The 272,724-nt window shown below is 53.1% G+C and overlaps 13 protein-coding genes, 1 long non-coding RNA gene and 1 pseudogene across 28 annotated transcripts; 6 read left to right on the top strand and 9 right to left on the bottom strand.

Annotated features, from left to right (window-relative positions):
* Window positions 1-88,720: 88,720 nt before the first annotated feature.
* On the top strand, window positions 88,721-92,778 carry ACHE (acetylcholinesterase (Yt blood group); the record flags this gene model as incomplete). 3 transcript variants are annotated; one of them, XM_081256432.1, is made up of 4 exons in its annotated part: window positions 88,721-89,868; window positions 90,231-90,715; window positions 91,482-91,651; window positions 91,768-91,892. In XM_081256432.1, the coding sequence occupies exons 1-4, from the start codon at window positions 88,804-88,806 to the stop codon at window positions 91,890-91,892; spliced, it is 1,845 nt and encodes a 614-aa protein (XP_081112558.1). In that variant the 5' UTR covers window positions 88,721-88,803. The 3 variants fall into 3 exon arrangements, with proteins under 3 accessions (XP_081112558.1, XP_081112557.1, XP_081112559.1); XM_081256431.1 differs by lacking the exon at window positions 91,768-91,892 and adding an exon at window positions 92,547-92,778 and having other exon boundaries at window positions 88,746-89,868; window positions 90,495-90,715; XM_081256433.1 differs by lacking the exon at window positions 91,768-91,892 and adding an exon at window positions 92,547-92,778 and having other exon boundaries at window positions 88,747-89,868.
* A 680-nt stretch (window positions 92,779-93,458) lies between these two features.
* On the top strand, window positions 93,459-94,172 carry UFSP1 (UFM1 specific peptidase 1). Its single transcript, XM_081257565.1, has one exon. It carries the CDS (start codon window positions 93,588-93,590, stop codon window positions 94,014-94,016), a length of 429 nt encoding a protein of 142 aa, XP_081113691.1. The 5' UTR covers window positions 93,459-93,587; the 3' UTR covers window positions 94,017-94,172.
* A 29-nt stretch (window positions 94,173-94,201) lies between these two features.
* SRRT (serrate, RNA effector molecule) lies at window positions 94,202-106,654 on the bottom strand. Of its 4 annotated transcripts, none has more exons than XM_081257560.1 (20): window positions 106,367-106,654; window positions 105,956-106,094; window positions 101,918-102,046; window positions 101,510-101,656; window positions 101,064-101,252; window positions 99,045-99,214; window positions 98,727-98,911; window positions 98,442-98,540; window positions 98,243-98,360; window positions 97,889-98,046; window positions 97,487-97,548; window positions 97,296-97,374; window positions 96,806-96,994; window positions 96,288-96,461; window positions 96,035-96,188; window positions 95,684-95,877; window positions 95,332-95,488; window positions 94,736-94,837; window positions 94,497-94,623; window positions 94,202-94,395 (listed from the first exon to the last, which is right to left on the bottom strand). In XM_081257560.1, the coding sequence occupies exons 2-20, from the start codon at window positions 106,075-106,077 to the stop codon at window positions 94,320-94,322; spliced, it is 2,631 nt and encodes an 876-aa protein (XP_081113686.1). In that variant the 5' UTR covers window positions 106,078-106,094; window positions 106,367-106,654; the 3' UTR covers window positions 94,202-94,319. The 4 variants fall into 4 exon arrangements, with proteins under 4 accessions (XP_081113686.1, XP_081113687.1, XP_081113689.1 ...); XM_081257561.1 differs by having other exon boundaries at window positions 94,736-94,825; XM_081257563.1 differs by having other exon boundaries at window positions 95,684-95,808.
* Window positions 106,655-107,668: 1,014 nt separating this feature from the next.
* TRIP6 (thyroid hormone receptor interactor 6) lies at window positions 107,669-111,645 on the bottom strand. Of its 2 annotated transcripts, XM_081257214.1 has the most exons (9): window positions 111,377-111,645; window positions 110,960-111,087; window positions 110,744-110,869; window positions 110,065-110,451; window positions 109,658-109,751; window positions 109,370-109,539; window positions 108,448-108,626; window positions 108,054-108,174; window positions 107,669-107,939 (listed from the first exon to the last, which is right to left on the bottom strand). In XM_081257214.1, exons 1-9 carry the CDS (start codon window positions 111,483-111,485, stop codon window positions 107,808-107,810), a joined length of 1,446 nt encoding a protein of 481 aa, XP_081113340.1. In that variant the 5' UTR covers window positions 111,486-111,645; the 3' UTR covers window positions 107,669-107,807. The 2 variants fall into 2 exon arrangements, with proteins under 2 accessions (XP_081113340.1, XP_081113341.1); XM_081257215.1 differs by lacking the exon at window positions 110,744-110,869.
* Window positions 111,646-111,959: 314 nt separating this feature from the next.
* Window positions 111,960-121,247, bottom strand: SLC12A9 (solute carrier family 12 member 9). Of its 3 annotated transcripts, none has more exons than XM_081256989.1 (14): window positions 121,124-121,247; window positions 120,155-120,377; window positions 119,863-119,997; window positions 119,260-119,391; window positions 118,538-118,846; window positions 117,728-117,835; window positions 117,494-117,605; window positions 116,765-116,922; window positions 116,574-116,656; window positions 116,259-116,383; window positions 115,924-116,116; window positions 115,580-115,754; window positions 115,210-115,356; window positions 111,960-113,255 (listed from the first exon to the last, which is right to left on the bottom strand). In XM_081256989.1, the coding sequence occupies exons 2-14, from the start codon at window positions 120,333-120,335 to the stop codon at window positions 112,363-112,365; spliced, it is 2,751 nt and encodes a 916-aa protein (XP_081113115.1). In that variant the 5' UTR covers window positions 120,336-120,377; window positions 121,124-121,247; the 3' UTR covers window positions 111,960-112,362. The 3 variants fall into 3 exon arrangements, with proteins under 3 accessions (XP_081113115.1, XP_081113116.1, XP_081113117.1); XM_081256990.1 differs by having other exon boundaries at window positions 121,128-121,247; XM_081256991.1 differs by lacking the exon at window positions 120,155-120,377.
* Window positions 121,248-131,684: 10,437 nt separating this feature from the next.
* EPHB4 (EPH receptor B4) lies at window positions 131,685-148,054 on the top strand. Its single transcript, XM_081255510.1, has 17 exons — window positions 131,685-132,219; window positions 134,905-134,975; window positions 135,230-135,517; window positions 136,212-136,608; window positions 137,634-137,789; window positions 137,973-138,305; window positions 138,659-138,783; window positions 139,292-139,457; window positions 140,757-140,859; window positions 141,055-141,119; window positions 141,227-141,340; window positions 141,463-141,710; window positions 144,285-144,500; window positions 144,812-144,961; window positions 145,375-145,568; window positions 145,762-145,917; window positions 147,010-148,054. The coding sequence occupies exons 1-17, from the start codon at window positions 132,168-132,170 to the stop codon at window positions 147,137-147,139; spliced, it is 2,964 nt and encodes a 987-aa protein (XP_081111636.1). The 5' UTR covers window positions 131,685-132,167; the 3' UTR covers window positions 147,140-148,054.
* Window positions 148,055-150,308: 2,254 nt separating this feature from the next.
* On the bottom strand, window positions 150,309-193,232 carry ZAN (zonadhesin; the record flags this gene model as incomplete). The annotated part of the gene is given in 50 exon segments (XM_081255149.1): window positions 150,309-150,349; window positions 150,441-150,478; window positions 150,582-150,681; window positions 151,534-151,674; window positions 152,204-152,342; window positions 152,448-152,647; window positions 153,063-153,202; window positions 153,471-153,644; window positions 153,956-154,130; window positions 154,324-154,453; window positions 154,972-154,990; window positions 154,992-155,217; window positions 155,556-155,697; window positions 156,212-156,423; window positions 159,225-159,520; window positions 159,865-159,989; window positions 160,131-160,295; window positions 160,383-160,396; window positions 160,399-160,626; window positions 160,932-160,968; window positions 160,972-161,076; window positions 161,342-161,550; window positions 162,689-162,865; window positions 163,162-163,256; window positions 163,563-163,674; window positions 163,942-164,122; window positions 164,324-164,571; window positions 164,865-165,006; window positions 166,217-166,419; window positions 167,409-167,578; window positions 167,707-167,814; window positions 168,188-168,331; window positions 168,989-169,134; window positions 169,330-169,454; window positions 169,939-170,055; window positions 170,217-170,358; window positions 172,610-172,794; window positions 173,698-174,096; window positions 174,571-174,655; window positions 174,965-175,236; window positions 175,770-175,916; window positions 176,008-176,086; window positions 176,270-176,361; window positions 176,697-176,861; window positions 178,981-179,133; window positions 179,915-180,002; window positions 180,189-180,460; window positions 180,602-180,748; window positions 181,229-181,327; window positions 193,181-193,232. Coding segments are annotated over 50 exon segments (7,401 nt in total).
* A 91-nt stretch (window positions 193,233-193,323) lies between these two features.
* On the bottom strand, window positions 193,324-195,092 carry EPO (erythropoietin; the record flags this gene model as incomplete). The annotated part of the gene is made up of 5 exons (XM_081255148.1): window positions 193,324-193,482; window positions 193,632-193,811; window positions 194,060-194,146; window positions 194,387-194,529; window positions 195,080-195,092. The coding sequence occupies 5 exons, from the start codon at window positions 195,090-195,092 to the stop codon at window positions 193,324-193,326; spliced, it is 582 nt and encodes a 193-aa protein (XP_081111274.1).
* Window positions 195,093-204,703: 9,611 nt separating this feature from the next.
* POP7 (POP7 homolog, ribonuclease P/MRP subunit) lies at window positions 204,704-214,968 on the bottom strand. 3 transcript variants are annotated; one of them, XM_081257932.1, is made up of 2 exons: window positions 214,883-214,968; window positions 204,704-205,386 (listed from the first exon to the last, which is right to left on the bottom strand). In XM_081257932.1, the coding sequence occupies exon 2, from the start codon at window positions 205,374-205,376 to the stop codon at window positions 204,954-204,956; it is 423 nt and encodes a 140-aa protein (XP_081114058.1). In that variant the 5' UTR covers window positions 205,377-205,386; window positions 214,883-214,968; the 3' UTR covers window positions 204,704-204,953. The 3 variants fall into 3 exon arrangements, with proteins under 3 accessions (XP_081114058.1, XP_081114057.1, XP_081114056.1); XM_081257931.1 differs by lacking the exon at window positions 214,883-214,968 and adding an exon at window positions 205,637-205,854; XM_081257930.1 differs by lacking the exon at window positions 214,883-214,968 and adding an exon at window positions 205,641-205,854.
* Window positions 209,388-214,980, bottom strand: LOC308629739 (small ribosomal subunit protein uS2-like; annotated as a pseudogene). The gene is made up of 2 exons (XR_014017920.1): window positions 214,883-214,980; window positions 209,388-210,375 (listed from the first exon to the last, which is right to left on the bottom strand). The product of XR_014017920.1 is annotated as a small ribosomal subunit protein uS2-like (transcript).
* Window positions 214,981-215,342: 362 nt separating this feature from the next.
* Window positions 215,343-228,820, top strand: GIGYF1 (GRB10 interacting GYF protein 1). Of its 4 annotated transcripts, none has more exons than XM_081257928.1 (28): window positions 215,343-215,431; window positions 218,754-218,887; window positions 219,763-219,858; window positions 220,273-221,397; window positions 221,643-221,752; window positions 221,846-221,975; window positions 222,076-222,171; window positions 222,313-222,424; window positions 222,537-222,645; window positions 222,988-223,028; window positions 223,246-223,416; window positions 223,650-223,903; window positions 224,033-224,141; window positions 224,605-224,742; window positions 224,952-225,052; window positions 225,268-225,439; window positions 225,558-225,724; window positions 225,843-225,943; window positions 226,028-226,147; window positions 226,282-226,382; window positions 226,513-226,595; window positions 226,689-226,838; window positions 226,917-227,144; window positions 227,391-227,572; window positions 227,667-227,827; window positions 227,913-228,076; window positions 228,164-228,293; window positions 228,383-228,820. In XM_081257928.1, the coding sequence occupies exons 5-28, from the start codon at window positions 221,718-221,720 to the stop codon at window positions 228,433-228,435; spliced, it is 3,108 nt and encodes a 1,035-aa protein (XP_081114054.1). In that variant the 5' UTR covers window positions 215,343-215,431; window positions 218,754-218,887; window positions 219,763-219,858; window positions 220,273-221,397; window positions 221,643-221,717; the 3' UTR covers window positions 228,436-228,820. The 4 variants fall into 4 exon arrangements, with proteins under 4 accessions (XP_081114054.1, XP_081114053.1, XP_081114052.1 ...); XM_081257927.1 differs by having other exon boundaries at window positions 227,388-227,572; XM_081257926.1 differs by having other exon boundaries at window positions 227,913-228,293.
* A 2,227-nt stretch (window positions 228,821-231,047) lies between these two features.
* GNB2 (G protein subunit beta 2) lies at window positions 231,048-236,281 on the bottom strand. Its single transcript, XM_081257929.1, has 10 exons — window positions 236,126-236,281; window positions 233,724-233,869; window positions 233,471-233,509; window positions 233,248-233,354; window positions 232,874-232,937; window positions 232,628-232,790; window positions 232,467-232,533; window positions 231,925-232,126; window positions 231,606-231,822; window positions 231,048-231,526 (listed from the first exon to the last, which is right to left on the bottom strand). The coding sequence occupies exons 2-10, from the start codon at window positions 233,778-233,780 to the stop codon at window positions 231,420-231,422; spliced, it is 1,023 nt and encodes a 340-aa protein (XP_081114055.1). The 5' UTR covers window positions 233,781-233,869; window positions 236,126-236,281; the 3' UTR covers window positions 231,048-231,419.
* Window positions 236,282-244,450: 8,169 nt separating this feature from the next.
* ACTL6B (actin like 6B) lies at window positions 244,451-257,313 on the top strand (the record flags this gene model as incomplete). The annotated part of the gene is made up of 14 exons (XM_081256713.1): window positions 244,451-244,475; window positions 244,923-244,999; window positions 245,194-245,359; window positions 245,664-245,764; window positions 250,974-251,071; window positions 251,734-251,828; window positions 251,894-252,000; window positions 252,689-252,778; window positions 252,932-252,993; window positions 253,112-253,226; window positions 253,324-253,404; window positions 253,500-253,595; window positions 253,805-253,891; window positions 256,958-257,313. The coding sequence occupies 14 exons, from the start codon at window positions 244,451-244,453 to the stop codon at window positions 257,036-257,038; spliced, it is 1,281 nt and encodes a 426-aa protein (XP_081112839.1). The 3' UTR covers window positions 257,039-257,313.
* LOC308629171 lies at window positions 255,393-257,380 on the bottom strand. The gene is made up of 3 exons (XR_014017635.1): window positions 257,307-257,380; window positions 257,118-257,199; window positions 255,393-255,434 (listed from the first exon to the last, which is right to left on the bottom strand). It is a non-coding gene; the product is annotated as an uncharacterized lncRNA (long non-coding RNA).
* A 481-nt stretch (window positions 257,381-257,861) lies between these two features.
* On the top strand, window positions 257,862-271,583 carry TFR2 (transferrin receptor 2). Its single transcript, XM_081257213.1, has 19 exons — window positions 257,862-258,210; window positions 258,728-258,788; window positions 259,031-259,283; window positions 259,384-259,570; window positions 262,807-262,947; window positions 263,027-263,138; window positions 263,241-263,363; window positions 263,759-263,875; window positions 264,004-264,143; window positions 264,511-264,674; window positions 265,362-265,481; window positions 265,901-265,983; window positions 266,063-266,126; window positions 266,215-266,282; window positions 266,365-266,441; window positions 266,536-266,620; window positions 266,709-266,936; window positions 267,285-267,425; window positions 270,844-271,583. Exons 1-19 carry the CDS (start codon window positions 258,101-258,103, stop codon window positions 271,123-271,125), a joined length of 2,556 nt encoding a protein of 851 aa, XP_081113339.1. The 5' UTR covers window positions 257,862-258,100; the 3' UTR covers window positions 271,126-271,583.
* The last annotated feature ends 1,141 nt before the right edge of the window (window positions 271,584-272,724 follow it).

Genomic DNA, 272,724 nt, shown 5'->3' with positions numbered 1-272,724 from the left:
GTGAATCAGTTTTACGTATACATATATCCACTCTTTTTTAGATTCTATTCCCATATAGACCATTACAGAGTACTGAGTAGAGTTCCCTGTGCTCTACAGTCGGTCCTTATCAGTTATCTATTTTATATATAGTAGCATGTATATGTCAATCCCAATCTCCCATTTTGTCCCTCCCCCCAACCCCCTGGTAACCATAAGTTTGTTTTCTACATCTGTAACTCTATTTCTGTTTTGTAGATAAGTTCATTTGCACCCCTTTTTAAGATTCCACATATAAGCGATATCACATCATATTTGTCTTTCTCTGTCTGACTTGCTTCACTCAGTACAACAGTCTCTAGATCCATCCACTTTGCTACAAATGGCATTATATTGTAGTTTTTTATGGCTGAGTAGTATTCCATTGTATATATGTGCCACATCCTCTTCATCCATTCCTCTGTCGATGGGCATTTAGGTTGCTTCCATGTCCTGGCTATTGTTAATAGTGTTGCAATGAACATTGGGGTGCATGTATCTTTTCGAGTTATGGTTTTCTCTGGATATATGCCCAGGAGTGGGATTGCTGGGTCATATGGTAGTTCTATTTTTAGTTTTTAAGGAACCTCCATACTGTTCTCCATAGTGGCTGTACCAATTTACATTCCCACCGACAGTGTAGGAGGATTCGTGCTCAATTTTTTTTTTTTTTTTTTTTTTTTGCGGTACGCGTGCCTCTCACTGTTGTGGCCTCTCCCGTTGTGGAGCACAGGCTCCGGACGCGCAGGCTCAGCGGCCATGGCTCACGGGCCCAGCCGCTCCGCGGCATGTGGGATCCTCCCGGACCGGGGCACGAACCCGCATCCCCTGCATCGGCAGGCGGACTCTCAACCACTGCGCCCCCAGGGAAGCCCTCGTGTTCATTTTTGAAGAATATTTTTTTCCTGCCTCGTTCTCTCTCTCTCCATCTTCCGGGTTCTGCATTATATGTACATTGCTGTGCTTGACATTGTCCCACAGTCTCTGAGGCTCTTTTCATTCTTCTTCACTTCTTTTTCTCTCTATTCCTTGGATTGGATTTTTATTCATCTATCTTCGAGTTACCTGAGTCTTTCTTCTGCTGTCCCAAATTTGCACTTGAGCCCTTCCGATGAATTTTTCATTCCAGTTATTTTACTTTTCAACCACAGAATTTCCGTTTGTTTCTCTCTCTCTCTCTTTTAATCTACTAAGATTTGGGGGGTCATGGTCATCATATTTCCCTTTAATTCTTTGCAAATATTCTTAATAGCTACTTTGAAGTATCCGTCTGCTACATGCAACCTCTGGGCCTGCTCAGACCAGTTCCTGTTGACTACTCTTCTCCCGAGTATGGGTCACACTTTCCTGCTTCTCTGCGAATCTTGGAGTATTTGGTGCTGAGGGTTGTTGCTGATGCTGCTGTTTAGTAACTAGACTCACCTTAAGCTGTGGATTTCGTTTCTCCATGGTGTGAGGTCACTGACATCTCCACTTGGTTTTTCTCTTCTTATTTTTTAGTCTGACTTTGGGAATCTCCCCATGTCTGATTAGCTTAGTTGTTTGTCAGTCAATGATTTGGGCAAAGGTTGTGCCCAAATACCTGGAGCCCTTAAGGCCTCCACCCTCTGCCAAGTGACCTGTGTGTGACCTGTGTGTGGTCTGGGGGAAACATCTGGGGTTCAGCTATACTCACATCTCCCCAGGCTTTTACTTTCTGCTGGGTTCCCTCAGTTTTCCAGAGGAAACCAACATGCGAGTCTCACAGGATACTTAGCAATATTTACATCCCAGACAAGTATCATTAAAAAGAACCATTACATTCTGGATGTAGTTATGCTGCAAAATAATTTAAAATGAAATTATTGGATAATAGTCACTTAAAAGTAAAATTATAGAGCCAGACCCAGCCTGGGGCCCTGGCATTTGTGTTCCTGCCATCCAGTGGAGCCGACAACGTGGGCTGGATGTCTACTTTAGGTCTCTGTGTATCCTAAACCCATTAAGGTGAAAGTGTCCACTTTCGCTGAGAAGCATGACTGAAACTTATCTCTTGCTCCAGTGGAATCATACCTCCAGCTGTCCAGGCAAGTCTGGTTGCAGTCTCTAAATTCCTGCTCACCTTCTGTATGTAAAGCTGCCAGCTCAGTTGTGATTTTCTTGTTGATGTGAGTCTGGGATTCAGTCAGTCTTATAGCAACTGAAGTTGCTCTGAGTCACTCAAAATCCATCTGGTCACTGATCAGCCAGCCCTCGTTGCCCAGCACAAAAGACCCCAGGATGAGATGCCCAGTGACAGCAAAATCTGCCTTGCAACCCAGGTTGATAGTGGGTTCCTTTTACCTTTTACATTCCTTGACTTCGCTGACATTTTTAAAATCTTTTTTTAAGGTCCCCGCCTCTCAGTGGTAAGGAGGACCACTCCTTGATAGTAAGAACCTTATAAAGTGTTGAGAATTCTCTGAGACAGAACTTCACTTCCACTTACAGGCACTGCACGTGACGTGTGTGAAGGGACTTTTTTTTTTTTTTTTTTGCGGCACGCGGGCCTCTCACTGTTGTGGCCTCTCCCGTTGGGGAGCACTGGCTCCGGACTCGCAGGCTCAGCGGCCATGGCTCATGCGCCCAGCCGCTCCGCGGCATGTGGGATCCTCCTGGACCGGGGCACGAACCCGTGTCCCCTGCATCGGCAGGCGGACTCCCAACCACTGAGCCACCAGGGAAGCCCCCTTAAAGGGACTTTTTTGGTCTTGATCCTAGACTCAGGAGAAAAGAGCAAATAATAGAGATTTTAAAGGTCCAAACGAAGATTCCTTTAGAAAATTTCCAAATAAAAGGTAAATTTCTCATCTTAGTTTGCGTAATACCCTATGCTTGAAGAGGTTGACACACGTACACTTCTTGCGGCACCTATGTAAATAATCAGGCCGAAATTAATGGACGCCTCGCTGGCAACTCAAACTGTTGATCACTCCTTCCTCAAAACTTGCTCCTCCCTCGGCTGCTCCTCCTCCTTCTTCTGGGACCACTTCCCTCCAAGTCAGCGGGCTTCCCATCCTCTGCAGCTTTCAGCCCAAGCAAGCCCTAGACTCTCGGCCCCGTCCGTTCTGAGCTGTCTTTCCCAGCCAGGCCCACCAGGGGGAGCTCTATCCTTGCTGAAGCGGACTATGTACTGGGACATGGTCCATTGCCAAGCGGTGGGTACAAACAACCTCTCCTTGTTTCTGGGCTTTGGGGGTGCCTGTCAGCCTGTGGGCCACCCCTGCCAATCATCAGAGGCCCTGTGCCCCTTTATTCTTATACACGCCCTTCCTGCAACCTCCCTCTTATACTAGAATATCTCTCTCAAAGATTCTCCTCCACAGGGTCTCAGGTGCAGAATCTAAAGGAACAACAGAAATTCCATGAATCAACATAAATGATATTTTAATAATTATAATTAATACAAAAATACATAATGAACAAAATATCAAAATTTTAAGTCAAGACAGAATCAGTACTACTGATTTTTTCCTTTGGCCTCAGGCTTCAATCTGGCTCAGCCTGGCACTGATGGGTTTCACCCCCTGCCAATTAGTCAAGGACGTGGCTTTCTGCATTTGCCTCTCTCCTGCAGCATCACCTGTCTTCTCTCCCCTGGATCCTCCTTTAGCATATTTCCCATCTTAAAACGAAAGAAAACCAGTCCCCTGCCTGACTTCACACGCCCTATCATTCCTGTCTTGTTTTCCTTTTTCTCTTGAACTGACTATAATTGGGCTTTTGTTCTCAACGCTCCCCGGGAAGCGGCCCTGGTCAAGGTCACCAACGATCTTCGCCTCATCTGTGCTCCTCTTACTCTGCGTCTGGCAGAGGAGATCCACCCTCCTTGAAACTCTTTCCTCCTGGCGTGTTGGTCTCCCGGCTCTCCTGGCTTTCTTCCTACCTCCCTGCCCACGCCTTCTCTGGGTTCTCCTATCCTCCTGACCCTAAACATCAGAGGCACTTACTCACGACTGACCGTTCCCTCACACTGCCCAGGGCAGAAGGGAGAAGAAAAAGAGTCGTAAATCCCAATGTTTAAAACCTTTTAATGGTTGGCACAATCATTCAAGAGATTTAGACAAATAACTGTCACTCACCATTCCAAGTGTAGGAAGGAGGTAAGATCCAGGAGAAATACCTGGTGGAAACACGAGCATTGGGGAATGCTTGTTCCCATCAGTGGAATCAATGTGACTTCTTGTGATGTTGTGATTTAGAATAAGAAATTGGATCTTCATCCACAGTTCCTGGCACAGAGCTCCTAAAACCCTTGGAATTTCCTAAGTGATGAGAGCCTTAAAGGTGTCTTGTTAGGTTAATGAGACGACTTTTGGACCCCACCTAAGATTTGGGACTGGTTGCCTGGAGAACCAACCAGGTGGTTAAAGGGTTGGAACTTTCAGTGGACCCCCCTGACCTCCAGGGAGGGGAAAGGGGCTGGAGGTTGAATCACCTGTCCATGGCCAGTGATTTAATCAATTATGCCTGTGTAATGGAGCCTCCATAAAAATCCCAAAGGACATGGTTTGGGGAGCTTCCAGGTTGGTGAACCAGAACTCTTCCACGTGCCGCTGTGCCAGCATCAAACTTCATGGGGACAGGAGCTCCTTGGTTTGGGAACATGCCCTACATATCTCTTCATTTGACTATTGATTCATATGGTTTAATATTCTTTGTAATAAACCGGTAATCTATTGAGTAAATAAGTTTTCTGGGTTCCGTGAGCCACTCTAGCAAATTAATTGAACCTAAGGAGGAGGTCATGGGAACCTCTGATTTATAGCCTGTTGATCACAAATATAGATAGCAGCCTGGACTTGGGATTGGCATCTGAAGTGCAGGGCAGTCTTGTAGGACTGACCCCTTTACCTGCGGAATCTGACGCTGTCTTCAGGTAGACAGTGTCAAAATTGAGTTGAATAGTAAGACACACAGTTGGTGTCAAAGAATTGCTTGTTGATGTGGGGAAAACCCAACACACACACATAGGAGGTTGATGATCAGAACACTTACCCCCTTACAGAAAAAAAGTTTAAACCCCCTTGAGAGACTTTTAAAAAGTCCCGAATAAAAGGTGGAATATACTGTCATCATGGATATGATGACTTAGCACTGCAAAGATGACAGTTCTCCCCAAGCTAATCTATTAAACGCAATCCTAAATTTATATGGCAGAATAAAGTCCTTACATAGTTAAGAAAAGGTTGAAAAGGAGGACTCACTCTACTCGTTTAAAAAATATTTTATAAAACCAAAGTAATAAAACAAAACAAAAACAAAAACACCAAAACCACACTGATACTTGTGCTGGCACAGATAAATGAGACTATGGAACAGAAGTGAGAGCTCAGAATCAGATCTGTGTGAATGCAGCTACCTGGCATATGGAAGAGGTACCACCACAAATTGATAGGGGAAAATGACCTGTTGGTAGATGCTGCTGGGAACACTGTCTCACCATACGGAGCAAAAATCAAGTTGGTTTCTATGCTCAGCTGAACAACGGTACCCCAAAGATGTCCACATCCTAATCTGCAGAACCTGTGAATATGTTACTTTACATGGCAAATGGGATTTTGTAGAGGTGATTAAGTAGAGGTTGCAAAAGGGGGAGATTATCTTGAATTATCCAGGTAGGTCCAATCTAATCACATAAATCCTTCAAAGTGGAAAACCTTATCTGTGGTCAGAGGGAGAGAAGCATCACATCATTTTTTTTTTTAAATCAAGGAAGGAGCCACAGGCCAAGGAATGCAGGTGGCCATTAGAAATTGGAAAATGCAAGGAAATAGATTCTCCCTAGAACCTCCAGAAGAGAACAGGCCTGCTAACACCTAGGCTTTAGCCCCACAAAACTCATTTTGGACTTCTGACCTCCAGAACTGTAAAATAATAAATTTGCATTTTTTAAAATTGGAGTATAATTGCTTTACAATGTTGTGTTAGTTTCTGCTGTACAACGAAGTGAATCAGCTATATGTATACATATATCTCCCCCCTCTTGGACCTCCCTCCCCCCCATCCCACCCCATCTAGGTCATCACAGAGCACAGAGCTGAGCTCCCTGTGCTGTACTGCAGGTTCCCACTAGCTATCTATCTATTTTACACATGGTAGTGTATTTTTGTCAAACCTAATCTCCCAAATCATCCCACCCTCCCCTTCCCCTGCTGTGTCCACACATCCATTCTCTACATCTATGTCTCTATTCCTGCCCTGGAACCATGTTCACCTGTACCATTTTTCTAGATTCCACATACATGTGTTAATATACGATATTTGTTTTTCTCTTTCTGGCTTACTTCACTCTATATGACAGACTCTAGGTCCATCCACATCCCTACAAATGACTCAGTTTCATTCATTTTATGGCTGAGTAATATTCCATCGTATATCTGTACCACATCTTCTTTGTCCATTCATCTGTCAGTAGACACTTCGGTTGTTTCCATGTCCTGGCTATTGTAAATAATGCTGCAATGAACATTGGGGTACATATGTCTTTTTGAATTATGGTTTTCTCAGGGTATATCCCCAGTAGTGGGATTGCTGGGTCACATGGTAGTTTTATTTTTAGTTTTTTAAGGAACCTCCATATTGTTCTCCATAGTGGCTGTATCAATTTACATTCCTACCAACAGTGTAAGAGGGTTCCCTTTTCTCCACATCCTCTCCAGCATTTATTGTTTGTAGATTTTTTGATGATGGCCATTCTGAGCAATGTGAAGTGATACCTCATTGTAGTTTTGATTTGCATTTCTCTAATAATTAGTGATGGTGAGCATCTTCTCATGTGCCTCTTGACCATCTGTATGTTTTCTTTGGAGAAATGTCTATTTAGGTCTTCTGCCCATTTTTGGATTGGGTTGTTTGTGTTTTTGATATTGAGCTGCATGAGCTGTTTGTATATTTTGGAGATTAATCCTTTGTCCGTTGCTTTGTTTGCAAATATTTTCTCCTATTCTGAGGATTGTCTTTTCGTCTAGTTTATGGCTTCCTTTGCTGTGCAAAAGCTTTTAAGTTTAATTATGTCCCATTTGTTTATTTTTGTTCTTAATCTCATTACTCTAGGAGGTGGGTCAAAAAAGATCTAGCTGTGATTTATGTCAAAGAGAGTTTTTCCTCTAAAAGTTTTATAGTGTCAGGTCTTACATTTAGGTCTTTAACCCATTTTGAGTTTATTTTTGTGTATGGTGTTAGGTGGTGTTCTAATTTCATTCTTTTACATGTAGCTGTCCAGTTTTCCTAGCACCACTTACTGAAGAGACTGTCTTTTCTCCATTGTATGTTCTTGCCTCCTTTCATAGATTAGGTGACCATAGGTGCATGGGTCTATCTCTGGGCTTTATATCCTGTACTATTGATCTATATTTCTGTTTTTGTGCCAATACCATACTGTCTTGATTACTGTAGCTTTGTAGTATAGTCTGAAGTTGGGGAGCCTGATTCCTTCAGCTCTGTTTTTCTTTCTCAAGATTGCTTTGGCTATTCATGGTCTTATGTGTTTCCAAACAAATTGTAAAATCTTTTATTCTAATTCTGTGAAAAATGCCATTGGTAATTTGATAGGGATTGCATTGAATCTGTAGATTGCTTTGGGTAGTATAGTCATTTTCACAATATTGATTCTTCCCATCCAAGAACATGGTATATCTCTCCATCTGTTTGTGTCATCTTTGATTTCTTTCATCAGTGTTTTACAGTTTTCTGGGTACAGATCTTTTGTCTCCTTAGGCAAGTTCATTCCTAGGTATTCTATTCTTTTTGCTGTGATGGTAAATGGGATTGTTTCCTTAATTTCTCTTTGTAATCTTTTGTTGTTAGTGTATGGGAATACAAGAGATTTCTGTGCATTAATTTTGTATCCTGAAACTTTACCAAATTTATTGATTAGCTCTAGTAGTTTTCTGGTGGCATCTTTAGGATTTTCTATGTATAATATCATGTCATCTGCAAACAGTGACAGTTTTACTTCTTCTTTTCCAATTTGTATTCCTTTTCTTTATCTTCTTCTTCTACTGCTGTGGCTAGGACTTCCAAAACTGTGTTGAATAATAGCGGTGAGATTGGACATCCTTGTCTTATTCCTGATCTTAGAGGAAATGCTTTCAGTTTTTCACCATTGGGAATGATGTTTGCTGTGGGTTAGTCATAAACGGCCTTTATTATGTTGGGGTAGGTTCCATCTGTGCCCACTTTGTAGAGAGTTTTATTTTTTATCATAAATGGGTGTTGAATTTTGTCAGAAGCTTTTTCTCCATCTATTGAGATGATCGCATGGTTTTTATTCTTTAATTTGTTAATATGCTGTATCACATTGATTGATTTGTGTATACTGAAGAATCCTTGCATCCCGGGAATAAATCCTACTTGATCGTGGTGTATGATCCTTTTAATGTGTTACTGGATTCTGTTTGCTAGTATTTTGTTGAGATTTTTGAGTCTACGTTTATCAATGATATTGGTATGTAATTTTCTTTTTTTGTAGTATCTTTGTCTGGTTTTGGTATCAGGGTGATGGTGACCTCATAGAATGAGTTTGGGAGTGTTCCTCCCTCTGTAATTTTTTGGAAGAGTTCAAGAAGGATCCGTGTTAGCTCTTCTCTAAATATTTGACAGAATTCACCTGTGAAGCCATCTGGTTCTGGACTTTTGTTTGTTGGAAGATTTTTAACTACAGTTTCAATTTCATTACTTGTGATTGGTCTGTTTATATTTTCTAATTTTTCCTGGTTCAGTCTTGGAAAGTTGTACCTTTCCAAGGATTTGTCCATTTCTTCCAGGTTGTCCATTTTATTGTCATATAGCTGTTTGTAGTAGTCTCTTATGATTCTTTGTATTTCTGCAGTGTCAGTTGTAATTTCTCCTTTTTCATTTCTAATTTTATTGGTGTGAGTCCTCTCCCTTTTTTTCTTCATGAGTCTGGCTAAAGCTTTATCAATTTTGTTTATCTTCTCAAAGAACCAGCTTTTAGTTTTATTGATTTTTGCTATTGTTTTCTTCGTTTCTATTTAATTTATTTCTGCTCTGATCTTTATGATTTCTTTCCTTCTACTAACTTTGGGGTTTTTTGTTCTTCTTTCTTTAGTTGCTTTAGGTGTAAGGTTAGATTGTTCATTTGAAATTTTTCTTGTTTCTTGAGGTAGGATTGTATTGCTATAAACTTCTCTCTTAGAACTGCTTTTGCTGTGTCCCATAGGTTTTGGGTCATCGTGTTTTCATTGTCATTTGTTTCTATGTATTTTTTAATTTCCTCTTTGATTTCTTCAGTGATCTCTTGGTTATTTAGCAGTGCACTGCTTAGCCTCCATGAGTTTGTTTTTTACAGTTTTTTTCCTGTGATTGATTTCCAATCTCATAGCATTGTGGTCAGAAAAGATGCTAGACATGATTTCAATTTTCTGAGGCTTGATTTCTGAACCAAGATGTGATCTATCCTGGAGAATGTCCCATGTGTACTTGAGAAGAAAGTGTATTCTGCCTCCTTCTTGTGGAATGGCCTATAAATATCATTTAAATCTATCTGGTCTATTGTGTCATTTAAAGCTCGTGTTTCCTTATTTCTTTTCTGTCTGGATGATCTGCCCATTGGTGTAAGTGGGGTGTTAAAGTCCCCCACTATTATTGTGTTACTGTCGAGTTCCCCTTTTATGGCTGTTAGCATTTGCCTTATGTATTGAGGTGCTCCTATGTTGGGTGCATAAGTATTTATAATTGTTATATCTTCTTCTTGGATTGATCCCTTGATCATTATGTGGTGTCCTTCCTTATCTCTTATAATAGTCTTTATTTTAAAGTCTGTTTTATCTGCTATGAGTTTTGCTACTCCAGTTTCCTATTTTTTAAATTTATTTATTTTATTATATTTATTTATCTTTGGCTGTGTTGGGTCTTCGTTGCTGCACACAGGCTTTCTCTAGTTGCGGTGAGCAGGGCCTACTCTTTGTTGCAGTGCAATTGCTTCTCATTGTGGTGGCTTCTCTTGTTGTGGAGCATGGGCTCTAGGCATGTGGGCTTCAGTAGTTGTGGCACATGTGCTCAGTAGTTGTGTCTCATGGACTCTAGAGTGCAGGCTCAGTAGTTGTGGCGCACGGGCTTAGTAGTTGTGACATGCGGGCTCAGTAGTTGTGGCACACAGGCTTAGTTGCTCTGTGGCATGTGGGATCTTCCCGGACCAGGGATCGAACCCGTACCCCCTGCATTGGCAGGTGGATTCTTAACCACTGTGCCACCTGGGAAGTCCCCTTCATCTTTCTTTTGATTTCCATTTGCATGGAATATATTTTTCCATCCCCTCATTTTCAGTCTGTATGTGTCCTTAGGTCTGAAGTGGGTCTCTTGTAGACAGCATATATATGGGTCTTGTTTTTGTATCCATTCAGCCAGTCTGTGTCTTTTGGTTGGAGCATTTAATCCATTTACATTCAAGGTAATTATTGATATGTATGTTCCTATTACCATTTTCTTAATTGTTTTGGGTTTGTTTGTGTGGGTCTTTTTCTTCTCTTGTGTTTCCCACTTAGAGAAGTTCCTTTAGCATTTGTTGTAGAGCTGTTTTGGTGGTGCTGAATTCTCTTAGTTTTTGCTTGTCTGTAAAGCTTTTGATTTCTCCATCAAATCTGAATGAGACCCTTGCTGGGTAGAGTAATCTTGGTTGTGGGTTTTACCCTTTCATCACTTTAAATATGTCCTGCCACTCCCTTCTGGCCTGCAGAGTTTCTGGTGAAAAATCAGCTGATAACCTTATGGGGATTCCCTTGTATGTTTTTTGTTGCTTTTCCCTTGCTGTTTTTAATATCTTTTCTTTGTATTTACTTTTTGTTATTTTGATTAATATGTGTCTTGGTGTGTTTCTCCTTGGGTTTATCCTGTATGGGACTCTGTGTTTCCTGGACTTGGGTGGCTATTTCCTTTCCCATGTTAGGGAAGTTTTCGACTATAATCTCTTCAAATATTTTCTCAGACCCTTTCTCTTTCTCTTCTTCTTCTGGGACCCCTATAATTTGAATGTTGGTGTGTTTAATGTTGTCCCGGAGATCTCTGAGACTGTCCTCAATTCTTTTCATTCTCTTTTCTTCATTCTGCTCCTAGGCAGTTATTTCTACCATTCTATCTTCCAGCTCACTTATTCGTTCTTCTGCTTCAGTTATTCTGCTATTGATTCCTTCTAGTGTTTGTTTGTTTGTTTGTTTGTTTTTTGCAGTACACAGGCCTCTCACTGCTTCAGCCTCTCCAGCTGCAGAGCACAGGCTCCAGACGCACATGCCCAGCAGCCATGGCTCATGGGCCCAGCCGCTCCGCAGCATGTGGGATCCTCCCGGACCGGGCACGAACCCGTGTCCCCTGCATTGGCAGGCGGACTCTCATCCACTGTGCCACCAGGGAAGCCCCCTTCTAGTGTATTTTTCATTTCAGTTATTGTGTTGCTCATCACTGTTTGTTTATTCTTTAGTTCTTCTAGGTCCTTGTTAAACATTTCTTGTATTTTTCAATCCATACCTCCATCTGTTTCTGACATTTTGGATCATCTTTACTATCATTACTCTGAGTTCTTTTTCAGGTAGGTTGCTTATTTCCTCTTCATTTATTTGGTCTTGTAAGTTTTTACCTTGCTCCTTCGTCTGTAACATATTTTTTGTCGTCTCATTTTTTTTTGATGGGTGGGGCTGTGTTCCTGTCTTACTGGTTGTTTGGCCTGAGGTATCCAGGAGTTTGCAGGCAGTGGGTAGAACGAGGTCTTGGTGCTGAGATGAGGACCCCTGGGAGACCTCAATCCAATTAGTATTTCCTGGGGTCTGAGGTTCTCTGTTAGTCCAGCAGTTTGGACTCAGTGCTCCCACTGCAGGAGCTCAGGCCTGATACCCAGCCTGGGAACCAAGATTCTGCAAGCTGTGTGGCATGGCAAGAAAAAAATAAAAGAAGAAGAGCAGAACAATAACAAAGAATAAAAAAATAAAATAATATTAGAAAAGTAAAAGATATATTAGAAAAAATAAAAATATAAATGAAACAACAACAACAAGGCAAAACAGAACCACAACAGCAAAAAAAAAAAGAAAAGAAAAGGGCCAGAAAAGGCCTTGGCTGTAGGGGGCGGGGCTTAGGCAGGGGCAGGACCTAGGCTCAGGACCAGCGGTTGGAAAATGTGGGGTGGGGGAGGGGGGAGGGGGAGGTGAGGGGCTTAAGCTCAGCACGGCTGGAGGGGGCCTTGGAGGGCGGAGGGTTAGGCCTGGGACCCCAGCAGGCTGACCCTGGGGACGGAGCGGGCAGGGGAAACACTGGCTGCATTCCCCTCTGATCCTTCAATCCCCCGAAGGTCTATCCCCATCCCCACTGATCCCCTCATGGTGAATGGGCCTCTCCCAGCGTGGGAACCCTTCCCTTCCCCCAGCCACCCCTCAGGGGCACTGGTCCCATCTGGCCTCCACTTCTCCTCCCCCCCCACACATCCTACCTGGTCATGTGAGGGTTCTGCCCATCCCTTTATGTGTCCGAGGTCCCCCACCAGTGCCTGGTAGGTGCCCTACTTGTGAGAAGATGTGAACTCCGCATCCTCCTACTCCACCATGTTTGTGTGGTTTTTAAGTCACTAGATTTGTAGTAATTTGTTACAGCAGCAATGGGAAACTACTACAGACCCCTGACTCACCATATAGAGAGGTGAACTCCCAATAGGCCCAGACCTAAATGTGGAAAATAAAATTACAAAACTAACAGAAGATTATGCAGGAGAGTATCTTCAAGATTTTTGTATAGGGGAAGACTTTTTGAACTGGAGCTCCAAAACACAAACCATATAAGGGAAAGAAAAATTTTTTTTTCTGTTCAACAAAGGGCACTGCAGAGACAATTAAGATATGGGTGTCCAGCTGGACATATTTGCAATATCTGAAATTGACAAGGGATTCACATCCAATAAATTCCCTCAAATCAATTTTTAAAAGACAAGCCACCCAAAGAAAAATAGGCAAATATTATGGAAGTTAAATGGCTAGCAAGCATTTTCAAAGATGTTCACTGGTAACTTGGCACCCATCCAAAGACAGGTCTATGGAGACAAGGGAACTGATGGGAGTAAACATGGGCACAGCCATTCGGGAAAGCCATCCGGCAAAGCAGCGAAACTAAGTTATGTGTAAATCTGATGACCTAGAAATGCAACTCCCAGAGAAACTCTCGTGTGGACTGGCCTTAAAAGCCTAAAAGAATAGACACAGAAAAAGGCAAGATCCACAGAACACATTCACATATATAATTTTAAAACACTTGCATAGATGAAACAGCACGATATAACTTTCAAGCCTACCGTAATATATTAATGTATAATTAATATCTACGTGGCACATTGGAATGGGCACTGATGGAGGAGGGGAAGGAGGAGGCAGGGAACAGAGGGCCAAGTTGATAAGAAATGAGCCTTGCCTGGACTGTTGACTGTGGGGTGATGGGAGATGTGTAACCAGCTCAGCCCTCTGCACCTGAGGTCCAGTTAAAATTGCTCCAGGAGAGGAGTTGTCACACTTGGTGCTATCACAATCACCTGGTCCCCATCCTGTGTCAACAAACTTGAGCCTCTCTGTTCTTTGATGGTGATTCTGATCCTCCCCCAAGTATGAGAACAACTGTTGCAAGAGAAGAGCCATGCTATGGGTTGAATTGTGTCCCCCCACCTCCCCATTTGTATTTTGGAGTCCTAACTTCCAGTACCCCAGCACGTGACCTTATTTGGAAATAGGGTCTTGCAAATGTAGTGAGTTAAATTGAGATGAAGTCATACTGGAGTACGCTTGGCCTTAATCCAATAGGACCAGAGTCCTTATACAAAGGGCAAGTTTGGACGCAGAGACTCTTACACAAGAAGAATGCCATCTAAAGATGAAGGCAGAAGGGATGATGCTTCTACAAGCCAAAAAATGCCAAGATTTCCAGCCAACCATTAGAAGCCAGGAGAGAGGCATGGAACAGATTCTTCCTCATGGCCCTCAGAAGAAACCAATTCTGCTGACACCTTAATCTTGGACTCCCAGCCTCCAGAATTGCTACAGAATACGTTTTTGTTGTGTAAGCCACTCAGTTTGTGTGCTTTGTTATGGCAGCCCTAGGAAATGAATAAGGGGGTTAGCCTCTCCTTGGAGTGTGTGTGTGTGGGGGTCTTGAGCTGGTGCCTGGTAAGTCTTGGGGGGTCGGCCAGACCTGTGGGGCTGCTCCTGAGAAGAGCATCAGGGTTCCTGGGCTCAGCCTGCCTTCTAGGTTCAAGAGTGGAGGAAAGCACGGCAAATGCTTGGTTGCTCTAGCATCAAATTAGGCGTCTCTGACTTATTGGACCAAATCCCAGGCCTGGATATTCTCAGCCTTGGTCTCTGCAGTGCAGACAGCCCCACTTCAGTAAGGGAGGAAGATGAAGAGAAAGCCGAGTACCTATGTCCCACTCCCCTACCTCCCCACCCCGGAAGGTTTTAGCTCAACCCTGGGTATGAGAGAGCCAGGAGCATCTTCCCTTTCATTTCCATCTGGTCTACCCTGCAACATAGAAACAGACATCTCCAATGCTGTTGAAAGAGGGCCCCCATCCTACCCAGGCAGAGAACCTTCATCCTGATGGAGGTGTTGGGAGAGAGCTGGCCTTGAAAGCGATCAGGACCTAGTGGCCCTGGTGTGGGAGAGAGGGCAGTATGCTTTCCTAAAGGCTTGTTCACATAGCTGGCTTTCAAACTAAGCACGCCCAATGCAAACCTACCTCTTCCTACGTGGGTAACCACGAGCAAGTGATTTAACCCTCAACTCCTCAGTTTCCTCATCTGTAAAAAGGAGATAAAGGTCCTTGCCTCCTAGGGCTATTGTAAGGATCAAATGAAATAACTATGTGCTTTCAAACCTTTTCCATGAGTGGCACACGTGAAAACATGATTGCATTGGTAAGAGGTTACCTGAGGATAGGGCACCAGTCTCTGGCAAGCCCCGTGGTGGGTGGTCCAAGGGCAGGGGCCTCCCTCTCTCCACCCACATGTAACCCTTTCAGGGCACACTGGGTTGAGGCGCCTAGGTTGGGAAGCTATGAATTAATGCACATGCATGCTTGGCGCCTGGCAGAGAGCAAAGCCTCACAAATGGTTGAGCTGTGACTGCGATCAAGAAGATTCTGGAAATCTGGAGGTGCCACCTGGCAGGGGCTCATCAACGGCCTGTAATGGTTGTGGAGGACAAAGTCACTCAGTCCTGGCCAGACATGATGGGTCTTCTTTTCTCGAAGATTCAAAAATTTAATCCTGTAGAAACAGGGTGGGAGGGGGAGGGCAGAGCCAGCAGGCTGCCATTTTATCTCGAAAACCAGAGCTGCTGGGATTCCTGAAGCCACACCATGAGAACCTTGTGGCCTGCCACCAAGATCAACACTGGTGAGCTCTGCTCTGGACAGACACATCTGGCACAGGCTGAGTCTCCAGGGGTGGGACCTGAGAGCGGGTTGCTGATGGCAGATCTTCAGCCTTTAACTTGGCCAGAAGTTGCCCAGTGAGGGGATGCACTATGGGCACCACAGTTCTGCCCACTGTCCTCCTCCTCGATCCTGGTTTCCCCACCACCATAGCTGTATGTCCCCCTACTAGCCTTCAGCCTTGTTGCTGCTTCTGACTCACCTTCACTCCCATGACTGGGCGCTGGGCTTGTTTTCACTGAGTTTGCTGCTCCATACACTTCTCTGGGCCTGAGTTGCTCTTGACCTTAGCAAACCCCAGCCCCTGGGGCTCCACCTTGATGCTGGCTGACCTGTCCTCCCCACCCCCACCCCGCACTGCATCCCTGCCCTTGGCTCTCTCCAGGCACTGAGCTAATCAGGCTGATTATTGCCCAGGTCCAATTCCACTTTCCTTGGCTACAACGCGCAGTAAATTTCCTCAGCCGCCGGGCTCCCCTGTGAGCCCTGCCTCTTGTCAGGCAGCCCGACTTAGGAAGCCGCCAGCTCCCTGCCGGCTGTATCATCACAGATGAATCAGGCCTGACCAACCTGGGGGGTGTAATCTAAACGCCATCGACAGAGTCACATCACCCTCAGCAGCAAAACACAGTTGTCACGTCTTCCCAGGTCTAGTAAAATCTCTGGGGTTCTAAATGCCAAGATCCTTACTGTTATCCGAAAGATTACACTATAATCTGCCTGCACAGAGTTGACTTTTAGAGGAAGCTTTGGAAAATCTCCCTCATCTCTACGCATTTTGAGGGTAGGCTAATGGCATCAGTCTTAGTTTATCATCAGGGAGTGGTCCTTGAACTTCCAGCCTTAGTTCATACTTGACCATTCCCAGGGTCTCAGGGTGACTGGATCTGACCTGGAAAGATCCAGAAAAGGAGAAGAAAGGCAATCAGGATGTTTATTTATTCCCAAACCCCAGCCTCCCTGTGATGGAAAAAGAGCCTTTGCTGACCATTCCTTTTGTCTTGATCTCTCCAGAGAGGGCAAGGTTTGGCTGTGGGAGGAAAGGATGTACAAGTGCCCATGGCATGCATGGCCTGAATTGGATACTATGGCCCCAAACATGGGGCTTTCTGTAGGATCAGAGATAAGTATGTATGAAACAATTAGAGAACAAATAAGAATTCAGTTATGTCATGTTGACACAAGCCCAAAAGGAGACTAGAGAAGGATGGGATGAATGTGGCAGGAGGTGCTTTTAAAAACTTTGTGGAGATGAGTCTTGATTCAATTAAATTTAACAAGCATTAATAGCATCTTCTGTGAGCAAGGCACTGTGTTAGGCGTTGTGGGAGCACAGAAGGGAACAAAGCCACAACCTCACCCTGAGGGGACAGTGTAGGGAAAATTATGAATGTGATGTAAGAAGTATACATAGCAGTGTTAAGGGGTGCTATGGACTGAATGTGTCCCTTCCCCAAGTCCTTAGGCTGAAGCCCTAATCACCAATGTGATGGTTTTTGGAGTTGGGGCCTTTAGGAGGTGGAGTGAGATGAGGTCATGAGAGTGGAGCCTTTGTCTGATGGGATTAGTGCTCTTATAAGAAGAGACACCAGACAGCTTGCTTTTTTTGACCCCTCCCCACCTCCAGTGTGTGCACGCACAAAAAAGTGGTCAGGTGAGCACACGGCAAGCAAGGGACCAGTGTGCAAGCCAGGAAGAGAGCGCTCCCCAGAAAGCGATCTTGTCAGCACCCTGATCTTGGAGTTCCAGCCTCCAGAATTGTGAGAAAATCAATGTCTGTTGTTTAAGCTACCCAGTGTATGGTATTTTGTTGTAGCAGCCAGAAAGACATAGATGAAAGAGATTACTTGTGAAGGGTTGTATCAGAGAGGGCTTCCTGGAGGAAGCGGAATTGGCTTTTCAGGATGAGTCAGGTTCTAGAGAGGAAGGTGTGGGAAGGGTATTGCAAAAAGACAGCTGACAATGAACAAGGAAATGGGCTCTCACCAGACACTTGAATCTGTCAGCACCTGGATCTTGGAGTTCCTGGCCTTCAGAATTGTGAGAAATAAAGGTCTGTTGTTTTTAAGCCATCCAGTGTATGGCTATATAAGCCCTAATATATATAAGCCCTATTATATAAGCCCGAATGGACTAAGACAGCCCAGTTTTAGGAGCTGGGTAGTTTGACGGCAAATATGAGAAGGAACCAAGTGAAGGCTGAAGATCTCTCATGGGGGAGAAGCCAAATGGTGCCTGCAGATGCTGTAAATGTCCATGAGGGGGCAGCAGAGATTAGCCTCTTTCTTAGGTTAAGGTTTAAGTGGGGTGGCCTGTGGGAGACACCTTGCAGAACAAAATGAATCCTGAGCTGCATGACAGGAATAGTGATAAAGCATCCTAAAAATGTTAAAAATGATAGCAATAAGGAGGACTTTAGAAACAACCAAGTTTTTATTCAGCAGAAGGCAAAATTGAGTCCAAATTGTCAAATATGAACTTTCCCAAACTTAACCCAGAGATTTGATGAGAAAGCTGGAAAGAGAACCCAAGACTCCATCTCTTCAGATCTATGGAAAGACACATGAGCTCATTTCCAGAATGAGAACTTAGTTCTCTCACAGGGGGAAGTAAGTCCCTGTGTGAGTGAGTTATGCGTGGGTTCTGCCTCACTCGGGGCATCCTCGGTGGTCAGCAAATGATGATGGGAGAGGTCAGGGCCTGACACTCTTCCTGGCTGCAGACTTCCCTCTAGTCATCTTGAAGCCAAACTTATCAGACTCTACATCCCGGGGGAGAGGAGGAGAGAGAGATGAGCAAGTGATAAACGGGAGCTTGCATAGGACATTGACTGGAGAAAGGTCTGGGAACCACGAAAAATTTAATGAAGTTGTTTTGTTGTTTTTAGTTATTAAAGAGATGATTACCTTGACTAAAAAAAAATCAGAACCTGCAGATAAAATAAGAACTTTAAAAATACTCATAATGCTATATACTCAAAGAAAACACTATATACTTTAAAACATAGGTTTTGGGGCTTCCCTGGTGGCGCAGTGGTTGAGAGTCTGCCGCCGATGCAGGGGACACGGGTTCGTGCCCCGGTCCGGGATGATCCCACATGCCGCGGAGCGGCTGGGCCCGTGAGCCATGGCCGCTGAGCCTGCGCGTCCGGAGCCTGTGCTCCGCAGCGGGAGAGGCCGCAACAGTGAGAGGCCCGCGTACCGCAAAAAAATAAATAAATAAATAAATAAATAAATAAATAAAACATAGGTTTTTCATAGAAATGGAATGCAATAAATCTTACGCGAGCATTTTGTCTAATGGAAAGTTCAGTCCAGTGTTAAGCGATCATGGCTGTAAGCAAGTTGATTGGGACGCTGTCCTTGGTGCTGAAGCTGAGCAAGCAGGAGGAAGAACCTTCCTGGAATGAGAGGGAGGGCTTCACCTGATATCTTGACAAGCCTATCAGAGCTTCCATGGTGTTTCTATTTGAGAGTTTCCAAGCACTGTGGTCTCTCTCCTCTTCCTCCTTGGTAAGTTCAGGTGTACAGGAAGACAGAAGGGAGACCATCACCTTCAGAGAGGTGACCAACGTCAGTAGTTGCCATGGACTATAAAATCTGGTTCCTTTGCTAGCCTACTGGCGGTTGTTCCAATCCCTTTGCATGAAGGTGCCCCCTTCTCAGTACCCCAGGGCTGCAGTACCTCACTTCATAGCTCGACCATAGCTGCTGGCACTGGGGGTCCTCCTGGGATACATACCTTCCTCCATCCCAGACAGCCCTGTCTTCACTGAGATCTGAAAGAGAAAGGGAAGTTATAGCTCCTAGAGCTATAATGTTCCTTCCCATTCTGGGGGGTCCTTCATTCTCTCACAACTCCTATGAGTCCCCCACTCTCCTCTGGAGGGGCTTTGGCACTGCAACCACCTTGCTTGTTTCACAGCCGAGAAATCAGTCATCAGAACTTAATCCACATAGAAGCGAAGCAAGAAGACTGGGGTGGGGAATGAGGTCTTGCAGGTCTTCGGGGAGGTGGGGGCAATGTCCAATTGTGAAGCTGTAAGAAAGGGAGCTCATGCCCAATTCAGGAGCCAAATTTCAGAGAATTTAGTAAACACACATGACTAAGTTCCTTCCAGTGGAATGTGACCACAGTGATGGATGCCACTTCCAGACCTGGTCCATACAATTTCCCTGATGGTACTAATTGCTCTGCCAGTTAGAGACATGTGGTGAGGCGATCCAAGGGAATAGCGAAGCCTCTGGAATAAGGAACCTAGATCCCTGAATCACCACATGGAGGAAAGATAGCTGCCAACCAGGAACACTGTTACATAAGCAAGAAGAACTTTCTTTTGTGGTGGAGCCATTATACATTTGGGACATATTTGTTATAACAGATACAAAAATATCCTAACTGCTACAGTGAAGGGTACCATTTAACTCCAGGAGCAGAATTGCTCTAGTCGTCCCAAATAAATTCAGACCTTTAGTATTAATATTTTTGTATCAAATAATCTCTTCACAGTTGGGATTTAATATATTTGTAACATTCAAGAGAATTTGGCCTATTGGAATGTCAACCTTGTTTCAATATAAAATATATAATTAAGTGATTGATTTAGACTTGTAATTTTACATTAAAACCTTGCTAAGGTTATGAACAGTATTAGAACACTTAGAAGAACCTAGGATTCATCATATAGATGCATTTAATTTGTTAGGTTAGTAGAATTACTTTAGTTTGGGGGAACCTTTAAAAAACATATATTTAATTGTATTATATTTGTGGAGTTTCTTGAGTCGTTGGAAAGGTTTTGTTTGTTAATCAAAAAATGGAAAACTTTAAATAAGAAATGTAATGTATGAATTTTATAAATGCAACGGTTCACGTAATTTAACTAGCCAAGTATGTAAAATAGATTAAACACTAATCAAAGGCCTTAATCAAAGTAATTATTCTTCTGCTTCTGGCCAAAATAGAGTAACAAGATCCCTGTTACTAGTCAGCTGACCCATCAGTTAAAATAGGGAGATTATTGTGGATTATCAGGGCAGGTCCAATGTTATCACATGAGCCCTTAAAAGCAGAGGAAAGGAGCAAAATGGAAATCAGAGAAATGCAAAGCATGAGGACCCGCCAATGCTGGCTCTGCAGGTGGAGGGGCCTCCCGGCAAACTCTCTTCTGCCAACAACCTGAATGAGTCTGGAAGCGGATTCCTCCACGGAGCCCCCAGCAAGGGACACAGCCCTGCTGACACCTTGATTTCAGCCTAGTGAGAGCCTAAGCCGGGAACCCAGCTGAACTATGCCTATGCCCAGACTTCTGACCCACGTAACTGTGGAATAATCAGAGGGTGTTGTTTTGACTAAGTTTGTGGTACTTTGTCAGGGCAACAATAGAAAACCAATAGACTCAAGTCTTCTCCTTTGCTGCAGGGAATTTGAATATCCTTGTACACACAACCTTGGATGGGTCTGTGAGTGTACCTATAGGGTAAATCCCTAAACATCGGAATTGCCCTGTGAAAGGGCATAAGTATTTAATACTGTGTCACTTCTTTCTATAGAATTATACCAATTACATTCCCTCTGCCCCTCTGCAGCCGTGTCTGTTTCCCACACCCAATGTGCTATCTAGCTTTTTGATCCTTGGCAATTGTTACACATTGAATTCTGCTCCCCTCCCCCAAAGATGTATTGAAATCCTGACCTTATTTGGAGATAGGTCTTTACAGAGGTAATTAAGTTAAAATGAGGTTGTTAGGATAAACCCTAATGCAAAATGACTGGTGTCCTTGTCAAAAGGGGAAGTTTGGACACAGACACGCACACAGAGAAGGACACGTGAAGATGAAGGCAAAGATCAGGGTGATGAGGTCACAAGCCAAGGAATGCCAAGATCGCCAGCAAATCACCTGGGGAGGGGCCTGGAACAGATCCTCCTTGCCGCCTTTAGAGGGAGCACAGCCCTGCTGATACCTTGGCTTTGGACTTCTGGCCTCTGTAACTGTGAGACAATAAATTTCTGTTGTTTTAAGTCACCCTGTTTGTGCTACTTTGTTACTGCAGCCCTAGGAAACTAATGGACTGGAGCCAGGTAATGGATTAAAGCTAGGACGTCTCGGTAGTTTGAAGTTTTTTCTTTTTCTAGTTGCACTGCGGGGCTTGCAGAATCTTAGTTCCCCCACCAGGGACTGAACCCAGGGCCATGCAGTGAATGTATCAAGTCTTAACCCCTGGACCTCCAGGGAACTCCCTGTAATTTGAATTTTTATCTCTGCCTATACCCCCTCCCTCTTGTTTATTTTTTGTTTTTGTTTTTTGTTTTCTTTGTTTTGTTTTGTTGTTATTTTTTTCTACCCCATCTCCTGAAAAACAGTCTTCCCTTGGCTTCTGGGTTGCTGGACTCCCTCAGTTTCCGTGCCCCCCCCGCCCCCCTCCCCTTCCCCCCGCCAACACCCCGGGCCATTCTGATCACTCCCTTGTGTACCTCTTGCTCTGGCTTCCCCTCTCAATGGCAGACATCACGTGATGATCTAGCCATCCCAGCCTTGTTCAAAACAGAACTCTTGACTTCTACCTTCTATTCTAGACAACCTCTCAGAAAGCAACCTTCTACCAGTTGCTGAAGCCCAGCACCTTGGAAGGCATCCTAGTTCTCTTTCCCCCTCACCTCCTTCATCTGCTCCGTCAGCCAGCTTCCAGCAGAGTAGATCCTGAACAGGCCCACTTTTTTCCGTTTCTCCTGTAAGTCCCAGGTCAGCATTGCTGTCAGTTTCCACCCAGCTTACTGCCACAGCCTCCCTGAAACTGAGCAGGACCCTGTGGAGCCCCTGGACATGGAACCCTTTCTGTGTCCCCCATTTCTTGTTTGTAGGGAATAGACTCCAGCCTCCACGACCTTCCCTGAGTCCCAAAGGACAGATTCGAACAGTTGCTAATCAGAGAAGAGAGGGGATGCAGCAACAAGGGAGAAGCAGCCAAGAAACAATAGTGCAGCCTTGGGGCAGGGTGCTGGTTCCACCTCAAGGGATACACATAACAATATCTTTGAGCTCTTTACAGAACTAAAAACCCCAACAAATGGAAGACGTTAGTATTCTTCATTCCAGACCACCTGAGGCCAGACTAAAGGAACCAGAGAAGCTCATCAAGAGACTACCTGAGATCAGATTAAATGAGTGCAAGCCCTTCACATATCCTAGTCCTTACCGCCAACCCTGCCCTTGAACCTTTGCTATAAAACTCCTCACCAAATCCCTCCAGATTGGGACACACAGTTTTGAGGGGCACAAGCCCGCTGTGTCCCCCTTTGCTTGGCAGAGCAATAAAGCTATTCTTTTTTTTTTTTTTTTTTTTTTTGCAGTACACGGGCCTCTCACTGTTGTGGCCTCTCCCGTTGTGGAGCACAGGCTCTGGATGCGCAGGCTCAGCGGCCATGGCTCACGGGCCCAGCCACTCCGTGGCATGTGGGATCCTCCCAGACCGGGGCACGAACCCATGTCCCCTGCATCAGCAGGCGGACTCTCAACCACTGCGCCACCAGGGAAGCCCAAAGCTATTCTTTTCTACTTCACCCAAAACTCTATCTCTGAGATTCAATTGGGCACCAGTGCACAGAGGCTGGAGTTTTCAGCATCATCCCTGCCCACCTTGCTTCCCACTTGGGCTCCCACACCAAACATTCCTTTACACCACAGCTAGAGGGATCTCTTCAAAACACAGATTACTTCCATGCTTGAAACTCCTCATGGCCTCTGTTATGGGTTGAATTGTGTCCCCCTCCCCAAATTCATATGGTGAAGTCCTAACCCCTAGTACCACAGAATGTGACATTTGGAAATAGGGTCACTGCAGATATAATTCGTTAAGATGAGGTCACACTGGAGTAGGGTGGGCCTCTAATCAAAAGCGACTGGCTTCCTTGCAAAAAGGGGAAGTTTGGACACATATGCACACAGGCAGCAGGACACGTGAAGGTAAAGGGCGAGATAAGGGTGCTGTGGCCACAAGCCAACGAACACCAAGATCGCCAGTCAGCCATCAGAAGCCAGGGCAGAGGCTCGGAACAGACCCTTCGCTGCCAACCTCAGAGGGAGCGTGGTCCTGCTGACAGCTTGGTTTTGGACTTCTGGCCTCTGTGACTGTGAGGCAGTAAACTCCTGTCCTTCTAAGCCACTCAGGTTGTGGGAATTTGTTACAGCAGCCACAGGAAGCACATACAATCTCTTTCTGGTCACCTGTAGTCGCAGGGGTGGGTTCTAGCGGGGAGAAGTTAGTGGAGACCCCCAGGAAGCTCCCTCAGAGGAGGTGGGCCTTATTCGGGGTGGGATATGGGGTGTGGGAGGGATAGACAGTTGAGTCTGTCTTCCCCAGACTCTCAGGAGGAGGGCAAGCGTAGGATGGTGGTGGAAACAGGGACCAGGGGCAAATGAAAGGGCCCAGGTCAGATGATGTCAGGCAGGGGAGGATAAGGGGGAGGGCGGAAAGGACAGAGGGACCTGCTATAGACAGAGGACTGAGCAACCAGGCCTTGGTCCCATTCGTGTGGAAGGCGAGAAGGCACTTGCTAAGGCTGGACAGGGCTGCACTGGGCTGAAATGGTTCGTGTTTCTTTCATGTACAGTATAACTGGGGTGTGCTGAAAGCAGGGGCAGCGGGAGAGGGTGTGTCTTCTGGGAAAGGGAAAGGCCGGGCATAGGCCACCGGGATGTTTTTCAAGGCCCAAGCCCCATCCTGACATCTTTAGCCCCATAGCCTGAGGAGGCATATGGTTCCGGGTCCCCAGAGAATAAACATGGGAGAGTCAGATGCCACTCAAAGCTGGCCAGGGGTCTCCAGACCAGTGACTGCCAGGCCCAGAGAAAGGGTCACAGAATCCTGGGGAACAGGAGCAGAGAGTCTGAAAGGCTCCATTTCACAGAGGGGGAGACTGAGGCCAGAGATGCAATGAGTCCCAGTGTGCAGAATGTGGTTAGAGGCTAAGGGGTGATGGGGGAAAGGTGGGGAGAATAGAAGGGGAAGAAAGGGAGAGGGAAGGGAAGAGAGGGCCAGAAAGAGGGAAGGGAGAAGCAGGAAGAAAGAGGGCGGGGCAAGGGAGGGTGGAGGCATCTGAGAGGGAGGCGGAAAGATCTTCCCTAAGGCACATCACGGTACCCAAAATACCCCCATTAGAGATAAACGACTAAAAGTCTGGAAGGCATTGAAAATTCGGGAAAGGGTGTCAGTCTTACTACAGATAAGATAGCAGCTCCTGGTGCTGTTACCCTGGGAATCTATGCCGAGGAGTGGCAGTGTTCAAATCAGTGAAGCACCCCCGCTTCAGAGCAAGCCAAGCCACTGCTCCACCCTGCCCCAGCCTCCCTCCCCCTCTTCCCACCTCCATCCTCTTCATTTGCCGTCAGCCCTCAGGTTGGCCCCCAGAGAAGGCCCTGCCTCCTGTGGGCAGGTTTGGACCAAGGAGGCATCAGGCTCCATGATTATGCTTAGGTGTGCTTTCTCCCCCTCCCTCACCCCATTTCCTCCTTGAAGGAGAGTTGTCCAGGGTCGGGGACAGGGTGTCAGGAGCCCCCACTGCTCCTGGGGTTGTGAACTTAGGGCAGGACAGAGGCCAGGACGTGGCTGTTTGAATGACATCTACAGGGCCCAGCATAAGCGCCCCACTTCGGCCCCCAAACTCCCTTCCCCCCTCACCCAGGCGATCCCAGGATGATATCCCTAGAGGGTACGAATCCTGAGGCCAACAGTTTGATTTCAGCCTTTGTTCCCTTCCCTCTTTCTCTGGGGGCAGGTGAGGGGCAGAGTAGATCCTGGAGGGTCCAACGAGGACCCGTTATCATCTTCTGCCAACCTGAACCCAGTCCTACGGCCATGGAGCCCAGGGCAGCTGAGTTGGAAGGAATCCTAGAGGCCCCAACCTTTGTCCTTTAGGGGGAGAAACTGAGGCCAGAGACAAACTGAGTTGCCCCATGGCACACTGCTGCTTCATGGCAGGATTAGAATCTGGGTTAGGGTTAGGGTTTGTCCCCAAACCCTATCTTGTGTCCATTTGGCTACAGCAATGGCCTTTCCCCTGATTCCGGGATGCCTGACAGCCCTGTGACATCCTCAGGGAACAGGGCAGGGATGGGGTGATGCAGAAATGGCCAGGACAAGAGTTGGAGAGAGCTGAGATGTAAGACATCTGTCTTGTGTCATGTAAGGGAGAACCCCGGGCATCTGGGGCAGGGGTGGGAGGTGAGAGGGGGTTGGAGGGGCATATTCATGGGGTAAGGACAGACCCTACCATTGGCTGAGCAACTGTCATGTTCCAAGGATCCTGCCTGGGACATTCTGTCTGATTCTCCATCCCTGACAAGTCAGTTTTCTTTTTCTTTTTTTTTTTAATATATATTTTAAAAAATAAATAAGGGGCTGTGCTTGCTGAAGCCCTGAAGGGGCTTCAGTAGTTGTGGCACACAGGCTCAGTAGTTGTGGTGCACGGGTTTAGTTGCTCCGTGGTATGTGGGATCTTCCCACACCAGGGCTCAAACCCGTATCCCCTGCTTTGGCAGGCAGATTCTTAACCACTGCGCCACCAGGGAAACCCTGCACCAGGTCTTAGTTGAGGCAGGCGGGCTCCTTAGTTGTGGCTCCAGGGCTCCTTAGTTGTGGCATTCGAACTCTTAGTTGTGGCATGCATGTGAGATCTAGTTCCCTGACCAGAGATTGAACCTGGGGCCCCTGCATTGGGAGTGTGGAGTCTTATCCACTGCACCACCAGGGAAGTCCGCAAGTCAGTTTTCTTATTCTCACTTTCTGGAGCAGAAACTGAGGCTCAGAGAGGCTAAGGCTAACTCAGATGAGCCCCAAAGCCCTGGCTCTTCCCCCAGATTTCACGGGGGAGGGGAGAGGAGTAGGCGAGGGGCAGGAGGCTGAGGGTACCCCCAACTGTGGCCCCAAGACAGGGCGCTCCCTGGGCGTGGCCAGGTCCAGGAGATGGCAGGGCTGGGGCTGTGAGGGCAGTGGGTGGGCGGGGGTCATTCACCATGTGGGGGTGGGAGCTGAAGGACCAGAGGCACAAGCAGAGTGTCCTTGTCACCAGTCTCGACTTTGGAGACTGGTGATTGAGTCTGGAAGGCAGTGCACCTGCCTTTCACCCTTTCGGGAATTGGCGAAATAAATGTCGGTCAAGAAATCCCAGAAATAAATGGTCCCCAAGCCCTTTGATCCTGAGATACTGGAGAGCTGGGCGTCATCTGAGGCAGTCTGGAAGCTTCACTAATGACTGGAGGTTCAGCTCTGTTCCAGGCCAAAGGGCAGAGGGAAGGGGAGCCCCTCCCTGGCTGGGCAGCACATAGGCACACAGGCCATCAGATTTGTCACCGCTCTGAAGGGGCAGGCACAGGGCCTGAAGCAGCCTGGAAGAACTAATGGGACCCCTGGAGGGAGGTGGAAGGTGGAGGAGAGGGTGGGCCTGAGCCTCCGAGGAGAAGGGTGCCCTGCTTTCGACTCCAGCCCCAGGGAATGAGACCCCTCTCCCCTGTTCTCAAGCCAGCTTTACTGCCGCTATGGGTACCCCACCAGGTCACAGGGTGCAGGTCATGGACGCAGCTGGGCCAGTGCCCAGCCCCAGGATGGCTGAGAGTTCTTGGGTCTGTGGGTTCACAGGTAAGCACAGCCCCTCTGGTCATCTGGAGTGACTTAGGCCCCTCTCAAGGACAGCAGGGCAAAGCACTCACTCTTTGGCCTTTCTGGGGGCTCCCACTCCCTCCCTGGGCCCTAGGTCCACTCTCAGGATATGACCCTAAGCTTGTTTGCTGCAGAGACCTCAGGCAGAGGTGGGCCCGCCCCTGCCCCTGCTTGGAGCAGACAAGGGGCTCCCTGACCCACATGTGGGGCACAGGAAGGGGCCGAGATTTGGCCTCCAACCTTGGAAGGAGTGCTCTCCCGAGAAGGACCCTCCCAGACATGCAGACCTGCAGCCAGGTCCCTGCAGGGGAGGGGAGGAGACCACTCAGGCTACACTCTGCACTTTAAGACTTGCTCTTTTTTTTTTTTTTTTTTTTGCGGTACACGGGCCTCTCACTGTTGTGGCCTCTCCCATTGCGGAACACAGGCTCCGGACGCGCAGGCTCAGTGGCCATGGCCTACGGGCCAAGCCGTTCCGCAGCTTGGTCCGGGATCTTCCCGGACCGGGGCACGAACCCATGTCCCCTGCATCGGCAGGCGGACTCTCAACCACTGAGTCACCAGGGAAGCCCTAAGACTTGCTCAGAGTGGGTGTCACCATAGAGCAAACAAGATGCCTTGGGGCTCCTGGATGGAGGGCAAGGGAGCAGAAGGTGGTCACAACAGTGAGGATGGGGCAAACCCAGCAGCCCTGAGAAGACCGTCCTTGAGCCCTGACGTCTGATTCCTCTTGATGGCCGGGGCCTGTGGAGGGCTCTGTTGGCCGCTATCTCATCGTCCAGATCTGGGTGAGGGGTGAGAGCCCCTGTCCCCCTCACTGAGCAGTTGTCACCACCGTGGGCCTCTGAATGTGGAGCTGGGGGGTGACAGAGAGGAGGTACGGCTAAGGGGCCAGTAGTGATGGCTGCGTCCCCGGGGAGTGACCTGCCTCTGGGCCGAGGGTGCCCCGCCCTCCCCAGGCAGCCCCAGGGGGTGGGGGGCAGCGGAGCAGCCCCTAGCTGGGCGGGGGGGCTCCTGAGTCACCTCTGTGGTGGGGTCCACGTTCTGCAGGGAAGGTTGGAAGTGTCTGTAGACATTTTCAAGGGCAAACGTGTCCCCCTGCAGATTCTGACCTGTAGGGAGAGGTACTGGGGTGAGAGTGACCCTGGGGGAAGCCGAAGAGGCCCAGAGGAAGGTTTTTTTCCAGTAAAAGGAACAGGTTTGAAGAGTCAGCCCCAGAGCCGCCCTAAACTCCTTTCCCCGCTGTCCATCCGTCCTCCCAACAGCGCAGCTTGTCTGAGGCTCAGGAGGGGACCTGGGGAGCTGGTCCAGGGTCACGCGGGCACAGGAGGGGACCAGAGCAGCAGCCCTCCGACATGCTCTGGGGTCAAAAGTCGTGGCTGGTGAGCAGGGGCCCCAGGCCCAGGGGCCACTTGGTTTGGGTGGGGCAGGAGGACGGGACTGCTTGGGGTCACCGTGCACACTTCCTCATGGCAACGGTAGCCACAGCAGACAGAAAGCAGCTGCGCCTGGAATCTCTTGTTTGAGTTGGCAGGTGTCCAGCACCCACTGTGCCCATCTTGCAGACAAACTCCCTCCTTGGCCTCCGGGCCCCAGGCTCCGGGTCCTCCTGGCATCTTCCAGAACATTCCTTTGCTGCTTCCTTCAAGATCCTCCCCGCAGCCCTGCGATCTGCCCTCCTTGTCCACTGTCTCCCCAGCGTGGGCTGGGCTGAGTTGACTCCCAGTGCTGCCCACAGGCCGCAAGCCTGTCCCCAGGCTTCGGACTGGCCAGATCTGGGGTGCACCCCCTCCCTGTACCCTGCTCTCCCACTCCCACCCAGCGCAACCCACCTGCTGCTTCTCCCCACTGCGCCCCGTCATCCCCGCCCAGAGCCTGCAAACAACACGCCCTGCCTGGCTTACTGGCATCTGAGCTATGTCATCTGCTGTCCACGCCTCCCGGTCTATACCACCCCCACTCAGCCTCATCGTCCCTCACCTGTGGTACTGTGCTTCTCTCTCCCTGGACTCCCCACTTTCGTGCTGTCCCCCTTAGATCCTCCTGAGTGAGCTGCTCAAAACGAAGTCTGGTCCCCCTCCCTTAAAGCCCCTCCCGTGGGTCCCCCCATCATGGCCCACTGACCAGCCTTGACCTGGCTCTGTCATCCTCCCGTCCCACTGACCTGCCCTTGGGGGGTCAGACCCCCCACAGACCGTGCTCTTTCCCACCTCCATGTCCTTTCTTAAGTAGGGCCCCCTGCCTGGAAAGCCCTTTCCCTTCCCATCATGGGACAAGGCCTCGCTGCCCACTGGGCTGTATGTTCATGGGAGCAGGAAACACATGGCTTACTCCCCACCACTGCCCTGGCTCTCAGCTCAGGGGATGCCCCTCTGCAGTCTTGTCTGACCCCCACCCCACTCTGGGCTGGGGCAGGTATATCTATGCCCCGTCAAGCCCTGGCCATGGCCCTGTCATCCATTAACTGGCCCATCCAGTTAATGCACACACATGAACTGTGTGCATCTGGTGTGCTGGGGGTGGCCTCTGGGGGCAGGACCAGGCTCTCAGCCATCCCTGGAATCCCTCCATCGTGTTGGTCAGGAAGTACTGGGAAGGGTTTTCCACCGCAGCTGGGTGCAGGGCCGGGAGCAGCTCTGGGAGCCAGAGCAGGCTGAGCCCATGCGGAGCTCCATGGAGGGGCAGCTTATGAACCGGATTTTGGAAACAGAGTGGGATGCGGGAGCGCAGAGACTCAGGGCACCGGAAGCAGCCCAGTCTATGCAAAGGCATGGGCCACAGACTGGAGTGCATGGAACTTGACAGGAAGCAGCGAGAAAAGGCCGGAGGGTCAGCAGGGGCTGCCCGTGGAGGCTTGGGGTCAGGAGGCTGCCGAGGAGCTTGGCTACTGCAGCAGATGTGGGGCGACCTGGCAGGATGTGCGTGCGTGTCACCCACAACCCCACTGAGTCCGACTTTGGCACTTCTACACCCTCCAGCCTGCCCCATCCCGGCCCCTGATGAGATCTACCTTCCCAGACGCCGGTGCTCTGGAAGTTGACAAGGACATCTTCTTCTTGCCAGTCTCGAGACAGGTTGTGCTCTTGCCTGCCAACAGAAATGCCGTGAGCAGCTCGTGGCAGAGAGGCAGGGGAGGGGGCTCAGAGGCCTCTGAACCTCGGGCTTCTGGAAGGGGCTGTCCTGGCCAAGCCCTGAGTCAGGGAGGAGACTGCCCCCGGCGACAGCGGCAGAAAACAAAAAGCATTCCTGGGTATGTCACCATGGCCTAGCCCCCCCACTGAGTGGGTCTCAGTGTCCTTATCTGTGAGATGGGTGCATTGGACTAGAGTCAGGGCACTTCCCTTCGATTGCCGGCCAGGTGCTGTGCTGGGCATTACTCAACCTTCTCAGGTGGATCTTATGCATTTTACAACTGGGGGAAAGTGATAGCAGTCTTTCCCAGTGTCCTAGTGTGACAGTGTTGCTCTAGGGAAGCCAAGGTGATAACAAGCACCAGGTAATTGCAGTACATAATCCAATTGCAGTACATAAGTTTTTGTTTCCATTTCTCTGCCAAACAGACATGTCCTGTCAGATCAGCAGGCTGCCCTTTGCTGGACCCAGAGCTGGGAGAGACTGGGAGGGGCAGGGCCCCACCCACCCCTCTTGGGCCTCCGCTGACTACTCAGCGGGAAGGAGCAGAGCCTCGGGATGTTCTGACTGTGGTCCCCTCTCCCTAGGCCCAGCCCCAACCCCAGCAGCTCACCTGTGCAGTTTTCTCCGGGAATGGATGAGTAAGATGGTCAGGACCACCACCGAGACCACCAGTAGCACCACCACGGTCCCTATGATCCCATACACCATGCTCTTGCTGGTGCTAAATTCACAGCTTTCTCCCCAGTACCATTGCGTGTCCGAGTTCAGGCACCTGGGGACACACACAAGCTCAGGCCAGCCCACCAGCATCCCTCACCCACCCAGTCTCCCAAAGGAAAAAAATCAATGTCAAAGCACAGGAAACCAGCTCTCCCTCTGAGGACAGTTGCTGGGCGCTCTCCCTGACTCCCAAGGCTAAGGGGCGGGGAGAAGGTGCAGGGACCACAGATCTGCGGAGCAGGAATTCAGAATCCGAGAGTGCCGGTACCTCATCCCAAACACGTGATGTTCACCCATCTAAACACCAAGTAGCTGGCACTTTCACAGCCTGTCACCGTGTTTTATATTTTGTACCTTAATTTATGATCTCCCAAATGTAGCGTCCCAGCTACAGTGGGAGGTGATAATGGCACGGTGGCTGGGATGATGTCAGGGAAACGAAAGACAGATGGAGATAGAGATCCATAGATACAGATTTGGAAATTGATAACTGGAACTTTTTCAGGAAGGGGCTTGCTCAGTCCTACGATGCCTGTGTCTATAATCTGCACCTCCCTCTCCCTCTGGTGGGGTGGAAGATGGGAGACCTGGGTAGAAGAAAGAGGGGTGTAGAGGAGGGGGGAGGAGGTGCCTTGCGAGCTCTGCCCACTCCCACCCTGCCCCCTTGGGTGATTGTCAGGGAGAGTGGGGCCCTGCCACCAGAGAGGGTAGGTGCTGGGCTTAGAGGGAACAGGCACTCACAGGCAACGGGGGCCACTTTGCTGAAGCTGGCACCTGCCGTGGTGACAGTTCATTTGTGACTTCGTCCCCGGGGTGCACTTGGTCACACAGGCCAGCTTCCCATCCAGATCATCCACATAGTAGAACTGGGCGAATTCCTTTGCAGCATTCTGAGTGCATTGCTCTGGGGGTGGGGGGCGGGCAGGAAGGGTCAGCCTGGTGAACACACCCTCTAGCCCCCAGGTTTACCATCCACACTCTGTGGAGCTGCTTACCTTGCAGGTCAAAGCCGAGCTTCACAGTCTCATTCACGAAGGTGTCCTCCTTATTGTAGCACAGGTATGAGATGTCTGCCCAGGGTGGTGGGAAAGAACAAAATAGATATGGCACCTCTGCCCCCTGGGGGCTGCCAGCCTTCCCTTCCTCCTAGCTGGGGACAAGACTAGTAGATCTTGGCCCACCCCCAGATGGAGCTGGGCCTGTAAGCTTGCTGTGAGATGGGGACATTAGGGCTGGTGACAACCTCAGCCCGGGACTGGGAGGGACTGCTGGCAGCAGCAGAGTCTGCGGAAGGTATCCGGGCTTGACTTCTGGATTCCTTGAGGGAGGTCTCTGGAGCTCCAGAAGAGAGGAGACATGTGAGGTGCGGGGAACGGGCTGAGACCTCCCTAAGCGACCCCTCCCATCCTTTCCCCACCAACATCAAGGGGTTTTAGGTAGGCTTACTTTTGCACACTTCAGAATTACTGGGTAGCTTTCCGGTCTCATTCATAATCTTGGCCTTTATGATCTTAGTGAGGTTTGCAAACAGCTCCTGAAACTCTGAAGTGAAGTCTGCCTCCATGATGACTTCATGTTCCACCACGATGCTGCCTTTGCTGGAATTAGGAATCATCAGCTACCCTGTGTTGCCCGCCCTCCCAGCAAGCAGGGCCCAAGAAGCAAGAGAGGTGATGAGAAACAATTAGCCATATGTCCCAGAGGCAGGACAGAATAGGGACTCCTCCCCCCAGCAGTTAACAATCTAGAGGGAGGCCACAGAGTAAACCTGTGATAACAATATATGCCAATGGGCGGAATTCATTCCTAAAAATGGAAGCTGTTGGGCAAAGATGTAGAGAAATTGAACCCTTGTGCATCGTTGGTGGGAATGTAAAATGGTGCGGCCACTGTGGAAAACAGTATGATGGTTCCTCAAAAACTTAAAAACAGAATGACCATATGGTCCAGCAATTCCACCTCTAGGCATCTAGCCCAAAGAATCGAAAGCAGAGGCAGAAAGAAATATTTGTACAGCCATGTTCATCGCAGTGTTATTCATAAAAACTAAACGGTGAAAGCAATTTAAGCGACCATCAATGGATGAATGAATAAACAAAAGGTAGTCTGTACATACAATGGAATATTATTCAGCCTCAAAAAAGGAAGGAAATTTTGGGGCTTCCCTGCTGGTGCAGTGGTTGAGAGTCTGCCTGCCGATGCAGGGGACACGGGTTCCTGCCCCAGTCCGGGAAGATCCCACATGCGGTGGAGCGGCTGGGCCCGTGAGCCATGCATGGCCTCTGAGCCTGCACGTCCAGAGCCTGTGCTCCGCAATGGGAGAGGCCACAACAGTGAGAGGCCCGCGTATCGCAAAAAAAAAAAAAAAAAAAAAAAAAGAAGGAAGGAAATTTTGAGACATGCTACAACATGCATGAACCTTGAGGACATTATGCTAAGTGAAATAAGCCAGTCACAAAAAAACAACTACTGTATGAGTATTTACGAGTAGTAATATGAGGTCCCTGGAGTAATCAAATTTGTAGAGACAGACGGTAACACGGTGATTGCCAGGGGTGGGATGAGGAGGAATTGGGAGTTATTGTTGAATGGCGACAGAGTTTCAGTTTGGGAAGATGAAAAAGTTCTGGAGAAGGACGGTGGTGGTTGCACAACAATGTGGATGGACTTAATGCTGCTGAACCGTACACTTAAAATGGCAAATTCAGTGGTTAATGGCAGATTTTATGTTATGGGTATTTTACTACAATGAAAAAATTTTTAATTAAAAAATTTAAAGTAGAAGCTATTGGATTATTTTTTCAAAACCAAAAAAGTAAGCGTTCAGAAATGAAGAAACATGAAGCTGCTTTAGAAATGTTGGATTTCAACCCAGAAGCTTCTTGTTAGACAGTCAGCAATGCTCTCAGCAGAGAGAACTTGAGACAAGGTTCATCACTAGTCACAGCCACTGTGACAGAGAAGTCAGGAGCAGGACCCAGGAGGACTTGAAACAACAAAATCCTGAGCCAGAAGGGAGACAGAGACAATGGCTCTGATGCTGGGTGGGGGTGGAGGACACTAGGCTATGGAACCCAAAGGACCCTGGACATGTTGGGACCTGACAACCCCAGGCTCCCTTCCCACCCCTCTGTCTGCCTCTTTGCACTCTCCTCTCAGAATTCTGCTTCTCCTGCCTATCCTTTAAATGTTGGGGCTTCCCATGCTCCTTGCCTGGCACATCTTCACTTCCGTGCTGTGACGACGGCCGCGGCCATCTGGTCTACTCCCAGGGCTTCCAGCGATGTCTATCTAGGGATGCCAACACCAGTGCCTCCACTGTAGACCCTTCCTATCACATGTTTGACCATCAGCTGCTCCATCACTCAGCCACTCCACGTGGCTGGGCCCCCAGGCCAAACTCATCATCTTCGTCTCCCATTCTGCTCCTCCTTACGTTCCTCAATTCAGCAAAGGGCACCCCGCACTCCCAGAAGCCCGGAAATCTGGTGTCATTCCTCCTTTTCTCCAAACACCCATCAAGCTCCCATGATCTGCCGGTCCTGCCCCCTAAAGACCTTTCACACTGGATACTTTTCTTCTTCATTATCACCTCTCAGGTCCAGGCTACTATCATCTCCCTCCTCTGTCCGCCCATTCTCAGCCCTGTAGCCAAATTGAGTTGTCTGCAGTGCAAATCGGATACTATCCCAATGGGCCACAACTGCTGATGCTTCACATCTAAATAGCTTGGTACAGGTTACCTTTCTAACCTTCTCTCCCACCATGACCCCTTTGTCCTCAAGCAGCCAAGTGTGCTTTATGTTCCTGGAATCTACCCTCCTTTCTCTCACCTCTAGGCTCATCGTCATTGATTTCCTCTTGTAACACTCTCCTCCTCCCTTCCGTCTACTTGGCTCATTTCTCCTCATCCTTCAAGCCTCAGCTTAGCTGTCACTTCCTCCAGGAGGATTTCCCTCCATCTCACTGAGCTTGCATTCAGGACCTCTCCCACTGCACCTTGTGTGTCCCTTACCATAATTCTAGACAGACTGCACAGCCATTCTGCTACCTGTGTTCTGCCACTCTAAGCTCCATGAAGACCAGAACCACTGTGCTCCCAGCACCTAGCACAGGGTAGGCTTTCAATACTAGTTTGTTACATGGATGAGTGCTGAATGAATGAATGCATGGTCTCAGAGCCCTCAGGTGTTGCCTTCTAGCTGGGGGCCTTTTTGACCCAGCCAGGTACTGATACTCTAATCATTCATGATAGGAGGAGACAGGAGAGCAGGCAAGAGAGAAGGAGCTTCCCATAGTCTATAAATCTCTCCACCTCCATACTCACAGTAGTTTCCTAATGATCACGCCTCTGTATTGTGGAAAGTCTTTGTCCCTGTAAACTTTATCCATCTGAAAGAAACAAGACAGCTGAGCTCATAGAAGCCTGGAGTGTGCAGCAGCCCCTGTTCTCTTTTCCCAAGGAGCCCCTGTATTAACCCATAGGAAAGAAGGAAGGGAAGGCAGAGGGATTTTCCCTCTTCCAGGATGTGTTGGAGGGGTATGGCTCAAGGAAGGAGGCTCTCAGAGGACTCCCCCTCTCAGGACTTAGGCTGAAGGGACCCAAGAGCTGAGAAGCCCTGAACAGTAAGTCAAGGTGAGCCCTGGCATCCCCTCTCACATTGGTGAATCTAGGCTTCCTCTGCTCTTACCTGACTCTTGAATAGTTGAACAAAATCCAGATATGCATGGGAGGATATGTTATTTAGGTCTTCTGTGAAATTTCTGTTCGTTACTTTCACTCTCAGTCCTACAGTGGCATTGATTTTTTCCGGGATTTCTGTGGGAAGAGGACACATTATGCATGAGACAGCAACCTCCCAGTAACGCCTTCCGGGATTAGTTCATTCTTCATCTGTTGGCTTTGGGGAAGTAGAGAAAGTGCGTAGGAGGGAGGATGGAAACTCAAAAGGCAGGTAGGAGTAGCTGAAACTTCTGCCCCTTGCCTCTGTATACCAGGAGGAGCTAGTGGCCAGGATCACAACCCAGTGAGACCTAAGTGGAGGCCTCCAGATGATCATCCTGATGAGAGAGGCAGGTTAGCTAGTGAAAAGGGCCCAGAAGGGGGAGGCAGAAGGTCCATGTTCTACCTGCGTTTTGGCCTGGGTGAAAGTCACATTTTCTCCTCTACCTGCACAATCAAGCAGTGGTAGCAAACGATCCTTCCAGTGCTACCCTCCTATTTTAAGTGGTTAAGTGATGTGGGGATGATCTACAAGTCTCAGAAAAGGTCTTTACCTATGGGGATGTTTTCCAAGAGGGACCGACACTGGTAACCAAAGTAGCCTTGGGGACAGGCACATTCTTCTCCGTTCCAAGTGGTCCCATTGTAGCACTGCCCTGAGAAGGGGTAGAACATTCACAGAGGTTACCATGGAAGCCCCAAACACAAAAACATTGACTCCTGTTCCAAGTCCCATCATTCAGACACTGCATTGAAAGACGGGGAGGGGACCAGATGATCATACAGCAACCGAGATCCATTTGTCACCACCTCAACCCCCAGGAGAGAGCAGGGAAAGGAGGAGGTACAACAGAGGAAGGAGGCAAGAGATAAAAGAGGACACACAAAGAAAACAAGGGCCCTACAAATCAAAAGGGAGCAACATCATCTGCATGGATGATGTACATTGGTAACAAAAAGGCATTGGAAGTGTGGAACAAGACCACAAGGAGTACAAAACTGATTAGCTGATAAGGGAAGATGAGCAGGAAGAACCCATAGAGTGACAAACAAGGAGACTTACTTGTCATAGCTGGAGAGTGGGTTGTCATCACTGCTGTGTGTGTACCAGTGAGTGGGGGATGCAGAGTTGAAATGGTACTGAAACCAGGGACTGGAGTACCAGTGGAGCCAGGTGAAGTGGAGGACAGAGGAGGAAAAAAGCCAAAAGTTGACCCCTCTTTGGCAGTCATGGTGATATGTTCTGAGACCACAATGTGGGTGGAGATCTCACTGGGGCTTAATGCGGAAGGACTTGCATTGTATGTACTAGGCAAAGAAGGGGTATAGAATGATGGTGTGAACCCCTCTGTGGAGGTTGTGTAGAAAGTGGATCCTGGAGGAGAAGATGTGGTCATGTGTCCATCACCACCAGAAGTGATTAAGGATTCTCTAGGCCTTGATGTGGAAGCAGAAATTTCATTCCCTTCAGTAACAGTGTTGTTCAACGTACCTGTGGGTTTTGATGAATCAGGAGTAGAGGTAGAAAATGTGGTTCCCTTGGTGAGGCCTGTGGTTTTCTGTGCAGAGACAGAGGCGGTGGTAAACAGCTGGCTGGAACTTGAAGAGGAAGCAACGCTACCATAATGCCCAGAATACGAAGTTCCAGATGAAATGGTTGATTTAGATGATTCGGAAATAGTTGTGAGGACCGAGGGCATTTCAGTACTTGCTGTTGTGCTGTGTCCAGTGCTGGAGGTGGGGGTAGAAAGTTGCTCAGGACTTAAAGGTATAGAAGATGAGGAGTAAGAGGAGAGTCTGTGTGTTGATGGCGCGGAGAGAGTCGTGGACACAGTGGCTTCCACAGTATAAAATGTCGTTGTTTGTTCATCACCACTGGATGTGGTAATGGATTCAACTGGACGTGAAGTGGACACAAGACTTCCATCCCCTTTAGAAACTGTTGTTGTAGGTGAGTCCATGAGCTGAGTAGAATCAGATATGGTGCTGTGATCTGTGGTTTTCTGAGTGACAACAGTGGAGGTCTGCCTTGATCCAGCTGGGGCGGTGAATGTCTCTCCATTGCTTGATGGGGCTGTAGAAATCCCAACAACTGTGGGGTGGAAACCCTCAGAAGACGCTGAGAATTCAGTCCCATCAAAAGCGGTGGTGGAACTCCCAGGGACTGTGGTGTGGGAACGCTCAGAAGAGACTGTGGATTCAGACCAACCAGACGTGGTGGTGGAACTCTGAAGGCCTGTGTCTGGGGAACCCTCAGAAGAGACTGTGGATTCAGACCAACCAGAATTTGTGGGGGAACTCCCAGAGGCAGTAGTGAGGAAACCCTCAGAAGAGACTGTCGATTTAGACCAACCAGATGTTGTGGTGGAGTTCTGAAGACCTGTGGTGTGGGAACCCTCAGAAGAGACTGTAGATTCAGACGAACCAGAATTTGTGGGGAAACTCCCAGAGGCTGTGCTGAGGAAACCCCCTGAGGAGACTGTGGATTCTGACCAACCAGAAGTGGTGGTGGAATTCCCATCACCTGTGGTGGGGAAACCCTCAGAATAGACTGTGGATTCAAACTGCCCAGAAGGGGTGGTGGAACTCCGAGGGCCTGTGATGGGAGAACCCTCAGAAGAGACTGTGGATTCTGACCAACCAGAATTTGTGGGGGAACTCCCAGAGGCTGTGGTGAGAAAACCCTCAGAAGAGACTGTCGATTTAGACCAACCAGGTGTTGTGATGGAATTCTGAAGACCTGCGGTGTGGGAACCCTCAGAAGAGACTGTGGATTCAGACCAACCAGAAGCAGTGGTGGAACTACCAGCATATGTGGTGTGGAAACCCTCAGAAGACACTGTGGATTCAGACCAACCAGAAGCAGTGGTGGAACTACCAGCATATGTAGTGTGGAAACCCTCAGAAGAGACTGTGGATTCAGACCAACCAGAAGCAGTGGTGGAACTACCAGCATATGTGGTGTGGAAACCCTCAGAAGACACTGGGGATTCAGATGAACCAGGTGTTGTGGTGGAATTCTGAAGACCTGCGGTATGGAAACCTTCAGAAGACACTGTGGATTCAGACCAACCAGAAGCAGTGGTGGAACTACCAGCATATGTGGTGTGGAAACCCTCAGAAGACACTGTGGATTCAGACCAACCAGGTGTTGTGGTGGAATTCTGAAGACCTGCGGTGTGGGAACCCTCAGAAGAGAGAGTGGATTCAGACCAACCAGAAGCAGTGGTGGAACTACCAGCATATGTGGTGTGGGAACCCTCAGAAGACACTGTGGATTCAGACCAACCAGAAGCACTGGTGGAACTACCAGCATATGTGGTGTGGAAACCCTCAGAAGACACTGTGCATTCAGACGAACCAGGTGTTGTGGTGGAATTCTGAAGACCTGCGGTGTGGGAACCCTCAGAAGAGAGAGTGGATTCAGACCAACCAGAATTGGTGGGGGAACTCCGAGAGGCTGTGGTGAGGAAACCCTCAGAAGACACTGTCGATTTAGACCAACCAGGTGCTGTGGTGGAATTCTGAAGACCTGCAGTGTGGGAACCCTCAGAAGAGACTGTGGATTCAGACCAACCAGAAGCAGTGGTGGAACTACCAGCATATGTGGTGTGGAAACCCTCAGAAGACACTGTGGATTCAGACCAACCAGGTGTTGTGGTGGAATTCTGAAGACCTGCGGTGTGGGAACCCTCAGAAGAGACTGTAGATTCAGATGAACCAGAATTTGTGGGGAAACTCCCAGAGGCTGTGCTGAGGAAACCCCCTGAGGAGACTGTGGATTCTGACCAACCAGAAGTGGTGGTGGAATTCTCATCACCTGTGGTGGGGAAACCCTCAGAATAGACTGTGGATTCAAACTGCCCAGAAGGGGTGGTGGAACTCCTAGGGCCTGTGATGGGAGAACCCTCAGAAGAGACTGTGGATTCTGACCAACCAGAATTTGTGGGGGAACTCCCAGAGGCTGTGGTGAGAAAACCCTCAGAAGAGACTGTCGATTTAGACCAACCAGGTGTTGTGATGGAATTCTGAAGACCTGCGGTGTGGGAACCCTCAGAAGAGACTGTGGATTCAGACCAACCAGAAGCAGTGGTGGAACTACCAGCATATGTGGTGTGGAAACCCTCAGAAGACACTGTGGATTCAGACGAACCAGGTGCTGTGGTGAAATTCTGAAGACCTGCGGTGTGGGAACCCTCAGAAGACACTGTGGATTCAGACCAACCAGAAGCAGTGGTGGAACTACCAGCATATGTGGTGTGGAAATCCTCAGAAGACACTGTGGATTCAGACCAACCAGGTGTTGTGGTGGAATTCTGAAGACCTGCAGTGTGGGAACCCTCAGAAGAGACTGTGGATTCAGACCAACCAGAAGCAGTGGTGGAACTACCAGCATATGTGGTGTGGAAACCCTCAGAAGACACTGTGGATTCAGGCGAACCAGGTGTTGTGGTGGAATTCTGAAGACCTGCGGTGTGGGAACCCTCAGAAGAGACTGTGGATTCAGTCCAAGCAGAAGCAGTGGTGGAACTACCAGCATATGTGGTGTGGAAACCCTCAGAAGACACTGTGGATTCAGACGAGCCAGGTGTTGTGGTGGAATTCTGAAGACCTGCGGTGTGGGAACCCTCAGAAGAGACTGTGGATTCAGACCAACCAGAAGCAGTGGTGGAACTACCAGCATATGTGGTGTGGAAACCCTCAGAAGACACTGTGGATTCAGGCGAACCAGGTGTTGTGGTGGAATTCTGAAGACCTGCGGTGTGGGAACCCTCAGAAGAGACTGTGGATTCAGTCCAAGCAGAAGCAGTGGTGGAACTACCAGCATATGTGGTGTGGAAACCCTCAGAAGACACTGTGGATTCAGACGAGCCAGGTGTTGTGGTGGAATTCTGAAGACCTGCGGTGTGGGAACCCTCAGAAGAGACTGTGGATTCAGTCCAAGCAGAAGCAGTGGTGGAACTACCAGCATATGTGGTGTGGAAACCCTCAGAAGACACTGTGGATTCAGACGAGCCAGGTGTTGTGGTGGAATTCTGAAGACCTGCGGTGTGGGAACCCTCAGAAGAGACTGTGGATTCAGTCCAAGCAGAAGCAGTGGTGGAACTACCAGCATATGTGGTGTGGAAACCCTCAGAAGACACTGTGGATTCAGACGAGCCAGGTGTTGTGGTGGAATTCTGAAGACCTATGGTGTGGGAACCCTCAGAAGAGACTGTGGATTCAGACCAACCAGAAGCAGTGGTGGATCTACCAGCATATGTGGTGTGGAAACCCTCAGAAGACACTGTGGATTCAGACCAACCAGGTGTTGTGGTGGAATTCTGAAGACCTGCAGTGTGGGAACCCTCAGAAGAGACTGTGGATTCAGACCAACCAGAAGCAGTGGTGGATCTACCAGCATATGTGGTGTGGAAACCCTCAGAAGACACTGTGGATTCAGACCAACCAGAAGCAGTTTTGGAACTACCAGCATATGTGGTGTGGAAACCCTCAGAAGACACTGTGGATTCAGACCAACCAGGTGTTTTGGTGGAATTCTGAAGACCTGCGGTGTGGGAACCTTCAGAATAGAGAGTGGATTCAGACCAACCATAATTGGTGGGGGAACTCCAAGAGTCTGTGGTGTGGAAACCCTCAGAAGACACTGTCGATTTAGACCAACCAGGTGTTGTGATGGAATTCTGAAGACCTGCGGTGTGGGAACCCTCAGAAGAGACTGTGGATGCAGACCAACCAGAAGCAGTGGTGGATCTACCAGCATATGTGGTGTGGAAACCCTCAGAAGACACTGTGGATTCAGACCAACCAGAAGCAGTGGTGGAACTACCAGCATATGTGGTGTGGAAACCCTCAGAAGACACTGTGGATTCAGACAAACCAGGTGTTGTGGTGGAATTCTGAAGACCTGCGGTGTGGGAACCCTCAGAAGAGACTGTGGATTCAGACCAACCAGAAGCAGTGGTGGAACTACCAGCATATGTGGTGTGGAAACCCTCAGAAAGCACTGTGGATTCAGACCAACCAGGTGTTGTGGTGGAACTACCAGCATATGTGGTGTGGAAACCCTCAGAAGACACTGTGGATTCAGACGAGCCAGGTGTTGTGGTGGAATTCTGAAGACCTGCGGTGTGGGAACCCTCAGAAGAGACTGTGGATTCAGACCAACCAGAAGCAGTGGTGGATCTACCAGCATATGTGGTGTGGAAACCCTCAGAAGAGACTGTGGATTCAGACCAACCAGAAGCAGTGGTGGAACTACCAGCATATGTGGTGTGGAAACCCTCAGAAGTCACTGTGGATTCAGACACACCAGGTGTTGTGGTGGAATTCTGAAGACCTGCGGTGTGGGAACCCTCAGAAGAGACAGTGGATTCAGACCAACCAGAATTGGTGGGGGAACTCCCAGAGGCTGTGGTGAGGAAACCCTCTGAAGACACTGTCGATTTAGACCAACCAGGTGTTGTGATGGAATTCTGAAGACCTGCGGTGTGGGAACCCTCAGAAGAGACTGTGGATTCAGACCAACCAGAAGCAGTGGTGGAGCTACCAGCATATGTGGTGTAGGAACCCTCAGAAGAGACTGTGGATTCAGACCAACCAGAAGCAGTGGTGGAACTACCAGCATATGTGGTGTGGAAACCCTCAGAAGTCACTGTGGATTCAGACACACCAGGTGTTGTGGTGGAATTCTGAAGACCTGCGGTGTGGGAACCCTCAGAAGAGACTGTGGATTCAGACCAACCAGAAGCAGTGGTGGAACTACCAGCATATGTGGTGTGGAAACCCTTAGAAGACACTGTGGATTCAGACCAACCAGGTGTTGTGGTGGAATTCTGAAGACCTGTGGTGTGGGAACTCTCAGAAGAGACTGTGTATTCAGACCAACCAGAATTGGTGGGGGAACTCCCAGAGGCTGTGGTGAGGAAACCCTCAGAAGACACTGTGGATTCAGACCAACCAGAAGCAGTGGTGGAACTACCAGCATATGTGGTGTGGAAACCTTCAGAAGAGACTGTGGATTCAGACGATCCCGATGTGGTGGAGGAATTCTGAAAGTCTGCCGTGTGGGAACCCTCAGAAGAGATGTTGGATTTTGACCAAGTGGAAGTCATGGTGGAACATACAGTGCTTTCGCTGGAAGCAGAACTTTGATTGCAAGTTGTGGCTGTCTCTGCTGGAATATAATAAGTCATAGACAGTTGATGAGGACTTGAAGGGGATACAGTTCTTCCATCACCTTCAGTATAGGTGGTCAGAGGACTGTTGTTAACAAATTTGAAACGTGTCTAGAGAATTGTTTCTTTAGTGAATGTCATGGCTGTTTGTCCAAAGACTTGAGTGGTGGTTGATTCACCAGAACCAGAAGGTGATGAAGCTCTTATATTATCAGTAGTATGGAAGGTGGCCGATGGAGCTGATAATTCTTAGAGTATTGTAGGAAAAGTGGATTGCCAGGTAGTAATTATGGCTGATGGTCCATCACCACTAGAAGTGTATAGGAGTCACCGGGACTTGTTTTGTGGGCATTCTTGGTTAAGGTGTTTGCAGATGACACAGTGGGTTGGGAAAACTCAGAGATGATACTTTGGTCTGTGATTTTGTTACTGAGTTTAGTGGCAGTCTGTACCAGGCTGACTGGGACATAGCTAGTCAGCCTATGACACTGAAGCATGGCTTTCCTTTTCAGGGGTATAGAATGCCCCTATGTCAGGGGCATCTGTAGATTTGGATAATTTACCAATGGTGATCTAGACCTTTGTCTCTTCTGTTGAGTATAGTAGTTTATTTATAGGGCAAAGTATCACTAGCTAATATTCTGGGGGTTAATGTGATTTATAACTTGAATTGTTAGTTGTATGGCTGTGGATTTTGACAAATCTGTATGTTCATATATATGCATATATATACATACACACACATATATATACATATATACACATATATACATATATATGACTTTTCTCAACCCACAGTGTCATCATGCGAACATCTTAAATAAGAATGCCTCCACATCAAATATATATGTATACTGTTCCCCAATATTGCCTGTACACTCCTCCCGGGCACCCTGAGACATGTTCATTTCCTTTGGCGCTCCTGCATAAATTCAAGCTGATATTAGTACTCACATACCCCCTGCACATTCCTTTTGCCCCTCACATTCTGTGATTTGCAGGCCACACACTCACCTTCCATCATGTGGCTGATACTTAGTCTGACAAATCTCTCTTCACCATCCTTTACATGTGAGATTCCTCCCCTACTCCAGCATTTCCCACTGACCCACGAGGAATAGGAGACCTAAGGCAGTCACCCATTACTGTGGATAATTCATCCCCTGTCCTTTCTCTCCAGATACACTTACACAGAGGCTAGCCACTCTACCTGGAATACTACCACCTCTACCTGGCTGTCCTGTGGCCCTGGCGACTGCCCAGATGAGTTCCTCCTCCACCCTGGTCCCACAGCCCAATCAATGGGCTGCAGCTCTCTGATAATGGGAGCTGGGTTTGCACCCTGGGACTGGAGGGCTTCTTCTGTGTTCTCTGTGCCACTAAGAATATGTGACTGCACGTGTGGGACTCTATTTTCCTATGGAAGTTGGGACCATAATCTCTGGCTCCTCTTCACCCTGCCTATAAGTTGAATAAGATTGAATACGGATAGAATCTTTGTGACAATTGTGCCATAAATCTAGGGATTATTAGGAATTCCACAGGATGGTGTATAGAAACCTCCTTGAGAGGGCAGGGCATGTGACCTCTTGTCCCTCCTGTTGGTCCCTCACTCCTCTACAAAGATGCCCTGGGGCTGCATCTTTCTCACCTCTCAAGAAGGTGGACTTTGGCCCCTGGCAGAGGGGGCTGTGGAGGCCGTCAAGGCAGTGGCACCCTCTGCCCTCCCAGATGCTCCCATTTTCACAGGGTCCTAAAAGAGGCAGACAGTGACAGGGAGAGGCTAGGAGCTGGACCAGGACTGGAGGCCAGGATAAAGAGGGAAGTGGACAATTAGTGAAGATATGTCATTCACACCAACAGTTCCTCATCGTTGACTTTGCAGAGCTACCATCAGAACATTAGGGGAGAGACTTCCCTGGTGGTCCAGTGACTAAGACTCCACAGTCCCAATGCAGGGGACCCAGGTTCGATCCCTGGTCAGGGAACTAGATCCTGCGTGTCACAACTAAGACCAGGAGCAGGCAAATAAAAAAAAAATTAAAAAAAGAAAAAGAACATTAGGGGAAGAGTGATTATCAAATTGTTCATTAATGCAGTTCGGGTCAAAGGTGGCATAATGCCTATGATTTGTGGAATTCTAAAGTAATGTAAAAAATTGACAAGATAGGGCTTCCCTGGTGGCACAGTGGTTGGGAGTCCGCCTGCCGATGCAGGAGACACGGGTTCGTGCCCCGGTCCGGGAAGACCCCACATGCCGCAGAGCGGCTGGGCCTGTGAGCCATGGCCGCTGAGCCTGCGCCTCCGGAGCCTGTGCTCCACAATGGGAGAGGCCACAACAGTGAGAGGCCCGCGTACTGCAAAAAAAAAAAAAAAAAATTGACAAGATTGCTTGGTTGTTTTTAAGTCAGTAGATATGTTTGTTTTGCCCAATCCTCTTGCCTACGGAGTTAGGTTTTGTCTAATTCAGCATGGGAAAGAGAAGGGGCTGAGCTGAGAGCCTGCCAAGGGTGGAGGTGGGGTCTCCTTGAGCCTTGGGTATGAGGAGGATCAGAGAGAGAGAGAGCACACATGGGGCCTCTGGTCAACCCAAAGCAGAGGGTAGCAGGGCTCAGAGTAAACCCAGGCTGGCGGACAAATGAGCCCCTACCCCTCACGGAGGGCCCTGGCCCCCCAGTGCAATTCGGGGGCAGTCAAGGCCCATTTGAAGGGACAGTGGGAGTCAACAGGGTGGGAGAGGGAGGGAACCACCCCTCTGCCTTTCTCAGAAGGCTTTGAAAAGAAAGTAATATTGAAGCTGTCTTTTTCCCTTCTTCTTTAAAAAGAAGGGGTTTTGTGGATTTAGGCATTACAAATTTTACTGGACTTTTTAAGTTATAAAAGTAGACTATTTTTGTTGTGACACATCAAACAATGAGAAAGCATATAAAGGCAATTTATGATCGTGTCCCTAACTGAATCACAAAGAATGAATAGGGGTGGGGAGAGGTGACATTTACTGGCTGCCTATCAAATTCCTGTGTAGCCGTATCACAACTGTAACTCAATAACTGTGCATGTAATTCCCTTTGCCCCTCTCTGAGAACATAGAGGACATTTCTGCCCCATTCAGCCTGAACCAGAGTTGGTGCTCCTTGAGCATGTCTTGAGTAAAGGAGTGAATGAATACTGGAAAGTCTACCTGACACTTCTTCTTAGTTATTTAATGTAATCCTGGGAGGTAGACATGAATATTCCTGTTTCTCACCTGAATTGAGGTTCTAAGGGTTAAGTATTTTCCAAGTTCACCCAGCTGGAAGGTAGAATTCAAGCACAATCTGAGGGTAGCTTTTACTTTTAGCACAAGGAAAGGGTTTCTCGAGTGGCAAAGTGCAAGGAAAACGTTTCAAGCGGGGGGAACAGCATGTGTGGAGGCTCAGAGTACATGTTTGGGGTGGAGCTAAATACTGAGAGATCAGAGGGGGCAGAAGGAAGCCTGGCAAGATGGGTGTGAAGCCAGTTCTGGACTTGACTCAGCAACAGTGGAGAACATCCAGCAAAAGGACATGGTCACAACTGTGCCTTCGGAGCAGAGCCCTGGAGTGAAGGACAGTGAGGGCAGAGGCATGGAGATTGATTGATGAGCCCACGGCAGTTACATGGTGGGACGCCGGGGACCCCAGTGAAGGCCAGGACACTCGTTGGCATGGCCTCTGGACAGGCTCTCTTTGGTCTTTATTCCTGAATTCACACCATTTACTCCCTTTTACTGCCACCCACGCCTTCGCTATAGTTGCCGACCAGCTTGAGTGCCCAAATCCCTGTCCTTTTCACCAGGCTGCCCTTCCTCCTGGAATTTCTCATCTCCTTCAGGTCCTAAGACACCACTGCCTCCTAATCACAGTTCTTCTCCTCCCTGGTGCTGTTCTTTCCTGCTCACTATCTAACTGAGACCCTCAAGATAAAGGCTCTGGGGCTTCCCTGGTGGCGCAGTGGTTGAGAGTCCACCTGCCGATGCAGGGGACACGGGTTCGTGCCCCGGTCAGGGAAGATCCCACATGCCGCGGAGCGGCTGGGCCCGTGAGCCATGGCCGCTGAGCCTGCGCGTCCGGAGCCTGTGCTTCACAACGGGAAAGGCCGCGACAGTGAGAGGCCCATGTAACGCAAAAAAAAAAAAAAAAAAAAAAAGATAAAAGCTCTGCCGTATCCCCCACCTTCCTGGCAGCAACCCCCTCCGTGCCCAAGGCTTTCACTCATTTCTGGGAGGGACAAGAAAAAGGCACCCTAGACAGTGCCCTGTGAAGAGCTTCAGAACCTTCCCACCCTGAAATTCTGGTGGTCACGTCATCCCCAAAGGATGCGTCAGAGAATTTGAGCAAACTCCTTCCCAAAGTCAACCTCCAGGGTCAGAAGATGTTCCACCAGGAAGCTGAGCAAAGGAAAAACACAGACATTCTCCACAGGAACAATTTACATGGCCAATAAGCCTATGAGAAGAAAATGGTCAACTTCACTGGTAAGCTTATCACACTGCACCCCCCTCTGTGACATTAAGTAACGTAGCTGGTATTGGTTGGAGAATAAGATGCTGATGGATGTTAGCTTAGTATCATATTTCTGAAGGATAATTTGAAAATGTGTATCAGAGATCATGGCAGAGTCATACCATTTTAATGATTCCACTTCTAGTTACTGACCCTAAAGTAAAGTAATCTGATGCAGATGTTTTAAAAACATTTTTTACGAGAAGGTTTATTGCATCATTATCTATGAAAAATTGGGGAAAACCTGTCCAAGAATAAAAGAATAGGAGACCAGTTAGATGACTAGGGTATTCCATAAAATAGAATATTAATCAGCCATTGAGACAGAAACTGCCCATAGAATAAGTCTAAATACCTATTCAGAGAAAGACCAAAATGTTAACAATGTTTATCTGAATGGTAAGCTTAAGAGAGATTTTCCTCCTTTTGTTTGTCTATATTTTCTAAATGCTCTACCATAAATAGGCATTCATGATATAATGTCTAAACATAATAAATGCACATGCTGTAAAAATTAAAACTTAGGTGTGCCCAGTACCTTGGAGAACCCATGCAAAATCACTAATAATTCCCAAGCTGGGATTCCCCACAACTTTGTGATCGAAATGCTTTAACAAAAATGATCTAATGTCTGTGTTGCACTAGCCATCCAAGACACCAGCTCTCCTACCAAACAAGTAAAATTTTACTTTCTTGTCCTGTGTACCATTCTTATTGCTTCTTTCTTTAAAAGATAATCATTTGAGTTAGGCAGCTGGTTTGCCAGGCAAGTTTTTCACTTGGCATTCTTGGGAAAAAGCCCTCGAAAACACCTTGGGACAAGTCTGAAGATCGCCACCTCGATATAAGACGGCCCCCTCCTACCACCTCCAAAACACATTTCTGCTTGTGGTGATTCAGCAGGGTCCATGGGATCAGCCCTGAAGGGTGGGGTGTGGAGCGGGGGGCACACCTGTGAGGGCAGGTGCTACCCAGCTATGGGATCTTGTGCAGTTAACCTCTCTGAACTTCCATTTCCCCCGGAAAATGGGGATGAATGATGCCTGCCTTCACCACCCTCCTCATTCTAGAACAGGGGTCCCCAACCCCCGGGCCATGGACCGGTACCAATCCTCAGCCTGTTAGGAACCAGGCCACACAGCAGAAGGTGAGCCACGGAAGCAAAACTTCATCTGCCGTTCCCCGTCGCTCCCCATTGCTTGCGTTACCGCCTGAACCATCCCCCCGCTCCCCACCACCTGTCCGTGGAAAAATTGTCTTCCACAAAACCGGTCCCTGGTGCCAAAAAGGTTGGGGACCACTGTTGTAGAATATCCTACAAGAGAAGCCATGTGGGGGCCACTAGGCTGTGTCACTCCGTCCTGGGTGTACTTTCAGCCCTGCCACACACGACCTCAGTGACTTAGGCCTGTCTCCTTTTCTGTAAGGTCATTCCCACCTGGCAGAGTCACCTCAGGGGTGAGACAAGGCCGGGGCCACCTTGCCTCCACCCCCCACCCCCTGCCCTGCACACACCTGTGGCGAATGAATGGGCTTCCCGTCTTTCTAGCACCAGCAGCCAGTGCCACCTGCCCCTGCCCCTGCACACTGCCTCCCTGAAGGGCTGTTGCTCTGATTGCTGTAGAAGCATGGTATAGTGGGTTGAATTATGTCCCCCCAAAAGACATGTCCAAGTCCTAATCCTCATACCCTTGAGTGTGACCTTATTTGGAAATAAGGTCTTTGCAGATGTAGTTAAGTTAAGGATCTCAAGATCAGATCATCCTGGATCTAGGGTGGGCCCTAAATCCAATGACTGGTGTCCTTATAAGAGCAAGGTGAGGGGGATTTGACACAAACAGGGAAGCAGGCTATGAGAAGACAGATGCAGAGGTTGGAGTGATGCCACACAGCCAAGGAACGCCAAGAACCACCAGAAGCTGGAAGGGGCAATGAGAGCCTCTGGAGAGACCAGGCCCTGATGATACCTTATTTTGGATTTCTGGCCTCCATAGCTATGAGAGAATAAATTTCTGTTGTTTGAAGCACCAAGTTTATGGTAATTTGTTGTAGCAGCCTCAGGAAACTAACACACACGGACACCCCCAGTTAGAGCAAGTGGTAAAGAATGTGGGCTCTGGAGCCTGACAGCGTGGGTTTCCATCCTGGCTCCTCCACCTGATAGATGGGAAGCCTTGAACTAGTTAGTTAACATCTCCATGCCTCAGTTTCCCCATGTATAAAACAGAAATCAGTAACAGTACTTCCTCCCAGGGTTGCTGGGAAATTTAACTGAGTTATCATTTAGAACACTGTCTAGCATATAGTAGGCCCTCAGTGAACACCAGCAGTTTTGATCATTAGTGTCATACCCAGACAACGGGAGGCGTGGCTTCCTGATGTGTTGTACCCAGGGAATCTGTCACTATTCCAGTTCTGTCCATAGCTACGTATGGCTTTGTCAGTTCTGAAATTGTCTAAAGCCTTTGAGCATCTAGTACTACTTCCTCCCTGTACTCCCCGTCAGCCAGCAAACTCCAGTGTCACCTCTCCCTACAGGCTCCCGGATCAGCCCAGGCGGACAGCCTCTGAGTGGCACCCCCTTCACGCTCCTCCACTGGGGCCCCTCTCGGAGCCTCAGCACCAGCCCTGGGTTGTGTTTCTTTCTGCCCCGTTCCCGTGTTTCTGTCTAATAAACAAGACTATAAACTGGCTTATTCATCCTGCCTGGTTCAGAGTACCTGACTGGGCAGAGCCAGGTCTCCTGTGTTTGCTGAATGAGTAAGTTTATTACTCTGCCTAAAACACTACTGCCTTTTAATTGCTCTAAATTTACGTCACCTACGTTTCAAAGGTTGCCCCTTTGTCTATAGTGAACAAATCTGTTGTAGCCTTCACCACACTTTTATACATTGAACGTTTCCACTTCCACTTTCACCTTTCTAGACTCCAGAACTCTGACCCCTTGAGGCCCTTGCACTTGGTCCCTGTTCCCTGACGCCATCCTGAGCAGCTCCTCTCCCCCACCCTTCCTAGGAACACTTTGGAGCTTCATGTACACAAAACAGGACACAGACTCCAATCCTCATGTTGATCCCTGGTGTTGTGTGGTCTTTGTGGCCCTTGCAGCACATGGAGAATGGAGAATTCTAGACCATGTCCCTATCTTTATCCTCCTTCCTGAGTCCCAGGCCTCTAGGAAAGCTCCATCCAGAAATTCCATGCTCACCCCAAGCTCAACAGGCCTGCCTGGAGCCCTTTGTCAACCTCCAAAAAGAATCTCCTGCTCCCCAATCACACAGGTTCTAGAACCATCTATCTTGGTGCCCATCATCAAGAGGGACCTTCCTCTCTATTTCCAAGGAAGTTGGGTTCCCAGCTGGACCCCCAAGGCCTCATGACAGCATGGCTCCCAACGTCCCTCTTTGCATTTGTCCTGGCAGGGGTGACCCACCCCTGCTCTGTCCTTGGAGGTCCTCTGGTGTCTAAAAGCCTCCACCTGGTTTTGATGCTCCTGTTACCCAAAGGTCCTCCCTCACCAACCTGCTTTCCGCACCGGGCACATGCCTCTCACCTTTGGGACATTCCTACACCTCGACTCCCCTGCACAGCCCTGCCATGTTTTTCTACTTTCTCAGGCTGCCATTCCTTCTCCTCACTGTTCACTTGTCCAGGACTTCATCAGTCCTCTTGGTGAACTGGGGTACCAGGAAGAGGGAGCAGATGAGAAACAAAGAAAACCACATGTGCCACCAGTGGTCTCTGATCTGACTTCTGAACCCCTCCCCGAGGACCCAGAATGCACGCAGTGGGATGGAGGTATTGCAGAGGGCTGAGGGCCTCCAGTGCGGGGTCAGGGCAGCACAAACCTAGTATCATATGGGTGAGGTCATGCTAAGTATCATAGAATCATGGGTCATGCTGGTCCCAGGTAAGTCACTCACCCTCTCTGAGTCTCTCTTTCCTGTCTGCCTTCTTTTCCTTTCATAATTTTCCTGATGAGAGTCATACGGGCTACATGCTCTGAAATGGCTTTGTAAATAGCAGAGCCTTCTGCAAGTGGGGGGCTGGGGGCCTTGGGGTATCATCAGACCTGGAGTCCCCCGGAATGGCCCTACTTGCCTGACCTCCCCACTCCTGAGGGCTCTGTGCATTTATCAAAGATAGATGCTTTTGACTCCTTGGCGTGCTAATGGATTCAACATGATCTTTTCCATGCAATTATGAGCACCTTGCCAACAGGGGTCTTTGCTTGTGTGGGTGGCTGTCTCTAAGGCATGGCAGGAGAAACGGAGGCAATGCCCTTGCTTATTTCTTGGTCCCTCTCACTGTCATCATCATCCCCACCATCCCTCTCCTCAGCATCTGCCTGGGGAGCAGGGATGGGCGGACCCCTCCTAAGGTTGACCCCCTTCCATAGCTTCCTTTTCTCTGTATATTAGCTTAAGGCTAAAATGTCTGTAATTAACATATTTTCATAATGTCCCTAAAGCCACGAAGTTCACACCCCCAGTCCTGGCTCCCCTCCCCTTGGCTTCTCCCAGCCAGCGCCGCTGCCCCCAACATGTCTTGGTAGGGGAGGAAGAAGTCCATCAAGGCATGGCCGGCTGAGGTGGCCCCTAGGGGCCTAAGTTCCTGCATGGCTTCTCTCACAGCCGCCCTGAAGACCTCCAAGACCCCCGGCCACAGCTCCCACCCTCCCACCCCCCCACCCACTCGCCACCGCTCATCACACACCATGTAGGTCCTTCAACTCAAGAGATGCCTCTTTCACCTGGCACCTTGGGCTCACTCCCCCAATGCCCCTCACCCCAGCATCTGCCCTGCCTACCCCTTCCCGGGGGCACTTCCCTGTCTCGGGGGAATCAGAAAGTCTGTTCCGCATGAGGGGACCCATGGGAATCAGCTTGTAACCAGTCTCTTTCCAGACAAACGGCCATGAAAAGGTTTAACACGGACCACAGAGTCTGTCTCTCCCTCAGCCCTTCAGCCATTTCTAACCAGAGGGGCTGTCCCTGGCACCCCTGAGGCTCTCCCCAGACAAGGAGGGAAGCTGCTGGACACCCCGTGGACTCCTGTCCTCCCTGGCCAGGGCTGGCAGCCTGTGTAGTGTCTCTGTGAGGTTTGGAAAGAGCCGACCCTTGGGCTGGGGCAGACCCCAGGAGGAGGGCAGGCAGAGCCCCCTGTTTTCCCATGGGAAAGCCTGGAGAACAGAAGGAGTGGATTCCAGCTCCCACTCAGCCCCGGGGTGGGGCTTGGTGCAAACTCTCAACAGCACAGCACAGTCCAGGCCCCTTCCTCCTCACCCATGGGTCTCCAGGATGACCCCTGTAGCTCCCAAAGGCAGGATGAGGTCATGGCCTGGGTGTCCAGCCCTTGGGCAGCCCCCTCCCCTGAAAAGCGAGGGAGGGAAGGAAGAAGGGAAGCTAGCCACCTGCAGCCCTGCCTGAGGCTGGCACACACCGGGACCACTGGCGAGCTCGGGCTGTATCTCACTCACCTGCTGTCGTGGGTGTGACAGTGTTGGGCACCCAGAGCCAGAGAGCCATTGGCAGGATCCAGGTCACCAGCATCTCCCTGAGAGTGAGGCCCTGGGTGTAGGATCTTCCCACATCAGGAGAAACTAAGAAACGTGCGCCTCCCAGGGAGGGCTCAGCTATATAAAGGAGCCCGGAGACCTTTGCCTCGGGAAGGACACTGCCTGGCCCCGGGTAGAGGTGAGACAATGGGTTTGGCGGGTGACACGGGAAGTTGGCCAAAGGGCAGCCAGTCAACCCTCCTCTTCTCTAAGAGACCTGAACCTCCCTCCATGGGGTGTCTATAGTGGGGAAGCCAGAGTCATGGGAGGGGCAGGGCAGGAGGAAGGGACAAGGAGCAGAGGCGTGACAGTGTGCGATGGTTGCCAAGATGCGAGGGCCAAGAAACCCCAGGGAGATGGTGACTATGGAGGGAGGGTCGACAGAACCCTAGAAGGAGCTGCCAGAGGGACCAGGCCAAGTGAAGGACCCTCTGTCCTTACTCCCAAGAGGCCCCCCTTCGGGCCTTCCTTCCTCATCACCCACTTCGAGCTGGCCCCTTCTGAAGAAGGGCAGTGCCTTCCCCTGGGCCACCTCTGACCACCAGTGCTTCTCCTGGGTGGGACTCCCACTCACACCTGAGGCTTTATGGTCCTGGTATCTACCCACACACTGGCCACTGCCAGTCTCTCTCCTGTCCTGGACAAAGGTCCCAGGGCTCGTTCCGACACCCCCACCCAAAGAACCTCGTTCTGCCGGCCCTGACCACCCTCAGCTCAGTCCGACAGCCTGCTGCTGCCCACAAAAGTGAGAACAAGAGGGCCCCAGCCCCAGGCCCTGGCGTGAGTGTGTCTGCCACCCAGGTTTGTAGTCTCAAGGTCTTTCGGGATGCCTGGCTTACACATCAGCGCCAATGACAGCTGACTCATCTGGAGTCACCCACCTCCCTGACTCAGCCATAAGCTCGCTCTTAATGTCAAGGGGCACAGATGACAAACCTAACAGGCTCCCACCACCTGCTCCCACCCACTCCCTGAGAAAATGGGTCCTCCAATCTCGACGTTCCCTTTGAGGACGGTCATGGTCCCTGAGAGCTGCCCACGGAGCCCTTCATTCCTCGCTGGGAGAAACCTGCGCTCGCAGGCCCTCCTACACCTCCTGACATCCTTGTTCCTCAACCGAGCGGAAGCACCAGAGCATGAGAAAGAGAAAGACACAGAGCAGTTTCTTTTACAATAAATGCTATATTATGTTCAGTTAGGAGAACTGGAGACTTGCAGACTTCCTGTCCCCAGGTGAGTGAGGTCTTCCTGCAAAGGAGGCTGGGGGCTTCTGTCTTCAGAGGTTATTGCAGGGATGGGGGTGAGACCAGGGAGAGGAAGGAAGGAAGGGGCGGGGAAGGGGGTAGGAATGGGGGGAAGCACTGAGGGAGGGGAGGGAGAGTTAGGGAATTGAGGAGGAGGCCCTGAAAGATCTTTCCCACCTCAGGACCCCACTTCCTCTCATCCTCAGGAACCTGGGGAAACCTACCTCCCACTCCCACCCACCGGGATCCAGGGCCTTGGGGGTGACAGGAAGAATGGAGCCTCAGAATGGGGGATCTGGCCTAGGGAGCACCACCTGGGGGTCCTAAGATGCAGAGGGCATCTGTACCTAGCTAGGGATGGGGGGGAGAAGAGGAGGGAGGATTTAGGACTGGGGCACTGAGATGTGGGGGGCAGGGGGGTATTTAGGGCTGAGGGTACAAGGATGGGGAAGGGGAAAGTATGGAAACTGGGGGAGATGCAGGGCTGGGGGCTGGGCTGAGGGGGAGGAGTGACTTAAGAAGTGGGTTCAGAGGGGAGAAAGTTTAAGGGATGGGGGCAAGGGGTGCAGCGGGAAGTTATATAAGGAGAGGGTAGGAGGATGGGGCGGGCTGCAGGCTGGTTGCATGTACAGGGTGAGGACCCGGCAGTAGGGATGCACCCAGGAAAAGGAGAAATGGAGGCCTGAGCCCTGGGGAAGGACGTGGGGATTGGGGATCTCAGAGAAGCCATATAAGCATGAGGGCCGACACAGGAAGGTGCATTGGGACAGAGGTCTGACCAAGCACATCTGGTTTTCACAATAATCCCACAAGGTATCAGGACGAGTGGGCCACATTCATTTTACAGGTAACAAAACCGAGGTTCAGAGAAGTGACTGACTTGCCCAAGGTCCCACAGTGGAGGAGCCTGGATTTGAACTGGGTCTCCAGGTGGGTTTCACACAAGTTGGGAGAAGGATAGGGGTCAGGGGGAAGTCTGATGCTGCCCAGGGAAACCAGGAGACTGAGCCGCAGGAGTCCACAGCCATCTCTTCAGAGGCAGTGCAGATGGTTCCCTCCACTGTCCGCGGCAGCGTGGAGAAGGCAGTGCGGGGCTCACAGTGAGGTCAAGGTCACCTCAGGTTTGTGGAAGTGCAACTGCCACAGAATTTGTGAGACAGGCAGTGAGAAGAGGAAGCCATCCAGCAGGGGCCGGCTAGGAGGTCACCGCCTCCTTGTCCCTGCCCAGCCCCTGGCCTGAGAAGGGGGGCATCGGGAGCTGGACCTGGGAGCACTCCTTACTGCCACCCACCCTTGCCCCCTCACCATCACATTAGTGTCCACGTTCTCCAAGGCCACAGAGAAGTTTTCATCTTTAAATAGAGAGAAAAGAGAACGGGGTTGGGGGGAAGAGGGAAGAGGTGGGGAGCAAAGAGGAGGGAAGGAAACGTCAGGAAGGCAGGGCCAAGGGGGCTCCTGTGCCCCTGTGCCTGCCCTGCGGGGACGGCCTGTGCACGACCTGGGCCTTAGAAGGGGGCGCGGAAGCCACGAGGCAAACTCTGGGGCAAGAGGTATATGCCTGTCTTGGGCAAGAGAGGTCCTCCCGTCCTGCCCAGGCCAAAATGGTACCCAGGGAAGCCCCTGTCTCCCTTCCCCAGGAGACAGGACTCACTTGTTCTATCATCCTCGAAGCCCGAGTTAGAAAAAGTCCCCACGCTGTTCTCATCACAGATCTCGAACCACTTCCTGTCGTCCCAGGACCTGCCAGGCGGGCGCCGCATCGTCAGGGCAGGGCCGCCCGGTCTGGGACCCCTTTGCGGCCCTCAGCCCTCCACCTCCAGCGCACTCACAGGCCTCCGCCTTGGCCGCCCCTCCTCCACGAGAGCGCGACGAAGACGCTCAGCGCCCCCAGCAGCAGCAGCAGCGCCGCGGTCCCCGCCAGGCCTCCGACAAGCGCCTTCACGGAGATGACCACCTCGCAGCGCGGGCCCGAGATCCAGTGCGTGTCCGTGGAGATGCAGCTGCGGGGAGCGTGTCACAGGTCACACGCCCTCACCACCTCCTGGGCCTGGTCCGCTAGTGCCCCTGGACCACGCAGGTACTAGCAGGTGGGTGACCCGGGGGCCAGGGGGCGGGGCCGGCTGAGCGGGGTCGGGTGATTGGCTCAGCTGGCTGTGGGCGGGGCCTCACCGGCAAGAAGGACCGCTCCTCTGCACAACGCACTGGCCATGATGACAGTTGATGGCGCCGTCCACGCCCGCCACGCATTTGGTGACACAGTGGAGCTTGTTCTCCTTCAGCGAGGGGAAGTAGAAATCCTCGTAGCCGACGGCAGCAGCACGGCGACAGATGGCTGGGGGATAGGAAGGGGGTTGCAGAGGCAAAGACTTCATCCACTCTACTCTGGGGTCAGGCTATGAAATGGCTCTGAAAATGGATGAGGAGGACTACATTTCCGAGGGTGGGGTGTCGAGGGGTAGATCTTGGGATTAGATGAGGGAAGGGCAGGCCCCTCACCCTCTCCTCACCTTCTCTGCTGGTCCTCAGGTGGAAGCTACTAACAAGAGCCAGGCAGGCAGCACTGCCGGGTCCATATCACTTGCCTCCCCAAAAGGTCTCCCCATCCTCCGTAGGGAATTTCAGTGGACAGATGTCCCTTGTGGGAGGGGTCATGACCTCTTGGAGCCACTTAGCCCTTTGCCCTACCTCTCACCTTCCGGGGACATCTCCGTCCTGGTGTTATTGTTCATCTTGATGGAATCAGGCTTAAAACACAAGACTGGGGGCGGGGTGGGGGGGACACACAGGCACAGGTGGAATTGGAGGGAGGCACAGGGAGGGGCAGAGAGGGCTCTGTCAGTATGGAGGAGGTGTGAATGGGCAACAAGAGGAGACCCCTTTGGACTCCCTCATGTCCCCCGAATAGTCAGGGGTCCTCAGCCACCCTGGAAACCTTGAGCAAAACTGTCTCTTCCACAGCACCCAGGTTCTGGTGAGCCCCTCCTTAGCCCCATCCTTGACCCAGTTGGCTGGGGACCTGTGCCTCTTCTCCCACCCTGCCAGAGGTACCACAGGGCTGGCACCTGACCCCAGAAGGACCCTGTCTGAGCTGGAGCAGGCTGGGATGGTGGCTGTGACCCTGACCCCTCCCTCCAGCCCAAGGCCCCCAGCTTCTGTTCACCCTGGTCCTTCTCGCAGCTGTTATTCTGGCTGACATTCTGGAGCTCCTCCTTCAGGGCCAATTCCACCTTCTTAAACTCGCTCTCTATCTGGAGGGTGAAGGGTAACTCCACCTGGACCAGGTAGTCCACAACAATGCTGCCATTCCTGAGGGGGGCAAGGGGGCAGGGAGCCTTAAAAGGTGCCCAGGCCCAGGCCATCATAGGTCTGTGGAAGGGCACTTCAAGACCAACCACAACTATACGGGTGTTGGCAGGAAGTGGACATTGAGCTGGGATTCCAGACACATTATGTCCAGCTTCTCTGCCTTTATCAGCCTGAGTAGGTGGGACAAGGAATGATTGACATTCTCTTGGCATTACCTCAAGCCATAATCAAACCAGGCCCTCCTGGGCTCTCTGCCTCCCTCTTGCTGACCCATCCAGCAGACCAGGTGCCAACTAGAGAGAGACCAGCTATAGACCAGATACCAGGCACCATCCCTCATGCACCACCTCCTTGTTTGTCCCACTGAATCATTCACCTTCCAACATGCTTTGAGAGTAGGGGTGACATCCCTCCTACAGAGAAATGACTCCAGAAAATGATTGCAAAATATCCTCTACAGAGTGCCTCGTTTGCATCCTCACTCCATCCCTCTCTTTATGACATCTGACGATTCCAAAAGCAAGGGATGTCTTCTCCAGCACTCCTTAGTTTATTCCCCCCACCACTTGACACTGTCTCCACAGTGCCAGAAGGGTCTCCTACCTCAGAGAAAGGATCACCACCTCCTTGAACTCCTTCACATTTTGGTAAACCTTCTTCATCTGAAATGCCAAGGATCCTGGGCTCACATCTGAACATCCAGGCCAAAGGGTACCCAGGGACCCAAGCTCAACTCCAGGGGCAGACCTTTGAGTTCCCTCCCCTTCCCCCTCACCTGATCCTGGAAGGTGTCCGTGAAATCCTTATAGGCCTTAGAAGTGTTGTCATTGAGGCCCGGGGAGAACTCCTTGTTGACAGAAACCTCCATGCCCACTGAAGCGTTCACTTTTTCTGCACACAACATTCCCTGCTCTGGTCACTTCACCATCCACTCCTGTCTGACACCACCACCACCACGCTGACCCAGAGGCTGCTCCCGTGGCCCCTCTCCATGTTCCCTGACAACTGACTGAACAGCAGGAGGGAGAGAGGTGGGAATTCTGGAATGAGTTGTCCTGAGATGTGAGAAACACTGGAAGTCAGGATGTCCAGCAGTCAGGCCTGTAGTCTCTCCCACATCTGCCCCAGTGGGAAGCAGAATAATGGCCCCCAAAGATGCCTATGTCTAATCCCCAGAACCTGGGAATATCTTATGCTATATGGCATGGAAGAATCAAAGTGGTAGATGGATTTAAGGGTACTAACAAGCTGACTTTATTATGTGAAAATTAATGTGGACTATCTGCGTGGTCCGAGTATTATCACAAGGGTCCTTAGCAGTGGAAGAGGGAGGAAGCAGTCAGAATCAGTCAGAGGAAGATGTGAGCATGGAAAAAAGGCACAGAGATGCCAAGTTGTTGTCACTGAAGACGGAGCGAGGGGGCCTTGAGGCAAGGAGTGTGGGCCACTCGCGAACCTGGAAAGGGCAGAGATGGATTCTCTCCTAGGGCCTCCAGAAAGAACCCAGCCCTGCCAACACCTTGATTTTAGCCCTGCGAGACTCACGTCAGGCTTCTAATGTACAGAATTGTACAATAATAAATTCGCAGTGTTCACCTGCTGAGTTTGTGGTAATTTGTTACAGCAGAAATTAGAACCTAATACAACTCGAAGCAGCCCAGACTGGGAGGAGGTCCCAGGAAAGAAAGTGGCCCCAGTGACCTCCTGGAGGTGAGGGTGGAGATTAGGCATGGTATGGGGTAGGGGAGAGCATGAGGCAGAAAGCAAGGATGAAGGGATTCAGCAAAATGATTGGGCCCATTAGAGTCAGTGGCACCTTCCAAGACAAAGTGCAGAGAGCAACTCACCCACATCTATGTATGCCTTAGCAAACTCACAGCGGGAGCCCTGGAAAGTGCTGGGGCAGGAGCAGGAGCCCTGCATCCAGATGCCACCATTGTCACAAATACCTGGGTTGCACAGGAAAACAGGAAGTTCAGGACAGGATTGACCTTGGTCATGGGAATATAGCAGGAGAGGGAGGAGAGGCCACATGGAGGCAGGAGATCCAACCTGGGGTGGTGGTCAAACTAGACGGTGTGTTCATCTGAGTCGTGGTCAAAGCTGTCCTGGGTGACATAAGGGCGGAGACAGTCTTGGTGGTAGCTGCTGGTCTCCCTGCAGTGCTGGTGATGGATGAGGTGGGGCATGTCAGCGCGCCTGAAGTCATCATGGCAGTTGAAAAGCTGCTACTTGGTTTCACTTGCTCTGTGGTTGGGAGGCTAGTGGAGCCGGGCACACGTGGGGTAGTTACAAAGTTGGTGCTGATCCAGGTGCCACTGGTGGGTCTTTGTGTGCTCGTGAAATCCGTGTTAAAGGGGTTGATTCCAGTGCTCATAGAACTAGGTGCATCAGTCACGTTAGTGGGTTCAGTTTCGAAAACGGAAGCAGAAGTAACCATGGTCATGGTTACCAGGTGTGTGGTAGCACCCTGGGTGGTTTCTGTGGTTAGAATGGGCAAAGTGGCTGTGATCGAGGAGGTGACAGGAGGTTCAGTGTGCGTGGGAGTGGTGATTTCTGTTGTGAACCTGGTGGGAGGAGTAGTGGGAGTTGAACGGCCGGAAGTTCGGTTTGTAGCGGGGATGACGGTAATCAGGGTGGACATAGGGCTAGTGTTTGCGGTCGAAGTGGAGACTTGCTCTGTGGTTGCGGCAGGTGGAGGGGAAGATGGGATGATATTTGTGAGGTTGGGTGAGGTGCTGGAAAGAGCGAGTGTGGAGCTGAGGTCGGTGGTGGGAGTCAACGGACCAGTGGTACTTGGGGATGTGGACTCGGTGGTGGCTGGAGTCTCGGTAGGGGCTGGAGTATATACAGAGGATGGAGGTGTACTTGTGGCTGTCTGCACCATAGCAGAGGCAGGGAGGGATGACGGGAATGCAGATGTGATTGTGCTCGCTGTCGTGGAGGTGGATGAAGAGCTGATGACTGGAGCGCTTTGGGGTGTTGTTTGCATGGTCATGGTTACCAAGTGTGTGGTAGCACCCTGGGTGGTTTCTGTGGCTACAATGGGCCAAGTGGCTGTGATTGAGGTGACAGGAGCTTCAGTGTGCGTGGGAGTGGTGATTTCTGTTGCGGACCTGGTGGGAGGAGTAGTGGGAGTTGAAGGGCTGGAAGTTCGGTGTGTATTGGGGATGGCAGTTATCACGGTGGACATAGGGCTAGTGTTTGCGGTCGAAGTGGAGACTTGTTCTGTGGTTGGGGCAGGTGGAGGGGAAGATAGGATGTTATTTGTGGGGGTGGGTGAGGTGCTGGAAAGAGCGAGTGTGGAGCTGAGGTCGGTGGTGGGGGTCAACACACCAGTGGTACTTGAGGATGTGGACTCGGTGGTGGCTGTAGTCTCGGTAGGGGCTGGAGTACTTACAGAGGATGGAGGTATAGTTGTGGCAGTCTGCACCATAGCAGAGGCAGGGAGGGATGACGGGAATGCAGATGTGATTGTGTTCCCTGTCGTGGAGGTGGATGAAGAGCTGATGACTGGGGCGCTTTGGGGTGTTGTTTGCATGGTCATGGTAACCAGGTGTGTGGTAGCACCCTGGGTGGTTTCTGTGGTTAGAATGGGCAAAGTGGCTGTGATCGAGGAGGTGACAGGAGCTTCAGTGTGCGTGGGAGTGGTGATATCTGTTGTGGACCTGGTGGGAGGAGTAGTGGGAGTTGAAGGGCCGGAAGTTGGGTGTGTAGTGGGGATGGCGGTAATCAGGGTGGATATAGGGCTAGTGTTTGCGGTCGAAGTGGAGACTTGCTCTGTGGTTGTGGCAGGTGGAGGGGAAGATGGGATGATATTTGTGAGGGTGGTGAGGTGCTGGGAAGAGCGAGTGTGGAGCTGAGGTCGGTGGTGTGGGTCCACTGACCACTGGTATTCCAGGATTTGGACTTGGTGTTGGCTGTTTTCACTGTTCTTCCTGTAGAGAAATTGGTTGAAGACATGATGTCTTTTGCTCTTTGTGATGTTATTGATGTGGATTTTGCTAGTATATTTGTGGTACTAGTGTTGCTTATTTTTGTTTTTAAGTTGAGCAGGAATACTGCTATTTTCGAGGTGGAAGGTGTTGAAGTGTCAGTTAGAGTTGTTATTTCTGTTTTGGTCGTGGTCACAGTAGTAGTCTGAAATGGAGGGGTAGATGTAGCCTTGGTAGTAGGGATTGTGGTAATCAAAGGTGATAGTGAGGTAGTGTTTGTGGTTGTAGTCAGGATAGTCATAGGTGTGTATTCCCTACTATCTGGAGTAGGAGAAGTTTCGGAGGTACTCAGTGGCCGCCTTGCTGGGCCTTGAGAGTGTCGGGTGTTACTGAGAACAGCGTGTAAAAGCTCATTAGAGGTGGATGTGGCCATGGCTGAAGCTCCTGTATTGGCGGTAGAACAGAGGAATTCATTGGTACGTCGTTTTGTCACCATAACACCACATAGGTTACTCACTACCCCATTTTCCAGATACATGCCACAGAGGTAGGAAGTGCCACCAGTTCCTCCCGAATCAGAGGCAGTTTGGGGCTGGGGTCTTTCAAGGTTCTAAAGGCCAACATCTGTCTGCTCCCCTGGGCAGCCTCCCCAAGGGGCGTTGGGTTGGGGGCGTGCTTAAGCCCTTGCCCACCTGTCTGAGTACTGAGCTTGCAGCCCTGGGACGGCCGAGCTGAGCACGCAGGTTCAGCAGGAGGTCCTGCCTCTTCCCATCGGTACTCCCATCCCTTCTTCCTCACACACCCCAAAGTCCTTGTCCCTTCCGGTTCTCTGAGCCACCCCCACCCGCTTTGGTCCACCTCTGCCCGTCTCCCTGTGACCCACTGCTGTCTGGGCTGATTCTCCTCTTTGGAGAGAGAGAGAGAACCCAGCCCATCCTGGGCTGAGGGTGGGGACACATCATGGACTTTGGGAGACGAGGGGTCAGAGAGCAGAAAGTTGCAAAGAGAATAACAAAGGGAAAAGCAGAGATTGAAGCTCAGACTTCATTGAGTTTGAGGACAAGGAGAGAGGATCACACACAGCCTGAGGAACAGGAGAGAAAAGGAAATTTCCAGAAAGAGATACCTCGGCAGGCAGGCATGAGTCCTGAAGACCTTAAGGTGTAGCAGTGAGTGTTAATAATAAAAATAGATATATTTTCCATCACCTATTCTATTTCGGCCAAGGAGTTAATTACTTTACAAATATGAGCCCCTCCCTCTACAGATGTTGTCATCCCCATCTTACAGGTGATAAAAGTGAGGGTCAAAGATCTCATAATGCTGAGGGTGACCGGCAGCCACAGCAGTTGCTAGCAGGAAACACCCAGACCTCCTGCCCACTCAGGGGTAGCTTTCTCAACTCAGACTCAGCACATCTTTGCTCTGAGAGCTGGGGTTTCACTACTCAGCTTAGCTGGGGTGTCAGGGAGATAGGGGAGGGGATTATGAAGATTCCTGGCCCAGAGCCCTTATTGCCAGGAGGTGGCCCTGGAGATAAGTGAGAGGGTGGACCAGAGGACCTCTGTGTTGGGAAGGTCTAAGGTTGGGGTTCAGGAGCAGACACTGGGTTGCAGAGGGAAGGGAAGTGAAGAGTAATTCCGAGGTTCCAAAGGGGTGGGAGAGAGAAAGAGCAGGACCCCACACCAGGTGGTCTCAGAACCACCCTTTGGGAGCCATCAGGCTCCCCCCCCACAGCCCTGCCAATGACAGCTGTGCCCAGAAACATAGGCTAGGTCTGGGTGGGAGAGTTAGGGGCAGAGCTGGAGGAAGGGGCACTGGGACCAAAGGTGTAGACTCCCCAGAGAGAGGAGGGGGTCCCAGGGGCAGAGCCAGGGACCCTCAGGAGGGCTGAACCGATGGACATAAAGGGAGGGATAGAAGCCAGGGTGGAGGAAGCATCAGTGCTGGGGAGCAGGGGCAACAAGAGGAAGGGGGCTCAGAAAACGGAGTCCAAGTGGGAAGAGCACTCTTTCAGAAACAGCTTACCCCCCCTTCTGATGCACGCGCGTGCTCCTACAAACCCGCCCGGTCCCAAGTGTAGAGCAGCACCACTGGACCCAGCTTCCCTCTCCTCCCCCTGCCTACAGTTCTCCCTGCACCAAGAGCTCTGAGGGACCCCTCCTCAGCCTCCCCTTAGATCTCAGAGCCACCGCCCCCCACACACCCCCCTCTCCTGGAACATCAGGAGGGTCTCCCCAACCCTCCCCCACCTCGCTCCCTCACTTGTGGCCCCCAGGGAGACCCTGAGCATCCAGAGGAGGCAGAGGACCCTGAGCAGCTGCATGGGTCCGGTGCAGAGGAGGCTGGAAGCAGGGCCAGCGCCAGGACACGGGGTATAGCAGTGCGGAGCCAGCCAGCACGATGTGCACAGCAGCACCCAGCTGGAAATTATCTGCCCTGCTGGGCATGGGGGTTGAGCATAGATAGCTTTACCTTTGCACTTCCCTTTGCCCCGCTCTTCCACCTTTCTCCCTGTATCTGGTACTGCTGCAGGAAGAAAGGACTTTCTAGAAGATAAGTCAAGACCAGGAAGTGTCAGCCGGGAAGAGCTCCACCCCCAGCCTGCCTGACCCACTCACAGCAGTTCCTAGGACATTGCCCTGTCCTTCCCTTCCCTTGCCCCCAGCCAAGAACTAGAAAAACTGGACAGAGAATACTCTTGGCCAAGGCCTTGGACGCTGGAGTCTGGGGCTTCTCCTTAGTTTCATTCCCAGCTGCAGGGGGCGGGGAGAGATGAAAACTTGTTCCTCTTCACTCCCTCTGCCACTCACTCTTCTCCCTCTCCATCCTGCCCTGAGCATGACTCTGGGACTATGACCCCACCACCAGTACCAGGAAACAATGCAGAATTCCATCAGAAGTCATTTTAATATCTGAGGACTTGGGCCAGGTCCCAGAAAAGGAAACACAGATGGCTAGTGGAAACAATCAAACAAAATGACTAGTTTGGACCCAGCAGATTAGCAAGTATTAGGAACTTTGATTCTATCCAGCGTTGGGAAAAGTGGGAAAATAAACACTCTTACCCAGCTGGTGGGAGTGTAAGGGGGTTGTGCTGGTTTAAAAAGGCAATTTGGGGACTTACCTTGTGGTCCAGCAGTTAAGACTCTGAGCTCCCAATGCAGGGGGCCCAGGTTCGAACCCTGGGCAGGGAACTAGATTTGGCATGGCACAACTAAGAGCTTGCATGCAGTAAACTAAATGGTCTACAGCCCACAACTAAAGATCCCACACGCCGCACCGAAGATCCCATGTGCCACAACTAAGACCTGGCACAGCCAAATAAATAAAAATTTTTTTAAAGAAAGGCAATTTGGTGGCATCTATTAAAATTTTAAATGCATGCTCAAGGACCCAGTAATTCCACCTTTCCATCTCTGTGTTCAAGAAGCACTTCAAAGAGGCATTCATGAGAGTGTTTATTGCCATCCAGTTTGTCACATTTCCAATAGAAATTGGAAACAACCCAAATTGCCCTCCATAGGAAACTAGAATGACTATGGACAAGTCACACTATAGGCTACCATGTTCAAATAAAAAATAATGGTACCATCATGGCAAGACTCTTGGAACGTCTTGTTCAGTGAAACCAATAGAAACAGCTTTCTTAAAACGCACACATATATGTCTCCTATGAATACACAAACACACACACACATACACGTACATACATACATAAGTGCATTCAAACTTTGGAAGAAGGCTCACCTACTCCAGTAACAGGGGTAAGTTTAGCTCAGAGAAGCATGAATGAACTAAGGTTGGGAATGATTGTCAGGCAACTTTGGCTGTATCTGTAGTTTTTCCTTTTTTACTTTGACAAACATTGTCTCCTTGACCAAACTCTAGCCTGGCTCCTCTGAGTCCCCCTCCTCACTAAGCCTCAACCCTGAACTATAAAGACTTGAACAGATACTACCATAGTTTCTAACCACTCAAGGCCCCATCCCTATGATGACCCCAGCCCTCCTTAAAGTGCTTGCCTAAGAAAACTCAGGGCTGTTAAAAGACCTTACTGTTTGTTCCAGCCAACACCTGAAGACAGGGCCTCCTGTCTCCTAGCCTTTATGGAGGGTAGGAGCCTAAATTTATAAGTGCCAGGTAGCAAATCGAGATGGGTTTCATGTGGACCACTTACCTCTTTTTGTAATTTTTCACTTTCCCAACACTGCTGAGCTTGACCTCTTGCCTACACCCTTTAAAATGTCACTTCTGTGCAACTCAAAGTAGAGTTCACTTTATGCTAGACTCTTTTTCCTATGGCAATAGTATATTATGGATTAAAATCTGTCCTTACCACTTTAATGTCTGGCTTTGTTTACCTTTGACAACTTGGAGACTACATGATGGTTTTTGAAGGTAATTAAAAAATAATTTAGAGGAGGATTTTGGGGAGGTTGTGGGCTAGGACACACCAGGAATCCATCTCCCCACCGAGACAACAATTGCATTAGCAGAATCTGTCTGATGTAACTATTTCAGAATTCTAGAGTCTGTTGAAGACTTGAAACTTCCAGGGGAAGACCTGGATGGTAAATTTCAAATTTCAGTTAATTTTGGTCAATTTTAGCTCCTTAGCACAGTAGCAGCTACCCATTCAACACCTCCAGCCACATAGAAGGTAGCTATGTATGTGTTCTAGGAGTTGCTTGCACATAGCTTGTGGTAGGCAAAAAGGACTATGTACTCCAAATATCAGGGATCTATGCTCTAATTCACTGATTGCTACTTCTGATCACGTAAGTGCAGGAAAACAGGTAGATAGCCACTCTTGTTGCACCTCCCCCTCCATTCTTGTGAGAACTTCCCCCTCCATCTGAAATGACTTCTGGGTGATTTAAAGGGCCAACACCCCTTCCCCCCTTCATTTTTTTTTTTTTTTTTTTTTTTTTTTTCTTTTTGCGGTATGTGGGCCTCTCACTGCCGTGGCCTCTCCCGTTGCGGAGCACAGGCTCCGGACGCGCAGGCCCAGCGGCCATGGCTCACGGGCCCAGCCGTTCCGCGGCACGTGGGATCCTCCCAGACCGGGGCACGAACCCGTATCCCCTGCATCGGCAGGCGGACTCTCAACCACTGCGCCACCAGGGAGGCCCCCCCCCTTCATTTTTTGCCTTCTCCCCTTTTGGGATTCAGACATTAAAGACTAGGACATTCAGAAACTACTGCATATATAGGGAAAATTAGAAAGTGGCCATGCATGCCCGGGGGAAGGATTAGAAAAGACCTGAGAAGACCTTAATCTGCACATTATTCTGATCCTTGGCACAGACACAGACCACAATGATCAAAAAATAAACAAAAACAAAACAAAAAACCCGGCAGACTCTAGGGAAGGAGGAGAATCAGATTTCCAGAGTTGCCACACTATTAGATTCAAATGTTTATTGTTCAACGAACAAGAAACGAAATGTTAGCAAACCAAATTCAACATTACATTGAAAGGATCACATACCATGATAAAGTGGGATTTATTCCAGGGATGCAAGAATGGTTCAATATCTGCAAATCAATCAACATGATACACCACATTAACAAAATGAAAGATAAAAATCGTATGGTCATCTCATTAGATGCAGGAAAAGCACTTGACAAAACTCAACAACTTAAGAGTCTTTAAAAACCTCTCAACAAAATGGGTATGAAAGGAACATACCTCAACATAATAAAGGCCTTATATTACAAGTCCAAAGCTAACATCATACTCAATGGTGAAAAACTAAAAGCTACCCCTCTAAAATCAGGAACAAGACAAGGATGCCCACTCTTGCCCCTCTTATTCAACATAGCATTGGAAGGCCTAGACAAAGCAATTAGGCAAGAAAAAGAAATAAAAGGCATCCAAATTGCAAAGGAAGAAGTAAAACTGTCACTAGTTGCAAATGACATGATTTTCTGTATAGAAAACCCTAAAGACTCCACCAAAAAACTACTAGAAAAAAGTAAATGGGGGGCTTCCCTGGTGGTGCAGTGGTTTAGAGTCCGCCTGCCGTTGCAGGGGACAGGGGTTCGTGCCCCGGTCCGGGAAGATCCCACATGCCGCGGAGCAGCTGGGCCCGTGAGCCATGGCCACTGAGCCTGCGCGTCCGGAGCCTGTGCTCCGCAATGGGAGAGGCCACAGCAGTGAGAGGCCCGCGTACCGCAAAAAGAAAAAAAAAAAAAAGTAAATGAATACAATAAAATGCAAGGAATGAAATCAATATCCAAAAATCTGTTGCATTTCTATATCCTAACAACAAACTAACAGAAAGAGAAATTAAGGAAACAATCCCATTTATAGTGATTAAAAAAAAAGCCTAGGAATAGATTTAACCGAGGAAGTGAAAGACCTGCACAATGAAAACTGTAAGACATTGTTGAAAGAAATTGAAGAAGACACAAAGAAATAGAAATAGAAAGATATGTCTTCATGCCCCATATAGGTGTCCCCAAGTTCCCTTCAGTTTACCCCAGTGTGCCATACACATATTCTCATTTTAAAAAAAAAGAGATTCTGTTCTCATGGATTAGAATTCACATTGTTAAAAAGTTCATACTACCTAAAGCAATCTACAGATTCAGTGTAATCCCTATCAAAACCCCAACGATGTTTTTCACAAAATAGAACCAAAAGTTCTAAAATTGATAAGGAACTAAAAAGACTCCACCAATCTGTTCTCTGTATCAATGAGCTTTGGTTTTTAGATTCCACATATAAGTGAGCTCATACAGTACTTGTCATTTTCTGTCTGAGTTATTTCACTTAGCATAATGCCCTCGAGGTCCATCCACGTTGTTACAAATGTTGGGATTTCCTTCTTTGTATGGCTGAATAATATTAGATTGTGTATATATATATACCACGTTTCCTTTTCCATTCATCCATTGATGGACATTCAGTTTCTTTCTATGTCTTGGCTATTGTAAATAATGCTGAATGAATATGAGGGTGCAGGTAACTTTTCAAGTTAGTGGGGTTTTTTCCTTTGATAAATACCCAACAGTGGAAATGCTAGGTCCACTAGATCCATTTACTATGGTAGTTCTACTTTTGATTTTTTGAGGATCCTCCATACTGTTTTCCATAGTGATTGCACCAATTTACATTCCCATCAAGAGTGCACAGGGGATGCCTCTTCTCCACATCCTCTCCAACATTTGTTGTTTCTTGTCTTTTTGATAACAGCCATTATAACAGGTGTTAAGTGATATCTCACTGTAATTTTGCCTTGCATTTCCCTGATGATAAGTGATGTTGAGCACATTTTCATGTACCTGTTGGCTATCTGTGTGTCTGTAGTATGTTTATGATATAGGAATGTCATGGGTAAAATGTTTTCAATATAGTTTTTGAAACTTCTGTTTCCATGTGAAATTTGTTCCTTGTGAAGTTTTTTCTATTAAATAATATCCCCCTCCCTCACCCCCACTCATATCTCCTTCCTTGTTTGTTTCATGTATCCATAGTGATTCCTAGGATAGAATCGAGTGCCTAGCTCACACTATTCAGGAACCTAAGATCATAAAGTGCCATTTCAAGTGGCAGCCAGTTCTGTTCTTAACTTTCATTTTGGCAGTTTTATTTTATTACCACTGTTTCTATAAATCCATTATAAGGTTTATGATTTAATGCAAACACTCTAGCCTGAGAAAAGAAAGTGTGTGTGGGTGGGGGGGTAGTGAGAGAACAAGAATTTGCCAGTTTCTGTGTGCAATATGACTTGATATTATTGCCATCATTTTCTTTCTTATGAGTACTAACACCCTATTTAATTTAAGTATGGGATTTATCCTCTTAGGAGGAATGCTCACATTAAGTTAGAGAAATGAATGCCACCATTTATAGATTTATGAGTTTTTTAAAAAAGCTCACAGAAAGCTTGTACAAATATTTCTCACATGGCAATTGATTTCTGAGGATTGCATATAAGGAAGACCAGGTCAGCTTGAGGATATTTCTGAAGGTTCAGCAAAATGATATCAACTCAAGGAAATTGAATCTCACTTTTCCCTGGCTTTTATTTCTTCTTTTACTCAGTCTTCTTCCTGAAGTCTGTTATATTAGGAAGTTCTGTTAACACTAGCCTACCCCATACAGTCAGGCCAGGAACAACTATTGCTTTCCTATAAATACAGAGGGTGCTATTGGCCTGCTACTTATAATGCCAACAGAATACTGAACAGTAAACACTCACCTAAAACATGATTGAAGCTTTGGGCCACAGCTAATGGAACTGAAAGAACTATTTGTTGAGTTTCTCAGACCATAAGCTGTCACTCAGTTTTCACTTCCTGTTAGTTATAGTCTTGCTGGTTCCAAGCTCTTGGGTTTTTGGGGTTTTTTGGTTTTTTGGTTTTTTGTCTTTGTTTTCTAGTTGGAAAAGTTGCTTTTGTAAGAGTATGTATTTATAAGTACAAAGTTGCTCTTAAGGTTTATTTGTTTTTGTTCATCTGTTTAAGAAATTAATGCACAAGTCTTCTTTTGGCTTTGGAGAACCTCAGTTCTTGCTGAGTTTGGATTATTTTTCAATCCTGATATCTAGATCAACTTCCACCTCGAACCATGCTAGTAAATGTTTTTGGCTCCAAACTTTAGGAATGTTTTAGAAATTAAAACTGGTTTTTCCCTGTTGGTGACCTTAAAGACTATGCTTAGGAGTTTTAATAATTCTATTCTCTAACTGCAGTTTTAAATAGCTGCAGCATGACTTGTCTTGGTGAATTTGTTAAAGTGTGCATTTTATTCAAAAGTAAAATTTAAGACAAAACATATACTAAACACACAGAGATCTAGAAAACTTGGCTTGTGGTACACATGATGGATTACTAAATAACTGTTACAGGTAGCTTTTGTGTCACACTTTTCATTCCTGGGTATTGTTTGTACAATTCAGTTCCACTTTTATGATGTGAATGAATACCATATTTAAAAAATATTACCAGGCCAGTACCATTCTTATACTTTATACTACAGGAAATTTTGTTTAATGGGTTTAAAATGAGTCCATTGTTGATTGGACTATAAAAAGCAAACTACTTCTTCTCAAGTTTACATGGAACGTTTGCCAAGATAGACTACATCCTGGGCAATAAAACACACCTGAACAAACTTAAAATAGAAATCATACAATGTCTGCTCTCAGATGACAATGGAATTAAACTAGAAATCACTAATAGAAAGATAACTGGAAAAACATCAAACTATGTGGAGATTAAACAACACACTTCTACATAACACATGAGACAAAGAAGAAATCTCAAGAGAAACTTTAAAATATTTTGAACTAAATGAAAATGAAAACACAACTTATCAAAATTTGTGGAATGCAGTGAAAGCAGTGCTTAGATGGAAATGTATAGCATTGAATGTGTATATTAGAAAAGAAGATCTAAAATTAATCATCTAAGTTTCCACCTTAGGAAACTAAAAAAAAGGAAGAGCAAATTAAATCCAGAGTCAGCAGAAGAAAAGAAACAATAAGAATTAAAGAAGTCAATGAAATTGACAACAGGAAATCAAGAGAGAAAAATCAGGAATTCCCTCATGGCACAGTGGTTAAGAATCCGCCTGCCAACGCAGGGGACACGGGTTCGATCCCTGGTCCAGGAAGATCCCACATGCTGTGGAGCAACTAAGCTCATGCACCAAAACTACTGAGGCTGCGCTCTAGAGCCCGCGAGCCACAACTACTGAAGACCACACGCCCTAGGGCCCACGCACCACAACTACTGGAGCCGGCATGCTGCAACTACTGAAGCCCTCACACCTAGAGCCCGTGCTCTGCAACAAGAGAAGCCACCACAATGAGAAGCCCACGCACCACAATGAAGATTAGCCCCTGCTCACCGCAGCTAGAGAAAGCCCAGGCGCAGCAATGAAGACCGAACGCAGCCAAGAATATAAAAAATAAATTAAAAATTTAAAAAAGAGAGAGAAAAATCAATGTAACCAAACTCTAGTTCTTTGAAAAGATCAATCAAATCGATAAGACCCTAGCCTGGCTCACTAAGAAAAAAAGAGAAAGGACACAAGCTACTAACATAGAAATGAAAGAGGGGACATCACTACAGATCTCCTGGACATTAAAAAGATTATAAAGGAATACTAAGAACAACTCTATGCCCACAAATTTGATAACCCAGATAAAATGGACCAGTTTTCTTTTTGGTTCAAAAACTAACCCCTGTACACGCAGGGCAAAGAGAGACTGAAGAAAGAGGCAGACCACTCCAGATTGGTAGGTGGCAGTTCTAATGAGCAAGGGAACTTACCAGGCTTGTGTTGGGCTGCTAACAAGATGAGTAGTTTTCTGCACCCACTTGCCAAATCTTAAAAGTTTCTATACAGGCCTTACCTGTGTTCAGTCACTGTCTAGATGGTCTCAACAGCATATTGCTCTCTCAAGGTTGCGTCCTTGAAAACAGCTCCCACTTTGAGAACAGTGGGGAGAGTGTATATTCCAAGCACAGGTCAGGGCAGGGTGGGTGAGGAGCTTCTGATTGTCCAGGTCCAGATCTTGGGTCAAAACACAAAGAACCCCATGATCTAAACCACTGATTTACTAAGTCCCCTCGGTTGGGGGGTCGGATCACTCAGGGTGTTCACTTGTGTCCTCATGTGATTTAATAAGATGGCACATTGGCAGACTCATTAGGTATGAACACACAATATTCTGTTTGGATAATGGCACAGATGCCTCCTTGTAAGGCAGTAATAATGTTCAACACCCTTCTTTTTTGGAGGACAGCCTTTCTCTTTAGAGATATTTCAGCGTTCAGTAAGGACAAGCTTTGTTGGTTGTCACTTAAGCCTTGCTGGGTGAATTTAGTAAGGACTATAATGTCCTCCAAGACAATGGAGGGAACAAAGTCAGCAGCCAAATGATTCTATGTGTAGGAAACAGAACGTGCCCACCTGGTCTTGAGGAGAGGGAGGTTGGCAGCTTTAGGAACTTGACCTGGTTGTACATACCGTACAAGTTGGGTGGGGGAGGCAGCACTGTCAGATGGGCTGGGGGCCGGATATGCCAGACCAGGACCCCCACCTTCTCCCCTCAGTGGTGTGTGTTCCATTCCAGGTACTGAGAGTTTCAACAGGTCCAGCTTGTAGCAGGACAATGGGATCCCAGTGGAGACTGAGTAGTTGCTGCTCACCGAAGGGTGTGAAGTAATTCACCCATCCTGGTGAGTTATCTCATTGCAAATTCCAGTAGATAATGCCTTTCCCAGGCATGAAGGGGCTTGGTATTCTCAACAGCATAGCACATTGATCCACGGTGACAGTCAGGGCAATGCCTGTCTCCCACCACTTTCACCCCTTTACTGTGTTGCGTGCCTTGACAGGGGTCCCCACTCTGGCATGTGGGGCATCAGGCCTTACTGGTTGATCATTTCGATATATAAAATCACTTAAATGTATTAAATGATTAAATAGTACTTTAGTCCCCCCAGCCAAGGTGGTTTTTACCTGTTAGTAATTTAATCTGCTACTTATTAAATATTAATTTCATTATTTTTTACCAACCGTGCTACTTGCAGGTTATAGGGGAGATGGATCCTCCATTCAATGTTACGTTCTTTTGCCCAGTCTTTCACATCATGACCTTTGAAACGTGACTCACGATCACTGTCTGTTCAACAAGGGTGTCCATACATGGTACTCAGCTTCTCTAATCCACTAATGGTGGCACCTGGTTTGCAAGGAGACAGGGAAAAGCTTGGGTTAAGCCAGACACAGTGTGCATACAAACCAGGGCAGGTTTAAAGCCCCCACTCAGAGGGAGAAGTCTGATATAATCAATTTGCCAATCCCTCACCAACTGGAATTCTAGTGGGTGGCCCCAGACTCTTTTGGTGGTTGCCTTGGGTGTTGTTTAGAACTCTCAGGATATGCTGTTACTGCATTATCCAAGTCACTGTATTTCAAGGGCAATCCAGCATCCTTGATGATACACCATCCCACCTAGGCACTGAGGTGGCCACTCTTTTTGCTGTGATACCCAATCTACTGTATCTACTGAAGTGTCAGTTGCTAGGGCTCATATCCAAGCTAGGGCATCAGCTTCACGATTGCCAGGGGGTGTCAATGCCTTACAAGCTGGAATGTGGGAAACAGTGAGGACTGCCTCAGGCTCTTGCAGGTGAACCAAAATGTCCCTTCACACATCCTGACCCCACAAGTGCCCACTCATGAATCATCCACCCCTTGGCTTCCCTTTGCCCAAGCCACAGGGTTAATCTATTTAGAACAGCCCAGCACAAAGGGCTAAAAACCAGGGCTCATGAATGATCACCAGTCAAACTACTCTGAGTTCCGGCCATTGGCGGCTGCAGTTTAGTCCCTTCCGAGAGCTCCACCTGGAGGAGCACGTGTACACTGCTAGGAGCTGCTGCTCTGTGGGGGTATGTGGAGTTTCTGTCCCCTTCCAGAGCTGGGACCAAAATCCTAGGGGCACTCTCCCCTTCCGTTGTCTCTGCCACAGTGCCTGACCCATGCCTTCTGGTGTCACAGACACATCTAACTCAAATGACCGCCCTACTTAGGCGATACCCAGAGCTACTTCACTAGTATTTTGCCTTCTCAAAAGTAGTTTGCTGCTCGGATCCCCAGTCCCATGCATACCTTTCTTTACCTGGAAGCATAGAGGTGGAGGCACTGTGCCAGGTGGGGAATAAAAGTCCTCTTAAAACCCCCAAAGCCCTACAAAGCCTTGCATCTTCTTTACATTCTTAGGGGTTGGATAGGCTTGCATCTTACCCAACACAGCTTCTGGGACAACACGCATCTCACTCGACTGAACGACTCCAAAAACCTTACAGCTGTGCTTGGGCCTTGAATTTTCTGTGGGTTCACCACCCAACTCCCTCACAGATGTTCCAACAAAGCCTGCAGAGTATCCTGCAACAGAGACAAGTCTCCACATGTTAACATTAATCATCCATGTAATGGGCCCATTTTACTGGGGTGGGGAAGGAGAACAGGGACAGGTTTGGGGCTACCATCCCATGACATATGTGCAGGTAGCCTCGGGGAGCACTTGAAATGTTCCCTGTTGCCCCTCCCAGGTGAAGACAAATTGATCTTGTGACTCAGTGGCCAGGGGAGAACTGATAAAGGCATTTGCTAAGTCCAGTACCATGTGTACTGGATTCCTGTACAGTGCATACTGTCCATGCACTCCCAGGACCATGGCCAAGGAGTCTAGGGTGGTGGTAATGTGAGGCTCAGCCCCACAGATGAGGAGCACTACCTTGTTCAATTCTCGGTTGTCCAGCGTCATCCACATGAACCATCTGGCTTTCTTACCAGGCATCCTGGGCGGCTGAAAGCACTGTGGGCAGGGCGTAAAATACCCACACAGTGCGGTTTATGGACACCTTCTCCTATCTCCTTATGCCCCCCAGGCAACTCATATGGCTTGACAGTTACCACTCTTTGAGGAAAGGGCAAGCTTACCAGCTCCCAGTTGCTGTTTCCCCTCAGCACTGGTTTGATTCACACAGAAGCAGAAATCACAGATAGAGGTTGCAGAGTTTGACCTTGTAGGATGCCGAGGCTTATGTTCTCTGTATTAGAGAGATAAAAACTTCAGATTTTCTGGGAGTAGAATACCCAATTTTCAGTGTCAAAAGGACCTTCCTGATCATGACTGTTTGCCCTCCCTAACAGGTGAGGGGGCCAGAAAACGGAGGGTGACCATGTACTAGAGTCCATTGAGCACCAGCACCCGCCAGAGCTGTCACATTTTGTTTATTTCCAGGAGACCAGTGAATAGTGAGCTCAACATGAGGCCTTTGATTGCCTTCGAGAGCCCTCACCTGGAGGCAATCTTGATCTGCATCCTATACCCGGGGTGTGGGAGGCACCCACCCAAAAGAGAACTGTATCCCTGATGTCTCTGCTGGAACAGGCAGGGCATCAGGGATGGTAGGGGCAGATGGGTCAGGTCTGAGCTGTTGTTTGGGTTTTAAGGCTTTCTACAGGTTGACCCACCCAGCAATGTGTTGTCGGTCCATCTCTTCAGGTGAGGTTCCCACAGCCATGGGGTCAAACACATTTGTTTCCAGGTTCCTTCCCCAACCCTTTACAGCCAATTAGGATAGCCCTTTTGGCTTTCTGAGCTCCCTCCTAGTCTCTGGTCTTTCCCAGGGCCTGTGTCCTTTCCTGGGATTTGTCAGTTTCCCCTAGATCAGCAATGGATTGCCAAACATCATCAGGGACTTCCATGGTGGTCCAGTGGTTAAGACTCTGTGCTCCCAATGCAGGGGGCATGGGTTTGATCCCTGGCAGGGGGCCTAAGATCCCGCATGCCTCACAGTGTGGTCAAAAAAAAAAATGTTTTTAAATAAATATCTTGTGCCACAACTGGGTTCAGCATGGCTATCCCATCCCACTCCAGGTGGTGGGGGCGGACGAGAGCATCTTAACTCATTCCTGCAGTGAATGTGGCTCAATCACGGCCTTCAAAGACAGGGGCATAGACTGCCTGTCTCATTCCCAGCTCCCTAAGAATTTGTTGTACCTCATCTATAGATTTCCAGGGTCCCATATGCCCAGGAAGGTCCCTGTCATTGGGCAAGCCTCCTCGCAGGAGAGAATAAGCCAATCTATAAGGGAGTGAGGACCTGGACCCTCCCGCCAACCCCAGCACCACGCAGGCGCTGTCGGAGGGTAGAGTGTCTGATGTTGTACATCATCTCTGCCTCCTGCCCAGTCAAAGAAACCATAGCTGCTCATATCCCACGGCTGCACCAACCGTGCCTGGTAACTTTCCCTGGCCTTTAGCTGGAATTTAGCACCTATATCCATAAGCTCAGCGGGTGTGTATTCTTTCATCATGAACCTTTCCTGGATTGGGGGCTCCTGTCCCTGGCCGGGGTTGCTGTAGCTGTGCTTTTGTTTTCCTTTGTATTTGATTGGAGTCATAGTTACACAACTTTGTGAATCCACTAAAAACTACTGAATTGTACACTTTAAAAAGGTGAATTGGGTAGTATATCTCAATAAATAAATGTTTTTAAAAACTAGTAAAGATTGGGTAGGGGTGGGGGTGAGAAAAAAACTAGAAAATATTGTTCTCATGAGCCTTTTTAGAAAATAAAAAAGTCAGCCAACCAAGAGATGAGTGGACAAACTACTAACTCTGATCACTGAATCTCTATAACTGATGAAGTAAAACTAAAAACAATATGAGGATTATAGTTAAAAGATAATGAATACATTATAAAATCTAACGACATAAAAATATGTATTGTTAATTGGGAGAGGAAAAGGAAGTTTAAGTATGATTTCCTTACCTTTTACAGCCGGAGATTTATATACATCATTTAAAACTGATTAACAAGTAATGAACTTATAAAACTATTGAACAGTACAAAGGTAAATATTAAGAAAGATAATAAGATAAACAATAAGGTACTACTGTATAGCACAGGGAACTATATTCAATATCTTATAACAGCCTATAACGAAAAAGAATGTGAAAAAGATTATATATATATGTATGACTGAGTCACTTGCTATACACCAGAATCTAACACAACATTGTAAATCAACTACACTAAAAAAACTGAAAAATTAAAAAATAAAAAGATAATAAGTACAAACAAAGGAAGTGAAGGACGGGAAGGCAGAAGAAGAAAAGTATATTGATCTAATTATTGCTCATAGCAGGGAATTCATTCCTAAAGAAACAGAATTACAGCTACGGTATAAGTTACATATTCTATAACAGTAACCATAGTAAAATAATTTAATATTCCAAATTATCAGAAGAAATGAACACAAAAGAAAGCAGAACCCAAACAATAAAAGTGTTTTTAAGTTATAAAGCATAAGGGGGGAAAATGTGAGGAAAAAAAAAAAAGCTGTCATATAAATAAAAGAAAATGAATTAAGCTCACCTACTTTTTTTTTTTTTTTTTTTTTTTTTTTTTTCTTTTTGCGGTATGCGGGCCTCTCACTGTTGTGGCCTCTCCCGTTGCGGAGCACAGGCTCCGGACGCGCAGGCCCAGCGGCCATGGCCCACGGGCCCAGCCGCTCCGCGGCATATGGGATCCTCCCAGACCGGGGCACGAACCCGTATCCCCTGCATCGGCAGGCGGACTCTCAACCACTGCGCCACCAGGGAGGCCCACTCACCTACTTTTTAAAAAGACTTTAACAATGGCACAAAAAGGAAAATCCAACTCTACTGCATACAAAAGACACATCTCAAAGTGATTCAGAAACTTTTAAAAAATATTTTAATTATATTAGAGTGTAGTCGATTTACAATGTTGTGTTAGTTTCAGGTATACAGCAAAGTGATTCAAATATATATATCTATATATTCTTATATCATTCTTTTTTAGATTCTTTTCTTGATTCAGAAATTTTGATGGCCAAAAGTTTCCTAGGCAAATGCAAACAAGAAAGTGAAGGTCATAATATTTGAGTTATTCTTTTTGTATTATAATATTATTCTTTTATTCCTTACTTCCTTTCTATAAATTTTTATTATTTTTCTTTGGAATATCTGCCAAGGCATCCAAGGCTCACAGTTTTGGCAATCTGTGTGCCAGCAATTAGAGCACAATGTTTTGAAAATAGCAAAGATCCAGTATGTTGATTCACAGACATAGTTGCAATACAAAGGGAAAGAGGAAAAATCCAAGGACTGAACATTATCCTGGTTTCAATTCTTACATTAATATTACATTAAGAGGGCTTCCCTGGTGGCGCAGTGGTTGAGAGTCCGCCTGCCGATGCAGGGGATGCGGGTTCGTGCCCCGGTCCGGGAAGATCCCACATGCCGCAGAGCGGCTGGGCGCGTGAGCCATGGCCGCTGAGCCTGTGCGTCCAGAGCCTGTGCTCCGCAATGGGAGAGGCCACAACAGTGAGAGGCCCGCGTACCGCAAAAAAAAAAAAAAAAATTGATATATAACATTGTACAACTTAATTTTTAACCTTATTTGCCATGCCTTAGAATCTTTTCTAACTAAAAATCAAACAGAAACCCCACAGAGGAATATTGTTTGGTATTGCTCTGGTAACCCATGCAATTTGTGTGCAGGCCTATAAACTGTTAATCTGAATCTATAATTTTATATTTCAAGATGCCTCCACCTATCACTCATCTCAGATTAAATGAAACCGAAAATAAACATGGGTTAAAACATGCAAAGCTTCCCCATCCAAACTGAGATCACAGAGTAACTCATAAAGTATATAAAGTATCAAATCCAAACATTTTAATGTTGTACTGTGTGCATTCCCCAATTGTAGTGTATAATTCCTACTATACTTCTCATTTTTGTTGAAAAAGGCAGTAAGTATCCATTTTAAAATACACCAAAAATATTTTATTCAAAATTTTTTATACTCAGCAGCTCAAAATTTTTTATATTCAACAGAAATAAAGATGGCAAATTCTATGAGGCTTCATATTCAACTAAGTTCCAACTCATTAAAATTGGTTTTCTTTTACTTTAAAAAAAATTATCATACAGGGCTTCCCTGGTGGCACAGTGGTTGAGAGTCCGCCTGCCGAGGCAGGAGACACGGGTTCGTGCCCTGTCTGGGAAGATCCCACATGCCGCGGAGCGGCTGGGCCCGTGAGCCATGGCCGCTGAGCCTGTGCGTCGGAGCCTGTGCTCCACAACGGGAGAGGCCACAACAGTGAGAGGCCCACATACCGCAAACAAACAAACAAAAAAATTATCATACAGTAAAATTGATTTTTTGGTGTACAATGCAATGAATTTTAACACAGGTCTAGATTCACGCAGCCACCACTACAATCAGAACACAAAACAATTCTCCCAGTCCAGAAGCCTCCCTCCATGCTCTCTTTGCTGTCACAACCTCTTCCCACCCCTAACTTCTGAAAACTCCTGATCTGTCCACTATCCCTGAGCTTTTTGAGAACGTCACATAAATGGATCTTTTGAGATTAGCTTCTTTCTCTCAGCATAATGCCTTTGAGATTCATCCAAGTTATTGGTGTATCAATAGCAGTTCTTTCATTTTTATCGCTGACTTATTCCATGGTATGGATATACCACAGTTTATTTACTCATTCACCGCTGGAGGGCCATTTGGATTGTTTCCAGTGTGTGACATTTCTGTGTGAACTGAAAATTTCACTTTGCTAGTGCAAACACCCAAGAGAGGGCTTGATGGGTCATATGGTGAGTGTATATTTACTTGGTAAGAAACTGCCAAACTGTTGTCCAGAGCGGCTGCACCATCCAGCACTCCCAGCAGCAATGTATATTTGCTCACCAGCCCCATCAGCACTTTACCAAGTGTCAGTGCTTTTTAAATTTTAGCCATTCTCATAGGTGTATAATGGTGTTTCACTGTGGTTTCAATTTGCATTTCCTTAATGACTAGCAGTGATGAACATCTTTTGATATTCTTATTTACCATTTATATATCCTCTTTGGTGAAGTATCTGTTCAAGTCTTATTCACTTTTCAGTTGAGTTCTTTGTTTTCTTACAGTTGAATTTTGAGAGTTCTTTATAAATTCTGAATACAAGTCCCTTTTCAGACGTGTGATTTGTAAATATTTTCTCCCAGTCTGTAGTTTATTTCATTCTCTTAGCAGTGTCTCTCACAGAGCAAAAGTTTTTAATTTTGACAAAATCCAATTTATCCATTTGTTTCCTTCTATAGACGGTGCTTTGGGTAGCACAAAATACACTGCCTAATGGCAGGGTGTACAATTCACAATGAAGATATGAAAGTTATGAACATCTATGCACCAATTTGCAAAGCATCAACATTTTTTGAGCTACACTTATACAAAGTATAAGAAGAAACAGACAGAAGCATGTGAGTAATAGAAAACTAATTCATTTCTCTCAGCCCAGGATAAATCAAATGGACCAAAAAAGAAATGAATGTAGAAGGGGTTTAATAGAATATAAAAAGCCTAAATAACATACTAAGGCAAATCCGACTGATCTATATAATGAATACTGTATGCTGAAAACAGAGAATAGATCTCTTTTGCAGGTGCCAATGGAACATTCTAATGCAGACTTTACCATGCATTAGACCAAAGAAAGAAAACACATCCCCAAAAGAATTATACAGTATTTCATCAGTGGTCAGGGAAGAGTCAGAGAGATGGGGCCTGGGGTTGCACTGGGCTGTGGGTCCTGAGAGCAACTCAGAAAGCGCTAACCTCCTCTGACCATGGGCAACCCATGCCCTCAGGCCCTGGCCAGGCTGAGGAGGGTGGTATCCTGCTGTAGGGAGAGGTCTCTGGGTGTGGGAGTGGAGTGGAGTGGAGATGTGAGGTCCCAAATTGTGAGGAGGAAGCATCCCTGGAAACTGCAGAGACCATCACCTGTGCTTCGCCCCCAGAGTTTATCCTGCTTCTGCTCTTGCCCCTCAAAACGCTGGGGCAATACCCTAGCACTTCTCACCCGGACCCTGTCGTCTTCATGGTCCAAGATAGCTAGAAGGTCTGACAGGCAGAATCCCAGGAGGGAGAGAGCAAGGGAGGGAGGGAGGGAGGGAAAGAAGGCAGGAAGGGAGGAGGGGAGAGTGGGAGGCAAGTAGGAAGCTGTCCCTGGAAGCGCAGGGACCCACCCCCATCCCTTTTCATTTCTCAGACTCTAGGAGTTAACTTTCTGGAAGTCTCAGAAGAGGTGACTGGCTCTGAAGCACAACCCCATCTCAGGCCAGAGTTCCCATCCAAAATCCAGGGCCTCCACTTACCAGCTGATGAAAGTAAGCAAAAGCTTAACCTCTCTGTGTGTCAGTTTCAGTTTCCTGACTGTTAACGTGTAAGGATTACAGGATGTATCCCTTTGGAATGTTGTGAGTGAGAATGAAATAGGATGATGCTTTGCCACGTGATCAGTCCAGCAGCTGGCAAACAAGCCCCCAGTAAATGCTAATGTGGAAGTAACGCTGAGTCTGGGCTACTCACCAACCCCACTCTGTTGTCCCCATGTTGTAGACATTCACCTTGGGTCTACAGCTGTCCACAGGACCACTGGCCATGCGGCTAACCTTGCAGTCAGCCCCAGACAGGCCCTGCTGGCCTCTGCACCACTCCTGGATCCGATGCTTGGTGTCCCTGGACCACAGCCAGGTTCATTCAAGGAACCTCTGCTTTGGGATGGCTCTCATTGGCTGGCTGATACCTGCAGGGCAGCCAGGAGCAGCTGGGAACATTTACAGGAGCTCCCTGGGTGTCATAGATAGTACCTAGTTCAACCTTGCCAGCTGTTCCCAAGAAGTCATCCAAGATGCATTGCTAACATTTAAACCGAAACCATCATCAGGGTTGGCTGGAGCCTGTGTGAAACCAGGATCTGAGCGGGCAACAGGTCAGCACTCCAGGATCCATCAGGTGGGTGCTGAGTCACACTCCTGGATCCTGAGTTCCTTCAGGGTTCTGACACAGAGCAGATAAGTGATAACACGGGGCTAAATGCACTCACTGTGAATTAAATTATACTTTTTATTTCTTTCGGAACCATTACAGCTTATGGATGGAAACCAACCCCAGAAGGGTCCTGATGTCTGTAATTAATCAGTCCGGGTCACAGGGATATGAAACCCCCTCTCCACCCTGTCCTCAGCTAGAAAAGGGGAGAAAATAAAGGATGTTTGATGAACTGCATGGGAAAAACTGTGAACTGGTTAAATATTTAACAGAACTGTGAAAACAAAATTAGACTATCCAGAGACTGGCTTAAAAATGTGTGAAATACTCAAAACTAGCAAAAGAGGGGAAAGGTCAAAACAGGATGGACGGATGAGTCCAAGGAGGAATCATATGAAATGATGAAACTTGGATCAAGCATGAATGTTAGGCCAACCTTCAGAAGAGGTCACAGGGAGGGGTGGGGAGAGGGGAGGAAAGCCTCCCGCATGGCTCAGGCTCCCAACTCTGCAGGTCAACAACCTGGCTAAACGTGGATTGTGGCAGAGGTCACATCAGGCGCCCTCCAGCCCTAGGTGGGGGCAGTCCTGGAGAACATCCTTGACCTGAACCAGCGCCCCTGACTCGCTATGAGCACGGGGGTGATGGGAGGACCCCGGTCGGAGCGCCGCGTCTGGAACCCCTTTGCAGCTCTCACCCTTCCACCCCCAGCGCGCTCACTGGCCTCCGCCTAGTCGGTCCCTCCTCCGGGAGCGCGCGCAACGGAGAGACGCTCGGCGCTACCAGGCCCACGCCCAGCGCCCTCCAGCGGATGACCACCTCGCAGCGCCCGAGAACCAGTGCGTGTCCGTGGAGCAGCAGCTGGGGACAGCAGAGGTCCCAAGTCACAGAAATCGCAGGGTGGGGACGTTCACGAAAGAAAGGGGATGGGCGGGATTCCCTGGCGGCCCAGTGCTTAGGACTCCGCGCTTTCACTGCGGTGAGCCCGGGGTTCAATCCCTGGTTGGGGAACTAAGATCCCGCAAGCCGCAGGGTGCGGCCGGGGTGGGGGGGTGGAAAGGAGCGGGGAAGGGGGGTACCGGGAGGGGGACATCATCCCTGAATTGAAACATTTTAGAAGTGTGTTTCAGTCTTGCACTGACGAGGCAAAGGAAGCCTTCATGCAGTTTGGCAAACGTCTGCTACCCCCAGTATCTGCCCCACCTTCTTCCTTAGTATTAGGACAGGCAAGTTTTAGATGAGTAACCTGTCATCCAGAACAAAAGCTACATCTCTGAACTTCCTGTATAGCCAGTTATGACCTTAGGATTAAGTTCTGACCAGTGGGATAGAAACTGAAGTGCTGTGTCTGTGATTCCCAAGAAACGTCCTTAAAGGGAGGAGCGATGCCCTTCTTCAGTCCTTCCTCCTTCCTGCTGGCTGGGAATGTAGATGTGATGGCTGAGGCTCCAGCAACCATATTACACCATGCAGTGGAAGCTACATACTGAAGACAGTTAAGTAACAAAATTCTCTGTAAAGGAACCAGGTCCCCGATATCAAGGGCACCCTGCCAACCCTGCATGGCCTACTTTGGGGCCCTTTTATTTAAGAGAGAAATACATTTCCATTACATTTCATTCAAGCCATTACTGTGTGGTTTTCTGTCTCACATAGCTGAACTGAATCCCAACCAATAAACAGAGGAGATGAGAATCCTTTTTGTTGGCAGAGGTGGGCAAGGACTATAATGGAAGTAGGGGTTCCCTGTGTTAGCAAAGGTGGGAGACAGAGATGCAAGGAAAGTATCAATAGAATTGGCAGCACTGGTGATAGAAGTCAGATTGATTCCTGGATAAACAGACATGGTGAAGGAAGAAATGGATCAAGGACATCTCTGTAGTGGCAGCTGTGTAGGGTGGGGTCACAGAGGACATTGGGGAGGTTAACATGTTGGACTGTGTAGGGACAGGTGTCATGGCTAGACAGGTGAGGTCCCTGTGTTGACAAAGGTTGGAGAGAGGCTCAAGGTAAAAAGAGGAATTGTTCCCGGAAGTTCTATCCATTTTAAAGAAACAGCTCAAGTCCTTGTCCATCTCCCTTGGTGGCCAGAGGCATCCCTGTTAGTTCTTGTATCCGCTGACTGCCCACAGCACCACCTGCTGACCCACACAGCCTGTTGATCCAGAGGAGGTTAGTTTGGCCTGACTGTGAGAGCAACTCGTCCAGCGTTTCTCCTCATGTAGTCCTCAGACCACCCTCATGGGACTGCCCTGACGACCTGTTAAAAACAGACTTAAGAACTCCACTCAATACCAGATGGATCAGCCCCTCTAAGTAGCCCCATGATTCTGACATATACTCAAGTCCAATCCACCTTTTTATATGTCAGGAAACAGAGGCCCAGACAAGGAGTGTGGCCCCTCCAGAGGTCTCCCTGCCAGTCAGCAGAACACTGAGTGAGAATCCAGTCCAGGGCTTGCTCCAATGCCCTGTGGATCTCCCAACACCTGCACCCTTTATCTTGGCTCTCTCCGGTAGTCAGCTGCTAATCTTAAAACTCTCTGAGATGGGGACACAATCTGCATGATCTCCTCCATGCTCACAATCCTGGGACAAACTGATGGCTGAGGACACACCGTGTCTCCTCGGCACATCTCCCAGAGCTGTGTGCAGCTGCAGAGCCCTGGCCTCCTTCTGCAGCACCTCCCGAGCAGGCACAGGGCCTAGGACTCCACGCAGACTTGCAGATTCTTCTGGCTGGACATTCAACTGACCCCTCCCTGACCCAGGGCCTGGGGAAGCACAGTAGGGGCTCCAAGATCAGAACACCCTCCTCAGATCCCAACCTAACCCCCTACCGGGCCTGCCTGCCCTTCCTCCCATCTCCCTAGTGCAGCCCTGCCCCTGCCTTCCCCATGCCTGGGGAAGGGGGAGAAGGGTATTGACATAACTGGCTGCATCCCCTTTCTGCCCCAGAATCTGAAGTATCTTCAGGTGCAACTTCCCCTTCCCTCTCCTACTGGCTGACCTTCCATATTCCACCCCCAGCTCCACCCCCCCCGCCAAAATAAAGTTCTGACTGGCTTCAGAAGACTCCACAAATCTAGAAAAAAGGTACAGATGAACCAGTTTACAAGGCATAAATAGAGACACAGATGTAGAGAACAAACGTACAGATACCAAGGGGGGAAAGCAGGAGTGGGGGGGTGGGGGGATGAATTAAGAGATTGGGATTGGGCTTCCCTGGTGGCGCAGTGGTTGAGAGTCCGCCTGCCGATGCAGGGGACACGGGTTCGTGCCCCGGTCTGGGAGGATCCCACATGCCGCGGAGCGGCTGGGCCCGTGAGCCATGGCCGCTGAGCCTGTGCGTCGGAGCCTGTGCTCCACAACGGGAGAGACCACAACAGTGAGAGGCCCACATACCGCAAAAAAAAAAAAAAAAAAGAGAGATTGGGATTGACATGTATACACCAACATGTATAAAACAGATAACTAATAAGAACCTGCCTCATAAAAAAAACTAAATTAAATTAAATTTAAAAAAAAGAAAGCTCCACAACCTGCCTTGCCCTTACCTGCCATGGATTCCCCCACAGGTACTGCCCCACTGATGCCATTTCCAAGCGGGCAGGAGCCAGCACTCACCTCTCCGAGGAGGTCTCTGCTGGGCCAACTCCTAGAACATGCCACCTTCTAAGCTATCACTAGTTCATGACAACCCCAGTCTATAAGCTGTCCCTGACCTCGCTATCTCCGTGGTCCGGGCCTAGGACTTCATGACTACAGAAGTCAGGTGAGGCGACCGCGTGGCACAGGAGAGTGACAAGGAGGCAAGCCCCCATCACCTCCAAGACCTTTATGGGCCATCCCAGTTTCCAAGGCTGGAGCGGCTGCCTTCGGCGCCACCTGGCGGCCGCCGCCCGAAAGCGGAGAGTGGACCCAGCGCGGGCCGGTTCCCGCGGGACGGGTGGGTAGGCTTGATGGGGGTCGCCCATCTTAGAGAGCCGAGACCAAGCGGCCCAGGGCCTGGCACGTCTCTGGATTCCCGCGGATCACGCGGTCCTCGCGAGACCCCGAGACCCGGTGCCACCCGGCCCCTAGCGGCGGCGGACGGCCTCGTCGGACGCTGCGGGGCGCTCGGCGGCCGAGTGAGCGTGCGCGCACGCGCCCGCCCCACGCATCGCCCCGCACCGCCGCGCGCTCGCACGCACGCACACCCAGACGCTCGCCGGCGCCGGGCGGTCTCCCACGCAGTGAGCGGGCAGCGAGCTCCCGAGCCAGCTACCCCGGGAGAGGAAAGGGCTTACGAGCGGCGAGCTAGCGCGGGCACACCAAGACCCATTTTTTCCCACCTCACTTCGCGCGCGGGGACGCCGCCGTGGCCGCACTGTCCTCATGGGTGACCCCCTCAGGGCGGGACCTGGGGGGGGGGGGTCCGTGCGGCCCAGGCCCTTCCGACCAGGCTGCGCGAGCCCAGACCAGGCCGCTCCCACCTGCCGGCCGCGGCGGCCAATGAGAGCCTGGCCTGGTGATGTCATGCCCCGACCGGATCCCGGTGACGAGAAGTCCGAGGTCACCCGTCAGGGAACCAGCGCAAACCCACCCGCGGGGGTTCCGGAAGTTTCCACTGCGGCGGCGGCCTCACCCCGCAGCCTCGCGCGTGCCACCACGTTGGCCTTCCTTGTCGGGTGTCCCGGAGTCACCTCTCCCTCCCCCCGGTGGTCTCCTCCCTCTTCGGGGGTCCCCTTCGTGTCCCCTCGTGATCTCATGTTCACATCCTCATTCTCACAGGTGTCACCTTTTCTCCACCGGTGCCACCCGGGCCCCTGAGGGGGTCCTCAGCCGCATTTTCACGTGCCGGTCCTCCCATGCCACCCCTGCTCTGTCGTGGCCAGGGATGCTCATTTATTCGGCCCCCAGCCCCGACTTGTCAGTGTGTCCAAGTGTGTCCGTCCGTCGGTGAATGTCGGTCACTGCGTTTGTCTCTGGCTGTCACTGAATGAGACTGTCCGTCTGCATGTGTCTGTCTCCGCGGGCTTCTGTCCTTCTGTCTCTCCCTGTGGGTGTCTGCTCCGCCGCTGAGGGTCTTTCTGTCGTGTCTGTCACTGCGTGTCTGTCCGTCTGTCGGCGTCTGTCACTGGAGTGCGTCTGGGCCCCGGGGTCCCTGGGTCTGGGCTCCGAGAGAGGGAGAGGGAGAGGAGGTGGCAGCCAGGGGAGGCGGGGAGGGGCGGGGGCGGAGACAGTGGGCGGGGGCGGGCGGGGGCGCCGAGCGGCCCGGAGGGGGTGTGTGCGGGGGGCCGGAGGCGGCGGCTGTCAGAGTCGGCTCAGCCTGCGCTGGGGAACATCGGCCGCCTCCAGCTCCCGGCGCGGCCCGGCCCGGCCGCCTCAGGTGAGTCTCCCAGCCCGCCCGGGACCCTCCTCCGGCCCGCGGCCCATTCCGCGTCCCGGGAACGGTGCGCTCCCCGAGGGACCCAGGCTCCCAAGCAGGACGCCCACCGCGCCCCGGGGCCTGCCCAGCGACGCCCCCCGACGCCCCACACTCAGCCTTAACTCTTCCCTCACCGCCGCATACTTAGGATTGCCCGCGCGGGAGGCAGCATCCCGCAGGGCCAGCTGCCGCCTCTGCTCTCGAATTCCTGTGGGGACCCCCGAGCGCCGCTGCCCCTGCTCGACCCCAAGTCTGGGGCCACTGGAAGATGCCCCCTGCTTGGGGGCGGAATCCAAGCTGCGCAGGTTCCTGGAGCCCGGCTGGGCCCTCCGGGATCCCGCGACCCCAGCGCCCCTGCGCAGCTCCCAGCCGAAGCCCCCTCCCAGGCCCAGGCGTCCCCCTCCCGCGGGGACTCCGTCTCTATTTTAGGGGAAGGGGAGGCTTAGCGGAAGCCCCGAGTTATAATTAGCCCCACTCGGGTTTCCTAGTTAATCTCCATCACCACCACCCCAGCTCAGGGCGGCGAGGGCTGGGTGAGGGGTGACCGGCGGGAGAGGGGGGAGTTCCGACCCGGGGAATTTTGATCCCTTGGCTGGAGATGCCGGAACCGCAGCAGCTGCTGCCCCAAAATAGTGCCCCTGCCCCTGCAGCCGGGGATCTCCGGAGCTCCGAGAACGCAGGCGTCCCGGCTCGCCCTTCAGACCCCTCGGCAATGTCCGCGAGCCCCCAGACCCCCGCCCCAAGTTCCCGGCTCCTGGACTCGGGGCGGGGAGCGCCGTCCTTTTCTCGGTCTCTACTGCCCCCCGCTGGCGGCAGCGTGCACCGCAGCATCGTCTGGATGGGGGACTCGAGTCCTGTGGGGCCAGGGCTAGCGAGCCTGTTGGCTGAGACTAGGCGAGGGGGGTGCGCAGTTGACGGGCATCCAACGCGCTGTGTCAGACAGTGGATGAGGCGGGGCTGGGTGGGGCAGGGTATGGAGTAGCCAGGATTTGGGGTACCCCGGGAACTGCGACTCCCACACCCTGAATGCCCAACCCACACCCCCCGCAGGGTCCGGCCCTGGCCAACTGCATGAGAGGCTGAGCCTTCACGCCACCTCAAGCTCCCCCGTCGGCGCCTCCCGTCAGTGAGGGCCCCGCCCCTGTCGGGTGGCCTGTGCATGGCCCTCAGCCTCTGGTGCTGGTGCCCCGCACTGCTCGAACTGGGCCCAAGGCAGTCCACCCAGCTGGGGGAAGGAAGTGAGGGCGGTGGGTCTTCTGCGGGGCAGGGGAGGGTATTGCTTGGCAAGTGTGTCTCTGTTCCCTGCATTTGTCCGTCTGGGTGTATGTGTGTGTGTGCCTGATCTCCGTCCCCTCTTGCTTCTCCCTGTCTATGTCCTTGTCTCTGCCTGTCTCCCTCCCTCCCTCCATTTCTCTCCTTTCTGCCAACCTGCCCCACCTCCTCTGCAGCTCAGTGATAACCCCTGGGCAAGAGTGTTACCTAATCATCTCCTCCCTCCTGGCAGCTTTGAGCCTTCACCCTCTGCCTTTCTTTCTCCCAGCAGACGCCTGGCAGCCATGAGGCCCCCGCGGTGTCCCCTGCACACGCCCTCCCTGGCTTCCCCACTCCTTCTCCTCCTCTTCCTCCTGGGAGGAGGGGCAGAGGCTGAGGGCCCAGAGGACCCAGAGCTGCTGGTGACGGTGCGTGGGGGCCGGCTACGGGGCCTCCGCCTAATGGCCCCTGGGGGCCCTGTCTCTGCTTTTCTGGGCATCCCCTTCGCGGAGCCACCTGTGGGCCCCCGTCGCTTTCTGCCACCAGAGCCCAAGCGGCCCTGGCCAGGGGTGCTGAATGCCACAGCCTTCCAAAGAGTCTGCTACCAATATGTAGACACCTTGTACCCCGGCTTTGAGGGCACCGAGATGTGGAACCCCAACCGTGAGCTGAGCGAGGACTGCCTCTACCTCAATGTGTGGACACCGTACCCCCGGCCTGCATCCCCCACCCCTGTCCTCGTCTGGATCTACGGGGGTGGCTTCTACAGCGGGGCCTCCTCCCTGGACGTGTATGATGGTCGCTTCCTGGCCCAGGCCGAGGGGACTGTGCTGGTGTCCATGAACTACCGGGTGGGAGCCTTTGGCTTCTTGGCCCTGCCGGGGAGCCGGGAGGCCCCAGGCAATGTGGGTCTACTGGATCAGAGGCTGGCACTGCAGTGGGTGCAGGAGAACATAGCAGCCTTCGGGGGGGATCCAATGTCAGTGACTCTGTTTGGGGAAAGCGCAGGTGCCGCCTCCGTGGGCATGCACCTGCTGTCCCCACCCAGCCGGGGCCTGTTCCACAGGGCCGTGCTGCAGAGCGGGGCACCCAATGGGCCCTGGGCCACAGTGGGTGTGGGAGAGGCCCGCCGCAGGGCCACGCTGCTGGCCCGCCTCGTGGGCTGTCCGCCTGGTGGGGCTGGTGGCAATGACACAGACCTGGTGGCCTGCCTGCGGACGCGGCCGTCTCAGGATCTGGTGGACCACGAGTGGCATGTGCTGCCTCAGGAAAGCGTCTTCCGCTTCTCCTTCGTGCCTGTGGTGGATGGAGACTTCCTCAGTGACACGCCCGAAGCCCTCATCAATGCTGGAGACTTCCATGGCCTGCAGGTGACTAGTGGCTGGAGGGGGTGGAGCTGCTTCCTCTAGGCCTGTTCTTCACCTGCCCCTCCCCGTGGGGACCCAGGCATGAGGGCTCCTCAAAACCCACTCCCAAAGGCCCAGGCTTCTGGGCCCCATGGCCTGCTCCTCTTCCCTGAGGGCTCAATCCCAGGGTGGTCAGTGGGACAGAGAGGAAAGGAAATGTGGGTATATTTTCTCTTTCTCTCTTTCCCTTCCCCAATCTCGAACTCTCTTCCTCCCTGGTTCTGGGTCTATAACTGTTCATCTCTCTGGCTCTTTGTCCATCTGTTTCTGTCTGCCTGTCTGTCTGTGCTTCCCCTCCCCCCCATCCCTCCATCCTGTCCCCTCAGGTGCTGGTGGGTGTGGTGAAGGATGAGGGCTCCTATTTTCTGGTTTACGGGGCCCCAGGCTTCAGCAAAGACAACGAGTCTCTCATCAGCCGGGCCCAGTTCCTGGCCGGGGTGCGGGTCGGGGTCCCCCAGGCAAGTGACCTGGCTGCCGAGGCTGTGGTCCTGCATTACACAGACTGGCTGCACCCTGAGGACCCGGCGCGCCTGAGGGAGGCCATGAGTGATGTGGTGGGCGACCACAACGTCGTGTGCCCCGTAGCCCAGCTGGCTGGGCGACTGGCTGCCCAAGGCGCTCGAGTCTATGCTTACATCTTTGAACACCGTGCATCCACGCTCTCCTGGCCCCTCTGGATGGGGGTGCCCCACGGCTACGAGATCGAGTTTATCTTTGGGCTCCCCCTGGAACCCTCGCTAAACTACACTGTCGAGGAGAGAACCTTTGCCCAACGACTGATGAGATACTGGGCCAACTTCGCCCGCACAGGGTTAGCGGGGCTGAGGGGAGGAGGGCCTCCAGGATCCAGGGAGGCAAGGCGGGGGGTGGGGGGGTGAACAGACAGGGAGGGAGACAAGCAGAAAGGGCAGGGGGGGCCTCGAGTTCACAAAGGAAAGGAGACAAAGGGGGAGAGAGAGAATGACAAAGGAGACCCCAAGAGAAGGGAAGGAGGGAGGAAGGCAAGGTGGCAGATCCTGATGAGACAAGGACAGAGCTAAGGGAGGCAAAGAGAAGAGACAGACAAGGAGAGACAGACAAAGGAGTTACCAGAGCAGTTAGGAGTGTGGACTGTAGAGCTGGATCAATTGGACCAGTGATGATTTTTTTTAGCTGTGACACACACGAATGCATGCACACAGTTTACCTGTCTGAAGAAGGGGACCATAAATATCCCATCACATGGGTGTCCGCAGAAGTAAACATGATGTTTGTAGAGATAGGACTGGGCCTGAGTATATAGTAAGGGCTCAGTAAATCATAGCAATTTTTTAAATGGGAGAAACAAAGATGGAGCAGAAAAATTGAGGGAAAAAAAAAGAGGAACAACAGAAGGAGGGCAGGAGGAAGGGGAAGACTCCGGAGGATGCAGCATATTGGAAAAGAGAAAGGATGAAGGAGAAGGTGGGAGGGAGGAGACGGGGCTCTCCCTGGAGCCTAAGAGGGAACGGCATGGGTCAGGAAGCAGCCTGCCTCCTCCTACTCTCCATCTCCATTCCCCAGCCCCCAGGGGCTGAGCTTTCCCTTTCCTTCCGCAGGGACCCCAATGACCCCCGGGACCCCAAAGCCCCGCAGTGGCCACCATACACGGCGGGAGCGCAGCAGTACGTGAGCCTGAACCTGCGGCCGCTAGAGGTGCGGCGGGGGCTGCGCGCCCAGGCCTGCGCCTTCTGGAACCGCTTCCTACCCAAATTGCTCAGCGCCACCGGTACGCAGGGGCCAGCGGACAGGGGCCGGGAGGAGGCGGGGGAGAAAAGGGGCGCGGAGAGAGAGAGAGGGGGAACTGGGAGCCGGCCGGGTGTAACCCCTCTCTTCTCCCCCCAGCCTCGGAGGCCCCCTGCACCTGCTCAGGCCCCGCCCACGGGGAGGCTGCCCCGAGGCCCAGGCCCGGCCTCCCCCTGTCCCTCCTCCTCCTCTTCCTCCTCCTCTCCCGGCTCCTGCGGCTGTGACCACGGCCTCTTCCCCCTCCGGCCTCAGGGAGCCCCTCCTCTAATGAGTGGTCGAACTGTGGGGAAGGGCCCCACTCAGGGATCTCCGACCCAGCGGCCCCTCCCTCCTCAAACCGAGAAACTCAAACTGGACAGGGCTGGGGGCAGGGGGGTGGGGTGGGGTGGGGGGAGGACACCTACGACCCATCTCAGGGATCCACACGCCTTTATTGTTTAAATGGAAATGAAAAAGCCAATTTTCTTTTTTTATAAAATTATTATTTGGAGCCTGAGCTTGGTGTTGGGGTGAGAGGGAGGCCCTAGGGCTAGATAGCACCCTCCAGTGGGGCTATAACCGCCAACCATTTCTGTCTCTTCTCTTTTCCCCACCAACCCACGGATCCTCCTCCTCTGATCCCTTCTGTCCCCCTGTCTTCCGGTCATTTTCTCCCCCTCCCTCCTCCTTCCCGCCATTCTTCTCTGGCCCCGCCTCTACCCTCGTCCTTCCCCTGGTCTTCTGTCTGTCGCATGTTCTCCTGATCCTCTTTCCACCACCCAACGTGGTCTCCTGTATTCTCCGTGTGTCCTCCCTGAACTCACGCCCCCCTTCCATGTCCGTTCCCGTCCTTCCCCATGTCCTCCCCCCCACCCACTTGCCGGGCACCCTGGCCGCAGACACGCTGGACGAGGCTGAGCGCCAGTGGAAGGCTGAGTTCCACCGCTGGAGCTCCTACATGGTGCACTGGAAGAACCAGTTTGACCATTACAGCAAGCAGGATCGCTGCTCAGACCTGTGACCCAGGAGGGACCCCCTCGTCCCGCTGCCCTGCCCGCTCCGCCCGGCACCTCAGCTGTATATACTATTTATTTAAGGGTTGGGATATAACACAGAGGATCCCTAGACCCTGCCCACCCACCCCCGACTTTCCCCTGGGGCTCCCCGCCCTCTGCATGCCTCGGGCCGAGCCCCCTCCCCCGCGGTGCCTTCGCCCCTCTGGGCTGCCAATAAACTGTTACAGCCACAGGAGTGTGCGCGCCTGGGGAGCCAGGGTCCGGGCAGAATGCTTCAACCACTGGGATTGAGTGAATGGAGGGATGGGTGCTAAAGCCGGCGGGAAGAGCGGATCTGAGAGGTGGGGTGATGGGCGCCCGCGCCACGCCCCCGCCGCTGCGGCGAGTACATTCCGCCCCGCGAGGTGGAGCTCACGCCTGCGCAGTGAGGACGGCGGCGCGGACGCGGCGGTGCATTGTGGGAGCCCCGCGCAGCGGCTTGGTGCTGGTTGCCGCGGGGAGCGCCACGCGCTTAAACCTGGGGCCAGGCGACAGCGACTCCAGGGCCTGTACGCCGGTCCTGCCCGCAGTTAGCCCAAGACTCGGGGCCGAGAGGAAGCGCTAGAGCCCAGAGTTCTCCCTGGAGTTCGCTCCGCGCCGCCTGGAGGACGGATCTTACCGGCCCGGCGACCGCCGCTCCCGCCCCCCGCCCTGGAGCCGCTGAAGGACGTCCATCTGGGCCTGGCTCCGCCCGGCCGCGGCGGCGGCCGCGCTCGCCTGGCCCTCCTCTCGGGCCATTACATTTACTATCATTACGGCTGCGACGGCGTGGACGACCGGGGCTGGGGCTGCGGCTACCGCACTCTGCAAACGCTGTGCTCGTGGCCAGAGGGCCGGCCGGCGGGCGTACCCGAACTGGCTGCAGTGCAGGCGGCCCTGGAGGACATGGGCGACAAGCCCCCCGGGTTCCGGGGCTCTCGGAGCTGGATCGGCTGTGTAGAGGCCAGCCTCTGCCTTGACCACTTCGGGGGTCCACAAGGGCGCCTGCGTCACGTGCCTCGTGGAGCAGGGCTTCAGGGGGAACTGGAGAGGCTTTATTCCCACTTCGCAGGGGGCGGGGGACCTGTAATGGTTGGAGGGGATGCGGATGCCCGGTCAAAGGCCTTGCTGGGAGTGTGCCTGGGGCCAGGCACGGAAGCCTACGTCCTGGTATTGGACCCTCACTGCTGGGGTGCCCCGAAAAACTCCAGTGAACTACAGGCTGCTGGGTGGGTGGGCTGGCGAGAGGTGAGCACAGCCTTTGACCCCAACTCCTTCTACAACCTGTGCTTGACCAGCTGTAACTCGAAAAAGCAGCTGCCCACCCTGGACTGAGGCTTCTCTAGCGCCATACCCGTTGATCTAACCCATCTCAAAGGCGATGGCAGACTCCCAGGAAGCCCCAGCAGAGCCTGGGATCTTTGGTGTCAATAAAGTGGCAAGGCCCAGCCAACCATGGCCCCAGCTAATTTTTGGGAGCATCTGGGGAAGTATATTACATATATACGTTAAGCCAGGAGTCACCACGCAAGTGCTTTTATTGGCAGTAGGGCTGAACGTACAAAAACTTCTCAGAGCTGGATGGGACAAGGCAGTCACAAGTATAGGTGATACCAGGAGTGAGGAAACGTATATGACTCAAAAGAAATCCACATCATCTGGAGCATCCAGGTCACGGTATTCCACAATGGCCCGTGGGTCTCCACGGACCATCCTGTGAGATAAGAAAGAAGTAAGATGGGGTGAGATTTGAGGGTTCCTGATAGGACGTTTGAAGAGGGCCAAGAAAACTTAGACATCTTAGCCCAGTCTCACCTGTTTCGGGGTTTCCCAGGATAACCTCCCTGGCCTCGGAAGGCATCATAGTTCCCTCGGCCAGCACCATAGGGAGCATGGGGGTATGGAGGCCCTCCTGTGGGGACTGCAGGACGAACAGCACCAGCTATGAAAAAGATCAGTGTTGAGTTGAAAAACTGTGACCTCAACTACATCCTAGCTAAGTTTTCTTTCTCCCAGCCCCAGTCCAGGTCCTTTCAACTCCCTCTTACACTTACCTCCATAGCCCAAGATGGGGGGCCGGGGCTGACCATAGGGCATCAGGCCCTGGGGAGTCTGGTGTGGGTAGGGGAGTCCTGGGGTCAGACCTGGGGGGAGTACAATACGGACAGGGACATGAATTACTGCGGGAGGGGGGGGAGGGGGGCGGGGCAGTGGCGGGAGATGGACAGCTGGCTTTTTAGTAATATGGCCTGAGAGTGGGGTAGAAACTTCTCAGGATACAACAAGTTAAAGAGAACCGGGAGGGGCTTCCATGGTAGTGCAGTGGTTAAGAATCCGCCTGCCAATGCAGGGGACACGGGTTCGAGCCCTGGTCCTGGAAGATCCCACATGCCGCGGAGCAGCTAAGCCCGTGCGCCATAACTACTGAGCCTGCACTCTGTAGAGCTTGCAAGCCACAACTACTGAAGCCCGCGTGCCTAGAGCCCATGCTCCACAACAAAGAGTAGCCCCCGCTCGCCGCAACTAGAGAAAGCCCGCACACAGCAACGAAGACCCAACGCAGCCATAAATAAATAAATAAATAAAACCAGGAGTCTCTGAACAGTCAAGGGAGAGGGAATGGGGCAGACCCTCATGGATCGTATCTTACTCTGGGCAGGGCCAGGTGGCTGAGCTGGCTTGATCTCAGGCAGAGCTGGTCGCTTGGCATCAGTGAGAAAGTTGTTAAAAAATGCTACCTCCTTCTTTACTTCCTCAATTTTCTCGGCATGCTTGTTGAAAATATGTTTGCGTACAAACTCAGGGCCCTGGGTGAACAGAGGAGGGGGTGAGAACTGAGTCAGCAATGAGGGTTCCCTAGCTCCCCAGACCCAACTGCAAGGACACTCCACCTCCCCTCCGTCTCGTCTCAATGAGCAGTTCCTCCCCAGGCTCTGAGGAGGCTTCCCGGCTGAACCCTCGCCTCCCACAGTCCTAACACACAAATGTCTAACATCCCAGACCTTGAATTTCTTGCCACTGAGAGGGCACAGCCACTTATCCTTGCCCAGTTCCTGGGTGTTGGAGGTCACAAACTTTTCCACTTCCTGCTCAGGGTCTTTGCGACCCATCTTCTGGGCCTCTTCCTCTGAAAGAGATTCCCGCACACTCAGCAGCGGAGTCAGCTTCTCCTCAAATGTCTTCTGCCATTCTAGCACTGTGGTTTGGGAACAGACGGGGAGACCAGGTTGGAGAAGGGAGCCCGGAGGTGGGGATTAGAGGAGAGTGTGGCAGAGCATTGCTACCAGAGCAGAACTAAGGCCAGAGGCAGCTGGGAGAGAGGGAAACCAGGAGTAGGAAAGCTGGGAGCTCACCTTCTCCATGACTGATGCGGTTGGGCGGCATGGGCCCCCGAACATGGATGATGCCACAGCGGTTGGGCATCTCATCCTCATTGGGGTACTCGCACGTGTTATAATAATCCAGGGAATGCACGATGCGCAAATAAAGGAGGAGTTTGTCCAAAACCTAAGAGAAATGAGAAGCTGAGAGTTCCCCATACATTTGCCCCTTTACTGCCCCGAGCCAGGCTCTCCCACGCCCCACACACTCTGCACCCACTGGCACCTTGATCAGCTTCTCATCCCGCTCCACGTTGATCTCTGCTGGGTTCCCTTCCTTAGGAGGCTCCTCAGGAGGGGCACCCCCACTGCTCCCCAGCAGCTCCTCCTCCTCAGCACTCACTTCCTCAATCAGGTAGTCAGTGATATTCTTCAAGATGGGGTTCTGCGAGGGCAAACTCTGGTAGGGTGAGAGAGGTGGAGCAAACAAAACTCAGGGTAGCCTAGGAACCTTCTCATTTGACAAGCCCATGTGGGGCAGAAAGGAGTTCAGGGCTCAGCTGGGCTGCTACATTTGCCTCATTATTTGTCTTAATTTGTGTACGTGTTCTGCCCTAGCCGATAAATAATCACTAATACCAGTCTGTTTTGTTGGAAGCTGGAGATGCTGCCCAGGAGGAGAGGGGCAAAGACAGGGGTGGGTACAAGGGGGTCGATGCTACAGATCAGGTAAGGCCAGAGGTGCCCACAGCAGATGAGGGGGAACCAGCGGCTTTTCAGCAAGTCCCACGAGGAGTCACTGACCGTCGGCAGAGGAGGCGTCCCAGGCTCAGAGGCCCAGAGCTGGGTCCTGTCGTCCAGCGTGTGGATCAGCTTGGCCGCCAGCTTGATGTCGTTGCGCACGATCTGCTTGTGCTGGGTGATGCCGTTGATGTTGCGGACGCGACGGGTCAGGTCTCTGTTCACACCAGGGCTCAGCTCACACTCCCGGAGCTGGAGGAGACAGGAGGCTCACCAACACTTGCCCAAGAAGAGCCACTCAAAGACTGGCCCGACCGAGCGCGCTAGCGATCAGACTGAGCTCCCTAAGGACAGGGACCAGGGGTGTCTCATTCACGGGGACAGTCTCAGAGCCAAACCCAGAGACGACTGCGTACAATTCACGTGAGCAGACTAAATGGATGAAATAAGGAGCAGATGGATGAAGCCATCCATGAACGAAGGGATCAGAGACTGTGTGGAGCAGGGGGAGCCCCGCCTTCTCTCCCTCAATAACCCCATGCCCAGGACTCACTCGGATATTCTGCAGGTTCCAACAGATCTCTTTAATGTTAACGCTGCGGTCAAAGGTCACCCAGCCACGACGGAAAAACCTAAACAAGAAAATGTCAGCATAACCCTGGGATGGACGTGATGTTGGCCACCAATCTTCCCCTGCACCTTTTCCCCAAGGTATCCAGGGTCACACCTCCCTCCATTCCTTACCTCCTCTCGGGCTGGGGCTCTGATAATGCCACACGCATAAAGCCGGGATATCTTTTACAAAGCTGGAAAAGCAAAGAAACAGAAGCCCCACTTTGTGATTCAAGGATTCACTTCTTCCTCCAATCCCCATGTCCTCAGAACCCTGGGGAACTGCCTTTTCATCTTTCCTTGGACTAGGAAGAAACAATTAAGGGCTTAGGAATAACAGCACTTGAAAGCAAACCATGCAACCAGGGCCAGCCTCTTTGAAGGGCGTGGGCCCATGGGAAGGGGGCCTCCCCGTCAGGGAAACAGAGATGTAGGTCAGAAGCAGTGCCAGCTTACCTTCTCGCTGTCGCCCCCACCCAAAGGAATGGAGCCTGGGCGTCATCCCTGCCCCCAGTACCATTATTCCCCACTCACAGAAATGATCTCAGCCCGGGAGATGTTGGGCGCGATGTTGCGCATGAAGAGAGAGCAAGTCTTATGCAGCGGTCGGGGTTTACATTCCAGCCCAGGAGCGTCCTTGGGCTTCTCCCTCTCTTCTTCCTTGGGCTTCTCCTTTTCCTTGAGTGCTTCCTCTATGCAGGAAGTGGTGGGAGGTGGTGAAAATTTATTGTCAATTGAGGAGGGGAGGGTAGAGAAGCTGTCAAACCTCCCCGCACCAGTCCCTCCCAAAAGGCCACCCTCCCATCAATTTCACCGACCTCTCACCTCCCCCTGCCACACCGGTCAGTATGAAGAGACTGGACTAGAAGCAAAGAAAATAAAACCTACCAGCCTCCTCCTTCTCCTCCTCGGCCTGGCCACTCTCCGACTCCGACTCCGACTCGGACACACTGCCTTCGTCAAAGCTGTCATCACCACTATGCTTCCTATTCCGCTTCTTGCTGCTCTGTAAGAGCCACAGCAAGGGGAGGTGAGTCAGGTACCAGGACCCAACCCCAACACTGATCCTGTGCAAGGGAGAGCCTACCTTTTTGGCTTCTTTCTCAGAGTCTTCTTTCTTCTCTTCCTTGTCCCCATCACCCTCGGATTTCTTAGTTTTGTCATCACTAGAACTGTCGTTTTCAGCCTACAGGTAGAGACAAATCACCAGGGATGTTGGTCTCCCCTTCAGCCTTTGTCAGAGGGCCCTGCCCACGCTCCACAGCTGAGCCCACAAGTTCGCCTCTCCCCCACCCGAGACACAACCCCCGAAGCAGCTCCATTCTCCTCCCCAGGCCGCACAGGCAGCACCCAGAAGCCTCAGCACTCAGACCTGTTTGCCATCCTCTTTCTTGTCATCCTTCTCATTGGCCTTGCGTTCTCCATCGCCCAGGCCTGGTCCAACCCTGCCTTCCTCTTTCTTGCTGGGCTCCCCGGGCTTTCCCGCCTGTTCCTCCTCCTCCTCCTGCTCCAGGATGCGTAGGTCATTCTCTGTACCTCCTTCCATCTTAATCACAGCTACCAACAAAGGGAGCAGAGATCACCATCCAAGGGCCCTGGCCTTCAGCCTCTGGCTTTCTGTCCATCTTTCTTTCCATTTTCAACCAAGACCTTGGTCACCAGACAATCCCACCCCTCCCAATCCACCCACCTGCATCCAGCATCTTGACAATGGCATCAGCTTTGTCTATGTCCAGCAGCAGGTTATCAAACCAGCCGCTCTCCATGAGGGACAGGAATACCCTTAGTCGGTTTTGCAGGGCCCCCCGGGCCTCCTGCCGACGCTTCCCCACCTCATCTGGGTGGTACTTAGACCGAAACCTGGGAAGGAAGTGGGGAGGGAAGAGGCCAAACGGTCACTGGAGGCCAGAGCCAGGACATGGGGAGGGGCCCAGGAAAATCAGGGGAAAGCCCCCATCCTCTCACACCCACAAAAGATCATAAAAGCAGAGATATGGGGAGAGGGGTGCACCAGAACCACCCAACCCCCCCAGAAGGAACCAGAGGTTATGCTCTGAGAAAATCTAGGGAAGAGCCAGGAACTAAGAGCTCTGGATCTGGAAAGAGCATGACTACAGGGGGAGCCAGGGCTGGAGGCAGACTGACTGCCCTGAGTATCTGGGAAACACAAATTTTAAAAAGTGTAGTTTCCCAAAGCTTCCCAGAGGAACGCTAAGGAAATAGTAGGCCCCAAAGAACCTCCCTCTCCTTGCCAACCCCAAACTAGAGTCATTAAAAGGACTGCTCCCACCAGCTCCCTCCATCCCTTGGTGGAAGACAGGGAAACCTGAAATCACCAGAAAGGAAAAGCCAAAAATGGCAGGATACCTTTCTCCCCCCTTGGGAAGATAAGCAGATGGTGAGGGGACAGGGAAAGAGCAAAGGGAGAAACTGAAGTGCCCTTATAACCTCAGGTACTGCCCACAGGGATCGAGAGAGGACAGGGTGGGGAGTTAGGGTAGATCATGAAAAAGGAAAACACTTAAATTAGGACCCTGGGCAGGGGGGCAGGAGTGGGGGGAGGGACAGAAGAAATTAGGAAAATTATGCAAAAAAGAAAGGGGAAAGTGAGAGAAAGTCCCAGAAGTCAAAAACAAAAAGGAAAACTAAAGACCAAACAGACTAGGGGGAGAAAAAAAAAACAGTAGGAAGAAGCGTTAGGCAGGAGCAAGAACAAGGATGGAGAAAGAATGAAAGGTTCACGAGAGAGTGAGACAAAGACACAGAATAGGAAGAGGAGACAGTGACAGAACAGAACCGCGAGGTGAGCGTGAGAGGAAAGGAAAGCCGCAGGCATCACCTCCAGGATCTTTACCTTGGCCGCTTGGTCAAACAGAGCTCAAGATTTAACTAGCCGCGCCCAGGGCCCATGCTGGCTGGTGGGCCACCGGCTGGCTCCTGGCTGGGGCGCCCGGCCCAGATGCCCCACCCCCGCGGGACTCCGCGGTGGCGGCCCTGACTGACTAGCTGCCTGAGCAATCACATTCAGCTAAACCGCTGCATTGTGCACAGCAGTGCCCTGCCTGTCTGCCTGGCCGGGGCAGCGCCGTCAGCCCAGGGGCTCATGTATGGGCTGGGTATGGTGGGGGTGGAGGTGGGTTTGCTCCGAGCTCCGTCGATGAGCGGGTGTAGTTCCCAGTTCTGGCTCTTTTCAAGGAGGAGGAGCAGAAAGAGGATGAGGAGGAGGAGGAGCAGGAAGGGGGGAAAAGATGGTTGATTAAAATTAAAACATCCACAAAAGGAAAAAAATTAAAATTCTTTTTCTGTCAAACGACACTGAGATCTTTGCTTTTCTTGTCTGGATTCACTCGTTGCTTTTGGGAGGATGCCGTAGCCACACAGGGTCCCGGCGATCAGGGATGACAGTGACCCAGTATCAGCGAGTGGGAAGCAGTCTGTCTGCTGCCCCAAGGGAACAGGTGGCTCTGGCCAGCTGCCTGGAGGCGTCTCACTCGCTGAGGACAGTGGGGAAGGGAGATGGCGTGGGGGCCGTGGCGGACATGGAAGTGAGGAGGAGAACCCATCAGCCAGTGCTGTGACGCTTCCCATCCCCCACCCCCAGGAAGTTCTGGATTGGGGAAAATGGGAAGAGGACAGGGCTGCAGGCTCCACTGGCGGGGCCAGGGGAAACATGCCAGGGAGAAGACAGCAGGAGAGGAGGGGCACTCACCACTCCTCATCTTTATGAGCCAGGAAGAAATCCTGCATCTGCTGCCTCCGGAAATCCAGCTTGTAGTCGTTATAGCGCTTAACGGCCTCTGTCTCATCCACAGAGTCATCCAAAGACAGGAGAAACTCCTTGAAGGTCTTCATCACAGGTGGCGGCACACCCAAGTCGATCTCTGCTATGCTGCCCAGCCTGAGGGGGGGCCCGGTCAGGAAGTCTTGGTTGTGGGGGAAGAGGGTGGGGGGATGGCGGGCCAAGGTAGCCTGCTGCCCCCTTCCTTCGCCCACCAGGGACATGACCCCAGGCGCCAGCTGCGGCCACCCCCACGGGCACGCCAGTGTGCCTGACCCACTTCTCCTGGCTCCAGCCGTGGTCTTCAGCAGCCCCAATCCACGCCCCAGGCCTACCGACTCCCTTCTCCCGAGAACCCCAGAACGGCAGGTCCTTACCTGGCCTGGATAGGCAGAACATGGTGCTGCATGATGTGGACGTCTGGATGGACCCAGGGCTGAGGGGGGCCGTAAGCTGGGCCCCCACCCCCCCCAGCATAGGGCATCTCATAGCCACTGTGGTATGGGTCAGAGCTGTGCTCATCCCTGAGGGTGGGGGACACAAAAGTCAGACAGAGAAGGCCATCATGTCTCCTGAGCGCAAAGGCAGATGGGACTGAGGGAGGGGCACACCTGCAATGTGGTCTCTCACCCAAGGGTTTAGAGGAACCAAAAAAGATGGGTTTATGGGAACTTTGAGAAAAGGAAATGACCAAGAAAGTTCTCAGCAGAAGTGAGGGAAGACAGCTGAGGCTCAGGTAGAACTGAGGCTGAGGAGAGAAGACAGAGAAACCGTGGCCATCTCACCAGTCTCGCCTCATGCGCTTCTGTGGGGGGCTGAGCTCATGTCGGGGAGGAGAGAAGCGCTCTCGCCGATTCCTGTCATAGTCACGATATTCACCCCGACTGCGGCGCTCCCGGCCACGGTCCCACTCTCTGGAGATAAGAACAAGTAGCGGTAAATAAGACACAGTTGGATATCCCAAGATCACACTCTTGGACAGGCCCTTCGCATCGTATTTGAGACACGAGACTAAAAGCCTGAAATTATAAAACTTCCCTCTAAGAGGAAAAAAACTCTTGTCTACTTCCATCACTTCGGCCATTACCCACAAACTGATGGCCTGCCACCTCCTCCAGGCTGGCCTTTTTCCTGAGCTTCAGACCAACATCAACAACCCCAAATCAACAGGTCAGAATCGAGCTTATTATTTCTATCACTATATTGGGCCCAAACTTGCTTCTGCCATCCTGTTTCCCACTCTCAGTTGCACCAACATCATCGCCAGGTATCCAGTTATCAAGTGTCACCCTCACCACTAATTTGTTACTGGCTTGTTAATCCTCTGCCTCAAATCCTATGAAAGCTGTCCTTTTCCGTGCCATCCCCACAAACTCTGCCCTAGTCCATGGGCCCTGGTCCTGGCCATTTCTCCTTTAAGTGCAGCCTTGGTTTGTCTTCTCTACCTCTGGTCTCTCCCCTTCCTCCACTCCAAGGTCAAAGTGATCTTTCTCAAACACAAATCCAATCATGCCATGCCCTTGCTTAAATGCCAGTGCAAAATACTATTCAAAACCTTGGTTCCGGGCTTCCCTGGTGGCGCAGTGGTTAAGAATACACCTGCCAATGCAGGGGACACGGGTTCGAGCCCTGGTCCAGGAAGATACCACATGCCGCGGAGCAACTAAGGCCATGCACCACAACTACTGAGCCTGCGTTCTAGAGCCCACAAGCCACAACTACTGAAGCCCATGTGCCTAGAGCCCATGCTCCGCAACAAGAGAAGCCACCGCGATGAGAAGCCTGTGCAACGCAATGAAGAGTAGCCCCCGCTCGCCACAACTAGAGAAGCCCACATGTAGCAACGAAGACCCAACGCAGCCAAAAATAAATAAATAAATAAGATTTATTTGGGGGAAAAAAAAAACAAAAAACCCTTGGTTCCTGGCTGTCATTCCAGGTTCTCTACCCGTTACCAGCCAACCCCATCTCCATCTTAACAAAATAAAAAAGAAAATCCTCTGCTATAACCCAGTGGTTTTCAAACTTTTCAGTCTTGGGACCCCCTTACACTCTTAAAAATTATTGAAGATTGAAGAGCTTTTGCTTATGTGGGTTAGATCTATCAATACTTAACTGTATTCATAATTAGAACAGAAAAAAATACCTAATAATTTTGAAGTTATATAATAACATAAACTACATATTTATATATTTTTATAAACAATGGCTATTTTACAAAAAAATTTTAGTGAGAAAAGTTGCATCATTATTTCATTTACAAATCTTTTCAAGGTCTGGCTTAATAGAGGCAGCTGGATTCCCATAGTATATACTTCTCCATTCAACCTATTATGATACGCTGTTTGGTTGAAAAATATGAAGAAGATCTGGCCTCACAGTGATATGTAGTTGGAAAAGGGAACACTTTAATAACCTTTTCAGATAGCTGGGGATATTCTTTGTTTTTGATACTACCCAAAACTTGGCAAGAGATAGCTTCTTAAAGGCTAGCTGCAATGTTGAATCTGAAACTAAATCAGTGAACATTTTGTACTCTGCTATATTAAAATTCATTACTCTACCTTGCTCTTTGAAAAGATCTTCACACATCTCATTACACAGTATCAAAATATAATTGTTAGTATCACTCCCTATCTCACCAGAAAAGTCTTTAAAGTAATGGGAAGCTGTCAAGCTGACACTGGTAGGTACAAGTTTTCCAAAATTTTAGTTTACACTGGGAAGTTCCACTTCCTCACTGGCAAAAAAACTGACAATTTTCCTTAAAGTAACAAGTTCTCTTAGCTTTTTTCAAAATGTCTACCAAATACCCAGATATGAATAAGCACTGTTTGATAGCCTTTCATTCAGGTAACAAACCTGAAGTGTGGGTGGGGGGGGAGGATGAGGACTGTTAGTTCAGCTCACAACTCAATCCCACAAATGCTCCTCAAGATAACCACCATACCATATGCAGAAGTGCTTTATGCATACTTCCTATCATCACACGTATTGAAAACCATATAGTCGGCCTTCCCTGGTGGCGCAGTGGTTAAGAACCCACCTGCCAATGCAGGGGACACGGGTTCAAGCCCTGGTCCGGGAAGATCCCACATGCTGCGGAGCAACTAAGCCCGTGCGCCACAACTACTGAGCACGTGCTCTAGAGCCCATAAGCCATAACTACTGAGCCCGTGAGCCACAACTACTGAAGCCCACACGCCTAGAGCCCGTGCTCCACAACAAGAGAAGCCACCGCAATGAGAAGCCTGCACACCACAACCAAGAATAGCCCCCGCTCACCGCAACTAGAGAAAGTCCGCACGCAGCAACAAAGACCCAATGCAGCCCAAAATAAATAAAATAAATTAAAAAGAAAAAAAAACAGTTGTAAGCTCAAAGACCTCTTAGGAATTTTGAGAACCACTACTCTAAAAAAACTAGAACATATGCTTTTTTCTGTGCACAACATTATGCCCCCAACTCCAACGTGCACACTCCACCTGTGTCTGAGGAATCCCCACTCATCTTTCCAAGCCTTGCTAGGTGTCCCTTTCCTGTCGCTCTCCCCTACAACACCTCCACCACTTGTCCCCTCCCTCAGATCTGTTCCCTCAACATTTCACATCTTCATCATGACCTCTCATATATACTCATTTGCAAAATACACCCAAGGCCATTTTGCCCCACACTCCAAACCCCAGACTGTAAACTCCTTAAAGGCAATAACTGTACCTTAGACAGCTTCAGGACACCTTTTGTTGTCATCTGACATTCTTAGAAGATACTAAACAAAACAAAGTGCCACATAAAGTCTCCACAGTGAAGAGATATACTGACTGAACGATTTACTGAACTCACTTTTCAGAACAACACTGAATGAATAAATGCTATTGCAATAAGCCACCTCAAACTCTTTTTTCCTGATAACCTGTTTCCAAATCAAGCCTGCGCCATGAACTCACCGATTAGATATTTATGATGTCCCTTAGATAAAAGTCTTCCACGGTTCCTTTAAATATCAGCTGTTTCTTTTTTTTATATATACATTTATTTATTTAATTTTGGGGTCTTTGTGGCTACTCGTAGGCTTTCTTTAGTTGCATTGTGCAGGCTTCTCATTACGGTGGCTTCTCTTGTTGCGGAGCACGGGCTCTAGGTGCTCGGGCTCAGTAGTTGTGGCTCGCGGCCCCTAGAGCACAGGCTCAGTAGTTGTGGTGCATGGGCTTAGTTGCTCCTCGGCATGTGGGATCTTCCTGGACCGGGGCTTGAACCCATGTTCCCTACATTGGCAGGCGGATTCCCAACGACTGCGCCACCAGGGAAGCCCCTATCAGCTGTTTCTTAACAGAAACACCTCAACTATAATTAACTCAAGAACATCCCAAAAAGCTAATCACTAGCTGAGTCAAACCTAATCAATTAACCCAACCATCACTATTCAAAGAACTCTTTCAGTTTTTAGGCTAGACTATTACAAGAAATTTACATATCCTTCTAGGGTACTTGTCTGACAACCTCTCCAGTCAAGTCAATTCTGTAATACTACTTTTTTTGAATCAACATTTTTGGGGTATAATTTACAAACAATAAAACACACACACAAACACTGGTTTTTCATACTCAAACTCTTACCTCTATTGCTTTGATCTGCTGGACATTTCAAAAATCAAGCCACAGCTAGCTCCTTGGCCAAGAGCAAATAGGCTGAACCACATGAAACGGTCAAGTATGAGCGATTTCATATGGTTCGTTCTAATAAAACCTTAAGGGAAATGCAACGAGACTTGAATGCAAGAGAATAAGACGGGGGACGAAATTAAGAAAAAGCAGTGTCTTACCGATCATTCCAATCATCCCCTCGACGTCTTTCATCTCTTTCCCGGGAACGGTCATAGTCGCTGCGCTCTCGTCTAAACTTGTCCCTGCGCCTTCGATCATACTCGTCATCACTGTCACCCATGGCGCGGAAAGAGGGGCCTGGAGCCCGGACAGGAATAATCGGGGTGTTGGACAATAACGACAGGAGCAAAGGACTCCCCCCCCCCCCTTGGAGCAGCACGCCCGCCTCCCTCCGCAAAGGCCAACCTTCCGCTGTCCCCGCCATCCTAAGCCCTCGGCCCAGGCAGCTGTAGGGATCCGACTCTCCACTCGCCCCCAGGGGCCTCCACGCCCACCTCCCCGCCCACCCGCAGGCCCCTGTCCCAGCTGCCGGCCCCAGCCCGGCTCTCCAGGCCCCTCCCCTCCCCCACCAGAGAGCGGTGGCGGCCGTTCTTCTCGCGCTCAGGCCAGCAGATTCTCCCGGTGACCTGGGCCCGCCCCTTGCCTGGGGCGCGCGACGGGGACTGCGAGTGTGAGAGGGAGACACGGGGCTCTCAGCGACGGGGCCGGGTAGACACGAAGAAAGTGGGACAGCAGAGGATGGGCGATCGGCTCGCGCCGCCCGAGCTGCGCCTGCGTCACCCGCAGAACAGCGCCTCGGCTCACACACTACAACCCCCGGTGCCTGATCTGGAACCAACTCAAAGAGGCAAAGGCGGGGAGCACCGGGGGCTGATGGGAAGGGGCGGGGACCCGGAAGTCTCGCGAGCTTTCCAGGAGAACTGCGGGCGAGAGGAACTACGGGAGCAGAGCGGGACCAAGCGTAGCTTCGGGAGAGAGATTGAGAGATAGAACCCTCTGGGCGTGAGGGAAAGTTTCCTCCTGCCGAGGTCGAAGGTCGCGCTTTCCCGGATGTGCCCGGTGTCTGAAACAGTTCGCGTCCAGCCGCTTTCTCCCCAGCTTTGATCACAGAGCCTCCGGACCTCATCGGGGGTGGTTCCCCCCTCTCCTTGCGCAGGGCACGGGTTTGGGGAGTGAGGGCGTTTAGCGGATACGGCAACCATTTTAAAGCATTTTCTACCATTTTGTGGTCCCATCAGAGAACCAGCCTTTGTTGGTGCCTCAGCACGTGCTACCTGCAAAATCCATTGTTCCTGCTCTTCTTCCAGAAAGGCACCCCATCTTTAAGCAAAAGTGGTAAACCCCAACCAGTACTTTGATAGGATCGGTTATACGTTTAGGGCCTGACCACCAAGCAGGATCTGGGTTGCCCCAGATTAAATGCACCGCCCCCCCTCCCTTGTTCAGTGAGTTGAGTATGAAGACTTGTTTAGAATAGGAAATGCTGCCTCCCTTGCACATGCTGCAGCCTTGCTCCCAGCGCTGAGAGGAGGGTGTCTTTACAGAAACTACATTAAAAAGAGTGTACAGTGGAGTTGCAAAAAAACTGGCCCAGGACTAAGAAGACCCTTCTGAACTTGGTTCTGCCATTTGGGAGCGATCGATGTAAGCTGAAGAAGTCACTTTTTTTTTTGGCCATGCTGCTCAGCATGAGGGAATCTTAGTTCCCCGACCAGGAATCAAACCTGTGCCCCCTGCAGTGGAAGCTCAGAGTCCTAACCACTGGACCACCAGGGAAGTCCCAGGAAGCCACTTAGCCAAAAACGCAGGCAGTCACAACAACCATGCTTGTGTTCTGCTGTGAGAATCAGATGAGACGATAGACTTCAAAGTGTTTTACAAACTCTCGAGGGATTATTATTTCATGATTGGAGGAAGAGGAGACAGCATTTGGTGACAAAGTTATAAAGGTAGATGTCGGGGAGGGTGGTTGATGGGAAGGGAGAACACAGCAGGTGCTCCTGGGGAGACTCAGCAGTCGGTGGTGACGGTGGCTGAGAGCTCCTGGATGCGCCAAGCACTGCAAGCCTTGCACAAGATGTGCCCATCCAGCGGGTAGCAGCCCTGACACTCACCCTCAGACGAGAGCAGCAGCCCACACTCCTGTTCGGAAAGAAGCAACAGCTTTCCATCAGGCCCGGACCCCTGAGTTCCTTCTCCCTCGTGCTCAGCACCCCAGACCCCAATAACCCTTTTTCCCTTGCCCAGCCCTCCTACCTCACACTTGTAACAGCCAATGTGAAAACTGCGATCCAGAGCTACGATTCGCACAGTCTCCTCCTGACCTGGCTCAGGCATGATGGCCCCACCACACACTGAGCATCTTGGAGCAAACTTCCTGGGGTGGAAGGGAACCAAGGAGGCTGTCAAGCCCCAGGGTTAGAGGGAACTAACAACAGAGCCCAGAGAAGGTGGGATGCAGGAGGGAACGGGAGAGGCCAGAGGTAGGTAGGGTCTTGGATCTTAGGGAAAGAGAGTGATTTTAACGAGAAGGAGGCATGGCCAGGGGTGTGAAGCAGGAGCGGCTGGTACCGGGATATGAAGGAGAGATGAGGAAGATGGGAAAGGCCAGGCCAGACATCCTGAGACAAAAGGTGGGGACCCTGCTGACCTGTGGAAGTCCTCAATGCAGTGGATCTGGCTGGTGGCATCCACAGTGAAAGGGATGCCGTCGAGGCCTCGGTGGCACACCACACAGGTGAAGCAGCCAGGGTGGTAGGCCTTCCCCATAGCCCGCAGAATCCGGTCCAGGATGGGCTGGGAGCACGTGGAGCACTTCTCCAGGGTGGCCTGTCGGGAAGGAGGGCAGGAAAGTCGGGGGCTGGGGAGACCCACGGCAGCCCTTACAGGCATCCTGCCAGCCTACCCATCTGTTTCTGTAGCCCCCTGCATGTGATTCAGTGAAAGGTGGCCTTGAACAGATCTGAGTACAAGCCCCAGCACTGCAGCTTCCTGGACAAATTTAACCTCTCTGAACTTCAGTTTCCTTCATTAGTAATATCTGCCTCACATTCCCTTAAATCTAAAATAAATGCCTCGGGACTTCCCTGGTGGTCCAGTGGTTAAGTATCCGCCTTCCAATACAGGGGACGCGGGTTCGATCCCTGGTCGGGGAACTAAGATCCCACATGCTGTGGGGCAACTAATCCCATGCGCCACAACTAGAGAGGCTGCGTGCCGCAAACTACAGAGCCCACGCACCTTGGAGCCCGAGAGCCACAACTGGAGGAGAGAAAACCCGTGCGCCACAACGAAGAGCCCGTGTGGCGCAACGAAAGATCCCACGTGCCGCAACTAAGATCCGATGCAGCCAAAAGAATCTTTAATTGAAATTAAAATAAAATAAATGCCTCACACGTATGAGGGAATATCGTCCTTCCTCTCCAGCAGCCAGTGTATCGCTACTGACTTCATTCATCTCCTCTTGTGTATCAGTTTTAGTCCCCCTGCTTCAAGCCCTATTCCTCTCTGGGGCTCGGATATGGAGTTCCCATCTCGGACTGGAAACCGCCCCCCCAGCCCCAACCACTCACCACATAGCAACTCTCACAATATGCCCTCCTCTCCACGGCGTAGAAATGCTGGCCCCGGAGCTGGGCCCGGCACGTAGAACACACAAAGCAGCCAACGTGAAAGACGCGGTCCAGGGCCACGACCCCGGCCCCATCCCCGACCACATCTTCTCCGCAACCACCACACCGGCCTGGGGATGGGGAGGGAGAGGGTCAATCTGCACAGGCTGGGAAGCTGGATCCACGGGCCTTCTGACTCTCCAGCCCCACCTCCCCTTTCCAGTCCTGCCCGGGGGTCAGCTCACCCACCAAAGTACTCCCCGCTGGGTGGGTGGTTCATGTCATGCACCAGCTTCTTGGTCAGCCTCTCAAGCTCCTCCTCCGGAGGCTGGCTCAGGGGGACCTGGGAGGTGAGAATCAGGGGCTTGGCCCAACCTCTAGCTCCTGATGCTGTCACTGAGGGTGACCAGGCAATTCTACCCAGAGAGTTCATCGGAGAACATCCCAGCTCAGGGGCCAGGGGTGCCCCTGCAGGAGCCAGTGTGCAGATCTAGACCCCTTCCTCCTTTATTTCCTGACCTGCCCCCACCCCCAGAGGATCCAGAGCTCCAGCGCCCCAGACCTCTGACAACCGGGACGTGAACCACCCCCACACCCCAACCGGTCGGCGTCCAGTTGTCTTTGAAGACCCCAAATCCCAGTGCCCGGGGGCTTACCTGGGACCCATACCCGCCTCCTCTTCCTCCGGCAGAGCTGGAGACCCCAGCAGCCTCTTCTTTGCCCCCCGGCCCTGGCTCGCGGTGGCTCCTATAGCCAGCCCCCCAGACTTCACCTCGGCCTGGGAGAGGAAAGTGGGGCCCCGGGAGGGGCCCAGAGGCCTGAGAGGCCCCCCGCCTGGGGGGGCCACAGCCCCTCACTGGTTGTGCCACCTTCACTTGCACAGGGAAGGCAGGGCCGGCGGGGGTGCTGGCCGTAGCATAGGAGGCTGGAGTGGGGCCCCCATAGGGGGATGCTGGGAGCGGCGGGGGAGGAACACCCCCTCCATTCGGCTTCAGGGAGCCTGAGCCTGAGCGGTAGGCAGGGGGCTGAGGGGGCTCGTAAGCCTGGGGAGAAACGCAGACCAGAAGGAGTGAGCTGGGCCCATTCTAGGACACACATCTGTAGAACCCCCTACCCCATGTGGCACCCAGGCAAGCAATGGTTTTGACAAGGGGCCTCCCTCAAGTGGTTGACAACCTGGTGAGTCTTGGTGACCCAGCTTCCTCCACGCTGGTGTGGGCATCACTCACACAGAGTGGGAGATCAGGTGAGAATTCAGAGTAGGGACCAGGCTGGGGGGGGGGGAGGGGCACGGGACAAGGACCGGAAGGGACAGGGGCAGGACAGGGGAGTCACCTGCCGGTCAGGCCGCCTTGGGGCGTGACCTCGACCCCCGTCCAACTCAGCCAGCATGCTGGTCAGGGAATCTATCTCAGCATCCAGACTTCCTGGGCGCAAGCCCCCCCTGTCTGCGGGGAGCCCCTGGGGATGGAGCAAAAGCAGGGAGAAAGCAAATCACACGGTCTCCTCTCCTGCCCTAAGCCCCCCCACCCCCCCAATCCCCGTGCTCACCTGCGAGCGCTGGGGTGCTCCATGGCACCCCACCCAGGCCAGCCCCCGATCCTCCGGTCCCCCAGGGGCCTGGTAACACTGCTCAGATGGGAGGGGGCAAAAATTGACCCTGGGGTGGGGCTGGAGTGCTGGGTTGAGGGAAGAGAGAGTGAAGGTGGGGTTGGGGAAGGAGAGGGTGACACTTGTGGACGCCGCCGTCTTGGGTCCTCTTCTCCCCTCCCCCACGCCCCCACCCCCGCACCTGGGGTCCGCGGATGGGGCAGGAGGCAGGGATGGCCGCGAGGGGGCAGGGGCGGCGGGGTCCAGCCGGGCTTGGGAAGGGGCGGCAGCGGCGGGCTCTGCGGGAGGCAGGAGCCACGGGACAGAGGTGAGCGCTGGTGGCCCGGTGGCCTCCTCGGCCGCACTGGGTTGCCTTACCTGCTCCGTGGGCCACCGGCGGCCCCGAGGCGCCTCGGGGGAGCCCTCTCCCCTGAGGGGCTCTGGCAGGCTCCGGCTGCTTCGGGGTGAGCCAGGTGGGCCCGGACATGGCCTGGAAAGGGGGACTCCAGACAGCGGTCAGGGCCCCACGGAGCCCCGGGCCTCTGACTTTGATCCCTTCTTCTGTCCCACACCTCGCTTGGGACTCCAGGAAAGAAACTTTTTCTGGCTTTTTTTTTTCCCCTTCCTCCCTAATTTTGGGGACGGCCACGCCCCCGGTGACGTCACCGCATTCCTGGGGGAGGGTCACGTGGCCCCCTAGGCCCTAAACTGCCGTCCTCCCCGAGTCGGGCCCCCTCCTGCGAGCAGGGGGGGCTTTCCTCGGGAGCCTGAGTCTGGGGGCTGCAGGCAGCCTCCATCTCCACCAGCTTCCCCCAGGCCCGGAGCCCCGGGTCCCGCACGTGGCCCCCTCGCCGCTGGGACGCTCCAGCGCCCCTCTTTCCCCATCCCCCATACAGATTTCTCCCTTTCCGTCCCAGCTACCCGCCCCGCTCCAGAAACGCCCGGCAAACGCGTAGTGTTTTGATCTTTTATTCACGTTCGGCAGTTAGAAAAATAAAACAGAACAAAAACATCAAAAGCCCAGTGGTCGGGGAGTCTGTTGGGCGAGGTGGGGAGACTGAGGTAGCCTAGAGTCACAAGTGGAGACCCAGCCCCCGTCAAGGCACGGGTGAAGGGAGGGAGGCCAGCGGGGGAGGGAGCCCTCCCCCGTGGTGGCGGGGACAGCCGCCCTGCGTTAGTTAGTGCATCGGGGCCCCTCTCCCAGAGACCGAGAGATGCCAGAGACCAGGATCCCCTAATACCTCCACCAGGGTCCGAGTCCCATGTGCCAGGCGGGTGGAAGGCGGCCCTTCCCCTCCTCACCCCGTAATCAGCGTGGGCCACCCGATTACGATTACCTGGACACTCTCTACTTGGAATGGGCATCAGAGATCAGTGCAAGTGACAGGGGTGACGCCATGAATGAGCAGCGTGGGGCCCAGATCGCGGCTCAGAATTTCCAGCAGCGCCAGGTAGCGAGGATAGCGAGCAGGGTCAGCAGGTGGCCGAGGCAGGTACAGGAAGGTCAGAGCGGTGGCGGGCCCCTCCTCGCCATCCCCACCCTCAGGGCCTCCAGGCCCCCCTCCTCTGCCGCGCCCCTGCTGGGCCCGAACCAGGGCGTTGGCACTATATGCCAGGGCCTCTGCCTCGGCGTCTCCCCGCCTGCCGTTGACGAAGTCCCCTTCCTCCTCCTCCTCAGGCTCCTGGGACGACGCAGACCCCTCGCCCCACACCACCTCCTGCACCTGGGCCCGGATCCTCAGCTGGCTCAGCAGTGCCCGCAGCCGCCCCTCGGCTGCCCCTGGCGCCTCGCGAGGCCCCAGGCACAAGAAGATCCGCAGGCGGGCACTGTGCCAAGCAGGCACCATGCCCAAGATGGTTGCCATCTGCAGCAGGAAGAGGCCGCAGACATCCACGTAGCCGGGCCCGCCCCGGGGCCGCAGCAGGTTGAGGGGCCACACGTCCACATGATGCAGCTGAGAGGTGCCCCCCGATCCCCGGTTTAGACGCTCGGGGGGCAGGGCTCCACAGGCCCGGGCCAGAACCACATTCTTGTTCATCTTCAGGGCGTCTGCCACTGTGGCCACGTAGTCCTGGGGACTGAGAGCCCGGGGGCTTCCTGGAGCCCGGGGTGGAGGGAACAGGGTGCTCAGGGCTGGGGACCCGCCCTCCTGGGTGCCATCCGCAGGCTCAGAGAAAGCTGGGTCCGTCAGGAAGTGGTCCTGGGGTGCAGCATCATCGTAGAAACCCAGGACCAGCGTGTTGGGCTTCATGCCACCTGGGGTAGGCAGGAAGGAACCCACAGGAATCAGTCATGGCTGAGTTCACACTATGCTAATAGGTGTCCACTCCCACCCGCTGACAGCAACGTGTGTCAGCCATCAGGTATGACATGTGCATTGTGCTTGGCCTCTTAAGGCAACATTATGCACATTTGCATAATGACTTTTAGTTTTCCCAAACACTTTCACATGCATTTATTTATCTCCATGACTAATCTCCCCCATTTAAATAGGCAAAGTTCGCCTTAGGATTCTTCTAACTAAGAAGCACTTCCGTTCCGGGGCAGTAGGATGTATTCACCCTGGGCTTCAACGCCTTTTTCATGATAGGAGATACAAGTCTGACTCCACTGGCAGATGGGACCCCCTGATTAGTCAAGCTCATGGCCTCAATCCCCAGGGAAACAGCGCTCAGACCCTGCTAGGGGAGGATGAGAACTCAGGGCTGGGGCTGCACAATCTATGACTGCAAAGCCCTAACGACAGCGTGTCCAAAGCACTGTCCCCTGTGAGCCACCATCTGCACGCTGACTGGAGCCCCCAACCTGTTGAAAGCACTTTGTGTTTTAACTCATCTGATCCTTGAAGCAACAGTATGAGGTAGGGACTATTACTCACCCTCTTTTACAGATAAGGAACCTGAGACCCAGAGAGGTGAAGTCACTTGCCCAAAGGCTCATGGCTGATACACACTGGGGCCAGCAAGTGAACACGAGGTACCCAGCACCAGAGCCCATTCTCTGAGCCACTAAGCTGGTGGTGCACCAACCACAAAGTCCCCAGTCCCTGCTGACAGCTCCTGGGTTTTAGTATCTGAACAACGAATATGGAATCAGATAATTTCCCCTGTACCAGGGCTGAGTTTACAGGAAGACTCAGACCTCCTCTAAGACCCCTTCTCACGGGACAAAAGGTGTACTCAAAATCTGCCAGTAAATCAAATTCTCCATGCTGGGCGATTAACCACTTAAAGGAAACCTTTTCCTTTTCATCTGAATCATTTTCTGCAGGATGAACTGCGTGAAAGGAGTGGTCTCTTGGTCCAGAGACCAAGGGTCTCTCCCCAACAAAAGGTGGGGCTGGGGAGAGACAAGCCCTCAGATGCTCCAGGTTCTAGTTATAACATGCTTGATAACACCCCTAAAACACCTTGGCAGGTGGGAACTCCAGCTGATCTTGCAAATTAAACTAGTCACGCCCCCTCCTGAGCATTTTCCGGGGTTCTGATTGACTCCGACCAGGGCAATGTCCAACACTTGAACTTTAGCCAGATTGTAAGTGGAGCAGGAAGCAAGCACTCAGAGAGGGCATAGACGCCAGTCCCGGGGTTGAGAAAGATGGAGGCGCTGAGCAGCGATTTGAAGGAAGCTGGGGAGCTGGGCTGGAGGCCTTGGCACGAAGACACAGTCACGGAGCTGGGACCATTCCACTCCATGCGACAGCATCAGACCCACACACCCTTGGCATCCTTTGTAGTCTCTGGGGGCCACATTACACGGCCCCCTACTTCTCTGCTGCTCTCAAGGCCCAGCTGAGATACCATCTCATCACAAAACCTCTGCCGGCCACATCGGTGACAGTGGTCTTCCTCTCTCTGAACTCTGGTGGTTAGAAAGCATCTACCCTAGATTTGATGGGGCAGCCCCACCTCAAATACTTCTCCCACTGCCCCCTGAAAGACAACAGGCTCTTCAGAGCCTGTGCCCCAAGCATGGGTCAGAAAGAAAACAAACAAACGGTGTTGCTCCATCTCTAGTCCTTAAGGCATCACCTTGGAGACCTTATCACTCACTGTCTTTTATCTTTGAGAACCAAGTCCTGTCTGCACTAGACTGTGGGTGTGGAGTTTTGGAGTTTGCAATCTGTGGTTGACTCTCTGGGGGAGGGGAGCAGAGATTGAGAGGGGCCACGGAGTGGGGGGCCGAGGGCACCCGGAGAGGAGCAGCTCACCAAGACCTGAGATCCGCAGCAGGTGCTGAGCCCCCTGGCGCACGGAGGGCGAGAGGGTGAGGTCCACGAAGGCCTTCACTTGGGCCCGGTCCACCAGGCTCAGCCACGCCCCGTACTGCGGCTGCACGGGGTCCGAGGGCAGGGAGTCTGCAGAGGAGGCAGGCAGCCCATGTGGGCCAGATTCACGTACTTTCTCCTAGAGTCCAAGTCCACGTGGGCAGAAAAGAAAGGTCTGGGCAGGGGTATGGCTGGTAGGGAGGGTCATCTGGGAAGAAGCACGAGGCCTCTGGGGCACAAAGAACACAAAGAGCTTCTGGGAACGGGAGGGAGAGAGAGGTCGGGGCGGAGGGGTGAGTGGAGGGCAACTGACCGAGGTCTCCCAGGGTGACATGGCCCAGCACATAGAGGCCCCCTTTCTTGAGCTGGTTGGCCAACCGCAGCAGAGGCAGCGCGCCCCGAGGGTTCCCCACCAGCAGCAGCAGCTGCGGCCGCCAGAACTTCACGTGGTCCTTCCGGACGTCCAGCCTGAGCAGGTACTTCCGCACCTGGGGACCAGGTGAGGTGACAGGAGGAAGGGCTCCGGGGCGCGGCGCCCATTCACCACCTGGGCCGGAACCAGCGCAGGCAGCCAGGGGAAGAGGAGGCCTCCTCCGGGCGTGGGCGTTCCCGTCCCAGCCCCTCCCCTCCCCTCCCCCCTCCCCCAGCTCCCCCCACCTGATGGAAAAGCAGGGCCTGGCTGACGTAACCCCAGCTGCTGGGGCCTCCTCGAGCCGTGAGCAGGGCAGAAAGCAGGCCCATGAGAAGCAGGGAGCCGCCGGCGGCCCCGGGGCTGATGAGGAACATCATGAGCCCGCAGGAGGCCACGCCCAGCAAGCAGGTGTGCCAGGAGAAGAGGCTGAAGGCGGGGCTGGGGACAGAGAGGGAAGGACGCTCAGGGCTGCCCCGACCGCGAGCCGCTCCACTCCATCCCCAGCCTCTGCCCGCTTGGTCCCAGGCCTTCCCATTCCTCCCTCTCTTTCTCTGAGGACACAGGCATCTCCTTCGCTCACCGGAAGTTGGGGGCCGAGGCCCACTCGAGGCTCAGGCAGGACAGGTCCACGGCAGCATAGGCCACCAAGTAGAAGACAGTGACCACAGCGGCCAGCGTGTTCAGTTTCCCAGCCAGGAGCACCAGCTGGACAAGGACCAAGAGGCTGGGCGTTCATCCAACGCGCCCCGCTCCCCCATCAAACGCCAACACATCCTGCCTTTTCAGGCACGTCTCCCAGTGCGCGTCTGACCTTTCCTGGTCCCGCGAGTGTAACGGGGGGTGCGGGGCTTACGGTGAGGGTGAGGGTGAGGGCAGCTTGAAGAGGAAAGCTTACCTGCACTAGGCCCCAAGAATACAGCACGGCTCCCCAGGGGTTCCCCCCTTGGGATATAACCTTAGCTGGCGCCAGGATCACTCCTGTGCAAACGGAAATGCAGCAGACACATCAGCCTGGGCCAAGGGGGGGACCGAGACAGACACGGGAGGGTGCGCTCAGAGCCGGGCACGAGGCAGGGAACAGCGCACCAAAGAGGTTGTCCTGGGCCAGGGCGTGGAGGATGCGGGAGGCGCCAATGAGGGAGCTCATGGAGGCTGAGAGCGATGTGGCATAGATACCGGTCAGCACCAGCGGGGGCCACAGGCTGATGGCTTGGAAGAACCCATAGTCCTCCTGCAGCAGGATCCTACAGGGAAGGAAAGGAGGAGGACGCAGATGATAAATGTGCATCCACCCTAGGGGCCTGGTGAGAACAGTTCTCACAACACTGGCTGAGGTTAAGCACTGGGTATTCTGAGCTGACCCCAGCCCTGATCTCAAAGACCGTATTAATAGATCAAGTGTGCCCAGGGGTTAGACTTGGCATTCACTGGTTGTCGTTGGGCTGCTTTGGATTTAATCACAGGGTGGACATTCCCAACAGTACGTGCACAAGAAGCCAAATATTTATGGAAATACAAATTGACTAGAAAGCTGTTCCCCACCCCACCCCCAAACCAAGTACTTACAATAGTACCAGGCACAAAGCAAATGCTGGCTTCGGGTTGGCTGTTACTATGTAGCCAGCCCTCTGCATCCGGGGCAGCAGCTCTAACTCTCTCCCAGTGGGAGGAACAGTCCCCATTTTCTCCACACCGCCCAACAGCTTGGGTATCTGCCCCCCGCCCGCCCCGGCCCGTGCTTCCCTTGGTGATCCAGGTGTGACAACACCTCCACTCCACCCCCTCAAGGACCAGGCTCACCCCCTCCCCAGGCACCTGTCACAGGTGAAGCTGGAGAGGAAGAAAAGCAGGATGTAGATGAAGAAAGTATAGGCAACGGCAACAATCGTGCCCAGAGGAATGGCCCGGCTGGGATCCTTCAGCTCCCCTGGGGGGCAGGGAGCAGAGGGAGGGAGGTCAACCCTCCACCATGCCCTGTATCCCTGAACCCTCAGTGCCCTGTAGGGGCACAAGGTGGCAAGGCAGCCCCCCTCCCCCAAGGACTCTCACCTGACATGTTGGCCCCAGCCATGATGCCTGTGCAGCCGTTAAAAAGGACGGCAAAGACGCTAGCAAAGGTCATCGTGGCCCCCGTGGTGTAGTCCTCGGCGTAGCCAGCTGAGGAGAGGGGAATCGTCCCCAGGGAGGAGAGGGGATCAGCATCAGTCCTAGGAATACGGGCGTTTTGGCCCTGCTACCCTCTCCTCACGTTCTAAACCTCCCCCCACGGCCTCCCCACCAGCCTCACCAGCTCACCGAGACCCCAGCCCTGAGACCCCAGCCCTGACCCGTCTCTGGCCCTGGCTAAGCTGACCTCATCACCTCCTTCTCCCCATGCTCCTCCATTCCTCCCTCCAGGCCTTCATCCACGCTCTTTCCTAAGACGTCTTCCCTCCACCTCCTATCTGAATTTCCCAACCCCGCTCACGCCACCTCTAGCTCCAGCGGCCCGCGCCCTCCCGGGCCCAAACCCAGGGCTCCCTCCTCTGGACTCCTCTGTGCTTCTTGTCTACTTGAATCACATTCGGTCCTATTATGCAGTTTGTTTCCTGATGTACATCTTATCTGTCCAACTAAACAAGTTCCTCTAAGGTAGGGACTGTCGCGTGGTCACTCTCGTGCCCAGCTGGGCCAAACAGACAGCGGCCAGTACACGCCCAACAGATCTTAATCAACATGTACTGCTCGAGGTCCAGACCTCCCGCGCCTGATTTTCTCTGACATCTCTTCTCATCCAGGGATTCCAAGACCGCCCCCCCCCACACACACACACGCCCGCCCCTCGCCCTGAGAACCCCAGGGCTCCTGCACCCAGCTCACCGCCCAGATTGGCCTTCAGGGTGCTGCTGTTGAAGCCGGTGAAGTGGCCAACCTGGGGCGGCAGGGAGGAGCCGTTGGGGCCAGGCCTAGGGGTCAAGGGGATGTCCCTGGGCCTCACAGCCACAAAGCTGACCAGCACGGAGGCCAGGGAACCAGAGACCAGCAGGAATGTGAGGAAGGAGGCGCGGGCGTAGAGGCCGGCCCCCAGGGTGCAGACCCCGCCCACCAGGCCCAGCAGCAAGGAGCCATAGAGCAGGTTCCAGCCATAGCCCTGGGGTAGGACGCGGAGCCCGCTGGACCCCGTGGCATCTGTAGAGAGGAAGGAACAGAGTTAGAAAGCCAGACCCCCAAGGAGGGACCCCAACCATGACTCAAAGCAGGAAGAGACCCCATCTTTGAGAGGCCATCTTTCCCACTCCCCCGCCCAGCTATAGCCCAGCATCCTAGCCCTGCCTGGTGGGTACCACCAATCTTGCTCTGTCAACTTTAGGAGTGTTAATCTGGCCTCCCTGACTAGATGGGAAGCTCCTCATGGGCCAGGACATTCTCTCGGATGTTTGGATGTCTGCACGAGGCTGGGCACACAGCAGGAGCTCAAGAAAGTTGAGCTAAAGGACCACTATGCATCTCTCCTGGAGAGGGCTTCTCTCCCTGCCATGATCCCAGAATCCCAGACCCGGCAAATCCTCAGAGCTGCCCAGACCAGGGTGGGGAGCACAAACCAGCCCCGAAGACATCAAGCATGGCCTCCACCAGCCCCAGCAGGGAGACAGCACAGCCACAGACGTTAGCCAGGTAGAACATGAGGCCGATGCTGCCCCCGACCTCAGGCCCCAGGGTGCGACTGATCATGACTGAAAGTGGAAGCAGGGGGTGAGCGTTAAGGGAAAAGAAACTGAACTGGAGCGTGAGGAAGGGCCCGGGCACAAAGCACCATGCAGCTGGCCCTCCAGGGCTCATCTCCCTGAACACACAGGACTGTGCCCAGAGGCAGTGTGTCCCACTGCTGCCACTCCCAAGCCACGTGGCTTTGCCCAAGTCACTAATGCCCTTGAATTTCCTCGTCCATAAGATGAATACTACCTAACTGACAGGACTGTCAATTAGAACCAAAATGGCAGCTGGGAAGACACCTGCTGAACTGGAAAGTGGCACTAACGTGTCAGGTCGTGTTTGTCACCTTCGCCATACCAACCTGTCTGCTGGACATTCATTAGAACTTGTCCCCTCTTGTCCTACCCCCCAGGGGATGCAGGGAGGGGCCCTCTCCTCCTCCCCATAAGACAGAAGAGCCCAGACCCCTGTCCACCGACGTTGGAGGATACAGTAGGCTCCGCCCCCTCGCACAGCTCCATTGGTAGCGATGGCACAGACGGAGAGGACAGTGAGTGCCAGGATGAAGTAGGCAACCAGGAGCATGGCCAAAGCCTGCAGCAGCCCAGCATGGCCCACGACGAACCCTGGGACAGGAGTGGCAAAGCAGGTGGGATGGCGGCTCACCCATCGCACCCCCCACCCCACCCCAAGCCCTTCATCCACCTGCTTCTCCCAGGGCCCTTCCCCAACCTCATCCCAGTCCCACCCCCCTGAACCCCCAAGTAAACCCCTGCCACTCACCAATCCTCAAGAAGACAACTATACTGAACATGGACAGGACCGTGGGTACCACCACACCCAGGAAGGTGGAGAGCTTCCGGGCAGATGCCCCTCCAGGACCCCCGGCCCCATTGGCAGGGAAGGAAACCCCCTCCTCCCCCAGGAGCCGGTAGGCCAGCAGAGGAGAGTTCTCATTGGCCATGGTCGACAGCGGGCAGAGGAAGCCACCAATGGGTTATGAAGCCTGCAAAGAGTTTGCTGAGTGGAAGCCAGCTCTGTGGAGCCCCCCACAAAACACCTCTAATCAAACACCCAGAAGCTTCCCCAAAAAGGAAACACACACACAGACACACTCACGTTCACCAACAACTCAAACAGTTAGTGGAGAGCAGACTGGTCCCGGCCACTGGCCCAACAATGGCAGACTCTTAAGCCTCAGCAGTGGGTACCATGGCCCCTCCCAGCTCCTGAGGCCACCCCTTCCCCCGTATCCCTGAGACTAGGGATGGCAGTGGCTCTGGAAAGGTGCAAAGATCCTCCGCCTTCTTAACTAGCAGCACAAGAGGAAGCAAATCCCCCAAAAGGGAAGTGAGTGATGGGCAGGAGGCCCTCCTCACCCCCTCCTCCAGAGTCCTGAGCCGCCCCCCAAGATCCTCCATGCAATCACCTCATCCCCGGGCGATAAGAAACTTCCGAATCTTCCAAAGCCCCACCCTCCATCAACACTCTCCCTCAACCCATCTCAAACAGCCTCCTCTTTCCTTAATCTCACCAGATTCCTCCCACCCACACAGGCGTCCCCCAAACTCTACCGCCCCAACAACTCCTCGACGACCAAAACAAAAACACCGTCCGGCGACACAAGGTGGTCCTCCTCCCCGCACCGGTTCCTGCCCACTTTCTCCCGGGGCTGGTTGGAGGAGGCCGAGATTTGCTCCTCCCCGGCCAGGCGCACCCTCACCGCCCGGGTGTGGCAGGGCGTTCACTTACCCACCGGAGGACGCAGCCGCTCAGGAGTGATCCCCGAGAGCCGGAGGGTCCGTTACTGGAGGAGGGGGCGCGGGTGCCGGAAAAGACAGCTGTGGCTACCGGGATGCCAGGCCCGGAGCCTCACCCACCCCCAGCACACACGCGCTCCATTGGTCCCCGGGCCCGGCCCCGCCCCGTGGGCGAGCCCGGGGAAGCCCCGCCCCACCCGGCTCCCGCTGCCTGCGCGGCTCCCGCCCCACGTGCGACCCGGGTGCTGCCTGGGGTCGCCACTCAGACGTGCGTCTCCGGCAGGGTGTGGGCCACGGCTCTCACTGCGCCTATCACCCTGATGCAAACAGGCGCCCGCCGCGCGGGCCGGACTCCACTGGGAGCTCGGAGGCGCCCGGAGGAGACACTGCTGAAAGGGGCGTGTCGTGACGGCAGAAGGCCTCCGGCAGGTGGGCGGGGCCACAACACCTGGCCCAGGTGCGCCACCCGGAACGCGGGGCCCTGTCGGCCCACGCCTTCCGGGGTCCTACTCCTCCAGCCTCTCGGATCCTTGCAAAGCCCACCAGGTCCTGGCCTCAGCCCCCGCCCCTGCGGCGCCCTCAGCTCGCGCCCTGTCCAGCCCACTGGCTGCTCTCCTCTCTTCCGCCACCAGAGGGAGCCATTGGCCGCCGATCCGGGCGAGCCCTGGAGGCGCAAGCCGCCGTAGGTCGGATTGGTCCCCCGCCCGCTTTCGCGCCTCCCCGCAAGGTTGTCCCCTCCAGACTTTTGAACCTCTGAGAGTTAGGACCCACTCCTCACTCTTTACAGGTGCCATCAACGTCGGCACCACCTGGCAACGTTTCCTCATCTGTAAAATGGGGATTAACTAGACCCTCCCGCTTAAGGTTGCTGTGAGTGTTCAATAAACTAATAGGCACTTGAGAACAATACCGAAATGTTCAACAACTTATTTGCATACGGTACTACATGAAATATGAATAACCACTTTGTGAGGTAGATCCCGCTATGATTTCCATTTTTCACATTAGCAAATTGAAGCTTGGAGAACTTCAGTAATAATTTCCTCACTTTATAGAGTCCTTCACGGTTACACTGTCATTTGAGCCTCAGGAAATGAACACCGCTTTTCCTGCCACTGGCCTTTGGCTGTAAATTATCTGCAACCTTTCCCTAGGAGAGGAAGGGGCTCAAAGCAGCACAAATGTGGCTTTGCCAGGGAGAGTTCTCATGAGCAGTTAAACCGGCATTTTCAGTGGTCATCTGTGCTACCCACAACATGGAGCTTAGCTCCTGGGTCTCTCCAACATCCCTCCTGTCACAATTTTTTTTTTTTTTTTTTTTTTTTTTGCGGTAAGCGGACCTCTCATTGTTGTGCCTCTCCCTGTTGTGGCCTCTCCCGTTGCGGAGAACAGGCTCCGGACGCACAGGCTCAGCGGCCACGGCTCATGGGCCCAGCCGCTCCGCGGCATGTGGGATCCTCCCGGACAGGGGCACGAACCCTTGTCCCCTGCATCGGCAGGTGGACTCTCAACCACTGCGCCACCAGGGAAGCGCCCTTCTGTCACAATTTTTGGTGATTTCAACATCCACATGGGTGAGACTTCCAACACCCTGGGCTGGCAGGTGCTTAAACTCCACTTCTGCATAGATCTCACCCTCCATCCCACCCAGTGGTGATGCCTAGACTTTGTCATTACCAGTAATGTACCCTTTCCTCTTTTCATTCACCACTTCTAGTTATGCCTGTTGAGGAAAAAAAAAAAATCTGACACTTGCTAAAACAGTAAAGAAGACTTTATTCAGAGCTATTGAAATAGGTGTCAAGATGTCACAATAGGGGAGAGAGAACGGGCTCAACTCCAAATACAGCAAAAACAGCTGGGGATTTAGAGCCAACAAGCAGAATGAGGGGGTTGGTGAATGGAAAATGACTAGGAGCAAGCACCAAGCATTGGGGGATTCTAGCTAAAGGGACTTAACAGGATCCTTGCTGAAGGCCGGCCAGGGTGATCAGATATGAAGGGTGGGTGGGTTTTCTCTAAACTGAGCTAGGAAGGCCCAGCAAGGATGGGGGCTAAGGTTGAGGCCTAGTCCAGAAGAAGGTTCAGAGGAAACTGACTGAAGTTTGGTCAAGGGGAGGGTGTTTGTCATGCCCTGACCCGAACACTCCTCCACCTCACCGGAGCCTCAATCCATTGATCCTGCCCTCTGCCCACTGTCCCCCACTCACTTCCCTTCTTACCCAGCTTAAAGTTCACGGTCAGTGAAAAGCACTCCCTTGCCCCTCTCTCACTTTATTACACCTCCTGGCAAAATCACAGCCCTGGTAAATGCAACTATCCTCCCGTTCAGTCTCCTTTGCTGGTTCTTCCTCATCTCTTGTCTCAACTCCGGAGCACTCCTAGGTGTTGGAGGAACAACCAAGAGGCCACTATGGACTGGAGGCTCCACTGAGCACTGGAAGCTCAGTCCACAGACATCCTTTCACCACTTACACCCACTCCCTTGGTGATCTCATCCAATCCCCTAGTTTTAAATACCATCTCTATAACAGTGCCTCAAGGGTGTATCTACCTACAGCCCAGATCTCTACTCTGAACTTCAGACTTCCAAGAACATACTAACATCTCTGCTTGGACATCAGATGGGCAACTCAAACTTAGCATATCCAAAATCCAACGCCTGAACATACCCCCACAACCTACTCCTCTTGTGCTTGTCCCACTTGCCCAGCTGCTTAGGTCAAAAACCTTGGGGTTGTGCTTGAACACTCTCTCTTACACCCCACATCTAACCCATCAGCAGTTCCTTTGGCCTCTCTTTTTCTTTTCTTTTTTGGCCTCTACTTTTAAAATACAACCAGTATCCAACCCCAATTTACCACCCTAGTCCAAGTCACCATCATCTCTTGCCTGCATTATTGCAACAGCTCCCTGACTGGTGGCCCCCTAACTGGTGTGCCTGCTTCTGCCCTGGCCTCTACATTCTATTCTCAACAGATTAGAGTGATGCTATTAAAGCAAGTATCCATTCATCACACTTCTCTTTTCAAAACTGTCCAGTGGTTTCCCATTTTCCTCAGAGCAAAAATCAAAGTCCCTTAAGGTAACCATACTTACCTTCTGATTCACTGACTACAGTCCAGCTACCAGTTTATGCCTGCTGCCTTAGCATAAGTATTAACAGCATATCCTTCGCTCAGAAGTGACCCAGAGTGGTCTACATATTAAATGGGCACCCTACGCATGAAGCCCTACCCGATCTGCATCCTGCCCTCACCTCTGCTCATCTGCTGATCTTACCCCACAACGACCTCTGGGCTGTTCCCAAGAACGCCCTGTGGGCACACAGGGCATCAGCCTCCTTTGTCTTCTGAACTCATATATTATCTTCTTAGTGAAATCTTCTCCGCCAGTCCCATTTAATATTGAACTACACCTTCCTTCCCGTCCCACTTTCCTATTTTTTTTCTCCATAGCGCTTAACACTAATACATGTCGTTTACTTGTGTATCTTGTTCATTGACTGTCTATTCCCAACAGAAAGTTAAGCTCCACGAAACAGGAACTTGTCTTTTCTTCGCTGCTCTAGCTCCGGTACTTCTAACAGCCCCTGGCACTCGAGTGGACCTCAGGAACCATTCCCTGACGGTTCTGGGAACCATCGCGGACCGGAGTGCCTGCTCCTCACGTGACTGCATTGTCCCCGCCCCGCCCGCTGGGAAGGGAATATGGCGGCGCCCAGGGTGGCCTCAGAGAGAGGGCAAGCAAGGAGAGGGCGCCAGCTTGCTAGAGCGTCCGCGCCGCCGCCTAGTCTGCGGGTGCGTCCTGGGAAGGCGTGAATTCATAGGCTACGTGCTGGTCCTCCTCCCCACCATTTTTAAAAGAAAAGGGAATTAGCTAATCCTCAGAAACTGCTCGGGCTGGCCTGCCTACCGTCTCCCCACCGCTTGGGATTCCCGGGATCCGAGGCGTGTAGGACGAGGTTGTGGGATTCAGTATCTAGATTTTTCTCCCCTCGTGTTGGCTCCCACTTATTAGGTCACTTCGGGGTGTCCCTCCAGCCTCCAGTTCTAGGAATCCCCGAACTCACACCCGGACCGCCCCTCGGAGATAGGACGTCCAATCCCCGCCCCCGGGTGCCCCAACTCCGAGTTCAGGCCCTAAATGCTAATTCCCTGGCGATCGAGCCTCCCTACCCCCGCCGTGAGCTCCCCAGGATTAAGTCTCGTGAATCCGAACCCCCCCACCCCAGGCCCCAGGGGCAGATGAGCCCTTGGCCACCGCCCTTACAGTTTCCTGCAGACCCAGCAAACAAAAGGCTCGGGAAGAGAGGCGAGGCTGAACAGGGCGCCCTTCCTGCACGAACAGCTGATGGAGCAAAATAACCCAGGAGGGAGAGGAGGGGATGGGTGAAATTCCAGGGTTCCTGGAGGACCTCAGCGGGAGGCCAGACTCCTGGATCCTGGGAAGGGAGGGAGGGAGAACAGGAAAGCGGCGGTGGAGGGCCCGGGCCGGACCCCGGAGTTCGCTGGGCTCTACCAGATCCCAACCGCCCTGGTTGGGGGGGGATGTCAACACTGGATTTCAGGTGAGCTCTCAGGCCCCCCACGCTGGAATGGTGGGGGCTGGGAGAGGCCTGAAGGGCTGCGTCATCTCCTCTGGGCCCAGCCTACCGCCCCCTGGCCCGACCTGCTACCCTCGGTGCAGGCCCCACCCTGGCCTGGCTTCCTGCTCCTCCCCAGGCACGGAGCTTTCCCTGCCAAGCTCCACGAACTAGCCCGGGGGCTTCTGGTCCCTTCAGAACCTCGGTAGCCTAGCCCCCAGCCACGAATATTCCTTGTATTCCCGCCTAGAGCCATTGCCCCTGCCCCCATCCCTGTCAAGGATACAATGGTAAGGGAAGGGCCCTGTCCAGTGGGTGGGGGGATGCTGGCATGGAGGGGGGGCTTGGCCTCATATCCTGTCAGGCTGCCAAGGGAAGAGAGGAAACAAAAGACTTCCCCCTGCTGGGACAATGAGCCTCCCATTACCTCTCCCCCCACCCCCCGAACTACCCACCCCCAGCCCTCCCTTTAAGCTCTGGTCCCCAGCCCCCTTGCCTCCGTTCTCTCTACCTCCTTGCCTTCTGGTAGCCTTGGCCTCTGTGGTGAGCTCTGCCCTTCCCCTGCCCTCCTTCTTATCAGCTCGCACTGATGCTTGCTCCCAGTCTTGGCTGTTTCAGTCCTCTGCCACTCCATCAGTGCTCAGGGTCCCTTCCTCTTCCCCAGCACCAAGATTGGCGGCTGGCTGGGCCAGGCTCTGGTGAATGTTAGGAGCTAAATCACACCCCTTTAATCTCTAGTGGGAAGTAGGGGTCCACAAGAGAAAGGGTCCAAGGCTGAGGGAGGGAAGTGCCCTCAGCCTGGCCTGGGTGAGAGAGGAAGGAGGAAAAGGACACGTGTGTCCTACAGGTCCTTGGAGGTGGGGCTGGAAGGCTTTCCTGTATGCTGAGTGCGGCGTCAGGCCCACCTGCTGGCTACTAGCTGAGTGCATTGCACAGGTCACTTAACCTTCCGAGCCTGTCTCATTTTTAAAGTGGATATCATAATAACACCCATCTGCTAATGGGGTTCCTATGATGATTTAAATTCGATAATGCTTGTTTAGGAAAAAAAAAAGGTGAAGTAGTAAAGCTTTCCTCAGTCTTCCCAATCTCTACAGCCTCCCCCACACCCCCATTCCCACTCCCCGCAGTTTCCATCACCATCATATGCCAATAACTCCCAAACTGGTATCTCCAGCCAAAAACCTGTCTCTGAGCTGCAGACCCATTGAGCTCAGATCTAGCTCACTTCTGGCCCAGCCTGGATGGTACGCAGGGATCTGAAACGCAACATGCCCATCACCTTCCTGCCCATTTCACTAGCTCCTACCAAGCTGCCCAATCCCTCACCCTCCCAGCCAGGCTCCAGGTCCTGCCCACTCTAGCTCCTTGACATTTTTTTTTTTTTTTTTTGCGGTACGCGGGCCTCTCACTGCTGTGGCCTCTCCCATTGCGGAGCACAGGCTCCGGACACGCAGGCTCAGCGGCCATGGCTCACGGGCCCAGCTGCTCCGCAGCATGTGGGATCCTCCTGGACCGGGGCACGGACCCGTGTCCCCCGCATCGGCAGGCGTCCGCACCACCAGGGAAGCCCCCTTGACATCTTTTGAATCCTCCCCACACACACACACTCATCCATGTCAGTTCAAGCCCTCACTGACATTTGGAGAACTGCATTTGGTTTCTCTGCCTTCAACCTTGATCACTTTCAATCTATTCTCCAAAGTTGTACAAGTGGGAACAAATCTGACGATGTTGCTTCTTTGCCAAAAACCCTTCGGTTTTAAGTCTCCAGCTCATCCATTGTCACTATCCTTGCACTCCACACCCTGGCGATGTGAACGCTGGCAGCTTGAGGACAATCTCACCACATCCATGCTTTTGTACTTGCTGTTCCTTCTGCCTTGAAAGCAACCTTTCCCACCAATCTCCTCTAGGGCTCATTCAAATAGCAGCATCTTCTCCAGAAAGCTCACCTTGAACCTGCAGGCTGGATTCGTGTGCTTCCTCTGTGATCCCATAGGACCCTCTGCCTGCCACCCTTTATGCTCAACACGTAGCCTCCTGTGTTCTGTTGAGGTTTTATGGCAATTTCTACCCCTGGGCTGTCAAGTCCTAGAAGGTAGAGGATAACTGTGTTTCCAGGCCTGGTTCATAGTATTTCTTCAAAAAGTAATTATTGGGGCACTTCCCTGGCAGTCCAGTGGTTGGGACTCTGCACTTCCACTTCAGAGGGCCACGGGTTCGATCCCTGGTCAGGGAACTAAGATCCCACATGCCTTGCGGCATGGCCAAAGAAACCCCTATATATATATATATATATATATATATATATATATATATATATATATATATATACACAAAAAACATTTATTGCTGAGTAAATTAAAGAATGACTAATCAATTAGGGGATAAATAGTCCACAAATATTTATTGAGCATTTACTATGAGAAAGACTTGCATGGGACTTAAAGCAGTGAACACAATGTATGTTGCACCTGCTTTCATGAAGCTTAGAGCCACATACAAGCAAATATACAATCACTAATAAATTAAGGCATGTGTCTATTACAACTTTGCATATGATGAGTTCAGGAAGGTTTGTGGTTGTCAAAGGAGCAGTGGATTCAGGTTTTTGGGGTCCTGATGTTTTTGTTTGTTTGTTTGTTTATTTTATTTATTTGTATTTGGCTGCGTTGGGTTTTTGTTGCGGTGCGCGGGCTTCTCATTGCAGTGGTTTCTCTTGTTGCAGAGCACAGGCTCTAGGCGCCCGGGCTTCAGGAGTTGTGCCTCGCGGGCTCTGGAGCACAGGTTCAGTAGTTGTGGCGCACAGGCTTAGCTGCTCCGAGGCATGTGGGATCTTCCCGGACCAGGGCTCAAACCCCTGTCCCCTGCACCGGCAGGTGGATTCTTAACCACTGAGCCACCAGGGAAGCCCGGTCCTGATGTTTTTACAATTTGGGGGAACCCTCCTTAAGAAACCAAAAACAAAACCATGAATATAAAATTAGGTGTAAAAGTTAATGTTTAGCTAGATTGAGAAATCACAACCAGTTGCAATGTTAAGGTGATAAACACTATAAATATTACAAAATCTAGAAAAACACCGTAATATTTGTAGTTAATAGCTGCCAACACATTGCTGTAATAATTTCATGTCCTGTTTCTTAGATACGAACTCTTTGACCACCTCTTCATACAATAATGATTTTATAATATTATTTTCTATTCTCTTTGTCTCTCTTTCTCTAGTATGGCCGATTTAATTTTTTTTCTTTCATTGTTGAGAGTTTATAAAAACCTCATTGAGCTTTACAGCTTATTATTGGTACTGTCAGAATCTCTATCAAATTCCTTTCGTGTAAGAGGTGTGAGATTTGGGGCCATTTCAAACATTCTCCTCCTGTGAGTCACCTTGAAAACTGTTTAAATTGATGGCACTCATTAACCAGGGTGGTGGGTGGAGCCTGGAAGGTGAGGGGTTCCTAAATTTAAACTTGCTGAGCTCCCAGGTAAACTTAACTCTAGGCTTGACAGGGTCAGGTGGACCTTACAAGGGGGACTGGGATATGGGAAAAGGAGTGATGATTTCTACAACTGATGGTGAAAGGGGTGATTTGTTTGTTGTTTGTTTATTACATATAGAAAAAAGTCTGAACTCCAAGCCCACTCCAAACAACTGTAGCCAGGTGGATAGCAAAAAGAAAACCCTGCCAGCTGCTGGGGGAGGTGTGCTCCACACAGGCACTGCCACAGCAATATACTGATCATGGACAGGGAACAGGGATGACAGCCTCATATTTGGGCTGGGAGGACAGTGAAGTACTCTAAGTGCTCTAATAGTGAAGGAAGGAGGGCTCGAGATTTGTTTGAGTCTGTGGAGCAAGCATCAAACCAGGTAGTGACAGGGATGTTCGCCTGTGTGATGAAACTCAGTGGATACTGAATTAGCTTGCCTGCGAAGTGGTCTGAGGGTGGAGGAAATGACCTCACACCCCCAGGAGAGATCGAGGATGATTTTTGAGAATAGGAGTGAAAAATCTCAGCTATCATCTCCATCCATGGAAGAGGGAAATAATGGGATTTCCACCAGAGTATAGACCTTTGAGGTGAGGAGCCCTGTTTTACAAATCTTGCAAACTGGCACAGTGATCACCTGGCACACAGTAGATGTTCAATAAAGGTTTCATTTTATTCATTCCTTGATTGGTGTACACTAGGTATTAGGAACTGAATTACCTGCTGGGGGATGGGGGCTGATGACCTATGATGCCGGATCAACTGGGTATTTTCTTACCTGTGGTGCTTTGCTCACTCTAGCTGAGGGAGTCCTGGTGCTCAGGGGGTCAGAAATACAGGGTTTGAATCTGCGGTGAGCTAGTGAGCTGTTGTATCTCTTCACCCCTCCGGTCTCATCAGCCCCTTGCTCCACCCAGCCTCATTTCTCTGTGCACCTGGGTTTCTCTTCCATTCCGGCCATGCACCGACCCCCCCCCCACCATGATGATGAACTGCATGCCCCATCAAAGGAGACAATTCAAGCAACCAAGTGCCTGCGGGGGGGTTGAGGGCAGGGCCCAGGAGGAGACAGAATCATAACTCTTAGAGGCTAGAGAATGAGTGCAGAGTGAGAACAGGGGAAGGTGCGTTGGGAGGAGATGGATAGCCTGGAGGAAAAACTGAATAAGAAGGGATACTGGGCTTGGATCGGGGAGGGAGGAGGGAATTCTCAGCCCTGGCCTGGTCTGCCTGGCTCCAGCCAAGCTGGCTGTTTCCTGCCCCCTGTGACCCCCCCACCCCCACCCCGGAGCAGGACCCAGGCAGGGCTACGAGGAAGGGCAGGGGTGTGGGGAGCACCACTTGTGGCCGCAAGATAAGTGCGCTGGGACAAGAGGTCACTGCAGGCTTGGCCGTCCTCGCTGTGGGTTAGAGGGGCTTGGCAACCCCCCAAGCACCAAGGACTCCTCTTTCCCTCTCTCGGCTGCTCAGCTCCTCTATACTCCACTATACTCGGCCCCCCTTAAATACCTTCTGAGTCTAAGCTCTTTCCTTCCAGCTCTTCTGGGAGGAGCTGCTTTCCTGGACCCTCCCCTCTAACTGATGAGATTTGGTAGGGGGTGGATGGCGACGAGAGGAAAGGCCCTCCCAGCCATGCCGAGGGCCCCCAGGAGCCCGACAGGAAACAGCTTCAGGAAAGACAGACAGCAACAGCCCCGGCCCGAGCCCCAGGGGTCAGGACTGAGGGTGTCGCGGAGCCTTCCTAATCGCGACGGTGAGAGTGAGGACCATGATTTGGGAATCCGTCTGGGCCCCTCACTCTCTCGGACCCAACTACCTTTTATTTACCCTTGCTTCCTCGATTTTCTATACTCCCCATCTCAACCCAGGTGCCCCTCTTCCTCCGCACATTTTTCAGCGCTGCGTTGCGCGCACAGTAGGTCCCCAATACTTAATGTTTGTTGAATGATTGTGTGAACGTTCGCTCCAGGCGTATCTAAGCTGAGACCTCTGCCTTGGGGCCCGCTGGGCCACCCTCCATCTTCAAAAATTCCCCCAAACACGGTCCCCTGCGCCAACGAGGGGGTGGTGGGTGAATCCAGGAGAAGAATCCGAAGTCCGTAGGAGGATCGGATAGGGCTTCGAGCGTGCGGCCCTCCATGCTGCGGGGTGTGTTTCTCTGCTCCCTGGTGTCTGCCGGGCTCGGACCTGCTCCGGGGGTCCCTGGGCTCCAGCCTCGACACGCGCGGTCCGGATCAGGGGCGCACGGCCACGGGGCAGGTCTGGGCGGTCCCCGGGCTCCACACCCGCCGCCCCTCCCCCTTCTCCAAACTTTCTCCCAACTTCCCGACCTGCTCAGCTCGACGCCCCGCTCCGCTTCCCTCATGAATTATTCAGCAGCGCGTGCTCCAATCAGCACGCCCCGGCCCCCTCGCCTAGCCTGGGCTGGGGGGTACCTCCCCCCGCCCCCCGCGCGCCCCTCCCTCCCCGGCCAGGCGCCGCCCGGCCCAGCCCCAGCCTGCTCGGCCCCGCGCCGCAGTCCCCTCCCTCCCGCTCCAGTCCCCGCTCCGCTCCCACCCTCCCTGCCGGCGCGGAGCGCAGTCGGCCCGGCGGCGCGAGCAGCGCCACTCCAGGGAGGGGGGAAGACCGCGAGCGGCCGGCCCACCCCCAGCCACCCGGGGCGGGACCCCGAGGCCCCGGAGGGACCCCGACTGCAGCCACGTCTTGCTCTGCTCGCGCCCGGCGCGACCGCTGCCAGGACGCCCCCGCCCTCCCGTCTGCGCGCGCGGCTGGGACGCGGGGCCACACCTGGGCGCCGCCACCGGGTGCCCGGAGCGCCCACATGGGCCCGCGCTGAGGGCCCCGACCGAGTTCAGCGCGGGGAGTCGACGTCCACCCGCTCGGGGGGGGTTAGACCTGGGGGGGCTAGCGCCCCCCAAACTCGGATCGGATCCAACCAGAGTGAGGCGGCGCCATGGAGCTCCGGGCTCTGCTCTGCTGGGCTTCGCTTGTAGCCGCTTTAGAAGGTGAGTTTCCTTGGGGTCACCCCGCCACTTCTGGGGCCCCCTGCCACTTCTGGGGCCCCCCGAAGATGGGCCTCGGGGTGGAAGGGCCAACATCTGTCTCCCCCAAACCCGGCACCCCAACAGCGAACACTCCGGACCAATAGTGCTAGCCCGGGAGGGGGGCGGGGAGGAGGCGGCCCAGCGGGGAGTGGAGTTTTCTTTTGTTTGGGAAAGAGATGGAGGCGAGCTCCGTCCCGGGACATGCCCCGGTCTCGGCTCCCCGCACTCTTACTCCTGACTCCAGACGCCCTTGGCAGCTTTTCCTTTTCTCTCCAGTTTTCTACTCCAATCTTCGAAACTCTCTCCAAAGTTTCTGTCCCCTCCTCCCACCTCTGCCAAACAGGAGGAAACATTTCTGGAGGACAAGGCAGAACTTTGTGCTAGGCCATAAAACTAGCCCGCCCCCCCATTCCGGAGCATTCACACCTTGACCCTACAATTCCACACACCGCCGTGGGGATGGCCACCTTCTGCACTCACACTCGAAACCTCCAAATCTCTCCCAAAGCCATGGCCCCTGCGCCAGGGAGGCCCCTTCCCTGGTTTCACCAAGCTGCACCCCAGCCCTTTAAATACTATCTAGACCCTGTCCCGGTCCCACCAGAGTCCTTTCCTCTAACCCTAGGCCGTCAGAAACTGACCTACACAGTCCTCGTGTCCCCTGAACTCAGCTTAACTACTGTCTACTTGTCTCTCTTAAACTTCTATTTTTTCTGCATTCCCCCCCCCCGGCCAAAATGTTACTTTATCCATGAGTCTCTGCTCTCCCCCCAGCCCCTAGAGGGGGAGCCAAGAGCCCTATAAACCCTCCTCCCATGGCCCTAATCTCCTTTCAATGAGCTGCCTCCTTCCCCTCCTTCACTGCCTGGAATCAAAGGGGTCTCTGGGGAGTGGGCCATGGGGGGCTACTGAGGAGAAGGAATCAAAGGCAGTTAGAAACCCCTCTCCCCCAGGCTGGGCAGTGCTGCTCTGGGCTGGGGATCAAAGGCTGGGTGTGGGGGAAGAGGAGAGACTTGCTGGGCTCGGGGAAAGATGGGGAAAGAACTGTGGGAGAGAGAGGGGAAGGTAAAGCAGAGAGAAAACCCGTCGGGATGATGTGTGGTGAGAGGGAAAGAAAGATGCAAAGAGGAACAGGGAGTAACTTCTAATTTCTATCACCTCACTGCTTTCCGGGCCCGAGGCCCATGCTGAGTGCTTTATGTTTTCATGGTTCCAACAACCCTGTGGGTGGGATGTATTGTTGCTCCCATTTTACAGATGAGGAGACTGAGACAAGAGTTCAGTCTTTTATCCAAGGCTCTGTGCCCCTGGGATGGTGAAAGGTGGGAGACAGAAAGCAGAGTGACAGTCAGAAAGAGAAATGGAGGTGGATGGAGAGTGGGAAAGAGAGGTGAGAGGCAAAAGAAGTGACAGATCAAAGAGAGAGGGAGGCCGGCAAGACGGAGAGAGGGTGAGAGAAAGTGAGCCGCTCAGAGCGCCTGGGGCAGCCTGAAACAGAGACAGTGTGTAAATTGGAGACAGGAAAACACTATCCAGTCTGGAACAATGGAGGGTGGAGACGGCAGCCTCTATCCGCCCCCTTCCCAGAACCCGGGCATCCTGTCCCCAGCGTGCTGGGCTCTCTCCTGCCATCCATGGGGGCCCAGGCCTCACCCCCAGCTGCCTGGCCGGGGTCCCGCCTGACCCCTTGCCCTCCGTGGACATCACCTGGTCCCTGGGAGGAGGCTACCCACCCACCTGCCTTCCCTTCTCTCCTGCAGCTCCCACCAGTGGGGGGGGGCCCTGGTCCCAGGTGTGCTGCTGGCTCCCCTGGGGGCCCTCTCTCGGCTCCTCCCAGGGCAGGCCTGCAGCACCCCACCCACAAATCTCCGAGGGGATTCCCCTACCCTCCCTCCTCAGCCGGAGGGGGGGGCGGGGCGGACTGTGCAGTTTCTCCTAATCCCCACCTTCCAGCAGAGCCCCGCCCCGCCCCTCCCCAGAGAGAAGCCAGAGCAGAGCCAGGTGTGCTCACCCCCCCATACACACACCCCTAAAATCTCCTCCCCTTTTCCTTCCCATAACCAAAGCCAGATGTGAGGCCTCTGCAGACAGGGGCCAAGGGCAGGAACCCAAGCGTCCTGGCCTCCAGCACTTCCTCTTCCGAGGGCAGCTAGCCGGTGGGGAGGGAACGGGGGTCAGGGCTGGGCCTCAGGAGGTCAGCACCACCTTCAAGGATCTGAAGGGCTGGGGTGTTTGGTCTGAAGGGGGGTGGGGACGGTGAACGGACTGCAGAGGCTGAGGCAGGCCCTGGCGGGAGGGGTGTCCCTGTATCCCACCTCGGGGTGAGGGTCAGGTCTGGGCTCTAGTTTAGCCCTTTCTGAGCTGTTTGCCTTTTTCCCCTTTTAGCATCTGTGTCTCCCCTTCTTCTCTGGGGCACAGCAGTTCACAGAGGCCTAGATCTGGGAGTCCCGGAGGTCAGCTCTGTGCCTGTCAGCTGTCAGGGGCGGGGCTGGCACTCAGAAAAGAGGCTGGAAATCTGGGCTTGCTGGGGGGGCAGAGGGCAGGGCTTGCTCCCCTCCTCAGCCTGTCTGTCTCAGCTCCCAGGGATCTGGGCTTCCTGGTGTCTCTCCCAAGCTCTGACTGACTCTGTCTGTCTGTCTGTCTTAGAGACCCTACTGAACACAAAATTGGAAACTGCCGATCTGAAGTGGGTGACATTCCCTCAGGTGGAGGGACAGGTAAGAGCTGGGGCTTGGAGGGAAACTGAGGGAGGGGGGCCACCTGTGCTCCTGCTTCCCAGGCCACACACACACGCACACACACCATACCACACCGCACACACACACACCACACACAGCCATCGCAGCAGCCGAAGCAGGTATCCTCTGAGCCCTTGCTCTCCAGGGGTCCCCCCAGCCCCTCGTGGCTTTATGGCACTGACCTTCACCCACCCACTTAGCAACCCCCAGGCTGACCACCCTTCTCCCCGCAGTGGGAGGAGCTGAGCGGCCTGGATGAGGAGCAGCACAGTGTCCGGACCTACGAGGTGTGTGACGTGCAGCGCGCCCCGGGCCTGGCCCACTGGCTGCGCACGGGCTGGGTGCCCCGCCGGGGCGCCGTGCACGTGTACGCCACGCTGCGCTTCACCATGCTGGAGTGCCTCTCCCTGCCACGGGCTGGCCGCTCCTGCAAGGAAACCTTCACTGTCTTCTACTTTGAGAGCGACGCGGACACGGCCACAGCCCACACGCCAGCCTGGATGGAGAACCCCTACATCAAGGTACCCAGGTGCCCCAGGCCAAGGTGGGGTCTGGGGCCGGCCTGTGGTCTAGAGGTGCTGAGGGCTAGAAGCAAGAGGCCGGGTCTGAGGAGGGAAGACGGTGGTCTGCTAGGTGGAACAGCCTTTCTACTCCATGTTCTGGGGTCTCCCTACACTTCCCCATTCTCTGAGTACACTTCGCCCCTTTACAGCCCCCTGCCTTTGCACCAGCTGATGCCTCACCCTAGAGTGCCTTCTCTTTGCCTCTCCCACCCAACTCCTCGTCTTGTAACTTCCAGCTCCGAGGTGCCCCCTGGGACGACTTTGCTGATGTTCCCTGCCCTGGGGTCCCGCCTGCCATAGCACTCATCATACTTTTAATTTATCATTAGCTTATCAGTGTTTCCTTCATTTCTGTTTCCTTGGCGTGGAGTCCGGGGCCTGGCACAGAGTAGGTGTTGATAAGTGTCTGTAGGATGAGTGAATGCACAGAAAGGGGGTGCAGGACAGCGGCTGGATGCATCATAGGAGCTCGGCAGGTGTTAATGGACAATGTTGGGGCCTGCAGGAAAGCGTACGTTGGGAAAGGTGGAGAGAAGGTTCTGGAACAGGAGCCAGGCAGGTCAGGGAGAGGGTGAGCTGGGAAGAAGACAGTCCAGCGGGGTCCTGGGGGAGTGGAGGACAGCGGCAGTGAGTCTCTTCCCCAACCTGGCAGGTGGACACAGTGGCTGCTGAGCACCTGACCCGGAAGCGCCCCGGGGCCGAGGCCACCGGGAAGGTGAACGTCAAGACACTGCGTCTGGGCCCGCTCACCAAGGCCGGCTTCTATCTGGCCTTCCAGGACCAGGGCGCCTGCATGGCCCTGCTGTCCCTGCACCTCTTCTATAAGAAGTGCGCCCAGCTGACTGTGAACCTCACCTGCTTCCCGGAGACCGTGCCTCGTGAGCTGGTGGTGCCCGTGGCGGGGAGCTGCGTGGCCGATGCCGTGCCCGCCCCTGGTCCCAGCCCGAGCCTCTACTGCCGGGAGGATGGCCAGTGGGCTGAGCAGCCGGTCACGGGCTGCAGCTGCGCTCCAGGGTTTGAGGCCGCCGAGGGGAATACCAGGTGCCGAGGTGAGGGCCAGCACTTCCCCCACAAAGCTTGCCCATCTCTGCAGGAGGCACTGGCTGGTACCCTGCTCTTGGATCCACTTCTTAAATTTCCATTTTAAAAGTTTTTTATTCTCCTGGGCACTCAGTTACTGGAGGGCGTGTTTTCAGGGCCCCCAGCACAGTTCTGAGCTCTCCATCATTTCCACACTCATTCTTCTAACTATCTCCAATTCCTTCCTGGGCTGTGGGACTGTCCTCAGGGCTGGGGGACCTTATTGGACTCAGAGGACAAAGGCTTCATGGTCTGTAGTCTTTTTCATTATGGTTTCGTCTAATTTACTGATACTGAATTCTCACGTAGTCTTTTCTCCAGAGCAGAGTTTCTTAACCTGGGTTTTGTAGATAGAATGTAGGGGATCTGTGAACTTTGGTGGAAGGGGAAAAAAATGACCATTTCTTTGCACTCATCTTTACCTAAAATTGGCCACTCCTCTTACGGAGTGTCAGCCACGGCCCAGCGGTCGAGCAGGACCTGAGACTTGGGCCCCATTCAAATCCTGGGTGTTTTCACAGCCCATTAGAGATGATGCAAGAATGGCAAAATGTTGTTTTTCGCTCATCGTGACTTCAGTATTTCCTTGCCTGTCAGCCTTGCTGCTGTATCTTGTTAGTACAGAAACACACACATTGCTGTGTTGCAAAGTTTCTTCATGTTTTGATCACTGTATTTTCAGTTATTTGGTTTTCTTGGTAATCTGTGTATTTTGTGGTGTGCATTTAAAATCATTCCTCGGAGCAGGGGTCTGGGTTTCACCAGGCTGCCATGCAGTGGCCGGGGGTACACGTCAGGGTTCTGACCCCTGGTCTGGAGGGAGGTCTTCTCCTCTTAGAAGTGAGGTTTCTGAGCTCCTCCCTCCCTGCTCTCCCTTTTGCACCTCACGCAACTTTAATAGCTGCCGAATGTCCTTTTTTTGGTCCCCATCCCCCACCCCCACCCCACTGCTGAATGTCTCTGATGCAAGTTTCTGATGGACGCTTTCTCGCAGCCTGTGCTCAGGGCACCTTCAAGCCCCTATCTGGGGAGGGGTCCTGCCAGCCGTGCCCAGCCAACAGCCACTCCAACACCATTGGCTCACCCGTCTGCCAGTGTCGCATCGGGTACTTCCGGGCCCGCACAGACCCCCGAGGTGCACCCTGTACCAGTAAGTGGCCAGTGACCCCTGGGGTGGACCCCCGACCCCAGTCCCATCCTCCCACACCTTCCTCCTCTTGACCCTGGCCTGGTGCCCGGCCAAGACAAGACGTCAGTATGGCTGCCTGTCTGTCCCACTGCCCGTGCCCTGCCCGTCTGCTCAGCCTCTGCCTGATGTCCTGGTCTCCTGCAGCCCCTCCGTCTGCCCCGAGAAGCGTGGTTCCCCGCCTGAACGGCTCCTCCCTTCGCCTGGAATGGAGCGCCCCCCTCGAGTCGGGAGGCCGAGAGGACCTCACATATGCGCTCCGGTGCCGGGAGTGCCGCCCCGGCGGCTCCTGCACGCCCTGCGGGGGAGACCTGACCTTCGACCCCGGCCCCCGGGACCTGGTGGAGCCCTGGGTGGCCATTCGTGGGTTGCGTCCTGACTTCACCTATACCTTCGAGGTCACCGCCGTGAACGGGGTGTCCTCCTTAGCCAGCGGGCCAGTTCCATTTGAGGCTGTGAATGTCACCACTGACCGTGAGGGTGAGACTGGGGGCTGGGGGCAGGGGGCAGCCTGTGGTCGGATGGGAGAGGTGTTGGTGGGAAAGGCTCGCGAGGGATATGGACAGTCTAAAGGCCTGAGGAGGAAAAGGCAGCAGCTGGGAGTGGGATCCCCAGGAAATAGAGTGGGTCAAGGCCTTTGGGGCAAGAGGCAGAAAGAGAATTAGAAAGATGCAAAGGTGGACTGGAGAGTTCAGGACGGGGCAGAGAGAGCCAGAAGGAATTCCGGAAACAGCTGGGGGACCGAGACAAGTGTGGCCAGTAGAGGAGGAGCTGGGAAAGATGAGAGACAGACCTGCCACGATCAAGGGCCCCAAGGTGTCTGTCTCTCGCAGTGCCGCCCCCAGTGTCCGACATCAGGGTGACTCGGTCATCACCCAGCAGCTTGAGCCTGGCATGGGCTGTTCCCCGGGCACCCAGCGGGGCAGTGCTGGACTACGAGGTCAAGTATCATGAGAAGGTGAGACCAGGCCCCGCCCCAGGGTTGGGGGTGGGCAGTGGGACCCGCTCCAGGGACCAGGACGCCTGAATTGCAGTCACCTGCCACATCCTAGCTAAGTGACCTTGTGTCAACCCCTTGGCCTCTCTGAGCTTAATATCCTCATTGTAAAATGCTTAGGATAGGACTTCCCTGGCGGTCCAGTGGTTAAGACTCTGCTTCCACTGCAGGGGGCATGGGTTCGATCCCTGGTCGGGGAACTAAGATCCCGCATGCCACACGGCGAGGCCTCCCCACCCCCCAAAATTGCTTAGGAGAATGGAACCTATCCCACAGAAGCGCTACAAGGATTAAATGATATAATTAATGCAAAACACAAGGCACAGTGCATACATAAGTGAGCACAAAGGCCTCACCTGCCACTCAGCAGGCCAGAGATGCTAGGGACGGAGGCCCAGGGCAGGGGGAGGCAGAAAGAGCAGTGGAATCTGGGGGCCCTGGCTCACGGCCAGTCCCCTCTCCTGAACAGGGCGCAGAGGGCCCCAGCAGTGTGCGGTTCCTGAAGACATCGGAGAACCGGGCAGAGCTGCGGGGACTGAAGCGGGGAGCCAGCTACCTGGTCCAGGTGCGGGCGCGCTCCGAGGCTGGCTACGGGCCCTTCGGCCAGGAGCACCACAGCCAGACCCAGCTGGACGGTGAGCCCGGGGAGCAGGATGCGGGTGGGGTTGGCTGACCCCACCAGGCGGGAGGCCTTGGCTCTGCCCTCAGGACCCCCAAAGCCACAGTCCCATGCTTCTCTTGCTCTCAACCACGAGGCATTTTGGCCTGGGGCTAAGATGTAGAAACCAAAACCAATAGCTGGGTGTGAAGGCCAGCTCAGCTGCTCTCCAGCTATGTGACCTTTAGCAAAAACTTGACCCCTGAGCCCCAGCTCTCTCATCCAAAAAAATGGAAATATGAGGCCTCTCTCACAGGGCTCCAAGGATTAACTGAGGTGACACTTTGATAGTTTTTGTATGCTGGCCCAGTGGTTTTCTAAACCTTTGAAATTTTTTAAACAATTTTAATGAGATATGACTCATACACCATGATTCACCCATTTAAAATGTATAATTCATGGACCTCCCTGGTGGCACAGTGGTTGAGAATCTGCCTGCTAATGCAGGGGACACGGGTTCGAGCCCTGGTCTGGGAGGATCCCACATGCCGCGGAGCAACCAGGCCCGTGAGCCACAACTACTGAGCCTGCGTGTCTGGAGCCTGTGCTCCGCAACAAGAGAGGCCGCGATAGTGAGAGGCCTGCGCGCACCGCGATGAAGAGTGGTCCCCGCTTGCCACAACTAGAGAAAGCCCTCACACAGAAACGAAGACCCAACACAGCCAAAAATAAAAATAAATAAATTTTAAAGTAAAAAAAATAAAATAAAATGTATAATTCATTAACTTATAATATATTCACAGAGTTGTGCAACCATCACCACAATTAATTTTAGAACATTTCAGCACCTCAAAAAGAGATGCTTATAACTCTTCCATTACCTCCCAGCCCCTGGCAAACACTAGTCTACTTTTTGTCTCTGTAGTTTGCCTGTTCTGGATCTTTCATACAAATGCAGGCATACAATACGGTCTTTTGTGACTGGCTTCTTCTTTTACATGGCATAACGTTTTCAAGGTTCATCCGTGTTGTAGAACATATCAGGACTTCATTCCGTCTCGTGGCTGAAAAATACTCCATTGAATGGCTGTGGCCCATTTTATTTATCCACGCGTCCGTTGATAGACATTTGGGATATTTCCACTTTTTGGCTACGAACCTTTTCATTTTTAGCCTTTGGAACCTTCTGTTCAAGTGGGACTTTTTGTGGTTACCAGTATTTATAACAGAACAAAATCAAACCCACCAAGACTGGGAAACTTCTTTGCTTGCCCTGAGGGACTTGAGTGGAGCCCACGGGCCCGCCGGGTCCCCCTGATCACCAGTTCTTCTCCAGAGCATGAGAGCTGGCGGGAGCAGCTGGCCCTGATTGCTGGCACGGCGGTCGTGGGCGTGGTGCTGGTCCTCGTGGTCATCGTCATCGCTGTCCTTTGCCTCAGGTGAGGGCTCTGGGCACCTGGAGGCCCCTGCGAAGCCCCGTGTAGCTGGCCACCTGCCCTCTTGCTCCAGGGCAAGCCTCCCCTGATGTCCCGGGAGCCTGTTTTCACCTGGAATCTTCTCTGATTCCCATCCTCCCCCTCTGGGAACATCGAGACGTGTGGCTCAGTTTATCTCTTCTTTCCCATCGGCTACAGGAAGCAGAGCAACGGGAGAGAAGCTGAATACTCAGACAAACACGGACAGTATCTCATTGGGCACGGTGGGTAGGCCCATCCTCGAGGAGATAGGGCTGGGGTGAGAGCTGTGAGCCAGGGACCCGGGCATCTGAATGCAGTGGTGGCTGACAAGCCCCACGTGATTCCTCAGGTACTAAGGTCTACATTGACCCCTTCACTTACGAAGACCCTAATGAGGCTGTGAGGGAATTTGCAAAAGAGATCGATGTCTCCTATGTCAAGATTGAAGAGGTGATTGGCGCAGGTGAGAGGAAGACGCCTGGGTGCCCGGGTGGGGGTGGGGTGGGGGGAGGGACTGCAGGGCCGGACCTGGGTGGGGGTCGGGGGGCAGGGGAGGAGAGCTGACCCTCAGCCTCCTTCCTGAAGGCGAGTTTGGGGAGGTGTGCCGGGGGCGCCTGAAGGCCCCCGGGAAGAAGGAGAGCTGCGTGGCCATCAAGACCCTGAAGGGCGGCTACACGGAGCGGCAGCGGCGGGAGTTCCTGAGCGAGGCCTCCATCATGGGCCAGTTCGAGCACCCCAACATCATCCGCCTGGAGGGCGTGGTCACCAACAGCGTGCCCGTCATGATTCTCACCGAGTTCATGGAGAACGGCGCCCTGGACTCCTTCCTGAGGGTGAGACCCCCTGCTCCCAGCTTTCCACATCCACCCTGTGCTCCCGCAGTGCAGCCAAGGAGCTCAGAACCCGGGACAGACAGTGGGTCCCACATCACCGCCCCTCTACCCTTCATTCTCCACCAGGGAAGGTTGAGTCCTGGGATTGGTCTCCCTGTGGGGCCGGCTGACCCTGGGATATGGAGGGGTTGTCATCTGTCCTCGTGACAAATATTTACTGAGCGCCTCGTTGTGTACCAGCCCCTGTACTGGGCCTCGGGAGATAGAGCCGTGAGCACCTCTGCTCTTGGAGAGCTGGTGGCGTAATGGGGGAGACTGAAGATTAACAAGTACAAACAAGGTTTTACAAAAAGTAAACGTGATTTCAGATGTGAAAAAAATGGAACAGGATCATAGAAATGAGAGAGAAGAGCTCATTTTTGCTACCTTAACAAAATTGTATGAAATTTTATTATTTTTTAAACTTTGCCATGCATCTTCTGGAAAAAAACAAAACTTTCTTTTTTTTTGGCTGCTCCACGCGGCACGCGGAATTTCCCTGACCGGGGATCGAAGCCGCTCCCCCTGCAGTGGAAGTGCGGCGTCTTAACCACTGGACCACCAGGGAAGTCCCCAAAACGTTTTTCTACATAGCAAAGTAACATTGCGTTTAACAGAATTACAACAATTCCTTGGTATCACCTAATGCCCACTTGATACTCATAGTTCTCTAGTTGTCCCCAAAATGTCCCAGCATCCAGTTCAGGATCAAGCATTGCACCTGTGGTTATTGTTTTGAGCCTTTTCTACATCTAGGACAGTCCCTTGCTGGGGTTCTGATACACTGAAGGGCTGGGCCACTTGTCCACTTGAATGTCTTATCTTCTGGATTTATCGGATTCTTCCTTGTGGGGTCATCTAGCTTGTTTCTCTGTGTTTCCTGTAAGGGAAGCAATGTCTAATGTTGTGATAAGTTCAAAATTAAACTTCTGTGGCCAGCCTACATCAGGGGGAGCCGTGTACTTCCCGTGGCACCGCATCAGGAGACACAGGCTACCCGGCTTCCAGCACGAGGGATGCTGAGGCAGACCCTGGAGTAGTGCCAGGATGGCCTGACCCTCCCTTGTGGATACGGGAGTCTGTTCCATTGTCCGGTTGCAGGAAAGGGAAGGGGGTCTATCTTAGAAGAGATGACGTTTGGGTAGATGAGAAAGCCAGCCATGAGAAGGTGGGGGGAAGCGTGTCGGGGGCAGAGAGTAGCAACCCAGGGTGGGCGGGATCCCAGCCTGTTTAAGAAGCAGAAAGGCCGGCGAAGCTGAACCAGGTCAGCAGAGGAGTGATAGTGGATCACCTTGTGGTTGGCGGCTGGGCCTCGTGACCTTAGAAATTTGGATGTGATTAGAAGTCTGAGGGGAAGCATTTCAGCAGGAGAGGGAGGTGATTTAAGGAGATCTCTCTGATGGATGATGAGGGATAGGAGCCAATGAGAAGACTGGCATCATTCAGGCCATGGGGGCTGCAGTGAATGCGCAGAAGTGGCTGGTTTGGGGTGCGTTTTGGAGGCACAGCCAGCAGAACTTGTAAGCCATGGATGCGGGAGACTCCGAGGTCTCTACCCTGAGTGTCTGGAAGTGAGTCCACCAGCTGAGATGCGAGGCGTGGGGTGGGTGCAGGCTTGGAGGATGGATTCAGAATTCGGTTTCTGAACTCTGTGTTGCTGGCCCTGAAGGGCTGCCGAGGGTCCCCTGCATGCTAGCTGAACCCAGAAGACGGGCTGAGTTAACTGTCCGTGACTGGTTGGCTTACCTGGTGAGAGCCAACTCTATAAAGCTCCAGGTCGGGCTTTAGACCTTGGTTTTGGTGCTGTGGTCACTGATCACACCCAATTCCTCACAGTTCTCTTGCATCCTGCATACAGTTGGTCCAGGAGGGCTGAGTGAGACTGTGGGAGGATCAGCACCAACACATGCATCTCCACCTGTAGAAGGGTGGCTTCAGAGCACACTCGTAACTGTCAGTGCTCTGTTGCTGTCAAATAAAGAGAACATAGATCAAAAGCATTTGTTGAGTATTTCCTGGATGTAAAGCACTGTACTAGGTTAAATGGAAGAAAATCTTAAAATGTCTCCTTATAATCTAATTACGAGAGACTGAAAGCGAATATTTGAAAGTGGGACAATTTTAAGCATTGTGTCACGATACCATAGTAAGAGCTGAGAGAACTCAGGGTAAAAGAAAGGAGGGAGGGACTTCCCTGGCGGTCCAGTGGTTAAGACTCCGCATTCCCAGTGCAGGGGGCCCGGGTTCGATACCTGGTCGGGGAACTAAGATCCCGCATGCATGACCAAAAAATAAAATAAAATAAACCGTCTATAGATTTCAAATAATAAAATCAAAAAATAATAAAATAAATAAAAATAAAATTTTTTTTAAAAACAAAGAAAGGGAGTGCTTTACCTGGGATGTCAGCAGGCCTGTCCTACAGGTGGGTCTGCAAGTTGGGTCTGGGAGGGACAAATACTGTTTAGAACATGGAAGAAAGGGGGAGCGGTGGGTGAGCTGTCCGAACCATGCCCCCACCATGTCCATCTCCAGCTGAACGACGGCCAGTTCACCGTCATCCAGCTCGTGGGCATGTTACGGGGCATCGCTTCAGGCATGCGGTACCTTGCTGAGATGAGCTACGTCCACCGAGACCTGGCTGCCCGCAACATCCTGGTCAACAGCAACCTTGTCTGCAAAGTTTCAGACTTTGGCCTCTCCCGCTTCCTGGAGGAGAACTCTTCTGATCCCACCTACACGAGCTCTCTGGTGAGGCTGGGACACAGGCATATGAGCTAGGTTCTTAGGGCCAGGTGAGCAGGGCAGGTTGGAAAGTTGGGAGGCTGAGGGATTGACAGCTCTGGTCCAAGACAGGATGTAAGAGTGGACCTTGTCGGGGCAGGGGGGTCAGCTTAAGGAACCTGGCTACCAGGTGTCTAGGAAAAGAACAAGAGTTGGGGAGCTGGGTGTTTGGGTCCCAGAAAGAAAGGAGGCCCGAGCTGGGGGAAACGCAAAGGTGGGAGGCAGAATGCCTGAGTCCTGTGAGTCCCTCGGCTCACCTTTTCCTCCCCCATCTTTAGGGAGGAAAGATTCCCATCCGATGGACAGCCCCTGAGGCCATTGCGTTCCGGAAGTTCACATCTGCCAGTGATGCCTGGAGCTATGGGATTGTGATGTGGGAGGTCATGTCATTTGGGGAACGGCCATACTGGGATATGAGCAATCAGGATGTAAGTGTCCTACCAAGCTTTCCTGGAACGTCCTCTCTCTTGGGATATGGGTGGTGGTGGGGGGAGTTGGTTCTCAGCTCATCACTGCTTGGTCCTTGAGGTGGTGAGGGTGGCGCTCTGAGGAGCTGATCTCTGTATCCAAGAGTTCGATACAGCCTATCTGGTCGCAGAAGGACACAGTGATGGAGGGCAGCCTTGGGAAGTTACATGTCTGGATCATAGCTCAGGAGCTTCTGGGACGTTGAGCCACAGCCAATGGCCTCGGCCCTGGCCAGGAGCACCCCCCAAATCTGCCCTTCTTGGGGGGCTGTAGCAGCCATCCCAGCGTCTGTTGAGTCGCCATTTCCCTGGGGTCCTTTGGCAACCTCGTTTTCCCTGACGTCCTCAGCCAGTGCTTCTGCCTGTCATTCCAGGTGATCAATGCCATTGAACAGGACTACCGGTTGCCCCCGCCCCCAGACTGCCCCACCTCCCTGCATCAGCTTATGCTGGACTGTTGGCAGAAAGACCGGAACGCGCGGCCCCGCTTCCCCCAGGTGGTCAGTGCCCTCGACAAGATGATCCGGAACCCTGCCAGCCTCAAAATCGTGGCCCGCGAGAATGGCGGGTGAGGACCCCAGAGGATGGGCCCTCTTTCCTGCACTCTGCCATTCCCTGAGAACCTCGCTTCCCCCCGAGAAGTATCCGTCCCTTTGGTGGTATGTGGGATGGTCCCTGTCCACCTCTCCAGGGCTGGGCTCTGCGTCCGCACCCTGACACAGGCTGGTTCTCAGTGTGTCCTCCCCATCCTTGCCTCCCAGGGCCTCGCACCCCCTCCTGGATCAGCGGCAGCCTCACTATTCAGCTTTTGGCTCTGTGGGTGAGTGGCTTCGAGCCATCAAGATGGGAAGATACGAAGAAAGTTTTGCAGCCGCTGGGTTTGGCTCCTTCGAGCTGGTCAGCCAGATCTCCACTGAGTAAGTTGTGGCAGGAGATGGAGGTGGGGGAGTGTTGAGGGCCAAGCAGCCAGGAGGGGTGGTGCCTGGGGACCAGAATCAGGCCCACAGTTTCAGCAGGGGCCTTTGGGGTCAACTCCTGGTGCCAACTCTGTTTTCTAAAGCCCCTCCCCTGCCAAAGCAGTAACAGCTGCAGCGGCTGAGAGCCCCAGGATTCTTCCCGGTCATCTGTGCCTGCCTCACCCCCTTGCACCATCTCAGCCCGGGGCCATCTCGCTCGCACCTCGCAATCTGTATCTATCTTTGTGCATCTATCTGCATTCCAGACCCTGCTCTCACATTAACGATGTGGTCAACTCTGGATGTTTTCCCACCCATAAAAGGAGAAGGTTGGACTAGGTTTTGGAGGTCGTTTCCAGCTTTAATGTTAAATGGTTTTATGATTCCAACGCCTCCCAAATACTGGTTTTCCCTAGCTGGCCTCTCCCTGGTCCTCCTTTCTGCCTTTCCATTTCTCTCCCAACGACTCTTCTTGCCCCAGGTTTGAATCACAGAAATAGAAGGAATATAAATCCAGACACAGAGGGTCCAGGAGGCCATCCCTCTCCCTGGAAGGCAGGTCCCGGGCCAGTCTGCCCCACCACATCTGGGCACCTCCTCCCTGACTTGCTCCAGTCTCGCCTTGACACGGGTTCCCTGACACGAGTTCTTGCCCTCCATTTCTCACCTCTTCTTTTTTCCTTATCCCTGTCTCCCCGCATCAGGGTGAGGCTGGGAGCAGTTTGTTTTTGTCTTCTCCTGCCCCTTCCTCTCCACCCACCCAGCTCTTTCTTTCTCTTTCTCTCTCTCTCTCTCTCTCTCTCTCTCTCTCTCAGCCCGCCCCACCTCCTGCTTCTCGACCCCCGCGGGTACCTAGCTCCGCCCCTTACTGCGGCTGCGCGGAACTGTGGCGGCTCCTAAATCCTCCGGAAACTGACTGGCAACTATTAGCGTCAGCCCCCTTCCCCGCCGGCCATTCTGATTGGCGGACAATCCCGAGGCGAGGATGGGGTTTCGGTAGGAGAGCCGCCCCGGGAGCCCAGTGGCCTCACCTAGCTGTTCGTTCTTCCCCAGGGACCTGCTCCGAATCGGAGTCACTCTGGCGGGGCATCAGAAAAAAATCCTGGCCAGTGTCCAGCACATGAAGTCCCAGGCCAAGCCTGGAGCCTCAGGAGGGTCGGGAGCACCAGCGCCCCAGTACTGACCTGCGCCTCCTCGCCTAGCCCCCCAGCTCTGGAGCAGCAGGGACTCCCACGCTGGGGACACCGCTCCCCTTATTCCTGGGGCAGAATCGGGTGGGGACCCAAGAGGCTCCCACCCCCGGGCCCCACTGGATTGCACTTTGAACCCATGGGGGCGGGGAGCTGGCAATTTGGAGAGACGGGATTTGGGGGATTTGGGGATTCTGCCGTATGGGAGTGTAGAAATCTGACGCTCCCCAAGCGGGGAACCCCAAACTGAGGGTGTGGGAGCCCTTCCCTCGGGATTGGGTCTGACCAGAGGAAAAGAAGTGCCCGGAGTCTGCCAACATCCCGGGGGTGGTTGGGCACAATCCCCACGGCCTCCCTCTGATCCCCAATTAGAGCCCCCGGTGGCCCTCCTCACGTTGAAGGGCAGCGACCCTGCAGACCAAAGAGAAGGGGGGACTAGCCTGCGAGTCGTGAGGCAGGAAGGGGCGTCATGGCCCAGTGACAAAATCATCGGACTTGGATGTGCCAACCTTGCTGCTGTCCACCGAATTCGGTTTTCCCTTGTAAATGCCCCTTCCCCATCTGCTGCCTTCATATTGAAGGTTTTTGAGTTTTATTTTTTGTTTTCGGTCTTATTTTTCCTTCCCTTTTTTTTTTTTTTTAACCGTCCTTGTAACTTTTTGTGTTAGAGGGGACCTGTTTATTGCCTCCTTTGCCCAAGTTGAAACAGGGACCCATCGTTGTGTGTTTCCAGAACAGTGCCTTGGTCACGCCACAACCCCAGACATTTCCCTGCCCCCCCCCAAGTACCCCTAAGCTGTGTCCATGAGGGGGTGTGGGGGGCAGTGGTGGTAGAAACAAGAGACAGACACTGGTGCTTGGAGGGGTTCTTAAATTATATTTAAAACAATTGTTTTGTATAAATAAAAAAATGGGAAGTGTCCTGGCTCTGGGGATGATTGGGAGTGGGGTTGGGTGGGGGGATAGACTTCTGTGGAGGGTGGGGACTGCTGTGAAGGAGCTTTTGAGCCAGGCTGAGAGGGGTTGGAGGTCTGGAGACGGGGCTGGGTGCTTGGTTCCCAGCCCCACGGTGTGTTTGAGGTGGTAGGGTGGGGGCAGTGGAAGATGAGTCATCAGCAGCTGCTTCTAAAGGCTCCAGATGGCTCTGCCAGTAGCCTGGGGCACCTCCTGGATGGGGTTGCCCTCCCTCCCCTGCCCTGGTTCCCTAGCCCTGGCAGGGGGCTTTGTGAGGCAGGGGAGGCCTTGAGCTCAGAGCCCTGCCCTACAGCTCCCTGAACGGGGGAGGGGGGAATCGGGTGGAGGTCCAGTCACATGAAAGAGACAGATGTGGGCCAGATGTTGACAGCTGGGGTTGGTTTAGAGGCAATGTGGGGGGAGTGTCTGCATTGGCTGTGGAGGAGGGGCAGAGGCTGGAGTGGAGGACGTGGACCCCCCCACAAGTACACACACACACACACACACACACACGTGTACAGACAGTGTGCTGGGTTGGGAGGACAATTCCCCCTTTCAAGATGCTGCCCAGGCAGGTTCTCCCAGCCTCTTGGGAAGGGAGGGGAAACCACCTGAGTATCTTCCCCTAACTTCTCCCTCCCAAACAGGAAGATGAGATGAGGATGGGGGTCAATCCCCTTAAGTCTTTCTCAGCATCTTTGGTCTCCCAGCCTGCCCGCCCCAGGGGACAACTGCAGGGGGAGGCCTGGACCTGGTCAGGTTTGTCAAGCTGGTGCAGCCCTGCCATTTCTGCATCTCAACTGACCCCTGTTGTCGTGTTGGGGTCAGTACAGGACCCCAAATCACAATCTCTGCCTCTCCCAGCCCAGGAAGCCTCCGGCAGTGATCCTGTCCCTGATTTCCTGCCTCTTCAACTGCCTTCGGGAGTATAATTCTCTGGAATCCTCTGTCCCCTCCCTCGATGACATGGCCCAGGTGTTGTACCCCTAAAAGGGGGTGGGTGGGAGTCCGTCCTGCTGATGATAGCGGGGGGTCTGGGTCCCCCTACTTCTGGAAGGAGGAAGTCTATCTCGAGGATGCTGGTCCAGGCCACCTCCTTCGCTGCCAACCAGACATCCAGGCTTGATAAGGAGACCTTAGCTGGGTGAGGGGAGGAACCAACATCAAGGGGGCAGGATATAGATGAAGAACAGAGAGGCAAAGGGTCAAAGCGCAGGAGAAGGGAGCTCAGTGGGGGCAGGCATGCCGCTGGGAGCCCCGTGACGTCCAGCCCAGTTCCAGAATGCCTGAGCCTTCCTGTCACAAGCTCCAGAGTGTGAGCTGCTCCCCTCAGCTAAGGGGCAGGGTGGCCTGGCCAGGGGCACCCCTCCCTTAGGGCCCTTTCCCCAACAACTTGGGTCTTGCTTCCTTACATGAAGGTGGCTGCTGGGGTCATTTGGAGGACAAGCACAGAATAAGGATTCCTCTCTAGAACCCAGGGTCCTGCCTGTTTTGGCGTCCCCTGTCCTTGGGGGTCCCACATCCTGAGCGCCCCCAGTTGACAACCTTCTTTTTCTTCTTAGAGCCCAAGCAGGATGTCCCACCCTTTCCCCCAGGACCTGCCTGGTGAGAGGCACGAGGCACAGGGGTCAGGGTGGGAGTGTTTGCACTTTGACCTTTGGCTGAGGTGAGCTGCTCACTCCTAATAGGATGGAGCTCCAAACTCCTCCCAAGCCAGCCCTCAGACTCCACCCTCAGTTACCATAGGAACCCCAAGGCCCTTTTGGTCACAGGCCGGCCGGTTCACCCTTTGGAAAAAGCCACATTCCCAGTCCTTAGCCTCTGCCCAGCGCCTTAGTCTCATCATTAGAAATGTAAAACCTCAGGATCACCTTTCACTACCTGCCGGTGGCGAGCTCTGAGGCCAAGTCCGCCAAGAACGAGGATTCCTGGCGTGAAATCTTTTCTCCTGTATCCCCTAAGCCGGAGGGCGGGTGGCCCACCCTCACGTGGCTTTGTCTAAGGGACAGACAGCCCCTCACCTCCTCAGACCTCTGTTCCCCTTCCTTCTGGACACTCTGTGGAGCCCCCAGCCCTAGACCCTCACACCCCATCTCCCTCCTACTTCTCCCCTCAAGACCCCCCTCACAGAGCCTTTCTCCACCAGAACCATGTACAAATTACATCTCAAAAATAAATAATTTTATGTCTCCTTCTTCTGTGGACAACTCAAAACTGAGCAACTTTGAAGGCACGCTCTGGAGCAAAATCTGAGGAGAAAGCGAGAAAACCTTGTATTAGAGGCAGACTCGACTTCCCGGAGCCAAAGCTGTGGACGGTGGGGCTGGTGCTCACCGGTACCTGGCAGCTTGTCTCTGGTCTGGCTGTGCATTTTCTCCCTAGAGGGCGTGGGGAACAGACACCAGCTTGAAGGTCAGCGCCCGCCCCCCATGTTTGCTCTCCTACCAGCCGCCCCTCCTCTTCCCCTTTCCTGAAACTCACCTCCTCCTCTTCCTGGAAATGCATTCTCTGGTCACTGCTGACACTATGACCAGCACAGGCACCAGCAATCCCAACAGGATGACCACAAAGTTGGAGGCTTCTGGGGAGTGGGGAAGAGAAATAGGGATGTGGGATAGGAAGGGGTGGCAGAGACACTCCCCTTCAGTCTTTCGCTGCCACCCTGGAGGGACTACATCCCCTACATCCCTGGTGGCTGGTTCTCCCTCTAGGAGGCTGCTGCTCCCAGGGGTTTCAAGGCCTTGGCACTGCCCTCCTGCTTCTGGACACAGAACTCTCATGAACCTTCTAAGGGGATGTTTATCCAGTTGGTCCCTGGAGTCCAGGGTATTATGTCGGTCAGTGCTTCTCAAAGAGTAGCCCAGGCATCACTTCCATCGGTCACCTGGGAGCTTGTGAAAAGTGCAGATCTCTGGGGCCCCCTCCAGACCTACTGAATCCAAATCTCTGGGGACAGGTCCCGGAATGAACAAGGTAAAGGAGACAGCCCTGCTCCACCCCGATCTCAGGCACGAGGATAAAGTTGGAGAACGGCTGGCCCAGAGGCTCACAGGAATTACAGTTTGGGATGGAGAATACCAATAAAAGGTACTGGAGGCTCAGAGGGACACAAGAGAGGGGAATAACAGCAGGGTGAGGCATACAGATCTCAGAAGTGGGGAGCTGAGGATCAGAGAGAAGATTCCAGAGTGTGTGGGTAGGAGATGGGCAAAGGGACTCTGAGATACTTGGAGGACACTGATCCGGCTAATCTGTAGGGATCATATTATAATATTATATTATTATATTTCATATAGTAATATATGACATGGATACTATACTATCTATTATACATCTATAATATTATAGGTTAATATAAATATGGGATAATTCTGCGGCCATTGTTTGTGGGGAAGGGGCTGTGAGGATACAGGGCCTGGGATGAAGTTCTTGCCTGGCTTTTTGGGGGGTGGCACATCCCGAGGCTCCATGCAGAGGTGTCCCCCGTAACCAAGCTCACACTCACAGGTGAAGTGGGTTCCCTGCTCCCGGCACCGACCATCATTCTGACAGGGGTTCTGTAGGCACGGGCTGTCTGCAAGGATGGAAGGGGTTGGGAGGGGGGTTTTGAGAGGACACCCACAGCCAGGGAGAGGGGCCTGGGGGCTGGGACGCCAGGGAAGAAAGCAGCAGCTGACAGAGACTCGCCAGGGTCTGCTGGCCAGGTTTCCAGTCCTGGCTCTACACGCCCCGAGCTCTGGGGAAACTGCTTACCCTCTCTGAACTCCATTTTCTTTACCTATAAAGTGGGGATGCTGTGCTTACCCCCAAGTGGTGAGTAAGGACTAAAGGAGATCCTGGGAAGCTAACGCTGGGCAAAGGGCCCAGCACAGTGCCCGGCAGAGAGCAGAGGCTCAGAGAAGGCAGGGCCTGTGCCTTTGCCACTCCCGAAAAAGACAGTGGGATCGCATGGCACGAACTTCCTGACACTGATGAGATGGAGTACCAGGCACAGGCCTGGGAGGTGCTCCTCGGTCCAGGCACACCTCCACCCTCACCCCCACCCCCAGCCTGCTCCCAAGGGTATGAGGGCAGCTTGAAGCCAAGGGCCGGTCCAGGCTCACCTCGGAAGCAGCCACTAGTGAGGTTCCCCAGGGTGCAGATCTCCCCAGGGCTGCAGCTGAGGGGCTCACACAGCAGGACCCCTGAGCTGGCACAGGTGCAGCGCTGGGAGCAATACTCAGTCACGAAGCTGTCACCCTGCTGGAGAGGGAGAAGGGGCGGGAGGTGGGGTTCTGGTTCACCTCCAGAGTCTGGCTCTCCTTGTGCATCTCTGCTTTCCCGAGGCCTCCCACTTCCAGCCCGGACCTGGTAGTAGATGCCATTGTTGGTGCAGCCGCAGTGGGCCAGGGGGAGGCTCTGGGCACCACTGTAGATGTAGCCTGGGAGGCTGGCACAGCCCTCCACACAGGGGCCCTTGCAGTCCCTGGGAGCCGCCAGGGTGTCACAGGAGGCTGGGCAGGGTGTCATACAGCTCTGATAGACGGTATTGGCTGGACACGGCAAGGCTGAGGGGACAGAGGGCACAGAGTCATAGTCAGAAGGTGGCTGCGCTGGGGCTGGCCCCCCACGTATGGAGAACGAGGTCACCCAGCAGAGCACAGAGCTTGGTAGAGGCAGGGGAGCCAGAAGAGTGGACCAGATTTACGTGTCTTTTTGTCTGTGACACCAGCGCATGAGGTGGAGCAAGGATGGGCACCGGGGTGACGGGATGACGGGGTGACGGGGCTGAGGCTTCGGGTGAGGGCACAGAAGGAGTTAGCTCGGGAGGGCGTTGACAAGGGGAAAGTTCAGGGCTGGGGGAACCAAGGCAGGAAGCCAAGGTGCGGGTACCGGTGGGGGCTCAGAGCAGAGCAGAGGGTGGAAATGGCCAGGGCGGGGGAGGAGGTCAGGAGTCCGCTGCTGGGGAAGTCAGGGCTTCACCGCAGTGGGTGTGGTCCCGCCAGCTGACTGGGGCAGCGCCCGCCTCCTGGCAGATGATGGCGTACCCACTGAGGACCTGGCAACGTCGCTCGTCCTGCTCTTTGGGGTCCCGGGCGGCACACAGATCAGACACACAGTGCCTGGGGGGATGGCAGGGACAGTTGGGTGCTGTCAGAGAGGGGGAGGTAAGGAGACCTGGCCCCACAGAAGAGGCCCTGGAAGCCCCACCAGGCTGTGTGTGTGTGTGTGTGCGTGTGCGTGTGCGTGTGTGTGTGTGTGTGTGTGTGTGTGTGTGAGACAAGGTACCAAGGCCACAGAGAGAACTGTGCCCAACAGAGAGCCTATCAGAGAACAGGCCCCAGGACCTGGAGAAAGGCCATTCCCACGTGTCCTGGGTCCCCAACTCACTCCAGGAAGGGTTCTGGGGCCACAGGGTGGTGGCAGGCAGCGAAGGGGCCCTGGGGGTCCACCAGCACCCTACACGCCCGTGTGTGCTCGATGAGCTCCAGCTGCTCTGGGCTGCATTCTGACACATTAAAGCCTGACGCCTCTTCTTCTTTCACTTCCTCTTCTTGTACCTCCCTGGGGCAGAGATAGTGAAGGGCCAGGTGAGGCCCACCATGGCTGTGAACTTAGGAAGAACCGGGGAGGAGATGGGAGGGGAGGGCTCAGGCACAGACCGGGATCCACAGGGCAGGTGCCCCACAGTCAGTGAGAGGGGAAAGAAACGATGGGATTAGGAGAATCAGGCCAGTCTGAGCCCTTGACCTCGGGGTTCACTCCTCTGCTGAGGATATGGGGGTGAGCAGGGTGTAAACAGATACTACGGTGTCACTCATCGCCCCTCCACCCCCGGGCCTGGGCCTCCCTGCTCAGAGCCCCAGCCCTTTCACCTTGAGAAGCGGGGGAGGCCTCCCTTGGTCTTCTTCACCTCCCAACTGTTGCCAAAGACAAGGAGGTTCTGGGTGAGGGCACCGCTGGGCAGCATAAAATCATTCCTCTTGTTCTGGTCGTAGTTGCCGCACAGGCCGCGCACAAGCCCCTGGTACGTGATGGGCAGGGAGATCACTGCAGTAGGAAGGGGGCCCAGAATTGAAACTCCCCATCTCGTCACTTCCCACCCCTCCTGGGTCCTCCCCTGGAGCTCGGGGGCCCCACTCCCAGGCAGAGGTCCTTTCACCACGCTCGGCCCAAGATGCGGTTTTCCCTACCCCCATCTTTGGAATGTCCCTTTGGCCCTCCAGTCCCCACACTCAGGTACCTGCATTGTTCTTTCCACTGAAGCTGATGACCAGCTCAAAGTCTGTGATCAGATACAGGCGATGGCCCCGCATGGTGACCCGCAGCTTGTCGTTGGGCTCGTAGGGGACGGCCATCTTCTGACCGTTGACCTGGAGAAGGCAGACAGGAGCGGCACGGAGGCCTGAATCAAGGTGACCCTCTGCTGCTTTGGCCTCTGTCTCTCTGCACATCTTGGAACCTCTCGGTGCCGTCATTCCGGGGAACAAGATACCGCAGGAAGCTTTGCTACCCCGAGTGGCAAAGGCCTCCCTGAGGTCTGCTCCTGTTGGAGCCTCAGCCCCTTCCTTGCAAAGAAACTGGCAGGTGGCAGGTGGCAGTACAACTGCCCTTGTACTTCTTCAGCACAGCTCCACCCTCACACTGCGTGAGCTTCCCTTCTCTCTCTCCCCCTGCCTCTCTTCCACCTTGTGTGTAATCCCACTGCCCTCCTCTGCCCACCCCCCAACCCCCAAGGAGGTGAGTGTGGCACTGATTCTGATTTCCAAAACCAGGTAGCCTCTGCTGGGACCTTCCCAGGGAACACAGAGTCCTGGCTTCACCTGCTCCAGGTGGCCTCCCATGGCCCGACCTGCCTCCCCAGACCCTCCCGGCCTGGCCTGGCTCTTACTACAAGTCCCAGTTCCGTCGAGCTGGACTGTGTAGCCGTAGACCATCACGATGATTTCGTGCAGGAAGATGGGTTTGAAGGACGGATACACCTTGTTGCGGCCCTCCACGACCAAGGGCTCCACCCCATCAGGGAGCACGTCCAAAGTCTTGATCAGAAAGTAGGACATGCGGCCCGGGAAGCGGTAGCTGAGGCCATCAAATGTGTGGTAACTGGGGTCCCCATAAATTGTGCATTGCTCCGACTCTGAAAAGAAGGGCCAACGCCCAGAAGGCACCCTGAGCGATGTAACTGCCCCAGAGCCCCTCACCTGCCTGGGGCCTCCTGTCACCTTCCCTCTTAGCCCTGGGATCCCCGTGGACTTGATCTTCCACTTTCTCCCTCTCCCAGCTTGAGAGGATCTCCTTGTCTGGTTCCCTCTTTTTGCCCTTAAGATAGCAGATCCCAGATAGGATCATGCAGGTGACCAGGGAGCTGGTAAGAGCCTGAGAGCCTAGTTCCACCCCTGCCCGCGCCGGGTCCCTCCCTCTCCAGAGCCCCCAGCCCAGGCCCCTCTGGCTCCACCTCCCCGAGGGCCCCCTTACTCTCGGGTGCGCAGTAGTCTTTGCCGTCCTCGTTGGGCTGGCACTGGGAGCCCAAGGGGCAGGTGAAGGGCCAGCACTGAACGGTGCCCGCTCTGCAGGCACACCTCTTGGAGCAGCCTCTGGAGAACCAGGACTTACCCACCTACAGACGCCGCAGGAAGAACGGGGAGTGAGAAGGGAAGGGCCAGCTCTCTTTCCTTCAGGACTTCAGCCTAAGCCTACAGTCTGATGGCTCACTTGGCTCCGGCCAGAGGCAGTCCCGGTGCCATCTGCACCCTTATGGACCTGTACCGCCCCCTAGAGGCATTGTGCTCGGTGTGTCTCACACAAGCTGCTCAGGAGGTACTGAACCCATCTTACAGATGAGGAAACTGAGGTCACAGAGGTCCCCTGACTTGTGAGTGGTACCATCAGGATTCAAATCAAAGCCACCCTATTGGCTGCATCCCTGTGGTTTGCATTTCTCAGTCCCCAAACCCAAACCACGTACCCTCTAGCCCAGGCCTGGCAGGAGGCCACCCTGCCCCATCACCAGCCTTCACACCCAGGGCCAGCGGTAGAGGCGTGGGTGGCCCAGGCCGAGAGAGGCACAGGAAAGGAGAACATGGCATCCTGAAGGTGTGTTGCCCCCACCCCTACTTCCTGCCCCCACTCACAGGGAGGGAGTTGCCCTGGGCGTCCCTGCAGCTGCACTGGCTCTTGGGCACACACTGCTGTCCACTGAGCACGTAGCCGGGCTCACAGATACAGCCCTCCTCGCAGGTGGAGGGCACTCTGGAGCCTTTGCACTGGCCTTCCGGGTCCCAGCAGGAAGGAGGGCAGGAGGGAATGCAGGTGGTGTAGACACTGTGGGCGGAGCAGTCCAGAGCTGGAGGGGTGGCGGGGGGAACACTGACTGAGCGTGGGCTGTGTGCTGGCTCCGAGGACAGAAAAGAGCAAGAATGGTTCTCCCCGCTCAGCGTGGGAATCCGAGGTCAGCCAGCAGCTGCAGCAGCGCGACCCTGGTGCATCTGGTCAGTAAGCATGTGACTGGCATGTGTGTGTACGAGGTGTGACAGGAGCACAGGGCAGGGAAGTATCCACTGTGCTGGAGGAGCTAAATAAAGTCCTTTAAGTAGAAGTAGTTGCAAACAAATGGAAATGTTCACAAATGGGAAGATGTCAGTCCTCCCTAAGTTAATTTAATTATTATTATTATTTAGTTTTTTGGCCACGCCATGCGCCACATGGGATCTTAGTTCCTCGACCAGGGATCGAACTTGTGCCCCCCATGGAAGCACAGAATCCTAACCACTGGACTGCCAGGAAGTCCCTCCCTAATTATACATTTAATACGATCCCCCAAAAATACACCAACAGGATTTTGTTTTGTTTTTTAATAGGACAAGATGATATTAACGTGGAAATGAGGATATAAACAAAGCAGAAAAGCTGGGAAAATTCTAAAACAAAACAAAACAAAAAACTGGAAAAAAAACAACAGTAGGTAGTGTATGTCCTTACCAGAAATCTAAACACTATCTAAACTCTCAATGACCACAGCATTGCGCTGCTAGTAAATGAAGATAAATGGAGCAGTGGAAGCGGAGAAAAAGGCCCAGAGAGGGATCCAAATACGTGTGGGAATTTAATATAAATCATGGCATCTGAGTCAGTGGAAAAAGAGAGACTGGTCATTTAATAATACTGGGAAAAAATAAACACAAAGTTGATTCTGTTCTCATCCTACACACCAGGATAAATCCCCATGGATCAAACATTTAAATATAAAAAAAAAAAAAGAAACCATACAAACACTAGAGCGAAACATAGGCAAATTCTTTTTTAACTTCAGAGTGGGGAAGCCGTTTGTAACTAAGGCTCAAACTACAGAAGCCACAAAACAAAGACTATTATATTTGACCTCACAAATACATATGTATATATATATATATATATATATATATTTTTTTTTTTTTTCCTGCATGGTAAAAAAGAGTGAAAGATGAAAAAAGAGACCTGGAAAAAAATTTTGTAACTCATGGCACTAATGAAGGGCTACTCTCTGTAGTAGACCAAGGACATCTATAAAACATTTCAACAAAGACCAACAAACCAGTGGAAAAAATGGTGAATGGGTATGAAGAAATCACAGAAAGGGAAATCCATATTGCTCCTGAACATATGAAAGAATGCACAACTTCATTCATAATAGGAAAAATACAAATTAAGACTCTTTTTATCTTTCACATATCAGATAGGCAAAAATCCAAAAGCACGATAATGCTGTGTGTTGGCCAGTCTGTGGGGAAATGGGCACTTTCGTATGTTGCTGGTGGGAATGTAAATTCCTCAACCCCTATGGAAGGCCATTTGGCAACATCTCTCAAAAGCACAAATCCACACAATCCTTGATCCAACAATTCCAGGTCTACAAATTTATCCTACAGATAAGAGACACACACGTAGAGAATTGTATCTGCATGAGGTTATCCCTGCAGCACTGTTTGCAATAGCAAAAGACTGGAAACAACTAGAAAGTCCATCGCTAGAAGACTAGTTACATAAATTATGATAAATGAATTACGACGCAGCTGCAAAAGAGAATGAGGATACTCTTTACATATCTGACAGGGAAGGACCACCAAGCTAGTTTGTCAAGTGAAAAAAAATAAAGTGCAAACTACGGTGTCCTGTCTCCTGTTTGTAAGAAAATACAGAAAATAAATTTGTATTTGTCTGTATGTGCAGAAATAAAAGACTTTTGGAAAAATACTCAGATGCTGAAAAGAGCAGGCTGGGACCTGGGCCCCTGGGGTCAGGGCGAGAGGGAGACTTTTCACTGGGAATCTTTTAATACTTTCAAAGTTTTTGAACCATAGGAATGCATCACATAGGAAAAACACCGTAATCACTGTTTTAAAATTTAAAATGTTTTTGGGGACTTCCCTGGTGGTCCAGTGGGTAAGACTCTGCACTCCCAATGCAGGGGGCCCGGGGTTCGATCCCTGGTCAGGGAACTAGAACCCATACACATGCTGCAACTAAGACCCGGCACAGCCTAAATAAATAAATAAAAATAAAAGGTTCTGGAATTAGATAGTGGTGCTGGTTGTACAACTTTGTGAAGATCCTGAAAATCAGTAAATTGTATACTTTTAAAGGGTAGAAGAATATGGTATGTGAATAATAATTTAAAAAAATTTTTTTAAAGGAAAGAGCTAGAGGAGGATGCCTCAGAGTCTGCCAGGAGGGGAGAAGAAAACCTTTCGGGTGCAGGGCGTGGTATGTATAAAGGCAGGGAGGGGTGTGGGAAAGCGAGGCCTGTGTGGGGAATGGGATGGTTTGATGCAGGTGATGCTGGCGCACAGGAAAGGGGGGTGGGGGAGGGGCACAGCTTTCAGGATCTCTCAAACATCTCAGAGAAGAGCTTGGACTTGCAGGCAACAGCCGTGAAGGGGCCTAACATGATCACATTTCTTTTGGAAAGGAGCTGCTGACAAGCAGCCCATGCGGTCCTGGTGGTATGGGGCACTAGCTAAGAGCTTGCTGTAAATGGTCCACATCAGAGAAAATGAGGTCAGAAACAGGTTGGGAACAACTGAAACGGAGAATGGGGGAGCTTTCAGCAATACACAGACGGAAAGAGGGCTTGGGAGCAGTTTGGGGGCGGCCTGAGGACACACTCACGGCAGAAGCTGCTGTTTCTCCATATCGGAGGCTTGATCCCCTGGGCCTGGCAGGCGGCCCTGAAGGCTTGTAGAGACTGGCAGAGGGCATGGTTGAGACCTCCAAACTCACAGAGGCTGTGGGTACATCTGAGAAAGAAGGGACTGAGAATCACGCGGGTGGCACACTTCGCCCAGGCTGGAGCCTGAAAAGCTGCCTGGCATTGCTCCTGGGCTCTTGCCAGGTCAGCTGCCCGGCAGTTTGTATTTGGCTTCTCCTGAGGTTCTGCTTCAGTCTTCTTGTCATCTTCTTGGCAACTGGGAAGGGAAAGGGCATCATCACAGGGACAGCCACTGCCTCATCTACGATAATGACTTGGCGCTCCCAAACCACACCCTGAAGACCCCTCCTGTCTTCACCAGGAAGTTGGCCTGGGCTCTGGCCAGCCTTCCACGTGGCCTCGGTCTCCTCCCACGTTTTGAAGCCAAGACAGGAAGACTTTCTCGTTTCCCCATATAGGTTCCTGGGACCCAGACGCCATCACCTGTCAAATTACATGCACAAAGGACCACTCTGGTCTTCCCATCCCAGGTGGGCCATACAGTCTAGAATCCCAACTCGTGTTCCTATGCAAAGGCAGAGATTCTTCAGGGACAATTACTTTGGGTCGATCTCCTTGTCTTGCCAACTATCCACATACATGACGTCATCCAGAGCTAGTTCGTCATTAGACATCAATAGTTCATCTTCTTCCTCACCGTTGAAGTTTCCACACATGCCGCAGGTCTGCGTGGGCAGAGGGGATCGAGGGATCCTCAGTGCCAGGGATGGCAGAGGGCATTTTTTGTTCGCATCCCCTTAAAGAGAAAGGCACCCCCGTCCCTGCAAGCTGACTCCCCTACGAAGAGACCCAGGTGTTTTCCTCACCTTTTCATAATAGGGTTTGGGGATTTCGACCTCTAGGAAGCCACTGCCATCAAACTTGACTTGCACCCCAGTGTTGATGGTGAGCACGGTGTAGCCGTCCCTGGAAATGACTTTGACTCCCCGGATCTGGGTGGTCGCCGGGAGGGTGACCCGTGTGCCATTGATCTACAGAGGAGGGCAGGACCCGTGAGCAGGAAGAAGGACCAGAGCCCCGTCCCCAGAGCCCATGTCCTTCCCGCCTGCCTCGCTCACCAGCACTTGGTCCTCCTCAGGGTGACCAGGGTATTAAAGATGCCCACGTGGACCTGGCGGAGGTAGAAAGTGTGGGGTTGGTCTTTCCGCTTCCCATTCTTGCCACTGATCTTGAAGAAAGGCAGGTCCATGGTGGAGTGGCATATTTTCACCAAGACGTAAGTGCAGGTGCCCCTGACCGCATGGTAACTGCCATCGAAGCTTACGTAGTGGGACATGTCGCAGATGCGGCACTCTCCCATCCCTGGAGGACAGACAGGTGGCTGAGGAGTGGTCCAGCCTCTAGCAAGAACAGGCCTTCTCCCCTGCCTCAAGGAAAGGATGGGAGGAGAGGGAGCCTCAGAAGGGAAGGAGACAAAAGAGTCAAGACACGAGGAGGTGGGGCAGGTGTCATTCGGCCAGGGAGAGACTTATACTATCCCGTCTAAGTCCACGGCTGCCACAGGGAACCATGAGTGAACCCCGAGGAGCCCTTCTTGACAGAGGAGGAGTTGGGGAGAGTTTGTCTTGGTGGCTGAAGGTCCTCCTCCACGCTCAGTGGAGACCTACCTGCTGCCCGGCACCATATCAGCCCATCCTGGGACCCTCACATCTGGCCAGGCTTGCAGGCGGTCTGGAGGCAGGAGATGTTGTTGTGAGCGGAGCAGGTGCAGAGCCTGGAGCAGGTGTTGTCCGTGTACCAGCTCTCCCCAACCTGTGGGGCGCAGGCATCATTGGAGCCGATAGAAACTTGGAAGCCAGAGGTGGTCGGAGCCACCCGCACCCCAGGGCCCCCATGAGGCTCGCTGCCCTTGGCTGCCCATCTCCATCGCTAGCCTTCCTCAGGCTCTTGGCTTCTGGATTTGCCCCCCAGCCCCCAGCACTGGCCCACCCTACCCCTTTGCAGGCTCTGAGCCCTCTGGCCCCCAAACTTGGGGAGCTGGGAAGGGCAGGGCACCCCCTGAGGTCTGGCCTCTCACTGGGTGGTAGGAGCCCCTCTGGCTGGTGCAGCCACACTGGCTGAGGGGCACACAGGAGGTCCCACTCAGGATGTGGCCTTTCTGGCACTCACAGCCCTTGGCACAGGGCAGCGAGCACGGGCAGTATGATGGAGTGCTCAGGCTGAGGCAGGTGGCGGGGCAGGGGTTGGCACAGGTGCTGTAGCTGCTGCCCAGTGGGCAGTTCAGAGCTAAGAAGAAATCGGTGTTTAGGAAGGAAGAGTGATTTCCAGCTCTCTGATCTTGGGGCATCAAGAGTTCCTGGGAGGGAATTCCCTGGCGGTCCAGTGGTTAAGACTTCGCCTTCCACTGCAGGAGGTATGGGTTTCATCCCTGGTTGGGGAGCTAAGATCCCACATACCTCGAGTCCAAAAAATCAAAAACATAAAACAGAAACAATACTGTAACAAATTCAATAAAGACTTTAAAAATGGTCCATATCAAAAAAATCTTTTTAAAAAAAAAGAGTTCCTGGGAATGTCCATCAAACGAATGGATAAACAAAGTGGGGTCCAATCATACAACGGAATATGATTCAGTCTTAAAAAGAAGGAAATTCTGGCACTTGCTACAACATGGTGAACCCTGGGGATATAATGCTAAGTGAAATAAGTGAGTCACGAAAAGACGAATACCGTGTGATTCCACTTAGATGAGGTCCCTAGAGTCGTCGAATTCACAAACACAGAGAGTAGATGGTGGTTGCCAGGGGCTGGGGGAGGGGATGGGGACTTACAGTGTTTCATGCGGACAGAGTTTCAGTTTGGGAAGATGAAAAAGTTCTGGGGGCGATGGTGGTGATGGTTGCACAACAAGGTGAATGCGCTTAATGCCACTGGACACTTAAAAATTGTCACAATGGTAATTTTTATGTTCTGTATGTTTTACTACAATTTTTTTTAAAAAAAGCATTTTTGGGAAAGAAGAAAGGTCACAGAGCTGGCCCAGGGAAGAAGGGAAGGAGGCAGTAACCAAATGAGATCAGAACTTTTTTTTTGGGCCACGCCCCATGACATGTGGGATTTGAACCAGGGATCAAACCAGTGCTCCTTGCAGTGGAAGGGCAGAGTCCTAACCACTGGACCACCAGGGAATTCCTGGGAGATCAGAATTTTTTGGTGAAGTGAGAATCGGATGGAGGCTCCCAGAAGAGGGAGACAAGTAGAGGATGGGAGCTGGGCTCAGAGAGACTGGGGAGACAGGAACAGAGGAGGGTCCCACGTGGGTCCTAGGGGCCGGGCTCCGAAGGGAAGAGTGAAGGAGCAGAATTTAGGGAGAGGAAGAGAGGGCAGGGCTCCAGGGACTCCTCCTGGCTGTCAGGTCACTCACGGCAGAAGGTGGTGTTCTGCCAGGCGAGGGCCTGGCCCGCGCGGGCGCACAGGGACGCATACACCTGCAGGGAGCGGCACAGGGTCAAGGCGTCGCCCTTGGTCCCACACTGGCCGTACACGCAACTGGTGAAGCTGGAGTGCGGGGCCACCACCCCGTGGCAATGGGAGAAGGGTCCTGGATGAAACGTAGGTGAGACTAAGCTTGGGGAGGGAGCAGAACCACGCGGCTGCTCTGGGGCAAATTCAACATCCATTTCCATCAAAACCTGTAATTATTGAGAACCTACTGCCTGAGATGCAAAAAACCCCACAGATCCATCAGCGTTCCCAGGTGACCACTGCCTCTGCATTCCCTCTGCCTGCCTCTTGAGGGCCACTACTTCCTGTCTCACCCTTCCTCCCTCCCTGCTCAGTGCCCCTCCTCTGTCTCCTGCCCCCAGAGAGCAAAAAGGGGCCCCCTGTGTGGCTTACCCTGAGGGTTCATTAAGATATCACAGTTCTTATTCCAGGCCTCCATCACTTTCTTCTCCAGGCACCTGGGGGGCTTGCCACCCGCAGCAAAGCAGCTGACAGAGGAGGAGGGGAAAGGACAGGAGTTTAGGATTGGAGGAAGCTTTCCAAAAGCCAAAGCAAAAGTGGAGAGGGAAACAGCGAGGGGAATAAGGATGGGAGAGGAGAACAGTGATGGCCTCAAGTAGTAAGGTCAGCAGATGCAGCAGGAAAGCAAAAGGTTAGATCTCAGGGTGGACTTCCTAAGAGACAGATCAGTCATCAACTCCAGGAAAGATTGGGGACGCACAGGGAACACCTCCAGGCTGCCCGCCGAGCCTCCTCCCCTGGTCCAGCTCCCCGCCTCCCCCGTTCCGGCTCACCCAGGTTCAGATAACTCATTTAGCTTCCAGGAGGCCCCCAGGTGCACGGAGCTGACTGCAGGCCTTTTATCAGGCTGCAGATTGTCGTCTAGGCTGTTGTTGTTGAAGTTCCCTGCAGGACGGAGCAGTCAGCAGAGGCCTTGAGCTCAGCCCCAGGACCAAGAAGCATCCCTCCCTCTTCACGCAACCAACCAAGATGAGCCCTTTCTCTTCCTTCATCTTCGGCTTCCCTTCATGCCTACCCTAGCGCATGACACCTTCAACCAAGTAAGAGGTCGACAAGCACCAAGGACGCCTAATCAGATGTGTGGATGAGTAGGACCGGGATAGGCTCCAGCCCATTACCCCGGCTTCACCTGCAGGTGCCCTAGGAACTCACCGCACATCCCGCAGAGCCGGCCAGCATAGGAGGAGGGCACGGTCACTTCCACCAGGTGGTTCCCGTCATAGCGAACTTGAAGCCCAAAGTCCGTGTAGAGGAGGATAAAGGAGCCACTGGACCTCACGTTCATCCGGCCTTGTGCAGGCCACATGGGCAGGGCCACCCGGCGACCGTCCAGCTACAGAGGCAGGGAGGACACTGTAGGGAAAGGTGCCTGGGACAAGGACAACAACGGGGCCAAGACCAGGGAGTAGGAGGGGGGTGGCGGGTGTGTCTCAGAAATGCGGGCTGCATCTGCCAGACAGGTGGGCCTGCAGGCAAGGAGACGCGGGCAGCGTGGGCTTCGGGTGGGGCCGGGGAGGCCAGCGCAGGCATGCACCATGACCTTGCGGCCTTTGATCATGGAGATTCTGAGGTTGAAGACCTGCACTTGGACGGTTTTGACATAGGAGGCCTCCAAGTTTCCGCCGTGGAACTCATTGGTGGCACTCACGACGAAGTAACTCTCTGGGGACCTCAACCAACAAGGCTGGGTCAGGGTGTAGGTACAGGTGCCCATGAAGTGGTGCAGGGCTCCGTCAAATGTCAGGTAATGGGGGTCCCCTGAGACAGTGCAGGTAGCGGACCCTGGGCAGGAGGAGATGGCGTTCAGAGAGGCACTGACCCTGAGCTGCCATCTTGGCAAGTCCACATTGGAAAGGTATCCATGGCTCATCGGGGTGGTCGGTGTGACTTGGAGAGGTCAAGGTCAGGGACTGCCCCAGCCTCACTCTCTGGGTCCTTGAAGACCCTGCTTTGGCTCTGGGCAATTGCCTTCCAGCCCCCTGGTTATGCTCCAGCTCTCTGCTTTAGGACAGGACCATGCCTTTGCTCGAGGTCACATGGGCAGCCCCCATGCTCACCTTCTTTCGACTACTCACCTTGAGCATGGCAGCCATAGATGCCATCCTGCCAACCACACACCTCCTGGGACTGGCACCTCCACTGCACACAGTGAGTTCTGTTGCTGCCCTCACAGATGCAGAGCTGTCTGCAGCCTGGCTTGAACAACCGCTCCCCTACCTGGCGGACGGACCGAAGGAAGGAAAATAAATTATCTCCTGATCTATTAGCACTGCTATTCAGATCACTGACCTGCTCACCAGGAAGGCATTCATGTCATCCCAAAGCTCCAGGCTTAGTTGCAAAACTCTGGCATCCGCTCACTCGTTCAGTCACTCCACTGTTTGTTTGTTCACTAGTTCAACAGACAGTTATCATCTGCCTTGTGCCAGGCGTCAGGGATTCAGTAATGAGCTGGATGGATGAGGTCCCTGCCCTGACAGAACTCACAGTCCAGAGAGGGCAGTCGACATGTAAACAGATAGATCACGTGGTCCAACACACTCTGCACCCAAAGACGATAATCAGGGCACCCAGGGAGAGTTTCGTGCCATTGACACAGACAATCCGCACTCACCACGAGAGTTTAGAGGTGCTTCTCAGGAGGGCTTTAAGGAAGAAGCAGCATTTCAACAGGGCCCCAAAGGAGGTGAAGGTGGCTAACAGGCATAGTGCCTGGGAGGCAGAGCCGCGGGGAAGTGCTGAAAACAAGGTGAAGCTGAGAGAGCAAAGCGCAGACGAGGAGAGTCCCGTGGGCCAGCCTGGAATGCGGCACCAAGCAGGGAGAGCCAAGTGGGTGTGCGCTGGGATGGACATCAGTGTCATCCCCAGGCCTTGGGTGAGGGACAGGCAAAGGAAGAGAGAGAGAAGTTTCACGGATGAGAGTCTAGCTCCAAGTGCTGCCTCTGAGAAGATGGTGAAAATGGGGCCCAGGTAGCAGCTGAAATTCTTCAGCAGAGAAAGGGACCCTCAGTAGGAGAGAAAGAGTACAGGTGAGATGCAGACATGCCTGGGCCTTCAGAGGATGAGGAACCGGGAAAGTGACTCAGGGATGTGACGGGCAGGGAAGATAGGAGGGGAGAGAACTAGGGGTCCCAGGCTCTGCTGGGCAGCGTGGGAAATAACTGCGCTATGACTCCATCCCGGTCTGCAGGGATGAAAAGTACTAGAACTGAAGAAAGAAAAAGGAAAATTAGACCTAAGCCCGAAGTTCCTTAATCCCAGCCTGCCCTCCCCCCTCGCCCCCCCGCCGCCCCCTGCCACCCCCACCACTCCCGCCACCCCGCCCTCCGCCTTTTCTCTCCTGCCCACAAGCTGGCCGTAGACCTTAGAGCTGGAATGAGTGCCTTCTGGCTGCAGGGCTGAGAGAGGCCCAGCCCCAGCAGCTCACCTTGAAGTAGCCGGCCGTGGGGTCAAGGCAGCCACATTCGGACCTGGGGACGCACTGGAGACCGCTGAGGATGAAGCCCAGGTCGCACTTGCAGCCCTCCACGCAGCGGTTCTGGCAGGCCATGCCCGAGAACTCGGAATGGCAGGTGTTGGGGCACAGCTTGGCACACAGGGTGTATCGGCTGTTGGGTGGACAGGCCAGTGCTGGCAGAGGGGGGAGCACAGGTGAGGCGGGATGGGGAAAAGAGGAAAGAGGTAGCTCCCAGCCCAGAGTTCAGAAGGCCGGTGGCTAGAGGCTTTCGCCCTATCTTGAGAAGAAGACAGTGACTGGTAGAAACCACCGAGGAGCTCAGCTTCCACGTCCTGGGCCTGGAAGGGGGCCTGCAGGGAACTGCCAAGAGGCAGGACCACGGGAGCAGACTGATCCAGAAGCCTCAGCAGCACTGCTGTGTAGGGTGGAGGGGAGCAGAGGGAACCCACGTGGCCCCATCAAGGCCCCAAAGCAGGCTCCCCAGAGGGCTGGGCCATGACCAGGAGCTGTGGGGCCGTCATGACGCGCCATCCCACCCACCAGTCTGTACTGTATGCACATTCTGTGTATTTTACGTGTGCATCCCTCGACATGGGTGTGCATTTACACACATATGCATTGCTCTGCATACCCGTACCTTCAGGTAGCTGGGAAAGCTTTCTTTCTTCTTCTTTCTTTCTTTCTTTCTTTCCTTTCTTTCTTTCTTTCTTTCTTTCTTTCTTTCTTTCTTTCTTTCTTTCTTTCTTTCTTTCTTTCCTTTCTTTCTTTCTCTCTCTCTCTCTCTCTCTCTCTCTCTCTCTTTCTTTCTTTCTTTTTTTTTTCCCCAAAGAGCTTTAATTAAGACTTTAATAGAGCAAAAAGAGGTCAAAGTGTAGTCAGGGCCCAAATCAGAGGTAACAAAACCAAGCTGGATCCAGGATGAAAATGCTGCCTGGAAAATCCACAGCTGGGAGCAAACCCTGGGAAGGCTTTCTGAGTTTGCAGGTGACCATGTGATTTTCTCAGTGCATGTTTCTGACTCTGCAGATTTCCCTGTCCTAGTGTGGAGGCAAAGGGGTTCCACCAGGGCGTTGCCCAGCCTGTGCCACCACTCTCAGATGCCGCCGGCCCTCTACCGCGTCTGCGTCTGAAAGAAGGGGCCCTTCATCTTGGTACAACTCACGGCAGAACTGGGGTCCCCTCCAGGGCTTCACCACATAGCCAGCATCCTGGCAGGTCTCAGTCAAGGCCGACATGTGGGCACACAGCATCTGCTGCAGCCCCTGGAAATTACACATGTCAAACATGCAGTTGTCAAAGAAGGAAGAGGCCCTGAGGTGAGGCAGGCAGGCCCTGAGGAGAGAGGCCAGGTCAGAAGGAATGAGGGGGAGAACTTCCCGCCTCCTGCCACGGAGGACCTGGTCCCCCCCTATGGCCCTTCCTGGCCACCGCCCCCCCCCCCCGCCCGCCCCTGCACATACTCAAAAGCTCCGTGAGCGACCGTGAGCCGTCCACAGAACTCTGGCCCCGACACAGTGTTCTTCAAGGCAGTGTCGCAAGATGGGGGAGATGCCTGGTTTTCCTGGCACCTGGAAGAGACCCACCCCAAACGCCCTAAGGACCGAGGCTCACCTCCATGCCCACCCCGCCCCAGCAGTCTCCCGGCTCTCGGCATCCCCTAGTGGAGAATATCTGAATACCAAGAGGTGGGAAAACTTGGAGCCGGGCGAGCAAGAGGCGGGGCTGCCCAGAATCGCCTGGGGACGACTGACGGATGGTGGGGCTGGGGGTGAACGTGGTGGCAATGAACTCTGCTGGGAACGGGAGCGGGGAGAAGAATGACAGACGTGGGGGTGTGCAGCAGAGGAGAGAGGAGAAAAGGGGTGATGCCAGTCGGGGTTCTTAGTTCCTCGAAGGGGCAAAGGAGCAGGAGGGCGGAGACGGAGACGGGGAGGTCCTCACTCCTGATCCTCATCCTCCGAGGCCTGCCAGCTGCTACCCAGCTCCGTCTCATCTCGCGCTGGTCTGCCATCCGGCTTTCGGTTGTCGTTGCTACTGTCGCCATCATAGTTGCCACAGAAACCGCAGAGTTTGCTGGAGTAGGTGCTGCGGGGGGCCGGTGGGAGGGGAGGAGGAGGCGTTAGTGGAGAGAAGGGGCCTCCAGCATCTGAGGGACTACAGCAGAGAGGGGATGAGTCGCGGAGGCCACTGGCACGAGGCCGGTGGAGGATGAAGAGGTGCAGGCTCGGAACAAGGGTTCCACGCCAGGCGCCAGGCGCGCAAGGACCTCAAGCTCTCACTCTCGAGCCATCTTGACGTCTCCCCTCGTCCTCTTCTGCTCACACTTCATCTCCAGCCATAACAAACTTCTCGCGGCCCCTAAGACATTCTACTTTTTCCCTCGCAATGACTGTTCACTATTTCTATAGTCTTTCTTTCCCTTCTTTGGCCAGCTGGGGAGCTACTCATCCTTGAAGACTGCAGTCAAGGGACCACTCTTCTGAAGGCTCCCACGACTCATCAGCAACTCCTTCTAGAACATTCCCAAAGCCTTGTGTATATATCCTGCTACTATCACACTGCCCTGAAACCATTTCCTCCCCCTCCTCAACCAAAGGGAGGCCTGCCCATTGAGCTAGGTGTCTCCTACCCATGACTGAGAATTAGCGCCTGGGATGGCAGGGGCCGGGGATGGGAGGGTCCCGGGAGAGGGAGGGGCAGAGTGGGAGGAGTGGTAGCTGCCTCGCTGGGTCGCCCCCTCACCTGGGCACTCTCACAGACAGCTGCTGGTCACCATCCCATCTCACCCGCAGACCGAATGCCGTCTGCAGCTGCACAAATTGCCCACTTGGAGTCAGGAAGATGCCTTTAGAAGGTATGGCTGGGAGGGTGACTCGCTGACCCCCAACCTGGAAGGAGGGGCCGAGGGAGGAGACAGAGAGACAGATCCGGGGGTCAAGGAGGACCCCCAGCAGACTCCCAGATCCCCACCGCCACGCTAATGACCTCTTCTGCTCCACGTGGAATGCTCTGGAGGAGCTGGGCGGGACAAGGCCACAGCCAAGGCCAGCAGCCCGGCAGGGCTGAGTGGAGAACGGACTCACCAGCGTGTGTCTGCCCTTGAGCAGGGTGATGGTGGTTTCGGGCAGAGTCACGTAGACCTTGCTCAGGCAGGACACGCCCTCCTGTCCTCGCTCCTCATTCTTCACCGTCAGCCTGAAGAATGGCTCTGGGCAGGGAGAGGGGTGGAGAGCTCCCAGGGGCTCATTCCAGAAGCATTTCTGAGCACCCACTGAGGGTGCCACCCCCAACCGGCCCTGCGCCCCGCGAGGATAAAGGGCCACAGAGGTGGCGGCTCTACGGTTCAAGAGGGGCAGGAGTGGGGCGTTGTCCAGAACAGCGTGGGGCTGTGCCGCGAATCTGTCCCCCCAGGGGACAGGGGCCTCCTCTGCCAGGCACGCCCTAGTCCAAGCCAGCCAAGGGAGTGACGGATACAGAGAGGAGTCCTAACCCGCATTTCCCCCATAGTCTGGTCCTCACAAAGTCCTGCTTGGGGATGGACGTGTCATCCCTTGCTCTACCACCGGCCTTGCTCCCGTCTTGCCCCTGCCAGCGGCTCTGGCCCTTTTCTGCCGGCCAGTGCACCCCATGCCCAGCTCTTCTGATCTCAGACCCCACGCCCAGGCTGTGGGGGGGCATCTCCAGGGTCCTACCTGTCGAGTTGCCACAGGGTTGGGCCAGGATGTAGGTGCACTTGCTCATGAAGTTCAAGTGCCTCCCGTCGAAGGTGAAGTAATGAGGGTCTCCGTAAATGAAGCAGGTGGCAGTGCCTGCCGAGGGGACACCGGGGACATGTGAAGCTCGTTCACCAGGCCAGGCCCCAGGGCCCACCTCACCCACCCAGTGGCCTGCCCGGGCTCCCCTGGTCGAGGGAGGGATGGGGACCCTGGTGTCACACCCACGTGGGAACAGCCTGAGGGGAGGGTCTCACCATAGGGGTGGCATCCGTACTGGCCATTCTTCAGCTGGCACACTGTATGTGTCCCGCACTTATAGGGCTGGCACTCCGTCCGACTTCCAGGCTGGCAGCGGCAACGTTCTGTGCAGTTGGGGCTGAACCATCCTGTCCCTGGCTGAGGGCAAGGGGGCCGGAGTCATGAGGCCGTAGCTCCTGGGCAGACTCTGTCATCCCGTGCTGTAGTCCCCTCTCCTCCTGCAGACCTCACCTTGCTCAGACTCCTCTCCTCATCGCCTACCACATATTCCTGCTCAACCCAGGCCCTTTCACATGCTGTGCTGGAACGTGTCCCTCTCCCTCTCTCTAACCCATTCCTTTGCAACTAGCGGAGTTCAGCTCAAGGGTTGCTACCTTCTCAGGAAGACTCTCCAGACCTCCTTGACTACCTCTGGGTACCTTTTCTTCCCAGGACTTACCACAATTGCACTATTATATTCATCTTTGTGATTATTTGATAAGCACCCCTGCGAGGGACCATGTCTATCTTTACTCACTATCTCAGCCCCAACACGTAGCACAGTGCCTGGCAAAGAGTTCTCATTTAATAAATACTTACCGAATGAAAGAACAAACCAACATCCTATGTGCCCCCCGGAATCTGACAGCATTAGGAGAGCAAGGACATGCCCTATTCGTGGTGACCCCAATGCCGAGAGGGTTGAAGGTACCCAATAAACATTTATTGAATGCATAAGTGATCATACAATAAGTTCATATGTGTCTCCCGGGGCAGAGGGAAGAGATGCTTGGTACTGATGCTTGTGACAGATAGTTCTACCCGGGCTGCAGCTGAAGCTACTCCCAACACTGACGCAGGGACGCCTGGGAGACGGGTCAAGAGGGCTGGAGGAGGAAGGGGCCCCCGAAGAGGCAAGCAAGAAACTCGGACGCCCCATGGGGAGAACGCCGGAGCTGAGAAGAGGAACTGGATGCTAAATGAATAGCTGACTGAACTTTTAATTTACAGGTCACATATATTTACCATAAATTGCTAACAATAACAATGAGCATGTATTAAGTAATTGCTCTGTGTCAGGATCTAATCTCACCTTCACAACAACCTAATGAGGTAGAAAATCTTGTTGTGCTCATTTTATAGATATGGGAACAGATTTGAAGAAGTCAAGAAAGAACCTCGCCCAGGGTCACTCTGCAAACGAGTGGCGGAGTGGTGATTTGAGCTCAGATTGGCCTGACTCTTGGGCGGCTCTGTCCAATACAATGGCCATCAGTCACATGCCACTGAGCTCTTGAGATGTGGCTGGTGCAAATTGACATAGGCTGTAAGTGTAAAATACACACTGGATTTTGAAGACTTAGTAAGAAAAAAAAAAGGTACATAAATGATCTCATTGATAACCATTGATTACATGCTAAAACAGGTAGATGACTGGAGTTAACTTAACCTGTTTCCTTGTACTTTTTCTTTTCTTTGTTTTTTGGCCTCACTCGTGGCTTGCGGGATCTTAGTTCCCCAAGCAGGGATTGAACCCGGGCCCTCAGCAGTGAGAGTGTGAAGTCCTAACCACTGGGCTGCCAGGGAATTCCCTCCTTGTAGTTTTTTTTTTTTTAATGTGACTATTAGGACAAGTAAATGCTGTGTGAGGTTTGCACGCCATCCCTTTTGGACAGAGCCTGTGCTCCACCAGAATCTCCCGGGGGGATGGGGATGGGCATCAATTAGGAGAGACAAGAACAGTATCTCCTCTCCTTTGACATAGCCTATCAAAATTTGCAAGTTCCTTTGGAAGAAGGTTCTGGAATGCCTCATTCTGCCCTGAAAATGCCTGAACTCACTCAGTGTCCAGGGCTCTCTGTATACTCAGGGACCCCTGACTTTCCTCAGGATGGAGATAAGGGCCCTGCACCACCTGGCTGGTCTATGGTCAAATGCATCATGGCTGCCAGTGCAGGATGGAGAAATACAGAAATATCAAAGCTGCCAGGAGCACCGAGGACAGGGCCACGGGCTGACAGGATCTTCCACACAGCCTAGTGTCAGGCTGGGCCAAAGCAGGTGCTTAACAAGTATTTATTGTGTGAACAGAGCCTAGGGACTTCCCTGGTGGACCAGTGGTCAAGACTCTTGCACTTCCACTGCAAGGGGCACAGGTTCAATCCCTGGTCAGGGAACTAAGATCCCACATGCCGTGTGGCGTGGCCAAGAAAAAAATTAATAAAATTAAGGCAAAAAAACCACACACCGAATGAATGACTCCACCACCGTGTCACAGCTGCCGGAGAGCTGACCCCTTGGGAATGTCCCATGGATCCAAATTCATGTCACCTGGGGAGCAGGTGGCGCTGGACCCCAGGTTTTCAGCTCGCAGTCTCCCTCAGAGGATCTGGGCATCCTGGGGTCTCACCTTATAGTAATTGTCATTGTAGAAGCAATTGCAGGAAGAGGCATTGATGCAGCAGGAGTCGCTGAACAGAAAGCCAGGATCACAGACACAGCCGGGCTTGCAAAGGAGCCCACAGTTGGGCGTGGGGCTCTGGCAGGATGCTGGGCAGGCGCAGCGCTCGTAGTGGGCGTTCGGCGGGCAGCTCACTGAGGGGAAAACGGCCTCCGTCAAGCCCCCGGCTTTCCTCCTGTCTCCCCTCTACCTCCCACTCCCGTTCTTCTTGAAGAAGGAGGCCCATGTTATTCAGCCATTCAAAGGAAGGAAGTCCTGACACAAACTACAATCTGGATGAACCTTGACAACAACATATGCCGAGAAAAAAGAAGCCAGTCACAAGCGACCACCGATTATATGGCTCCACAGTATGAAATGTACCGAACAGACAGAAAGCAGATTCGTGGTTGCCAGGGGCTGGGGGGTGGGGGGAATGGGAGTGACCGCTAATGGGTACAGGCTTTCTTTATGGGGTGATGCAAATGTCTTGAAATGGGGCTTCCCTGGTGGCGCAGTGGTTGAGAGTCCACCTGCCGATGCGGGGGACACGGGTTCGTGCCCCGGTCCGGGAGGATCCCACAGGCCGCGGAGTGGCTGGGCCCGTGAGCCATGGCTGCTGAGCCTGCGCGTCCAGAGCCTGTGCTCCACAACGGGAGAGGCCACAGCAGTGAGATGCCTGCGTACCGCAAAAAAAATATATATATATATCCTGAAATGGAAAAGTGAGGATGGCTGCACAGTCTTGTGAATATGTTAAAACCACCAAATCGTACACTTTGAAAGGATGAATTTTTACGGCAGTGAATTATATCTCAATAAAAAAAAAAGCAATAGTAAGTCTAGCGCTTGGTTCCCAACAACTCCCACTCCCCCATGCCCCCCCACCCCGGCCCTCTCACTCAGGGTCACTCTCATCATTCTCTCTAAAGTCATCGTGTCTGGTTCCTCTCTCCTCTGAGACTGCAGTTTCCTACTGGAAGCATCCGTTTCCCCAGCCCTCTCTCCTCATCACTGTCTCTGACTTTCAGCTCTTTGTCCGATGCTCCACCACAAACCTGGAGTAGGTCTCAGGGTTGCAGTGGTGGCTGGGGTCACAGTGGTCATGGAGGTACTTGGCATCATGAAAGCTGTTGGCCAGGTGTGTACAAGAGTTTGGCTGGGCTGGGGTGTCGTGGGAACTGTGGGCCTTTCAGTGGGGACCGTGGGTTTTTCCGTGGGGATGGTGGTCCTTTCAGTGGGGACCATGGGTTTTTCTGTGGGGACCGTGGATATTTCACTAGGGACAGTCGGTTTTTCTGTGGGGGTCACAGGTTTCTCTGTGGGGATGGTGGATATTTCAGTGGGGACGGTGGGTGTTTCCTCAGGGGCCACAGATTTCTCTGTGCAGACAGGGGTTTCAGGAGGGCCAGTGCAGGTAATGGGAGGTTTGGAAGGAGGCGCTACTGATGCAGGTCCTGCAAAGAAAATAAATCCCTGGAGTTTAGTCAGAATCGTACCACCACCCCCTTGACTCACATCTAATTGGAATGGGTGCGCTCAAAGCAGTAACTCATTCACACCTCTCCTTCTCCTCCCCGCCCCAGCCTCCACTCAGGTAACACTGACAAACACCGTTCCTAACATATGTCTGATCTTGCGCCGGGTACAGGAAACAAATAACAAATAGGATATCGGCCTTCCCTTCAGGATCACCATTCACTAGGTAAGGGGTCTGACCACAGAAATCCACGGCATCAAAGTCACATTCACTCAAGCAAGCATTCTGATGGGGCTGGGAAGGTACAGGTGGGCAGAATATAGACGACAAAGCTGCGTGAGGACTTGAGCACAAAAGAGGACTTGCATTTTAAGCAGCTCACGCAGAGAAGCCTGAGAGATGGTCATCCTGGAGCACGGCCCCCTTTCCGGAACCTGGGGTTTTGTCTTACCTTGACAGGTCCCGTGACTGATCAAGATGAAACCCAGAGTAACAATGAAGGCGGTGCTGGTGCCCCTCTCGGCCTCAAACATCAGCTGAAGGTACGAGGGAGAAAGGAGCAAGAGAGAGATGAAAGTGAATCCCCGTCAACTCAGTGACTCTCCAGGCAGAGGGTCTGTCCTCTGCTAAGATGTCGCCTTGTTCTGGCCTCAACAGTGCAAAGGGGGCCCGGACCCCTTCCAGGAGCCAGAGAGCCTCACAGGGAACACAGAGTGCCCTCTGCTCTGCTGTTTTTCCAGTGTCCCATCCTCTCAGCCCTGGTTGTGCTCCCTGATCCCAGGTGTTATGTCCCCCTCACCTGGCCTCACAGTGACACTTAAAGAGCGACTCTCTCTGTCTCTCACCTGCATGGGCTGCTGATGTCCCGAAGGGACGGTGATGGAGTCGTTCAGCCAGTCAGCGCTTTGAGACCCAACTCGTTCCCAGAGAGAAGTTGGGGAACTGTCCGCAGGGCTCCCCAGCAGAAGCCTGAGCTTCGTGCCGTTTCCGAGGCCATACGTGTGGTAGGTAAACTCCACACAGATCGCACCCGGGGCACAGAAGGTCCGGCTCACCGGTCTGAAAGACTGGCCTGCCTGGGAGAACTTGTCAGCCTCAAGGTAGACAAAGTGACCCTCTGGGCAAAAGAAGGGAACAGGCAAGGTGAGAAACCTCCAGAGGACAAGTCTGGTGCTTTCTTGAGCGACATCTTGCTTTCCAAATGGGGATTTGATGCAAACACCCCAACTCCCCACATTGCAGTGGGTTTTTTGTTTGTTTGTTTTGTTTTTTTCTCTGCTCATTTTAGACTTCTAACTGAAGAAGGCAGGATCAGAAAGAAAGGGAAAACCAAGCCAGCAACCCAGATTCCTTTGTTGGCTGCACCAGTAAATGTCTTGACTGAAAATGACCCAGTGGATTTTGAGGCCTTGGGCTCAATGAAGCACTATACCTGGATCTTCTGGGGGTTTCAAGTGACCCCAGAACCACGAGAATCCTCAACGCACTCTACCTCTGTCGCCTCCACAGCTCTGGCCCCATGGCGACTTCCCAGTAAACACCCGCTGGCTGATCCTCACCACCTACATCTTGCGTCAATCACACCAGTCCACCCCCTAGCTCGGAGCAGATTCAGTAGCTCGTTGGCTTGAGGGGTCCTCATCTCCTCACCTCCATTAAGGGAGGCTCCCAAGGGGCCTGTACCCTGGATGAGCGTGTTTTCACTTCCCTGGGTCCAGTGTCCGCCATCCTGTAATGCCTGGACCCAGTCACAGAAGGGATGGGCCTCATCTTCAAAGTCACACTGAGGAAAGCTCTCTGGGGGATCAAAATGGGAGATGTGAGAAATCTGGGCCATGCTCTCTATTCCTCCCCCATCCCCAACCCCCATTCTCAGAGCTGCTCTCACCCCCGCAGGGAGAAATGCTGATTGCATCCACCGCCACCACTGGCTCTGGGATCTTTCCAAACACACCCACCACGGTGAACTGAAGAGAGAGGGAGAAGGGGCCGGGCGTGAGGAAACAGCCCAAATGTTCAGCCCCCTCCATTTGATTTTACTCTCTTCAGGGACCCAGGCACCTGGCTTCCAGGGCCCAGAACTTCAATCCTTGTCAATAACAGGTGCGCCTCCCAGGTCCAAGGAGACCTGACCTCTTGCTCCTCTGTACCTGAATCTGTCCCTGGCCTGTGTAATTGACAGAAACAGGCTGCCAGTTGGGTCCGGGTTGTCCTGAAAAGAGTGTGTGTTTCCGGATGCTGCCTACAATGGAAGGAGCCCAAGAGAGCGGTGAGATGACGGGGGCTGGAAAATGACTTCAAACTTATACTCAGAAGGATGAGTAGCAGGGGGACCACTTGGAGTGGATTCCCTCCCCCACGTGCAAGCACGTCCTTCTCTCTCTCACTCTCCTGGCGTTTTTATCTATTTTTCCAGAACCCTGTGCCTTCCGCTCCCAAATTCCACTCCGCAGAATCATCTTGCAAGTATCCCAGATTTCCCTAGACCCCGAGAGATGCCCCCACGTTTCCTCGTCAACCCAACCCTGGGAGAAGAGCCTCAGGACAGTGTAAATGCCATGACGTTGTCACTCTCACCCAAGACAGAAGCATAGACCATGAGGGCTGCGCCAGGAGACTGGCCATGTAGGGTGTAGTGAAAGGACAGGCTCAGGCAGCCGAAGGACTGGATCAGAGGGCTCAGGAGGGCAGATCTCTGCCTTGGTTTTGCATTCTTGGGGTCCAGGAGCATGTAGAAGCCACCTGGGAAGGAAAAGGCCAGTAAAGTGGGGGGTGGCACAGGGATAGGGCTGCGAGGGCAGGGAGCCTGGCCCTGGGGAGCCCTAACAGTTGCCTAGGATCAGCCGGCGCTGAGATGGGCCTAAACCCATCACACGACTGGCTGAGGCCTTGGTTCCTTCCAGAAGTGCTTGGCAGGTCTGGGTGAGGACGCGGTCGCCGCCCAGGAAACGCGGCATCCTCTCAGAAGCAGCCAGAATCCTGTCCTTTGGATTCAGACTTTTGAGGTCCCCTCACAGTCACATCCTCTTCCTTTTCTTAACCCACTGGACACAGCTGATTCACGCAAAGTAGTGACAGTCCCGATCTGATGCTGACCCGCAGGGATCTCCTGCCCCCTGCCGCCAGCTCACGCAGCCAATCAGCCTGGACCTCGCTCCGTGACGCAACTGGTAGCCGTGGGAAGGAGGGGGGAATTACAGAGGCCTCCGACCGCGCGCACGCACGTGCCGGACGCCCCACGGGGTTCTGCCTGGAGAGTGAAGCCCGGAAAGGTGGGCTTCTGAAGGGAGAGAAGACGGCTGAAGAGGAGGGAGTGGGCAGAACTGCTAGAGAAAAGAAAGGAGCCAACAGAGAAGGAGGGAAAGAGTAAAATGGTGAAAGAACGCAACAAGTGTCGATACTGGGACGTCTGAGAAATGGAAAAGGAGATGCGGGAGAAAAAGAGGAAAGATGGAAAAACGTAAGGAAGGGAGCAAGGTGGAAAAAGGAAGAGAGAGAAAATGGAAAAAACAAACAAACCCAGCAACATTTACTGAAACTGCTGGGCACGGGATTTGGTGCTAAATAGTAAGGGGGATGCAGAGATGGGCTGGCCCTGCCCTGCTCTCCAGGGGCTTAGAATGAACGTGGGGTGGGGTTTTCACCAGGTCTTTCTAGAAAGCAAACCTCAGGCAGCAGGAAAGATCAGAGGAAGGAGAGCAAGGATTTGGGGGGAGGGAAGGATGGAGAAGAATGGCCTCTGTCCTTGCCCCGTCCCTTCAGTGGATTCTCGTACAAAAATACCCAGGTGATCCTTTTTTTTTTTTTTTTTGCGGTACGCGGGCCTCTCACTGTTGTGGCCTCTCCCATTGCGGAGCACAGGCTCCGGATGCGCAGGCTCCGGGGCCATGGCTCACGGGCCCAGCCACTCTGCGGCATGTGGGATCTTCCCGGACCGGAGCACGAACCCATGTCCCCTGCATCGGCAGGCGGACTCTCAACCACTGCGCCACCAGGGAAGCCCCAGGTGATCCTTTTAAACGTTAAGTCAGATAAGGTCACTCCTCTGCTCCAAGTCCTGCAAAGGCTCCCCATCCACATAGAATATAAGCCACAATCAGTCCTGACAATGGTCTGCCCCTCCTAGGACCCTTCTGAGCTCATTCTCTCCATCCCAGCCACGTGGCTCCTTGCTGCACTTCAACACCCACTCCCCAACCCACTGCTACCTCAGGGTCTTTGCATGGCTGGCCCCTCTGTTTAGAATGTTCTTCCCCTCGATGATAATTTCATGCCTCACTCCCTCACCTCCTAAAAGTTTGTGCTCAAATGTGACCTGTCTGAGATCTACTCTGACCACCCTATTTAAAACTTACAACCCACCCTACCCTGCTCTCCCGATCCCCTTACTTTGTTCAACTTTTTTTTTTTTTCCTGATAGCACTGGTCATCTGAAAGCTTATATAATTTACTTCTTTATTGTTTCAGGAACTGTCTCCTCCTTGTCCCCCGCCGTCCTCTGTCTGTTTTGTAAGCTGATGCATCTCAAGGGCCTGGGACTTGGCATACTGTAGGTGCTCAATAAATATTTGTTGGATGAATGAAGAAGGAAGGGTGCCAAGGAAAAGAGGTGAGGAGTCGGCTGTGTTGGGTCTACCGGGTATAGGGCTTTTGGGGTGGCAGTGGGGGAAGCTGGCTGGGTGCTTAGAATCTGTTTTCTGTCCTGTAACTTAAGCTGATGGAGGTCTGAGGTTGCTGACGTTCGCCCCAGGCCATCCCAAGAGAGTTATTGTAGGGTGGTCAGGCAAACATTATAAACTCCCGCAAAGTTCACTAGAAGCTCAGAAATTCAAAGGACGGAAGAAGCATGGCCATTACTCACTACCAGGGCTAGAGAAGTCATCCTCAGGCCCCACGTTCAGCACCCCTGTTGACCCCTTCTTCTGGACCCACTTGGCCCCAGAGGCCGTCGGGATCCAGCTCCAGCCACAGAGATCATTTGGAGTGTCAAAACTGCACGTTTGCATCATGCAGACTGAGGGAAAAGAAAAGAGGAAGGATTTAGCTTTTTCTAAGGGGAGGCAGCTCAGAAAAGTATGCCTCAAACACAACATTATTAATCAACTATACTCCAATATAAGATAAAAATTTTAAAAAAGAAAAGTATGCCTCAGTCTGGAGTCAGAACTCTTGAGTCCTAGTGTGAGCCATGGCTGGCTTGCAAGGCAGATATGGTCCTGCTCCCCAGTGGCTGTGTTCCTGGCACGGATTACTTAGGCTGCCCAAACCTCAGTTTCCCCATCGATAAACTGGGAACAACAGCAGTTGCCTGTTGTAAGTTGCACCACGCGTGGGAGCATCTAGCACAGTTCCTGTGCTCAGTAAGTGTTGGCTCCTTACATGCAGCTTCTGGAATGTACCTTCCCTTGAATTCGTTCCCCTCAAATCTCTAACATCAGCCTAGAGTGCTAATTCTGGATGGATCTGGGGTAACAGCCAGGTTGACCAAATGTCCAGGTTTGCCAAAGAGTGAGGGGTTTCCTGCGATGCAGCACTTTCGTGCTAAAAGAGGGACCGCCCAGGGCAAATCAGAATGGCTGGTCACTCTAGGACAGGTGTCACCACAATTCTGTGTTCCAGGAGAACCTCTCTTTAGATGTGGTTGCTTCAGGGGTCAAAGGTGTGGGGTGTGGAAGTAAAGGGAAGCAAGTTGCCCCAACTCTGGAAGAAACCAGGGTCATGGTCCCTGAGTTACTCCTGCCACCTGGGCAGATGTACAGGCGTGGGGAGAAAGAAGAGGAGGGGCGGGGGCTCACCCCGATTGCAGGAGCCCCGACGTATAGAGATGGCATCCAGAGCGATGTCCAGATAAGCCGTGCTGCCCCTGATTCCTTCAAATGTCAGCTGCGGGAGGGAGGAGGGATCACCCACGCTGTGAGCCCCATTTGCCTCGGGCTCCCACTTTCCCGCCTGAATTCAGGTGGCCTGAATTCAGGGGGCCCATGCCCCCTCCTTGTCCCAGCCCAGCCCCTCCTGGACTCCCCACAGCCAGATTCCCACTGGGACCCCAGGCTGTGCCTTCGGCCTCACCTGACTGGGCAGGATGCGCCCGATGGGCACTGTGATGGCGGTGGGTATCCAGGAGGGACTCTGGGTGCTCCTGTGTTTCCAGAGCACGTTGGGGCCCTTGCCCTTGGGGCCCGTGGTCGATAGCAGCTTGAGCTGGGCGCCCCACGACAGCCCGAACATGTAGTAGGCGAAGCGCACGCAGAGGGGGCCTTGCTCCCATATGGGGGGACTGCGCAGGCGGGCCACCCCGCCCGGGGGGAAGGTGTTGGAGTCCATGTGCAGGTAGTAGCCCTCTGGGGGAGGCAGAGCCAGGGGTGGTGAGGCCCTGCCCCCCACCTTCCCAGAGCCCAGGTATCACTTCCGGCCGCCTCCCTGCGCCCAGATCCGCCAGCGTCCACCTCCCAGGTGCCTCCCTAAACCTTTGGCTTCCTCACCTCCATTGGGATACCCGCCGGGGGGCGCGGTGCTGCTGGTGGGGGAGGGCTCACTGGCCCGAGTCCAGGCCCCGTCATCTTTGGACACTTGGCTCCAATCACAGAGGGGTCTGGAGTCATCCTCAAAATCACACTGGGTGAGAACGGCTGGGAAGAAAGGGCCACTGTGAGGCCAGGAGAGGGCAGAGGGGAGGGGGTCGGCTGCAGAGCCAATGGGGCTGGGGGGGTAGGAGGTGGGGGGAGGGAAGCAGAGCCGGGTTGCAAGGTGGCCACTAAGATTTAGGGTCCAGAGCAGAGACTTGGGAAAGAGAAGCTGAGAAATAAGTCTTCTCTTAGGAGAAATTCAGGGCTGGGGTCGGCGAGGGGCAGAATGACTAGGTCATGGGTTGCAAACAGAGGTCCCAGGCAGGCAGGCTTGTCTGGGCAACATCCATTCCGTTGTTGTTCATTTGAATGTGGATCTTTCAGGAGGGACTCGTACTCTGCTCCTCCCCGGCTCCCTCCACCCTCCATCCTCTGAGGGCCGCCCTTCACACATTTCTTACATATTTATGTCATCACCCTGCCTGAGGGCACCTGGGGTGGCCACCCCTGGGAGGGACTGAGCAGCCCTGGGTTCCAACTCACAGTTTTCCCTCGAGCTGCGAGAGACGGGCTTCCAATCCAGAGGCTTCTCTTTCCTTGGCATTGATTTGGAGACAGAGAGGAAAAAAAAAAAATGTGATCCTTGTCATTACCAAGAACTGTTAAGCCTCCAGGATTGTGAGCTTTCTGGAGGACTGTTCCTTTCTTTTTTTTTTTTTTTTTTTTTTTTTGTGGTACGCGGGCCTCTCCCGTTGCGGAGCACAGGCTCCGGACGCGCAGGCCTATCGGCCATGGCTCACGGGCCCAGCCGGCTCCGCGGCATGTGGGATCCTCCCGGACCGGGGCACGAACCCGTGTCCCGTGCATCGGCAGGCGGACTCTCAACCACTGCGCCACCAGGGAAGCCCTGTTCCTTTCTTTTTATCCATATTGTATCAATCAGCGTGTATGCAGTGACATGTATTTACTTGAAGGTTTTCAAAAAGGTCACTCACAGCCTTCTCACCTTAAGTTGTCATCTGTCTCCTAGAAAGCATCTCCCCTCCAAGCTCCCCACATCCCCACTGGTCCCTCCACCCCTCTATGCCCTGGATGTCACACGGGGTTCTCTTGCATGCGAAAGAACCAGTTTCTTTGTACCAGTTTCTTTGTATAGGAATTCTCACGCAGCGCCTAAGCATTGGAACCTGAGCAATCTCCTTCCTTCACGTCGAGGTCTTCCTGTGCTATAGCCCAAGTTTTCCCCACAGAGTAGGGACTGTATGGGCCCCATGTTGCCAGGTAGGTGTCAGGGATGGTATTGCCCCAACTGAACAAACAATGAGCAACACCTTACAAATTCCACAGAGAAGCCAGCTGCCCTTTTCCAGGTGGTGTGGGCCATGTAGAACAGCCCCTTGTTTTAGTAGTTCAAGTCCTGCTCATTCAAATCCCCTCAAACAAGCTCCAGGACACCAAGCCACCCATCATTTCTTGCTGCTTCCTACTTGCTGTCTCTCTGTCCGCTGGGTCTGCTCTGGGTTTTGTCCATTTTCTGAGGGCCCGACCTCTCTCTCCTCCCCTGCCATCCTCAGACCTGTCTCCCCAGCTCTGCACCTCCTTCCTCTGTCCTCGCACTTCAGCTCTGTCCTGCTCCCACTGAGCTGCTCACACGTCTCAGGTCCAGGCTTGTGGGCTGCGGGGCTCCACCCACTCCTGTTCAACATCCTTCTCACACCCATCAGGCTCCCGCCTTCCTTCCCAGGGCTGTGCCCTTCATCGCTAGCCCACTTGCCCCTTCCAGCTTTGCCCCTCGCTCTTCCTCAGAGCCACCCCCAGCTGCCCCCTGAGCCCAGCTTACTGGGCAGGGGCAGGCATGTGGCCCTGGCCCCAGGCAGCCCCCAGCAGCAGCATCAGAGTCCAGACTGGAGGAGCCATGCAGGACCTCAGAGGCAGCTCTCAGGGGAGAGGAGGAAGGCAGAGTGAGGGGCCCAGGCCACCTTATACCCCCGCCCCTCCTCGCTTGGCATCCTCCTGAGGATGCCATGAAAACTGGACAGAGAACACAAGAAAGCTCTGGGAAATGAAAACTATGAGGGCTGAAATTTAAAAGCCAGTAGAAGAGTTATACATTGAAATCAAGAGAAATAAAAATGAGAGCAAGAGAGAAGGAAAGAAAGAAAGAAGAGAGAGACTTGGAGGGTTGGTCCAGGAAGCCTAACATTCAACCAGAAGAGTTCAAAAAAGAAAGAACAAAGGAAAAGAAGTTACTTAAGAAAAACCACAGAAGATTTCCCAGGACAGATGTATGAGTCTCTTGATTAAAAGGGGTCTGGTACGATGAAGGCAAAGAGACCCATGGAAGGCATGTCATGAAATTTCAGAACATCAGGGCTGAAGAGAAGATCCTAAACACTTTCAGACAGAAGAAAGCAGGTCACATACTAAGGATCAGGAATCAGCGTGACATGGGACTTCTCAATAGCAACCATGGATTCTATGAGGCAGTGGAACATTGTCTGCAGAATTCCAACAGAAAACCATTTCAAACCTAAAGTTCTATAGCTAGCAACAGTGTCGAAGGCGACGGAAAGATGGAGTAAAGTGAGGACTGAAAATGCTTCTTGGCAAAGAATTGAAAAAGACAAGTCACAGAGGAAGACCTACAAGCAGCCAGTAAACGTTGGAAAAGATGTTGTGCTTCTGGGACTTCCCTGGTGGTGCAGTGGTTAAGACTCCACCCTCCCAATGTAGGGGGCCCAGGTTTGATCCCTGGTCAGGGAACTAGATCCCACATGCATGCCACAACTAAGAGTTTGCATGCCACAACTAAGGAGCAGGTGAACCACAATTAAGGAGCCCACATGCGGCAACTAAAGAGCCAGCAAGCCACAAGTAAGACCTGACACAACCAAATTAAAATAAATAAATATTAAATAAAAAATTTAAACATGTTCTGCTTCTGTTATAAGAAGGGAAATGCTAATCAAAACTACAACTTTCATGTTGACAACAACTTAAAAGATTGAAGCATTGAGTGTTGGCCAGGATGCAGGTGGACACACTCAAGTACATTGATGCTAAGACTGCAAGTTGGTGAAAACATCTTAGAAGATAATTTGACAATGACCATTTAACTTTCAAATGTGCTTATCTTTGACCCAGCATTACCTTTGTAGGAGTCTTCCCACAGAAATACGTGCGTGTTTTCACAAAGATGTACATACCTTAAAGACGTTAATTGCAGCATTGTTTACAATAGGAAAAGAAATCGAGGTTACCTAAATGTTTGCCAGGAGATGTGTGTTTGGATCATATTCAAGGAATATTATTTATATGAAGGAATATTATACAGGTATTAAAAAGAATGGCACTCCTCAAAAACTTGACAGTAGAATTACCATATTGCCCAGCAATTCCACTTCTGGGTATATGCCCAAAAGGATTGAAAGCAGGGATTTGAACAGATACTTGTACACCCATGTTTCTGGCGGCATTATCAAAATAGCCAAACGGTGACAGCAACCCAAGGGCCCATAGACAGATGAGTGGATAAACACAATGTGGTCTATACATACGATGGAACACTAGCCTTGAAAAGGAAGGAAATACCTGATACAACCTGGATGCACCTTGAGGACATTATGCTAATGAAATAAGCCAGTCACAGAAGGACAAATACTGCATGATTCTATTTATATGAGGTATCTAAGGTAGTCAAACTCATAGAGACAGAAGGTAGAATGGAGGGTGCCCCGGAGAAAGGGGAATGGGGAGTTAGTGTTTCATGGGGACAGAGTTTCACTTTGGGAAGATGAACAAGTTCTGGAGATGGACACTGGTAGTGGTTGCACAATATGAATGTACTTAATGCTGCAGAACCGTACTCTTTTTTTTTTTTTTTTTTTTGCGGTACGCGGGCCTCTCACTGTTGTGGCCCCTCCTGTTGCGGAGCACAGGCTCCGACGCGCAAGCTCAGCAGCCATGGCTCACGGGCCCAGCCACTCCGCGGCATGTGGGATCCTCCCGGATCGGGACACGAACCCGTGTCCCCTGCATCGGCAGGCGGACTCTCAACCACTGCGCCATCAGGGAAGCCCAGAACCGTACTCTTAAAAGCAGTTAAGAAAATAAATTTCATGTTCTGTATATTTTACCACAATTTTAAAAATAACATAAAAATATTAATATTATGATACTGTTTATTAAAGTTCATTCCTGACTAAAGGAAAAAAGGAATCATGGTAGATCATATATTCTGATAGTGGAAAGAGCATCTGGATGTATTATTAAGTGAAAGAGGTGAGTCACAGGAAAAAAAATTATAGTATGATTCCATTAATGTAAACTCCCCAAACAAAGGTATATGTTTATGTATGTGGTTTTTTTTTTTACTGAGATATAGTTGATTTACAATGTTGTGTTGATTTCATATGCACGTGTTTTGAGTAGAGGTGTAGAGATGGAACTAGGACACACAGACAGCTGTTCATGATGGTTCCCTCCGGGAGGAGGTGGCCGGGCTCTCCATGCATTCTGCATACTTATGCACACGACAAGGATGTTTCCAGGCCTTCCTGTGTAACAGGTGTGGTTCATTATAGGGACCTTAGTGAAAGCCATTTGAGGGGCCTGGTTGGGAGGAAATCAGACTGGAGGGTTCAAGGAGGGACCGGAAGTTGAAGAAGGAATCCCACCAGGAGGGGACAGCGTTTTGGGGCTGTTTGGCCACCTAGAGGAGACTCGGAGGGCAGGTGCCGAAGTTAGGACGAGGTAAGGTCTTTTCAAAATAAGAGAAGTTTGAGCCTGTGTAAATACTCATGGGAAGGTGGGTGGGAAGAGTCCAGAAGGAAAACAGCAGGAGGGGCAAGCCAGCTCTGTGATGGGGGGTGGTGGAGGGATGCACCAGGCCGATGCACATTTAGCAGCTTCTGTTTTATCTGTGAAGTAGGAGGTGAATGGAGAAGGTTCTGGTGGCAAGAAGGTCACAGGAGTGCCCCTCCCAGGTGAGCTCCCTGCTGGTACTGCCCACAGCCAGCAAGTCCCTACCTCCCAGCCCTGCCAACGCTAGCCCTCTCTCCGCCGCCCACCCTTCCCACCTTCTGCCAGGCTTGACAGTTGTATCAATGTGCATTCCTGGGGCTGGGCAGATAAGTGCTTTGCTACGGAGTGGAGCGTGGAAAAGGAATCCGTGACTCAGGTCACTGATGACAGGAAGGGAAGGGAGCTGGTTAGGGAAGGCTTTTGGCAAGAGGTGACACCTGAGGGGCTTTCTGAAGTATCAAGAGGGACTTCCCTGGCGGTCCAGCGGTTAAGACGCTGAGCTTCCGCTGCAGGGGGCGCAGGTTCGATCCCTGGTCGGGGAACTAAGATCCCCCATGCCAGGCGGTGTGGCCAAAAAAAAAATACCAAGAGATGGTAACTAGGCAAAGAAGTTGGGAAGGCACATTCCAGGAAGAGGGAATGTTCAAGATTAGAGGGAGCATGACACTTGGAAGATAGCTGAGCATGTGTTTGTGTTTGTGTGTGTGTGTGTGTGTGTGTGTGTGTGTGTGTGTGTGTGTGTGTGTGTGTGTGTAGGCAGGGGCCCTGTCTTGGAGGACCTTGAATGCCATAGCTTTGTGGAGCCACCAAAAGTTTTGAAGCAGTGAGGGTGACTTGATTCCACTTGCATTTTCAAAAGGCTACTCCAGCATCCCCAGGTGGATATGGATCAAGGAGGGGCTGGGCAGAGCTAGGGAGATGGGAGAGGAGGTTGTGGAAGGTGAGAGATGGGAGGGGCCGATGGACGCTGATGTCAAGGTAGCGGGAGTGGGGATGCAAGTGGATCGAGAGCTTTCCAGGAGTCGGAATCAGCAATTCTTGCCGGCTCACCTAACTGAATCTCATGTTCTCCCTCTTTTAAAAAAAATGTATTTTATTGAAGTATAGTTGATTTACAATGTGTTAATTTCTGCTGTATAGCAAAGTGATTCAGTTGTACATATATATATCCTTTTTCATATTCTTTTCCATTATGGTTTTTCACAGGCTATTGAATATAGTTCCCTGTGCTGTACGGTAGGACCTTGTTGTTTATCCATCCTATATATAATAGTTTGCATCTGCTACTTCCAAACTCCCACTCCATTCCTCCCCCAGCCCCTTCCCCCTTGGAAACCACAAGTCTGTTCTCTATATCTGTGAGTCTGTTTCATTTGTTTTTGTTTCATAGATAAGTTCATTTGTGTCAAATTTTAGATTCTACTTATAAATGATATCACATGGTATTTGCCTTTCTTTCTTTTTAAAAAATATTTATTTATTTAGCTGTGCCGGGTCTTTAGTTGCAGCATGCAGGATCTAGTTCCCTGACCAGAGATTGAACCCAGTCTCCCTGCCTTGGAGTCTTAACCACTGGACCACTAGGGAAGTCCCTGTCTTTCTCTTTCTGACTTACTTCACTTGGCATGATAATCTCTAGGTCCATCCATGTTGCTGCAAGTGGCATTATTTCATTCTTTTTTATGGCTGAGTAGTATTCCATTGTATATATGTACCACATCTTCTTTATTCATTCATCAGTCAGTGGACATTTAAGTGCTTTCCATGTCTTGGCTACTGTGAATAATGCTGCTGTGAACATAGGAGTGCATGTATCTTTTTGAATTATAGTTTTGTCCAGATATATGCCCAGGAGTGGGGTTGCTAGATCATACAGCAATTCTATTTTTAGTTTTTTGAGGAACCTCCATACTGTTTTCCATAGTGGCTGCACCAGTTTGCATTCCCACCAACAGTGTTCCCCCATCCTCTCCAGCATTTGCTATTTGTAGATTTTTTTGATGATGGCCATTCTGACCAGTGTGAGGTGATACCTCATTGTAATTTTGATGTGCATTTCTCTAATAATTGGCTATGTTGAGCATATTTTCATGTGCCTGTTTCATGTGCCAATCTCATGTTCTCTTCATCACAAAATTCTTGTCCTCATTTTCCGCATGTGGAAACTGAGCTCTAGAGAACTGATGTCAATTGCCCAGCAGAAGGGCATGGTCCCTACGTGGTGTCCTGCCAAGTCCCATGGTTCCCTGAAGTGCATCCAAATGGGGGCGGGGTCCCATCCCAGCCAGAGCAGATCTGCCTTTATCAGTTTCATCAATAGCAAGTCTACATGAGAATGCAGCTAAGAGGGTGGTTTTGCTGCTTTTTAAAAACAGCATTGACGCTTGCTCATGGCTGTATCTTGGCTGGTGGGCTGGCCTGGCAGCAAGCTGAACTATCGTGAATCCAGAGTTCCTGTATCCCACGCCCAGGTGTTCCTAGAAATCTTCAGTTTCATTCCCTTTACTTTGGCAGCCCCCGTCCCTACTATCAAATCTGTGCCCAGTGTGCCTGGCCTTGGCCCCTGACATGTGACAGGGTTGCCTGGGCCAGCCATTCTCATGAGCTGTCAGGGAGGGGCCGGTGCTGTCATGCCCCAGGTGTTGGAGCAGGAAGTCCCAACCCCCTTCAGAGTCCTGGGGACTCCTTCTGCCCAAGTGAGCACCCACAGAGCCCACGCAGGGGTCAATCCCGAAAAAGAGAGACCCTCTGCCCCTTTATATCAAAGCTGGGGGTGTAAAGGATGCCCAGCCCAAACCCCGATCTCCCCTTCCTCCAGAGCAGGTTAAGAGAACATTCAACAGAGAGACAAAGCCAGGAAAAGGTTAACCCAGGGAAGAGCAGCAGAAGCCAATTGATCCCCAGCCCCCCAGGTTAGGCAATAAGTCCTCTGAGGGCTGCTCTTGCTGACCTCCCTCTGGCGCCGCAGAGCTGGACGGTCACAGCTTCCAGCCTGTCTAGGGGTGGGGGGTTGGTGCTCAGGCAGGACAGGAAGGAATGTGGTGTGGGAGGGAACCACGGGCTCTGCCTTTTGGGGAGTCCTGAACGGGCAAGACCCCAGAGGCTTTGTCACCTGACAAGACTGGCAGGAATAGGTGTGAGGGACCCTGGGATGTGGAAGAACCTGGGAATCACTCCAGGAAACTGCAGCCAGTCCTGGCTTCCCTGTGTGTCCTTGGACACTTTGCTCATCTCCTCTGGGCTTCAGTTTCCTCATCTGTAAGATGGAGAGACCAGCACAGCTAAGGTTTTTTAAAAACCAGAAATTGTGTGTGGGTGGTATAATTTTTTTAATAACTCATTTTTTAGAATCGAGGAGGGATTTACACATTTGGGCACGACTCACATAGGCTGGGAAACCATCCTGCTCTCTGTTTTTCTGTTGCCAATAATCTTTTATAATGTCACAGTTTTACGATGGAATTTTAAGAGGAATGAGCCTTGACTAGCTGGAAATAATGTAGTTAACATTCAGCCTAGATTCCAGTGTCTGAGAGGCCTCATTTAGCTAACTCAGCTCTAACAACAATCACCTACTGTGGGAGACCAGTAGACTGAGTAGTTCCAGGAGAATCCCAGGTGGCCTGGAGGCTGGGGTCAGGCGGATGCATTGGTCAGCCTGATGCTCAGGCCCAGGAAGAGCGTTCAGGCCGGTGGTACCCAAAGCCAAGAGGCTGCAGTCAAGGTGGGAGCTGGCGCTGCAGGAGGCAGATGAGGTGGGCCCCAGTGCTGGGAGGTTTGGTGGTGGGGAGGGTGACAGGCACTTTCTGCCTTTCCAGGGAGGAAGTGGGCACCAGGGGCAGGGGGTGGAGCGGGAAAGAGTTGGTAGCAAGAAATGGATGGATCTCATGCCTCTCTGACTGAAGCTGTTTCCTCCCATCTGTCCACTCCCTCTGCTTTCTCTTCTCGCCATGATCCTTGCTTCTAGTAGAAGAGGGACCCAGAGTCCGAGAGCCTGGCTCCTGGTCCTGACGCTTCCTCTCAGTGTCTTACGACCTGGGCCAGACCCATTCATAATCTCTCCGGATCTTGGTTTCCTCCTCTGCAAAATGGGGATCCTCTCCTGTCTCTGCCTTCCTCATGGGGTTAGGAGAACAAATGTGAGACTGCCCGGGAAAGCACCTTGGAAATCAGCAAAGCACTCTACAAACAGAATGCATCTCCATGAAACAGTTATGTAACCCGCTGACTCAGAACCGGGCTGAGCTGGCTCCTGTCCCACCCGGAAGTCAGAAGAGCTGGCTTGGTCACTTACCTGGAGGAACTTAGTTTTAGTTTCCCAGTCTGACAAAAGAGGATGATGCCTACTATCCTCCGTTTTTCATGGAGTGATGGTGAGAATCAGAGCAGATCGTGTAAGTACCAGAGATTAATAGGTTCTTAGCCACCGTGACAGTAGTGCAGAAGAAACTTTACACCCCTGGCCCGCACTTGAAGAACCTGGGAAATCTGGCAACGCCCTCCTTGCATATCTGTGTCTCTTCGCAGGGACTGGGGGTGTCGCCAGGTTCTTCCCATCCAGGCCTCTCGGCCCCCCACCTCTCAGGACTCAGTCACATGCCAAGCTGGCTATGTCTATGCCTACATTCATGAGCACCCGTCTTTTTGCCACCAGGGGACTGCCCGCTCTAGGAGGACAGTGGGCTGTGAGTGGCACAGACCGTCTTTCCAAGTTTCCTAGCATTTAGTGCAAAGGCTGGAACACAGTAGGCACTCCATAAATGTGGAATAGAGTATGTTTCTTTGGGTTTTTTAAAAATATTTCTTTTATTTACTAAATCAGAGTTTCTAAAACTGTTCCATCTGTCCTGCAAGATGTTCCACGAAAAAGAAAAGGACTCCTGTCTAAAAGTTCATGAAATAGGAAACCCTATTCCTTCCTTAGAGATTTATCAAGCACGCTAGCACACTAAAGTCTGTGAGGGCTTCCCTGGTGGCACAGTGGTTGGGAGTCCGCCTGCCAATGCAGGGGACACAGGTTCGTGGCCCGGTCCGGGAAGATCCCACATGCCGCAAAGTGGCTGGGCCTGTGAGCCATGGCCGCTGAGCCTGCGCGTCCGGAGCCTGTGCTCCGCGACGGCAGAGACCACAACTGTGAGAGGCCCGCATACCGCAAAAAAAAAAAAAAATAAAATAAAAAAAAAAAAATAAAGTCTGTGAGAAGTCCTATAGTCGAAAAAGTGATTTAATTTTTTTGTTTAACATCTGTATTGAATTATAATTGCTTTACTAAAGTATGTTTTAAAATTATGTTCTTAACTTACTCGCCCATCACACCTGACCCAGGTCATATACTTAGGTTCCGTTAACTCTTTTTTTTTTTCTTTAATTGAAAGCAGTAAGAAGTCTGAAACAAAGTCGAGGAATAAGGTCAGGAGGAAAAAAGATCCAGCGGATGTTTAGGCAGCACATCAGGCTGAAAGGTGGACAGGACTTTGGGGTTATGAGTCCTAAATCTCAAGTTTAGGTCCCAGCTGTAACTTACTAGCTGGATTCCCTGGGCTTCAGGACAACTCTCTTAGCTTCAGTTTTGCCAGAGAGAAAGAGAGATTCCTTCTTTCCTGATTCACAGCGGTGGAGCAAGAACCGGATGGCATGTGTGGAAATCATAACACGAATTTTTATCGAAATGCCCAAGGTCAGAGTCCTCAGGGTTCTATAGCTTGTAGATTACTCTAGCATTTCCCAAGGAGGCCTGAAGAGGGCACTGTAGCCCAGAAGCAGTGTTGGCCAGAGTGAAAATTCTCCTTGGGTCCTGCCCTTGGCTGACTCCTCCCACCACAAGTTCACCCCTACCCTCTCACACACATACACTTGGCAAATACCCTGCAACCCCGCAACCTGCCCATATTCTTCCTGCCGTAGATTGCAAAACATTCCCTGCCTTGTGCATATTTGCCGGGGTGCAGGCTGACTTCTCCGTTTTGTGATATAAGTGAAAGACCGATCCCCCCACCATGTACGATAATGGCCAGGATCGGGGGTTCCCGCACAGTTCTGTGACAGCTTTTGCTGTCTGCACAGGTCTCTCTTGGGCGTTACTTTGCAGTTGAAACATTATTTCTGGGAAGGAATTTGAAATTGATTGTCAGGGGAAAGGGTAAAATTAGAAGTAGGAATTCCCTGGCGGTCCAGTGGTTAAGACTGTGCTTCCACTGCAGGGGACACGGGTTAGATCCCTGGTTGGGGGACTAAGGTCCCGCATGCGGTGTGGCCAAAAAAAAAAAAAAGAAAGAAAGAAAGAAAGAAGCAAGTAGGGATCAAGTGTGGAGTTTGAGTGAGTTTGTCCCGTGTCCCCCATCCCAGGGGAGCTGGGAGGGCTTATGTGGCAGAAATAAGCACAAGAGGGAAGGGGGTGAGTGCTGGGAGGATGGGGGATTCCTGTCATCTTGGCCTTGGGCAAGGTATTTTACTTCTTCATCAGTACCATGGGAATGACTGCAGTGACATTCTCCCAGGGCTGTGTGAGGAATAAAATGAGGTCATATAAGTGAACTACCTGCAGTAGCTCTGGGCAGAGTGATTGGTCAACAAGATGGCTGTCTGGGAAGTTGGTCCCCACTGTACCCCAATCTACTACTGCCCCTTTGGCAAGTTTCAGGGTAGAGCATTCATGGTAACCATCCCCAGGCAAGGAAAGTTCCACTGGATTTAGAAGGGGCTTGTGTGCTGAGATGGCAAAGGCTGATGCTGGGGTTGTGGCATTAGAAGAAGAGGCCACAGAGAAGAGGCAGAAAATAATACGGGGCCAGCAGGCAGCATTGGCAGCTGCCATCAGCCCCCAAAGGGGCCCCTCCTCCGGGCTCCTGTGTCCTTGCCAGCAGCCGAGGCTCACTAAAGACATCATCCTGGGGACTTCCCTGGCGGTCCAGTGGTTAGGACTCTGTGCTCTCACTGCCGGGGCCCAGGTTCCATCCCTGGTTGGGGAACTAAGATCCCACAAGCCGTGCGATTCAGCCAAAAAAAAAAAAAAGACATCCTGGGCCAGATGGCAGCTGCCTACTGAGGACTAGCCTTGAATGGAGCCACCTTATTGACCAGTGTGGGCAGAGCTTGTGGCCTCAGGCCCAGTGGGGTCAAGAGGTCAGACAGGCCATGAGAGGCAGCACGTAGGGCCCGGCCCCCTCCACCTCTGGTTTCCCGGACCTGCTGCCTGCTGCCAGGATGGGGGCAGAGCCAGGGAAGTAGGGGTCTCCCGGGAAAACAGAAAAGCCAAGAGCCAGGTTGCGGTTTCAGTTCTTGCCAGTGAGATTGAAAAATACACAAAACTTGGACCCAGTGAGAGCCAGGAGCCAGCCCCCATCCCATCTTCACGGCTCCCACCACCCTCCTTATCCAGCGGGCTCTGCTGTCACGGAGTCCCCATGAGACCCGGAGAATTCATGGCTTGCCCCCTAAATTCTCCAGTCCATCCTGTCCCTGCTTGCTAGGTGCAAAAGGAATTATTTGCCCTCCAGCTTGTCCCAGCATCACGCAGCATCACGGTTCTGCAAGGCACTGAGATGAGTATCAGTGTCTCCCCAGCATGGCGCTGTCCCCAAGTTTAAGTTGAACTCTCTGAATTCCTCCTGCTTTGGAGACTCAGGCTGGCCCTGTGACATCCTTAGATCTGAGTTGAGCTCTGAACAGTTCCTCTAGCCCCTGAGATATCACCGCTGGCCCTGGAGTGTCCGTGGGACAGTCTGGCGCTGAGCTGATGGCCCATCGACAGGGGTTGGGAGTGGAGGTGCAGAAGGCATGGCACAGGCAGTGGTGGTGAGCGAGGTGGTGGATGTGCCCAGGGTGGGAGCACCGGGTCACCTGTCCCCTCTCCTGCAGGCCTCCCCTGTGTACAGCGTCAGCTTTCCCCGCAGGAAATTGGAGTAGATTCGGAAAAGTTTGCACAAAGTATCAACAGTGAATGTTCGGAGGGGGGCTGCAGAGGAGGCTGCGTCTGGAAGGGGGACGGCTCCCTTCTGCCAAGGAGAGAACAGAAGGTTACCGGTGGGGACCCCGGCAGGAGACGGAATTTGGGACAGAATTGCAGCAGGGATTCCTTGGCAGGGCCCTTCTCCCATTTTACAGAAAGGGCAAACACAAGTGCGAGGGAGGGGCCTACACGTACCTGGGCTCCCAGCGCCCGAAGCAGGGAGGTGAGGCTTCGCAGGCCGCTGACAGCTTTGTCCACGTGCAGCTGCAGGGCCTCGGATGGCTGGGACGAGTTGGCCAACAGGGCCTGGCCCTGCAGGATGGCTTCTGAGAGCAGGGCCAGGCCCTGCCAGACTTCCACAGCCTGCTGCTGGACCTAAAGGGAGCGGAGACTTGGAGTGAGCTGGCCCAAGCCAGTCCCGCCCTCCTCCCTCTCAGCAGCCCCAAGCAAACAGAAGTTTTGTTGAATGAATGAATGAATGAACAAATGAATAAATGAATGAACATATTCCATTCAGCCCTCATCTTTGCTGCTCTGTTTCTTCTTTCTCTCTATCATTCTCCTTCCTGCCCTAGGAGTTCCCAAAATGAGACTCCCCAAGAGGAAGGAAAAAATGAACTCACCTCCATCCTCTTCCAGGCATAGAAGTTAACCTTGGTGTCTGGGACAGTGATGTTCTCACTGAAGCTGCAGCCTTCAGCACAGCCCATCTGAAATGCACCACAAGCCTGGAGTCAGGGGCCCCAGGGGGTCCTGCTGGCTTTGCCCCTTACCTAGCTTCCAGGTGTGCACTGGGGACTACCACTCTTATTACTTTTACTGGGGGCTCTGGCTCCCCGCTTCCACCCCTGAACCAAGTGCCAGGGTGGAGTCCAGGTTCCTGGATCTTGGGGGAGACCCTGGACCCCTGAGGGTGAGTTCTGTGGAAGGTCCTGGGGTGGGGGCCTCACCGTGGCATTTTCGGCCTCCCTGGCCTCCAGGATGTACCTCTCCAGGACTCGGCTGTCACAGATGAGGCGTGGGGGGGCGCCCAGGGCTGGGAGGCCCAGAGGAAGCAGCAGCAAGGACAGCAGAAGAAGCAGGGCAGGACATTCTAGGAGAGAGAGCCGGGCTGAGTGTGAGGCTGGGACTTGCGGGAGAAGGGGTGGTCTGGACGTGCACTTCACCCATCCCGCTGCTCTGCCCCCGCGAGCCTCCCGACCCGAACCTTGCGAGCGCTCAGGCTCTGCCTCCTTTGCCTTCATTCAATCCCGTGGCCGCGTGCACACCCCACCCCCCAGCTACCGGCATCCACTTCTCCCGGCCAAACTTCAATCCCGGTGTGACAGAGGCTTCCCCTCTCGCAGATCCGAGTTGTTGCTCCCAGACCCAGGTATCAGCTTCCTCGTCACCCACATAGCCGCCCCTCTTCTCCCTGGACCCCCAATCCTCCACCGCGTCTCCAGCTCAGATTCCGACTTTCCCGGGGACTCTCCCAGCCCGGCCGGCAGGTGAAGGCTGCCCCACCCCCCTTGCCCTTCCGGGGTCCTTGGCAAGTCGCAGGTCCTTGAACCCGGCCACCCTGGGGCCAACAGCCCCAGCGGTAAATTCCTCCTCAAACAGGGGCCGGGCGGGCGGGCGCTCCCGCGGGCGGGAGTACTCACCGCGCACCCCCATCTCCGCGCCTCGCCCAGCCCCTCAGCGACCTGCGGCTCGGCGGGTGCCCGCGCCGGGGGCCCGCATCCCGGGAAGCTCGGCGGGGCAGAGCCACCCCGCCGCCCGAAGGAGGGGGCCGCCGTCCGGGGCGCCGAGCCGGGGTCGGGGCAGAGCGCGCAGGGCCCGGGGCCAGGGTCCGGAGGACGGCGCGGCGAGGCGGCCGGCCGGGGTTGGCCCGGGGACTGTTGGCCCGGGGAACTGCGGCGGCGGCCGGGGGTCGGGGCTGTTATCAGCTGTGTGCGTGCGTGTGGGGGGTTGGGGGGGGAGGCTGTGTGCGTGAGGGGTCGCGGGAGGGGGGCCCGGAGGGGTCAGAGCCGGGGGCAGGACGCCTGGGTCGGGGGCTCGCCGGGGCGGGAGCCGAGCTGCCGCAGGGGCGGGTGCGGGGCGCGGGGCTGCCAGTCGTCGGACCCCAGGGTCCCGGGAGGGGCGGCTGGGTGCGCGCAGCGGGACGGGCAGAAGGCTGCGCTGCGAGAGCAGTGCCATTCTGGGAAAGGCTGGGGACCCCCACGTCCCCCCAGGGAAGGGGGCGTCCCAGTCTTGGGCGGGGACTCAAAGCTGGGACTGTCTGGGTTCTTGTGAGGCAGCTGGGGCTGGAAGCCCGGAAGGTGCTGGCGGGGCAAGTCAGTGGTCTCCTTCTTACGATCCTAGTTCTTGTTCTAGAAACCAGTGTTCTTGTTGAGAAATTTAATGGGGGCACACAAAGCAAGAAATCTGAGGGGGTCTTCACCCCCACTCCTCACTTTTGAGGACCCTGAAAACCCAGAAATTGAACTTTTAGGTTAGTCTGCATGGTAAAATTCTTAAGAACTCTGAAATAGAGTGACCCCCCAGAGTGATGGCACTTGGGATTTGCAGCTAAGCCTTTGTGGCTTCTAGGAAGCCTTGAGGCGGGGGGTGGGGGGTGGGGGGGAAGATCCCGGGAGCAGGAGTCCAAGGCTAGCTGGCCTATCAAACCTTGGAAAGTGGCCTGAGTCCCTGAGCCTCAGTGCTCTCACCTGTCAAATGGGCCTCATGAAAGCACCAGTCCCAGCTCATGCAGCTTTCATAAAAGACAGGGAAGTCCTACAAATACCGGCGGTTATTTATACGTTCATTCACTCCCTCCCCAGTCCCATGATATTAGAGATACTTTATTCATGCGTTCAGTGCCTTCTTTGTGCAAGACAATTGACTAAGAACTTTTCAGGACAAAAAGATGTCTTGAGCCCTAAGTCCTGCCTCCTGGAGTTTGTAGTTTACAATAGAGATAAGGTGGGGACACGGAACTGTGCATGAGGACTGGAGTGAGCAGATCCGAGCTGTGAGAGTTTGGAAGAGGGGGAGCTCACCTCTAGCTGGGAAATCAAGGAAGATTTGATGCAGGAGGTGACAACAAGCTCAGCCTTGAAGGGTGGGTAAGATTTCAATGGGAAAAGATGTGAGGTGGGTGCAGAGGCCGGTCCAGCCAAGTGCTTGGTGGGTCAGGTGTGTTGGGGTGAAGTGGGGGGAGAGGTGGAGGTCAGACTAGGGTGCCCGTTAGGGAGAGGTCAGGTTGTGAAGGGCCTTGAATGCCCCTCTGAAGAATTTGGATTTTGTTTGGAAAAAGTGGGAAGTATTCATTCATTCATTCATTCATTCATTCAAGAAATATACATATAAGAGTACCTACTCTTGGCCAGGGACCTGGGGATAGAGCAGTGAATGAAACAGACAAGAATGCCTGCCCTGGTGGAGCTGACATTCTAGTGGAGAGATGGATGATAAACACAGAAAATCAATAAAAAATAGAGGCGCTCCAATGGCTAAAAGAACTAAAAAGGCCCAGGAGTGTTGGAGGAGGTGGCAATTTTCTTTTTTTCTTTTTTTTTTTTTTTTTTGCAGTACGTGGGCCTCTCACTGTTGTGGCCTCTCCCGTTGCAGAGCACAGGCTCCGGACGCGCAGGCTCAGTGGCCATGGCTCACGAGCCCAGCCGCTCCGCGGCATGTGGGATCTTCCCGGACCAGGGCACGAACCTGTGTCCCCTGCATCGGCAGGCGGACTCTCAACCACTGCGCCACCAGGGAAGCCCTGGCGATTTTTGATGAAGCAGGCAGGGATGCCTGCTGAGAAGGTGACAGAGGTGAGGGAAGGAGATAAGGGGTCGGGGGAAGAGCCTGATCAAAGAGGGGTTCAGAAAGATGAATGCAAGGGGTGGGGAGGCAGAGGCTTGCGGGAACTAATGAGGGCCCAACTTGCTCCCCTGCCCTCCGCTCCCTGCTCTCGGGGTCCTCCCCGAACCTGGTATGCTGGCTGCTGTGGCTCTGCACACCTCACTACGTCCTCTGGTCCCCGTTTCCTCCTCAGCACCCAGGCAGCCTCCCAGCCCCACTTGGGCCTCAGAGCCCAGCTCTGGGACAAGATCCCAGCTGTGGGACAAGCACATGCACACTCACGTCCACACACGTCCGCACATGCATTCTGTCCCGACCCACCACACCCCCCCCCAGCCTCTGCTCTTTGGGTCCCCTGACTCCTGCGTCACTGCCCTGACCTGACCATGGAGAGGGAGCCGGGGACAGATAGGGTGGGGGGGCAGTAGACACAGCCGAGGAGAGGAGGAGCCATTCGGGCTGTGGGACCTGCTTCTCCCCTCACACCAGCTTGTCAGAGGTCCCCAGGCCCCTGCCTTTGAGAAAGGGAAATGGGCCCTGAGCACCAGCCCCTAGCTGCTGGGGCCTGCTGGACAGGGGTGACGCTGGCTCATCCGCTGGGGCTTTGGGAGAGAGAGCTGCAATTGCAGTCTGGGAGAGAGGGCAGAGGAGAGGATCTCAGCTCACCCTACATCCAATCCCTAAGCTGTAGTAATCCTACCAAGAGGGCAGAGGCTGGTTTAGGAGCCAACTTCAACCCAGGTGCTTGTGGATACTGCCCAGCAGGGTCCATCTATCCAGCCTTGAGAGCAGGGGTCCCTGAGGAGCAGGAAGCTACCCAGGGCTCTCCCTCCGATGCCCACCCCACCCCTGCCAGTGCCCCCTCCATCTGCCTCTTTGTATTTCTCTGGCACGGGGCTGGACCAGTGCCAGGACCACCGCAGAGGGTCTCCACACCATCCCCTCCAGTTATCCCCAACCCTGCCACTAGAGTAACTTTCCCGCTGAATAGCTCGTTCGTGGCATTCCCCAGAGCAGGAGCCTGCAGTGGCTCCCGGTTGCCTCTGAACTAAGACCCTCTGTGCTCTGCCATCCACCTACCTTTCCAGCTTTTTCTCCCACTTTGCTCACTTCCACTCTCCTGCATCACATGAGCTCAGTTAGATGGTTTGCTGCTTCCTGCCCTTCACTCACTATGTGCCTTCCACCTGGATCACCCTCCCCCTCCCAATATGGCTCTCAAAGCCTAAACCCAAGCATTACCTCCTCTACGAAGCCTTCCCTGATACCTCAGCAGGAAGCTGCCTCCCTGCTCTGGGCTGCCATCCTTTATGTACACGTCTTAGGCCTTTCCTGGCCGGGCCACCATGTACAGCTGTCAAGGTTGAGCACTGCACAACTCCAGGGGGCGCCATTCATATCGACCCCCGTGAGAACGGTACTCTCTGGAGTCACGCAGCACAGGTGCTCTGTTAACTGGAGGAGAGGGCAAAGGACAGTGTAGGCAGGTCTTGTGCACCTTGGTGCCACTGGGCACCCAGCATATTGCCTGTTTATGGTCATCCCTCAAGTGTGGTTTGCATTGTGTGGTCACTCCACTCCAGGCACCTCAGCCAGAGAATGGAGACCTAGAGGGAGGAAGTGAGCTACTCATCCTCTGAATGCTTGCTGGAGCCATGCCTGGACAACCTAGCTCTGGGTTCGTGGGGGCCTGAGAGGCCTCCATCTACTTCCTGAGCAGGCAGCCCCCCGAGGCGGGGCTCTGAACCAGAGGATGGCGGGGGTGGAGGCAGGCTCTGTTCCATGGAGTCTTCCTGGCAGCCAATTCAGACTGAAAATCCAAGAAGCAAATTTACAGCCCCCTGAGCTGTCGCAGACCCCCAGGCAGCACGAAATCCCAGCTGCCTGGAGTCGTGTTGGGGACGAGGGGGGCCTCTGGACTTCTCCTCCCTCCTCCTTTCCAAGCAGTGGCTTCTCAGCTGGGCTCGGGAGTTCAGCCAGCAGCCCAAAAGACCTTCTGTGCTGGGAAGTGAGGTGGCCGGGACCTTGGAGGGTGCGGTGGGGGAGGGCTTCCTGGCGCTTGAGGAACTGGGAAGGGAGTGAGGACTTGGAGAAGGGATTCCTGCCAGACGGCAAAAGGAAGTCCTGTGCGAAGGTCACTTTGGAGAAACTGAGGGAAGTTCTGCTTACTTGGCCACAAAGTAGCCAGTAGAACCAGACATCTGGGTTTCTGTTCTCAGCGAGCAGCTCTGTGGCTTCAGCAGGCTAATGGGGCTTGTCTGGCAAACAAGGGAGCCCAGATTGGTGGCCTGAGCTCTGCCACTAGCACCTGACGTGGACAAGTGACTTTATGTCTGAGCCTGGGGATGGTAAAAAACTATAGTAATCGCTTGCCAGGGTTGTAGTGTGATTATGTAATGCCCGGCACGGGGTAATCAATAAATGCTATTATCACGGCGCCCTCTGCTTTACTGTGGCTGCTATTTGTCCTCGCTTTGGAGGCCTGGAGACCAAATCTACCAGCATATATTCGTCAGCCCTCCTCCAGCGTTCTCCACTGTTCCCTCCGGGGAGCTGGGCATGGGTTCATGATACCTTATCTCTGGTGTTGTACCTTTACCAAGCAACTCACTGGTAAAGGTCATGGGGATAGTGGGGTGTGGATGGGGGTACCGCCAGGTGTACACATCCACTGCTCTTTGGAGAAACTTGCCACTGAACAAAACTGAGTGAAATGGCATCACTGTGGGAGCTGGGGGGTGGCGGGGGTTAAGACACAGATATCAAGACAAGTCTCACACTTAGTTTATTCAAAGCCTGGGGCCAAACAGGGGTTTCTTGTCCCATTAACATGGGTCTCCTCCCAAGGGAGGCCCGGAGAAGTCCCAAGGACCTTGGACTGAATGAGGCCTGAAGCATTACCAGGCCAGCTTCCTTGGTTACTTGTCTCTTGCCTCTCCTCCAGTGCTTGAGTCCTTGAAGGAGGGTGCCCAAAGCACCAAGACCTCCACCTCGGGATCCAGAAACACTTCCCCAGATTAGGTTTCTATGAAGTGTCAGCCCCATCTTAGGATCTCTTGCTCACAAGTATGGCTGAATATTCCCAAGCTTCTTCCCATGGCACCCATCCTTTATCAGAAGACAGAGCTGCTAAGTTGGTCAGAGCAGCTTTCCTGTCCATGCAAAAATAAAACTAGAAAATCCTAACTTAAAACACTACTGGCAATATCAACGAGAGTAATGTTTTTCTCCCATGTAAGATCTTTGCAGGGGTGCAGTCGTGAACACAAAAGTTTCATTTTGTTAACATGGGGCTTAAGGATTTTGCATGAACTCTTTTTTTTTAATTTATTTTATTTTTGGCTGCATTGGGTCTTCATTGCTGCGCGTGGGCTTTTCTCTGGTTGAGGCGAGTGGGGGCTGCTCTTCGTTGCTGTGCACGGGCTTTTCATTGCAGTGGCTTCTCTTGTTGAGGAGTATGGGCTCCAGGCACGCGGGCTTCAGTAGTTGTGGCTTGCGGGCTCTAGAGCGCAGGCTCAGTAGTTGTGGCACACAGGCTTAGCTGCTCCGCGGCATGTGGGATCTTCCCAGACCAGGTCTCAAACCCAAGTCCCCTGCATTGGCAGGCGGGTTCTTAACCACTGTGCCACCAGGGAAACCCTGCATGAACTCTTTAGGCTCTTCCTACTTGGAGGAACATAGGCCAAGATCTACTCAAGGTAGTTTATAGAAGCCTTAGACATACTCTTAAACCTCCAAGTTTAGCAAATATTTTCCCAAATTGTTCATGGTTCACTGATAACCAATGAGTTACGAGAACCGATTGCTTGACAGAGGCATCCTCTGATCTGTATATAAGCAAGACCTTCTGTTCATGTCTTATTTTATCAACCAGCAAATAATTTTAGTACTTTCAGGAAAGCATATTTTTTCTTGCAGCAAACAAGATTCATAGACTCTGAGCTGGAAGGGACCTAGGACATCCCATGAAGGTGAACTTCCACCCTCGGCTTGCACACTTTCAGTGAAAGATATTTGGTGTTTCTAAGGGAGCAGAGACTTATTATAGGGTAGCCAATAACAAGCTGTCCTCCTGTGCATGCATGCATGCATCCATTCATCTGTCAGATATTTATTAGTTACTGGATTGAGCAATGGAATCGCTTCTTCTCCTTGAAGTTATCTCAGCAGTTTGATAAGGAACTCCCCAGATCACCCCACCTAGGGAACAGACCAAAGGAACAGGCTTTGTAAAATAAATAACGTTTTCTTATTACAAAAACAATACAGGATCATTGACCAACTAGGAAATATGGCTAAACCAAAACACATCGATTAAAAAGCACCCATAATGTCATTAGGAAGATGGAGTCATAAGTGGTCATTTTCACAGACTTCTCTCTTGGTGGGATAACATTTGCCTCACCCCCAGATCTGTGTAGCGGGATATCCCTTCCCTAAGGAACTACATTTGACACATGCCTCTAGTCCAACTTCCCTATAGGCTCCAGGGTTTGTTCCCCCAGCTCCTGACCAAGCACTGGGAACTCACCTAGAAGGATCATCCGCCCATCCAAACCAGTTCATGTGCTCTGAGGGCCTCCCGTCTTCCCTGCCACGCGTGCCACCAAAGTAAAAGCCGACAGGACTAATAACCCAACCTTGTAAACCAAACACACACAAATCACCTTCCTTCCCCTCTCCCCATCCCCATGAAGAGGCTCAAACCATTCCTTAACAAAATGGCTCAAGCTAACAATAGTAGCCCTTACTATTTTTTGAGCCCTTACTAATGCTAGGACAACTCCAAGCACTATGTAAATGATTTGTCTTTTTACATCTATCTGTCCTTTTTCCTATTAGTTTTTAGAGAACCAGGAGTTTATACCTCTCCAGGCAGACCTGGCGCCTAACACAGATTCCATACAACCAGTGGATGCTCAATAATACTACAGATGATGAGAAAAGGTCTACACTCACCTCCAAGACAAGCATTTCCAATCTGGCCTCTGGGGATCTGTTTTTGAAGTAGGAGGTCATTTCGCACTCTTTGTGGGCTCCATAGTGGTTGAGCAAAAGGAAGGGAGGGAAACTGCACCTGGTAGAAGGCACACCCCTTCTACCCCCATCACCTCCCAAGCTGTGATGGAAGACACTTCAGAGAACCAAAGAGGGAGGGAAGCAGAGGCCGGCACTGACCTCCCTGCAGAAGGAATGCAGAGCTCCCTGCCCCGTCCACCACGCATGGACTCCAGATGCAGGAGCTTTCCCCACAACCCCTACCTGCCCTCACACCCCTTCTTCCTTCGGTGGCAATGATTAGGGGCTGTTTCTGCAGACCTGCCACTGAGGGAAGCCCCACTGGCAAGCAGTGAGAGAACTCAGAGTAGAAACAACAAATAAATAAGCTGGGAGTTGTAGCTGCCAAAACAAACCAAATGCAAAAGGGCGGCTGCCACCACCTCGGCTGGGCCCAGGCCAGGAGCAGAGAGCGGAGCACATACGTGCAGGGACACACATAGTTCCCTCCAGCTCCCTGCCGGCTCCCCACTCCGTTACTGGGGGCTCCTGGACAAGGGAGTCTTGCAGTCAAGGCTGATAGGGAGGGACTTCGCTGGCGGCGCAGTGGTTAAGAATCCGGCTGCCAATGCAGAGGACACGGGTTTGAGCCCTGTTCCGGGAAGATCCCACATGCTGCAGAGCAACTAAGCCCGTGCACCACAACTACTGAGCCTGTGCTCTAAAACCAGCACCCCACAACTACTGAGCCCGCGAGCCACAACTACTGAAGCCCGCGCACCTAGAGCCCATGCTCCACAAGAGAAGCCACCACAATGAGAAGCCGGCGCACCGCAACGAAGAGTAGTCCCCACTCGCCGCAACTAGAGAAAGCCTGCGCACAGTGGGCCAAAAATAAATTAATTAGAAGAAAAAAAAAGGCTGATAGGGAAATTGGGGTGGGGGGAATAAGGGGTACCTGATAGAAACGCCTCCAGCCTTGTCTCCCTCAAATCTCCCCAGTGCTTCCTACTTTCTAGCTGCCCAAGTGACCCCCCAGTCCCAGAACACACCCTGCTTGTTCATGAATCCCCTTTGTGCATGCTGAGCCCTGTCTGATATGCCCTCTCCCCTCTCTTCTGCCTGGCAAGCTCCTATTCATCCTTCAAAACCCAGGTCAAAAGGTGGAACCATCTGAGACCTCACCAGGAAGTTAGCCATTTCCTTCTCCACACTTCTGTATCGTGGCTATTCTTACTTCTTACATAACACATCTTACTCATTTCACAAAAAATTAGTATAGCCACCTTCCCAACTAAGTGGTGAACTCCTTGAAGGCAGGGGCCATTTCATACCCATCTTTGTATCCCCAGGGCCCAGCCCAGGCCTCGGCTCACAGTAGGCACTCAGCATGTATTTAGTTGTTAGAATGAAGCACTAGTCCTTCTGTAAGGAGTTCACTTTCCTGAGTGGCTGGCAGTCACTTCCGCAGCATGAATCCCTCGTCAACAGGAATACTCAAGCCAGAGGGAGAGGTTTTGTTAAACGAGAAGGCTAATTTTCAGAACCCCAAACCAAACTGCCTTCAAATTCTATTACTAACCTTTAGATCAAAGGTTTTCAAACTCCTGTGACCTCGCCCAACAGTAAAATTGACGCCCAACCGTAAAACTGATGTCATAACTAGCACGTGTCTATATACACATCTGTAACTGAAAGTGTCAACAAAATATTATCATTGAAGTTGTACTTTTTTTTTTACTTGCTTTTTAAAAAGCTTTGACCCAGTAAATTGATTTCAAGACCAACATATGGGTCACCACCCACTTTGATAAAAATTGCTTTAGGTGACTTGATAAACATGAAAAACCAGATCCTCCTACAAATATCCAAACAAAAAAGTACTTATGACCTGTGTGCCCAGTAAGGGAAGTAAGGGAAGGCTATCCTTTCCTGCTTAGAACAGCCCAGCCACAAGGGTCTGAAGGGCTCTGGACCATAGCTGTTTAGAACAATTTGGGCCCCACAGGACCAGGAATCAAATGAAGCAGTGTCTCAGTCCCTACCACAGACTGATACAAAGGAGGCCCCCATCTTTGCCTTCTTCACCCTTAAACCCTCACCCTTCCTGTGCCTGGGAACCGCCAGGAGAGAACCTGATGCTTTCCTAGCATACAACTACACCCCAGCTGCACTCCAGCAGGTGAGAGTATATACTTTATCTGCCCTGCCTTCTTCTGTGAGGATGAAATATTTTAAAGCAAACATTGGAATTGTCAGGCTTCTGCACTGTGCTAAAGTTTGTTTTAGGTTGCAGTGTCCGTAGTACAATTTATGCTCTTTCTGTGAAGGCAGGAAACACTGGGGTTCCCCTACTGTACCTAAATCCTTGAAAGGTCTTTCCTACTCTCCTTTCCAGAATTTACACAGGGGAGAGGCAGTGCAGCGGGGTGGCCGGGCACCAACACAACTTGATACTTTTTATTGTATACGACAATGGTTACAGACCACAAAGATTCAGGAGGCCCCACTGCTTGGGCCCAACAAAAGACAGTATTTGCCCTCTCAATTCAGAGTCCTCTGGGCTGCAAGGGGACAGGCTTTTTCCTACATGGCTCTGGAAGAAGGTCCATAACAGTACTCAGTACAAGAAGAGCCACATCTGAGCCTAGCTGTAGGGGGGTGGGTGGATAAGGTGGGCCAGCCTCATCTCAATCACTTGGGTGTGACCCTGAAGACACGGATGTGGATGGCCGAGTTGTTGCGGATCCGGGTCAGCGGCTCTCGCGTATCAATCTCTGGTTCCAGTTCATCGACAAGCTCCACGGTGGAGGTATTGGCAGCCACCTGCAAGGACCCGAAGCTGCCAGCCTGCAGCTGTAGGGCAATGTTGATGGCGCGGTTGATGGCCAGGCCCAAGCCGTGGATGTAGATCTCACTGCATGCGTTCTGACCCCGAGCCCCTCCATCCAGCAGTTTCTGGCAGCGGGCCAGCTGGGCCTTAAAGTCAGTCTTCATGTTGACATAAATGTCATTGGGCCTCCGGGGCAGGCGGTGGGGGAGCCGCTTCCGCAGGGTGTACTCCACCGGGTCCAGCTCAGCCTCAACGGCTCCGCGGGACTCTCGGTTTTCGGCCATGCTGTGTGCCCTGGCACGAGGAAGAGACGAGATCAGCCAGGGGTGACTAGCGACCAACGCTTCCTTTCCCATCCCGTTTCCTGCCCAAAGGGTGAAGCCGGGAGAAGGCGCACTCGACGCCTCTATTCCCTTCCACCCTCAGTCCCCTTCCACTCACCTCAACCTCCCGCATCTAGCCCACCCCCAGTTCCTACTCATTCATCACGTCGCCCCCAACCTCCAGGCCCCTCCACCGCCCCCTTTCCCCAGCTCTTCCGCGCCTACTCTCTCCGGTCCACAGTGCTCTCCACGCGCCGCGGCCCGCTCCCCTGCCAGGGCACTCAAGCGTTGCGCCGACCGGCCGGAATATAGGGCGCTGCCCGCGACTCCCAGGCCCCAAGAAGGGAAGAGAAGGAAAGGTGAACGCCGCCGGAACGCTCGAGTGATAGAACCCAGCCGGCGCCTGGCTCCTGAAAAGGGTGCCGAGTGCGCACGCGCGCTCGTCCCCAGCAGCCAAGCCCGCGGGGTCCACGAATCGCCTTCCTGGCCTCCGTTCTCCCCGCCCTTTCCGGAGAGCTCGCAAAACCGCGCGATGTGTTTGAGTAACGCGAGGCTTCCGGGGGTGATGGGATCTACCACGTGTACTCCTCCCAGGCGGGGCGCAGAGGCGGGAGGCGTGTACCAAGTCGGAGCTGGGGAGAATCTGGGAAGGGGAGGTCAGCTTTCCTGGGCCAGTCCGAGTCCCCGGTTCGCGGAGGTGTCCCGAAGGGGAGAAGGGAGGAGTGGAGGCTATTGTAGGGACGTAGAGGATTTGCGGGTAAGGGTCTTCCAAAGATAGCAGGGAGGGCGGCGAGTTCCATAGAACGTGATCGCGAAGGGGTCTGAAGTCAAGTCTGCACTCTCGCGTCCATCGCAGTTCCTCGGGTCAGAGGAGGTGTGGCAGAGTTGGCAGAACTGACCTCCCGCCCAAGGTTCCTGTTGCCCAAAGACCGAGGGCGGGTAACGAGTGGTGAGGCCCGGCCCTTGGCGGAGGACAGCTCTCCGGGACTCCTCTGCAGTTCACGGGGACCCGTCCTTCTTCCCTGCGTCTGGCAGGGCTGACCTCCCAGGCCAGCGCCTGGGGACGCGAGCTATGAGCTGCAGGTCCAGCCTTCACAGCTCCCCTGGGGCCCCCTGACCCACTCGGACCCCTCCACCACCCCCACCCGCCACCAGCTCTTCGGTCACTGCCCGCCACCTGGGAGTACGGACGTGCGCCCCCTGGCGGGAAAGTGCAGGGCAACACCTGGGGATTGGCGGCTCCCCAAGGCCAGTGGGAAGAGGTTTTCTGCCCAGATTGGTTTAGCTTCTGTAGAGTTCCATTTGAAAATGAGTTAGACCTGCAGTGAGGACCTCAGTTCCCTCATCACTCAAATGGGGATGAGAATTCCTGTCTTGCTACTGAGTTGCAAAACCCAATATAACCTTACAAACTGTAAGCCTACACGTGAGTTAGCCGTTTTTTTTTAATTAAAAAAATTTATTTATTTGGCCGTGCTGCGTCTTAGTTGTGGCATGCAGGCTCTTAGTTGCAGCATGTGGGATCTAGTTCCCTGACCGGGTATGGAACCCGGGTGCCCTGCATTGGGAGCGAGGAGTCTTAACCACTGGACCACCAGGGAAGTCCCTGAGCTGGCATTTTTATGCACACCGCCCCCCCACACCTCTCTCTAGTTGCCTGGGGTAGAGTCTGACACCATTTGACTGGAGGTTGGAAAGAGGCCAGGCTCCTGAGAACTTCTCTCCCAGCACCACTTAAATCCTGTGGTTCTTTTAGCTTCAGATTCTTACAAGTTTGGGGGGTTATTTGGGGTTGAAGAGGAAATGCTGGCTACAACCTTACTCCATCTCAGAAGTGACATCTGAACAGAGTTTTGATGGACAAACAGGAATTCTTCAGGGAAGCAAGGAGTATTCTGGAAAACACTGAACAGTATTTTTAAAAGAATGGAAGCATAACCTAAGCTTCCACCTCAAGGAACTAGAAAAAGTAAAGCCAAAGGGAGAAGGTGGGAGGAAATAATAAAGAGCAAATATCAATGAAACTGAACACAGAAAAACAATAAAAAAACTCAAACCAGAAGCTGGTTCTTTGAAAAAGTCAATAAAATTGACCTCTAGCGAGACTGACAAAAAAGAGAGAACAAGAAAAAGAAGACTCAAATTATGATTATAAGAAATGAAAGAGGGGATAGCACTAAAGATCCCATAAACATTAAATTATACTTGGAGAACAACACAAACAACTCTACAGACATAAATTCCACAGCTTAGATAAAATGGACCAGCTCCTAGAAAACAAACTACCAAACTAACCCAAGGTGAAATAGATCATCTGAATAACTCTGTAACTATTAAGGTAATTAAATTCATAGTTAAAAAAAAAACTTTAGAACAAGAAATATCTAGGTCCACACGGTTTTACTGGTGAATTCTACCAAAAAAAAAAAAAAAAAAAAAAAAGGAAGTAACACAAATTCTACACAATCTCTTCCAGAAAACAGAAGAGGAAGGTACATTTCCTAATTAATTTTATGAGGCCAAAACCAGACAAAGATAATACAAAAGAAGAAAAATCACAGATGGATACCTCTCATGAACAACGCAAAAATTTTCAACAAAATGTTAGCAACTGAATCCAGCAGTATATAAAAAGAATGATATACCACAACCAAGTAGAGTTTATTCCAAAGATGCAGGACTGGCTCAGTATAAGAAAACCAATCAGTATTATCTACCGTATTAACAAGTTAAAGAAAAAAACACATATGATCATGTCAATTGATACAGAAAAACCACTTAACATAATTTAGTACCCATTTATGATAAGAACTCTTAGCAAAAAGAGAATGGAAGGAACTTCCTCAACCTGGTAAAGAGCATCTACAAAAAAAAACTACAGCTTCCCATCATACTTAATGGTGTAAGACTGGACACCTTTCTCTTAAAATCAAGAACAAGGGAAGGATGTCGTCTCTCACCACTCTCGTTGGAAGTCCCAGCCAGTGCAATAAGGCAAAGAAAAGATTGTAAAGGAAGAAAAAAAACTGTCTCTATTTGCAGATGACATGGTTGTATATACATAAAAAGTCCCAAGGAATCTACAAAAAAACGTATAATTAATAAATTAGCTTATTCGTAAGTTTGCAGGATACAAGATTAACATACAAAAATCAATTGTAGGGCTTCCCTGGTGGCACAGTGGTTGAGAATCCGCCTGCCAATGCAGGGGACACGGGTTCGAGCCCTGGTCCGGAAAGATCCCACATGCCACGGAGCAACTAAGGCCGTGCGCCACAACTATTGAGCCTGCGCTCTAGAGCCCGCGAGCCACAACTACTGAAGCTTGCGCGCCTAGAGCCCGTGCTCCGCAACAGAAGAAGCCACTGCAATGAGAAGCCCGCGCACTGCAACGAAGAGTAGCCCCCGAGCGCCACAACTAGAGAAAGCCCGTGAGCAGCAACGAAGACCCAAGGCAGCCAAAAAAAAAAAAAAAAAAGTTTTAAAAAAATGAATTTTATTTCTATATACTGCCAATAAACAACTGGAATCCAAAATTTTAAATCATTTACAATCACTCCAGAGAGAGAGGGGAAGGGGGAGGAGGAAAGGAGGGGGAGCGAAAAATATTTAAGTATAAATGTAACAAAACATGTACAAACTCTGCTTAAAACTACAAAATGCTAATCAAAGATCTAAATTAATGGAGAGATATACCGTGTCCACGTATTGAAATAGTCAACATAGTATAGATGTCAATTCTCTCCAAATTTAATGCAATTCCTGTGAAAATCCCAGCAAGAAGTTTTATAGATGTAAATAAGTTTATTGTAAAATTTATACGGCAAGGCAAGAGAAGTTAAAGCAATTTTGAAAAACAAAAAGTTGGAATCACACCACCTGATTTTAAGACTTACTGTGTAAACACAATATCAAGACAGTGTGACATCTGCCAAGGGACAGATACAGAAATCAATAAAATGGAACAGAGAACCTAGAAATAGATTCACACAAGTACAGCCAGCTGATTTTTTTTTTTTAAGAAACTGTTTATTTTCCGTCAACCTACTTCCATTTTAAGAGTTTGTGGAAGAACTGATTAAGACCACTCAGTGCTTGTTCCTACCCACTCAGCGGCCTGAGCAGTGGGAGCTGCAGACCAGTGTTCAGTGGCAGGCTGAGCACTCCAGTCTCCAGTGAGGAACTGCTGAAGAGGCAGAGAGGGCACCTGCACACCTTCAGACCAGTCCACCACCTCCTGCTGAGTAGCAGGGAACTCAGGAGCTGGAGCAATCCATTCATCCTGAAATTCCTCCTTGGTCACAGCCTTCTCAGCTGCTGCCTGCTCGTCCTTTTCAATTTCTTCAGGATCTCTGTAGAAGTAGAGATCAGGCATGACCTCCCATGGGTGTTCACGGGAGATGGTGCCACGCATGCGCAGAACTTCCCAGGGCAAGCATCCACCACATCAGACCCACTGAGCGAGCTCCCTTGTTGTTGCATGGGATGGCAATGTCCACATTATCGCAGAGGAGAGTCTGCGTTACACTGAGCAATGGTAGGCAGGTTAACGTAAGAGGCCTCTGGGAGAGGCAGGTGGTCAGCCCTGGGATCAATAACCACCGGAAGTCTTGGCTCCTGGAAGGCTGCCTGGATCTGGTTAGTGAAGGTTCCAGGAGTGAAGCGGCCAGCAATAGGAGTGGCTCCAGCGGCAGCAGCAAACTTCAGCCCAGCTCGCTGGCCAGTATTCCTGGAGGATATGACACTGACATCAGCTGGGTTTTCAATGGCAACAGTGGCATTAGCTGCCAGCAGAAGCTTCTCCCAGGTTCTCTTCAGGTTTATTATGTAGATGTCATCACTTTGCCTTTTGTAGGTGTACTGTTCCATTTGGAAGTCAAGGTTGGTGCCACCTAAGTGGGTTCCTGCTGCAAGGAATTTGAGGACATCCTCCTCCTTCGTTTGCAGGACATCAAGGGCTCTGGAAATTGTTAAAGTTTCCCTTTAAGTTACGATGGGAATCCAGAACAACGCCGTACGGACCCCTGTCTGGCTGGCGCGGAAAAGCCAGCCAGCTGATTTTTGGCAAAGGTGCAAAAGCAGCTGAACGGGGAAAGAATGAGTCTTTTCAGCAAGTGGTGCTAAAACAACTGAATAAATAGGCAAAGAACTGAACCTCAGCCCTATGCAAAAAATTAACACAAAATGGATGGTAGATCTAAACATAAAATGGAAAATTATAAAACTTTTAGAAGAAATACAGGAAAAAAGTCTTCATGACATAGGGTCAGGTAAAGAGTTCTTAGATACAACTCCAAAGGCACGATCCATTAAAGAAAAAGTTGGGGACTTCCCTGGTGGCACAGTGGTTGGGAGTCCACCTGCTAGTGCAGGGGACATGGGTTTGAGCCCTGGTCCGGGAGGATCCCGCATGCCGTGGAGCAGCTGAGCCCGTGTGCCATGGCTGCTGAGCCTGCGCTCTAGAGCCTGTGAGCCACAGCTGCTGAGCCCACGTGCCACAACTACTGGGGCCCGGCGTGCCTGGAGCCCGTGCTCCACAGCATGAGAGGCCGTTGCAATGAGAGGCCCACGCACTGCAGCGAAGAGTGGCCCCCGTTCTCCACAACTGGAGAAAGCCCATGCACAGCAACAAAGACCCAACGCAGCCAAAAATAAATAAATAAATATGTGAAAAGTAATATATGCTTTAAAAAAAGAAAGAAAGGGCCTCCCTGGTGGCGCAGTGGTTGAGAGTCCGCCTGCCGATGCAGGGGATGCGGGTTCGTGCCCCGGTCCGGGAGGATCCCATATGCCGCGGAGCGGCTGGGCCCGTGAGCCATGGCCGCTGAGCCTGCGCGTCCGGAGCCTGTGCTCCGCAACGGGAGAGGCCCGTACAGTGAGAGGCCCACGTACCGCAAAAAAAAAAAAAAAAAAAAAGAAAGAAAAAAATTGATAAATTGTACTTCATCAAAATTAAAAACTTTTACTCTGTGAAAAACCACCCAGCCACAGACTGGGAGAAAATACCTGCAAATCACATATCCAACAATGGACTTGTATCCAGAATAGATAAAGAACTCTCTAAACTCAATTACGGACTTCCCTGGTAGTCCAGAGGCTAAGACTCTGTGCTCCCAATGCAGTGGGCCCGGGTTCCATCCCTGGTCAGGGAACTAGATCCCACATGCTGCAACTAAGAGTTCGCATGCTCCAACTGAAAGATCCTGCATGCCACAACGAAGATCCCAAGTGCTGCAACTAAGACCCGGTGCAGCCAAAAAAACCCAAAACCAAACAAACAAAAACAATTAGAAAATGGGCAAAAGTCTTGAACAGAGGGTTCTTTAGCAAAGAGGGTATAAGGATGACAAATAAGCCCAGAAGATGTTCAACACAGCCATTATGGAAATGCAATTAAAACCATGATGAGATGCCACTACCCACCTATTAGAATGTCTAAAATTAAAAATTTTGACAATACTAAGTGTTTAGGAGAATGCAGAGAAGTTGGATCTCTCATACACTGTTTGTGGAAATTTTCAATGGTCCAGCCACTCTGGAAAATAGTTTGGCAGTTTCTTCTAAAATTAAACATACACTCACCATATGACCCAGCAAGAGCACACATGGGAATTTACAAACTCGTACACAAATGTCCATAGCAGTTTTCGTAATAGCAGCGTTTGTAAAAGCCCCAGACAGGAAACAACCCATGTGTCTTTCAATGGGTGACTGGTTAAAGTATGGTACATCCATACCAGCAATAAAAGTTGGATCAAGGAGACCCATTAGGCTGCTGGAAGACTAGATACATCCTAGAACAATACTATGCTGAGCAGCTCAGAGCTTCTTGTGGAAGGCAAACAAGATGAGCAAGACAGTGTGACCACTGCTCAGCATGGAGCATGTATAGGGTTCAGTGGATCCTCAAGGAGGTACAGCCAATGACCTTGAGGGGATCCAAGGTTTTCCAAAGGACGCAATGGCTAAGGTGAGGCAGTAATGTCTAGCAGTTGGGCTCAGATCCTGTGCAGTCCCTCCTGTTACAATGGAGAGGTCTGGAAGGTCTGAGCCCTGGGAGATAGGGAAGTAGGAGGGAACCAGCAAAGAATGCAGAAGAAGCAGCTGATGAGGCAGGAGGAAAACAAGGGGATAGGGTGATCTGGAGGCCAGGTGAAGAAAGCATTTCTTGGAGGAGGTAGTGACCAGCTGTGTCATATGCTGCTGATAAGCCACATAAGATAACAAACCAGTGGATTTAGCAATGTGGTGATTTTGCATTGGTGACTTGACAAGCATTTACACTGATTGACCAAAGAACTTAGCTCATGGAGGAAAGTAAATCTGAATGCAATAAATTAATTGTAAGGCCCATTCTGTCTGATAATTAACAATAAGCACAGTTTATGAGCTATCACTCCATTACTCAGGCTGTGTGTCTTTTCATGATATTTAAAATGTTTTCCAAACTTTAACATACAGAAAAAGGTTCGCAATTTAGGTGGGTGAAGCCAAGCATTGTAATACCCTGATTTGACACTAAGATGGTCCTTACCATTTTGCATTTCATCGAAGGAAAACTCTGCAGGGGAATCTGCCATTAGAAAAAAAGGCAGAGAGTTTGGCTGTTTACTCTTACTTGAGACTTCCCTTTCATCTCGATAAATCATCTAACTACATCTCTTTGTTTAGTTCAAAAGCTTCCACATTGAAAATAACACAGACCAAGATATTTTACAGCATAGTCTTGAATAAACCTGAATAAACAAAAATATCTTAGGTCCAAGTGATTTTCTTCATTCAAATTTTTTCTTTAATTTTGTACGGGAGAGTCACAGTTCTGATTTGTTTCCTTTCTCAAAGAGGGTGCTTATACAATTCAATTTCCACAGTGTCATCAGCAGCAAACGCATTCTCACTTTACGGCTGGGGCAGATTACTTGGCCAGGATCACAAGACGGTGTACAGGAAACCCAGGGTGATCCATCAATCACTCCAATCTTCTACCTTGGAGTCCAGCGTGCTCTTCCTGACAAAAGCATCTGGTAGGTAGGTAGGTACTACTGTCCAATCAAAAACATTTTCATGATAGCATTCGAAGCCCTCAACTTAAGTTTCACTTCACTTCTCATCCAACTAGCAATCCAGGTCCTCTTCTCTCATCAGCCTGGCTTGTCACTATTCTAAAGCTGATGCTCACTATTCTAAAGCTGATGCTCACTTTTCTTAAATCTACCCAAATCCTGCCCTTCCTTCCTGCTCAGCACAGGCCACCAATGTCCCTGACTGCTTCCCCTTCACAGGGATTTCCCCCTTTTCCCCTGTCCCATTTCTCCACCATAATTTACAATCTCACATTTGCTAATTAATCATTAAAACAGGCCAAAAGGCTAAGACCTTATTCAGAGGGTAGGACACAATCTAGGAAAGTGGGGGGACGGGGGGGAGGAAAAGCAACAACAAAAGCTTTGGAGTAAGAAAAACCAGCTGTCATAAACTTGAGAACTTTGTTCTAGGAGAACTTGATTGGAGATTGGATTCTGTTGATACATTTTCATACAGTTAGCAATGTGAATATTGTGGACCCAGAAGGCCCCACTAGCTAACATTTGTGGAGTGCCTGCCCTATACCAAGCACTGTGTTAAGTGCTTTACCATACAATCCAGAGACTCAGAGATGACTAAAGTTGCCCAAGGCCACGGTCAGTATGGGATGGAACCAGCACATAAGCCCTCGCTTTAAACAATTGCATTTTCCAGCCTGTGAACAAGCAGCTTCACTGACTACACTGAGGCAGGAATCCTGACTGCAAGAAAGATAAGGGAACTGTTTTTTAAAAAGCAGACACGAAAACTATAAGTGCATAGAAACCTGGGGTGTGCTCCGTGCAAGAACAAAGGGCCTTCCTGGTAGCTCCGGAGGTCGGCGCTCCGTTTTGGCGAAACACAGAGGACTCAGGTTCCAAGTCTGAATTTACCCTTCCCTGTCCTGAGGATTATATTCTTTTTGGTAACGGCTGTTTTAGGAAGCTGGGAAATAGAGTATACATTCTGGCATAACTTCCAAAGAAGACGGTGAAAACACACACAAGACTTTTTCATCCTAAAAAGTGCAGGGAATCGGAAAAGTCATTCTTGAAAACCCCCTTTTTAAACAAAGGCGGTGTCAATCTACTCACATTTGCATAGTAGTTTCTCTCTTTCCGAAGCCTTTCACACTCACCACCTATTTTAATTCTTTCAGCACTCCGGAAGGGAGTGGAATGGGGGCTGGGGATGGGGCGGAGCAGAGCATCAATACCTTACTATAAAACAGAAACTGAGGCCCGACAGCGTCGACTCCTTCACCCCCGAGGTCTAGGGGTCTAGTCGGTGGCGGAGCCAGAGAGAAACTCCAGGTCTCACCAGCCAGTGCTGCCTCGGACTGTTTCTAAACCATTAGGTTCCTCGTTTATTTCATATACCCCGGGGATGTCTGACGAACACACCTCTGGGTTGTACGTGGTCTCCTTCAATCCAGGCGGGCTTCCCGGAGGAAGCCGACCGTCCGGGAGGCGGGCGATGCCGCTAGCGGCGGCCTTCGTCGCGATGGTCGCGCATCACGTGCGGGGAGGCAGCCGGGGAGCACCCCGGGGACACCCTCACCACCACCCCCGGCCCGCAGCAGGCTGTGTCACGTGAGGCACCGGGCTCCCGGGTCACGTGCCGGGCGGGGGGGTCGGGGGCGGCGGGCATCCGGGCCGCGCCCGCCGGGCACGCTAGGAGCGCGCTTGGCCGTGCGGGTCGGAGCGGGCCGAAGTAGCAAAGGGGGGCAGTGGCGGTGGCGGCGGCCGCGGCGGGGGCGGAGGGGGCGGCCCCGCGGCCCCGCGTCCGCGTCACGTGGTGCGAGGCGGGCAGCCATCTTGCTACAAACACAAACAGAGAGGAGCGGCCGCCGCGGGAGCGCCAGCGCCCCCTCCCCCGCCGCCGCCGCCCCCCGGCCCTCCGCGCGTCGCCAACGCCCCGGGACCGGAGCCTCGCGCCGCCCGCCCGCCGCGGTAAGCGCCCGGCGGCCCCGCGGACCCTGGCCCGCGCCCGGCCCCGGGCCAGGCCCGCCCCCGACGCCGAGGCGGCCGCGCGGAGCCTGCAGAGCCAAAGCGGGAGCGCGGGCCGCCGGCACGGACCCTCCCCCGTCTCCTCCCGAGGCCGCCGCCCCCGACGCCCGGTGTGCCCGCCCTCCGGCCCTCCCCGCTTGACCCTCCCCCGGCGCGGGCCGGGCCCCCGCGCCGCCCGGAGGGAGGCCGGCTCCCTCCCGGGGGCGGCCGCCCGCGCCCCCGCACCTGGCGCCCCCTCCCTGAAGGGCACGCCGTCCTCCCGGGCCGGCCCGCCTCCTTCCCACCCCCGCGCTCCTAACGGTAGCTCTCTGGCCCTCGGAAGCCCGGCCCAGGCCCCCCACCTACTCCTGCCCGCATCCTCCGCCCGGGGGCCCGGGACCCTAATGCCCGGTTCTCCCCGGAGATATCCACCAACGCGCCTCTGGTTTCTTATCGGCCTGAGCTGGGCCCGGCGGGTCTTAAAGTCCAAGCTTTCCGAGACTTTTGGCTAACGTGGAAGCCTCTCCTCTTAACCACAGCACTTCGCCTGGGTCTTCGCCTAAATTTCCTTTCAGCGAGCGACATTAGTGCTTGGTCATTGGGGTCTTCTTCCTCCCGGTTGCCCGGCCGTGTGATACACCTTAGTCTGTCCTGTCGCCAGGCTGGGCCCTTCCCAGCCCATCTCCCCTGATGCAGCAGCTCCCCAGTCATGGCCCCTCACACTTGGCCTTTTTTTTTTTTTTCCAAGTTAACTTTAAAAAGACCCTCATCTCGCATGTCTTTCCCAGCCATTACTAGAATTCCCAGTGAGCGTACAGGTCTGGTCCATCATAGGGCCGGGCCTAGCCCCGGGGATAGACGCTCAACCAGTACTTGTTGGCCAGCTCTTTCATCCACCCACCCCAGTCTCACTCCCCTCTTGCTTCTCATTGCTGCTTTTCCAGAAATCAGCCTCCACAGCCTTTCTGCTGCCCAAGAGCTGACACGCGGTTGCAATTTAGCCCCCGCCCCTTGGCTTTGTATCTGAAACACCTTGGGTACCAACAGGCTGGTCCCCTTAGCTTCTCACAGTGTGGGAGTTTGCTCTCTGGTCCTTCATCGGTACCGTTCCCTGTGCAGTCCCAGGCCACCAACCCTCACCCCAGCCTCAGTTTTATTTCCTAGATGGTAGGTCTAGTGTGTCATTGGGCAGGGCTGGAACAGATCTGGGCTTCGTGTGGCTGCCATGGCGGGGACCAGGGACTTCGAGGGGTCCCACATGGTGATTACAGTCAAGTGAGTTCTGTTCTTAGACTCCTGGCCTTTCTCAGACAGCAGATGTGTCAGTGTTGTCTGTGGTTGATGGATTAAAGGACCCCAGTTTGCCCTGGCTTTTACATCTGTAGTTGGAGTTTGGGATAGAAAAAAAAAAAAAAAAAAAAAGGCCCACTTTAGAGCAGAGGAGGTGAGAAGAAGTGGCTACAGGAAGGATCTTTTTTTTGTTTTTTTTTTTTTTTTTTTTTGATGTGGGCCATTTTTCAAGTCTTTATTGAATTTGTTACAGTATTGCTTCTGTGTTTTTTGTTTTGTTTTGTTTTTATGTTTTGGTTTTTTGGCCGCGAGGTATGTGGGATCTTAGCTCCCCAACCAGGGATCGAACCCACAGCCCCTGCATTGGAAGGTGAAGTCTTAACCACGGGACAGCCAGGGAAGTCCCTATGGGAAGGATTTTAAAAATTCTAACGAGAAATTAAAAATGGTTTAAAACTCACAAAGTGTGCTTGTGAGTTTGGGGTGGTTCTTGCCGCACATGTGCCCCTTTTCCAGTCTCAGGTAGGGTGTCAGAGACATCAGCATCTCCTGTCAGGGCAGCTGCAGCCTCCCTTCCTTGTTTTCTCTGCGTGGAGCCCAAGACTGGGCAAGTGGGCAAGAAGGGATCAAATGAGGTAAAGTGTGAAAGTGTTTTGAAAACTGTTAACTAGACATGCCGCGGGGCTTTGTTATGATGGCTCAGAGGGCAGAGCTGGGAAAACTGACCAGCTGGGAAGAACATGGGCTTGCACCTCTTTTTAAGTCTCAAGAGTTCTCCTACCCCGCATGGAGAATCTTTCCATCCTGAGAAAGGGCAGAGTCACCTCCAACAGGCTTGGGGCTGGGTGGTTGCTCAAATGTTGGGGAATTTGGTATCCTACTTCTGTTAATAGTGGTACCTTCCTGTGCCAAAGCACGTTGCTCTGGATTGGGGCTAATTTTCACGGTGATGGAATGAGGAAATAACGTTCTTAACTTAGTGTGTACTGGGACTGCCTATTCTCTGGATTTTTTCCTTCTCCTGCGAGTTCTGAACCCCAGAGAACAGGCTCCCCTCGTGTTCCCTCAAGCCTGTTGTGAGCACCCAGGACCAGTGTGTGTCCTCTCCCTTGGACTCCGGCAGGGGGCAGTCTTTTAAGAGCAGTAATTCAAGTGCTCGGGGAGTGAGGGTATGCTGAGGCTTGAGAAGAAGGGGGCAGGGTGTGGATAGATAAGGCAGACAGATGCTGAGAGGTGGGGGCTAAGCACACCACCCTTAGGTAGCCAGGGAGGGATGCCGTCTCCGTCCACTGCCTGCCACCTCCTGCTCTTTCCTTCACTGGAAGGGGATCCAAATGCTGGGCTTTCAAAGTTTGTGACAGACTTAGGAGAATTTTGTTTAATCTATTCTTTTCCCGAGGATTTCCCTCCTGGCAGGATTGCAGATTTCTCTCATGGGACAGTGTAATTAGGGAATGATTTCCTTGCTCTTCAGAGGCAGGAATGAGCTGGAGTAAATTTGGTTTCTCTTGTCTTACATTCTTCCCCATAAACAGACAATAGGCATGGTTACCTTCTGCCTGCGGCGCACAGGCGGGTTTCTTAACTGTGCCCCTGTTGGTAATCTGGGCCCAGATAACTCTTTGCGGTGAGGGCTGTCCTGTGCAGCGTAGGATGTTTAGCAGCAACCCTGGCCTCTGCTCACTGGATGCCAGTAGCATTTCCCAGTCACACCTTCCACAAATGTCCCCCGATATTGCCGGATGTGGCCTGGGGAGCAGAGTTGCCCCCAGTTGAGAAGCGGTGGCTTTGACGAAGCACGTGGGAAAGACGCACGCCTGTTTGGAGCTAGAAACGGTGGGGCGCGTGTGTGCTGCCCGCAGTTGGAGGGCCAGGCAGCCACCGGCTTCTGGGAGCCAGGCCTCCCCTGGCTGGGCCCGCCCGGACGCTTGACCTTTCTTACCGGCCGCTCCTCCACTTCCTCTCGCCTGATTGCCTGTCTCTCTCGCCTCCGCAGTTTCCCTGCTTCTCACTCCGGGAGCCAGCGCTTTTTCTCAGTTCACTCCTTGCAACCAGGACAGAAGGGCGACGGCTGAAGTGGGAAGCGCCCGGCGGCCAGCCGCCTTTGCCACTCCCTGGAGGGGTGGGAGGGTGAGTTGTCCCCTTTCTGTCCTCTCACCCCGCAGCAGCTTTCCATGCTCGCAGGACTCTTTGTCCCATCCGTCTAGGATGGGACTCTTCTGGGGTGGCCTGGAAGAGGCTCAGAACAGCCTCTCCTGAGTTTGTTTTCTTGGAGTGATGAAGACTTAGTATGTGATAGCTATCCTCAAATGTCTTCTTTTCCCCCTAAGCCTTTTTTTTTTTTTTTTTAACCAGTCATGTTTATTTTATTATTTTTATTTTTTGACCGCACCACGCGGCATGTGGGATCCTAGTTCCCAGACTAGGGATCAAACCTGCGCCCCCTGCATTGGAAGCATGGAGTCCTAACCACTGGACTGCCAGGGAAGTCCCCCCACAAGCCTTTTAAAAATGGTCAAATATAACATATACCATTTTAGCTGTTTTTTAAAACTTATTTTTATTTATTTGTTTTTGGCTGCATTGGGTCTTTGTTGCTGCGCGCGAGCTTTCTCTAGTTGCAGCAAGTGGGGGCTACTCTTCATTGTGGCGTGCGGGCTTCTTATTGCGGTGGCTTCTCTTGTTGTGGAGCACGGGCTCTAAGCATGTGGGCTTCAGTAGTTGCGGCATGTGGGCTCAGTAGTTGTGGCTCACGGGCTTAGTTGCTCCGCGGCATGTGGGATCTTCCCAGACCAGGGCTTGAACCCGTGTCCCCTGCATTAGCAGGTGGATTCTTAACCACTGGGCCACCAGGGAAGCCCCCATCCTAGCTATTTTTAAGGATACAATTCTGCAGCGTTAAATACATTCATCACATTGTTGTGCAGCCATCCACCTCATCCCCAGAACTTTTTCATCTGAAACTGTCCCCGTTAAACAACTCCCCACTCTCCTTGCCCCCCCAGCCCTGGCACCCGCTGTTCTACTCTGTTTCTCTGAATTTGACTCCCCTGGTAATCTCATGTGAGAGGAATCATCCAATATTTGTTCTTCCGTGACTGGTATGTTTTATTTAGCTAATGTTTTCAAGAGTCATTCGTTGGCCAAATTACATAAGGGTTGTAGCATAGACAGAACTAACCGGATTCTGCTGTTCTGGGAGGCCTACTCGAATTCAGTGACAGACAGAGCTTTTCAACAGGCCTGTCTTCTCTGACGGCCGTGTGGGCTGTGGCGTACTCCAGCTCCAGAAATGGCCAGCTGAGGCTGTTGTAGAAGAGACACCCGTGCCGGGGGAGGTCAGCCCTGCTCTGGATGGTCTCTCAAGCTGCATTTCACCCTAGGATGCTGGGATTCTGGGAGTGGGTCCTGTGTCTGTCGTGGAGTTTGCTCCGTGTTCTGGGCTGCAGCTGTGGAGGAGAGCCGCTTTCCCCTGGCCCCTTTGGTGGAAACCCTTCTTCTTCCTTCCTTCCCAGAGTTGTGGAGTCTTGGAGTCGATGGGAACGGTGGAGGTGCTCCGGTCCCGCCTCCGCCCCAGCCAGTGAGGGAAGCCCTTGCACGGCTCCCTGAGACCCTGCCCTCCCCCCCTCTGCTTGGCACCACCAGGGATGCGCCACCTCCTGAGAGCCGCCTCCGCTGTTCCTTAGAGGGACGGGTCGCTGCTGCCACCACAACCGCTTCTGTCAGCCTCAGTAACTCTGACCTTATTCCTGCTTTGTGGTGAGGGAGCCTTCTTCCTAGCTTGTATCACGGTAACGTCGTTCCCTCCTTAGCCCTCTGGCCTTGCGATCGGGCTCTTCCGATCCCAGGGACCGGGCCTCGGTGTAGACTCCGGCCTGGTGAGTGAGCCCTGGGCACGCTGGCTGGAGTGGCCGGCCGCGGCCTTCAGCGCGCCCCACCTCGGCCTCTGGAATAGCCCCCGCTCCCCTTGTACTGGGTCTCTCCCCAAACTGAGTCTCTGGATTCTAGCTGCCAAGCGGCCAGACCTGAGTGTTTTCAGGGGAGAGGTAATTTTGCTGCCAGATAAACTTCTAACCCTCTTAATAACTGGCCTTTTCTCTCTCTCAAACATTTGGGACTCCAGTGGGTTTTTTGCTTGTTTGTGTGTGTGTTTTATCTTTGTCCTAAACATCCACGTGTACCTCAGGCACCCCTTTACTGAATGCTGGGCCACTTGGCGAGAGTGCTGAGCTGTCGGGAGGTGCCTGGCATTCCCTGCCACCCTCCAGCACCTCCGCCGGGCTCTGCCGAGTGAACTGACTGCTGGAGAGGCCTGATGAGTGGAGGGCAGCGATGAGGAGGAGCAGGGCCTGGGGTCCCCTGTGCTCCATAACCAGCGGCCTCCAGGCAGCTGTGGGCCTTCTCATTATGCAAGACGAAGGAGGGCTGGAGGCAGGGAGGTCTGTCTGACCATTAACTTAACCCCACTTCTCTTCGCCCCTCAATAAGGATCTTTCCCAGATGTGAAGGTCCCTCCCTGGGCACTGCTCTGGTCAGACCAACATCCAGTTGCCTGGGGACCCTGGTTCACTCCAGCACAGGCCCTTGCCTGGAGAGAGCCCGACTCCTGCCCTACCTGCTTCCCTGGGCAAGGCTGCCAGGTGAGTCTGGGCCAGAAGGAGGGCATCCCCCTGCAGAAGCTGGAAGGGGTTCTGGCTGCCTGTTTTCCTTCCCTCCCCCAGGCCTTCCTCCACCTTGACTCTTTGGTTAACTCATGGTGTGAGTGGCACGTGGCTGGCTTAGGCGAGTCCTTATAGAGCCCATTACTGTACCCACCTAGTCCTCATCCTCTCGGGCTCTCCGGGTGTGCTCTCTCCAAGGCCCAGTGTTCCCCACGTCTCCACAGGTGTTTGGAGAGTGAACACCAGGTACCCCCTCCCCTGCTCATCCCCTCGACCTCTAGGACACGCCCAGCTCCACAATGGCAGCAGAGACCCTCAACTTTGGGCCTGAGTGGTGAGTCAGGTGTGCTTTGGGTGGCGCAGAGAAGCCGGGAAGGACAGGGCTGCTCAGATTTCTGTTTCTCTCCTTCTCGTGCCCTTTCTGCAGGCTGAGGGCCCTTTCTAGTGGTGGCAGTGTGGCCTCCCCACCCCCATCCCCCGCCATGCCCAAATACAAGCTGGCTGACTATCGCTACGGGCGAGAGGAGATGCTGGCCCTCTATGTCAAGGAGAGCAAGGTAGGGGTGGGCGGGGGTGGGGTGTGGCCCAGTTGCCCGCTTGGCCTTGGCCAGTGGAGAGGGCCCAGGAGCATGTGATACCTCCTGCCCCGGTTGACAGGTCCCCGATGAGCTGCAAGACAAGGAGTTTGCTGCGGTGCTGCAGGAGGAGCCGCTGCAGCCCCTGGCGCTGGAGCCTCTGACTGAGGAGGAGCAGGTGGGGCCCTGCCGGCGGGTGCCGCGTCTCCACCATGGAGGGGCTGGAGTTGGGAAGGCAGGTGGTGGAGTTGTGGTTGTGGATGGGGTGGGAGCGGTCAGGTGCCTGGGTCCTCACTCCCACCCCTGGCTCCCTCCTCAGAGAAACTTCTCCCTGTCAGTGAACAGTGTGGCTGTGCTGAGGCTGATGGGGAAAGGGGCTGGTCCCCCACTAGGTGGCGCCTCCCGTGGCAGGGGCAGCACGCGGAGCCGAGGTAGAGGGGGGTGATGGCGTGTTCTGGGGCGGGCAGCGGTGGGATTCGCGGTCTTGAGGACTTGGAGGGGTGAGCCGGCAGGTTTCCCATGCGCACCTCATTCCTTCTCCAGGCCGCGGCCGCGGTGACAGTTGCTTTTACCAAAGAAGCATTGAAGAAGGCGATGGGGCCTTTGGCCGAAACCCCCGGGAGATCCAGCGTAGCCAGAGCTGGGATGACAGGTGCAGGCTGGGAGAAGGTGGCATAGAGGCAGAGCAGAGAGGGGCCCAGGGTCTCATGGAGGGAGGCTTGGGTCTTTGTCATCAGAGGGCACCAGGAGACCCACCAGATCAGCCCTGGTCAGAGAGCTCTCTCTGTGCCCTCTGACCCCCTATGACCCTGCCCTTTTCCTTCCGATTCTCTGGGCACGCCCTTGGGCTTCCTTCCAAGCCCCCCCAGTCCCCCCCCACCTCCTGCACCTCTCAGGGCAGAATGGACAAGGTGAGCAGAGATCCTGCAGGTTGGGGATGGAACTGTCCTCTGACCCGGAACTGTCCTCTGACCCACACCTGTCCCTCCCACAGAAGCGAGAGGCGGTTTGAGAAGTCGGCTAGGAGGGATGGAGGTATGGAGAGTGGCGAGGGTGGTGGCCAGGCCCTGAGGTCGTTAAGAGGTGGGGGAGGACTGAATTGGGTGGCCCCGGTTGGGGGATGTTTCCTGGGGGAGGTGGTAGGGGCAGGAGGGCCCGGAGCTGGGCTCCTCTTTCCCAGCAAGGTGTATAGTAAGAGTCTTGCAGGGTCCATGGCCGCCGCCCGCTGACTGTGTCTTCCCCTGCTCCCAAGCGCGATCCGGGTTTGATGAGGGAGGGGCTGGCCCGAGGAAGGAGCATGCCCGCTCAGATAGCGAGAACTGGCGTTCTCTCCGAGAGGAACAAGAGGAAGAGGAGGAAGGCAGCTGGAGACTTGGGGCAGGACCCCGGCGAGATGGCGACCGCTGGCGCTCTGCCAGCCCTGGTGAGATTGGGGCCAGGTGGGCGCTGTGGGGGTGGCGGGCGGCGAGAACTTCCTGTGAGGGTGGGCACCTGCGGCCAGGCAGAGGGAGCAGAGAGTTCTGGAGCGGGGCGGGTGGGAATGCAGTCCCGGAAGTGCCAGTTGTTCCGGACCAGGGGTCCCGGTGGGCGGCAGAAGAGTGGGGACTCTGGCTTGACTGGGATACCGATTCTCCTTCTCTGACTTTTCCTGCCCAGATGGCGGCCCCCGCTCTGCTGGCTGGCGGGAACATGGGGACCGGCGTCGCAAGTTTGAATTTGATTTGCGAGGGGATCGAGGAGGGTGTGGTGAAGAGGAGGGGAGGGGTGGGGGGGGCAGCTCTCACCTCCGGAGGTGCCGAGGGCCTGACGGCTTTGATGATGACAAGGATGGGCTCCCAGAGTGGTGTCTGGACGATGAGGATGAAGAAATGGGCACCTTCGATGCCTCCGGGGCCTTCTTGCCTCTCAAGGTATCTGCGAGGCGGCGAGGGGGAGACTTTTCTTAGAGGTTGGTGGGAACCTGCCCCGAGGGGGTCCTCTCACTCCACCCTTTTTTCATCTGCCGTTCACCTCCCTGTCATATCCCCTAACCTGTGCAGAAGGGCCCCAAGGAGCCCATTCCTGAGGAGCAGGAGCTCGACTTCCAGGGTCTGGAGGAAGAGGAGGAAGAACCTTCCGAAGGGCTGGACGAGGAGGGGCCTGAGGCGGGTGAGCCTGCGCGGTGGGGCAAGGAGGACGCCTGCAGCCTCGAGCAAGCGGGGTCTGCGGGCAGCACAGAGGGAGGCAGGTGCCGACACAGTGTGGGGAGGAGCCTGGAAACAGCAGGGCTGTGTCCAAAAGGCCGAGGGTCAGATAAAAATCAAAGCAGAATCAAAATGACCTTCAACAGTCCCTTGAATCTTGTTGAACACAGTATTAAACCAGTGGTGTGTGTACAGCCCTGGATGGTGATATGGATGCGTGTCCATTACCGAAGGGGCAAAAGAGGAAGTGTGCAAAGTAGGGTTTGTGGTGTCAGTTCACCGAACCTTAGTTGTGTTGACCAAAGATACGTGGGTGGACTCAATACCCAGAGGCCCGTCTGGCCACAAATGGAGGGTTTGTGCTAAACCATTTTTAAGGCCTTCTGGCTCTTTGGTTTTGAATTCTGGTAATTACCCTTCCCTTTCAGGTGGGAAGGAGCTGACCCCACTGCCTCCTCAGGAGGAGAAGTCCAGCTCCCCATCCCCACTGCCCAGCTTGGGCCCACTCTGGGGAGGTAACGGGGAAGGCGATGATGCTATGGAGAAAGACCTGCCAGCAGCTGAAGGTAGCCAGAGGGCAGGGCCACCCTTTCCCTGGAGCCTGGGGCTGGTGGGGAAGATGCTCCCCTTCCCTGTGGGAAGGAGGTGCAAGGAGTGTTTGTGGGGGGGCCAGAGTTAGCGCCGACTTTTCTGGAATAAGGGTGGTAGAAGGGGGACTGTCTCGCCCCCTTCTCTGGACTCACCCATTCCACCTTCCCTTCTTTGCTCCTTCTAGGAGACGATATGAGGGCAATGCAGCTGAGTCCTGGGGTGGGTTCACCCCCTGGCCCACCTGGAGATCTGGAAGATGATGAAGGCTTGAAGCACCTGCAGCAGGTGTGAGGGGGCCTGAGAAGGCTCTAGGGATCCTCCCCTCTGGAGGGACAGGGAGTCTTTATTCCGTCTGTCGTTGCCCCGGTTCCAGACTTTTCCCCATCGGTCCTGCTGTGTTAGGACCTGCTCTCTTGACCCCACCCCACCTTAGCCCCAGCCCCATCTGATGTTGCTGGGCTTGGCCGGTTGAGCCTTCCCCTCTCTCCCTGGGTTCCCAGGAGGCGGAGAAGCTCGTGGCCTCCCTGCAGGACAGCTCCCTGGAGGAGGAGCAGTTCACAGCGGCCATCCAGGCCCAGGGCCTACGCCACTCTGCAGCTGCCACCGCCCTCCCCCTCAGCCATGGTGCGGCCCGGAAGTGGTTCTACAAGGACCCGCAGGGGGAGATCCAAGGTGTCCGTGGGAAGCAGGGCATGCAGGAGGGGCTGCTGGGGTGTGGGGACAGCACCATTCTCATCGAGGGCTCCTCTGGCGCACCTTTCTGACCGCAGCCCCCCTTCCCTTGGCCCAGGCCCCTTCACGACACAGGAGATGGCGGAGTGGTTCCAGGCGGGCTATTTCTCCATGGCCCTGCTTGTGAAGCGGGGCTGTGATGAGGGCTTCCAGCCGTTGGGTGAGGTGATCAAGATGTGGGGTCGTGTGCCCTTTGCCCCTGGGCCCTCACCACCCCCACTGCTGGTGAGCATATCCCCCTTTGCACAGAGCAGGGACGGGAGGTGGGAGCCTGGCGGATGGCAGCGGGTGCTGCAGAGCAAGCCAAGGTCAGAGCCGCCGGAACTCTCTGGCCCTCACTCAGGGAAACATGGACCAGGAGCGGCTGAAGAAGCAGCAGGAGCTGGCGGCAGCCGCCTTGTACCAGCAGCTGCAGCACCAGCAGTTTCTGCAGCTGGTCGGCAGGTATGGGGGGCCTAGCAGGGCTTGTCAGTAGGGCCGTGCTGGCCCTGTGGCCGGCCCACCTCATGCCCGCGCACTTCTCGGCAGCCGCCAGCTCCCGCAGTGTGCGCTCCGGGAAAAGGCGGCTCTGGGGGACCTGCCGCCGCCGCAGCCGCAGCAGCAGCTCACCGCATTTCTGCAGCAGCTCCAAGCTCTCAAGCCCCCCAGGTGTGTGGGATGCTCCGTCCTCGCTCTGTCTTCCCGTGGCTGCGCGCACAGCCCTCGGGTCGTGGCGGGGGGGGTGGTGGTGTGCGGGCTGGAGATGGCTGTAGGGTGCTGAGTGTTGGTGCTTCGCTCCCCAGGGGTGGGGACCAGAACTTGCTCCCGACGATGAACCGGTCCCTGTCAGTGCCAGACTCGGGCCCCCTCTGGGACATACATACCTCAGCCTCATCACAGTCAGGTGTGTGGCCAGCCACTGCCCGCCCAGCCCGTCCTGAGTCCTGAAGTCCCCTCCCTGTCCCCAACAGTCGCAGGCGGGTGGGTACCCTGAGGCCTGAGCTCCCTCCTGCAGCTGCCCTTGCTCCCTGCAGGCGGTGAGGCCAGTCTTTGGGACATACCAATTAACTCTTCGACTCAGGGTCCAATTCTAGAACATCTCCAGCTGCAGCATAAAGTGAGTGGGCATCTGGGGCTGGAATCCTCGGGTGTCGGGGACCGGGCCATGGCAGGGAAGGCCTGACGTCAGGTCCGATGTCGACCGCTGCAGTTCCAGGAGCGCAGAGAAGTGGAGCTCAGGGCGAAGCGGGAGGAGGAGGAGCGCAAGCGCCGAGAGGAGAAGCGCCGCCAGCAGCAGCAGCAGCAGCAGGAGGAGCAGAAGCGGCGGCAGGAAGAAGAGGAGCTGTTTCGGCGCAAGCAGGTGGGGGCCCGGCCGAGCGCGCGTCCTGCCCGGGCCACGCGGGGGTGCCCGCCGGCCCTCACCGCGTCTCTGCCTCAGGTGCGGCAGCAGGAGCTCCTGCTGAAGCTGCTCCAGCAGCAGCAGGCGGTGGCTGCCGTCCCCGTGCCTCCTGCACCCAGTTCCCCACCCCCGCTGTGGGCCGGCCTGGCCAAGCAGGGCCTGTCCATGAAGACGCTGCTGGAGCTGCAGCTGGAGGGCGAGCGGCAGATGCATAAGCAGCCCCCGCCTCGGGAGTCTTCGCGGGCCCAGGCTCCCAACCACCGTGTGGTGAGCAGGCTGCCCCTGGCTCCTGCTGGCTGGCACCTTGGGGCCCTCGGGAACCCCGTCCGGTCAGCTCCCGGGGTGACCCGGGGTGGGGGGCACACCGGTCCCCATGTGACCCTGGAGGCGCTCTCTTCTGTGAGGCCCTCACCTCACCCGCCCCCCCTGCCACCTGAACGAACCTCCCACTCAGTGTTCTTGAGTGTGTGTGTCCCGGCCTGGGCCGCCCTGACTTATTGCCCTCTGTAGCAGCTCGGGGGCCTGGGCGCCACCCCCCTGAACCAGTGGGTATCTGAGGCTGGGCCGCTGTGGGGCGGGCCCGACAAGAGTGGGGGCAGCAGCGGCCTGGGGCTCTGGGAGGACACCCTCAAGAGCAGCGGGAGCCTGGCCCGCAGCCTGGGCCTGAAGAACAGCCGCAGCAGCCCCTCTCTCAGGTGGGTACTGGGGCCTGCGGGCCTGGGGGGTGGAAGGATGCGGGACCCCTGAGCCCATTGCTCTCTGTCTCTGATTCACCTCCGTCCTGCTCAGTGACTCGTACAGCCACCTGTCAGGTCGGCCTGTGCGCAAAAAGACGGAGGAGGAAGAGAAGCTGCTGAAGCTGCTCCAGGGCATCCCTCGGCCCCAGGATGGCTTCACCCAGTGGTGTGAGCAGATGCTGCACACGCTGAGCACCACGGGCAGCCTGGACGGTACAGGCGGCTTTCCCCGGGAGGCCGGGCTGGGGGTTCCAGACCCACATCAGGTGGGCTCTGACAGCCCCATCCTGCCCCTCAGTGCCCATGGCTGTAGCGATCCTCAAGGAGGTGGAATCCCCCTACGACGTCCATGACTATATCCGTTCCTGCCTGGGGGACACGCTGGAAGCCAAAGAATTTGCCAAACAATTCCTGGAGCGGAGGGCCAAGCAGAAGGCCAGCCAGCAGCGGCAGCAGCAGCAGGTGAGGTTTCACAGAGCCCTGGCCAGAGGCAGTGAGGGTGCCCAGTGCTCCCCTGACCGCCCTCCCTCCCTCTCCGCTGCTTTGCAGGAGGCATGGCTAAGCAGTGGCTCCCTGCAGACAGCCTTTCAGACCAACCACAGCACCAAACTCGGCTCTGGGGAGGGCAGCAAGGCCAAGAGGCGGGCACTGATGCTGCACTCGGACCCCAGCATCTTGGGTGAGTTTGGAGTGGGGAGGAGGCTCCTTGCTCAGCACTGGGCAGGAGCCTGGGTGGGTGAGCTCAAACCCAGCTTCCCCTGGCTTCAGGGTACTCCCTGCATGGACCTTCTGGTGAGATCGAGAGCGTGGATGACTACTGACCAGCCCGTCCCACCAGCACCCTGGGCTATAGGCCAGGGGCAGCAGCAGTGGCTTGGACCCCTGGGTCCCCGGCCTGCAGGCTCCCCACGAGGAGCATAGGAGGAAGCAGGGGCAGGGTCCCCAGCACTTGTTACAAACCACACGATGCACCTTAACTCACCCACCACGAGGCACTTTACAGATTGGGGGGAAGGGTTTTTTTGTTTTGTTTTGTTTTTGTTTTTAATTTTAAACAACATTGAAAAAAACATTAGGAGAGACAAAAAAAAATTGTTAAGAAGTAGACTCTAAGCACTCCCTTTCCCTTTGGGGGATAGGGGGAGCGACAGTGGAAGATCCACAGAGGTTTTTGTTTCGTTTTTTTTTTTCTTTTTTTTTTCTTTTTTTTTTTTTAAGAAAAAAGAAAAACAAACAAAAAAAATGGTTAGGAGACTGAAAGAAAAAACACACTGTTATTTTGGGGCAGTGGGGACACAGGCCCCACGAACCTGTCCTGCCTGGCCCCCGAGGCTGCACTTACCCTCCCTGCCCCACACGGTGGGCCACTGGGGTAACTGGAAGCTGGGGTGCCAGCAGTTTGCACAGCGAGGCCCCCTCAGCCCCGCCGGCCGGACCCGCTGTGAACGGCTCCCTTGTTGCTGTGACTGTGGCAGAGGCGTCTGAGGTGGGGGCCAAAGTAGCCCCTTGGCTTTGCTGCTTCTGGGGAAAGTTGCACAAATGGGCCAGGCCGCCTCAGTGCCCCAGGCTGCCACCCTGCGCCAGCTGACAGGGTGGATGGGAGAGGGCCGGCAGTGCCAACCTCATCTGGCTGTCAGACCGGCAGAACTTCCATTCTGGCCCTGGTGAGGGGCTTCTCCCTCCGCTGCCATTCGCGGGGCCGGCCTGGGTGTGAAGCTGAAAGTCCCAGCTCCCTGCCTTGCCACATGAATGTATTCTCTGGGCCACGAGCCCCTGCTGCGCCCGCTGCCTCAACCAGAGAGAGAGAGAGAGAGAGAGAGAGAGAGAGGTGGGGGCGGAGCAGTTCCTCCAGGAGCTGGAGAGAGGCGCCACTTAATGACTGTTGCTCCTCCTGTGAAGGGGGTAGGCGAGGGGCCGAGGAGGCCACGGGAGTGGGCCGCTTGGGGCTTCTGGTTGCAGTGCGGGGCTGTTAGAAGGGAGCCCCCCACCTGCAGCCAGCTGTGTGGGATATGGACCACCCAGCTCGGCCCTGACCCCTCCATTGACCAAATGGGAGAGGAGCAAGCGGCCTCTCCCCTCCCTGCTCCCTTCATGTTTTTAAATGTTGGGTAGGGTGGGGTGTCAAGAATGGGAGTGTCTGTCTCTCCTGGGTCGGGGGTAGGCTGCCCTTCACCAACTTATTCCCAATCACCTACCTGGGTTTGTCTCCATTTGGGTTTTTTTTTTTTTTTTTTTAAGTTGTATCTTTTGGATTTCTCATTTAACTTCTCCCATGGACCTCATTGCTCAGAGTGCAGTATTAGGGCAAGATTCTGCCACTGCCTCCCCTCCATGAATGTATTTATCCTTCCTGCCCTGGGGAAATGGGGAGTGGCCCCAGTTTTCTTTCCCCATCTATCCCCAGAGAGATGATTTTTTTAACTTTTTTTTTTTTTTTTTTTTTTGCACCAAAGTGGCAACTGGGTCAGTGTTGGGGGATAAAGCTGGCCTCGGGGGTGGAGTGGCCCCCTCCACCTGCTTCTCCCTGGTTTCAACAGTGTTAGCGTCCGTGAAAAGACAATATTCTCTCTAAAGCAATAAGGGGGTGATGGGCCAGGGGGAAATGTCTTGCTGCTGCTGGCCCCCCAGCTCCCCCTTTCCTCGAGCCAGTATTTGGCGGCATTAGAGGTGTTGGGGGAGTACTGTTGTGACTGAATGTAACTGCCCCCACCCCTGCCGCAGCCAATGCAGGGGGAGGGGGGATGACACTCTTCCCCGTCTCTTCCTTCCCCTACCCCCCCAGCTAAAGAGACTTTGAATTTAGGGGGCCCTTGAGCCTGGAGAGGCCTTAACCCTGTGAGGAAGTGTAGGGGGAGCCCTCTCCCACCCCCATCCCCTTCTGAGAGTGGTCAATGTTTACAAGCCCCTGAGCCCCCCAGCCCAGGGACTCAGGCCCCTTGCTGTCCTTTCCCAGCCTGTCTTCCTGGGCCCCAGCTGCTCCCCCGCCCTTCCTGGGGTTAGGGTGGGTGCAGGGGTCATTCTGTATCCTTGTCTGCCTTGTACCCACCATCTCCCCAACCTGTGTGACTCCCTTCTCGTCTACCTGCCTCTGTAAATACTCCGCTTCCCCCCAATAAAACTTGGTGTGTGTTCTCCCCTTCTGCGTCTGAGTTGTTTCTTGGGGAAGGGATGTTGGGAACTGAAAGAGCCACAGGCAGGGGGCGGCTGTGGTCAGCCAGCCTAACCAGGCCAGGCTAGAAATGGGAGGGCTCTGTGTGTGGAACACCTGCGACCTGCGGGCCAGAGAAGGTCCTCCCACCTGTGACTCCGCTTCCGGCCGAGGAGGAGTGGTAGTCCCCACCCCACTACTTGGAGCCCCACGTCCCCCCAGCCGGTCTGCCGCTGGGGACAGATATCCAGAGCGAGGAAGACACAAGCAAGGGTAGAGACCAGGTACAGAGTTGGAATTGGTTCCTTTATGGAAAAACTGAAAATATAATAAAAATTAAAATAAAACCAGTTTTAAAAAAGCCAGCCCCTGGAGTTTCCACCTCCTGCCTCTGGCCCTCCAGAGGGATGAGGCCCTGACCCCAGGGCAGCAAAAGGATGAGGGCTTTCTGCCCCTCCTCTTCCCCCATTCTATTCCCATCTTAATCTCCACAGTGGGGGCCCCGGGAGGAACCAAACCTGGGTAGGGGAGCAGGGACCCGAGGCCCCGCGGCCCGAGGAGGGAGGCTCAGTGTGCACCCAGCCCCCGAGCTCCCGACCTGTAGTGTGGGCATGGGCAGGGCCCCTCCTAGCCTGGGCCCAGCTGGGGTCGGGGCTGTTAGTTCCAGATCTTGAGGAAGGAGTCCCAGGAGCCTGTGGCCACAGCCATGCCATCATCAGTGACCCCAAGGCAGCTCACTCGGTTGTCGTGGCCTGCGAGGACACCTGGGACAGAGGGGGACGTCAGAACTCCAGCCTCGTTTCCCTGTCCCCGCCCACCCCCTCCTCAGCTCCCAGCTCTCACCTGCACGGTCGCCCTTCATGGCATCCCAGATGTTGCAATTGAAGTCGTCGTAGCCAGCGAGCAACAGCCTGCCGCTGCGCGAGAAGGCAACAGAGGTGATGCCGCAGATGATGTTGTCATGGGAATACATGAGGAGCTCCTGGTCGGCCCGCAGGTCAAAGAGGCGGCACGTGGCGTCGTCAGAGCCCGTGGTGAAGGCATAGCCGTTGGGGAAGAACTGCAGGACACAAGACCAGAGTGGGATGAGGGGGCGGGGCAGGGCAGGGCCGGGCCGGGAGCCTGGCGAAGATGGGCCAGCCCAGCTCGCCCCAGAACTTACAGCCACGGCATTGATGTCGGATTCGTGGCCGATGAAGGTCTGTCGGCACATAGAATCCCGCACGTCCCACAACTTGATGGAGGCGTCACAGGCACCTGACACAAAGGTGCGGCCATCGGGGGCCAGTGACAGGGACATCACATCCCCACTGTGTCCAGCAAAACCCACTGTCTGCTGGCCTGTCTCAATGTCCCACAGGGCACTGGAGGGGTGACAGGAAGAAGGAATGGATCAGAGACGGGTGCAGGACAGACTCCCTCTCCCCTCCCCCTCCACCCTGTGAGCCCAGGCCCAGTGAAGCCTCCACACAAGGGGCACCGGGAGCCGCTGGGTGACAGAAGCCTGCTCCTGTCCCAGGTGAGGAGGGGTCCCCCACTTCCCCCTCCTTCCTGCCACCAGAGCAAAAGGCTGAGTGTTCAGAACAGGGGCTCTGCCGGTGCTTGTGCAGGGTGGGGACTACCCCCTGAGCACTGAGGCGGTGCTCCCTCCCCCGGCAGGAAGTGTAGGTGAGTCCCAACTGCCTAGCCCTGGCAGGGCCTCACCAGGTGGTGTCCCCAGAGCTGGTGATGATTTGGTTGTCATCCAGGAAGCGGCAGCATGACAGGTACCCTGGGGAAAGGGGCTGGTCAGCCGGGTCTTTAAGGGAGGGCAGTGCAGCCCCTCACCCCGCAACAGTGCCTGTGCCTTGCCAGGCGCCTCTCACCAGTGTGGCCAGGCAGCTCCCGGCTGACCCTGACATTGCCCTCACGGGTCTTGAGGCTGTAGATGGAGCAGATGTTGTCCAATCCCCCACAGGCCACAAAGTTTCCTGAGGGTGCGTAGGCACAGGTCATGACCCAGGAGGAGCGCAGCGGGATGGCATGGACCTATGGATGAGGGGCAGTGCCCAGGGTCAGAGCCAGCCAGGGCCTGCAGCCCAGCCCCGTCCGGCCTCAGGTGCCACCTCTACCTTGTTGGTGGTGTAGCTGTCCCAGATGATGAGCTTCCCGTCCTGGGAGGCACTGACCAGCAGCCTGTCGGAGAGTGGATGGAGACGCAGAGGGGTCAGGGTGGGAAGCCCCCTCGGGAGGCAGGACACCCTTCCCCCTCTCCCATCTGGTGGGAGACAACTCCCGGCAGCAGCTGAGAAGTTCCTGTCAGTATGGCCCTGTTTCCCATCCCCTGGGGATGTCTGGGAGTCATGGGCTTCCCAAACAGACTTGGCAACAGGGGCATCCTGTTTCTGGCACCAGATATGCAAGGCTACCCCTGCCCACCCTACCTGCCATAAACTCAGCCCAAAGCAAACACGACAGCTCAGCACACAGCCCCAGCCGCACCCACCTTGAGTCTGTCCCCCAGTGCATGGCGTAGATTTTTGCCAGGTGCCCACGGAGGGTCCTCCGTGTCCTCATTTGGATTCTCCCCACTGGGTCCAGCCCAGCTGTGATCTGGAGGTGGAGGCAGAATAGGCTCAGGAAGGTTCAGGCGGCAGGGCCCTCTGAGAAGTATGCTTCCAACCCGTGCTCCTTCCCTAAACCCAAGTCCAGCCCTGGATTCATCTCACCTGGGTCAGTGTTGAATCCCCACATGCTTTTCGGGCATCCTATAAGAGACGGCAGAGCCATTCAGAGAGAAACACGAAGAGAAGACAGGAGGAGAAGAAAGACAACAGGAAACAGGGGAATGGAGAGGATGAGACAGGAGGATATTAGGGTACCCCACCACCACCCACACACAAGCCCCTCCCCTGACCCGGTGCACACAAGCCACCCGGCCCTGCCCGCTCAGCCGCCCCAGCCCGGCAGCCAGGCCCTCACCCGGATCTGGTTCCGGAGCTGCTCAGCCTCCTGTCTCAGTTGCTCCAGCTCACTCATGGCGCCGGGCCCGTGGGGCGGGGTTGGGGGCGGCTGGGGGCCGCGGGACGGGGGCTGGGGGAGGCAGCTCCTCGCCGCTGGCCCGAGGCCTGGGGGATGCAGGGCTGACGTCAGGCCCAAGGCCGCCGGGGAAGAAGGGGGGAAGGCGGGGTTGACGCGCGGCCCGGAAGGGGTAAGTACCGGTCGGAGGGGGAGGGGGCGCCAGCTGTGGCCGCGGTCCCCCGGACAGAGCACGGGCCTCTGGCACGGGAGAGACGTAGCCGGGGAACAGCTGACTTCCCCAATCTTCCTCCCGCCCCCCGGAAACGGAGCGGGAAGCTCAAGAGGAAGCGCAGGGGAAACTCCTCCCTCGGACAGCAGCCCGGGCGGGACACCCGCGGCAGGAACTGGGGTGCGGGAAGGGGCGGGGAGAGTCCCTTCGAAAACAGACCGGGCGTCCTCCCCGGCCCGCAGAGACACCGCCCTCCTAGCACCTAATTTTAAAAGGGACGGTGCCTCTTTAAATTCACCCCCATACACCGCACACCCTCCACACACACATCCCCAGCTTCGAGTGGGGGTGGGGGAGACCAGAGGGGAAAGCTGGGCTGTTCGTGGGGTTGCCTAGGCAACCGTCACCCGGACTGAGAGCACCTCATTGGTGAAGTGCCCCCACCCTAGCCCGGTTGCCGAGGCAACCGCATCCACGGCTGAGACCTGTAGGGTGGATGACCCCACCCCCGGCCCCATCGCCCCCGCCCGACCCAGCCTCCCGCCCCTCCCCAGAACCAGCCAGGGTGGCTGTTTACAGGATTTGGGAAAAGCCGATTGGGCACTAATAGGTTCGGGACGGCTCACCCCGGATTATCCCTGGGACGGCTGCGCCCCATTAGCCGCCCGCGGCGGGTGGAGGCGAGGGTGGCGAGGTAGCCAGTCCCAAGCCGCTGCTCCCTCCAGCGGCTAGGCCGCCCGCTCCGGCGCGCCCGCAGGAAGCCCGTGGGAGCCGCTCTCGAGTAATTAGGGCTCCAAAGAGAGGTCCCGGGCACCGAGGCGCGGAGCTGCTCTCTCCCAGGTGCCGGCGGGCGGGCGAGCGGGCGGCCCCAGGCGGCCCGGCTCCCCAAGAGCTCAGCCCGCGGGCTCCGCGCCGGGGCCCCAGGGGCCTGGCTGGCTCCGCTCCAGGGCCCGGAGTCCTGCCCCCCCTCCCCTTTAGACACCTGTGTGATCTGGCCATGCACACTGCACTCTGCCCACCCAGGCGTCCCCCATCCTGCTCCCACTTCCCCCGTACCCTGGGCGTTCCTTTTCCCCACTGACATTTCCCCCCTGTTCAGCTTTTCTACGCCAGTGCCAGAGGACGCCCCTCCAAAAAAGGGAGGGGGCAAAGCCCCCCACCCCACTTCCCCAGCTCCGGACAAAGCCCCTTCCTTCCAGCTGCCGGCAGCCCAGGCGGGGCGGCAACGCCAGACGCCCGGGGCAGAAGGAAGCAGGCCGGGAGGAAGCCGCTGGGGGCGGGGGCGACGCTCCCAGACCTCAATCCCCATCACTCTCCACGGCCCCCTAGGCGGCCCCGGGTTCTGGGCATACAGCAGCCGGGGGTATCACGGAGAAATGAGGGTGCAACCACCTCCGCGGGTCTAGCGGGGAGAAGGGGAAGGGACAAGGGAGGGTCCCCGGATCTGGCAGCTGGATGGCGCGGGCCGGTGCCGCGCTGCGAAGCGCAGTGGGCCTGGTCCTCCGGCCCCCACGACCTCCATTTTGCCCAAATGAAAGCTAGGCGGAGGGGGGGGGCGCAGGGGAGCTAAGCGTGGGGTTAGGAGTACTAAAGGGAATAGGGTGCCGAGGTCTCCGGTCTAGGGTAATGGGGCCAGAAAACACGGGCAGACCCCAAATCGAGGTGGAGACGAGGAGAAAGGTAGCCTCGCGGCCCTGCCTGCCTCTCTGAGGATTCTGGAGTTTTGCAAGGCGAATGCCGGCGGGGGTGCGAAATGGGAGGACACGAGGGGTGCTACCCAGGGGCAGGCAAGGGGGTGGTAGAGGTGGGGAAAGGGGGCGGGGCGGGGCCTAGAGGAATCCCCGAATTTAGACCCCCAACTTCTCAGGGAACAAGAGGTAGGTGGGGCTGGCCTGGGATCTGGGGTCAGGCAAAATAACCCCGATGGTGCAGCGAGAGCGTGCATTATTGGAGGCGAGGGTCCCCCAGTTTCCCTTCCGGGTTTGGGAGCGACGGGACCAGAAAAAGGGAGGGGAGGTCTGGAGAGTTACGTCCGCTCCCGAGAGGCCAGACCGGGGAGACAGACAGAAGAGAGGTTCCCCCATGGGAATTTGGGGCTGGGGGGGATGAGGACTCCTTTTATCAGCGGAGGTACCTGTGGCGGTGGGACTCTGCGAAGGGTCGCTAGAGGAGCGCGGGAGGTCCTGTCTTCCTCCGCGGCGGAGGCGGCAGCGGCGGCGACGCGGATGGATTTCCTCAGTCTCCGCAACTCACCGTCCAGCTCTGCTCTCCCTAGAGCGGAGGGATCCCGCCCGCCAGTGACGCGGCCGTCGCCGCCGCGCCCAGGGCCCGGCTGGGCGATACCAACTACTTAGTGGGGGGAGCCCGGAAGGGAAAATACCACCTAAGGGGCAAATATTGACCCTGTCACATCAAAGATATTACTCCACACTATTTCCACGCAAAACGGACCAAAACAGATGCTTTGCTTCCCCAAAAGGCGCAAGACATCTCCCCCGGGACTGGCAGAGATGGTACCGGCATAGGGGAGGGTGAAACCGCTGGATGATCACGTGACCTACCCTCCCGGATTGGGCGGCTCCAGACTGGGAAGGGGAGTTCGACGCCCCAGTTCTCGTCCTGGCTCCGCCCCCTGCATGTGAGGCCACGCCCCGACTTAGGGGGCGGAGTTAGAGAGATACTGACCCGCGCAGGGCTAGCCCGCAGGCCTCAGCGCTGTAGAGGAAAGGGCAGCGACATCGAAGGTACACGAGCAGGAAGGAGTAGGGGCAGCTCCGGCCCCTGGGAACTCAGGTGTGCTGTGAGAAAAGTCCTGCCCAGTCAGTGCCCCCACGTTGCTCAGTGGGCTTTTGTAGAACTCTTTACAGGGCTGCATGACATCGTAATAACAACTCATATTTATTGATTTCCATACTTATTTAATGTTCACGACAATATTATGAAGTTAAGTACTGGCACTGTTCCCATTTTATAGTAGTGGAAACAGATTCCTAGGACTGCAGAGTTAAGATATGAACCAGGGCAGCTTTATCGACTTTACTGTGTGCAGTGCTAGCATCTTGATGAACCCCTGGACCTTCCCTCTAAAGGGATGAGAATGTAAGTATAAGCCTCAGCTTCCACATTTACAAAATGAGACTGTTGATAGCTAACTGCCCTGCAAGTCACCTTGGATTGTTATGAGATCCCCACAGATAGTGAAAATGTTTTGGTAAGTTCAAGTCAATGAATAGCCTTTGAGTCCTCATGAAATTTAAAAGTAAAAGTATCAAAACAGACACTTTTCATGTAACCTCTGTTGAAGGCATTACAAATAGTTTTCAAAGCACCAATTTTTTTGGGGGGTGGTGCAGATCTTAGTTCCCCAACCAGGGATTAAACCCGAGCCCCAGCAGTGAAAGCACTGAGTCCTAACCCACTGGACCGCCAGGGAATTCCCGTCAAAGCACCAATTTTTAAAGAAAATAAGAAAAAAAGTCATTCTTACTTAAGCACAAATTCCATGTATGTGCACTCACCAATTCAGTGATATATTAGCAGTAGATAAGAGATGTCAATTAGAATTTGGAAGGGACCTTATATTTACTTCAGTTTCAATCTACAGATGGACGAAGTGACTTCCCTAAAGTTATTTAGAAAACTAGCAGCCGATGACTAGAAACTAATTTTGTTAATCTCTATAGGGCATCTGACACTGCTTCCTCTCACTTGGGTTCTGTGCTAATATGCTTCCTTGTTTTAACTCAATCAGCAAATATTTATTGAGTCCCAAAGATGTATCAGGCACTGTCATAGGCCCTGGTGATACAACCTCGAATTTGTGCACCCTCCTCTGGCTGCAGGGAGCTTACAATCTACAGAGGAGACAGATGGTAGACAACCATGGAAATAACTATTAGTACTGCAAGCTTGGAAGTGCCATTTACTGAGAGCAGAGCAGTTGGAAGGGGATATATTTGGGGAAGAAGATCAAGAGTTTTAAGTTGGGACGTGTTAAGCTTGAGGTGCCTAGGAGAGGTTCAAAGCAGAATGCTCAGTAGTGGCTGTCGAAGCAGGTCTGGGGTTCAGCACGAGTCTGGGTTGGAATAGAGCCTTGAGAATGAGTGGCATTTTAGAGCAGATGAAATCATAAAGAGGTTCAGGGAAAAGACAAGATGGCCTAAGACCAAGCCCTGAGGAACTCCAACATTTAAAGGTCAGGCAGAGGAGAACAGGCTGCCAAAGGAGAAGCCAGAGAGCTAAGAAGAAAATCAGGAGAACGTGGAATTCTGGAACCCAACAGAATTTTTGGAAAATTCTGTTCCAAAAAAGGAATGGTAAAACTGTGCTGAATGCTGCAGAGAGGTGCAACAAGGCTGGACTGGAAAGAAGGCATAGGATTGACTACCGTGGAGGCTGCTGCTGGCTTGGTCTGGAGCATTTGCAATGGATGCTTTGCTTGCAGTGGGCTGAGGGCAAGTGAGAAATGAGGTGGTGGAGACGACCAAGGTGGTCAAGGCTTTGGGAATCTTGGCTGGGAGTGGGTATAGAAAGGTGGGGAGGCAATGGGAGGAGACTGTGGAGTAAAGAAATTTGTGTTTTGATGGGAGCTCCTGGAGCTTGTTTAGATAACAATGAGAAGGGCTTCCCTGGTGGCACAGTGGTTAAGAATCTGCCTGCCAATGCAGGGGACACGGGTTCAAGCCCTGGTCCGGGAAGATCCCACATGCCGTGGAGCAACTAAACCCACGCGGCACAACTACTGAGCCTGTGCTCTAGAGCCCGTGAGCCACAACTGCTGAGACCCTGTGCCTAGAGCCCGTGCTCCGCAACAAGAGAAGCCACTGCAATGAGAAACCCACACACCACAACTAAGAGTAGCCCCCACTCGCCGCAACTAGAGAAAGCCCGCGTGCAGCAACAAAAACCCAATGCAGCCAAAAATAAATAAATAAATTTATTTTAAAAAATTAAAACCTTGTTTATTTTTTTAAAAAGATAATAATGAGAAGGACAGAGAGGAGAGAGAAGTGAAGATAGAGACAGGGAGGGGATGACCAGAGGATGAACAATCTCTCTGAAAGGCAGAAGCCCTGGAGCACATGTGGAAAACCTGGCCCTGGTGGGTCATGGGACACTTCCTCCTCCCTCTGACTGTTCTTTCTTAGGCTTCTCCTCAGCCTTCTCCTCCTCTTCAGGACACTCTGTAAACATTGATTTTCTCAGGATCCCAGCTTTAGCCTCCTCCTCTCACTCTCCATGCTATTCACTGGTGACTCCAATCACTACTGGAACTTTTATTACCCCTTAATTGCTCATCACTCTCAGATCTTTGTCTCCATGTGCAGACTTGGTGTCTGTCCAACTTCAGACTGAACATCTCCACCTGGATGTTCATGGACAGTGGTGCACTGGAGTCAGCTCGTGCTAGCTTGGACCAGCTCACAAGAGGCCACTGTATACCTCTCTTCCCAACTCCTTGTTCAATGATGTCATGTTGATAGTAGTAACTTGTAATCGTTGTGGTGAGAGTATTTACACCATGGAAGTCAGCAAATGCTTCAGATCGAAATTCCCCTTCCCTGAAGAGTTGATTGTTAAAACAGTGACTGGACATCACTGTTTACAGATGTCTCACATTCAACATATTCAAAATTAAAGTAATCCTCTTCCACCCCACCCCATCCTACCCAACCCTACTTCTCCTCTGAATCTTTTGGCCCAGTTAACAGCACCACGATCTGCCCAGGAGCTTCTCACCCCCTCATTCCCCATATCCAAAAGATGGTCAGTTAGTTAGGCTATAGTCCAAACTGCTAGAACAAAGAGTCCCCAAAATTCAGTGGCTTAAGTGACAACCCCAGAATAGATCCTCCAGGACTGTGGGGCATCTCAGCCATCCTCAACCTGTGGCTTCCATCTCTGTGTCCAGTGTGGCCCAGGTATTTCCCACTATTGTATCTGAATCCATCACTTGGGAGGGGGTGTGGCATGGAAGCACAAGTTCTTTCCTGGTTAAGGACACCACTAACTTCTATTCAGAAGTTGGCCAGATGCAAGGAAGGCTGGGAAATGTAGTCTGTAGCCATATACCCAGTTAAAACATTGCTCATAAAGAAAGAAGGGGGACTTCCCTGGTGGTACAGTGGTTAAGAATCTGCTGCCAATGCAGGGGACGTAGGTTCAGTCCCTGGTCTGGGAAGATCCCACATGTCGCGGAGCAACTAAGCCTGTGCGCTGCAACTACTGAGCCTGTGCTGTAGAGCCTGCGAGCCACAACTACTGAAGCCTACGCGCCTAGGGCCCCTGCTCCACAGTAAGAGAAGCCACTGCAATGAGAAGTCCGCGCACCACAATGAAGAGTAGCCCCCACTCGTCACAACTAGAGAAAGCCCGTGCGCAGCAACAAAAACCCAATGCAGCCAAAAATAAATAAAATAAACTTATTTAAAAAAAAAGAAAAGAAAGGAGGGAGATGGCTATTGATGTAAGGCTAGCAGTCTACGTCATCAGTGAATACATCTTGTCAGTGCTACCTCTCCAATATTGCTTAAATCTATCCGTTCTACTGTACGCCAGCTGCTATTACCTTGGTTCTTGCCTATTTCCTGGTCTTTCAGGATAGTCCCTCTCTAATCAACCTACCAAATAGCTGCCAGAAGGTATCTTTCTAAAATGCAAGTTGGATCGTATAACTTTGCTGTTCAAAACCATGCAGGAGTTCCCCACTGACTCCATGAGAAGGGCCAAACTTCTTTGCAAGACACAGAGGCTGGGTCTTTTCCCCTCTATTAAGAATGCCTTCAGGGGCTTCCCTGGTGGCGCAGTGGTTGAGAGTCTGCCTGCCGATGCAGGGGACACGGGTTCGTGCCCCCGTCTGGGAGGATCCCACATGCCGCGGAGCGGCTGGGCCCGTGAGCCATGGCTGCTGAGCCTGCGCGTCCGGAGGCCGTGCTCCGCAACGGGAGAGGCCACAGCAGTGAGAGGCCTGTGTACCGCCAAAAAAAAAAAAAAAAAAACTGAAAAAAAAAAAAAAAAAAAAGAATGCCTTCCACCCCCACATTCCAATTCTACTTCCTGTCAGCTGGGAAATTTTTCATTTTCTCAGTCTTAGTTTAAATATTGCTTCCCTAATTACATCACTGTTTGTGCCCCACTGCAGTGCTGGCTCCGTGCCTGTTGCAGTCTTTACTGGACTTTCTTTCTGGGCACTTGCCACCTGCACTAGGGGCTCCCTGGGAAGCCAGGGCACTTGGCTTGTCTGGAAGAGGTCTGGGTGAGAGCTCACCAAGCAATGAATAGACCCAAACAAGATGCCAAATCCTATCCAAGGTGTGGGGTCTGGGGGTCATGGTCTTACCACCTTCAATGTCATTACCAGGTGCTCAGGTTTGGCCAGTGTGAGAACCTCCAGATGACTTTATTGAGCTAATTGTTTAATCATCCATCTTCTAAAATAGACATTAAACTCAGTGAGAGTCACATCAAGTTATATGAGCCATTTTATTCCCAATGCCTATCAGGCACCTGGAGAACATCTATGAAATGAATAGAAGTATGGCAACATTTTCCCCAGGACCAATACTCTTCACATGCCACAGTTCAAATCTCAGCTGTCCCTTACCAGCTGAGTGAACTTGGGCCAGTCATTTACCTCTCCATGCTTCTGTTTCCCTTGCAAAATGGGGATGGTGATCAGGTCATTATGAGGACTAAATTACTTAATATTTGTAAAGCATTTATACAGTGCCTGGCACATAGCAGATGTTTGCTAAGTAAAAACAGCGTTCAGGCATAAATGAGTCAGTCTTTTTTTTTTTTTTTTTTTTTGCGGTACGCGGGCCTCTCACTGTTGTGGCCTCTCCCATTGCGGAGCACAGGCTCCGGACGTGCAGGCTCAGCGGCCATGGCTCACGGGCCCAGCCGCTCCGCGGCATGTGGGATCTTCCCGGACGGGGGCACCAACCTGTGTCCCCTGCATCGGCAGGCAGACTCTCAACCACTGCACCACCAGGGAAGCCCAACGAGTCAGTCTTTGACTATTTTTCTAGTTTCATCTTCCTCTGACGCTGGTCTCTGCCACCAGCTCATCTCCAACTCTCCTATTTCCATGTATGGACCTTTGCTCACACTGTTCTCTGGGTGGAAGACCTTTCCCACCTTGTTCACCAGTGACCCCTATTTATCCTTCACAATTCAAACTTCACTTTTAGAAGCCTCCCTGGACTCTCAGAGACAGGTAGCCCCTTCCTCCTCTGGGCCTCCATTTCACCCCACTTTCATGCATGTCTGAGCTCCCCACTGCACCAAGACTCCTTGACAGCAGGGATATATCTTATGCACCTTAGTATTCCCATACCTTGTACAATGCCTGGCACACCGTAGGCATAAAAGATGTTTGTTGAATCAATGAATGGATGAATGAAATATATTAATAAACTTTACCTTAACCACTTCCATCATGCAATAGAATATCATGTCAGATCCTATGACAAATGGAAATTGGCCACAGTTTACTGGGCGGTAAATCAGGTCTAGTTGGTAGTTTGCTGACTTTAGCTTTTCTACCAACCATGAGTGGAAAAGTCATTTTATCAGATAGACTACAGATTTCTATGAATAAATGGATAATAATATTAAAGCCTCAAAAATGCCCTAGGGATTTTCTTAAGACCCAGTGTTTGCTGAATAGCCCTGTGTGCCCAGCTCTTAGCCAGGAACTTGATTCTGGCATCAGATTGAGTCCTCACCACCAGCTGTCCTACAAATGGGGACAGTGAAGCTTGCAGAGGGACACAGAGGTGTTATGAAACAAGGTCATCTGTCAACTGGCTGATGAGAGATGTGAGTTCTAGTCCTGGCTCTGCCCCTGTGGGCTGTGTGACCCAAGACAGGGCCCTGCCTCTATCTGGGGAAATCCCTATAAAATCTAGGAGTTGTATCTGTGATCAGTAAGGTTTCCCCTGACTGGGGTAGTTTCTGAATCTGAGGTCCTGACTGGGATGGGGGAGGGGATAGTGGGAATTGGCAAGGTGAATTTACAAGGGAAGTGAAGCAACATTATTCAATGTCCACAAAAAGGAGAGGTGCAGACCGTGAACAGAATCACTTTCCCCTCCAGTGTTCTCCTTTAATTCTCACCTCAGCATTTTGAAAGATGAAGAAATGAGGTGCTGAGAGGTTAAGGGGCTGTTCCAATTCATCCAGGCCTCAATTTATAGAGGACAATGACTGACCTAGGCTCACTCTGGGATATTTCTGTTTCCCAACTCCTGAATCAGCTCACCCCTCCCACTGAAGCCTCCAGTCTGGGGAGCCAGGCCTGGGCTCAGAACCAACCCTGGGCATGTGAAATGCCACTGTCGCCAGTGGGTAACGGATGAGCCAGCTCAAACCATCTGTCCTTTGGCTAAGGAAGGGTGGAGTCCCTTACAGAATGAGTATCTGATGAGCTGAGAAGCTTCAGGGGCATTCGGCCGGCCATCACACAGAACCCTCTTCCAATGCTATCTCTGGTCTTATTGCCCCCCACCCCTAAACAAGTAGGTGGGAGTGCCCCCAACACATGCACATAAGCATATGCACACGAATGCTGACACACTCACATACGTACAGGCACACACCTACCCATATGCTCACATAAGAGTCTCTCAGCTGAGCCAGGCTGTCAGAGCCACTCCTTCACCTTCTCTTTCAAAACTGCTGTGGAGATGGCCTCATGCCAGGAGCCAAGAAGGACCTAGGAGCCTATGAGGGGAAAATCTACTTGCTTGATAAATAACTCCTGAGAAGAACAGATGAAAAGAGAGGGAGAGGGAAAGGAAACAAAAGCTGGGTTAGCTGAGTGCCATGTGTGAACGTGTGTACATGTGCATAAACGTGTGTATGTATAAGGCCCAGGCACCAGAGGACCAGTGAGGAAAAGAGGGACCATCAGAAAGACAAGGGTGGCAAGAAACAGGGAGAAAATGGAGACAACCCCTTCCCGTACCTCTCCCTCTCCTTCCCTTCCCTTCCTCTCCCAGTGATTTCATGCAGTCCTGGGTATGGCAGAACCTTGCTCAGGAGCCTGAGAATGGACGCGTCTCGGAGACGATGGCGCCCTTTTCTAGACCCCATTTTAAAAAGTAAGGGAGCAGGGGCCCCGTCAGTCACCCTACAGTCTCCGAATGGACAAGGTCTCCATCTCTTGCGTACTCCTGCTCTCTGCCAGCCTATCCCTTAGGGCCGGCCTCGAGGTCCTTGCTAATCCCCTCCCCGGCGCCTAAGGTTGAGGTGTCTGCCCCTTTAAAGCAGCGGCCCCCTGACGGGTTATTGTCTGGCTTCTCAGCCTATCGGCGGCGCCGTTGGGGGCGGGGAACCTGGCCTCCCGATTGGCCGCCCCGCGCCCCGCCCCTCCCGGGGTCCCGGGAGCTGTCCCGCAGCCTCGGTGCTGATCCCGCCGCCGCCCACGGGCCGCGAGCAGCGCTGAGAGGGCACTATGAGCGGGGGCGTCTACGGCGGAGGTGAGCGAGCCTCGGGCTTCGGGCTCTCCAGCCTGGCGCGGCCTCGCCCGAATCCCAGCGCCCCGAACCCGCGAGACCCAAGCTCTGGGCACCCTGGGGCCTGGCACCTCGGCTCTCGAGCAGGTCTAGCCCCTGGTTTGTGTCCTGCGCCACTCCCACCTTCGACCCCCGCCCCCGGACGTTCGCGCGCACCGGGCCCAACCTCTCTACCATTCAACCCACCACCGCCCGGCCCCCAGCCCAGCAAGGAAAGTGGCCTGAAAACGGCCACTGAGCAGAAAGGGACTTTGGAGTCTCGACCCCCACTCCCAGGACCCTAAACTGTTGGCCGAGCTCCCACCCGCACCATCCGGCGTTGAAGGTGGCTCTGCCCTGACCTCCTTTCGGAACAATCCAAGAGGAGAGAGTTTGGGAGAGATCCCCTCACAAGTCTGTCTCCCCGCACAGATGAGGTGGGGGCGCTGGTCTTTGACATTGGCTCCTTCTCAGTCCGCGCTGGGTACGCTGGGGAGGACTGCCCCAAGGTGAGCCTTCCAGCCCCCTCCCCAAAACCTAGGGCTCCCCTCCAGGGTTCTCAGTGATCCAGGGCTCTCGGAGCCCAGAGAGAAGCTTTGCTGAGTGGGAATGAGGGAGTAAACCCAGGGGTGGGCTGAGGGCCCTGCCATGGGCCTGGAACGGGGCAAGAGATTGATTTCTCTCCACCCATGCCCCCCTCCAGGCTGACTTCCCCACCACAGTGGGGCTGCTGGCCGCGGAGGAGGGGGGCGGGCTGGAGTTGGAGGGGGAGAAGGAGAAGAAAGGGAAGATCTTTCACATCGACACCAATGCCCTCCACGTGCCTCGGGATGGAGCGGAGGTCATGTCACCCCTCAAGAATGGCATGAGTACGGGGCCCCCACCCACTGCCTCCTGACACAGACTCAGAGCCCACACCCAACAACCTGGGGCACAGCACCCCACATCCATAGAGTCTTCCTTGCAGCGGCCCAAGTCCCAGGGATGCCCTCACTTCTTCCCACAGCTGCCTGGTTCCTAACCAGGGGCCACCAGATTCCTGGGAAGGGGGGACTTCTGCTGGAGCTTGTCTTATTTCCCCTCTCCCGGATTTTCCTTCCCTCCTTCCTTTCCTTCCTGTCCCTGGACTCCTGCCTGCCCACCCTCATCTCTCCACTGGTCTCCTGGCCCCAGTCGAGGACTGGGAGTGCTTCCGTGCGATCCTGGATCACACCTACAGCAAACACGTCAAGTCTGAGCCAAATCTGCACCCAGTGCTCATGTCCGAGGCCCCGGTAAGTGCCTCATCCAGCTGCTAGTCAAGCCCTGGGGCTCACCATTCACCTCTCTCCTCAAGCCATCACTCACTCCACTTTGCTTTTCAAACTTTCCTTCCAACTCCATCATCTTCAACCACTTTCCTTCCTCCCTGGTTTAGTCTCCATGCCTCCCTCTTTCCTCCAGCTCTATCCACTTGCCCTTCCCCCAGTCAACCTTATACACTGCCCCACCACCCCAAGTCCTTTTATGACCTTTTACTTACATTCTTTGTCAATATTATATATACATGTAAAGAATCAATTTGTTTTATAAAGTATGTTAAGAAAAAAAATGCCATTCATAGCCTCCTCCTTCTATTGCCCCTTTTCCAGAGACAATTGCTCTTCTCTCTTTTAGCTTTTTTTTTTTGCTATTACCTTTTTTTTTTTTTTTTTTTTCTTTTTTGCGGTATGTGGGCCTCTCACTGCTGTGGCCCCTCCCGTTGCGGAGCACAGGCTCTGGACGCGCAGGCCCAGCGGCCATGGCTCACGGGCCCAGCCGCTCCGCGGCATGTGGGATCCTCCCAGACCGGGGCACGAACCCGCGTCCCCTGCATCGGCAGGCGGACTCTCAACCACTGCGCCACCAGGGAGGCCCTGCTATTACCTTTTTATCTTTTTTTATTTTTTTTTATTTTTTTTTATTATTTTTTTTTCTTTTTGCGGTATGCGGGCCTCTCACTGTTGTGGCCTCTCCCGTTGCGGAGCACAGGCTCCGGACGCGCAGGCTCAGCGGCCACGGCTCACGGGCCCAGCCGCTCCGCGGCATATGGGATCCTCCCAGACCGGGGCACGAACCCGTATCCCCCGCATCGGCAGGCGGACTCTCAACCACTGCGCCACCAGGGAGGCCCTGCTATTACCTTTTTAAAAAATATTTATTTATTATTATTTCTTAATAAATTTATTTATTTATTTATTTATGGCTGCGTTGGGTCTTTGTTGCTGCGCGCAGGCTTTCTCTAGTTGCAGTGAGTGAGGGCTACTCTCTGTTGCTGTGCTCAGGCTTCTGGCGGTGACTTTTCTTGTTGCAGAGTGTAGGCTCTAGGTGCGTGGGCTCAGTAGTTGTGGCTCGTGGGCTTTAGAGTGCAGGCTCAGTAGTTGTGGCGCACGGGCTTAGTTGCTCCGTGGCATGTGGGATCTTCCCGGACCAGGGCTTGAACCTGTGTCCCCTGCATTGGCAGGCGGATTCTTAACCACTGTGCCATCAGGGAAGCCCCTGTTTATTTTATTTATTTATTTTTTTGGCTGCGTCAGATCTTAGTTGCGGCATGCTGGATCTTTCATTGCGGCACGGGCTCTTCGTTGTGGCCCACAGGTTCTCTCTAGTTGTGGTGTGCGTATTTTTTCTCTCTCGTTGTGGCATGCAGGCTCCAGGGCGCATGGGCTCTCTAGTTGAGGTGCGTGTGCTTGGTTGCCCTGCAGCATGTGGGATCTTCGTTCCAAGACCAGGGATCGACCCCATGTGCCCTGCATTGTAAGGCAGATTCTTTACCACTGGACCACCAGGAAGTCCCACCATTACCTTTCATATCTCTAAATATCACACTTAAATGGCTGATTGTGAATTTTTAAGCTTTAAACATTATCTGTGGATTTCCCACTATAGAAAATGAGCATTTGGCTCTCTTTCCTCCCCAGCCCACACCACACACATTTCTTATTTCTTACCTAAAGTACAGTTGTAGTTTAGGGTTTTGGGTTTTTTTAAAGATCAATATTCAGTATTTACACTCTTATTATTATGTATGCTAATCAGACCTGAACCAGGCAATAAACTGTGGTTTATTTTCCTTTCCTGTGCAACTTTTTGTCTTCTCTAGCACTGAAAATTGTCTTGGTTCTGTTTTCCTTAGTTTTTCTATCTACTTAATAATGTGGCCCTAAATTATTCATCAGTTATCTGTATCTTTTCTCAAGACATTAATTCCTTAAGGTGTTCTATCAATTTCATCTTCAAGAAATCTCCTCAGGAGCCCACTGACCTGCTCTGCTTTGGACTAGTTACCTTCTACGCAGAAGATGTAGCTATCATCCTGACATCTCCCTTCACCATCATCTTAAGGAAACACTTTGCCCCTCTCCTGTATTAGAAGTCCTGTTTCCTGTATCCCATGACTCCTTTTCTTGATTTTCTTCCTTGTTTTCATGGGGTACATCTTCCACTAACTGCCTTAGAAAGGTCATAAGAAGTAACATTTTTGAGACCTTGCATGTCTAACCTTGGATTGATAGTTTAGCTAGGTATAACACTCCAGGTTGGAAATCATTTTTCTTTGTAATCTTGAAGGCACTTCTCCAGTGTCTTCTAGCATCTACTGTTACCATTAAGAAGGCCAAAATCATTTATTTCCTGATCCTTTGGTATAACTTATTTTTGTTTCTTAGAGTTTATAAAATTTTCACTTTGTCCTCAGTGTTTTACAATTTCACAATATTATATGGGTTTGTTTTTGTCTGTGGCTCTGGACACCCAATGTGTTGCTTTATTTTGGAAACCTATGTCTTTCAGCTCAGTGAAAAAATTTTAATTACTTATTTGATGATTTATTTCTTTCAATTTTCTCTGTTCTCTCTTTTGAGAAATCCTGTTATTTGGATTTTGTACCTCCTGAACTGGTCTCCTAATATTCTCATCTTTTCTGTTATATTTTCCATCTCTTTATATTTTTCCTGTAATTTCCAAGATATTCCCTCAATTTGTTTTTCACCTCTTCTGTTGAGTTTTTAATTCATTCCTGCTCCTGTATTTTTATTTCCTGGGAGGTCTTTATTATTCCATGAATGTTACTTTTTAGAGCATCCTATTCTTATTTCATGGGTACAATATTACTTGTTACCTCATAGGGATATTATTAGTTTTGTCTTTGGAAGTTTTCATCTCCTTGTATACTTATTCTTCCAAGTTGCTTTTTTTCCCTGCCCTTTCTTGGGAGTCTTTATCTCATTTCCTAGGTTTTTCTCAGATTTCCACAAATCCTTGCTTGTCTGCATATGTTTAGGAATGGGGGACTAAAAAGCTGATTGGGCAGGGGGACTTGCTGACTGCAGTCTTTATTATAGGATGGTCTGACTGGGATGTTGCATCTTTAGATCTTTGATGTAACTCACAGGGAAGACTTCCAACCTGAAGACAGGACTGCCCAACCCCTTTTTGGAAGCCAAGTGAGCAAATAGGGCTGATGTTATCAGCATTCAATATGCATGACATCACTTAATTCCCCTCTTTTAAGTATAGTGTCCTCACTCCCAACAGTGACAAGTGTCCCACCAGTTCAGAGACCCTTAGTTCTACTCTCTCCAGAGAATAAACTTCCACTCTTCTGCTGAGGTTGGAGTGGGCAATAGCCTAGTGACATGGAATTAGGATGAGAGTTTAGGGATCTGTTACTTGAATAGCTTTAAGCAATCTTATTTTATTTCCCCTTTCCTTCCACTTCCAGAGGTACCTGAAACTACCAATTCCCAATCCCTGTGAGGATTCTGCCATTTAACACAGGCTGTTGTTGGCTTTTTCCACTACCAGTTTAGGAGTCAGCATTCTTGAATCTGTTAAGTCAGTTACTGCTCACCTAACTGATTTCCAACCTTCAAAAATTTGTTGCTGTTTTCTCATTTCTTATTCTTCTCAAGCTTCAAGGGTTTATGCCTCTCTGTCTCTCTCTCAGGTAAAATTCACATGACATAAAATTAACCTTTTTTAAGTTAAAAATTCAGTGGCATTTAATACATTCACAATATTCTGCAACCATCACCTCTATCTAGTTTCAAAACATTTTCATCACCCCCAAAGAAAACCCATTTTCATTTAGCAGTTTCTCTCCACTCCCCCTGCCCCCAGCGCTTGGCAACCATCAATTGGCTTTCTGTCTCTATGGATAGATCTATTCTGGATCATTCATATAAATGGAATCATACAGTATGTGACTTTTTATGTCTGTATTATTTCACTTAGCATAATGCTTTCGAGGTTAATTTATGTTGTAGCTGACTGAGTGATAATCCATTGTATGGATATACCACAATTTGTTTTTCCGTTCATCTGCTGATGGACATTTGAGTTATTTCCACCTTGGCTGTTGTGAATAGTGCTGCTGTGGGCAGCTGTGTACAGGGATTTGTTTGAGTACCTGTTTGCAATTCCATTGCGTATATAACTAGGAGTGAAATTGCTGGGGCATGTGATAATTCTGTGTTAATTTTTTGAGGAACTGCCAACCATTTTCTACAGCTGAGCCATATAACCTTCCCAACAGCAATGGACAAGGGTTCTGATTTCTCCACATCCTTTCCAACACTTGTTATTTTCTGTTTTGTCGTTTTGTCTTGTTTTTAAATTATTATCACCACCCTAGTGGGTGTGAAGTGGAATCTCATTGTACTTTTGATTTGCATTTCCCTAATGGCCAAAAATATTGACCATCTTTTAAATTTTTATTATTATTATTTTTTTTGTGGTACGCGGGCCTCTCACTGTTGTGGCCTCTCCTGTTGCGGAGCACAGGCTCCAGATGTGCAGGCTTAGTGTCCATGGCTCACGGGCCTAGCCGCTCCGCGGCATGTGGGATCTTCCCGGACCGGGGCACAAACCCGTGTCCCCTGCATCGGCAGGCGGACTCTCAACCACTGCGCCACCAGGGAAGCCCTGAGCATCTTTTTATGTGCCTGTTGGCTTTTGTGAGTTTGGGTTTTTTTTGTTGCTGTTTTTTAAATTAATTCCCCCTCTATTATAGTTTTGCTGGGATCTTGGGAGGGAATAAAAGTAGATGTTTGTATTCAATCCAACATTTTTACCCAGAAATCTTCTTCCTCAGCTTTCTTGCCTCTGAGATGATTAGAGTGAGGAAGAGGGATGTACTGGCGGCTGGGGGTGGGGGTGCTGAAGTGTGTATTGCACAATGAAGAGCACTGGGCTACGAGTCAAGAGACTGTGACTCTAGACCCAGCTCTACCAAGAGCTTTCTGTGTGATCTTGGCCAGTTTCCCTCTCTGAGTTTTGTTTTCTTCAGTTGAGTTTGAATTGTGATCTTTAAAGTTCTTTATAGTTCTCACATTCTGAAGACCTACGAGGGTCAGGGGACCTGACCTCTGTCCTCAGCGCAAGATACGTGTTGGGGTGGCGGGTATGTACATGGATCGGTGCTTTTCCCTTCCTGAATCTTCCCCTCTTGCACTTTCTCCTCAGTGGAACACACGGGCCAAGCGGGAGAAGCTGACAGAGCTGATGTTCGAGCAGTACAACATTCCTGCCTTCTTCTTGTGCAAGACAGCTGTGCTTACTGCGTATCCACTGGGTTAAGCTACTCTGCCAGAGTGGAGGGTCAGGGTGGGGTGTGTGGCGTTCTGAGCTGGAGGCTGGGCCTAATTCTATGGAGAGTTATATCCTGGATGGGCAGACAGCCCCCTGAGCCCCATTAGTGCAGAGGGCCCCTGGGGGCTAAGTGCCTTGGACCTTGGGGTGGCCAGCTCAGCGGCCCTTTCCCATTCCTTGGATCAGGCTGAGCATTGAGAGTAGGGACAAGTAGACAGCAGGGGCTGGGGCTGGAGGGAGGAGGGAAGAGTATATGACACTGAGGTGTTTGTTCCCTTCCCAAACAGCCAATCAGCATTTATTTTATTTAAGGATCTGCCTTGCATTGAACCCTATGCTAGGCAGTGGGGCGATATAGCCCCTAATTTCAGAGAGCCCATGGGACATAGAACTAAACCTAAAGAGAGGCTGGGAGCTCAAAACGAAGGAATAGAGGAAGAGAGTGTGATTCAGACAAGAAAAAAGTGACAAGGGTCTCAGCTGCCTTTCTCTAGCAGATGGGTCACAAACTAGAAGGAGAGATTTGCAGACTGGGAATGGCTGGATCCGGGAAAGAACAGAGTGACCAGGCCAGACTCGGGCCCCAGCCCCCTCGTGCTGCTGCTGTCTCTTTGACCTACCCATCCCACACCAGCTTTGCAAATGGACGCTCCACAGGTCTGGTGCTGGACAGTGGGGCCACCCACACCACGGCCATTCCAGTGCACGATGGCTACGTCCTGCAGCAAGGTGGGGCCTCGGCAGGGGTCGGGGGTGCCTTGAGGGACCAGGCCCTGACACCCACTCCTTTCCAGGCATTGTCAAGTCGCCCCTGGCAGGGGACTTCATCTCCATGCAGTGCCGAGAGCTCTTCCAGGAAATGGCAATTGACATCATCCCGCCTTACATGATCGCAGCCAAGGTGGAGCCTCTGGGATGTCCTGGGCACTGACCCTATGACTGCCGACCCACTGACCCATCAGATATCAGGGTGGGGAGCAGCCAGGCCCCAGAAGGACCCTCAGCCCTCAGTTTGCAATTGAGGCATCAGAGATCTGGACAGGCTGAGGGATATGGCCGAGGTCCCACAGCCAACTGCCAGCAGAATGTGTATGTGAGGGTCAGTGTGGTGGGTTCTGGTGTCCAGTAGACCCAGGTTCAAGGTCTGCTTCTGCCACAGAAGAGCTGTGTGACCTAGAGCATGAGACTGAAGCTCCCAAGCCTCAGTTTCCTCCCCTGTAAAATGGAATAACAGCACGTAGGGCTGCCGTGAGTGTTAAATGAGACACTGCATGCGAGGGACCCCCACGTGGAACATGGATCCGTAAAAGGCTGTTTCCTTAAGGTCTGGCCGCCTACTGGATTCCCCAGGCCCTCAATGTTCTCTGACCAAAGCCTTTCAGATCAGCTGTACCCGCTGCACACATGGCATCTGTGGGGATGGGCTCTCCCCGTTCTCTCTCCTCTAACAGGGAAGGGGGAGAAACACCTTTTCTGGGCAACAGAGCAGAGAACCCAGTGCCCGTTAGCTGCAGAGCTGGCAGGTGTGGTCAGGGTGGGCTGGGCCAGTGTGGGAGGGGGTAGGGTGCTCACAGGCTGTGTCCCCACAGGAGCCCGTACGGGAGGGCGCCCCCCCAAACTGGAAGAAGAAGGAGAAGTTACCCCAGGTTTCCAAGTCCTGGCATAACTACATGTGCAATGTGAGGCGCTGGAGAAATCCCGCAAAACCCCCGCACCCCCCCCACCTCCTAGTCCCCTGCCACGAGCCGCGGGGAGGGACAGAGGCCCTGCAGGCAGGGTGGGGTGGGGCCTGAGGTGGGAACCCAGCCCTCACCACCTCCCTGGGTTCTCAGGAGGTGATCCAGGACTTCCAGGCCTCCGTGCTGCAGGTCTCAGACTCTCCCTACGATGAGCAGTAAGTGCAGCTCATGGCTGGGGGTGGGGGTGGGGAAAGGGGGCAGGCCTGGAGCTCAGGGGGGACCTCTGGTCTTTTGGGAGCACCCCCAAGCAGAGTCTTGCTTCTTCCTGGGCAGGGTGGCTGCGCAGATGCCCACAGTGCACTACGAGATGCCCAATGGCTACAACACAGACTATGGTGCGGAGCGACTCCGCATCCCTGAGGGCCTGTTTGATCCTTCCAATGTCAAGGTGGGGCTGGGTGGAGGGCCCTGGATCCTGGGGTGTGGGAGAAGCTGGGAAGGATCACAAAGGTCTGGGAGAGGGGACCAGTCACCTTTCTCTGCAGGGCCTTTCGGGGAACACCATGTTAGGTGTGGGCCACGTGGTGACCACCAGCATCGGCATGTGCGACATTGACATTCGCCCGGTGAGGCCCAAGCCTGAGTCTTGGCAGAGGGGCCCAGGAGAAGCTGGTGGGGGGGCACTGTCCCGTGACTGCTCACGCCTCCTCCCTGCTCTCAGGGCCTGTACGGCAGTGTCATTGTCACTGGTGGGAACACGCTGCTCCAGGGCTTCACTGACAGACTCAATCGAGAGCTTTCCCAGAAGACTCCACCGGTAGGAACCCACCCCTGGCCAGGGCCCTGGACTCCAGTCCTGGCTCAGCCCTTCAGGACCAAGTCCTTCCTCCTTCCCACACATCAAGCAAACATTCTGGCCGCCAGAGTGGCCCCTTCCTGCTGTGGCTTCCCAGTCTTCCCTACCCCCAGCCCTGCCCCTTCCCAGAAGCCAGGTGTCTGCTTCCCGCAGCCCCTCTTTCTCCCCAGAGCATGAGACTGAAGCTCATCGCCAGCAACAGCACCATGGAGCGCAAGTTCAGCCCCTGGATCGGGGGCTCCATCCTGGCCTCACTGGTGAGAGGGGAGGGGCCTGGCCTAGCGCTGAATGTGGGGAAGGGCAGATCCAGACAGCCCCCATCGCCTTGCCTGCCTCCTCATTCATTCATTCAACAAACATTTATGAAAGGGCAGTCAGTGCTCCCAGAAAGGTGGATCCTACATCAGGACACAAATCAGGGAGCGGAAGACAGGAAGCCGGAGAGGTTGGCTGGGATGAGATTGTGGTGGTCCTGTGTGCCAGGGTGAGACCCTGAAGGTTTGGGGCAAGGTGATGTGATGGCCACAGGCACGCTTGGGAAGGTTATGTCAGACATGAGTCTTTGGGGATCAGGGTATGAGCTGGATGTGAGGGGACCTTGCCAGGAGGCTCTTCCTCTTGTCCTGGAGTCGTGGAATGGGTAGCGGTGGGGATGGGGTGGTGAGCAAGGGGCAAACAGAAGGAGGCTGGCAGGTTGGTTCTGGGGCGGTAGGTGGGGAGTTCAGTCTGGACCAGCTGCTGGGGTAGAGGCAAGACGCTGAGTGAGAGGTGAAGATGCAAACTGCATCTGGGGGGGCAGGTGTCAGCCACACAGAGGGGGACAGCAGGGCCATGACAGGACAAGGAGGATATCCACTAGAGTGGGTGCCCCCAAGGAGACAGAAACAATGGTCAGAGTGACAGGAGACTGAACCCCTGAAGTTAGCTCAGGGCTGAGAGTGTGTCAGTCACACAGTTGTTGAGGGCCTCCAGTGCACCTGAAGTGGACAGACAGCCTGACCTAGACCCCGCCTCTGTGCATGGGAACAGTGTGGAAGCCGAGGCGATTAAACAGGAGGTCATCACAAAGTGTGGGGTGTTCCTTCAAAGGAAGACTTGATCTCGTTCAGGGGTCATGAAGGGCCTCTAAGGGGCACTCAAGCTGAGATGAAAGAGTGAGTAAGGACATATGAGGCAAAGTGGGAGAGAGGGTGCTTGGCTCCTGGGGGGAGCCAGGCAAGGCCAAAGGCAGTGGGCAGATGCTGTGAGATCTGAGTTGAGTGAGCTCACTTGGGCTGCAGAGCATAGAGTGGATTGGAGAGGGCTGCTGTGGTCTCCACTGTGACCTGCGTTTGATGGCGGAGCAGATATCAGGGGGTGGAATTGAAAGCTTATCAGAGGTCTGACTGACAGAATGTGGACACTTTGGATACGCGAGGTAAGAGGGAACCGGTTCAAGGACGAGGCCCAGGATGCTAGCTCCTGGCAGTGCTGTCCAAGAGGAATGTAATGTGAGCCACATATGTCATTAAAAAATTTTTAGTAGCCATATTTAAAAAGAGTCCAAAGAAACACGTGAAATTAAGTTTTAAGAATATATCGTATTTAATCCAATATATCCAAAGTATTATCATTTCAATATGTCATCAATATAAAAGTTAAGATGTTTTACATTCTTTTCTCTGGATTTAGTCTTCAGTATCCGGTATATATTCGACATGTGAAGCATATCTCATTTCGGACTAGCCACATTTCAAGTGCTCAATAGCTCCATTTCAAGTGTTCCATGTAGCGAATGGCCACTGGATTTGGACAGGGCAACTGTAGAAGGTGAGAAAGACCAGAGAAGCAAGTTTGGGGCAGGTGTGGGCGAAGATAGTGAACACAGTTGTGGACATGTTGAGGGTGAGGTCCCAGGGGACACTGAGGAGGAGGTGTCCAAAGACAGCTGAGTACAGTAAGTCCCCTACTTACGAACCTTCGGGTTTCGAACTTTCAAAGATGCGAATGTTCGCATGTCCAATCACATAGTTAGTTCACGTGTCTGGCGTACATTGTCACATGCGTGCATCCTCCACAAGTGATTTGCTTTTGTGCAGTTTACAGTACTGTATAGAGTACAGTAGTACAGTACTAGTAAAAAATAGAAGTGTTCATTTCATTGGTACCAGTGCAGAACTTCTTAGAATATGCAACCTTAGAATAAAACATTTCTTTAAAAATTATATTTCAAGCCCATAAAATAATTTCACTCTGAAGAATTTTGAATGGGAATGTACATTAGATATTACAGATATTAGAATGATAGATAAAAATCAGATATCATCTTTTTTAATCCAGTTACTTCACTGTGACCACATTTGTTAAAACTGCGTTCAGTATTGTGTGTGGTCTTTATGATTTCTTTGGATCCCTAGTACCTATATTTATTTCAGCAGACATAATATACTTGTGGGAAAAGTATTATAAACCTATTAAAGTACAGTACTACATAGCCGATTGTGTTAGTTGGGTACCTAGGCTAACCTTGTTAGACTTAGGAACAAATTGGACTTAAGAACATGCTCTCAGAAGGAAACTCGTTGGTATGTAGGGGGCTTACTGTATTTGGGTCTGGAACTCAGCGCGGAGATCTGCACTGGAAACCAGAGATGGTGGGAAGGGTGGGGCTTTGGCACGTGAGCAGAAGGGAGGGGAATGACCTGGTCCAGGAAGGTGTGTTCTTCCTGGACACGCCAAGGGACAGAAGCAGGGACACACATACTAACTTTCAGGCAGAGGCAGGACAACCACAGAGAGGGTGCAGTCTGAAATGCCAGGGCTGGAGACCCTCAAGGCGCTTGTTTCAGCGGGAGGGTGGAGGTGGGGCGCCAAAGTGACGACATCCTAATATCCTGATGTTAGGTGGTGTCGGAATGGTGGGGAGGGAGGAGGAAAGATTTTTTGGGGGAAGGAGGGCGACTTGGCGTGTTTGGAAGGCCTGACGGAGTGATAGGGTATCTGGTGGAGAAGGGATGTGGAGTGTTGGGGCGCCGGTTGGCTGGCCTGGGGCTGTAAGCTCCACCTCCCAGCTCGAGAACAGCGCTGGGCCCCGGGCAGACTGGTGCTCAATAAATACTTGTTGAATGAATGAATCGTGGATTGAACGATATGAAGCGGGTATTCGCCCTCTGAATACGAAGGAGGGGACAGGAAGATGGGGCAAGTTGGTGGCTGCGGGAGGGCTGTGGGCTTGAGAGGAGGAGGTTCCGAGGGGTCGAGCCTGCGCGGGAGGCGTGTGGGGAGGCGCTTCTTCCTCTCTCCAGGGCCTCCCTGACCGCCGATGTCGCCCCACCCCGACCCAGGGCACTTTCCAGCAAATGTGGATCTCCAAGCAGGAATATGAGGAGGGCGGGAAGCAGTGTGTGGAGCGGAAGTGCCCCTGAGGGCGCCCGCTCCCCGTCCACAGGCCCGCCTGCAGCGGTGGGGGAGGGAACGCGAAAGCAAGGAGATGGTTTCCCCCACCTCTGCTCCGCCAGCGCAGATCGAAGCCCCCAACGCTCCCAGCGCCCGCTTTTCTTCCCTTCCCCACTCGTCCTCGATGTTTCTGGGTTGAAAGGAGTAAAAATGTTTTAAGAAAAAAAAAAAAGTTGGCCTCTTTTGGGGTGGGCAGTGGGGGCAGGGGTCTGGAGAGAGGAGAAGGGAGGACCACACCTATACCCATTCGGAATCGCACGGTGGACGCCAGGGCAAGGTCTGCGGGCGGGGGCAGAGCCGTAGGAGCCACGGATGCCTCAGGTTTCAAAGGGGCTGCAATCCAGGGAGGATCACGCAGCGAGAACTCGGGAGAGTGGCTCAATTAGGCGCCCAGCGAGGAGCTGAGTTGCGGCGGGAAGTGGGAGCCGGAGAGAGGATGCGGCGGTAGGGGCGGGGCGGAGCCGAGGAGCCGCCCCAGAGGCGGGGCCTGGGCGGGGCCGGAGGTGGGACCTTGGGTGGGCGGGGCCTCGGGCCTCCCGAGAGGCCGCACTTAAGCACCCCTGGACCCACAGCTCAGGTGAGCCGGGACTGCGCTGTCTTTTCCGGGGCGCTAGGCGGTGACAAGAGTGGGGCAGCGAATGTGGCACCGGTACGCCCCAGCAGCTCAGAACTTCTCTCCCAACTTGGGTAGGAACTGAGGTCTCCCAGGAAGACCCCGACACCGGGCCCTTGAGCCCTTCCATTTCAGAGCTCCTTGCCCCCGGCCTGAAACTGTAGGTAAAACTTAGTAGTTTGTGCCTGTGTTCTGAGGTCCCCAGACCCCAAAGAGATAGAAACCCATGTGGTCCAAGTCCTTTGGTAACCAAAGAGGCACAGGTGCCTAGGGAGGAGCATGACTTGTCCAACATTACCTAGCTCTGCCCATGCCTTGGCCAGGATTCTTTCCACTGATGCCTGGTGGGCCTTGACCCACAGATCCCTGACTCCAGGCAGGATCCCCATCCTGGAGCACTCACCGGTCCTGCCTGACCATGTGCTCCCACCCATACACCTCCCTCCCCAGCAGCCAGCAGGAGCCTGGACCCCCCTTGCAGCCTGATTCCAATGGGACAGACACCCACATGGCCAGACCAAACCCCAGGTCATACCACTGTGGCCCCTTCAGCTAGGGATCCCACTGGGAGGGCAGCTAATGTGTTACAGGGCTTGGGTATTGGGGAGCCTGCAAGCCAGATGAGGAAGGGGCAGAGGTGTTCATGGTTGGGAGCTTAGGAAGGGGTCCCCAAGGACATTGGGAGGGGAGGAAGCAGGAGGGTGGAGGGGGCATCCATATCTCCGCCTTCCCCAGCCATCAGCCCTCCTCCCCCAGCCTTGACGGGAACTAGAGGCCAAAGTCTGCCCCAAGGCCAAAAAATTGATTGTTTTGCAAGAAGAGGGCAGGAGTGGGACTGCGGAGGGATTGGCAGGGGAGGGCACAGCCCCTCATCCTCTAGCCTGGGCTGGGGGCTGTGTCTGGAAGGCTGAACTGAAGCCCGGACTGTGCCCCCACCCTGGGACGGGGGAGGCAGAGAAGGGCCTGGGCTCAGGCCGCCTGCCAGGGCTGATAAGGGGCCTCTTGGGGCTCCCACAAACGGTTTATCACTGGGGGTGGGGGACAGACTGCAGGGCTCAGGAGGGGGCACGAGCATGGAGCGGCTTTGGGGTCTACTCCAGAGAGCGGTAAGATAGAGTGGGGTTGGGAGACCCTTAGGCTTTCTCTCCAGGTCCTCAGTCCCCTCCCAAACCCCAAGGCTGGCCCCTCCCCTTCCCTACCTCCTACTCTCCCCTCCAGCCTGCTTCTTGGGACCCTCTCCCCTGCCTTGTGCTCATAGCACCCCGAAGTCACTGACCCTGTTATTGCCAGATTCCTCCCCATCCTCCAGGCCTCTTTCCCCTATTTCATGTCCACCACGCCCCTACAGCAAAGGTTGTCCCCAGGACCCTCTCAGACCATCTACAAGCGTGTGGAGGGCCCCCAGCAGGGGCCCCTGGAGGAGGAAGAGGAAGACAGGGAGGAGGGGACCGAGCCACCGGCCCACTTCTTCCCCATGGAGCTGAGGGGCCCCGAGCCCCTGGGCTCTCGACCAGCTCGGCAAAACCCCAGACTCTGGGCAGCAGCAGGACGAAGAGCCACCCTCTACCTGGTCCTGACAGCCCTACTGATCTTCACTGGGGGTGAGAGGCATCCCCACCCCCAGTGGAGGGTGTGGGCTGGGGGGGATATCTGGGGTCCAGAGAGGGGCACAAGGAGAATCTCCATCTTGCCACCCGCCAGCCTTTCTCCTGGGCTACGTGGTCTTCCGGGGGTCCTGCCAGGCATGTGGGGATGACGTGATGGTGGTCAGCGAGGACATGAACCATGAGCTGGGCCCGGACTCCCACCAGGGCACATTGTACTGGAGCGACCTCCAGGCCATGTTTCTGCGACACCTGGGGGAGGGGCGTCTGGAAGATACCATCAGGTGAGGATCTGCCGGTCCCATTCCAGGCCCTCAAAAACCATCATCTGCTCAGACTCAGCCTCCCTTCCTCTTCACCCGGGACCCTGAGTCCTTCTACCTGCCGCCCTGGCCTCCCTGTTCAGTGGTCCTGGGAAGGATAGAAGCCATTTGGGGCTGAGGGGAGGGAGGGCAGCAGATGACACGTTTGGAAGCTGGGGGAGCTGCCTGGTTGAGCACAGAGGGCTCCAGCGTCCACATATGAAGTGGGACGGACCCAGAAAAGGCTTGAATGCCACATTGAGGAGCTGGGGTTTGTATTTTTTTTTTTTTTTTTTTTTGGAGCTGGGGTTGTGACCTGTGGCAGTGGGGAGCTCTGGGGGGCTCTGAGAAGGGGGGACTTAGGGAATCAGAAAAAGAAGCAAATGCATGTGTGGGCAAAGACCATCCCCCAATCTGTGGGGTCTGCCAGCCCAGCGTGAGCAGGCTAGCGTTTCTTTTGTCCTGCTGAGGTCACCTTTTCCTACTGGGATGGAGCTGCCCGGGTAGGTCCAGAGAAGAGGTCAGGAATCATTTCTTCAGTGGATTTTCCTGGGTTTCCTAAGTAGAAAATTATATAACCTATATTTAGTGAGACGCACAGCTTCTTTTCCAATGCATATATCTTTTATGTCTTTTTCATTTCTTATTGCATTGGAGAGGACGTGAATTTAGGTAATGAGATAGTAAATATCCTTGCCTAGTTCCTAACTTTCATAGGAATGTTTTTCTAATACTTTGTCATTGTCGCATTTTTTTTTTTTTTGAACCCAGGCCCTCAGCAGTGACCGCCAGGGAATTCCCCCAGTTAGGTTTTTAAAAGCAAATTAAGGAAGTTTCCTTCTATTCCTAACTTACTGAGACTTTTTCTCTTTCTTTCTTTTTTTTTTTTTTTATAATAGTGTTTATTTTTACTTGTTGACAGTTTGCTTTATTTATTTATTTATTTTTGGCTGTGTTGGGTCTTCGTTTCTGTGCGAGGGCTTTCTCTAGTTGTGGAGAGCGGGGGCCACTCTTCATCGCGGTGCACGTGCCTCTCACTATCGCGGCCTCTCTTGTTGCGGAACACAGGCTCCAGACGCGCAGGCTCAGTAATTTTGGCTCACGGGCCCAGTTGCTCCGCGGCATGTGGGATCTTCCCAGACCGGGGCACGAACCCGTGTCCCCTGCATCGGCAGGCAGACTCTCAACCACTGCGCCACCAGGGAAGCCCTTCTCTTTCTTTTTAATGATCAGGAAAGGAGGAACAAGAATCAATTTTTTTTCAAATATTTTTCCAGAATGTATTGATATGATCACATGATTTTTCTTCTTTAACGTTTATGTAGTCATTTGTATTAATAGATTTCCTTGTCTTCATGAGATCAACATAAACTTGATCGAAGTGTATTATTATTTGTTGATACACTGCTGGATCCATTTTGCTTGAATCTGTGGCATCAACAACATGCATGTTTTTTTGTTTTGGTTTGGTTTTTAAATTAATTAATTAATTAATTTTTGGCTGCGTTGGGTCTTCATTGCTGCGTGTGGGCTTTCTCTAGTTGCAGCGAGCAGGGGCTACTCTTCATTGTGGTGCGCGGGCTTCTCATTGCAGTGGCTTCTCTTGTTGTGGAGCACAGGCTCTAGGCACATGGGCTTCAGTAGTTGTGGCGTGTGGGCTCAGTAGCTGTGACGCATGGGCTCAGTTGCTCTGCGGCATGTGGAATCCTCCTGGACCAGGGCTTGAACCCGTGTCCCCTGCATTGGCAGGTGGATTCCCAATCACTGCACCACCAGGGAAGTCCCTACATGCATGGTGTTCTTTGTTGTTGTTGTTTTTTCCGTTGAGCAACACTTAGTAGTCTGGGTACAGCCTGAGCAAGTGGATGGTTTGACAGATCTAGGGGGTGGGGGGTGGCACTGTGGATGCCATCAAAGGGCAGGGAGGCAAGACGGGAGCAGTGAGAGGGAGTGGGCAATGACGTGATGTATGACTCTAGGTTGGTTGGGGAAGGAAGGGAAACCAGGGAGGAGCTGATAGACATGGAGAAATTGGACAGTGTGGAGTGCTCCGTGGGGTTGAAGAACAGGTATAGTGAGCCTAAGGGAGTGAGTTCCAACGTGAAAAGCTCTGGTCAGGGAGTGAGATTCTGGAACTTTTAAGATTTATATGATAAACTGTGTCCTATTTATCTTGCAGTCTCCAGCACCTACCACCATGCCTAGCACTTAGTAGGTGTTCAGTAAATTGGATCAGTATTCCAGAGATGGAGTTCTGGGGACAAGATCCAGGATGTGGCCTGGGAAGTGGCTGGCCAGGTGCCAAAGTCTTCACTGAAAGTGGATAAGTGACCAATTGGCTAAAAGATAACAGCAGCGAGGAAGGACAGAGGGTGGGACTGCTGGATGGCACGGACTTTGACGGAAGAGAGTTTCATGGTCAGAAATGTGAACAGTGGAGCCAGAATCACACCTTCTCTCTGGGCCTGGGTGGTATGAGAGCCTGAGCTGCCTTTTTCACATGTCCCAAAGGAGACCTAGCCTCCCAAGGGACAGCCAGGTTTCTGCCAAGGCAAAAGGTAGAAGGGGTATTCGGTGATGATGCTGAGAAGGGAAGTTTATTTGCCATGGAAAGAGCACAGGTGGAGCTGGTTGAGAGAGAGGCCATGCAGGGGCCATGCTGGCACAGGTGAGATGGAAGATCAGGGAGAGTTCCAGTGACAGCAGGCTGGCTAGTTAGATGGTGACTATGGAAGAAGACAGGGTGAGGTCTCCAACCAGACAAGTGACCCCAGATTCCACCGGCAACCTTGGTGTAAGGTGTCTCCATTAGGCCCAGCTGGAGGATGAGAGAGATGCAGGGCCCCTCACCTCTGCCTAGCTAGCCCTTTGGAAGAAAAGTGTTTTCATGCCTGGGGCAAAGCACAGGCCAGTGTGTGTATGTGTGGAGGGAACAGTAGGTAGACTGATGACTTTGGCCTGACCTGTGGAGAACCTAAGGGGCGGTGGACAGGACCCCTGGCTATCAGAAGCTGAGGTTTAAGCAGAAGGAGGCCCTGGAGACCCTCCAGCTCAACCCTGGTAGTGATGGCAGGAGAGCCTTAAGAGCCCCTCACTGCCCGGAGCTGGGGCCACCCCACACCTCTGGCATCCTTCCCCGTCCCGCCCTCTCCTCCAGGTCCCCAGAAGTCCCTGCCCCTCTCTCCTCCCGCGCCCCAATCCCCCCTCTCCCTGCGCAGGCAAACCAGCCTTCGGGAAAGGGTAGCCGGCTCAGCCGGGATGGCAGCCCTGGTTCAGGACCTCCGCGCAGTGCTCTTGCGCCAGAAGCTGGACCACGTGTGGATGGACACACACTACGTGGGGCTGCAGTTCCCAGACCCGTGAGCGCAGGGGGTGGGGTTGGGGGGCGAGAGGGGTGGGTGGCCTGTGGGTGGGTCGCTCACCACCCCCGCTCCTCAGGGCTCACCCCAATGCCCTGCACTGGGTGGATGCCGCCGGGAAGCATGGGGAGCAGCTGCCACTGGAGGACCCGGACGTTTACTGCCCCTACAGCGCCACGGGTAACGCCACGGTGAGCGCCTTCTGCCCGCTCCCCAGGATGGGGCAGCGTACGCTTTCCCTGGCGGTGGGGCAGGGGCGCGCCTCACTGTCCTCCCCATCCTCCCCTCCCCAGGGAGAGCTGGTGTACGCCCACTACGGGCGGCCGGAGGACCTGCAGGACCTGCGGGCCCGGGGCGTGGAGCCGAAGGGGCGCCTCCTGCTGGTGCGCTTGGGGGTGATCAACTTTGCCCAGAAGGTGAGGGTCCCTGGATGCGGGTTGGGGCGGAGCGGGGAGGGTGCCGGCTGGGGAGTCCGGGGATCGGATGGCAGCAAATAGGAAGCGTCTAGGAGGCGGTCACAGAGAGAAAAGGAAGAACCAAATGGGTCGTAAGAAACCGTTGGCAGGGAACAAAATCAGGAGGTTGGGGTGGGGAACAGAAACGGGAGGGAATGTGGGGTACAGTGAGGTTTGGGGGCTGCCGAGGCACTGCGGGAGGGCAGAAGGCGAGGTCCAGGGGGTGCCCCCAGCCTCTCTGTGGATCCACAGCTGCAGATCAGAGGCCGTGCCATTCCACTTTTACTTGCTCCTTCAGCCTTTATAAATCCGTTTGCTCTGGGAGAAGGGGTCCTTTAGCCACCTCCCTTCCCCAGGTGGCCAGTGCCCAGGACTTTGGGGCCCAAGGAGTGCTCATATACCCGGACCCAGCAGACTTCTCCCAGGGCCCACACAAGCTCAGCCTGTCCAGCCACCGGGCTGTGTATGGACATGTGAGTCTCGGGGAGCCAGTAGTGCCTTCCTGTGGTCCCAGGGCTGCAGACCTGCCTAGGATGAGGCTGGCGCCCTATTCTGGGGAGTCCGGCTCACAGTTTCAGCGTGGGCAACCCTCTCCCCACAGGTGCACCTGGGAACGGGAGACCCCTACACACCTGGCTTCCCTTCCTTCAATCAAACCCAGTTCCCTCCGGTCCAGTCCTCGGGCCTCCCCACCATCCCAGCCCAGCCCATCAGCGCGGACACTGCCTCCCTCCTACTGAGGTGGGGGCCATGTGGGGACCAGGAGGGGAGGAGGCAGGGAGAGGTTGGCTGCAGCTAGCCCATAAGGTGCCTTTGGGTGAACTAGAACAAGGTGGCTCTTCTGGGTGGGCATGGCCTCTTGCCATTTGGTGAGTGGAGCTCCAGCTGGATATCACACCCACCTCTGCTGGGCACTCTTGAGCAGGACACAACCTGCACAACTGTCCAAGGCAGGCCTGGCTGCACTGGCCCCTCAGGCAGAGTACAGATGCAGAGAGCTGGAGCCAGAGGGTGGGAAGGAGAGAAAGAGTGAAGCGGGGGCTTTGGACTCTTCCATAGCCTGGGACTCTCTGCCACTTCTAACCCTTTCTGCTCTACCCCTCCCCAGGAAGCTTGAAGGCCCTGTGGCCCCCCAGGAATGGCAGGGGCACCTCCCAGTCTCCCCGTATCGCCTGGGCCCTGGGCCAGGCCTGCACCTAGGGGTCAACAACCACAGGGCCTCCACCCCCATCAGCAACATCTTTGGCTGCATCGAGGGCCGCTCAGAGCCAGGTGTGCTTGCTTATCCAGCATCACCCACACCCTGCAGCGGGGGAGCTGGGGTTAGCAGGGAGGGAGGCTGGCAAGTTGGGGATGGGCTGGAACTGAGGGGGGTGGCAGTGAGGAGACCTCATGGTTGAAGCTGTCCCGACACAGAATGGGCAGTTCTGCACAGTAGTGAGTCCCCTAGCACCAGAGGTGAGCAAGCATAAGTTGGGTGATGTTACAGCATGAAAGGGAGGTCAGACTAGATAGATGAGCCTTTCAAGCATAACTTGTTGTGGATAACAGTGGGGAATCAAAGTGGGTTCCTGAGCCAAAGAGTGTGGTACCTAGAAGCACTGAAGAAGAGGCACAGGGAGGCCTGTGATGAGGCTCACATGAGGATGCTGGTGGTGGGAGTGGGAGTGGGAAGGGTTAGAGAGAGATTTGAAACCTGTCAGGACTTGGTGAACAGAGGGAGCACCCCAATCAGGGAGGTAATGGAGCCCAGAATGACCCCAGGCAATGTGAAGAGGAAGCAGCACACCCAGGAAGGGCCAAGGGGAGGAGAGGCGCTCTCTTTAGGGGCAGCAGGGATTGCAGGGCTGAGGCTGCAGAGATGTGAGGGTCCTGGAGAAATGGACCCTCCCAGGGTCGAGGGAGAAGCCTCTGGGTTCTGCCCATGTAAGAGGTGGGCCCCAACATCCCCTCCCCCAGATCACTATGTTGTCATTGGGGCCCAGAGGGATGCATGGGGCCCAGGAGCAGCCAAGTCCGCCGTGGGGACCGCCATACTGCTGGAGCTGGTGCGGACCTTTTCCTCCATGGTGAGCAATGGTAAGGTCAGGGCCTGGGCCGGGGCCGGGCAGCTGGGGTTGTGGTCTGAGCTAGGACAGGGCAGAGAGGCAGTTACGAGCACAGGCTGGAGGGTGGCCACTGAGACCTGGGCTCCAAACCTGGCTCCTCCATGTCCTAGCTGTGTGGCCCTGGGCAAGTCACTTCACCTCCATTTCCTCATTTAAACATGAAAGTCCATGTCTGAGTGAAGATTAAGCAGGAGATTCCCTATGTAAGCAATCCCCATCACTGATACAGCTGAGTCAGGGCAGACCCAGGTGAGATGGGCTGGGATGGTGGCTTGATGGGAGGGAAGGAGAGACCCCAGGGGACCAGGACAGAGGAAGACAAAAGGTGGGTCTTTGCCTGGCCCCCAGCCAAGCCCATCCTCCCTCCTCACCGCCCCCCCCCGCCCCCAGGCTTCCGGCCCCGCAGAAGTCTTCTCTTCATCAGCTGGGATGGTGGTGACTTTGGGAGTGTGGGCTCCATGGAGTGGCTGGAGGTAACCTGGGGTCCTGGGCAGGTAGTCAGGCAGTGGGGAGAGGCAGGGGGATTTCATACTCCACACCCCTCACCCACAGGGCTACCTTAGCGTGCTGCACCTCAAAGCCGTAGTCTATGTGAGCCTGGATAACGCAGTGCTGGGTGAGCAGGGGCAGTGCCACCACCTGGGCCCCCTCCGGTGCACCCTGCCCTCCGGGCCAAGCCTTGAGCCCGGCATCCCTCTCCGCAGGGGATGACAAGTTCCACGCCAAGACCAGCCCCCTTCTGATCAGCCTCATCGAGAACATCCTAAAGCAGGCAAGAGCCTGGCCAGGAGTGGGGGATGAAGGGAAGCTGGTGGCCGCCAGAGCCTGACTGGTGCCCCCCAACCTGCCCCCAGGTGGACTCTCCTAACCGCAGTGGGCAGACCCTCTTCGAGCAGGTGGTGTTCAACAATCACAGCTGGGAAGCTGAGGTGTAAGTTGGGCAGGGAGGAGAGGGAAGAGAGCTGGGGGGGGGATATGTGGGGGGACACTGAACCCACACAGCGCTCCAACCTGCCCATCCCCAGGATCCGGCCGCTGCCCATGGACAGCAGTGCCTATTCCTTCACGGCCTTTGCGGGGGTCCCTGCCGTTGAGTTCTCCTTCATGGAGGTGAGACTTCCGGGCCCTGCCCCAGAGCAGCAGCCCCTGGGCCTGTTTGCACTGTGCCCGCGCGCCAGCCTCCGCCCTGTCCCGGCAGGATGGCCCGGTGTACCCGTTCCTGCATACGAAGGACGACACCTATGAGAACCTGCACAGGGTACTGCGGGGCCGCCTGCCTGCTGTGGCCCAGGCTGTGGCCCAGCTCGCCGGGCAGCTCCTCATCCGGCTCAGCCACGATCACCTGCTGCCCCTCGACTTCGGCCGCTATGGGGATGTGGTCCTCAGGCACATCGGCAGCCTCAATGAGTTCTCCGGGGACCTCAAGGTCCAAGACGCCAACCCTGCTCCCGGCTTCTGGCGGTGGGGGGTGCTATATTCCATTAAAGTGTTGCCCGGACCAGGGGATCTGGCCCCTCTCCCCTTGGTCTAGGGCCCCTCTGGCAACCTGGCCCCTTTACTCCTGCCCCAGTCACTAAGGCCCTAGGACCCAGCTGGTACCCGCCCAACCGCACATGTCTTCTCTCTCCATTCTGCCCCAAGCATTCTGTCCCCCTATACCTCCTCACTCCTGCCAGGCCCGGGGTCCCAGCTCCGTCCCCCAGCACCTGGACCCCCACCCTAGGCCAGGGTCATGGCCCCTGCCGCCGGCCCCAGCCCGCGCCTTCGCCCTCAGGCCCGCGGGCTGACCCTCCAGTGGGTGTACTCGGCGCGGGGGGACTACATCCGGGCGGCCGAGAAGCTGCGGAAGGAGATCTACAGCTCGGAGGAGAGCGACGAGAGGCTGACGCGCATGTACAACGTGCGCATTATGAGGGTGAGGCCCCGCCCAGCCCGGCCGTCGCCGGCCGCCCCGCCCCGCCCTCTTCCGGCGGGGTGGGGCCCCCCCTCCTCTCGGCTCTCCGCCAGTGCGCTGTCCTACCCTCGTTCCGCTTTCGTTTGTCCCTGTCCTCGGGGCGTTCCCAGTCCTGGACTCACAGTGCTTTGCTCACAGACCCGCCAAGCTGGAGCGACCACAGAGGCGGGCCCGAAAAGTGATGAGACAGGGAGGGTCAGCCCCTTAGCCACAGTCTCCCGGCCACCTAGTGGCAGAACTGGGACAACCGCGCCCCCTCCGGTTCCCCACCGCCTCCTCTCCCTTCTGGAGAGAAGAAGCATGTCCACGGTGGTCCATGGTCTAAGAGGCACAGGATTATGGCTTGGGAGGTGCAAATGGTGTAAACAATTCAGAGCGTAGAGAGCTCTCTTACTTCTGGTGAGATGGATGAAACCCAGAAAGGCTGCCTGGAGGAGGTGACATGTGAAAGTTATACAAGATTATTATTCCCTCCTGCTTAGCTTTGAATACTTTGCAACCTGCACCCCAGCTCCAGTTCCAACCCATCCTCTTCCTTCCATTTCCTTACCCCAAGAACTCAACCCTGCAGCCCTTTGATCTCTGGAAATGGGTGGGTAGGGACTGTAGGCTAGGGGAAAAGTCTATAGGGCAAAATGATAAGCAGGGCCATCCTCAGTGAGTGTGGGGTGAACCGGGACCTGGCAGTGTACACATGTGCAGTTTCGGGATCATATGTCTGGCCCTTGCAAGGTCTTGTTCTTTCTCCCCCCTCCTTTTTCCTGTTGTGTCCCTGCCTGCTTCCCTTGGCATCATTCATACCGTCTTTCTGTTCATAAGCCCACCCATCTTGCTCTTTGGCCCTGGCTCCTTTCTCCTGGAATGGGCGATTCATTCTCACTCACAGATCTTGCTTTAACCCCCGCTGTGCCAAACTCTAGAGACAAAAAAAGACACCCCCCTCACCCTATCCCTGAAGTTGCAATGTGACCCCCAAGGGATAAAGGGCATCTGTGTGTAAGGGACACGATTCAGACTCAGGGCTGGAGAGTAAAAGATGCAGGGCTTCAGAACCTCAAACAGGGCTGGGCCAGACCCAGGGAACTTTGTGGTTCTAACCCAGGGGCTGGTAAACTAGCCAGCAGGCCAAATTTGGCTTGCCACCTGCTTTCGTAAATGAAGTTTTATTTTAACACAGCCATGCTCGTTGATTTTCCTATTGTGTGTGGCTGCTTGTGTGCTACAGCAGCAAAGTTGAGTAGTTGCAACAGAAACAGTGTGGCCTGCAAAGCCTAAAATAGTTACGATCTGGCTTTTTCCAAAAAATGTTTGCTGACCCCTGCTTTAGACTATAATGTGGGTCTTGAGGAACAGACAGAACTTGGGTTGGCGCAAAAAGAGCATGTTTCAGGATGGAGACACCAAGAATAAGGGCATGGCAGTGCAGTAGGCCTGGCTTTCCTTGGGAGTAGTGTGTAGACCAGCAGAGCCAGAACAGAAGCCCTGTGGAGGAGCAGAGGGGAGTGGGTTAGGGATCAACTATGGGGAGACTTGAATGCTAGTATAAGAACTTTGGGTTCTGGGGCTTCCCTGGTGGTCCAGTGGTTAAGACTCCTCGCTTCCACTGCAGGGGGCACAGGTTCGATCCCTGGTCAGGGAACTAAGATCCCCGCATGCCACATGGCAAGGCAAAAAATAAAAATAAAAGGATGTTTGGGTTTTGGGGGTCTGTGTATCAAGGAAATTTGGAAGGTTTCTGAGCAGGCCGGTGATGTGGGCAAAGTGGAATTTTAGGAAATACTTGGCCAGAGTGTAAATAGCTTGAAAAGGGAACAAAGTTAGTGATAGCTGAGCTCTGGGTGGGTGAGGGGATTGAACTGATGTGAGACATTTGGAAGGAAAAATGGACAGACTGGGTGTTGAGGGAAGAGGAGAAGAATAATAATAGCAGCTGCCATTTATTGAGGCCTATCACGTGCTAAGGCTTTACTTCACTTTCTCCCGTAGGACTCCTCCAAATCCTGTGAGTTTGCTATTATTGTACACAGTAACTGAGGCTCAGAGAGGCTAAGTGACTTATTCAAAATCACACAGTAAGTGGCGAAGCTGAAATTAAGGACCAGGCAGTCTGACCCCAAAGAGAAACTGGAAACCAAAGTCTGCCCCTGTGTCCACCCAACTCTTTTTTTTTTTTTTTTTTTTTTTTTTTTTTTTGCAGTACGCGGGCCTCTCACTGTTGTGGCCTCTCCTGTTGAGGAGCACAGGCTCCGGACGCTCAGGCTCAGCAGCCATGGCTCAGCGACCATGGCTCACGGGCCCAGCCGCTCCGCGGCATGTGGGATCTTCCTGGACCAGGGCACGAACCCGTGTCCCCTGCATCGGCAGGCGGACTCTCTACCACTGCCCCACCAGGGAAGCCCACACCCAACTCTTATTCACCTTTGAGGTTGAGAGCCTGGCACTTGGGGTACGCCATGGTGCTCATGAGGGAAAGTGGGTGCGAAGGTCAAGTTTTTGGAAGGAGTTGGTGTCCACATGTGTGTGAGGCTGTGGCTGGGTATCCCCTACCCCAGTGGGGAGGTCCAGCAGACTGGGGGACAGGATTCCAGGCGATGATTTGTGGAGTAGACTTGGCAAGTGTCCCCATGAGGTCCCAGTTGAAGCCAGGGGCGTGGATGAGCTCTCTAAGTGAAAGGTGGAGGACTTAAGAAGACATGAGTGTGAGAGACCACCCCTAGAGATTCTGATTCTGCTGGGGTGGCACCCATGCAATGGTAATTTAAAAATCTTCCTCAAGTGATTCTAATGTGCAGCCAGGGTTGAAAACCATTGGATTGTAGGTAATGAGGAGAAAGTAGAGGTCGAACCCTGGGCCTGCCCACAGGTGGGAGCAGAAGGAACCGAGAGGCTGGCAGAGAGGTGGGAGAACTGGGCTAGGAGCGCAGCCATCTCAGGAAAGACCAACAGCATCTGAGTCAAGAGGGTGAGGACCCAGAGTCAGGCACTTCATTAGGGCTGGCCTGTCCCCTTGTCGTTTGACTCTGGGTTGTGGGCATTCACGCAGGTGGGCAGGAATGACTGGGGTATGGGGAGGTGAGGAACAGCAGGACGATAGACGGTTCTTTGAGGCTTTGGGCAGGGAAGTGAATGGGTGAGGAAGAAAGATGCAGGCTTGGAAGCTCAAGGGGTAGAAAGAAAGGGATCCAACCCAAAACACAGTGGGAGGACGCATCCTACCTGACTACTGATGACGTTACAGAACGACCATTCCTGATTGGGTAGCCGAAGGGAGGTGGGACTTAAAGAGGCTGCTCAACAATATTTATTAAGCGCGCATGAGGTCCCAAGGTTGGTCTGGAACTGCTGTTGGGGCTCCAACCTGATCCCCTTCTCGGCGCAGGTGGAGTTCTACTTCCTGTCCCAGTACGTGTCGGCGGCTGACTCACCGTTCCGCCACATCTTCCTGGGTCGCGGAGACCACACGCTGGGTGCCCTGCTGGACCACGTGCGGCTGCTGCGCTCGAGTGGCCCCGGGGCTCTTGGGGAGGAGGCCCAGGTGGCGCGGGGCCTGGGCTTCCAGGAGAGCCGCTTCCGGCGCCAGCTGGCCCTGCTCACCTGGACGCTGCAGGGGGCAGCCAACGCGCTGAGCGGGGACGTCTGGAACATCGATAACAACTTCTGAGGCCCGTGGGCTGGTGGGGGCAGGGGCCGAGAGCGCCTGCTCTCCCTTCGAGTGATTTCTGGGTGACCGAGATGCCTGTGCACCACCTCCCATTACTGACTCATATTTAGCCCTTACCGTACCTCCAAGGGCCCCAGTAATGACGCCAACGCAGACACCCACACACCCCAGGCCCTGCAACGTAGGAGTAGGTGAGCAGTGCCTTCCATAATGGGATGGTCATACTGTCAGCTAATCAGGGAGCAGCATCTGCTCTGTCAATCACAGCCCCTTCCTCTTCGGGAGCAGGGTCCCCCCCTACAGCTAGAGACCACTCTGGAAGGTTTCCTAGGCCCTGGGACCTGGCCAGCCTTCTTGGTGGGAAAGATCCGCTGGGACCATAACTTTATGGCCAACCCATGTCCTGCAGTGGGAGGGGCTGGGATTTGAACCTCAATAAACCACCTGTGGCATCTGTTGTTTACAGGCACTTTTATGCATCTTCCTCACCCTCACCCAGTCATCCCTCCCTTGAGAGCTAGGGAAGGGTTAGGCAGAAGGGGCCAGAGAGGATGCAAGTGGGAATGCTGTCTCCATGGGGAAAAGAGCTGTTCCTGTTACCTAAGGAACTAAGAAAACTGCCTGAGGAAATAAGGAGGGCCCTTCTCCAAAGACCACCACGGCGGGGGGTGGGGGGGGCTGGCTCTGTACCTTCTCCTGGGACCAGGGACGGCTACATAATTTGCAAGGCCTGGTACGAAATGAAAATGTGGGGCCTCTTGTTCAAAAAGCAAGATTTCCCTGGTGGTCCAGTGCTTAAGACTTTGCGCTCCCAGTGCAGGGGGCGTGGGTTCAATCCCTGGTCATGGAACTAAGATCCCGCATGTTATAAGGCACAGCCAAAAAAAAATTTTTTGTTGTTTTTAAAAAGCAAGAACAGGGCTTCCCTGGTGGCGCAGTGGTTGAGAGTCCGCCTGCCGATGCAGGGGACACGGGTTCGTGCCCTAGTCCAGGAAGATCCCACATGCCGCGGAGCGGCTGGGCCCGTGAGCCATGGCCGCTGAGCCTGCGCGTCCAGAGCCTGTGCTCCTCAACGGCAAAGGTCACAACAGTGAGAGGCCTGTGTACCGAAAAAAAAAAAAAAAAAAAAAGTCTGTGTCCCAAGCCCCTCCCACCCCTATAGCTGCCCTTCATAGCTTTGTCTCAGAAAGCCTCCTGATCCCGCTGGCAACAAGGCCTTTTCCCAGCAGATATCCGCAAGATCATTAATGTGCGATACCTCAGATGCCTTTTGGGGTCCTGGGCACAGACAGCCCAGTGTGGGTGGTTTTGTGAGGGGTTTGCTGGGCCGCGGGGAGAGCCCTCCTCACATCCTAGACACAGGCTGCCATTCTCTGCACAGGATCAGGCTCACATGTCACCGGGGCCAGTTCTGGGTGTGGGAAGGGCAAGGTCCCCAGGGCAGAGGGGCAGCTCCCAAGGCCCCCAAAGTAAAGCTGGAACAACTGATAACCTTCCAGCAGCATAACAGACTGAGTCTGTCTTAACGTTATCTTGCTAATTTTTGTCCCCAATCAACAAACTGCCAGTGTCATTGGCTTCCCTTCTTCCTTTCCTCCC

This window comes from Mesoplodon bidens (assembly GCF_964165515.1).
Source record: "Mesoplodon bidens genome assembly, chromosome: 15".
Classification (NCBI taxonomy): domain Eukaryota; kingdom Metazoa; phylum Chordata; class Mammalia; order Artiodactyla; family Ziphiidae; genus Mesoplodon; species Mesoplodon bidens.
This window is presented reverse-complemented; position numbering and strand designations above follow the sequence as displayed.

Excerpts from the sequence above, each read along its gene's own strand:
- UFSP1 (XM_081257565.1), top strand. The coding sequence starts at position 93,588 with ATGGGCGACAAGCCCCCCGGGTTCCGGGGCTCTCGGAGCTGGATCGGC.
- TFR2 (XM_081257213.1), top strand. The coding sequence starts at position 258,101 with ATGTGCTCCCACCCATACACCTCCCTCCCCAGCAGCCAGCAGGAGCCT. Across the intron at positions 263,139-263,240 it reads GCGCCACGGGTAACGCCACG|GGAGAGCTGGTGTACGCCCA; the intron begins GTGAGCGCCTTC and ends TCCCCTCCCCAG. Across the intron at positions 266,621-266,708 it reads TTGAGTTCTCCTTCATGGAG|GATGGCCCGGTGTACCCGTT; the intron begins GTGAGACTTCCG and ends CTGTCCCGGCAG.
- GIGYF1 (XM_081257925.1), top strand. The coding sequence starts at position 221,718 with ATGGCAGCAGAGACCCTCAACTTTGGGCCTGAGTG. Across the intron at positions 225,440-225,557 it reads CCCGCAGGGGGAGATCCAAG|GCCCCTTCACGACACAGGAG; the intron begins GTGTCCGTGGGA and ends CCCTTGGCCCAG. Across the intron at positions 227,573-227,666 it reads CGCAGCAGCCCCTCTCTCAG|TGACTCGTACAGCCACCTGT; the intron begins GTGGGTACTGGG and ends CGTCCTGCTCAG.
- SRRT (XM_081257560.1), bottom strand. The coding sequence starts at position 106,077 with ATGGGTGACAGTGATGACGAGTATGATCGAAGGCGCAGGGACAAGTTT. Across the intron at positions 96,462-96,805 it reads GGACGCCTCCTCTGCCGACG|AGTTTGCCCTCGCAGAACCC; the intron begins GTCAGTGACTCC and ends TCACCCTACCAG. Across the intron at positions 96,189-96,287 it reads GGGATGAGAAGCTGATCAAG|GTTTTGGACAAACTCCTCCT; the intron begins GTGCCAGTGGGT and ends CATTTCTCTTAG.
- TRIP6 (XM_081257214.1), bottom strand. The coding sequence starts at position 111,485 with ATGTCCGGGCCCACCTGGCTCACCCCGAAGCAGCCGGAGCCTGCCAGA. Across the intron at positions 110,452-110,743 it reads CAAGGCGGCCTGACCGGCAG|GCTTACGAGCCCCCTCAGCC; the intron begins GTGACTCCCCTG and ends GTTTCTCCCCAG. Across the intron at positions 108,627-109,369 it reads ATTGTGAGAGTTGCTATGTG|GCCACCCTGGAGAAGTGCTC; the intron begins GTGAGTGGTTGG and ends CCTTCCCGACAG.
- POP7 (XM_081257932.1), bottom strand. The coding sequence starts at position 205,376 with ATGGCCGAAAACCGAGAGTCCCGCGGAGCCGTTGAGGCTGAGCTGGAC.
- EPHB4 (XM_081255510.1), top strand. The coding sequence starts at position 132,168 with ATGGAGCTCCGGGCTCTGCTCTGCTGGGCTTCGCTTGTAGCCGCTTTA. Across the intron at positions 136,609-137,633 it reads GGGGAATACCAGGTGCCGAG|CCTGTGCTCAGGGCACCTTC; the intron begins GTGAGGGCCAGC and ends GCTTTCTCGCAG. Across the intron at positions 140,860-141,054 it reads ATCGCTGTCCTTTGCCTCAG|GAAGCAGAGCAACGGGAGAG; the intron begins GTGAGGGCTCTG and ends CATCGGCTACAG.
- SLC12A9 (XM_081256989.1), bottom strand. The coding sequence starts at position 120,335 with ATGGCCAATGAGAACTCTCCTCTGCTGGCCTACCGGCTCCTGGGGGAG. Across the intron at positions 119,998-120,154 it reads AGTTGTCTTCTTGAGGATTG|GGTTCGTCGTGGGCCATGCT; the intron begins GTGAGTGGCAGG and ends CTCCTGTCCCAG. Across the intron at positions 115,357-115,579 it reads TGTCACCCTGGGAGACCTCG|ACTCCCTGCCCTCGGACCCC; the intron begins GTCAGTTGCCCT and ends CCTCCTCTGCAG.
- GNB2 (XM_081257929.1), bottom strand. The coding sequence starts at position 233,780 with ATGAGTGAGCTGGAGCAACTGAGACAGGAGGCTGAGCAGCTCCGGAAC. Across the intron at positions 232,127-232,466 it reads AGCTCTGGGGACACCACCTG|TGCCCTGTGGGACATTGAGA; the intron begins GTGAGGCCCTGC and ends TCACCCCTCCAG. Across the intron at positions 231,823-231,924 it reads CCGACATCAATGCCGTGGCT|TTCTTCCCCAACGGCTATGC; the intron begins GTAAGTTCTGGG and ends TGTGTCCTGCAG.